We start from the raw sequence: 227,733 nt of genomic DNA on the forward strand, positions 1-227,733 counted from the left end.
TGCTAAGACTGATGAGGGAGCAGACAGGGAGTAGAGATGTCACTGATAGCCTTTGTTTAGGATCAACTGCCTTTGAAGTCTTCTGTTGTAAACTGAGCTCCCCGGCCCAGTCTTTTCCCAGTCAGTACGGTGGGGTGGAGAGTGGGGGATAGGTTTTCACAGGTTTCATGTGATTTGGACCCAAAGAGTGAGAGGCTCCTAAGGGTCTTTTAAAAGCCTAATTTATACGGGATGGGCTGTGGAAAGCTGTCCATTTACTGCAGAGCCCCTGGCAGAGAGAGTGGGCAGGAGCGTCTAAAGCATGACTCACAGAGAACCTTCCCTTAATGTGAAACAGAACTTAGCTCTAACGTGGTTACATCGTTCTCAGAATATACAACCTTAATGTACTACATGCATTTTTTAGGACTTTGCAAGAGCATTCATGTGTCCATTTTTCTGAGGGTTAGGATAATATTCCATCAATATCCTACCAAACATACACAGAACATGGTTGCCCTGTTCTCAGAATGTAAGATGTGGATGTTCAAGACACGTTTCAAGGGAACGTTGCACGAACATTTGTTATGGTCAGAGTTATGGTCATATTTGCCCCGTGGAGGGCGGGGAGAGCTTTGTATTTGTTTCTGTGTGTGGAGTAAAGGAGATCTAGAGTTTCTTCGCGTCTAGTTGCACACGTGACATGCTGATAGAAATGAGGCAGGACTGATTTCAATTTTCCTGCATTCAAATCACCAGCCACTAGGTGTGTCGCCTCTGGATGAGCATTTTTCTTGTTTGTTTATGGCCCCATACAGCTCATTGAGTGTGGTCTTTGTGCCAGCATCGGTTTGTGAGAGTAAATAGACAGCTACCAAAAATACAGATGAAAACTCTCTTGGTTAATAGTATGGTCTACAGCTTATCATGAGGTATTCTAACTCAGGTGAGCAGAACCTCAAGACTTCTTTAATATTAGAGATCCCGCACCCGTTGTTGTTAACAGAGACACACACCTCCTCCCTTGAGCTTACCCAATGCTGCTGTTCTGCCCTGCTTTATTATCCATGTCCTTGTTCAGCCACGACTCCGTGAAACATAGGATATTACAGTTCTTCAGGTCCCGTTGAAAGGATAGTCTAGAACGGAGCTCGTACAGTTTGTTCTCCAGTGATTGTCCTGCGCCTCCGACTCGTTGAAGTAGAAATCTTCATCCAAATCAAGGTTAGTGATCGCTGTTCTGATGTCTAGAAGCTCTATTCGGTCATAGTAAAACAAAGGGCGGAAACTCAATATCCAAAAAAGTTCACTGCAAAATGATCACTGCAAAAAAAAAAACACAGAAAACAGCAGAATTGATCCGGAGCCCATCAAACGGCTGTTATGAAATGCAGTGACATTCTTAGTTCTGTGTATGTTTGTTGGAAGGCTGATGGAATATTTTCATAATCTACCGAAAACCTTACGCGTGAATGTTCTTGCAACGTTCTCATTTAAAGTGTCTAGAACATTCATATCTCATAGTCTGAGAACATGGGAACCATGTTCTGTGTATGTTTGGTGGGACTTAGATGGAATATTCTCCTAACCCACAGAAAACTAGACACATTAATGTTCTTGAAATGTCCTAATTTAACAAGTCCAGAATATGAATATCTTGTACTCTGAGAACATGGCAACCATGCTCTGTGCATGTTTGGTGGGACGTTGATGGAATATTCTCCTAACGTTTCCATGAAACGTGTCTAGAACATTTACATCTTAAGTTCTCTGAGAACATGGTAACAACGTTCTGGGTAAGTTCTATTTGGAAACATTCCTTGCACAACACCGGAACATTCCTATGAAAACATTAGTTAATGAGACTCTTAAGGCAATGTCCTCTAAAGCTGTGGGAACGTTTGTTGTTATCACTCACTCCCACAGGAGGCCCTCAGCGGTGTGGTAATGGAGTGAAAATACCAACGAAAACGTTAATACTCACTAGCCTCTTAGAAGATTATTCTCATTTGTGGGCTAAAATGTGAGATGTGGAACGTGAGATGTTTTGAATGTTTTATATCAGCGAATCTCTACTCGAATGAGACACAAGTTCTCCAAGTGTGTTCACTATCTAGAGCGACAGAGATTAGTTGAATGTTGTACGTTGAATTTACAGAACTGTACTTCTGCTGCCGGCTGGTGTTGACTTTACACCCACCTTACTTCTGAACTTCTAAACTTCCTCCCACACTTCTGCCTGTGGACTGACTTCTCCCTTATTCATCATTCCTCATTGATGAGATCAGCAAACACCAATTGTTATAATGCTGGATTCATCGTTCTAGCTGTGATTGCATCCAGGGTTTGGGAAAACAGCCTGTCTGCTAAGCTGCAAACAGAACCTTTACATTTAAGACACTTTTGGGAATTAAGTTGTTTTGGTTAATTTTCAAATTCTTTCAGGACTGGAGAATTTCTACCCACCCCTCTATTTTCCTTGATTCATTTTCTTTTCGTTCCATGCTAAAACCAAGCCAACATAACATATCACGTTTGTTAGGGGCAGACTTAAAAGACAGTGTGTTGGGATATGTATCATCTGGGTTACATTTTGTGCATAGATTATGTGTGAGGAAGCTCTTGAGACTCTACACTGGCTTGACAGCCATAAAATGGTGTGTTCTTTTGAGTATTTCTGTATTCACTCAATCCGCAACTGTCCGCATCTGTCCACCATTTTGAACACTATTCTTTCTTCCTCCCCACTTTTAACAATATGTCAACCAACCAATCCATTCCTTGGTTGCACATCTGGACAAAGGTACTCAATTTCATCGTCTGCCAAACAGAAGCTTGCTATTCTGCCCAGAAGAGCATTTAGCAGGTCCAAAGTCAGTCAAGCATGATTACGTTTGGAGTTAGTGTAACTGACTTTGAACATGACCTGACATCACAATGACATAGTCATAGAGTATCCTAGAGTATCCTACAATGTTATCCATGTCATGCACTTGGCGTATAATCAAAACATGCCAGTAGGTCCTTTAAAAAGAGGGGGGATGGAGACCATACAATATGTGTTGTTATGTGTGATGTACACACATTTCCTTAATGTCCAATAGGTGAAGAGATATTACAGGGGAGAACAGGGTTGATTGTCACACTTTTTACTCTCGGATGTATTTCTCAGATATTTTCAACATGAATAGAAAGACCAAGGTCTTGGGTTGAAAAAGGCACCCTTTTTATCCTCATATCTTATTCCACCATGGAGAATGACTGCCCCCCTCTCATTGAAGCCACGGAAGTTCAAAGCTCACCGCGGCACTGCAGGTATTGTTTACCGAAAACAGGATCCCCCATTTACAGTAAATGGAAAAATGGCAATCTTTGTGGTCAATTTTTGTGTTCATAAAAAAACGTTTTGAAGACAATCACAGTACCAGTAATTGCTTTTAATACACCAGATGTATGACTTTGAATCGGTTATGCAAAAATCGCACACAAGGATAATTTACTTGCTAATGTAAGCCTGCAGTACCCAGGTTGGACTTCAATTTGAGTTACTCAATGAGAGGGGGCAGCACTGAGCTAGTCTGCAATGTCACTTTTTGGAGTAGCTCAAACTGTGTATGTTTTGTCTCCATGAGACACCATCTTAACCGACTTAATTTGGCTTCAAAATGCTATTGGATCTTCACATAGGTATGAATGGTGTCACGTGATCGATGGCTTTATCCATTCATATATACAGTCATTGAGTAATAAGCCATCAAACACACCCTGTCCACTTCTGACAACCAGGCCCATCACGGGGGTTGGTTGTCACACAACATGGGGTTAGTTGACACAATGTTTGCTAGTAGCTTATTCCTTTTGTATCAGGAAAGGAAGCAATATAGCACACAGTCTTAAAAACAGCCTTTCAAAAATTCTGCATTTTATGCCTTGAGAACAACATATGACATTTTGAGTAAATGTTTAATGTATACTCCCATAATTCAAACGTTTAAAAGAGAAATACATGTTTTTTAGTTTTTACTTTCACCTATGAAAAACATAAATTCCCCTCACCTCAATGTTTTGTCATGTTGACATGACTTGACCAGATGGATAAGTTCTTTCAAAGAATTCACAAATTTGAATCTTACAATTATTACACAGTGCCCTCTAGTTTGGGAGTAATAAGCACTGTCTGTGACAACCAACCCTCAGATTAACCAACCCCGGTCTCCCCTATTCAACTGAATCTGAAATTGCTTTATCTGTTCATTATCCTTGTTATGGTAGTTATTCTCCCAAAGCTATCATTACATTCCACAGGACTACGACACCATTTAGGATGATTCTATATGGCAGCCTAATACAGCTTTACAACATTTACAACATACAACTTTACAACTTGCTCTCTGAGTCAGATATCAGATCATGGTGAGGATGTCACTTCCTGTTTAGGTTTGGAACTGTTTGTGATAAGGCAAAGACATAGCACGTGTACACTTCCTCTATCTCTCCCTCTCAGAATTACGAGGCTGTGTGAAAGTCAGCCATGCAGAACCAGTGGTTAAACCTGATCCTCCGTCTGACTGGAACATAATGTACAGAAACAGGGCTTTGTCCCGTCTGCTCACATGACAGGACAGCCAATGAGAGTGAAGAGACAGTCAGGGTTTGTGTTCATCTGGGGGAAGAAACAGCAGCTGTGGGACCACATTTGACTGCAGGGTGTGTAAAACTGATTTCTGATCTGTCGGGGGTGACGCTCAGTTATTTTTATATCACAGTCAACTTTGTTCTTCCACGCTGCCTTGTTTTCGATTTGTTGACAGTGATGCACTCAAGGAGTGAGGAGTAACTGAGGTCAAGTTCATGCATAACTTGAGGCTAAGGTCACAAAATACTTAAGTTGTATAATGTACTACACAGCGTTTTGAGATATAATGAACGGTGCAACATGAAGGCCATCATTATCATTATATATCTGATATCTAATCTATCTGTATCTCATGATGATATGTTAATATGTAAGTAAAAATGTATTTTTACACATTAAAGAAGCAAACCAGCCGTGATGATGGATCCAGACAACCCAGGCTACTCGTTGTAGCAGCCATCCACAACCATTCCCTACTATTACCATACTGAACCATAGCAGCTCTCTAAAGGCGTTGTACCTCATAACTAGCTACCAATAAGCCATTTCAGGCTATCAACTAAGTTAGAGTAACTAGCTTGTTTCACTATCTTAGATGGCATGCCTGCTGGCGAGGTTGGTAGACTTCAGAGAAGCAAGCAATAACTAAATGTACTCAATAAGACTCACATTCCTTAGAAATATTTTACCTAGATTTTAGATTTATGTAGTTTCTTTAAAAAAAATAGAACCACAGTCAGGAGGATACAGACAGCTCAAGATGTATGCTTAGATATGCAGAAAAATACACATATTTTTTTTATACAGAATTAAACATGATGATTATAGCTCTTGATTGCAGGAAAAAGCTGTTTCAAAATTCTCCAAAGTTCTCACCTACTTTGTGGCCCGACCACGTCCACAGGCACACTGCGAGAGAGCCTGAGTTAGCTGAAGTCAGGCTTGTGTCACCACAAACCTGCAGTCATAGAGGCCCATAAGAGCCCCTGAGACCATAGGAGCAGCACACATGCATCTCTCCAAGGCTCAAGTGTGCCAAACTGACCCGGTAGGATTTGATGGCCTTGTTTTCGTGTAATGTACTTTGACATATTTACATCTGGTTTCATGGACAGACAGAAAATGTACGAGGCGATAGGCAATCATTCTGGCTGTATATGTATTCAAGACAAAAATCATTTTAGGGGATGAAGATTGATTCATTGTTCGAGTATGACTTGTTTTACCTTTTTCAATGGAGATTGCTGGAGAAATCATGTTCACAGAAACCAAACATATGTATTTTTTATTACGAGTGAAATTCGATCAATCTGGTTCGGTGAATCCAGCTCAGAGCAGATCTGTCTAAGTCTGGTCATTGTTTGATCAAAATAGAAAAAATGGTAAGCACTTTTCCTATGGTCCAATGAGAGTGAGCAGAGATTAGAACGTTTTAGTGAGAGGATCTGTTGCAGCTTCAATCAGAGAGCGTTTAGGTGGTGCAGCAGGCTCCAGTGCAGTGGATATCACTTATCAGCCCTGCACAGATAACACGGCTTCTGCTTGGTGCATTTTCAACCTCTCCACCGTTTGTTGGAGGACAGTCCGTCTTATCATGTCAGCCAACGAGTTCCCTTCTCAATAACTGTTGTCCAGACCGTATTTCTAAAGATAATTGAAATGGTATACAGTATGATAAGGAAAAAACAACTATTTTTAGCTTCTGTAAGAGACTATAGGAGAGAAGGTGTGAGGGGTGGTGGGAGTCTCTTGAGCCGCAACGTAATTGCCAGCTGATGATAGAAAGGTCAGCGGCGAGTTGAACGATCGCAGCATGTAGAGAACACACTGACCCAGATAGACCCCTACCCTTCCCCTCTAGTCTGTCACTGAGTGGAATGGACTTGAGGCCTTCCACCCCACCCTGTCCACACCCCTATTCCCCCATTAGTCTCCCAAATGGAGATTGTGCGCCCTTCTTCATCTAGCCTGAGGTTGTGTTATTCCCTGCATTTCTCTACCAAGCTGTTGAATTAGTTAATTGTGATTCAGCTCTGACACAGATGCTTGTGTTGTTGTTGGAGAATTATTTTCCACTTTCCGCCTTTACTTCTGCATGAAAATAAATCTGTACATTAGTTTAGCAGAGGGTGAACGAGAGTCATCTATATCTATATCTACACCACGTTGATAGCCTGAAACATCAGTCCCATGACTACTGTATGCTATACTTCCGCTCTGACCTTTTCCCTTCATTCAGCCTGCTTGACCTTTCCCCCATTCTAGTCAATTCTCCAAATCTTTTTGACATTGAAAACAGCGTTGTTTACATCGGGCTCTTCCCTCGGCATGTCTTTGTTTACTTACCGATACAGACTGACGTCAGAGAGCGGGATAACACTTCCTCCCTGGGGACGACTTTAAAAGGATGAAGTTTCAGAGGCAAAAAGGACAAAATCCACAGAGATGGTTTTGTTCCCTTTCTCAGACCTGCAATATAAATTGCAGCCCGCGTGATGAAACAACAGCAAAAGAGAGTTGACCCCATACTGACCCTCGTTGGATACCGTAGTGACTCTGATTGTCAGATAGTATGCCAGAGATGATGTGACAGACCGGGGCCGTCACATAAGCTCTAACATTTGTTTAGTCTTGGACCTTCTAGATTATTCAAATGCAATTGACTCCAATGTGGTTGTCTTATTTTTGGAGTTCTGTAACGCCTTTGACACAATTGAACAGGAATTTCTCTTTAGGTCACTTAAACTGTTTGGCTTCGGGGAAAATGTTATCAAAGTCATTTGCATGTTATACAAAGATATAGAAAATATATATATAATTTATATACATATATATATATATATATATATATATATATATATATATATATATATATATATATATATATATATATATATATGCCAGACCTCTATGATCTTTCAGTGACAGTGTGAGACAGCAGCAAACAGAGTGTGTGGTTCAGTGAAATAGGTCAAAAGTATTTTGTTTCATATCTCCATTTTGCTTCATGTTTATGTTTCTCTTCACAAATCCCTTTTCAGTGCACTTGAATTGAAATCAGGTCCAAAAAATATTTCAATGATGCAAAACAAGGGCCAAGGCAGTTGCACTGTTACACTTGCAGAAGTGATCACATTATACACATGTACAGGCACTAATTAGTGGTTCAAAAGTGTATCACATTAATACGAATGCTTGGTGTTGTCAGTCATCCCATTTGTGACAGTTCACTCATAACTCATACTGTAGTAGGTATCCAGAAACCGAAAGGTTGCTGAATCGAATCCCCGAGCTGACAAGGTAATAATCTGTTGTTCTGCCTCTAAGCAAGGCAGTTAACCCAGTGTTCCCCAGGCGCCAATCATGTGGATGTCGATTTAAGGCAGCCCCTTCGCATCTCTCTGATTCAGAGGAAGAAACATTTTGTCACGTTCTGACCATAGTTCTTTTGTGTTTTCTTTGTTTTAGTGTTGGTCAGGACGTGAGCTGAGTGGGCATTCTATGTTGTGTGTCTAGTTTTAGAGTCTCCCGCCTGTCCAGAGCTGCTAGAGTCTCCCGCCTGTCCAGAGCTGCTAGAGTCTCCCGCCTGTCCAGAGCTGCTAGAGTCTCCCGCCTGTCCAGAGCTGCTAGAGTCTCCCGCTTGTCCAGAGCTGCTAGAGTCTCCCGCCTGTCCAGAGCTGCTAGAGTCTCCCATCTGTCCTGAGGTGCTAGAGAAAGACTATGGTGGAGTGGGGTCCACGTCCTGCGCCAGAGCCGCCACCGGGGACAGATGCCCACCCTGTAATTGATGCTTCATGCAAAGACCAAAAAAAATAGCATTGAGCTAAATGACAAGAACCCCAGGGTTGAATCATGACCTCAACCCCAAGGTAGAATCATGACGTCAGTGATCTTCAGGTCAGAGCTCTATAAAGAGGCCAGAGTTCCCGACTTGGAATTCCGAGTTGGATGACCGTTCAAAACGTATTTTCCCCGTTTTTTTTTCAGAGTTCCCAGTTGTCTTGAATTTACTGAAGTCTGAGATTTCCCAGTTCCAAGTTTCCTGTTGTTTTGAATGCAGCAGAAGTCATGCTGGATTGTCAGCATGGCCAATGTATTCAACCTTTTCTGGCCCATGGTGTTGAATGTCTATCCTTTAAAGCTAGGAAAAGAGACCCTTAAACCCAGACATGGACCAGACACCCACTCCACTGAATAGCAGGCTAGGGATTGCTTTGCAATGCTTGCATTTAGCCACTGATTCCTTCCAAACCACTCACTGTTGAATTTGAGATTTCCAACTTGTTGTGTAATGTTTGTGTCCAATAGCCGATGAGCACCGATACGTTTTATCTATAATTTCTCTTCATAATTTCTCTTCATATAACAAGAATTGAAAAGGATTTGCCATTAGATTGTCGACTTGATTCATGAGGATGACTGCTAGCTTGCTAGCTAAGATTTAGAAAGTATGATGTTGACATGATCAGTCCAATCAAAGCTACGGTAGATATAAACTGATTTGACGTCATTTTATCTGTGGCCAATGACCTTGAGCCTTCTTGGATGGGCACTTCTAATGTAACTCTATGGCAGCACCCAAGGGGCTTGAATCTACATGCTCTACCCACACATTTTGCGGTGAGGTAGAGTCCGCATCAGTGACAGAACACTGAGCCAATTAAGGCGCAACTAGAGAACATTACCAACCCCTATGCTATGTATTTTCCACTGGCTACCCCACCACCACAGAAAGCACTGAGCTATGTTGAAACACCTGTATTTTGGAGCTGCCTTACTTATGTATGTGGCTTTATTAACTTAAGGATTTTTAAATTTTATTTTTTACATTGTTTGTAAAGTGATGTGTGACACATATCAATGCCAAAATAACATGCAAAACAACAACATGCCCCACCTGGCCCGAATGACGGGTGGCCACTGGATACGTTTATGACACAAAATGAATCCTTGGGGAAATGTAACATCCAAGAATATAGGTAGCATACCAATGACACGAGAGTTGACCCAGGCAAAAATGACCACCGCTGAGGACTTCCTTAGGGAGTGACGATTCCACATAGGAAACATGATGGACAAACAGCGGTCAACACTGATGATGGTGGGATGTTGCTCAACAGGTAGACGAGGCCGATTAAAAGAAGCAAATTTGCACATACCATCAGACCAAGCAGACCCAATACGGAGGGAGCTAAAAGCATTGTCTAAAAGTATAATTTCGAACAAAAGAAAGGCACAGCAAGTGAAGTCAGAAATAGCCAGACTATGCCTACTGGATCTGACTGACCATCGTGCTGATTTGCGTCACAAACAAACATTTTGGAAGCTGATTTTGCAGATTCTCTTCTATAACTCCGCCCCTAGTTATTGTTGCTACCATCAGTCAACTCCTGCAAGTTGTTTGCGGAAGAGGGAGCAAGGTATTGAAAGCTACCGTTAGCTAACAAGCTAGCAGCTAATTCCTTGGCTATATACATTATGTAGCTTGCTAACTAGCTAGTAACTCGTTTGTTACTGTATCCTCTGACCTAATAGTTCCAGCACCTTGCTCTGTTATTTACCAGGCGAATAAGCTAGCTAGCAAGTTGTGTGTTTATTTAGATAGCTGCAGTGCAACATAACCAAACAAAGCTATTTACAACCTTCTCTAAACACATCAATGGCTATGCATATATGGCAAGTATCAAGCTGTGTGTATTTGTCAACATTTTAAGGGATGAGTGGATGGACATAACCTACATAACCTACAATCATTCTGTCCGTACACATTAAAATACTTTTTTTTTTTGGCACACAGTGACTGTGTGTGTGGGAGAGAGGGAGAAGGACCCCTTTGGCCATTAGTCTTTGGGTTCTTCCTTGGTAAGACAGTCTTCTCAAATACTGTTGGTTGTCATCTCTTCCAGTGTGTGTCATCAGGGTGTCAGGAGCTAGGAAGCCCACCTGCCTGCTCTGCCCCTCCAGAAATTGAGAGGAATAATGGCCGATAGCAGTGTTTATTAGTTCATTGATTTGTCATTCCCGTGCCATATCAATCAGTCTGCACAATGAAACAAATGATTTGATTAGTGATCTGTGTTAGAGCACTACATGTAGCACAGTTATTCATGTCCTTATAATCACTGGTGTTCAAGAAACATGTTGCAATTCATACAAAGTGTTCAACTAGGTTTCCTTGACTATGGTTTCCAACATACGATCGGCAGAACTTCACTGTAGAGCAACAAAAAAATGTCATTGTAATCCTATTTGCAGAATACCTCATTGAACATGTTACTAGTTTCTGGTCACAAAGTGGCATTGTATATTTGACTGAACACAGTTTAGCAATAATGGATAAGTCTGCCCTCTTCTTCCTCATCAGTACAGTTAGAAACATTGGTAGTAGTATTGGGGACAAATATTTGATGGTGAGCAGCATGGTTAGCAGCATCTGGAAGACAGGAGGGGGCAGCGTCTGCTGGAGGAGCTGCTGGGGTTGTCCGCACACAGCAATGCCATTGGTCAGCTGAACAACTACCTTCTCATAGTTTCCTGAGTGTTTTAACACAAACAGATTAGTTGAAAAGCACACTGTTAGGTCTGGAGCAAATGAACAAACAGTGCCTTCAGAAAGTTTTCAGACCCCTTGACTTTTTCCACATTTTGTTACGTTACAGCTTTATTCTAAAATTGATTAAATAACACAAAAAACGTCAGCAAACTACACACAATACCCCATAATGACAAAGTGAAAAAAGTTTTTTTGAATTTTTGCAAATGTATTAAAATTAAAAAACAGAAATACCTTATTTACATAAGTATTCAGACCCTTTGCTATGAGACTCAAAAATGAGCTCAGGTGCATCTTGTTTCCATCATCCTTGATGATCATCCTTGAGATGTTTCTACATCTTGATTGTAGTTCACCTGTGGTACATTCAATTGATTGGACATAATATGGAAAGGCACACACCTGTCTATATAAGGTCCCACAGTTGACAGTGCATGTCAGAGCAAAAACCAAGCCTCGAGGTCAAAGGAATTGTCCGTAGAGCTCCGAGACAGGATTGTGACAAGGCACAGATCTGGGGAAGGGCACCAAAACATTTCTGCAGCATTGAAGGTCCCCAAGAACACAGTGGCCTCCATCATTCTTAAATGGAAGAAGTTTGGAACCACCAAGACTCTTCCTAGAGCTGGCCCGCCCGGCCAAACTGAGCAATCGGGGGAGAAGGGCCTTGGTCAGGGAGGGGACCAAGAACCTGATGGTAAGTTTGACAGAGCTCTAGAGTTCCCCTGTGGAGACGGGAGAACCTTCCAGAAGGCCAACCTTCTCTGCAGCACTGCACCAATCAGGCCTTTATGGTAGAGTGGCCAGACGGAAGCCTCTCCTCAGTAAACGGCATATGACAGAGTGCTTGGAGTTTGCCAAAAGGCAAAGGACTCTCAGAACATGAGAAACAAGATTATCGGGTCTGATGAAACCAAGATTGAACTCTTTGGCCTGAATGCCAAGCGTCATGTCTGGAGGAAACCTGGCACCATCCCTATAGTGAAGCATGGCGATGTATTTTAGCGTCAGGGACTCTGAGACTATTCAGGATCGAGGCAAAGATGAACGGAGCAAAGTACAGAGAGATCCTTGATGAAAACCTGCTCCAGAAGGCTCAGGACCTCAGACTGGGGCAAAGGTTCACCTTCCAACAGGACAACGATCCTAAGCACACAGCACACAGCACACAGCTAGGACAACGCAGAAGTGACTTCGGGACAAGTCTCTGAAAGTCCTTGAGTGGCCCAGCAAGAGCCCGGACTTGAACCCGATCAGACATCTCTGGAGAAACTTGAAAATAGCGGTGCAGCAATGCTCCCCATCCAACCTGACAGAGCTGGAGAGGATCTGCAGAAAAGAATGTGAGAAACTCCCCAAACACAGGTGTGCCAAGCTTGTAGCGTCATACCCAAGAAGACTCGCGGCTGTAATCGCTGCCAAAGGTGCTTCAACAAAGTACTGAGTAAAGGGTCTGAATACTTATGTAAATGTGATATAAAAAAATGTTGAGTAAACATTTCTAAAAACCTGTTTTTGTTTTGTCATTATGGGGTATTGTGTGTAGATTGATGAGGAAAAAACCCAATTTAATACATTTTAGAATAAGGCTGTAACCTAACAAATGTGGAAAAAGTAATGGGGTCTGAATACTTTCTGAAGGCACTGTATATACCATAGAAAAAGCTTTTCTTCCAAAAACCAATTGTAGCTTTAAAATATCACAACAGGAAAATTAGATTGAATCATAATAATTCCAGTCCATATCATAGAACAGCCCCCTTTCAGGCTATGGTACTGTCCCCACTGTTGACAATTGACCATATTTACTGGTATCTAAACAAAAGCTTGATTTGCAACAAACAAAATGTCACATACAGAAACTTAGTGGGGGAGGGTGGGACTACAATATGATAAGAGTAGTCCTTATTTTGGAATATCGCTTTAGTCTTCAGTACAGGACTGGGCATAGAGGTGGTTGAGAGAGCACACGAGGGCTACGTCCCAATTCCCCACCCTTCTCCCTAACCAATAATTGACCAATGAGAACAGAGCTATGGAATTGGCCGGAACTAGAAGAGGAGCGTCTCTCTTCTCCGTCTCTACCATGAACATTTTATTCGACGGTAAAGTTTAAAAACTTTTTGTGCCTTATGTTATAGCTTTTTTGAAATCAGAAGTTTTGTTGTTTAATTGTGACTAGGGGGCAGTATTTCAATTTTTGGGGAAAAAAACGTTCCCGTAGTAAACGGGATATTTTGTCAGGACAAGATGCTAGAATATGCATATAATTGACAGCTTAGGATAGAAAGCACTCTAAAGTTTCCAAAACTGTAAAAATATTGTCTGTCAGTATAACAGAACTGATGTTGCAGGCGAAAGCCTGAGAAAAATCCAATCCGGAAGTGCCTCATGTTTTGAAAGTGCTGCGTACCAATGAGTCCCTATTGAGCAGTGAATGGGCTATCAACCAGATTACTCTTTCTCCGTATTCCCGAAGGTGTCTACAGCATTGTGACGTAGTTTTATGTTGAAGAATACCCGTAAGCGGCTACATTGCGCAAGTGGTCACCTGATGCTCCCAGAGAGATTCTCGCTACAGAGGTAGCCATTACTCCAATCGGTCCTACTGAAAAACGAATTGTCCCGATGGATATATTATCGAATAGATATTTGAAAAACACCTTAAGGATTGATTATCAACAACGTTTGCCATGTTTCTGTCAATATTATGGAGCTAATTTTTCGCCGTTTTCGTGACTGCAATTTCCGGGGGATTTCTCAGCCAAATGTGAAGAACAAACGGAGCTATTTCGCCTACAAAAATAATATTTTTGGAAAAAAAGAACATTTGCTATCTAACTGGGAGTCTCGTGAGTGAAAACATCAGAAGCTCATCAAAGGTAAACGATTTAATTTGATTGTTTTTCTGATTTCCGTGACCAAGTTACCTGCTGCTAGCTGGACAAAATGCTATGCTAGGCTATCGAATAAACTTACACAAATGCTTGGCTAGCTTTGGCTGTAAAGCATATTTTGAAAATCTGAGATGACAGGGTGATTAACAAAAGGCTAAGCTGTGTCTCAATATATTTCATTTGTGATTTTCATGAATAGGAATATTTTCTAGGAATATTTATGTCCGTTGCGTTATGCTAATTAGTGTCAGACGATGATTACGCTCCCTCATGCGGGATAGGGAGTCATTAGAGGCTAATACTTTCGATTGGCATATATAGCACTAGCAGGTTAGATCAGGGCATTAGGTTCAGTGCAGTACACTACGTTAGTACAGTTAGCTAACAACTTACAGTACCAGTAGCTAGCTGCTTATTCTGACAGGTTGCCTCATTATCATCAAAAAAGTCTATTGGCTGACATATTTCCATACCAGGCTGAAAATCATAAAATGTGATTTTATAGTAGGCCTATGTTTTGTCACACACAAGCTAGCTAACGTTAGCTACCTTGAAATTACTAACAAACGTTACTGTAGCTAGCTAGCTGTTGACATTGAATACAAATGCACTTACTTATGCAACGTGTGTGTGTTTGTGGTACTATCCCACTTATTTCCACAGCAGACATGGAGTGACCCATCTTTAAAAAAGTGTCAGATGGGAGCCTTGTCCTGAAACCCACGAGCATCTACAGATGCGTCATTGAGAGCATCCTGTCTGGCTGCATCACCGCCTGGCAAGGCAGCTGCTCCCCGGAAGATCACCAAGGACTTCGGCCATGGCCTGTTCTCTCACCAGCAGGCTCAACCTGCTGTTCACCTGCACCTTAAGATATTATTTCCACTGACTCTCTATTACAGTATTGCTTCTGTCCCTCTCCTTGCCCCAACGTGGGCTCGAACTAGGCACTCTCTAAACACACACACACACAGACACACACACACACACACACACACACACACACACAAAATAACCAACCCACACATGTTATGTTCTTCTATCCTCGTGGGAACATCAAATTAATTTATATTCAAAATCCTATTTTCCCTAACCCTTACCTTATAGAGCCACTGATCACGATGACTTGTGTTTTTCTGTTGCTCATTCGAAAAACGAGATTTCAGTCTTAGAGGTGTGTTTCCTGACCGATTCCGTGTTTGGTTAATGATGTGTGTCCCTCATGATGTGTGTCCCCCTCACTTCCTCAAAATCCCAAGAATGAATCTAAGATCTAAATTAATCCAAATCTGTAATAAATGTTGACGTTTTTAAGAGGACGTTTTCGTTTTTTTTATATCTAACTAAGGTGTTTGGTGCAATATTTCTCAAGCAAAAAAATGCTTACGTAAACAGTTGGAGTTGCTGGGCAGGTCTGTCTCACAGTCTATGCTATTGGACAGAGTGGACACACCACTCTCTCTCTCTGTGGCAAATGGACATCATCAAATCAAAACCCAATCTCCATTTACCCGTTGTGACGCACGGATGTTCCAAACTCACTTTTAGGCCAGACTGACTTCATGACAAAAATTATTCTCTTTACATTTGTAGAAACTTTTGTCACACAACACAATGCCACAGATGTCTCAAGTTTTGAGGGAGCATCCAATTGGCATGCTGACTGTAGGAATGTTGACCAGAGCTGTTTCCAGATAATCTAATGTACATTTTTCTACCGTAAGTCACCTCCAACATAATTTTAGAGAATTTGGCACTGTAACTACGCCAGCCCAGGACCTCCACATCCGGCTTCGTCTGAGACCAGCTACCCGGACAGCTGATAAAACTGTGTAATTTCTGCACAAACTGTCAGAAACCGTTTCAGGGAAGCTCATCTGCGTGCTCGTCATCCTCACCAGGGTCTTGACCTGACTGTAGTCCGGGGGTCATAACAGACTTCAGTGGGCAAATTGCTCACCTTCATTGGCCACTGACACGCTGGAAAAGTGTGCTCTTCAAGGATGAATCCCAGTTTCAACTGTACCGGACAGATGGCAGACAGCGTGTATGGAGTTGTGTGGGTGAGCGGTTTGTTGATGTCAACGTTGTGAACACAGTGCCCAATGGTGGCGTGGGGTTATGGTATGTGCGGACATAAGCTATGGACAACAAACACAATTGCATTTTATCAATGGCCATTTGAATGCACAGAGATATCGTGACAAGATCCTGAGGCCCATTGTCGTGCCATTCATCCGCCATCAACTCATGTTTCAGCATGATAATGCACGGTCCCATGTCGCAAGGATCTGTACACGATTCCTGGAAGCTGAAAATGTCCCAGTTCTTCCATGCCTGGCATACTCCCGAGACATGTCACCTATTGACCACGTTTGAGATGCTCTGGGTCGACGTGTACGACAGAGGTGGCAACCCAGCAACGAGGCACACTTGCTCATTGAACATGAGATATAGTTCAGCCTTTACAGGAAGCAGACCTTCAAGTGGGTGGTTAGAAATACTATGTGGTATGCTGGGTATTTTGTGGCAACGATCTAGGGAGAATCTGCCTCTCAGCCCCCTAGTAGTGACACGAAAAAACATGCTTCCAATCAGTTGACTTTCAAGGAGTACTTGCAGGCCCCACCCCACCTGCAAGCACCCAGTCCACATCTCTACCCGCATCAGTCCTACACTCCTGTACGGGCTACTACAATTACAAAGTATTGAATGCGCAACCTCGACCGATTAATTATATCCTTGGGGCATTCATGTGCTCATGAGAAGTGGAAAACTTGGAAGTGGGAAGTCGTAAATCCAACATGATTGTTGGATTTACAGTGATGATTTTGGCATGGAATTTAAATTATGCTAAACTAGGGGAACTTTAACTAACATCGCTTTTTGGTTTGAAGTTGTGTGTTTTTCCAAGTGCATGCACATACGCCCAGATGTGTGTGTGTGTGTGTGTGTGTGTGTGTGTGTGTGTGTGTGTGTGTGTGTGTGTGTGTGTGTGTGTGTGTGTGTGTGTGTGTGTGTGTGTGTGTGTGTGTGTGTGTGCGTGCGTGCGTGCGTGCTATCAACACTATATGTGTCTATGCTTGGGTGTGTATTTTGATGTGTTCTGTGTACACTCCTTAGTGTTCTGGGAAACGATTGCGAAGGTCAATTTCCAATCACTCCAACTGTGGAACTGATTGAAAGCAGGTGCTGGTCTGAGCCCCAATACCACTGAGACCTGCTGGAGCGGAAAACAGAGTGAGGCAATGCCTGAAAAGCAGAAACAGAAAAACAACATTAGCAAGTGTTTTTCATCAATGTTTCTCCAAGCTGGGACATAAACACATACTGTACAAACACACTTATCAAGAGCGGAGAAAGGGAGATGTGGACAAAGAATGTGTGAGCCCGTACCCATCGGTGTGGTAAGAGAGCCAAAAGCACAAACAGAGCACATGGCGCTGAGGGAGGAGAGAGAAGGAAGGGGAAGAGTGTGTGTGCATCGGGTTGTTGAGAGAAGGGGAGGGCATTGGTGGTGGCGGTGGAGTGTGCGGTGTCACACTGCACTGGCTCACTCCGGTTTAGACTGCTTTTCGCTGGCCGTGTGCCACGACGACGTTGCGAGGTTAGTGCAGGGGTGGCGATGGGGTTACTTAGCCCCTCGTCTGCCCTTTGCATGTCAGACAAAATGCAGGGACCCGGCTCTAGCGTTGACAGACGCAGCAGGTGTGTGTCTGTGTGTCTGTCTGTTTCACAGTACGCTGTGTCCATAGTGTAAGGAAACCCTCTGGGTGATGAGTCACAGCATGCCAGGGAGGAAACTGTCCCACACACATTTGAAATATTTATTTGAATCCACCAATCAAATTTACATTAAAAAGGATTCAAACATTTCAAAGGTCCTTGTATGCATGACACTCAAGTGTACAGAACACTCCTTCTCTAAACAACTAGGCTGCCCACGACAGCTGAAACAGAGCAGTACCTAGCCAGCCGCTTTGCCCTAGTTTCTGTGTACATAGCCCGAGACTGCCAAATATCAGAGCCACCAGCTTGCACCTAGACCCGAGGCTGTCCAAGCATGCCGCGAGGGGCTGGTATTTAAGAAGCTTGTCGGCTAAGGCCTGCTCCATGTAGTCATCAAATGAGCAGCCCACTTCCAAAATGAGCCCCTCCTCCCACAACAACAACATCTGGCATATATGGGCCACAGGAAAACACATCAAAACCATCTTCCTCTTACACAACAATGTTTATGGATGTGTGCTGTTGGTGAGACTCTCTGTCTCACCTCGCTGGCTATGAGGTCGACAACCCGGTTATGTCTAGCAATGTACAAATCCAATCCATTACATTTTACTCATGAAGATCACAAAATGGAGCATGGTTTGCAGGGTGCCAGAGTGCTAGATTAGATTTTGTTTGTAGAACTTGCAGCCTTAACAGTAAAGGTGAGAATGTCCTCTGTATTCTGGTACATGGAATGGGAGTGGTCAGCACAGTCTCGAGCAGCAGTTTCCCCTGCAGCCTCAGGACAGTCCAGTGTGGCAGTTGCTGCATCCGTCTGATACCAAGGAGTGTTGTCCTGGATGAGATGTTCCATCATGGGTGACAGAAGCCTCCACAACAACACAGGGATCTGCCACAACTGCATCAGAGCCGGGGACTGACTCAGTTTGCATATCAGTCCGTATCCATCTGAGCGCCACTCCGGTCCAGTTGTGCAGGTTGTTGAGGTCTGGCCAGTCTGAGCCGACTCCAAAGCCCGCAGCACGAGTGTCCAATTTTCCATTGGCCTTTCTCCATTGCCCTCAGTGTCCCACATGCACGCACGCACACACACACACACACACACACACACACACACACACACACACACACACATTCCGTATTTGAGATCCCCCCAAAGCCAGTTTTTCTGCTTTTGCAAAACAACAAGATGTTCTAGGAGACATAAGAATAGGACAACCACAATGTTACACAGTACAACTAAATTAAATGTTGCATGCAAACCATTGTTCGCATGACACTTGACATAGTCCTATATTCGTTTTGTGCCCCCCCTAATGTTCAACAATGAGATGGAGGAGCGTTTCTGATTTAAATTGCCCTAAGAGGCTTTTTAGATCAGATACGGTGTCCAAATCAATGAAGTTATATCCCATTTGGAAGATACAGTCTGAGCTGTGTCAAATCTCAGAGTATGCGACACCTCTCTACACACATAGTTTTCGGGCAAACACATCTCTACCATCTCTACCCAATGCAGAGGCAGCATATACAATAGAAACAGTGCTCTGTATACTCTGGAGACACACCGGCCAGACACATGGCACTGAACAGGAGCCATTTCTACCGCTGTGCCTGGGTTACACAGTGTAGAGGAACTTTGGATGGTTTGGCGGACAGTCAACCCCCCCCCACGGGATTGTCTTGAGGTCTGTGAATGGGGGGCTTGTGAGAGAAGGGTCCCCTGAGGAGGGGGGTGGGGGATCACTCACACAGCTGTTCAACTCAAATAGCGCCTGCTGGAACAATATTGAGTGTCGTTTGGGGAATCCTGTTGGAAGTTAGTGTGTTTTGCTTGGACTGAACAGTGTAAGGAGCAGCGAGGAGGGATGCTCAACTGTTTTTCGTTGTTTTTGGTTTGCTACGAAGGATTTTTGAGGTAGAGGAAGACTACACAGTTTTGTTTCAATTTCAGTTTATCAACTTCAAACCGGTTCAGAAGAAACAATATAAAATAATTCCCCAAAAAATGGCCGATCTTGTTCAATGATATTATATGTATGATAAGTCAAGCTTACGAGGTCATGACAGTTTTTTTCGGGAAGCTATGCTACATTTGGAATGTCCCTATTTTTTTATTTTTTATTTCACCAGGTAGGCCAGTTGAGAACAAATTCTCAGTTACAACTGCGACCTGGCCAAGATAAAGCAAAGCAGTGCGACAAAAAACAACAACACAGAGTTACACATAGGATACACAAAAGTAGAGTCAATAACACAAAATAAAAATCTATATACAGTGTGTGCAAATGGAGTAAGGAGGTAAGGCAATAAATAGGCCAATAGTGGCGAAGTAATTACAATTTAGCAAATTAACACTGGAGTGATAGATGTGCAGAAGATGATGTGCAAGTAGAAATACTGTTGTGCAAAAGAGCAAAAAAGTAAATAAAAACAATATGGGGATGAGGTAGGTAGTTGTATGGGCTATTTACAGATAGGCTATGTACAGCTGCAGCGATCGGTAAGCTGCTCAGATAGCTGATGCTTAAAGTTAGTGAGGGAGATATAAGTCTCCAACTTTAGCGATGTTTGCAATTCGTTCCAGTCATTGGCAGCAGAGAACTGGAAGGAAAGGCAGCCAAAGGAGGTGTTGGCTTTGGGGATGTCCAGTGAGATATACCTGCTGGAGCACGTGCTACGGGTGGGTGTTGTAATGGTGACCAGTGGGCTGAGAGAAGGAGGAGCTTTACCTAGCAAAGACTTATAGATGACCTGGAGCCAGTGAGTCTGGCGACAAATATGTAGCGAGGGCCAGCCAACGAGAGCATACAGGTCACAGTGGTGGGTGGTATATGGGGCTTTGGTGACAAAACGGATGGCACTGTTATAGACTGCATCCAGTTTGCTGAGTATACCGGGTTTGGCTGGGGTAGACCGTCATTGTAAATAAGAATTTGTTCTTAACTGACTTGCCTAGTTAAATAAAGGTTAAATGTAAAAAAAAAAAATATATATATATATATATATCTTCTGTCTCAAACCAAATGTGAACATTGGTTATTGTGCCAAAATAGAAAACAATAGCCATCATTTACTTTCAGAACACCAAGTCAGATCAGGCCATATCTAGCTACACCCATTACATCTGAGAGGGGAGGGTGAGGGCAATGTACTGTCTTAGAGTTGTTCCCTTTTTTGGATGGTGTGTGTGTGTGTGTGTGTGTGTGTGTGTGTGTGTGTGTGTGTGTGTGTGTGTGTGTGTGTGTGTGTGTGTGTGTGTGTGTGTGTGTGTGTGTGTGTGTGTGTGTGTGTGTGTGTGTGTGTTGGGGGGGTAGGGAGTAAATAAAATCCTGCTTCAGTAATGCAATGGAAAAACTAAATACTTTTTGCTCTGGCTGCTTCTTAAGGTGGTACTGAGTTTCTGGAGTAGATATACTCGGCAGGGTAGCCTAGTGGTTAGAGCGTTGGACTAGTAACCGGAAGGTTGCAAGTTCAATCCCTCGAGCTGCCAAGGTCGTTCTGCCCTTGAACAGGCAGTTAACCCACTGTTCCTAGGCCGTCATTGAAAATAAGAATTTGTTCTTAACTGACTTGCCGAGTTCAATAAAGGTAAAATTAAATATAGACCATTTACACTGGTCTGGTGGGGCATTTACACTGGTCTGGAAGGGCATTTACACTGGTCTGGAAGGGCATTTCACTGGTCTGGAAGGGCATTTCACTGGTCTGGAAGGGCATTTCACTGATCTGGAAGGGCATTTCACTGGTCTGGAAGGGCATTTCACTGGTCTGGAAGGGCATTTACACTGGTCTGGAAGGGCATTTACACTGGTCTGGAAGGGCATTTCACTGATCTGGAGGGGCATTTCACTGGTCTGGAAGGGCATTTACACTGGTCTGGAATGGCATTTCACTGGTCTGGAAGGGCATTTCACTGGTCTGGAAGGGTATTTACACTGGTCTGGAAGGGCATTTCACTGGTCTGGAAGGGCATTTAACTGGTCTGGAAGGGCATTTCACTGATCTGGAGGGGCATTTACACTGGTCTGGAAGGGCATTTCACTGGTCTGGAGGGGCATTTACACTGGTCTGGAAGGGCATTTACACTGGTCTGGAAGGGCATTTCACTGGTCTGGAAGGGCATTTCACTGGTCTGGAAGGGCATTTACACTGGTCTGGAAGGGCATTTCACTGGTCTGGAAGGGCATTTACACTGGTCTGGAAGGGCATTTACACTGGTCTGGAGGGGCATTTACACTGGTCTGGTGGGGCATTTACACTGGTCTGGTGGGGCATTTACACTGGTCTGGTGGGGCATTTACACTGGTCTGGAGGGGCATTTACACTGGTCTGGAGGGGCATTTACACTGGTCTGGAAGGGCATTTCACTGGTCTGGAGGGGCATTTACACTGGTCTGCCTGGTAGCATGGCTCTTTGGTCACGGGTTATAAAACCTCTGAATCGGCATGAATGGAGTCTCTGGACTGGAATCCTCCTCAGTGCAGTGAAGCTCTTGGCTGAGTTATGAGGTGAGGCCAAAGGTCATGACCTGTCCCTTAACACAGCCTCCTCCAGTGGCCTGACTGAATCCAACAACTTTCCCCTGTATTCTTGAGCCATATAAACCAGAAACAGAAGTCGTCTACAACGTGTTCTACCCCCCTCTAGTTCGCCTCAAAAACAGTTTGCCGCTATGAGTACCCCATGCCATCTCTGGGCCAACATTACCATGTAAAAAAGCTTTGCATTCTCTACCAAGAAGTGTGTATGTGAATTCCATGGAATAAATCTATATACATGCATGCGGCTTCCTCACCTGTGGGATCGTCTGAGACCCGGACAGCTGATGAAACGAAGGAGTATTTCTGTCTGTAATTAACCCCTTTTGTGGGGAAAAACTCATTGTGGCTGGGCCTGGCTCCCTAGTGGGTGGGCCTGTCTCCGAAGTGGGTGGGCCTATGCTCTCCCTGACCCACCCATGGCTGCGCCCCTGCCCAGTCATGTGAAATCCATAGATTAGCGTCTAATGAATTTATTTTAAATTGACTGACTTCTTTATACGACCTCTAACTCAGTTAAATGGTTGAAATTGTTGCGCGTTGCGTTTATATTTTTGTTCAGTGTACATGCATATGTTGACACAAGCATGTGTACTCTGATTTACATACTGGCACCTTATTGTTGAAATGACCTGACGGAGATCCTAGTGGGATTGAAAATGTTGTCATTTGTGCGTCTTAATAAGTCACTGGGAAACGTTACAGAGATAACGAACATGACTTCTTTCATGATATTTATTGTTAACCCCTCAGTGTTTGGTTGCCGCGTCAACGAGTCCAGAGATAAATCACATATCAACTCTTGTGAATTCAAGAATCGATGAATGAACATCATGGAACGGAAATCAAACTGGACGTCTGATAATGGCCCGGAAAAACGAATTAGATCTCTATCGCCACTTGATAGCCCGAGGTGACTGGAATTGAAATAAATCGGAGTCCGTCTCCGTTGATGACAGCGGACTGAGTTGGCAAGTCCTGTTTGGACACTGTCCTCCCCAGGGTCCACAAATAGTGACACTCATCTGACTCTCAGTGTGTTGACTTGTTCTGTGGCCTGTTCCATCCTGTAACTCAGGGCTAGCATAAGCACAGGGTAAGCATATGATCCAATAAGCATCATAAGCATCCGCTTGAGAATTAGAAGAGTAGAATACAGAGTTAAAATGTGGTTAGCATTAGCAGTTTTCCTCTTGTTCAATAAGCCTATGTCAGCTAACCTTTATTGAATTGCTAGGTGAATTAGTCTAGCAAGCTATCTAAACCTTGTAGTATTCCTGGCAAAATTTGCGACCAGGCACGCAGAGCACGTGTCCAGGGGCCCTGACCTCCAGGGGCCCTGACCTCCAGGGGTCCTGACCTCCAGGGGGCCCCCATTCATTTAGTTTTTCACTCTCACCCATATATTGTATGAACATGGCTTAAGTCATGGCAAAATGTATAGAATTGCAGGGAATTTGCTTTAAAACTGCAAAATGTTGTCCGACTCATGGCTCATTCCCTAAAGGATCGGCCCGGAACTGCTGTGACTGTCTGAGGTGGGAAGCAACTTGCACCAGCCTGATCCTGTCCCTGACTTTCAGATACATCGTCTGATTCCCGCCACTCAATCTATGGATTTCATAACGTCAGCTGTCATCATGTGTTAGTCGGTACTGGGCTGTAAAAATTAGATTTATGTCTAATTTATTCTGATGTTATGCCAAATGCCTTTTCTATTGATGACTTTGTTCTGAAATAAATATAATTTAATTGTAATTTTTATTCCATTTTTATTTACAAATTATTGCCCTCAAAATATAACAGCAAGAAACAGTTGTGTCATATCCTTGCTTGCCAAAGACGTAGTCTCTCGACACCTGTGTATATGGTCAGGATGAGAAATTCATTTCCTGGACTGGACAAACTTCATCTCCGTGCTGACGATCATGTTGCCCTGATTCAGATCTTGAGCGTAAATTGTCCGTAAATAGCCACCTGATGACTACCAAACCAAACGAAGCCACATCATGGGCAAGCAAGAGGGGCTACTTCAAACCACCTCATCTCCTCCCCACCATAACCATGATCCACATACGGTGTACCCACTACCCGGTACATATTGCTCTTCTCAGATTAGGTATGCGCAGATATGTACTCATGTCATCAAGTATGCGCGCGCGCCTGATAATAATTTACAGGTATGACATATCCATGACACCTCCTGACTACTTCATGTAACTTCATGGCGTAAACACCTATCCTGCTGCGCCCCGATCCCCACGCATCACTCCATCAACATTGTTGTACTGCGGTAGGGAGATAGATCCTCTTTCACTTTCCAGGAATGTGTACCCGGGTGCTGTTCCAGAAGACAGAATGTGACTGGGTGCTTGAGGAAAAGTTCAGCCAGTCCTCTCTTGAGTCAGAGAGAAAAGAGAGAGGGGGGAGATAAGGAGACTGAGAGGGAGAGAGGGAGGAGCGGGAGGGAACTGGAATAGCCCTTAGAGTCGGTGCGCGCTGGTTCAGACCGGTTCCTGTTTCCCCCCTTCCCTTCACAGACATGTAAATACAGATCTGGCCTGCCGCCAGCATTAGTCACCTTTTTGTCTTGAGAAAGAGGGGTGGAGGGAGGGAGGGAGATACTGACAGAGAAAGAGAGAGAAGTAGAGAGATGCAAAGGAGACTCAAATGAAAAGAGAGAGAGAGAGCGACAGAGGGGGGGGGGGGGCAGAGAGGGGGACTGAGAGAGAGAGAGAGTGAGAGAGGGACAGAGAGAGAGAGAGGGACAGAGAGAGAGAGAGAGAGAGAGAGAGAGAGAGAGAGAGAGAGAGAGAGAGAGAGACACAGAGAGGGAGGGGGACACAGAGAGAGAGAGAGAGAGAGAGAGAGATATGTTGTCAACATTGTCTACAATGAAAACTGAACATCCTCCCTAGTCTGGGAGGGATTAAGGGCTGTTCAGACCGACGCCTCATATTTTTAAAAGTACAATTATGAAACTACTTTAGAGCAATTATAGCCAGTTTGACTAGTATTTCTTATTAAACAAAACATTAGTAAGTCTGGTTGTGTCTAGATTAGAGTATAACCATTTCAGTTCATTTAGTTTCATACTGTAATGTCCAAACAAAGAAATGACTTTGTCCGGCTGTGAAATGAAAAGAATTTGCTCACCTAGAGTAGAACTCTCCTAGAATGCAAAAGTGCATATCACCCCCTCTCCATGTTTCATACATCGTTTGGTGTACACGATTCTCAGAATGTAGATTTCAAAAAGGTGTTTGCTGGACTTATAGGTAGGGCCTTCTAGTGATTGGACAAATTCCACAGTACCTCCGATGACTTGTATGATGCACGGGACACCACAATTGGCTTCCAATAAAGAATTGCCAACTGTGCAAATGTTTACATTTCCCATGTGGTTATCATCTGACACTTTAGTTATGTCGGATGTGCCCTAGGGCTGAACTGAAACCATCAATCTTCCACTCAGACTATATACAATTATAATGCATTATAATACTTCGTAAACACGTCATAAACACGTTTATACCCCCTAAAATGGCTTAGAATCATTTCACAATGATCCTGTTTAAATCACATTTACTTTCAGGATTTTGTGAATTTTGGGGTTATTGATATTTTGGCAAACCTATCTAGATTCCGTTTTCAGATTGCAGTATATTGATGATACCTGTTCCTACTTTCTGTGAAATGGACCATGTTATTCTCATGTTTACTAGTGTATTGATCTATTATCCTTTAAAGGGGGCAATCGACAGTTGAAACAATAACAAAGCGCCCCCCCCCCCCCCCCACTGTTTTGGTAAAAAGATGAGGAACGGGACTGGATGAAATAACCACTCTCAAATAGCGGGGGTAGGAGGTGGGTGGTAGTGGGGGTAGGAGGTGGGTGGTAGTGGGGGTAGGGAGTGGGTGGTAGTGGGGGTAGGAGGTGGGTGGTAGTGGGGGTAGGGAGTGGGTGGTAGTGGGTGTAGGGTGTGGGTGGTAGTGGGGGTAGGATGTGGGTGGTAGTGGGGGTAGGGGGTGGGTGGTAGTGGGGGTAGAAGGTGGGTGATAGTGGGGGTAGGGTGTGGCTGGTAGTGGGGATAGGGGGTGGGTGGTAGTGGGGTAGGGTGTGGGTGGTAGTGGGGGTAGGGTGTGGGTGGTAGTGGGGGTAGGATGTGGGTGGTAGTGGGGGCAGGGAGTGGGTGATGTTGTAGGTGTTGCATTGTACCACATCAACTCACTGCCCTTACAAATCTTTGGTCAAGACTAAAATAGTGCACCCCAGTTCCTCTGAGCTGGTCAAAGGAGTTTATCCCTGCTCAGGCGCTTTCATAAGTAGGATTTGTTGGATCGAGGCCAAGAGGTTATAGAGCATAAACTAGCTTCAAAATGGGGTTTATGCAGAGCTAACTAACATCTCCCCTCTCTCTTTTGCTAACACACTTAATACAAAACCGGTTCCAATCATACTGACTTTCAGGCTTAAAACACGACTGGTATCTTGTTTACTACATTCCTCTACTCTGGGAGGACTACTTCTGCAGCTGAACAACATGGCTGCAGCTTCACAGGCACGCAGACAGGGTTCAGCTGTCGAACGCCATGAACCCAAACGGTAGAGCAGGCCTGCAGGCAGCCAGGCCAGCGGAGTCCAACAACTGTTGTTATTGAGGGCCACTAATAATAACCACACTTGACGTCAGCTGTCGCATGTCGACACACTTAGCTGCGGCATGTCTCACTGCTCATTCATTCTACTCACTACATGTCTGAGATTGCACTGCATAATCTAAACCTATGAAAGGGAATACATCCTTATCTTCAGTGGGGATTCGAAGGTTGCCAGGGGATTGGGGGGCTATTTAGCATAGCTACTTTGGTCTGGAACTTTCCTTAGTAAAAATGAAAAACGTTGTTTGTTTGTTTTGCTGGACACCTCAGCAGATTGATGTAATGAACTGCAGACAAAGGCCCACATCTTGTCGAAAACATCGAACTGTCTCTTTTACAGTTTAAATCAGCCCTTTAATGAAGCCAGAAAGACGAGGCCTTTGTTTCTATTTTCCCCCTGATCCGACCACCGACTGGCATCATACAGATCCCGCCGTCTCCTTTCCATCATCTCAGCACTTTAGGTTATCGAGGCCACGGGCAAACCTTCTCCCTCCGTAGTGAAAACGTCACTGCCTCCAATAGGGCTGGCAAGCCTTGGGATACGGAGTGAGCGTGCGCGTGTTTGTGTGTGTGTGTGACTGAGTAGGGTGAGAAGACAGTCGTAAAAGACTGCAGTGTCACACGGCTAAATAGTCGACATAGCTCCCTGTTTAGCTGTCTATAACCCCCTCCCTCCCTTTCACTCTCCGTCTACAACTCCCATAGCTATGCAGTACATAGCTCTCATCACCACAGCCAATCAGGGAGGGCTGAGCAGAAAATGTACTTCTTGCTGAGTCAGACAAACCAGAAGAACTATATGTGCTTACTGACCTCTTCCCTAGAACAACCCAGCTACAGTGACACTGATGTGGCGCGCAACTGTTTGTTCCCTGGTGCCTGTAGCAGACGTGCAGATCTAGGATCGGATAACCCCACTCCTATCCTGACCATGGCCTTTCGGAGGTAAAAGGCGAAGCTGACCACAGATCAGTGCATAGGGGCATTAATATGCTTCCCCAGTAGTTCGTTACGCTATATCTTGGGATGCGTGTCATCGATTTGCCATTAGAATCTACTGATTTAGTGTCAGAAGATGCACCCAAATCCCTGGGCACTTAGAGTTATTGTGAAACCAGCGGGCTGCACTTGACAGTCAGATAAATTGGATGGGGGTTACTGCCAAAAAACGTTCCCCTAAAGTAAACTGACCGATCCAGCCCATCCACTGCCCCTTCCTGTTCGGGAACATACAGTACGGTGAGGTTGTCTTTGTCGCCCTACAAATTGGACACAGGCCACGGACAGACAACACACACGACGTGCACGTTTCCCCATCCTATCTCCCACTCAGCACATCCTCATATCTCCAGGGTTTTTCAACAAGTAGCCCAAATCTGCTGACTTTCCTAATACAGCAAGCAGTAAGCTGAGCTCCAACAGCAAGGTCATTGGCTGATACTGGCAATTGGGGTGTTATGGTTAATTATTCATAGGAATCAGACAAGCAGGACAAAGGGCAAAATAAAGAAGTGGATGTCAGACTTCTTGTATTTTATAGATGATGATATCACAACCTTATAAATGATATATTTGTTATTATTGAGAGGAGGAAACAATAATTGGAATATCAACAATTAAAGAGTATTTGAACAAATCAGCATGTGCTTGATTAAGAAGTGCATGTTTTTTTAAAAGCATTTATATAACAGCTTGAGAGAGAAACATTGTGTCCGTTGAAATCAGTGTGTAAAAGAGATGCCCTGCATAAGAACTTTACCGTCACTCAACACGACCACATCTCCTCCACCTGTAGTCTGGGAGCGCCCTCTTGTGGCAACATATAGTAATAACAGCCAGGGAAATAACCTTTCACTAAAATACTCAAAAAAAACATAATTGCATTCATATTTTAATACGTTTAAAGACTGTACATTAAATGCAAAGGAGGCTGTCAAGTACAGAACATTTTTGATAAATCAACAAACATTTGTAATTAAGTAAAATCCCTGCAAAGTGAGGACTGTGTTACATTTATATAAAGCTTTCCTTCATGTCTGGTTCCACACTGGTAGTAATTCTGTGGCTTCCAGTCCTTTCCAGACACAGTCCATAGTCCAGTAGCCGTGTACGTGCCATTGCTTCCTCTGGAACTCCAAACAACATTGTTCTCTGGGGTAACCACGGTGTTGTTGATCCACCAAATGATGTCCACCAGGTGTGTGTGTAAACCACTGAGGACACACACCAGCATAGGTGTGTGTGAAGAACCAGGGTCACTCCCGAATGAGGAGAGAATGAGTACAGATGGATCAGAAGATTTCAAACCTGACAGGAGATAGAAAGTCAACATGCATGAAGACTTTGGGATGAAAAGGTGTTTCCCATCCAAACACATGGAGAAATCTTAGAACTCGCTTGAGCAAATGTTATTGAAGTACAGACAATTGTGAGCTCCTTTGTGTGAGAAGGTGTCAATAACAATTAGCCTTCAAATACACATTGTAGCAAAAGTTATTACAATTCCAGCTTACCTTCTACAAAGAGCTGGATGCCCCTACTAAACACCACATCCTTTTGAGAGGGCTTCCCCCCATGTACACACCTGAGGAAAAACATGACTATCATTATCATCAGAACACTGCAAGAATGCAGATAGAATGAAGTGCAATCTGCATTGAAAGTTGAGCTGAAAGTTACCCCAGTAGTAGTAAAGTGAAACATAGTCCTGCTCTGTTCATTCTGGCTGAGTGGTTTGTTTCAGTTGGTGCTCTGGAGAGGAGAAAAGGCAACTGCCTGAGTCCCTTGAGGGGCTTGGTGTCTTGGTGTCTTGGTGCCTCCAGTATCATGCAGCTCTCTCCTCTCACACCAACGTGGTCTCAGAGCATTTCGTATGATTCCTTATGTAAAACCGAGACACTCCACTTAGTATGGCAGTATTGGAATGTATTAAATCCATCATCTATTTCGTGTCATATGTTATGAATTCGAATTTGTATGATATATTACAAATTGTAATTTGTTCAAAATGTTACCAATTGCAATTAGTACAATATGTTATGAACTTGCAAACCATATGATATGTTACAAATCCGCCCCCCCCCTCCCCCATTTTTTTTTACAAGAATATACTACCAATGTCCATGGTGCTGAAATTGTGAAATGTCTATGCACCTGCATGCCTATCGAATGAATCAATGATAGGCTTTCTGTGGTGCCAGGGCTTAATTTTGCTTTAGCTAATGGATAAGCGGTTATTGATAGGCCTATTTGGTCGTAATTTTATCATGTTAAGCCTAACGTTTGACGAAGCTATACACGCTGTGGCAATGTTGCCATTTTTAGACTGCTGGCATTAATGTAATTAGCCTACTTGTTCAGTAATTAAGTTGAAATTCAAATTTTTTTTAATAAATGTTTAATGCAACAGCATACTGATCAGCTACCAATATAAATGTTTTGAATATACCGCTGTCCTGAACCTGCATGACATGAGCCGTGCTCTCGCTCTCTCCCAACATGGATAGAAAGTTATGCGTAAAACCAGTCTATTAATGCCAAATAATATAGCCAGTCCACCCTCAAAACACTAGCTTAATAGGGATTGTTTTATATGCAGTGTACTATTTATAACTACATACTGCATTTAGCTGCTATTTATAAACTTTGTTTTTCTCTCTCTCCCCTTTTTCTCCACAACTTCATAATATCCAATTAGGATCCTGTCTCATCGCTGCAACTCCCCAACGAGCTTGGTAGAGGCGAAGGTCGAGTCATGCATCCTCTGGAACATGACCTGCCAAACCGCGCTTCTTAACACCCACCTGCTTAGCCCGGAAGCCACACCGTTCAACTGACAACCGAAGTCAGCCTGCAGGCGCCCGGCCCGCCACAAGGAGTCACTAGAGCGCGATAAGCCAAGTAAAGCCCCCCCGGCCAAACCCGGACAATGCTTGGCCAATTGTGAACCGCCCTATGGGACTCCCGGTCACGGCCGGTTGTGACACAGTCTGGGATCGAACCCGGGCCTGTAGTGACACCTCAAGCACTGGGATGCCATGCCTTAGACCGTTTCGCAACTCGGGAGGCTTTATAAACTTTTGAAAATAAAAATGACATCAAATAGCCTAACAATGAGGGGAAAAAATAGTCAGCTTGAGGACAACTATTTATTGATGAACTCTGGATAATAGCCTACATAAATGGCAATATTCAAGGTCAATTAAATCCAATCAAATCCAATCCAACTTGAGAGACTCCTGTAGTGTCCCGAAGTCCTCCTTTTCTGTGTGCAAATGTTTTCACCATGGCCTGTAGGTCCAAGTTGTGGGCCCAAGTTGTGGGCCCGACTGTTTTCTATACTGACTATTGCCAACCCAGACAGTCTTTCCTAAGACATTGTGCATTATATATATCCATTGAGCAGCACACAACTTAAACGTAGTCGTGAATGATGCATACCAAGATACAGTGGGGCAAAAAAGTATTTAGTCAGCCACCAATTGTGCAAGTTCTCCTACTTAAAAAGATGAGAGAGGCCTGTAGTTTTCATCATAGGTACACTTCAACTATGACAGACAAAATGAGAAAAAAAATCCAGAAAATCACATTGTAGGATTTTTAATGAATGAATGTGCAAATTATGATGGAAAATAAGTATTTGGTCACCTACAAACAAGCAAGATTTCTGGCTCTCACAGACCTGTAAATTCTTCTTTAAGAGGCTCCTCTGTCCTCCACTCGTTACCTGTATTAATGGCACCTGTTTGAACTTGTTATCAGTATAAAAGACACCTGTCCACAACCTCAAGCAGTCACACTCCAAACTCCACTATGGCCAAGAACAAAGAGCTGTCAAAGGACACCAGAAACAAAATTCTAGACCTGCACCAGGCTGGGAAGACTGAATCTGCAATAGGTAAGCAGCTTGGTTTGAAGAAATCAACTGTGGGAGCAATTATTAGGAAATGGAAGACATACAAGACCACTGATAATCTCCCTCGATCTGGGGCTCCACGCAAGATCTCACCCCGTGGGGTCAAAATGATCACAAGAACGGTGAGCAAAAATCCCAGAACCACACGGGGGGACCTAGTGAATGACCTGCAGAGAGCTGGGACCAAAGTAACAAAGCCTACCATCAGTAACACACTACGCCGCCAGGGACTCAAATCCTGCAGTGCCAGACGTGTCCCCCTGCTTAAGCCAGTACATGTCCAGGCCCGTCTGAAGTTTGCTAGAGAGCATTTGGATGATCCAGAAGAAGATTGGGAGAATGTCATATGGTCAGATGAAACCAAAATATCACTTTTTGGTAAAAGCTCAATTCGTCGTGTTTGGAGGACAAAGAATGCTGAGTTGCATCCAAAGAACACCATACCTACTGTGCAGCATGGGGGTGAAAACATCATGCTTTGGGGCTGTTTTTCTGCAAAGGGACCAGGACGACTGATCCGTGTAAAGGAAAGAATGAATGGGGCCATGTATCGTGAGATTTTGAGTGAAAACCTCCTTCCATCAGCAAGGGCATTGAAGGTGAAACGTGTCTGGGTCTTTCAGCATGACAATGATCCCAAACACACTGCCCGGGCAACGAAGGAGTGGCTTCGTAAGAAGCATTTCAAGGTCCTGGAGTGGCCTAGCCAGTCTCCAGATCTCAACCCCATTGAAAATCTTTGGAGGGAGTTGAAAGTCTGTGTTGCCCAGCAACAGTTCCTAAAACATCATTGCTCTAGAGGAGATCTGCATGGAGGAATGGGCCAAAATACCAGCAACAGTGTGCGAAAACCTTGTGAAGACTTACAGAAAACATTTGACCTCTGGCATTGCCAACAAAGGGTATATAACAAAGAATTGAGATAAACTTTTGTTATTGACCAAATACTTATTTTCCACCATAATTTGCAAATAAATTCATAACAAATCCTACAATGTGATTTTCTGGATTTTTTTTCTCTCATTTTGTCTGTCATAGTTGAAGTGTACCTATGATGAAAGTTACAGGCCTCTCTCATATTTTTAAGTGTGAGAACTTGCACAATTGGTTGCTGACTAAATACATTTTTGCCCCACTGTATATCAGAGATAAGGGGCTGTTGATATTGCAACAGCACAACTCAGATGCCGGTTAACCAGTATGAACGAATTCGCAAACAGATTTTTTTTGTTTAACCCCTTTAGTACTGTTGTCAGCTAAAGATTATCTGTTTGCATCTGCCAATTTATTGGCTGTCCGGTATGCACACGACCTGTCCCCCTAGCTTCCTATACAGTTAATTCATCTCTTTCTGTAATGTGTTGAAGCCAGCACTTATTACAGGAAAACTCCACCCCCAAAAATATATTTTGGTATGTTTCATTCGTCAATCGTTGACATAACTTGATTGTTGACAAGCAAAACATGGACTTTCAAGATATGTAACTTTCAAAAAACAGAAATCATCCCCATATGATGCATTTAGCTGGGGCTTAAGGTTAGGGGTTAGGTTAAAGGGTTAAGGTTAGGGGTTAGGTTAAAGGGTTACGGTTAGGATTAGGTTTACACTTAGGGGAAGGGTTTGCTAAAAGCGTTACGGTTGGGATTAGGGTTAGGGGAAAGGTTAGGTAAAAGGGTTAAGGTTAGAGTTGGGGTTAGGTTGAGCTAATATGCTAAGTAGGTGCAAAGTAGCTAAAAAGTAGTTAGTAGTTGCAAAGTTGCTATAATGCTAAAGTCGTCTGTGATGAGATTCGAACACACAATCTTTCGGTTGCTAGACATTCAACAAAAATCAGTTCTTCACCTCATATCTTTTATACAACATTTGAGCATTTAGCCCAGTCATTCTCAGAACCGTCAGTTCATCACTAATTAGGAGAATGTCAATAAATGATAGATTCCTATTTCCATCTTCTCTAAAGGTAACGTTAATAGCTAGACTCTCAGAACTAAGATATTATAGAGGAAGGACACTGGTGCAGAGAGGAAATGTTGTGAAAAACTATCTGGGTGGAACATAAGTGTTTTCCCAAGGCACATGTTGCCCCCTTCTATATCAGGCTCAAAACAAGTAGATCAGTTATTCAGTTTGTAGGAGGATAGAAAAACAGGAAAGAACAGTTAGCACAAGTGGTTGTGTCTGAAACAGATGTATGACTTCTCCAGTTCTGCCCACGCTGGAGAATGGGGTGATTCTGACAGTGTCAATTATCTGTGGTAAACCACAATTAACTTTACATGATATGTTTCTGCCCTTCTCCCTTTTCTGCCTACATTATAAATGTTAGTTAACCCAATATAAATATTCCATGAAACCCCCCAAAAAAGACACTCAGGCAATACAGCACTCTTAGTACATGACAACAACAAAACAACATCAACTTGAGTTTATTAGGAGTTGCTTTGGAAGACCAATACAGAGTAGCCTGTAGATACAGTACAGTGTGATTACATAGTACACCTCACATTCGTCTCTACAAATCAGTTGTTCTTTCAAATCCTTCTGTTAGTCCACAGAAATAAACAGCCATGTCATTCTCTTTAGATCCATGGATCAGTAACTGATGCTGGTGAAGTGGCCTGCTATCATTGGTCTGGACAGTGATCTTGTTGGGATGGAAGCCATGGCCGTAGAGCACATGGGAGGTGTTGGTCAGGTGGTAGCTGAGTACCAGTTTGGGCCTCTCTCCTTGACTCTGCTTGTACCAGCTCACAGTGGCCATGCTACAGTTAGTGGACAGAGTGCAGTCCAGTGTGGCATCCTCGCCCACTTTCACTGATAAGCTCTTCAGTGATACACCCAGGGACTCTCCCAAACGTACACCTGTAGAAAGTCACAGGTGACAAATCATATAGGTCTACAGAGAGAGGCCCCATCCAGACACAACCCCTAATAACTAGTTCCTCAAGTCAATTCTAATTCGAAAATGCATTCCATTTCATAATGTCTTGATATGCCTACTGAACTGTCACCGCAACAAAGTGTCACGGTTACTGAAGGATTGTACCAGTACAATTGTAACTGACAGTAAAGCATTTAAATGCATTGAGGAACACAACCAACAAAACACTCAATGAGGTTATATCAAAATGTTTAATATCTTTAACCATTGTTATTGGAAAATGTACTTACCATTCAGTATGATTGACAAGCACAACATGATTCTCAATGTCACTTTCATTGCCGGATGCAGTACTCTATTCTGTGAGATGATGAAAAGGAAGCTTTCGATCCGACTCCCTCGTAGACTCTGCTTGAGGTTTCTCTGGAGAGAAGTAGGCTGTGTTTGTTGGTCCAACTGAGTCTCACAGAGGAACTGCCTTCCAACACGTTGTGCACAAACTCATCAGGTCATTTTAACCTCAGATGTGTCACAGTCTGTAAAGGCAGCATTACCTTTTAACAGGCTGACCACTCCACATTGCATCGCGTGTGCGAGCGTTGCAAAATTAATTTAGGAATCTATGTTATTAAATTATTGCACCCACACTGCTCGCGCACGTCAACGAGCGTATGCGTTGCCAAGGGCTAAAATAGAAGTAATTCCTATTTCTGACACAGATCGCGCTGTAAGTCCTGCTTCTCCCATCTCCTCATTGGTTTATAGAAGCAGGTACCCACGTGCCATCTCCTCATTGGTTATACCCACGTGGGTGATTGAAAGACGAACTGTGTTGCTGGTCGGTGTAGTAATACTATGAAAGTTCAGATGCCAATAACCATATAAGTTCAAAGGTGAGAAAGCCTTGAAGGAGGAGAGATGACTAGAAACGATTCGGAGTAGAGGACCTTGTGCATTTCAGGTAAGATAACAACTCAAAGTTTATATCCCAGGACAAATTAGCTAGCAACGGCAAGCTAGCTAAATAGGACAAATTAGCTAGCAAGTGCAAGCTAACTAGTTAAATTGCCACAAATGTTTAATGATTTTTGACCTGTCCCCAAATTAACGTCATTGGTTCAGAGTTTGTTTTAATATTTTAACCTGCCTGTCGTGATCGCGTTTGGTGTAGGCGGTCAAAATAAATGTATGCATGATGGCACACGCACGCAGCCGGTTTGGGTTCCGTGTTAGGCTCCCAAATGTACTGCAGTGTCTATTGGGATTTGTGGGAAATGGCCACACAGAGGACTGTGAGTGACCTACAATGTGAGTAGACTTATAATTGTATGTCCGGCAAAAGACTTGGATTCCATCTCTCATGCAACATAATTGCCCCAAACTTACAAAAGGCACAAACAGTAACATCCCTTGTTTCTCAAGCCAATGTCTTAAGGGAGTATGTGAGCACAGACGTTCACCTCACCTAGCCAAGTTCTACTAGGAGCAAACTGAACCGATGTATGAGGACTCCTTAAGACACAGTGCAGGTATCGGGAGTCGACATTTACATAGATCAGGGTTGAGAAACAGGGGTCACAGTGTGTGTCGGCTTTTGTACCAGGCTACCTGTAACACACCGGACTCACCTAGTCACGGTCTGCAATTAAAACCACTAATATGAATCAGATGGGTTGGAACATAATAATGCAGGCAGCCTCACAGGACAGCACAGGAGTTGCTCACCCCTGATATAAACTCCTCTGCTTAGTAGAGGATATTCCAATACTCTCTCAGCTGATAGGTTTGACGAACCAAGCTAATGTTCTCATTCCCATTCATCCTCCGCAGTTCAGTCCCGAGAAGCCTGTGAGATCAGAGACTGAAGAAGCCGTCCCTTAAAGACAAGGTCCACGGTGTCGCCCTTGTAGTGGATGCTTCTAAAAAGGTGTCCAGCTACACCAAAGGCTTAGGCACCACCTGCCAACAGCCCAGAGAACACATCAGTGACCTGGGTGAGCAAAAGCGGAAGTGTTTCAGCAATGGCAGTAATGGTTGTCGTGTAAGAACTGTCGATACTCTGAGGTCAATTGACAGCGTGAGAAACAAATGTGTTTCGCAGGTGTGCATCAAGTGACATTGCTGACATGTGGCTCAGGTGTGTCAGGAAACCGCCCATGACGAAAACATTCAGCAGACAGTACTCTCTATAATAACCCTTATTGATGAGTTAGTCATTAGCTATTTGAATATCTGGAATGTACACACACTGTATGTAGTTCTACTGTGAACATCCTCAGCTGACTTCTCTCTCTCTGTGTGTGTGTAAGACCGGGCTGGGGCTCTGTTTGGCATGTCCAGCTCCTACATTGTCCCAGTGAAGAGCTACTCGTATGAGCTGGAAGTTGATGAGAACATGGACATCCTTCTGCTCAGTGCAGTGGCCCACATCCTGCAATGTGTAGACCTACACTTCTGGGACAGTGCAGTGACAGAGCCTAAACTGTCTGTGAAATTATGCTGTCTAATATAAAAATGCATTACATTAGCTTATAGAGTTTCATTATTTGTTCCTGCTATTGTTAACTTGTTAATTAGTCATTCACAGAAGTCTTGCTTTGAGGAAACCAAATGTGTAGGAAACATTCTGACCTGTGTATACGTTGTCTTTCTAGAGATGTTTTAGCCTGTTTTGTCCACTAGGGGCACTCTCACGTGGGGTTATCGGTCACTGGTGACGTGTATATAGGTTCAAAGGTGACCAAGGAAGTGTTAGTACAGGTGAGGGATGGAGGCGTTCGACGGGTGCAGGGCCAATCGGTCTTGGATGAACAGGGGGTGGGGTTTGTGTATTCTTCATCAGACAAAAACAAGACCAACTCCATCCTCTTCCTCTGCAGGTTTTCCTCTCCTCTGTAGAATAATAAGCGTAGAGAAATTAGAGTTCACTAAGCCAAATAAAAAAATATTGTCTAAGGGCTATATTCAATCAGCTACATTCAACCGCCCTAACCCGCAATAACCGACAGTTTCAATGGGTGAGTTCATTTTGCACCACCCCGTGCCCCGGTTGGGCGAGGTTTGCACATTTTAGACCATTTCATTGGTTGTAAAATTAAATCTACACCCACCCGGGGCACTAGCCATGCAAATGAACTTGCTCATTGTTTTTATTTAGGCGATGTCAGAAGTGGAACATGCTGACCAAACTGGACGTTGATTGTGTACCCCCACACCAGACACGACTAGGACATGTAGGTTGAAATATTACTCTGAACTAATTATATTAATTTGGGGACAAGTCAAAAAGCATGAAACATTTATGGAAATTTAGCTAGCTAGCTAATCTGTCCTGGGATATAAACATTGGGTTGTTATTTTACCTGAAATGCACAAGGTCCACGTCATCTACAAGTCTCTGCTAGGTAAAGTCCCACCTTATATCAGCTCACTGGTCACCATAGCAGCACCCACCCGTAGCATGCGCTCCAGCAGGTATAACTCACTGGTCACCCCCAAAGCCAAATTCTTACTTCGGCCGCCTCTCCTTCCAGTTCTCTGCTGCCAATGACTGGAACAAACTATAAAAATCACTAAAGCTGGAGACTCTTACCACCCTCACTAGCTTTAAGCACCAGCTCACAGATCACTGCACCTGTACATAGCCCATCTGTAAATAGCCCATCCAATCTACCTCATCCCCATACTGTATTTAGTTATTTATCTTGCTCCTTTGCATCCCATTATCTCTACTTGCACATTCATCTTCTGCACATTATACCATTCCAGTGTTTAATTGCTATATTGTAATTACTTCGCCACTATGGCCTATTTGTTGACTTACCTCCCTTATCCTACCTCATTTGCCCATGCTGTATATAGACTTTTCTACTGTATTACTGATTGTATATGTTTGTTTATTCCATGTGTAACTCTGTGTTGTTGTATGTGTCAAACTGCTTTGCTTTATCTTGGCCAGGTCGCAGTTGCAAATGAGAACTTGTTCTCAACTCGCCTACCTGGTTAAATAAAGGTGAAATAAAAATAAATAAATAAAAGACAAGGTCCTCTACTCTGACAATTAATCCACAGATAAAACGGTAAACTGAATTCCTTTCTCGTCATCTCTCCTCAGGCTTCATTTTTACTTCTTTGGGCTTTATATGGCGGTTGGCAACCAACTTTACGGTGCATTACTACAACTGACTGGAGTGTGGATGTGAGTTCATCTTTCAATCACCCACGTGGGTATATGCTCCTAAACATCAATGAGGAAATGGCACGTGGGTATATGCTCCTAAAAACCAATGAGGACATAGGAGGCCGGACTTGCATTGCGTTGAGCGTCACAAATAGAACCTATTTCTATTTTAGCGCCTGGCCATGCAGACGCTCGCTGAGGCACGTGAGCAGTGTGGGTGCAATGATTGAATAACATTGTATGTGTACATTTATTTTGCTGTGGTCAGCATGTGACTGCACTGGAACTGTTACATCAGCAAGCAGCTCCCGGCGTTATACCTATTGTGGACATTGCCATTGGATGCGAGTCATATTAGTAATAATCCCATGCAGTCTTGTCACAAGTTCAAACAATGTGTGTTCTAATCTACACCTTAGACTGATATTAATCCATATGATTTTGCTTAATGTTGTGTTAGAGTACAACTTCAGCTGTCTAACCAGTACTAGAATGGCATTTCTATGGTCTATTTGCACAGCTCTCTGGGTGAGGTTCTGTCTTCAAGTCTCCAGTGGGTGGTTAAATCCCTTCCTTCGATGTAATCAAACGGATGGGGGATGCAATTTCAGAATTTAAGTAGATATTCTAAACAAAGTATTTTGATAACTTTCAAGTGTAATAGTTCCATGTAGAATAAACCATCATTCACATAGTACTGTAGCACCGTAGAAAGTACTGTAGTGTTCTTCTAATATAAAAATGTGCAAATATTACACTTGTCTAGTGGTGTAAAGTGCTTACAGTTGAAGTCGGAAGTTTTACATACACTTAGGTTGGAGTCATTAAAACTAGTTTTTCAACCACTCCACACATTTCTTCTTAACAAACTATAGTTTTGGCAAGTCGGTTAGGACATCTACTTTGTGCATGACAAGTCATTTTTCCAACAATTGTTTACAGACAGATTATTTCACTGTATCACAATTGCAGTGGGTCAGAAGTTTACATACACTAAGTTGACTGTGCCTTTGAAACAGCTTGGAAAATTATGTCATGGCTTTAGAAGCTTCTGATAGGGAGGTGTACCTGTGGATGTATTTCAAGGTATACCTTCAAACTCGATGCCTCTTTGCTTGACATCTTGGGAAAATCAAAAGAAAACAGCCAAGACCTCAGAAAAATTATGGTAGACCTCCACAAGTCTGGTTCATCACTGGGAGCAATTTCCAAACGCCTGAAGGTACCACGTTCATCTGTACAAACAATAGTACGCAAGTATAAACACCATGGGACCATGCAGCCTTCATACCACTCAGGAAGGAAATGCGTTCTGTCTCCTAGAGATGACTGTACTTTGGTGTGAAAAGTGTAAATCAATCCCAGAACAACAGCAAAGGACCTTCTGAAGATGCTGGAGGAAACAGGTACAAAAGTATCTATATCCACAGTAAAACGAGTCCTATATCGACATAACCTGAAAGGCCGCTCAGCAAGGAAGAAGCCACTGCTCCAAAACCGCCATAAAAAAGCCAGACTACGGTTTGCAACTGCACATGGGGACAAAGATTGTACTTTTCGGAGAAATATCTTCTGGTTTGATGAAACAAAAATAGAACTGTTTCGCCTTAATGACCATCTTATGTTTGGAGGAAAAAGGAGGATGCTTGCAAGCTGAAGAATACCATCCCAATTGTGTAGCACGGGGGTGGCAGCATCATGATGTGGGGGTGCTTTGCTGCAGGAGGGACAGGTGCACTTCACAAAATAGATGGCATCACGAGAAAGAACAATTATGTGGATATATTGAAGCAACATCTCAAGACATCAGTCAGGAAGTTAAAGCTTGGTCGCAAATGGATCTTCCAAATGGACATTGACCCCAAGCATCCTTCCAAAGTTGTGGCAAAAATGGCTTAAGGACAACAAAGTCAAGGTATTGTAGTGGCCATCACAAAGACCTGACCTCAGTCCTATAGAAAATGTGTGGGCAGAACTGAAAAGTTGTGTGCAAGCAAGGAGGCCTACAAACCTAACTCAGTTACATCAGCTCTGTCAGGAGGAATGGGCCAAAATTCACCCAACTTATTGTGGGAAGCTTGTGGAAGGCTACCCGGAACGTTTGACCCAAGTTAAACAATTTAAAGGCAATGATACCAAATACTAATTGAGTGTATGTAAACTTCTGACCCACTGGGAATGTGATGAAAGAAATAAAAGCTGAAATAAATCATTCTCTCTACTATTATTCTGACATTTCACATTCTTAAAACAAAGTGGTGATCCTAACTGACCTAAGACAGGGAATTTTTACTAGGATTAAATGTCAGGAATTGTGAAAAACTGAGTTTTAATGTACTTGACTTCACCTGTAAGTACTACTGTCAAGTATTTTTACTTGAGTCATTTTTGTAGGTATCTGTACTTTACTATTTATATTTTTGACAACTTTATATTTTTCCTTCACTACAGTTCTAATGAAAAGTATGTACATTTTACTCCATACATTTTCCCTGACACCCAAAAGTACTCGCTATATTTGGAATGGTCTAATTCATACACTTATCAGGAGAACAACCCTGGTCATCCCTACTGCCTCTGATCCGGCAGAATCACTAAACACGTGCTTATAGTTTGTAAATTATGTCCGAGGGTGAGAGCATGCCCCTGGCTATCCGTAAATAAAAATAACAAGAAAATGGTACTGTCTGGTTTGTAAGGAATTTGAAATGATTTAGAATTTTACTTTTGATACTTAAGTATATTTTTGCGTTTACTTTTGATCCTTAAATATATTTAAAACCAAGTCATTTTAGACTTTTACTCAAGTAGAATTTTACTGGGTGACTTTCACTTTTGTCATTTTCTATTAAGAGAGCTTTACTTTTACTCAAGTATGTCAATAGGGTACATTTTCCAACACTGCACTTGTCTTTCATCTTTTATTGTCATTCACAGCAGATACAGATACTGTACCTATCAACATGTTCTCTGGTGGTGCTGGGGATACCTTGCCAAACATATCAGTCGTCATACCTTCCTGTATGGTGTCCCATATACCCCCGCCCCCTATTGATAGTACCGTATATTCAGTTTATTGTCTGTCTGTAAATTCTGTTTATTGTGGCAGCACTCTTTCACAGAGTCAAATTCCTGTGCATGCAAATGTATTTGCCGAATAATTGTGATTCTGATTTGGATACTAAACACTTAAAAAAAAAAAAAACAGAGGCAGGGTGTCCGGTTTTGTTATTGTTTCAATTCTAGCTGGTTTTTCCCTCAAAGAACATGTGTCCTTCTGTACAAAAAAAAGTTGAATGATAGGAAGAGATGGAAAAATACAGTGCCTTGCGAAAGTATTCGGCCCCCTTGAACTTTGTGACCTTTTGCCACATTTCAGGCTTCAAACAAAGATATAAAACTGTATTTTTTTGTGAAGAATCAACAACAAGTGGGAAACAATCATGAAATGGAACGACATTTGTTGGATATTTCAAACTTTTTTAACAAATTAAAAACTGAAAAATTGGGCGTGCAAAATTATTCAGCCCCTTTACTTTCAGTGCAGCAAACTATCTCCAGAAGTTCAGTGAGGATCTCTGAATGATCCAATGTTGACCTAAATGACTAATGATGATAAATACAATCCACCTGTGTGTAATCAAGTCTCCGTATAAATGCACCTGCACTGTGATAGTCTCAGGTCCGTTAAAAGCGCAGAGAGCATCATGAAGAACAAGGAACACACCAGGCAGGTCCGAGATACTGTTGTGAAGAAGTTTAAAGCCGGATTTGGATACAAAAAGATTTCCCAAGCTTTAAACATCCCAAGGAGCACTGTGCAAGCGATAATATTGAAATGGAAGGAGTATCAGACCACTGCAAATCTACCAAGACCTGGCCGTCCCTCTAAACTTTCAGCTCATACAAGGAGAAGACTGATCAGAGATGCAGCCAAGAGGCCCATGATCACTCTGGATGAACTGCAGAGATCTACAGCTGAGGTGGGAGACTCTGTCCATAGGACAACAATCAGTCGTATATTGCACAAATCTGGCCTTTATGGAAGAGTGGCAAGAAGAAAGCCATTTCTTAAAGATATCCATAAAAAGTGTCGTTTAAAGTTTGCCACAAGCCACCTGGGAGACACACCAAACATGTGGAAGAAGGTGCTCTGGTCAGATGAAACCAAAATTGAACTTTTTGGCAACAATGCAAAACGTTATGTTTGGCGTAAAAGCAACACAGCTCATCACCCTGAACACACCATCCCCACTGTCAAACATGGTGGTGGCAGCATCATGGTTTGGGCCTGCTTTTCTTCAGCAGGGACAGGGAAGATGGTTAAAATTGATGGGAAGATGGATGGAGCCAAATACAGGACCATTCTGGAAGAAAACCTGATGGAGTCTGCAAAAGACCTGAGACTGGGACGGAGATTTGTCTTCCAACAAGACAATGATCCAAAACATAAAGCAAAATCTACAATGGAATGGTTCAAAAATAAACATATCCAGGTGTTAGAATGGCCAAGTCAAAGTCCAGACCTGAATCCAATCAAGAACCTGTGGAAAGAACTGAAAACTGCTGTTCACAAATGCTCTCCATCCAACCTCACTGAGCTCGAGCTGTTTTGCAAGGAGGAATGGGAAAAAATTTCAGTCTCTCAATGTGCAAAACTGATAGAGACATACCCCAAGCGACTTACAGCTGTAATCGCAGCAAAAGGTGGCGCTACAAAGTATTAACTTAAGGGGGCTGAATCATTTTGCACGCCCAATTTTTCAGTTTTTGATTTGTTAAAAAAGTTTGAAATATCCAATAAATGTCGTTCCACTTCATGATTGTGTCCCACTTGTTGTTGATTCTTCACAAAAAAATACAGTTTTATATCTTTATGTTTGAAGCCTGAAATGTGGCAAAAGGTCGCAAAGTTCAAGGGGGCCGAATACTTTCGCAAGGCACTGTATATATTTTTCTCTATTTCTTTTCTGTATTTAAATGAATTACAACTTTTAAGCCCTTATAAACCCTTTTTAATGCACAATAGATACTTCAGAAATCATTCAGAAGCAAAGGGTTTATGCCACATTTGGCAAAGCACCAGATATATAAGAACCTTATATCACACTATGTATACAGTGTACAAAACATTAAAAACACCTGCTCTTTCCATGACATAGACTGACCAGGTGAATTCAGGTGAAAGCTATGGTCCCTTTTTGATGGCACTTGTTAAATCCACTGAGCAAGACAAAATATTTAAGTGCCTTTGAACATGGTATGGTTGTAGGTGCCAGGTGCACAGGTTTGAGTGTGTCAAGAACTGCAACGCTGCTGGGTTTTTCATGCTCAACAGTTTCCTGTGTGTATCAAGAATGGTCCACCACCCAAAGGTTATCCAGCCAACTTGACATAGCTGTGGAAAGCATTGGAGTCAACATGGGCCAGAATCCCTGTGGAACACTTTTTACACCTTTGTAGAGTCCATGCCCCGATGAATGGAGATGTTCTGAGAGCAAAAGGGGGTGCAACTCAAAATTAGGAAGGTGCTCCAAATGTTTTGTACACACTGTAGTACTTATGAACTTTAGAATGGCTCACATGAAGCCTTTATACATTGGAGTTCATCATATCCACCAGATGGAATGTAAGGAAAGTCATCCTTGAATACTATAATTTGGGACTAAATGTTTTTTCTGTAGTGAAGAAGAACAACACCAGAAAGCATATTGGAAGTGTAACCTTAGTATGGCAGTGTGGTGCAAGGATAAAACCAGATAATAACCTCTCCTTCCTTTGTCTTGATCACGTTGAGGGAGAGGTTGGTATCTTGGCACCACACTTCTGACCTCCTCCCTATAGGCTGTCTCATCGTTGTTGGTGATCAGGCATTCCACTGTTGTGTCGTCTGCAAACTTAATGATGGTGCTGGAGTCGTGCTTGGCCATGCAGTCATGGGTGAACAGGAAGTACATGAGGTGACTGAGCACGCACCCCTGAGGGGCCCCCATGTTGAGGATCAGTGTGGCAGATGTGTTGTTACCTACCCTTACCACTTGGGGGCAGCCCGTCAGGAAGTCCAGGATCTACAGACATGAGTGCTACGGGTCGATAGTAACTTAGGCCGGTTACCTTGGTGTTCTTGGGCACAGGGATTATGGTGGTCTGCTTGAAACATGTTGGTATTACAGACTCTGTCAGGGACAGGTTGAATATGTCAGTGAAGACACTTCTAGTTGATCAACGCATGCTTGGAGTACATGTCCTGGTAATCCGTCTGGCCCTGCAGCCTTGTAAATGTTGACATGTTTGAAGGTCTTACTCACGTCGGCTACGGAGAGCGAGATCAAATAGTCATCCGGAACAACTGATGCTCTTATGCATGCTTCAGTGTTGCTTGCCTCGAAGCAAGTATAGAAGTAATTTAGCTCGTCTGGTAGGCTCGTGTCACTGGGCAGCTCACGGCTGTGCTTCCCTTTGTGGCCCGTAATAGTTTACAAGCCCTGAAACATCCGACGAGCGTCAGAGCCGGTGTAGTACGATTCAATCTTAGTCCGGTGATAGCCGGTGTAGTACGATTCAATCTTAGTCCGGTGATAGCTGATAGACAGCTACAAAAAATATAGATGAAGACCCTTGGTAAATAGTGTGGTCTACATCTTATCATGACATACTCTACCTCAGGCAAGCAAAACCTTGAGATTTCCTTAATATTAGTTATTTACAAATAGACACAGACCACTACCCCGTCTTACTGGAGGCAGCTCTTATATCTTACCGATGCAGTGTAAACCCCACCAGCTGTATGTTATCCATGTCATCGTTCAGCCACGATTTGGCGAAACGTAAGATATTACAGTTTTTAATGTCCCGTTGGTAGGATAATCTTGATCGGAGCTCATCCATGTTATTGTCCTATGATTGTGCGTTGGCTAATAGGACTGATGGTAGAGGCGGATTACTCACTCGCCATCGGATCCTAACAAGGCACCCCAACCTACGTTCCCAATGTCTCTTCTCTTCTTCATGCGAATGACAGGGATTTGGGCCTTGTCTGATGATGGTCAAAGATAAAAGTATCTTTCTTGGGGTGGGGGTACTGTGGGAGGGGTCTCAGGTGGTTGAGGGGAAGCTATTGGGGAACTGTTAGGGGGGGGATCTTGGAGGATTCAGGTCCCTGTTTTTGGCCTTGTGGGAGATCTGTTGAGATATGCCCTTGAGCAGGGCATTGACCCTGGATACTGCTGTGTGTCGCTCTGAATGAGTCTGTTGGATGACTTCCTGGTTTGGTGTAGTTGTTGAGCGGCTTCACTCCGAGTATATTTTATGTCTTGGATTCAATAATAAAAAAATTTAAAACAGTAGTACGGGGAAAAACACTGGTATGCTTGACGAGACAAGGCGAACTGGCAACAGACAAACAGAGAACACAGGTATAAATGCACCGGGGATAATGGGGAAGCTGGGCGACACCTGGAGGGGGTTGAAGACAAGCACAAAGACAGGTGAAACAGATCAGGGTGTGACACACATCATTGTGATTGCTCTGATTACATGGGGATAGGTGAAAAACCTAAGTTTCATTCATATGTTAAGTGGTTGCTTTGCATCAAACTAAAGACTCCACCACTCTATACTAGCTGATCCTACAGATGTAGGATCTTCATTTGATCACTGTTTTGTTGCTGAGAATTTATTTTCCTACACAGCAAGAAGTGCGAACTTGTAGTGTATGAGGTTTAAAAAGGCTTCTAAAGTATGTCATTTCCACTTTGAAATGTCAGACTCAATTTGCCTTAACGAAAAATGTATCAACCCCTACGAAAATGCCTATTCATTAGAGTCCACGTAATAATTTACATTTCGTGTTGCTGCAAGATTATTTCCCTGCTTGTAGCAAAATGGCTCAAAATAAGTTTTTGGCCAGTCTCATATAGCACTCTTTCCCCAGATTATACCCCAGCAAAAAAAGAAAATAGAGCTAAAACTTAGTACAAGTGTCCGATTGGATTCAATTTGGCTTGCAAACGCTTCCTTGAAGTTTAAATCGCTAGATGGCAGTATATCACCATAACACTGAAAAGAAGTGGCTGGTCAAGAGGAGAGTACGCGCTGCTGTTGCTGTATAAGCTGCCCATTCAAGTTACATTTGTTGAAGATTATAGTGTTGTGTCTTCATGCTACTTCTCCACTCTACAACATAACACATCTCAGTCTCATTTTTCAAATATGAACTGTAAACTGCTTTCTGTTGCCATGTATTGCCTGTGTTTAATGGCCTATACTACAGCATGACAAGCAGTAATGGTAACATTTCATATTACAACTTAGCTTTGACTTCTCTTAGACACCATTACTATGTCCCTTCAAGGACAGGTGACACATAACAGAGATGTACTGTGTATTGCGGTGTGGTTCCCTGTCCTTGAAGGGAAAAACACAAAAAGCACTCTGCCCCAAAACAGTGTGGGACTCTATTATTTTCGGGCCTCTTTCAAATGACATCACTGGAAGGCAAGAGCTCCATGGGTGAAATGCAAACAACACCACCCTACCAACGCATAACTCATATCTCCAATATGAAAATAGGAATTCAATAGAATGAAATCAAAAATGTATGACAAAGCCATAGGGTCTAGTTTAGATTGTGACTCAGAGGAAAATAATACATACAGCTTAGTAGTGACTTCATTGAATTGATTCTTTAATCGATAGACTTCAAAAATGTCACTGTGACACAAAATGTCAACATGACAGTAAAACTTTGACATTCTGTATTGCTTTTTGAAAATTCTCCTGTACATTTTACTAATCAATAGGATAGAATGCTTCCGACCTCCCCTTCTCTCCCGCTAGCTACACCACATGACCAAAAGTGTATGGTGACCTGCTTGTTAAACATCTAATTCCAAAATCAGGGCATTAATATAGACTTGGTCCTCTCTTTGCTGCTAGAACAGCCTCCACTCTTCTGGAAAAGCTTTCCACTAGATTTTGGAACATTGCTTCCACTTGCTTCCATTCAGCCACAAGAGCATTAGTGAGGTCGGACACTGAATTTGGGCGATTAGGCCTGGCTTGCAGTCAGCATTCTAATTCATCCCAAAGATGTTCGATGGGGTTGGGTTCAGGCCTCTGTGCAGGCCAGTGAAATTCTTCCACACCGACCTTAACAAACCATTTCTGTATGGACCTCACATTGTCCACAGGGGCATTGTCATGCTGAAACAGGAAAGAGCCTTCCCCAAACGGTTGCCACAAAGTTGGAAGCACAGAATCGTCTAGAATGTCATTGTATGCTGTAGCATTAAGATTTCCCTTCACTGGAACTAAGGGGCGAAGCCCGAACCATGAAAAACAGCCCCAGACCATTATTATTCCTCCTCCACCAAACTTGAAAGTTGGCAATATGCATTCGGGAAGGTAGCGTGTGGCTGAAACAGTCGAATCCACTAATTTGAAGGGATGTCCACATACTTTTGTATAAGTAGTGTACTTTGAGATATCTGAAAAAGGGGGAAGTGTTATACAATACACTTTCACAAAGATGTCCCTTCCCTATCTCAAGAAGACAGTGCAGCGTTGGTCGCTTCATATCAATCCAGTGCTTTGAAAGCAGATTACCTGTGTCTGCCTGATCCTGAAGTGGTGTTACAAAGCCCTTAACCAATCCATTTCTAATAGTGCTCAATAGTGTGGACATTCATCTCGCTTGCTGCCAGATGCACTTTGGTGACTGACAGCACTGGCTTGGCAGCTCCTCTCTTTGTGTTTGGGCCAACCTCTGTTCTCATCATACACTCCGGTCAATCACCTGGCCAAGAATAGAGACAGATATATCCCATAATTATTTTGTTAAGCCAAACAGTTTCAAGAACATGACAAAGTACTTGGTCACTAAAGGGGACATTCAAGCAGTGTGTATTTTATAATGCAAAACTTCTTTGGGAGTTAATTTTAGCACTGTATGAACCAGATACCCATGAAGCCTACCAGTCTGTTGGTCCTCCATTCATTGTCATATACTGTATCTTGTTGTGACACACCATCAACTATCTTTCCAGCTACAGTACCATTCAAAAGTTGAGACACACCTACTCATTCAAGGGTTTTTCTTAATTTTCACTATTTTCTACATTGTAGAATAATAGTAAAGACATAAACTATGAATTAACATTTGGAATCATGCAGTAAAAATGTTTGTTTTTTTAAGTGTTAAACATATCAAAATACATTTTATATTTGACATTCTTCAAAGTAGTCACCCTTTGCCTTCATTATAGATTTGCACACTCTTGGCATTCTCTCATTCTCTCAACCAGCTTCAAGAGGAAAGATTTTCCAACAGTCTTGAAGGAGTTCCCACATATGCTGAGCACTTGTTGGCTGCTTTTCATTCACTCTGCGGTCCAACTCATCCCAAACCATCTCAATTGGGTTGAGGTCGGGTGATTGTGGAGGCCAGGTCATCTGATGCAGCACTCCATCACTCTCTTTCCTTGGTCAAATAGCCCTTACACATCCTGGAGGTGTGTTTTGGGTCATTGTCCTGTTGAAAAACAAATGATAGTGGGACTAAGTGCAAACCAGGTGGGAAGGCATATCGCTGCAGAATGCTGTGGTAGCCATGCTGGTTAAGTGTGCCTTGAATTCTAAATACATCAAAGACAGGGTCACCAGCAAAGCACCCCCACAACATCACACCTCCTCCATGCTTGACGGTGGGAACCCCACCCCGAAGATCATCTGTTCACCTACTCTGCTTCTCACAAAGACACGGCGGTTGGAACCAAAAATCTCACATTTGGACTCATCAGACCAAAGGACAGATTTCCACCGGTCTAATGTCCATTGCTCGTGGTTTTGGGCCCAATCAAGTCTCTCAGGGCAGGCAGAATGGTCAAATCAGGGAAAAACTAGAAAACCGGAACTAGAACAGCCAGGAGAAAAACGCTGGTAGATTTCACAAAACAAAACAAACTGGCAACAGACAAACAGAGAACACAGGTATAAATACACTGGGGAATAACGGGGAAGATTGAAGACACCTGGAGGGGGGTGGAGACAAGCACAAAGACAGATGAAACAGATCAGGGTGTGACAGAGAGCCAGTTTCCTCCTAGTGATTGATGTTTTTTGCGACTGCACTTGAAGAAACTTTCAAAGATTTTCCGCATTGACTGACTGTATGACATGTATTAAAGTAATGATGGACTGTCATTTTTCTTTCCTTTTTGGAGCTGTTCTTGCCATAATATGGACTTGGTCTTTTACCAAATAGGGCTATCACCCCTAACTTGTCACAACACAAATGATTGGCTCAAACGCATTAAGAAGGAAAGAAATTCCACAAATTAACTTTTAACAAGGCACACCTGTTAATTCAAATGAATTCCAGGTGCAACCATTTGAAGCTGGTTGAGAGAATGTCAAGAGTGTTCAAAGCTGTCATCAAAGCAAAGGGTGGCTACTTTGAAGAATCTCAAATATATTTTGATTTGTTTAACACTTTGTTGGTTACTACATGATTCCACGTGTTATTTCATAGTTTTGATGTCTTCACTAGTATTCTACAATGTAGAAAATAGTAAAAACAAAGAAAAACCCTTGAATGAATTGGTGGATCCAAACTTTTGACTAGTAATGCATATGCCAACTTACAAGGCACATTCTTGTTTGATAAGTTGAAAATATGCCCCTGAATTCTAGAACATTTCGGGAACCATTTCTAAAAACTTGCTTGAAACCTGTTTCCTTAATTTGTACCAATACCTAAATACTTCCAATTTTTGAAGGTATTTTGCATTTCACTCAACTTACTACGGGCCAGTTCCTGAAGTGTTGTAATATACTATATACCCGGGGTGTAGAAAACATTAGGAACACCTCTTTCCATGAAATAGACTGACCGGGAGAAAGCTATGCTCCCATTCAATTAGTGTAGATGAAGGGGAGGTTACAGGTTAAAGAAGGATTATTAAACATTGAGACAATTGAGACATGTATTGTCTGTGTGCCATTCAGAGGGTGAATGGGCAAGACAAAAGATTTGTGCCTTTGAACTGCAATGCTGCTTGGTTTTCCACTCTCCGTGTGTATCAAGAATGGTCCACCACCCAAAGGACATCCAGCCAACTTGACACAACTGTGGGAAGCATTGGAGTCAACATGGCCAGCATTTCTGTGGAATGCTTTCGACACCTTGTAGAGTCCCTGCCCTTACGAATTAAGGCTGTTCTGAGGGCAAACGGGAGAGGGGGTGCAAATAAATATTAGGAAGGTGATCCTAATGTTTTGTTCACTCAGTATCCAACCAAGAGCCATCTCATTTCCACATCCTCTTAATTTTCCTTACCATTTTTGGATGTTTTGGCAAAGAGGTTCATGAGGACAAAGAGTGAGGAAGTTGTGCTTTCCAGGCCCTTTAAAAAAAAACAAATATTGTCACATAGGAGGGTAGCTGAAAAAGCAAAGTGAGTCATTCCTTTCTCAGACTACTGTGGAATGTTTCATCTGGAACTTGGATGGGTATTTGATCAGAGGAATTCAATATAATGAAATCAAACATGCATGACAAAGGCATAACATTGGTGTCAGTTTAGATTGTGACAGAGGAAAATAATACATACAACCAAAATGCATCCAACTACATCCTTATCTATTACGGGTATACAGATGACATTCTCAAACAGGAGCAGAGTTCAGTTTTATGTCGTAATTTGTTGATGAAGGGGGCAGACAGAACCTTTTTCCCCCCTAGTCTATCTAGAACCTAAAATGGTTCTTCGGCTGTCCCCATAGAACCCTTTTGACTCCAGATAGAACTCTTTAAGGTTCCATGTAGGAGGGTTGTTTGTGGAAACAAAAAGGGTTCTCTCTGGAATCAAAAAGGGTTATCCTAAATCCTTTTTTCTAAGACCATAGCAACTGGGTTGCCTGAGTTGTTTGGGGTGTGTCTGTGTGCCATGGATTCTCTTAGGGCCCTGCTGGAATGAGCTCAGGAAACACTGAGTCGCTGCCTTAGCCACTGCACTCAGGCTCTTGTGAAAGTGTTTAAAATAAGACATAGCTGAAGAACCAAAACAGGCTGTGTGACTGAACTCTCCACGCGAAGCTGCGTTCAAGGCCAGCTCTATGTGGAGTTGGGAGTCCTGCCAGGTTTCTCTCTGCGACTGAGAAATGGAAACAGAAACACACACACACCCTTTCAGGGAAATACACAGCTTTACACCAGGCACTTTTGAGTTTTGCTTTAATTTCCCCTCATAGTGTTCCTTGCAGCTGACGCAGTGTGTGTGGGAACAGCTCATATCTCCTCTCTCTGTCTCTCGTGTCTAATGTTGTGATTTCCTTTTTAATTACTGCCCCCCCTATCAGGGCATGAAGGGAACAGAGTGGGAGGAAAGGGGGGGGGGGGGGGCAGAGGGGGGAGAGCCAGGGCCACACCCCTTTCCTGTCCAGCAGAGGCAGAGTTTTAGGGGAGGTTCATCCTTTAGACAGACTCAGTCAGTTACTCACTCTGAGAGGAACCTCCTGCCTCTTTACACAGACACCTCCCGCAGGACAGGAAACACTCCGGATCAACTTTTTCCAATCATCATCATCAGCACCAACACCACCACAACCTTCTTGTTCACCATGGCCAGCTCCAAGTCATCCCAGACCACCCGCAACATTGTGATCGCCTGCCTGGCCCTGTGGTCGGTAATCTCTCTCATCATCATTGTGGTGTGGGCCACCTCTCCGGACATGAAGAGTGCCAGCCAGTGCCGAGCTGAACTACAGACCCTGACGGAGAAGCATGAGGGGGCCAGGGTGGTGTACGCCAAGAACAAGGCAGCCCTGGAGGAGATGGTGGAGGAGGGCCACGCCAACCAGACCCGGCAGCTCAGGGAGACAGAGAGGCTCCTGGAGCACCTGGGACAGACCAACGTGTCCCTGGATGACTGTCGGCAGGAAAACGTGAGTGTTTGCATTGCCTTGCTTTGCTTTCCCTCCTACTCCCCTCTCTGGTTCCCGCAGGCCTGAGGTTACAACTGACTTGCTCAATCCCTCAAGCTGCCAGTTATCCTCTGCCTCTCTCCTTCTTCTACCCTCTCTGTTGTACCCGTGTCATTTTAGATTGATTGGACATCCAAACCTAATCTAAACAGGCATGGCTATGATTTCATGTTTTTTTTTAATACCATTTCCATTTGACTGTTTGTAACAGTTTCAAAACATGTTACTGTATCATCATGCCAAATAATTATTTGTGAAAATAAATGGCAGACCGAAAATTCACATTAGGCCTTTACATAACAACCAGAGGCACAATGGACAGACAGTATCCATTTAATGTGGACAGTTATGCAAATACTCTGCAAATGCAGCAATCAAAATATTAAAAGCAGCTAGTCCTTCCCAGGGAGTGGGTGGGAGGTCAAGATCAACCCTTCCTGGAAGAAGAGGGAATGCAAAAATAGGGCACACCACGTCTGTGTCTGAAATGGCACCCTACTCCCTATATAGTGCTCTACTTTTGACCAGAGGTATGTAGGGAAAATGTTGCCATTTCGGCAGCAGTCCATGTTCTTTAAGCACAAAGGTCTTAATCTTTCACCGTTGTCTTTGATGAGATCATTATTTCCACCTCTTTTCTTCATAGATACTGTATTAGAGTACATGTGTTCATTCGTGTTGTTTCACATAAAAACGCTGGATGAAAGGAATGTTTTCAGAGGCTGTTCTCATAGCCAAACCTGGTTCTGTCACAAGCCTGCTTTCACTCAGCATTTCAAATATGTGATAGGAGGGACTCCTCTGGATGACTGTGCCAATGTTCACAGAAGTTGTATTAACTAGTTCTGGGAATTCCTGAGGAGTTACTCAATGACCACCACTGTCTTTGTTGCAGGTTATTTTGGGTGGAAACATTACAGTCCTGGAAAAAGAAATCGAGACGCATAAAGAAATCGAGGCAAACCTCACTTCAGAAATCATGCTAAACCAAGGTAGGAAAATTGATGTCACGGTGGGAGGGTATGGGATTTTTGCCTCTGGTATTGGCTACCATGAAAGGAGCACTTTCTCAGCCACGATATTCTTAGCAGCATTTTCCCCTGTAACCATAGAAACCACCCTAGCTACGGTAAATAAATACACATTGGTTGGATATTGCGCCTTCAAAAATGAGTTTACATCATCTGAGGCTGTGATTACAAACGTTGGAAACTGATGACAAATTAGGATTTAAGTGCAAGTTCTAGCAGAGGGAATGTCTTCAATAGCCCTCCCATCTGTTTACCATTCTTTAAAAGCAGTCACACAGGCTACTTCTACGGTGCCATTAAAAGTATTCATACTCCTTGACTTATTCCACATTTTGTTGTGTTACAGCCTGAATTTAAAAGGGATTAAATAGATTATCTCTCCACCCATCTACACACAATACCCCATAATGACAAAGTAAAAACATGATTTTAAAAATGTCTGCAAATGTATTAAAAATGAAATACAGAAATATCTCACTTACATAAGTATTCACATCCCTGAGTCAGTACATGTTAGAATCACATTTGGCAGCAATTACATCTGCGAGTCTTTCTGAGTAAGTTTCTAAGAGCTTTGCACACCTGGATTGTACAATATTTGCACATTATTATTTTTTAAATTCTTCAAGCGCTGTCAAGGTGGTTGTTGATTATTGCTAGACAGACATTTTCAAGTCTTGCCATAGATTTTCAAGACGATTTAAGTCAAAACTGTAACTAGGCCACTCAGGAACAACAGCCGATGACAAGCATACCCATAACAGGATGCAGCCACCACTATGCTTGAAAATACAGAGTGGTACTCAGTAATGTGTTGTATTGGATTTGCCACAAACATAGCACTTTTTAGCAGGACAAAAAGTTAATTGCTTTGCCACATGTTTTGCAGTATTACTTTAGTGCCTTGTTGCAAACAGGATGCATGTTTTGGAATATTTTTTTTCTGTACAGGCTTCCTTCTTTTCACTCTGTCAATTAGGTTAGTATTGTAGAGTAATTACAATGCTGTTGAGCCATCCTCAGTTTCTTGTATCACAGCCATTAAACTCTAAATGTTTCACAGTCCCCCTTGCCCTCATGGTGAAATCCCTGAGTGGTTTGTTCCGCTCCAGCAACTGAGTTAGGAAGGACGCCTGTATCTTTGTAGTGACTGGGTGTATTGATACACTATCCAAAGTGTAATTAATAACTTCACCATGCTCAAAGGGATATTCAATGTCTGCTTTAAAAAAAATATATATAACTCATCTACCAATAGGTTCCTTTCTTTACGAGGCATTGGAAAACCTCCCTGGTCTTTGTGGTTGAATATGTGTTTGAAATGCACTGCTCGACTGAGGGACATGACAAATAATTGTATGTGTGGGGTACAGAGACAAGGTAGTCATTCATAAATCATGTCAAACACTATTATTGCACACAGAGTGACGTGACTTGTTAAGCACATTTTTACTCCTGAACTTATTCAGGCTTGCCATAACAAAGGGGTTGAATAATTATTGACTCAAGACATTTCAGCTTTGAATTTTTAATTAGTAAAAATTTCGGAAAACATAAATCCACTTTGACATTATAGGTTAATGCGTGTAGGCCAGTGACAAAAACATCTACATTTAATCCATTTTAAATTCAGGCTGTAACAACAAAACTCAAGGGGTGTGAGCTAACCGCTAAATGCTTAAAACCCTACAGATAAGAAGTGTATTCCAGAGCTAAGTAAGCTGTAACCAAGGGGCTAGCAAATAAATACAATAGCTGTGACTTTTTTTTACAGTAGATTTCCTGACTTTGAACAACAGAAGGAAATTATAAGTTCCTGAGTAAAGGCGATATGGAAATGACACATTGTGTGAAAGGGGAGATGCCTGTTCTGATAAATATCAGGCACCCCGCCTTCAACAGGGTCTTAATGAGAAATACGTTTACAACATTTTAGCTGCCTAGGAGAGCCCTGTCAAACAGCATAGCTAGCATCTATTGCTGCAGTCTTGCCTACATTGGAAAATTAGAAAAACACAGCTAATGTGAGTGAAACCCCTTTGCTGCCAGACAATTCCCAAAATAGTTAAGAGACGTCATGGAGCCATGTACAGTACACCACTCATACTGATAAGCAATCCTAGGGCCAGACATGACCTTATAAGTTAATAAGGCATTATTTGAACTAGGGATGTCCTATTTTTGTCTATCAAAGAAGACATCGAAAACTGCCTTAACTACACAAAGTATGCCTTAGCATTAAATGTCACTGTCACTGAATTTCAAAACTTATTGTTGTAAACACAGATTACATGTTTTATTTCTGTCACTCAATGTTCTGATTTAGGCCTTATTATGATTTCAGAGCACATTGAATTACTTCACGAGAACCTGACACAGGCCTCTCACAAGTGGGCGTCCTGTGTGGCTTTGCATTCAGCTGCTGAGAGCCAGCGGATAGCAGCCGAGAGCCAGACCAAGGCCTGCGAGTCCAGCAAGCTGTATTTACAGAAGCAGCTGTAAGTATCAATCCAGTGACACTGAGCTGGTACAGATTTACACTGAGCTGGTATGAATTTACACCTTCAGATTGACTACTGTTATGAATCAGCTAAATAAGCCTGGCTGGTTTACCTTTTATGAGTGTCGATATTGTTTCTTGAACCATGGTTATATTTACAGGCAGAAGTGCAAAAAGGACGGTGGCCATGCCTCCGAGCTATTGGATAACGGCGTTGCCGCACCCCAGACTAGCATTCTTGCCTTGGCCGTGGTCCTCTGCGTCAGTCTGCAATTGATAACATGTGAGTGTAATAGCACGGGGTGCTAACTAAGCATCATTATTCAATGCCATGGAGGCTTATAAGCAGTGTGGAAGTTAAATCAAAGATGATAACAAGCATATAATAAATCGTAGTTTGTTTGAGTCGATATTCATAGACACTGTCTGCAACTGTCTATAATCCATATCTCAATGTGATAAAATATTTTAATTACACGTGGTTTCCAGGAACATAATGCATAGCCAGTGGGGTCAGCGAAGACGATTCAAGGGGAACACTGTTCTCCAGGACAATAGGAGGGACCTGGACTTGATATTATATGGATATCACTGCTGTACATCTTTCACTGTTAGGAAACTAATTGGGGAATCGGTCAATGATTATAGTTTCTTTTGTTTCTTTTTCAATTATATTTTAAGAATTGTTAAACAAAAATGGTAAAACTTAGTCCTGGACAAAAGGGTTATACTTATTTGTTGCTTTTGAATGGTTTTCAGCTGCATTTACCACTCTCACATTTATATAGGTTGGCTTATTTTATTGTTGAACCGTACCCGTACATAGGCTACAATTTAATTGAATACTTGGGGTTTTAATGCCCATTTTTTGGGATATTTCAAGAAAGAACACTTTCGTTTAGGTTAAAGGTCTCTGTATTTATTTGTGTGTAAATGTTTGAATGTACTTTATAAGTACTGTCTGGTCGTCTCTTGTTTGTCCTGTCTTGACTTCTCCACCCATTTTTTTATTCTTACCCTACTAGTTCTTTCCTACTTTTTGGTTGTAGTTTACCTTCTTCCCTATAATAAACAGTTTTATGTACATGGGATGGTGAGATGGGGAGGGTTAAGAGGTGGAGGAGTTGCACGATGGGATTGGGTATCAAGAAGACACTAGATAGATAATATTTTGTGCCTGGTGTACTGTTTTTTTTTTTATATATTTCATTTATGATTAATTTGCACCATGTTTTAAATTACAAACAAAAGTTGTCCTGGAGGGGGAATTCATAAAATAAAGTCTGTCCAATTATTTTGGAGCTGGCCATTCATTTGTCACTTTAATTTCTATACTCTTCTACCAACATTTTAAATGGGAAAAATAAGAACATACCGGTAGTTGTTGTTGAGAAGAACATTCATAATACAACAACGACCTGTTGAATGTAGTGGAAAGGAGAGGGGTTCACAGTGAGCTGGGAATGATAATGTGAGGAGCCAAGCCTAGGTTGGGAATTTGGCCATGACACCAGAATGAACCTACACTGGCTACAAGTACTAGAGATGATCTGCGATGACTGTTCACCATGGCCAGAATAATGCATTTGGGCCACCTACCTCCAAGGGACCTCCAGCCCCCCAAAAAACAACAACAAAAAGATTGTCAGAAAATAAATGCAGTTTTATAATGCCATTCTACACTTTTTGTCATGAGGCTGAGAGCAAATGTTGCCGTTTTAAAGCACATTTCCTGCAATTCTACACATTTTGGGTTGGGCCACCTTCGATTGACTACTGTTATGAATCAGCTAAACACACGTTTCCTGCTGTTTTAAAGCAAATTTCCTGCAATTTGCCATTGCTTATGACGTGTTAATATGCTATCACGGGGCACCCTTTGCAGGACACTGTCCCCATCATAACTGCCCTGGCCTGCGACCATATAAATTACTGGTCTAGGGCTTTGGAATGTCCTGTATCAGAGCAAGGAGTGCCCCCTACAGGCCCTCACACAAGGGGGTCTGGTAGCAGCCAGAGGCCTACTGTACTGTCTGGACAGATACATCGACAAATGTATGCTAATGCAGGCTTGCCCTTACAGCGCACACTTTGTTGAAATAACACCCCTCTCGCTAAACATGCAGCCTGGAAATATTATATTAGCCTCACAGTCGGTGATTGTAGTGGCAATAGTAAAACTAGGTTGTGACTAGATTGACTACAGCTACGGACGGAAGTGATGCATAAATAGCCGAAATGTTAAAAAAAAATCGTTGTTTCTGGGTGATTTTTTGCATTTTAACTAACCCTAACCGTGACCTAATTGTCATAACCTGCTATGCTATTTATGCTAACCTGCTGTGTAGGGTGACACGAAGCCTGGCGGTTTAGAGCGTTGGGCCAGTATCCGAAAGGTCGCCTGAATGGACTAAGGTGAAAAATGTTCCCACGAGCAAGGCACTTCGCCCTAATTGCTCCAGTAAATCACTCTGGATAAGAGTGTCTGCTAAAAGGTGCACGTGTAAATTCTCCGAATCTGCTACGAAAAGTAAATTCTGGATACGACATGTAATTCTTATCGTATTATGTTTTGATTAACACACTGTACCTACCGGTAGCCTGCTTCTTCCCCAAAGCAAGTCTGCTTGCGTGTGGGCAGCGTCTGACGCAGCGTATGACGCGGCTGGCCAGGAGACGAGAGTTGAATATGGGGGGAACTTTATGTTATGCATGTGGTAAAGTTTCATTCGTGACTATCCCTGACAGTAGCTAGCTAACGTTAGTACTGTAGCAACTAGCTACAGTACTCTTCTAATTTCTACAAAATTGTAGCCTAGCTGATCTGGTCACTGGATAAACTCATTCTTGTCACACCTCAATCAACTGAGTGAGTAACATATACTGCAAAATCGTTTTGCGTGGTATGTCAGGGGATATTCATTGTTTTTTTGTTGCTCATAATGACGACGACAGTAGTTGGCTGGCCCACTGCAAATGCGAAAGTGGTTAGGATTTGTTTTGATACGAAGGAACAGTAAACCCATCAACTACAGTTACTTAAGGAACATTTAGGAAATAGTAGCAGGACTTTTGTTTTTTTGGTTCGAGCTATCAAATATCAGCCATGTCTGCCAGTAATATTTTTTGAAACGTCATAGCTAGACGATAGCCTCATAGCCATACTAATAAGAATGATAATATTCATTCTTAATTCTATGCTCACTACATTGAGATTGTCGCCCTGCAGATTCTGGCTAGCTAGCTAGTTACATGGAAACATCTGAATATCTCCTATGCAAGTGGAAAGGCCACCACTGGCCAGCTAAGGTAAGGCAAAGACATTACCAGGCTAACATCATTTGGATACGTGCACATACACAAATGACCACACATCCCTGTCAGTATCAGATGGAATCTGCACACATGTTCTCAAAAGCTCTCTCTGGTACAGTATTTTGGAGGGAAGGGGTGCAGTATTTAGCATCCGTTTCACATACAGCTATTGTTTCACTTGTACAAGGTTTTGAGAAGAGTGTGCAATTCCAAGAGGAAGAAGGATATGGAAGTGGAAATGTTGGGAGAAGGTCACAGGTAGGCACCTCTTATTATTGACAAACTCAGTACACTTCTCTCGCTCTGACATTCATCAATAACCATTAGAGGAGTGTGTATTTTGTTTTGCAGAGTGTGGGTGCAGCAGAAGGAAACGCAAGCCCTGAACCAAGAATGCATCGAGAGCATCTCTGGACATCTGAGTAAGTCCCACAACACTTCTCACAACATACAGTACCTTCATTTATTAACCAGTGCCAGTCAATTCTTCCTCCTAACCACAAGTTATCTTATGTCACATGACTAGAGACAATGGAAGTGGCTCTGTTCGTGTACAATGAGCCTCATTTCCTTTTGAGATATGCAGAGTTTTACACCTTTATACTGTCCAACTTCATCTCCCATATCACCTATGAGCCATCTGAAGCAGGGATTATTTCCTTGTAGCTGCCTAGGCCTTTGTGTGTTGGTGTTTCTCTAGTCAACATTTGGTTCCATTTCAATTTTTCCCGTTGAGATCATAAACATTTTGTAATTATAAACCTGGCTCACTTTCAGCAGTTGTCAAGGCATTTACATAATTTAATTCCGATACCATTTCAGATTAGGGAGTGACTTCCCGTAAGTAGGCCCTTGAGTTAGTGAGTACTTGTAGGACAAAGTGTTGTGGATTCGACTCAACTGTACATTTGCATACTCGATATGTTACTCAACTTACTGCCATACTTGGTGATACTGATGCAAAAGCAGAGCTCTTGATTTTGGAAAACAATGAAGACCTGACCAGTTATAATTAAATTATTTAATTTGTCACGCAGACTAGTTATTTGGCATGATTGATCATCTAGTGTAAGGGCAGGTATTTTGGACATCATGGGATCAGATAAGAGTAAAGATGCTAACATATCAGATTATACATGTCAACTACAATGCCTTGTTTGCTATTATATGATCGTTGGTTACAATATGATCATGTGTGCTTGCATAGAATGTCACTTAAATCTCCCACACCACTCTTATCCCAAACTCGTGAAGACTGAACAGCAATAGTATCTTTCATCCTCGCGCAGGTGATCATGCTTCCAAAAGGAGGGACCCAATAAGAGAATTGAAATACCGGAGAGCACTGCGCTTGGCATTGGATATGTTCCCCTCAGGAGAGACGAGCAGCACTCTGGTGTTAGGAGACCCCAGAACATCCGAAAAGGGAAGAGACCAACAGTTGCCATCGGCGCCTGAAGAGCAAGAAACGAGAGCAAGACGCGTCATCCGAGCAAATGTGAGCAAAAGTGATACAGAAGCAGACCAGGAAAGCACAAAACTTAGAGACAGTAGTAGTAGTAGATACTGAAGAGCGCTCAAACGAGGTCCTCACAAGCCCTTAAGATTAGAAGGAAGTGTTGCAATAGTCAGAGATGGCGGACCCGGCAAGCCCAGTGGTCCAGCTTGTGGAATTCTAGGAATTTGAGTGAGAATGAGGATACCAGTCCACCAAAGCAGGCCAGACAGAGTCCAATTCTCAATACATCACCAGAGAACACTTCAGGCCATTCCAGTCACAAGTTGTGGGATGCCTATGAGACACCTTAACAAAGGGCAGCCAAGTTCAGACTTATGTATAGGCACGCTGAGACACAGGTACTTCTGTGCTGCAAACTTGACACTAGACACAAATGTCACACAGACAATTTTAATTCACGAGAACTAGTCAGTCACCACTGCAACTGTTTCAATGCCTTAATATGGCTCTCCACTACTTTTGACGCCAGTTGAGTTAATAATGCCATCATAACAATCATGCCATGATGTTGCTAATGTCCCCACAGGAGCCTCAGTCTGAGGAAAACAACGATTGTGCCTCTCAAAAAACAAGTCCGGGTGCAGCTCAAGAGAATGTCACTGTTCACAGTAAGCCAAATAGGTTCTAATTGCATACAGTGCATTCGGAAAGTATTCAGACCCCTTGACTTTTAGCGCGCCGGAGGGGATAACTGCCGTTTTACACCTGTGGTATTTTGTGTTTTTTCACATTGTTTGTAACTTATTTTGTTCATAATGTTGGTGCTACCGTCTCTTACTCGGTACCGGTACCCCCTGTATATAGCCTCGTTAGTTATTTTATTGTTAATTTAGTAAATCTTTTCTTAACTCTTTTTCTTGAAGTGCATTGTTGGTTAAGGGCTGGTAAGTAAGCATTTCACGTTAAGGTCTACACCTGTTGTATTCGGCGCATGGGACAAATAAAATTTGTTCCACATTTTGTTACGTTACAGCCTTATTCTAAATGTTTAAATTAGTTTCCCCCCCTCATCAAGCTACACACAATACCCCATAATGCCAAAGCAAAAACAGGTTCAGACATTTTTACAAATTAAACAAATATAAAAAAATCGATCACATTTACATAATTATTCAGACCCTTTACTCAGTACTTTGTATGACGCCAGAAGCTTGGCACACCTGTATTTGGGGACTTTCATTATTCGCTGCAGATCCTCTCAAGCTCTTGTCAGGTTGGATGGGGAGCATTGGTTTGAGGCTATTTTAAGGTCTCTCCAGAGATGTTTGATCAGGTTTAAGTCTGGGCTCTGGCTGGGCCACTCAAGAACATTAAGACTTGTCCCAAAGCCACTCCTGCATTGTCTTGGCTGTGTGCTTAGGGTCGTTGTCTTGTTGGAAGGTGAACCTTTGCCCAGTCTCAAGTCCTGAGCTCTCTGGAGCAGGTTTTCATCAAGGATCTCTGTACTTTGCTCCATTCATCTTTCCTTCGAGCCTGACTAGTCTCACAGTCAGTCACTGCCACTGAAAATACATCCCCACAGCATGATGCTTCCACCACCATGTGTCAAATCCTGTTCAATCAATAGAATTTACCACAGGGGGACTCCAATCACGTTGTAGAAACATCTCAAGGATGATCAATGGAAACAGGATGCACCTGAGCTCAATTTTGAGTCTCATAGCAAAGGTTCTGAATACCTATGTAAATACGTTTAAAAAAAATAAAAATAAATTTGCTACACTTTTCGAAAAACCTGTTTTCACTTTGTCATTATGGGGTATTGTGTGTAAATTAATGAGGGAAAATGTATTTGATCCATTTTAGAATAAGGCTGTAACGTAACAAAATGTGGAAAAAGTCAAGGGGTCTGAATAATTTCCGAATGCACAGTATGCCATTCAATGTAAGCAGGAACACTTGAATATTCCATTTGAAGATTGTAGATTGTAAAAAGTTGGTACGTGTGAAATGTGTCACTGCATAGGTGTGGCCGATGTGTCAAGTGATTTGAGCCTTACTCCACCTTCTTCATCCCCACTGCAACCGCTCCAAGTGTCCTTCGACGAACAGGAGGACAGTAGTCTGGAGGATGATGACCTACCCAGTTTCACTTCTCCAAAGAGTAAGCTAGTTTTACACTGCTCTCTAAACTCCATGTCTCACATGAAGTCTATATGATATTGTTTCATTGGTTTACTTTGTTATGAAAGATTGGATGATTTTCTTTTTGTGCCACCCCCCCAGAAACCCTATCCATCACAAAGGGAGCTTGTGTCTGGTGTAAATATCGACGTTGCCCCTTCTGGCCTGCTATGGTAATTTTCATTAGTCCAATTGATTTTCACTCCTACTCATTCCTAGTATGCTTTCTTCTATCATTAGTGATTTGGAATGGGACTGGACTTACACTTGCATGTATGACATGTTTGCTTCTCATGTCATCGTCAGATCATGTATGTTTTCCGCAAAGAGAAGAAAGCCAGTGTCGTGTTCATCGACACATTTCTTTTCACACAGAAGAGGAAGAGGTGAGCATCTTCAGTAATACTGATAGGGATTGTAGATATGAAAGTGTAGATGTTTTCAAACATCATTTATGCTGGGAAGCTGTTTTCATGTGCTGTTATTAGCTGTAACAAATTATCTCTATGTTAACAAGACGAATATGTATGTTTATGGCTGTAACCTGACGGAATTTGGTCTTTACGAAAGAAGGCAGGAAGGAAACATGAATCATTCGCATAGTTCTGCCCTACTGTGGCTCCAAGGTTAGTCACATATTTATTTAGTGACACGACTTTGAAGGATGAATAAAACATTTTATTTTACCCTTCTTTAGCGTCAAGGTCTCCTTAAAGAATATCAAGCCCTTTGACTGTGAGGAGTCAAATGAGTTGGTGGTGAGATTTTTCTTTACTTGCACTTAAAGTACAGTGCCTTGCGAAAGTATTCGGCCCCCTTGAACTTTGCGACCTTTTGCCACATTTCAGGCTTCAAACATAAAGATATAAAACTGTATTTTTTTGTGAAGAATCAACAACAAGTGGGACACAATCATGAAGTGGAACGACATTTATTGGATATTTCAAACTTTTTTAACAAATCAAAAACTTAAAAATTGGGCGCGTAAAATTATTCAGCCCCTTTACTTTCAGTGCAGCAAACTCTCCAGAAGTTCAGTGAGGATCTCTGAATGATCCAATGTTGACCTAAATGACTAATGATGATAAATACAATCCACCTGTGTGTAATCAAGTCTCCGTATATATGCACCTGCACTGTGATAGTCTCAGAGGTCCGTTAAAAGCGCAGAGAGCATCATGAAGAACAAGGAACACACCAGGCAGGTCCGAGATACTGTTGTGAAGAAGTTTAAAGCCGGATTTGGATACAAAAAGATTTCCCAAGCTTTAAACATCCCAAGGAGCACTGTGCAAGCGATAATATTGAAATGGAAGGAGTATCAGACCACTGCAAATCTACCAAGACCTGGCCGTCCCTCTAAACTTTCAGCTCATACAAGGAGAAGACTGATCAGAGATGCAGCCAAGAGGCCCATGATCACTCTGGATGAACTGCAGAGATCTACAGCTGAGGTGGGAGACTCTGTCCATAGGACAACAATCAGTCGTATATTGCACAAATCTGGCCTTTATGGAAGTGTGGCAAGAAGAAAGCCATTTCTTAAAGATATCCATAAAAAGTGTTGTTTAAAGTTTGCCACAAGCCACCTGGGAGACACACCAAACATGTGGAAGAAGGTGCTCTGGTCAGATGAAACCAAAATTGAACTTTTTGGCAACAATGCAAAACGTTATGTTTGGCGTAAAAGCAACACAGCTCATAACCCTGAACACACCATCCCCACTGTCAAACATGGTGGTGGCAGCATCATGGTTTGGGCCTGCTTTTCTTCAGCAGGGACAGGGAAGATGGTTAAAATTGATGGGAAGATGGATGGAGCCAAATACAGGACCATTCTGGAAGAAAACCTGATGGAGTCTGCAAAAGACCTGAGACTGGGACGGAGATTTGTCTTCCAACAAGACAATGATCCAAAACATAAAGCAAAATCTACAATGGAATGGTTCAAAAATAAACATATCCAGGTGTTAGAATGGCCAAGTCAAAGTCCAGACCTGAATCCAATCGAGAATCTGTGGAAAGAACTGAAAACTGTTGTTCAGAAATGCTCTCCATCCAACCTCACTGAGCTCGAGCTGTTTTGCAAGGAGGAATGGGAAAAAATGTCAGTCTCTCGATGTGCAAAACTGATAGAGACATACCCCAAGCGACTTACAGCTGTAATCGCAGCAAAAGGTGGCGCTACAAAGTATTAACTTAAGGGGGCTGAATAATTTTGCACGCCCAATTTTTCAGTTTTTGATTTGTTAAAAAAGTTTGAAATATCCAATAAATGTCATTCCACTTCATGATTGTGTCCCACTTGTTGTTGATTCTTCACAAAAAAATACAGTTTTATATCTTTATGTTTGAAGCCTGAAATGTGGCAAAAGGTCACAGTTCAAGGGGGCCAAATACTTTCGCAAGGCACTGTATATGATAAATATTATGTCATTAATGTGCCATGGTTGACTTCCAAATATTGACATGTAGATCCTGTTTTCCATTCAACCTTTTTATGCAAGTGAAGTACATGTTAGGTAAAAATGGCACGACAGTCCTGATAGGAGCATCAAACTTTCCAAATGTCGACAAAATCAAACATGCTTGACAAGGTGATCTTTTCATGCCTGTAAATTGTATTATGCGAGAAATATTGAGTTAATAACCATCATATCGAAGTAAACGTGGAGTCACGTGATGACGGGTCGTCCTCCCACTATGATTCGGGAAAGCATGTAGTTTATTAGGCTACAGATGAAATAATTCACAGGGTGATGACAGTGCACCTTGATGAGCTTTGATGCTCCTTTCCAATAAATGTTTAGTATCTTATTCTGATGACATGATAATCGATGCATGTCTGCCGTTTGACAAATACAAATAATATCGCTGTATTGTCCAAAATAATCCTGTGATGTAGGCTATGCCTGCACTGTATCTGCGAGCTGTTGGCTAGGGCGCATGTGCCAAGACCAGAGTGGGTCTTTACCATCAGTAGAGTTGAAAATGTGATGGATCCCAAAGTTATTTTTATGTGCGCTATGTCATCACTCACTGCCTTTTATCCGCAACAAGTCAATTTGAGGGAAACACATCTCTGGTGGGAAAATGCCCATATTGGTTTTCTGCAGATTTTAGATTATTTACATGAAAATCAGTCACTAATTGGATGGAAACCTAGCTATTGAAATTGCTTTGTATTTACTTACTGTCTATATGTTTCTTCAGTTGATGTATGTATGGAGAATGTGAGGTGAAATGTGGGTATCTCTCACAGGACAAAGCCAAGGAGATATATGGTACTGCCATCCACTATTGCCTGAAGCTTATTGGGGACTATAGAATTCGCCTTGGTAAGAGAACCTTCAAACATAGGAGGTTAGGATTTGACTCTGTCCAATGTCTTCAGTTGGATATGCAGTACACAATGTTCTGTAGCTAGTGTTTCAATCAATTGATGTTCTAAGCCTGCATATAATTGAATGACCAGTGAATCAAATGTTTATGCATTTGTTCCCCCAGGTTGTGGTTCATTTTCCGGTTCCCTCGTTGAGTATGTTGCTGATGACATCAGTAAGTTTTGAAATGGCCTGTGTTCAAAGTCATTTTTTGTACCTATTTCATTGCTATTTAATGCAAATTCCTAGATACAAGCAAGCAAGTCAGGTGCTTCCACAGACTGGCAGGAACAACTATCAAAACAAACCATGTGCCAAGGAGGCGATAGTAGAATGAGAATATGGAGCAACATTTCTTGACAGGAACCTCCATACTCTGGTTGATAACAATGGGGCATTCTTCTCTATGAACCATTATGAAAGTTTAACACTTTTGTTTAACATTGTCAGATTGTCAGTGTATAATAATTATTGCCAATTCCATTGTATTTGTGCTCCTGCCCGCCAGGCATCCCTATGAGAAAGATGTACCTTCTCGGCCCATCTGACAGTTATCTGGCCTCGCCAAGTCAAGACGTGGAGGACCAGAGAAGTTACCAGGGGACTCCGGAAGACCATGCGACCACCAAGGGCAGTGACCAGGAGCCACAGGTCTCCAAGAGACTGCTACCTGACCGCGCCAAGGCTGCACGAGACCGGGCCAATGACAAACTACTGCAGTTCATCGTCGATAAAAGAGGCGTGGAAAGGCACTTGCAGGTCAGAGAGTTAGTAAGCTGAGGGAAGAAGAGTAAAACAGCTTATCCCTGGGCAATGGTTAGGCATCTTTTCTTCTCTTTTCTCCATATCATAGGCTATTATCAGCGGTCAGGTGGTGTCCAAGTGGCTGAAAGCCTTCCGCAAGGCCAGTGGTCAAGCAGTGGACCCCTACTTTGAGACGGACCAGCAGGTGGAGCAGGTTTTCACTTATCTCAGGAGCATCATGGAGGAAGCCTTGCCAAGTCTGCCAGAGTTAGATCAGATCCGCTTCATCCTCGAAGTGCTCTTACCAGAGGTGACTCAATGTCTTGAGTGTTGTTGCAGATTGGTCCTAGATTTGTACATGCGCAAATGGCATGACAACAATTGTGAGAGTTAGCTATTACAGTGAAGCGCATTCAAATGCGACCAGGCTAGTGTTCTTGCAGTAGTATGCAAATACAGAACTATATGTAATTCAAATGTGTTTTTGTGTCCTATGCTCTCCAACTGTCCTTTCTTTTATTCCATCTCACAAGTTTGATATTTTCAGGCTGTCATTCATGGAATCTCGGAGGTCGATGACATATCCCTGGTTAAGGCTGAAGAGAAATACTCACAAGGGCCTGGCATCAGTAATAGGTGAGAGGTTGACACTGTATTTGTCTGTTATTTTTTGTGATTTCATGGACTGTAGCTTGTTTTTATTTTGCTGATAGTATTTCCCTTTAATCATTTCAGAGAGCGAGAGGAGTTTGACCTTATGATTGTGCAGCAGATGAAGAAAAAGCACTGCAGAAACGATAAAGAATAAGAAGGGTTGTGTGTTCTGTTACGGGTTTTCATTGGCTAATGCCACTAGTGTTTATATTGTTCATAGGTTATGTGTTTATAGGTTACATACTCTTTATTTTTCAATACAATCATTTGTATACTGAACAAAAATATAAACGCAATATGCCACAATTTCAAAGATTTTACTGAGTTACAGTTCCTATAAGGAAATCGACCGATTTATATTGCGTTTATATTTTTGTTCAGTATACAAATGATTGTATTGAAAAATAAAGAGTATGTAACCTATAAACACATAACCAATAATGATTGAGATATATTAATTAGGCCCTAATCTATCGATTTCACATGACTGGGAATATAGATATGTATCTGTTGGCCACAGATACCTTTATAAAAATGGTAGGGGCGTGGATCAGTATCTAGTGTGACCACCATTTGCCTCAAGCAGCGTGACACATCTTTACATAAAGTTGATCAGGCTGTTGATTTTGGTCTGTGGAACTCTTTTTCAATGGCTGTGTGAAGTTGCTGGATATTGTCGGAAGCTGGAACACGCTTCCACGATCCAGCGCATCCCAAACATACTCAATTTCTGGTGAGTATGCAGGCCATGGAAGAACTGGGACATTTTCCAGGAATTGTGTACAGATCCTTGCGACATGAGGCCTGTACATTATTATGCTGAAACATGAGGTGATGGCGGCAGATGAATGGCATGACAATGGGCCTCAGGATCTTGTCACAGTGTATCTGTGCATTCAAATTGCCATTGATGAAATGCAATTATGTTCGTTGTCCATAGCTTATGCCTGCCCATACCATAACCCCACCACTACCATGGAACACTCAATTCACACCGTTGGCATCGCAAACCACTCACCTACATGACGCCATACACGTGCGCTGCGGTTGTGATGCAGTTAATGGTAGAGAGATTAACATTCAATTCTCTAATTTCAGCTCATGAAACATGTGACCAACACTTTACATGTTGCATTTATATGTTTGTGCAGTGTACATTGGTGTAGCTATAACGGTGGTGGTTTGTTTATTTTCCATGGCTTTCCCCCCCAACAATTATTTTCTGGAGCTACAGTTGAATGGAATCCACAATTGCATACTCGGTATGTTACTCAACTTCCTGCCATAATTGGTGATACAGATGCAAGTGTAGAGCTCTTGAAAAAGCTAAATTAAAGTGAAATTAGGTCATTTGTCACGCGGTCTAGTTATTTGGCATGATTGATCATCTTGTGTGATGGGCAGAGATATATGTACAAATTGAAATAGCTATAACGGTGGTGGTTTGTTTCTTTTCAATGTATTTTCCTTTACAATTATTTTCTTGAACTTGTTGCTATTATTCTGGGTGAGGTATGTTTGTATCGCCAAAGAACAAAAGCGGATCTCAGGATGAAAGCAATAAAATTACGTTAGTTTTAAACATATATGTGTTTGCTGCATATATTCTAGGCCGTCATTGTAAATAACAATTTGTTCTTAACTAACATGCCTAGTTAAAGGTAAAAGATATAAACCTACATAACCCAGAGTCCATACTGTCAATCAGGAAATGACGTGTATGCGCATGCGTTGAGTTCCTTTACTTCCAAAACAACACGCGTGCTGTTCCAAGATGTCCGCGCCTATGGAAATAGTTCTGAGTGCCGATTCGGCTGGACAGCTATGGAACTGTGCCGTTTTGGAACTCCATTCGGGCACAAATCTCTTGGCCTATCGAGGTGGCAATACTTCTTCGAGGTCACTCACAGTTTTGAATGGAGAGTACATCCTCGGAGCCCAACTCGGGAAAAACTTCATCAACGTGTGGGAAATCCAGAGAAAGGTAGCTAGGTAACGTTGGCTAGCTTGCTAGGGGCGCGAGCGCTGTTCATAGCTCTCTGGAGATAATGCTCTGAAAGGTCTCTGGACATAGCTAGCTAACGTTACATATGGCTAGCTTGTTTGTTCGTATGTCTGTCCGGTTAGTTTAGCAAGGTGGCTAAGATTATTCATTGTGAAACGTGTTTTCTGTCGTTGGCTAGATACGGATAGAAGATGGGCCTAACTGTTACACATGGGATGAATGCACGATTTTTTAAACGAAGGACACATGGAGTGTCACTTAATTAGTGATAGAGATGACCAGTTGTGGTGTTCAATTCTAGTCCTGAATCACAAGGTATACAGGCCTTTGGCTTTGTTCTAGTCCAGCACTAACACACCTCATTCATCTAATCAACAGTTTATCAGGTGCATTAGGACTGGACTGGAACATTATTCTGCACACCATGGGGGTCTCCGGGCTTGAAGAATATTGGGGCAGTGATGGTACACACCATAGTACTATAATGACAATACAGTTGACTGTCAAAATAAAGGAAACACTTGAGTAAATGTGGGCTACAAAGTAAATTGAAAACTGGTGCTTCAACACAGGTCTTGCTCCTGGGTTAATTAAGCAATTAACATCTCATCATTCTTAGGGTGATGTATAAAACATGCATAGCTGCCCATTATTTTGTCTACCATGGCTAGAATAAGATATGTGACTTTGAAAGAGGGGTCTCAAAGAAGCATAGGGGGTTTAAAGGCTGTATGTGTCAATCACCAGGTCTCAACCCAACTGAACAGCTATGGGAGATTCTGTAGTAGCACCTGAGACGGCATTTGAAACTGTTGTGGTGAATATAAGACCCACTTTAAGTTGTTTCCTTTATTTTGGCAGACACCTGTACATTCATGGTGTGGAATGATGTGTACATTACTTTTTATGTGAACTATATTGTTCCAGTGGGTGAACAAGATGTGTGGGTCATATTAAAATGCTGACATTCGTTTTATCTGTAGAATGAAGCAAACATGTTTTTGTGGCAATAGTCTCAAAGGTTGCCTGAATTAATGAATATCTATAGAATTAGAGGCAAATACCGGCATTGGCTACAAAGGTAATGGAACTAAATATCCCATTCCGATGTAGGCTGACACGCATCAAACATGTACATCTTTTTTATTTCAGGATCAGCTGCAGCAGAAAATTGTGTGCCCTGGGATTGTGACATGCTTGACTGCATCCCCCAATGGCCTGTATTTGGTGGCAGGCATTGCTGATGCCATCTACTTATGGGAGGTGAGACAGATATGTGACCGGCCGCCTCGATCCGGTCTTATGTAGCAACATTTGAAATTGTGTTTTTTACATTGGATAAAAGTAGAGACTAAGCTAGAAAGTGGTATATCATACACTGCAGTTGAATAACAATTGAAGTAATTCTGCTTTAAAGTTGATAAACTTGTAACTCCACTTTTGAGAAAATGGCCCATGAATGTTTTGGTACACTTACTGGAGAGCTCTTTGTTGTCTACACCCATTCAGCATCATTCACACCCTCTTAAGCCTTAGCCCCACCCATCTCTTTAAGGATTCACATGAGGTCATTTGCTAAACAGAGTGATTACTAAACAGCCAAAGATTTCAAGACTAAAAGTGGTGACAGTAGTAGCCTACAATAAGGAAAAACACCAAGTAAAAATACACTTGATCTAGTCCTTGGCCTATATCCTAATCTGACTTTGGTGCAGGTCATATTCTTCACGTTACCGTCTCTGGTAAACACACACTATATAAAATAAAAAGTTGAGTTGTCACATTCACAGGATACAGAAGGTGTACACAGTAGAGTGAAATGGTAACTTGCATAGTAGCAATATCAAAAACGGATAGTGTCCAGATACAAATATTTTATAATTATTAGATGGCGCTTACCCGACACGCTTGTCTAAATTGATGGATCATGTGAAGGAAATGCTATACCCCCCCCCCCCCCCCCCCCCCAGCCACATTTCATTAATGGATGGGTCACTATTATCTAGACATGTACACATGTTCATGAAATACTATAGATGTCCATAATCATCCCAAGACACACTTGGCTAACTTGATGGGTCATGTAATCATCTGGTGAAGTGTTTTTAGACATGCAGTCTTTTTTCTTTTGTTTAGACATGTACTAGTAGCTAGCTAGCTAAACAATGAACCAGCATAATCCCAACTCCTACTACTACCAACCAATACAAACATTGTCATAGCTGTAGTGTGAATCTGCAGGTAGCTAAAGCTAACCAACCAGGTTCAATGTTTGCTAGCTAACATTAGGCTATAACTAAGAATCTGATTTGAATAATATTACTACACAGATCATACACGTAACGTTAGCTAACGAGCCAGCAAGCTAATGTTCGCTAGCTAGTGAACAGTCCGCTTTAACCTGCAATGAAAACGACTTTCTGAAAAAACGTGTATATCTGAAAATGTAGCTAGACTCTTACCCGTATAAATGGATGAATGCTTCACGGCAGACTGAACTGTTTAATTCCGTTTTGAGTGTAGCTACATCTTGTTTGGCCAGTGTTTTGTCAAGTCACTCTGGTTCACACTGACCGTGGTGTGTGCAGAAAGTAGAAAATCACTTTTTCCAACTGATCTGTCAATAGCGCCTGCTAAATTCAGGGTATCAATGTTGAGAAAATTTGCCAAATATTTGTAGTTCTCGTTGGTTGTTATATATTTCAAAAACGGCGTGGTAGAAAGGACTATCAACACATACTGAGAAGTTCACGTTATAAACAGAAGCATGCTACATGGCAGACCAATCCAAACTCATCTCCCCGCATGTCCAGCCCATCCATTATCTCAGCCAATAATGGCTAGCGGGAAGGTTCCTTCTTTTTCCGTGGCTAAACCAACTAGGCTCGTAATTTAACAATTTTACTTGTATTTACGGATGGAATACAAGTTTGTTATTAAGGCACATGAAAGTTCACATGTTCCAGAAGGCATTTCTGCCCCAAAAATACATTTGTATAAAAAATGGTTGACTTTCAAATGCCTCCTGTGAAGTAATGTCGTGACATAAGCCTAGTTTCCTGAAATGAGTCACATATAAAACATCAGCAAAAGGGATGTCATAGTTATTCAAATTCACATTTGACTTTAAGTTGTGTAATGTGTATGGAATGACTACGCTATGGCTGACATGTATACTCTTCTCCTCAATGCCTTTGTACTACTTTGAGGATAACATTATCGGTCCTGGACTGAAGTTGTGAGGAAGCTTCAGCTAGGCCTAACGTTTGCCCTAAGGAGCTGCTGTTAGTATCAGCAAGGTCACCTTTGCCTCACCAGTTTCAAACTACTTTATGTCCTCACCATAGACTGTTTTTTTTAATGAGATGTGAGAAGATTACTCTCATGAAATGTAATTTTAATCACATATTTAGTGACTGTAAATCCTTAATTTGCTGTTTGATTTCCTCAACATCTGTGTTTGACGGATCAATAAACACAAGTTATAGCTTAGTAGGTTTTTTTCAGCTTTCCAAAATGAAAGTGGGGTTTCTCATTATCTATAATTTGATTGTAACAGCATGACTCTCATAAGGCGATACTCCATTGGTCAGTGAAATAGATGTTCATACAGTGATAAAATTAACTTCTCTCTCGGCTAAGTGGCATTTGATGTTAATGAAATTGTCATTCTAGGTTTCCTCTGGGAATTTGCTGGCCATCTTGAGCCGCCATTACCAAGACCTGACCTGCCTACGCTTCAGTGACGACAGCAGCCATTTCATCTCAGGAGGCAAAGACAACCTGGCACTGGTCTGGAGTCTAGCCAGGTACAAACAGCTCTTACACTGGAGTGTGTTAATTACACCGACACTGTTTAAACCATTTTCTCTAAACGCTGTTGAGTAGGCTTGGACGGTATCCAGATTGTCATACCTTCATACTGAACTTGTGCCATACCTGGATATTCATTAATACCCGCTCTGAACACAAGGGGTGCTGTTTGAAACCCCACTGATACTCTGATTAATCCTAAGGTTAGCAATGCTAACAAGTACATGTAAAATCTCATAGACAATGCTAACAAAATGCTAACACATTTTGTCATTTCTGACCGAAACTACAGTGGGGCAAATAATTTTTTAAAAACATTTAGTCAGCCACCAATTGTGCAAGTTCTCCCACTTAAAAAGATGAGAGGCCTGTAATTTTCATCATAGGTACACTTCAACTATGACAGACAAAATGAGAAGGAAAAAAATCCAGAAAATCACATTGTAGGATTTTTTATGAATTTATTTGCAAATTAGGGTGGAAAATAAGTATTTGGTCAATAACAAAAGTTTATCTCAATACTTTGTTATATACCCTTTGTTGGCAATGACAGAGGTCAAATGTTTTCTGTAAGTCTTCACAAGGTTTTCACACACTGTTGCTGGTATTTTGGCCCATTCCTCCATGCAGATCTCCTCTAGAGCAGTGATGTTTTGGGGCTGTTGCTGGGCAACACAGACTTTCAACTCCCTCCAAAGATTTTCTATTGGGTTGAGATCTGGAGACTGGCTAGGCCACTCCAGGACCTTGAAATGCTTCTTACGAAGCCACTCCTTTGTTGCCCGGGCGGTGTGTTTGGGATCATTGTCATGCTGAAAGACCCAGCCACGTTTAATCTTCAATGCCCTTGCTGATGGAAGGAGGTTTTCACTCAAAATCTCACGATACATGGCCCCATTCATTCTTTCCTTTACACGGATCAGTCGTCCTGGTCCCTTTGCAGAAAAACAGCCCCAAAGCATGATGTTTCCACCCCCATGCTTCACAGTAGGTATGGTGTTCTTTGGATGCAACTCAGCATTCTTTGTCCACCAAACACGACGAGTTGAGTTTTTACCAAAAAGTTCTATTTTGGTTTCATTTGACATTCTCCCAATCTTCTTCTGGATCATCCAAATGCTCTCTAGCAAACTTCAGACGGGCCTGGACATGTACTGGCTTAAGCATGGGGACACGTCTGGCACTGCAGGATTTGAGTCCCTGGCGGCGTAGTGTGTTACTGATGGTAGGCTTTGTTACTTTGGTCCCAGCTCTCTGCAGGTCTTTCACTAGGTCCCCCCGTGTGGTTCTGGGATTTTTGCTCACCATTCTTGTGATCATTTTGACCCCACGGGGTGAGATCTTGAGTGGAGCCCCAGATCGAGGGAGATTATCAGTGTTCTTGTATGTCTTCCATTTCCTAATAATTGCTCCCACAGTTGATTTCTTCAAACCAAGCTGCTTACCTATTGCAGATTCAGTCTTCCCAGCCTGGTGCAGGTCTAGAATTTTGTTTCTGGTGTCCTTTGACAGCTCTTTGGTCTTGGCCATAGTGGAGTTTGGAGTGTGACTGCTTGAGGTTGTGGACAGGTGTCTTTTATACTGATAACAAGTTCAAACAGGTGCCATTAAAACAGGTAACGAGTGGAGGACAGAGGAACCTCTTAAAGAAGAAGTTACAGGTCTGTGAGAGCCAGAAATCTTGCTTGTTTGTAGGTGACCAAATACTTATTTTCTACCATCATTTGCAAATAAATTCATAAAAAAGCCTACAATATGATTTTTCTGGATTTCTCCCCCCCATTTTGTCTGTCATAGTTGAAGTGTACCTATGATGAAAATTACAGGCCTCATCTTTTTAAGTAGGAGAACTTGCACAATTGGTGGCTGACTAAATACTTTTTTGCCCCACTGTAAACAAGTAACAAAAAAAAATGTTCCACAGTTTGCTGCACCCACAAAACAAATATCAGCCAGTGAGGCTCTTGATCCAGGAGGGGATTCTCTGCTGTTCGCAAGCAAATGCTTGATTTGGAAGAAGCTAACAACTTAGCCAGATAGCTAACTAGCTACTAAATTAGCAAACCGGATGCACAACTGTAGATCATTTAGCACATTTTAGACAGTTAACTTAGTAGTTAATTATAAGATATCTAGCTGGCAAACATTTAGTTGTGAATTCCGTACGGTAATTAGATCACCTGGCGCATGCTGCACAACAGTGAGTGACTCGCATGGTTCCTGTCTCTCATCGTTGTGTGCCTGTAAACAAACACCACATGACGTGGCTGGGGACTACCGTAATATTCCTAATGTGACCAGTGAAATGAAGAACGCAATGAATGAAAAGTACGAAAATGTATGCACTCACTACTTTAAGTTGCTCTGGATAAGAGTGTCTGCTAAATGTCAGATGTTCATCTCCTAACGTATTGTACAAGTTGACTGCAGGTATTTACTTAAAGTAGTTTCAAATATTCACGTTTATTTAAAAAACTTTAAAGAAATCGATTCAATGGTATTGATAGTATTGAAAAACCATCCCGCTGCTGGGGGGGAACCATGGTTACTTGATGGCAGAGGTAAGAGAGGATTTCTGGCAGCTGATGAATAAAAAACGTATTTTTAATTCTGCGGAGAAGTGCTTTTATGATCCGAGAAATAACAAGTTACACAATTTCCTCAGATTCTCATCAGATTGTCCAAGGTAACTAATTAGCTAGCTTTGTAATCCTCTAAGTGTAGACAACCCTAATAATAGATGTGCAGTAGTATGAAATATTTCTTAACTAAGATATGCTAGCTAAATCATTTTAGTGGTTAATATAGAATTGGGCTAATATGTCAATGATACCAAGAAATAACACATCTACAGTGGCAAGAAAAAGTTTGCGAACCCTTTTGGAATTACCCGGATTTCTGTAATTGGTCATAATTTGATCTGATCTTCATCTTAGTCACAACAATAGACACTTAAAACACTTAAACTAATAACACAATTATAAGTTTTGATATATTTATTGAACACACCGTATAAACATTCACAGTGCACGGTGGAAAAAGTATGCGAACCCTTGGATTTAATAACTGTTTGACCCTCCTTTGGCAGCAATAACCTCAACGTTTTCTGTAGTTGTGGATTAGACCTGCACAACGGTCAGGAGGAATTTTTGACCATTCCTCCTTGCAAAAATGTTTCAGTTCAGCAATATTCTTGGGATGGTGTGAACCCCTCTTGAGGTCATGCCACAGCATCTTAATCGGGTTGAGGTCAGGAAGGCGTATTTTCCTCTGAAGCCATTTGTCGTTGTCCTGCACCTGAGCTTCAATCCTGCAAAATGTATTGATAAACTTGAAATAATTTTCCCGTCGTTGATAGCAAGCGTTCCAGGCCCTGAGGCAGCAAAACAGCCCAAACCATTTTTTAAATATTCTTTATTTATTTCACCTTTATTTAACCAGGTAGGCTAGTTGAGAACAAGTTCTCATTTACAACTGCGACTTGGCCAAGATAAAGCATAGCAGTGTGAACAGACAACAACACAGTTACACATGGAGTAAACAATAAACAAGTCAATAACACAGTAGAAAAATAGTCTATATACATTGTGTGCAAAAGGCATGAGGTGGTAGGCGAATAATAAAAAAAGATTAACACTGGCGTGATAAATTATCAGATGGTCATGTGCAGGTAGAGATACTGGTGTGCAAAAGAGCAGAAAAGTAAATAAATAAAAACAGTATGGGATGAGGTAGGTAAATTGGGTGGGCTATTTAACGATGGACTATGTACAGCTGCAGCGATCGGTTAGCTGCTCAGATAGCAGATGTTTAAAGTTGGTGAGGGAGATAAGTCTCCAACTTCAACAATTTTTGCAATTTGTTCCAGTCACCGGCAGCTGTGGAAGGAAAGAACTGGAAGGAAAGGCGGCCGAATGAGGTGTTGGCTTTAAAGATTTTTTTTATTTTACCTTTATTTTACTAGGCAAGTCAGTTAAGAACACATTCTTATTTTCAATGATGGCCTAGGAACAGTGGGTTAACTGCCTGTTCAGGGGCAGAACGACAGATTTGTACCTTGTCAGCTCGAGGATTTGAACTTGCAACCAACGCTCTAACCACTAGGCTACCCTGCCGCCCCCCTGCCAATGATCAGTGAGATACACCTGCTGGAGCGCGTGCTACGGGTGGGTGTTGCCATCGTGACCAGTAAACTGAGATAAGGCGGAACTTTACCTAGCATGGACTTGTAGATGACCTGGAGCCAGTGGGTCTGGCGACGAATATGTAGCGAGGGCCAGCCGACTAAAGCATACAGGTCGCACTGGTGGGTGGTATAAGGTGCTTTAGTAACAAAGCGGATGACACTGTGATAAACTGCATCCAGTTTGCTGTGTAGAGTATTGGAAGCTATTTTGTAGATGACATCACCAAAGTCGAGGATCGGTAGGATAGTCAGTTTTACTAGGGTAAGTTTGGCGGCGTGAGTGAAGGAGGCTTTGTTGCGGAATAGAAAGCCGACTCTAGATTTGATTGTAGATTGGAGATGTTTGATATGAGTCTGGAAGGAGAGTTTACAGTCTAGCCAGACACTTCGGTACTTATAGATGTCCACATATTCTATGTCGGAACCATCTAGCCCAAACCATGATGCTCCCTCCACCATAATTTACAGTTGGGATGAGGTTTTGATGGTGGTGTGCTGTGCCTTTTTCTCCACACATAGTGTTTGTTCCTTCCAAAAAAACGTAACTTTAGTTTCAACTGTCCACAGAATATTTTTCCAGTAGCTCTGTGGAACATCCAGGTGCTCTTTTGCGATCTTCAGACGTGCAGCAATATTTTCTTTGGACAGCAATGTCTTCTTCTGTGGCGTCCTCTCATGAATACCATTCTTGTTTAGTGTGTTACGTATTGTAGACTCGTTAACAAAGATGTTAGCATGTTCCAGAGATGTCTTTAGCTGACACTCTAGGATTCTTCTTATCCTCATTGGACATTCTTCGCTGTGCTATTGCAGTCACCTTTGCAGGACGGTGACTCCTAGGGAGAGTAGCAACAGTGCTGAATTTTCTCCATTTATAGACCATTTTTCTTACCCTGGACTGATGAACTTAAAGGCTTTTAGAGATCCTTTTGTAACCCTTTCTAGCTTTAAGCAAGTCAACAATTCTTAGTCTTAGGTCTTCTGAGATCTCGTTTGTTCAAAGCATTGTTCATATCAGGCAATGCTTCTTGTGAATAGCAAACTCAAATTGTGAGTTTTTTTTATATAGGGCAGGGCAGCTCTAACCAACATCTCCAATCTTGTCTCATTGATTGGACTCCAATTAGCTTTTGGAGAAGTCATTAGCCTAGGGGTTCACATACTTTTTCCAACCTACACTGTGAACGTTTAAATTATGTATTCAATATAGACAAGAAAAATACTAATTGGTGTGTTATTAGTTTAAGCACACTGTTTTTCTGTTGTTGTGACTTAAAATTGGATCTGATCTTCATATATGACCAATTTTCGCTAGTGGGACAACTTCTGGTGAAATTGTAGGGCGTGCAATTCAAATAAATGATGGATATTAAACATTTAGGTCTGATATCGGTTGAAAGCTTAAATTCTTGTTAATGTAACTGCACTGTCCGATTTACATTAGCTATTACAGTGAAAGCATACAATGTGATTGTTTGAGGACGGCGCCCCACATCAAAATATTTTTCCACTGGCAACTGTTTCATAAATTCACAAATAGCTATTAAATATTCACTTACTATTTGAAAATCTTCCTCTGATTTGTCATCTAAAGGGTCCCAGCTATCACATGTAGTGTTGTTTTGTTAGATAAATTCCTTCTTTATATCCCAAAAAGTCTGTTTAGTTGGCGCCTTGATTTGAGTAATCCACTCGTTCAACATGCAGAGAAAGTAATTCGAAAATCTACAACTAAACTTTGTTTCAACAAGACAAAATACGTTCCAATTTACTCCTCAGATACCCTAAAATGTAATCAAACTATAATATTTCTTACGTAAAGAAGTATGTTCAATAGGAAACCGATTTTAGCAGGTGCGTCCTGTCTTTATCGCTCGTGCAAACATGAATATCCAAGACTGTGTCCCTGCACTAAAACTGATATTTCTTATTAATTTTGGAAGTTACAAGCCTGAAACCTTGAACATAGATTGCTGACACCCTGTGGAAGCCATGGGAATTGCATCCTGGGAGCTAGAATTTAGTATGCCCTTATACTTGCCATTGTAAGAGCATGGTCTCTTTCTCAAAAAAAAAGGTGGTTGGTTTTTCTTTGGATTTTCTCCTACCCTACCCTATCTATTGTGTTATATTCTCCTACATTATTTGAACATTTCTACAAACTTCAAGGATTTTCTTTCCAATGGTACCAATTGTATGCATATTCTGGCTTCAGGGCCTGAGCAACAGGCAGTTTACTTTGGAAACCCAATTGTAATTTTTATCACAAGCCCATCCTTAGGATCTGAATATTTAAGGAGCTTCTGATCTCTTAATCTTAGTGAAAAATTGGATTAGTGCTTTGGTAATTGGCAGGCAGAGCAATAAACTGGTTTACTGAGTTTGAGTATTTAATCAAGAAGATGTGTAAGCTATGAAACACTGACAGCTACTCCTCTTATTTACATTTTTGGAATGGACCGTTATCGGAGGAATAAAAGGCTTAATTATTTTGAGAACAAATTGTACAGACTGGATGTGAGTTGAATTGTGCTAAAACCTTGTAATGCTCTACCTCTTTCAATTGCTTATGATCTTATTTTAATTAGTTGGTGAATAAAGATGACATTGAATGATGTTCATCAAACATATTTAAAAAAAAATGTGTTTACAGGGAATGGATAGGCCTTTTCCATTCAATTCAAGCACTGGACCAATGTCCAACCTATGTTTTGGCAGAGTTGGAGAACATCTATACTGATCATACTGACAGCACAGACAGACTGATCTACAAATCACCTTGCATCGTAAAAAAAAAATTGTAGATCAGTCAGGGAACTCAGTGATTCACTATTTTCATTCAGTTTCTGGGGTTGAATGGTACTGAAGTAGGCCTAACTCTTCTCCAGTAGGTGGCAATGTGAGACTTCCATTACCAGTGCCTGTCGGCACTAAAGGGGAATGGAAATGTACAGGTTGTGGTAAACAAGATAGCAAATGTAAACCTGTTATTTTCCCTTTCCCTCAGACATTAGGTTTGCTAATTTAAATGGAATTGGTCAAATTTAGACGGAGGAAGGCTGTCGAACTACCTGGCAGTGAAATAAGGGATTGCTTTGGATTTACAATGAATGTATGACAGTCTGCTTTCCAAAGTAATACCGTCTCTTTTTCTAGTAGAGCATGTTATTATATTGCCAATGCATATCAAGGGAAGCAGCAATTTTTTTGTGTGTAAATTCTACTAAAGAAATAGTGTCAACCGTATGGCCCAGTATACAACCGTATGGCCCAGTATTTCAAATGAGACTTATAATTACCTATATCAACAGTCAACATCAGGCGGAGCTTTTGACATCTCAATTCCAAATAGCTTTTGCTGTATCAAAGTTCTTGATTGGTCCTCCTCTTACAACGCACTACCTAGGTTGCAACCATTTCCCCCTCAAAGCAGAGGCTTTGTGGTGTATAATCAAGAGTCCTGAAGCTGTACTTGCAGTTGAAAATAAATAATTGCTTTATAAGTCTAAACTATATTTTGCCCTTGTAGGTCTGCTCCTGTAATGCCAAACAAATGATGTAGCCCCACACAAGTGTGTTTAATCCGCTCATTAAAACCTCTTAAATGTGAAGGGCCTATATTTGGGGACCCTATGTGATAAAAAAAAAATATATATATACATTCAGTCTCTTATGAGAAAAGTAGACCCTATCTGGGAAAGCTGAGTATCTTGGCTATTGATCAGTGCCTTCAAATCTTTGACTTACTGCCATATATATGGGGATACAAATTTATAACCTAATTTCAAGATGGCTGCTACCTACATTCCGGTTAGCATTGTGAAGTATAAACTGAAAAAACACAGAATGCATTGATACACACCAAAATTCGGGGCTCCACAGATAATTAGGATATCTTATTTGTCTGCCTGTGACCTACCATTATTGATCACCAACCCCAAGAGTATCTTTTAAAATGTATTTGAAGTTTTCAACAAACGGCAAACAACTTACAAGGTAAGCTTAAATTTGGTCTGTGTTTGAGGTAAAGCTACATGGGGAGAATCAAATTAATCCTTAGATTGGCAATTGGCTAGATTTGTTCCTACCAATGTTATCTGATGTATGACTTAATGGCAACATCCAATGGCCACCGAGTGACTTATCCTTGCGTATCAAAAATATGTTGCCTGCTAATGCGCTGTAGGCATGCATGTCCCCGGACACCACCATAATGTTTGAAAGAGGCTGGTGTTGTAGAAATATTTTTTTTTATAGTGAACAATAACTTTTAAGCACATCCAGTTTGCAAAAACAGTGCAATTACCACATTCGGACACTTTGGAGAGGTTGAAAGGACACCTGGATACCCCCATAACACCACTACGATGTTTGGGTGCGGTTGATGTGGTTGAAATTGTGTTTTTATGCTGAACAAATAGCATTTAGGGATTGCAAATATGTAATAGCACTGGAATTACTATATATATATATATATATATATATATATATATATATATATATATATATATATATATATATATATATATATATATATATATATATATATATATATATATATATATATATATATATATATATATATATATATATATATATATATATATATATATATATAAAATATTTATTTAACTAGGCAAGTCAGTTAGAACACTATTATTTTCAATGACCTAGGAACAATAGGTTAACTGCGTTGTTCAGGGGCAGAACCTCAGATTTGTACCTTGTCAGCTCGGTATTCGATCTGGCAACCTTTCGATTACTGGCCCAACACTCTAACCAATAGGCTGCCTCCCGCTCCAATTTACCGACATATGCCACTTTGGAAAGGTTTAGGGAAAACTGGAAACGTCACCTGACACAACTTACCAAAACATCTGCCATTTCTAGTTAACTCTGTCAATTATATATTTTTTGTCTGATAATGTTCATGTTGTGGAAGCCAGTTCTAGTCATCAATAATTCAGTAATAGCTTGCAAATTTAAAAATGACTTTCAAAATAAAATAAATGTTATTTTGTGTGTGCTTGATCTTGTGTATTCTGATGTATGTATTTGTAAATATTATGGATCCCCATTAGCTGCTGCCAAAGGAACTTTCTCATAATCTCCTAGATGTCATCTTTTCAAATATACCAAGTTTTTGCATGTCAGAATCATGTAATTACACATGACTAGCAGTTACCTTTGGGTACGTCTACAGTGCCTTCGGAAAGTATTCAGACCCCTTGACTTGATCCACATTTTGTAATGTTACAGCCTTAAAACAATTTAAGATTTTTTTCGCAACTCAATCCAGACACTATCCCATAATGACAAAGCTAAAACAGGTTTTTAGAAACACTTGATAATAAAAACTGAAATATCACATATACATATGTTTTCAGACCCTTTACTCAGTACTTTATTGAAGCACCTTTTAGCAGTGATTACAGCATCGAGTCTTCATGGCACACCTGTATTTGGGACCATCTCCCATTCTTCTCTGCAGATCCTCTCAAGCCCTGTCAGGTTGGATGGGGAGTGTTGCTGCACAGCTTTTTTCCGCTCTCTCCAGAGATGTTAGATCGGGTTCAAGTCTGGGCTCTGGCTGGGCCACTCAAGGACATTCAGAAACTTGTCCCGAAGCCTCTCCCGAGTTGTCTTGGCTGTGCGCATAGTGTCGTTGTCCTGTTGGAAGGTGAACCTTTGCCCCAGTCTGAGAGCTTTGGAGCAAGTTTTCATCAAGGATCTCTCTGTATGCCCGAGTCCGTGCGGGAGTTGCAGCGATGGGACAAGACTGTAACTACCAATTTGATACCATGAAATTCGGAGTAAAAGGGAGTAAAAAAAAACACAAAACAACCCCACAGTATGATGCTGCCACCCATGCTTTACCGTAAGGATGGTGCCAGGTTTCCTAGAGTAAAATCTTGGTCTCATCAGGCAAGGGGTGCCTTTTGGCTATCTCCAAGCAGGCTGTCATGTGGCTTCCGTCTGGTCACCTCCCCGACCAAGGCCCTTCTCCCCCGATTGCTCAGTTTGGCCAGGCTGTCGACTCCAAGAGTCTTCGTGGTTCCAAGCATCTTCCATTTAAGAATGATGGAGGCCACTGTGTTTTTGGGGACCTTCAATGCTGCAGAAATATTTTGGTACCGTTCCCCAGATCTATGCCTCGACACAGTCCTGGTTCTGAGCTCTAAAGACAATTCCTTCAACCTCATGGCTTGGTTTTTGCGCTGACATGCACTGTCAACTGTGGGACCTTTGTTATATAGGCAGGTGTGTGCGCCTTTCCAAATCATGTCCAATCAATTGAATCTACCATAGGTGGACTCCAATCACGTTGTAGAAACATCTCAGGGATGATCAGTGGAAACAGGATGCATCTGAGTTCAATTTGGAGTCATAGCAAAGGGGCTGAATAAATCAAATCAAATTTTATGTCACATGCGCCAAATACAACAGGTGTACAGTGAAATGCTTACTTACAAGCCCTTAACCAACAATGCATTAAGAAGTTAACACCTTGTTCTTCTTAAGTAAAACATTAAGAATAAAAGTAACATACTTAAAACAGCAGCAGTAAAATAGCAGTAGCGAGTCTATATACAGGGGGTACCAGTACAGAGTCAATGTGCGGGGGCACCAGTTAGTTGAGGTCATTGAGGTAACATGTACATGTAGGTAGAGGTAAAGTGACTATGCATAGATTATTAACAGAGTAGCAGAAGGGTAAAAAGAGGGGTTCGGGTAGCCCTTTTAATTAGCTGTTCGGGAGTCTTATAGCTTGGGGGTAGAAGCTGTTAAGAAGTCTTTTGGACCTAGACTTGGCGCTCTGGTCCCGCTTGCTGTGTGGTATAGAGAACAGTCTGACTTGGTTGGCTGGAGTCTTTGGCAATTTTTAGGGCCTTCCTCTGACACCGCATCATGGTATCGAGGTCCTGCATGGCGGGAAGCTTGGACCCAGTGATGTACTTGGCCATACCCACTACCCTCTGTCGTGCCTTGCGGTCGGAACCCGAGCTCTCGATGGTGCAGCTGTAGAACCTTTTGAGGATCTGAGGACGCATGCCAAATCCTTTCAGTCTCCTGAGTCTTTGTCGTGCCCAGTTTACGACTGTCTTGGTGTGTTTGGACCATGACCATGATGATGGTTGGCTCTAACCAGAATAGAATGAGTGGGAGGCCCCGGTGCACAACTGAGCAAGAGGACAAGTACATTAGTGTTTAGTCTGAGAAACAGACGCCTCACAAGTCCTCAACTTGGCAGTTTCATTTTAATAGTACCAGCAAAACACCAGTCTCAACGTCAACAGTGACGAGGCGACTCCGGGATGCTGGCCTTCTAAACAGAGTTGCAAGGAAAAAGCCATATCTCAGGCTTGCCAATAAAATGAAAATATTAAGATGGGCAAAAGAACAGACACTGGACAGAGGAACTCTGCCTAGAAGGCCAGCGTCCCAGAGTCACCTCTTCACTGTTGATGTTGAGACTGGTGTTTTGCAGGTACTATTTATTGAAACTGCCAGGGGCGTCTGTTTCTCAAACTAAACACTAATGTACTTGTCCTCTTGCTCAGTTGTGCACCGGGGCCTCCCACTCATTCTGGTTAGAGCCAGTTTGACATGTTCTGTGAAGGGAGCAGTACAAAGCGTTGTACGAGATCTTCAGTTTCTTGGAATAGCCTTAATTTCTCAGAACAAGAATAGACTGAGTTTCAGAAGAAAGGTCTTTGTTTCTGGTCATTTTGAGCCTGTAATTGAACCCACAAATGCTGATGCTCCAGATAGTCAACTAGTCTAAAGAAGGCCAGTTTTATTGCTTCTTTAATCAGTACAAGTTTTCAGTTGTGCGCCTATGTAGATATTCCATAATAAATCAGCCTTTTCCAGCTACAATAGTAATTTACAACATTAACAATGTTGACACTGTATTTCTGATCAATTTGTTATTTTAACGGACAACAATTAGCTTTTTTTCAAAAACAAGGACATTTCTAAGTGACCCCAAACTTTTGAACAGTTGTGTACAGTGGCAAGAAAAAGTATGTGAACCCTTTGGAAATACCTGGATTTTTGCAGAAATTGGTCATCTGATCTTCATCTAGATCACAACAATAGACAAACACAGTCTGCTTAAACTAATAAAACACAAACAATTATATGTTTTCATGTCTTTATTGAACACACTGTGTTAACATTCACAGTGCAGAGTGGAAAAAGTATGTGAACCCTTGGATTTAATAACTGGTTGACCCTCCTTTGGCAGCATAACCTCGACCAAACGTTTTCTGTAGTTGCGGATCAGACCTGCACAACGGTCAGGAAGAATTTTGGACCATTCCTATTTACAAAACTGTTTCAGTTCAGCAATATTCTTGGGATGTCTGGTGTGAACTGCTCTTGAGGTCATGCCACAGGCATCTCAATCGGGTTGAGGTCTGGACTCTGACTGGGCCACTCCAGCAGATGTATTTTCTACTGTTGAAGCCATTCTGTTGATTTACTGCTGTGTTTTGTGTCGTTGTCCTGTTGCATCACCCAACTTCTGTTGTGCTTCAATTGGCGGACAGATTGCCTTATATTCTCCTGCAAAATGTCTTGATAAACTTAATTTTTCTGTCTCATAGCTAGCTGTCCAGGCCCTGAGGCAGCAAAGTAGCCCCAAGCTGTGATGCTCCCTCCCATAATTTACAGTTGGGATAAGGTTTTGATGTTGGTGTGCTGTGCCTTTTTTTTCCACACATAGGGTTGTGTGTTCCTTCCAAACAGCTCAACTGTAGTTTCATCTGTCCACAGAATATTTTTCCAGTAGCGCTGTGGAACATCCAGGTGCACTTTTTGTAAACTTCAGACATGCAACAATGTTTTTTTGGGGGGCAGCAGTGGCTTCTTCCGTGGTGTCCTCCCATGAACACCATTCTTGTTCAGTGTTTTACGTATCCTTGAGTCACCAACAGAGATGTTAGCATGTTCCAGAGATTTCTGTAAGTCTTTAGCTGACGCTCTAGGATTCTTCTTAACCTCATTGAGCATTCTGCGTTGTGCTCTTGCAGTCATCTTTGCAGGACGGCCACTCCTAGAGTAGCAACAGTGCTGAACTTTCTCCATTTATAATCACCTGACTCTCAATTTGTCTTACCGTGGACTGATGAACATCAAGACTTTTAGAGATACTTTTGTAACCCTTTCCAGCTTTATGCAAGTCAACAATTCTTTATCTTAGGTCTTCTGAGATTTTGTTTGTTCGAAGCATGGTTCACATCAGGCAATGCTTCTTGTGAATAGCAAACTCAAATTGTGAGGGTTTTTAATAGGGCAGGGCAGCTCTTACCAACATCTCCAATCTTGTAATTGATTGGACTCCAATTAGCTTTTGGAGAAGTCATTAGCCTAGGGGTTCACATACTTTTACAACATATGCTGTGAATGTTTAAATGTATTCAATATAGGCAAGAAAAATACAATAATTGGTATTTTATTAATTTAAGCACACTGTGTTTGTCTATTGTTGTGACTTAGATGAAGATCAGATCAAATTTTATGACCAATTAATGCAGAAATCCAGGTATTTCCAAAGGGTTCACATACTTTTTCTTGCCACTGTATATAAATACGTACTCAAAGCTAGCTGTTAACTAAAATGGCAAACAACAGGGAGACGGAGCACACACCGAAACTAAAGTAAGAAAGTAGGCCTATAAATATAAAAAAAACTAGAGATTTCACACCATTGACACCAGTACGTACGTGTGTGTATAGGAATTTACCACAGGGGGACTCAGTTGTAGAAACATCTCAAGGATTATCAATGGAAACAGGATGCACCGGAGCTTATGTAAATAAGGTATTTCTGGTTTTTATTTTTATACGTTTGCATGCATTTCTAAAAAACAGTTTTCACTTTGTCATTATGGGGTGTGTAGATTGAGGCAAAAATGTTTAATCCATTTTAGAATAAAGCTGTAACGTAACAAAATGTGAAATTCTTTCCCAATGCACTGTAAGTCCGATTTCAGATATTTGGCTTTATTTTTGCATATTTTTTATTTTTGCTTAATAATATTTACAAGTTGTCCCGTCTCAGGTTTATAAGAAGTGAGTGCTAAATGCTAACTCCTGTTCATGTACGCTGGTTAGCATAGCTAGCATTCAGAAATCATTGGTGGCAATAGATGCTTCAATTCCATTGTTTTGGTCGAGTTCGTTTGACCTCTACCGCATATTGCCACTGTTGGGTTGAAAGCCCAATCTATACACTCTATTTTTATGAGTCCTGCGTCTTCATTGTGCGGTGTGTTGCCCAGGCAACCCAAGACTCTTTGCTTTTTTCAGCAAGGTGCAACAAAGTTTATCACGTTAAGAGTCCATGTGAAGGCTGACGCTGACTCAACCGCACAAATGCCCAGTGTCCCATCTTCAGTCAGCTGTTCGTTCCACAATTTTTTATTTTATTTAAACGGTTATGGCGGCTATTTTATTTTCATGACGGTCTTGTTTATACGGTAATTGTGCCTGCCCTATTCCCGCGTCAATTCTTTCCATTTCATCAATGTGTCAGCATGTTCATTAAGTATTGGTGTGTAGGGCCAAAAATCATTAATCTCCAACAGTTTATTTACATGACTGAGGCTTCGACTATATACCACAAACACATCCGCTCTCTTCGCCAGACTGACTTTAATTTCCAATTACAGTTTGAAGAACATTAGTCCAGTGTTAGCTACTTTCTCTGACCTTCGCCTTTTTGAAGGGACAATGTGAAACTCAATGTAGCATAAAGAACAGAGTGCTATGGGTCTGAGAGGAATTTTAAATGGCCACCGACCTGCATCGGGTAATGCACCTTTCACATGTGAAGAATGGCCTGGGTTGGGCCCATACACTGACATTAAGTGGTTTGCTTTGACCCCATCCCAGAGGGATGTAATGAGCGGACGTGGCTCAAGTCTCCACTAACATCTCCGTGATACACCCTGAGCATCGTTGGAATAGGTCCGAAATTGCCTCAAAGGGAGTATTGGAACTTGAATTCTGTTAGTGGTTTGATATTCCTCAAAATGCCCCAGGCTGCTTCTTCTCCCTTTTTGTGTGCACACGCAGTAGCCTATGCTGTGGTGTGTGCCTGTACGGGTTATGTTTGTCACAGATGTTGCTGCAGACAGGTTGTCCCTGAGATCCTGCCAAGGAGCGCCTCTTGCTGCCGAGCTGACAGAATGAGTCCTGGGTCCCGCTCAGATAATCAGGCTTTCTATCCTCCCCCTCTTTCCCACTCGCTCTCTCGCTCTGTTTATTCACCTATTGGCCGCCTCCTGTCCTGTCCTGCTCTGGCAAGTTGTCTCGACTGAGCAAGAACCAGCGATGCTCAGAGCTACAATATATACTCAGAAAATTGAATTTTTGGTCTAAATCTCTGGCTACAAGAATACAGCAAAATATTTGTTTTTCCCACTAATAATCTCACAAAAAAATAATTGAGATTTTAAGTTTTTAAATCGTCAAAATGTGAAGGAAGTACATATGTTTTTGGTTTACTTTCAAATGGTTGAGGTAGAAAGATTTGAATTTTTTTGTCATGGTTCTGTATTGGTGTTTTGAGGTTAGTTTGAGATCACGCCTAAGACAGCCCTACAGAGAGACAGGACGGACAACTGATCGTCCTCGCAGTGGCAGACTACGTGTAACAACACCTGCACAGGATCGGTACATCCGAACATCACACCTGAGGGACAGGTACAGGATGGCAACAACAACTGCCCGAGTTACACCAGGAACGCACAATCCCTCCATCAGTGCTCAGACTGTCCGCAATAGGCTGGACTGAGGTCTTGTAGGCCTGTTGTAAGGCAGGTCCTCACGGCAACAACGTCAACTATGGGCACAAACCCACCGTCACTGGACCAGATAGGACTGGGAAGAAGTGCTCTTCACTGACGAGTCGTGGTTTTGTCTCACCAGGGGTGATGGTCGGATTTGCGTTTATTGTCGAAGGAATGCGCGTTTCACCGAGGCCGGTACTCTGGGGCGGGATGGAGGTGGAGGGTCTGTCATGGTCTGGGGCGGTGTGTCACAGCACCATCGGACTGAGCTTGTTGTCATTGCAGACAATCTCAACGCTGTGTGTTACTGGGGAAGACGACATCCTCCCTCATGTTGTACCCTTCCTGCAGGTTCATCCTGACATGACCCTCCAGCATGACAATGCCACCATCCATACTGCTCATTCTGTGCGTGATTTCCTGCAAGACAGGAATGTCAGTGTTCTGCCATGGCTAGCGAAGAGCCCGGATCTCAATCCAATTGAGCACGCCTGGGACCTGTTGAATTTGAGGGTGAGGGCTAGGGCCTTTCCTCCCCAGAAATGTTTGGGAACTTGCAGGTGTCTTGGTAGAAGAGTGGGGTAACATCTCACAGCAAGAACTGGCAAATCTGGTGCAGTCCTAGAGGAGGAGATACTGTCTGTTACTTTTTATTTTTATTCCCCCCCCTGTTCAGGGACACACGTGTTCAGTTTGTCTCAGTTGTCGAATCTTACGTTCATACAAATATTTACATGTTTCAGTTTGAAAATAAAAACAGTTGACAGTGAGAGGATGTTTATTTTATGCTGAGTTTATATAAATGACAAAACCCTCCCTCTGTTGCAGTGTGGTGCAGCTGGATCCGTCACACACCCCTGAGCCTCGTCATGTCCTGTCCCGTCATTCTCTCCCCATCACCGACATCCACTGTGGCCTGATGGGACCCCAGGCTCGAGTAGCTACTGCATCCCTGGACCAGACAGTCAAGGTGGGCTTTTTCCTTGCATCCTTACTATGCTTGTCCAAAGGGGAATTTGGGCTTGTGTATGTAGCACAAAGCTTTTGACTTTCTTAATGGTACATTTCTTTCCAATGAGAATATCATTAATAAAAAATACTCTTTCCATGCCTCAAGCTGTTGAGGTGGAATAACACAATGCAATCTGAAGTTTGCGAATGACTGTGGGCTTATAAATGCATATTTTATGATGTCTTCCACTTGTAGTTTTATTATTCACAACATTCTTATTGATAAACATCTAATCTAACGAAGTTCTGACGTGCACTCTAGCGTTGTGATTTATCTGTATTCTAAATGGATACCTACGTGCCTACCGATGTTTTTAAAAAAATTTTTGGGGGGGGAACATTGGGGGGGGAACATTTTTATACCAGTGCAATCTTAATTAAAAAACTCAAAGTTTTGATACTCTGTTTCGATTAAAAAAACATTAGGCCTTTTGTCTCAGAGCGTCATTTTAACGCTCTTGCAATAGTGTTTTATGTGCTACATTACCCTTAGCATTGGGATTTGTGTTTACTGGAACTGAAGTGGGAGGTGGTAGCCTAGTTTACAGGTCATTTGCATGCAGACATATCGACCAGTCGGAATATCGAAGCTAAATTGTTAGTCCACGCAAGCAGTGTTAGGGGGAAAAAACATGAATATTGATGAAAGGGTACCTCGCAGATGTGAATCCCCATTGGGTCTTAAGTATAATTTTATTTGTTACTCATTTTAACGTGCTAACAATCCTTAATGTTTTGTGGCTCAAGTCCCAAAATAGGAAAACAATTCTCTCTAATCGCATGAAGATGCATAAAACAAGATATGCAGTTTTTGACACGCAGAAGATTTGCCAATCACTCTATCCCATTGTATTAGTTAAAGGCCCAATGCAGCCATTTTTTAAAACCTCACTATCAAATAATATCTGGGTTCCTAACTGTTATAGTTTTAAATTTAAAATGGTGAAAAATAGTGTTTTTTAGCAAAAAACTATTTGTCATGCAATTTTGTTAGGACTGTCTGGGAGTGGTCTGAGTTAGGGACCTATTTGGAATGGCCTAATAGGAGAGACATGTAACCTGAGAACTAGCTGTTATTAGCAAAACCTGCTGATTTTAGAAGTTCCAATGTTGATGGTATTCTTAACCAATAACAATAAGGAAATCATACTGATCGAATTGTTTCACACTGTGCTAGTTTCTAGTGCTAGTTTCATCAGCTGTAGTACAAATATGAAACAGGAAATTGGAATTTTGACCACACTGGGCCTTTAAAGATAATTGCTTAAAACTGTCTTATTTACTGTTGCATTATCACATGAATTGATCAAATGTTTTTGTCCAATTTAAAACAAAGAATAATAATCTTGTATTGGGCCTCTAAAGTGAATGATATTTCCTCCTTTTACCTCATTTATATAACTGGATTCGTTATCCCTTTGAAAAATATAAATGTACGGTTTGAAATTGAAGAAAATATATATTTTTATAAATGTGAATAATTTTTATTTGGCGTACCCCCCACGGCATTGCGTGTACCCCTGGTAGTACCTGAACTAGAGAAACAAAATCAATACCACACTGACTGTTGTGAAAATTGTTAAGCCATGTTTGAAGGCCACAGCAGTGTTGCGCAAAGAGGGGCAAAGTCGGAAGGAAAAACTACAAGGGGGATTATCCAAGGAACTGAATAACACCCGATTTGTCTGGATTCAACATCAATGAACCCCCATATCAGTCATTGATGCTCGTGAGTCCTGCCATTGCTTAATTTCCTTCACAGTTCTGCCTGTCATTCTTACCCACTGAACATGTAACTTTTTGAACAACACCATTCTGACATCATATATTTGTTGAGTAAGCATGTGGAAAGACTGGAGCAACACTCAGTGTACCAAAAATATATTTTTTCTGCTCCTTTTGAATTTGCACTGACAGGATTTGAAGTAATCAGGCTTGTAAAATGCGAATGGAGACATGGCAGATTCAAGGGCTGGTGGCGTTTGATGGCGTTTGATGGCTACTGTAGCTCTGTGAGGACGCTATTGGATGAGCTGACGGGTTGACAAGCCATTCGATCAAGGGAGCCAAGAGTTGTGACGGGTTGGACCCCTGTGACGTACCAGATCGTGTGTGCTAAGGTTTCCATTACACGGACCCCAAACAGGCTGCGCGCGTGCGCCATCGTGCGTCAATTTATTTTGTCCCCCCCACACCAAACGTGATGACAACACTTATTGCAATTTAGCTAGTTAGCTTGCACTTGCTAGCAAATTTGTCCTATTTAGCTAGCTTACTGTTAGCTAATGTGTCCTGGGACATAAACATAGGGTTGTTATTTTACCTGAAATGCACAAGGTCCTCTACTCCGCCAATTATTCCACACATAAAACGGTCAACCGAATCGTTTCTAGTCATCTCGTTTCCTTACAGGTTTTTTCTTCTCTTGACTTTATATTGTGATTGGCTTTCATAAATTAGGTGCATTACCGCCACTGACCTCGTTCGTCTTTCAGTCACCCACGTGGGTATAACCAATGAGGAGATGGCACATGGGTACCTGCTTCAATAAACCAATGAGGAGATGGGAGAGGCAGGATTTGCAGCCTATCTGCGTCACAAATAGAACTGACTTCTATTTTAGCCCTTGGCAACGCAGATGCTCATTGGCGCAATAATTGAATAATATAGATTTCTAAACTTATTTTGTGATGCTCGTGCACGCGACGTGAGCGGTGAAGTCAGCCGGACATTTGATCGCCAACTCTTTAATTTACCAGGCATTTGAGAAATGTATCTGACCCATATGCATTGGGTGCATAACCTGACTAGGGCATCCACCCATGGTGTTCAGAATGACAGAAATCACATTTAGAATATGGTAATTAACAAAACATGCAAGTCGAGTATGCAACGATGTGTTGTCCTTACCGAATTCTGATGTGCACTTTGAACAGTTTAGAATAACTGTCCTCATTTACTTTTCCTCAGCCAACAAGACAAGTAACCAACAGCATGATCACTGGCCTATGTCAACCTACTACAGTAGAAACGTTTAGGCTACCTATTCTATTGGTCAGTTTGTCGAGAAAGAAATGGCATATTCTGGGACAGTTGTGGGACGATCAATCCCAAATTCATACAACCAGTAGGCGTCGGCTACATGAAAAAAGCAATGAGTCTGATGCAACCAATCATAACGTTTAGCTTAAAATATTGATGAACTATTATTTCTTCACATTATAAGCACAGCAATGCCCACATGGCAGCAGGCTACACATGAATAGTCGTTCTATAATCCAATTAGGATGAAAACACCATTGTCAAACGGGCACACCACATGCGAGCGGTTTAGAAAGAGGAGATTTAATATGCTACTTTGAAGCAAGGTAAGACATGCTTCATATGTATTAAAATGTACAGATTTGAAACTATCACCAACTCATTGCATAGTGGTATCTGACGCACTGATGAAGCCTGCCTTCCGTTGCCATTTGATGCCCCGTTCAAAACAACTGGGAACTCGGAAATATCCAACGTCAGTGCTTTCAAGACCACTGGGAACAAGGATTTTTTTTTTTTCTCAAAACATGATTTCACAATGGGATATATTGCATATCCGCCATTTAAAAAAAAAATGTAAATAGTACCCTCAAAATACCAGTCTCAACAGCGAATAGGCGACTCCAGGATGCAGTGTTAATGTTGTAAATGACTATTGTAGCTGGAAACAGCTGATGAATTTTTTTTTTTATATATATATATACATATACTTATTTTATGGAATATCTACATAGGCGTACAGAGGCCCATTTATCAGCAACCACCACTCCTGTGTTCCAATGGCACGTTGTTAGCTAATCCAAGTTTATCATTTTAAAAGGCTAGTTGATCATTCAGAAAACCCTTTTGCAATTATGTTAGCACAGCAGAAAACTGTTGTGCTGATTAAAGAAGCTTTAAAACTGACCTTCTTTAGACTAGTTGAGTATCTGGAGCATCAACATTTATGAGTTTGATTACAGGCTCAAAATGGGCAGAAACAAAGACCTTTCTTCTGAAACTCGTCAGTCTATTCTGGTTCTGAGAAATGAAGGATATCCCATCCAAGAAATTGCCAAGAAACTGAAGAGCTCATACAACGCTGTGTACTACTCCCTTCACAGAACAAACTGGCCCTAACCAGAATAGAAAGAGGAGTGGGAGGCCCCGGTGCACAACTGAGTACATGAGTGTCTAGTTTGAGAAACAGACACCTCACAAGTCCTCAACTGGCAGCTTAAATAAATAGTACCAGCAAAACACCAGTCTCAACGTCCTGGAGTGGTCTAGCCAGTCTCCAGATCTCAACCCCATAGAAAATCATTGGAGGGAGTTGAAAGTCCGTGTTGCCCAGCAACAGCCCCAAAACATCACTGCTCTAGAGGAGATCTGCATGGAGGAATGGGCCAAAATACCAGCAACAGTGTGTGAAAACCTTGTGAAGACTTACAGAAAACATTTGACCTCTGTCATTGCCAACAAAGGGTATATAACAAAGTATTGAGATCAACTTTTGTTATTGACCAAATTCTTATTTTCTACAATCATTTGCAAATAAATTCATAAAAAAGCCTACAATATGATTTTTCTGGATTTTCCCCCCCCATTTTGTCTGTCATAGTTGAAGTGTACCTATGATGAAAATTACAGGCCTCATCTTTTTAAGTGGGAGAACTTGCACAATTGGTGGCTGACTAAATACTTTTTTGCCCCACTGTATCCATAGTTTCCACGCTTTGGCTTCCGTTTTTTAGTGTTTTCGAAAATGTGGAAATAATGCCTGCTCTAGAATGCCCTTTGAACCAATCAGAATCAAGTATTCAACAATGCTATGGTATAAACACAAACAATTTTCTTCTGTACAAAACAATTATTCATCTCGTTTCTCTCCATCATAGAAATGTGGTTTGTTACTTGTCATCTTTTGTCTGAAGTGTATTGAAAAAAAACTAAAAACCTTCTGCCACCTGCAGTTTGCCCAGGTCGTAAAGGCATAATGGAATGCAAATATTAAGTGATGAACTGAAGCTATGTATAGGGAGCGAGGCAACACAGGCCCTGGTGCTCTGTGTGTTTGATGTCTGTCTCCCTCTCCCCTCTCCCTTCATCCCCCAGTGTGTGGATGAGCTACTGGAGCGTGTGCTTGTCTGTCCCCGACGCAGGGCATCAACTACTCTGATTAGCTTTTGACTCCTGTGCCGAGTGACTGACTGACATCCAGCGGCTCATTGAGAAATCACTCCCAGGCTTTTATTTAGCCAGCCAGACAGTGTTCCTATTGATTTGTAACGGCAGGGCCATCTTTGCAAATATAGAAAAAAAATCTGTTTGAGGTCATAGAATTACTCTAGACAATATATTGCATTGGCGCGTACTGTAAATAGGTCCACAATTCTTGAGGCTCCTGGTTTTGAAATGGGCACTAATACAATGGAAGACAATATAGCCACAATGGAAATCAACCTGTTAAAATGATCAGCCTTTCACACAGGCATCAATAATGAATGCCACTGGATTATGAATTTAATTAAGAAGATGTCATATCTAAACCCTGATCAATATGATTAATCAGTCATGCTCCCGCAGGGTATTTCTCCCATGCGTTTGTGGTACTTACTTGAGCTCTCAGAAATGGTAGATAATCTGCTAAAGCCTCATACCTAGCCTCTGCATCACGTCAGGTAACTCATACCCTCCTGTCTACTGCATTAATCTAATCTACTGAAGGCTAGATTATATTTCCATACAATATATAGGACCACGGTCACAGCTATGCCTTATCTTTATGTAATCAAAAGAATAACTGATGTGCCTTAATCATTTTTAATGCACCTCTCTAGTTACTTGGTTTTGGAGTCTATTTTTATGGCCAAAAGTAGGAGGCAGTTGAGTTGGCATTTTGAGTAAGCATTCTCAATGTTTTAATAAATCAAAAACAAAATCTCCAAGTTATGTTGAATAATAAAACATCTCAGCATTCTCACCCTGCAGCCAGGAAGTAAGCCAAGAGCTAGTGCTTTGGTTGACCAAAACATCGATTGGCTTTTGCACCGACTTCACACGCTATAGGTGTAATTGGGATTGCTGATATGTTGGTACTGCACTTATTCCGTTGCACAGCCTTGCACAAACACGTGATCTTTTGCTAAGGTTTGAAGCTATGGTTGCAGTTATGATGGCATGTAGACTTGGATGTGAATCATGTATTCTCATCTCTGGAATGCATTCCTGTTAAATTAGGTCAACCCCTCAAAATCCAATTAAGATAATATACATTCAATGCATTGGGAAATGTATACAAACAACCTCAATTTTTTAAAAGCCACACAGCACTGTGTTAAACTCAATATGCATTCTGTAGTGACTTAATTACTATTAGTATCAGACACATTGTGTCAACGATCAGTACAGTGAAAATGTCCACAATATTTACCTGCCTGTAAGCTATTTCTTCTGACTGAGCCCCCCACCATTCATTCAAAAAGTAGCAGTATCCAGTTATAACTAATGAGATTTGATCCTAATATAGTGAGATAGGGGTACAGAGTTCACATAGTTCGTTCTGTTCTACAGTGCATTTGGAAAGTATTCAGTCCCCTTTTTCCATGTTTTGTTACATTACAGCCTTATTCTAAAATTGATTAAATAACAATCTACCCACAACACAGCATGACAAAATGAAAACGGGTTTTTACAAATTTTTGCTAACTTTATAAAAAATGTAAAAACAGAATTACCTTATTGAAATAAGTATTCAGACCCTTTGTTTTGAGACTCGAAACTGAGCTCAGGTGCATCCTGTTTCCATGGATCACCCTTGAGGTGTTTCTACAACTTGATTGGAGTCCACGTGCGGTGAATTCAATTTATTGGACATGATTTGGAAAGGCACACACCAGTTTATATAAGGTCCCGCAGTTGACATTGCATGTCGGAGCAAAAACCAAGCCACGAGGTCGAAGGAATTGTCTGTAGAGCTCCGAGACAGGATTGTGACGAGGCACAGATTTGGGAAAGGGTACAAAAGAAATTGGGCAGCATTTGAAGATTTCCAAGAACACCGTGGCCTCCATCATTCTTTAATGCATAAGTTTGGAACCACCAACACTCTTCCTAGAGCTGGCTGCCCAGCCAAACTAAGCAATTGGTGGAGAAGGGCCTTGGTCAGGGAGGTGACCAAGAACCCGATGGTCACTCTGACAGAGCTCCAGAGTTCTTCTGTGGAGATGGGAGAACCTTCCAGAAGGACACATCTCTGCAACAGTCCACCAATCAGGCCTTTATGGTAGAGTTGCTAGACGGAAGCCACTCCTCAGTAAAAGACACATGACAGTCCACTTAGTTTGCCAAAAGGCACCTAAGGACTCTCAGAACATGAGAAACAAGATTCTCTTATCTGATGAACAATTTGGCCTGAATGCCAAGTCTGGAGGAAACCTGGCACCATCCCTACAGTGAAGCATGGTGGTGGCAGTATCATGCTGTGGGGATGTTTTTCAGTGGCAGGGACTGGGAGACTAGTCAGGATCGAGGGAAAGGTGAACAGAAGAAAGTAGAGATCCTTAATGAAGGTTCAACTTCTGACAGAACAACGACCCTAAGCACACAGACAAGACAACGCAGGAGTGGCTTTGGGACAAGTCTCGGTGTCCTTGAGTGGCCCAGCAAGATCCCGGACTTGAACCCGATCTAAAATCTCTGGAGAGACCTGAAAATAGCTGTGCAGCGACACACCCCAGCCAGCCTGGCAGAGCTTGAGAGAAACTCTCCAATTACAGGTGTGCCAAGCTTGTAGCGTCAGACCCAAGAAGGCTGTAATCGCTGCTAAAAGGTGCTTAAACAAAGTGCTGAGTAAAGGGTCTGAATACTTATGTAAATGTGATATTTAAGGTTAAACATTTTTTATTTTTTTTTATTACATTTTCTAAACCCGCTTTTGTGTTTTCATTATGGGGTATTGTGTGTAGATTGATGAGGGGGAAACAACTATTTTAAACATTTTAGTATAAGGCTGTAATGTAACAAAATGTGGAAAAAGTCTAGGGTGTTCGGAATATTTTCCAAAGGCGCTGTATCTCCAAGACGAAGAGTTGCGTTACAAATGATCTGTTAACGTCATCAGGCACCTGCTCTGAGCTGGAAATCATTTTGAACAATGTCCCTGCCCATGACTTGTTCAAAAGTATTTATTTACAGGATGTACAGTATTTTATTCAGCAGTTGGGTCACATGCAATCTAAATGCTTGTGGCTCATGTCCAATAGCAAAACAAATGTCCAGCAAAACAAAATGGAAATACTACCTCCTTCAAATGTTTTCAAGTGAATCAATTGCAGCTCTTTTAACAGTCATCGTAGTTGTTTAACATGCAACTTGTCGATCAATCCATTATATTCCATAGTTTGAAAGGAATTAGTGTGAAGTGATTTAGCCCATATTGTATAGATAAAACCATAGTTTGATAAATTACAGAGTGGAGCTCTGATAATTCTGACCCACCTTTCCTCCCCAGTGGTTTATATTTAATTGACAGGCGTGGGTTGTCTCCTTCCATCTCTCTTCTTCTTTCATCTTGAAAGTCTCATGTCCCCCGTGGCAGTTGGAACAGCCCACCAGCTTCAGAACAACTTTTTTTTTATTAGGCTAATATTTTTGACTTCATATTTAGGTTCACCAAACATTTTCACACTTAAGATTTTCTGCATGGCTCAATGTAACACAGAGTCCTACTTACCACTTTCCATCTATAATTCTGAAGTTTGATTTATTGTAGCATGTTTTGGCTAAGTCAATAGCTTCCCTTCATGACAAATAGCTGGCAAACAATTTCCATTAGAATAAATGCATAAGTAAATTGTAAATCCAGAACATTCACTTTTGTCTTACTCGTGCTTAACTTTAACGCTATTCCTACACCATCCATTGGGTTATATAATTCAAATGGACTGCTTTTCATAACCTCTGCCATTTGCAGTAAATTAACTTAGCACAAGAAACAACTTTTAAAATACTCAACTTTCAAGCCTCTCAACAGATGAGAATATCCTTCATACACGTGTTTCATTCAAATATATAACTTGAAATCAGTAGACAATATGCACGCACATAATGCAACTCAGTCTACCTCACTTATATTGAGTCTCATTGTGCAGGATGCCATGTCTGGCTCTCTTTTGCTCAATTCTATTACGTCTTCACTGCATACCAAATTTGTCAGCGGCTCGGAGTGTCATGTTCAATATCATCAGCTGCTCTATAGATTCCAGGCTGTCAGTCTCCACAGACAAATAATTCCCCCTGTCCGATGACTGGGAGTGATCGTGTTGGCTGAAGGAGAAGCAGACGGCATGCCAGAGAACAGGGCTTGTTAGGACAAGGCAGGTTGGGCTACAGACAACTTTCACTAGCCCCCCTCCCTCCCACCCCTATGACAGACTCTAAATGGATGAGCCCCACCATTCCCTCTAGTATACTCAGCAGAGTAGTGTCTTGGAGGAGAGATGGGAGGAGGTGTTTTTGAATTATTTCATATCTTATTTTGTTTTTTAATGTTTTTGTAATTCCATGACTGGATTGCCTAGAAGTTGGCTTTGTTCAGGCCTGGCTATCAACGTTTTTCTCTCCCAAAAGCAATCAGGGTTTTCCTTCAAGCCGTTAGCAAAGTTTGCTTTTGATAAATGGTGCGATCAAAATCAATTTGATTATGGTTCTACCAAAGGGAGCGCATATACTTTTCATGTCATCACTAAATCTGTCTTTATTTAAATCACTTTATTTTTTACCAGGCTTGGAGTCTGCTAGATTTCTTTAAAAAACAAGAACAAATATGGGCTATATGATCACACCTGTTGTTCAGAACTAAATTACAGTGCGTTCGGAAGGTATTCAGACCCATTTTTCCACATTTGGTTAAAATACAGCCTTATTCTAAAATTGATTGTTATTATTGTTATCAATCCACACACATTAACTCATGACAAAGCGAAAACCAGGTTTTTAGAAATGTTTGTTAATTTATATTTAAAAAATAAATAAATGCTTATTTACATAAGTATTCAGACTTTGCTATGAGACTCTAAATAGTTTTTCAGGTGCATCCTGTTTCCGTTGATCATCTTTGAGATGTTTCTACAACTTGATTGGGCTCCACCAGTCTATATAAGGTCCCACAGATGACAGTGAATGTCAGAGCAAAAGCTAAGCCATGAGGTCGAAAGTATTGTCTGTAGAGTTCCGAGACAGGATTGTGTCGAGGCACAGATCTGGGGAAGGGTACCAAATAATGTGTGCAGCATTAAAGTTCCACAAGAATACAGTGGCCTTAAATGAAAGAAATTTGGAACCACCAAGACTCTTCCTAGAGCTGGCTGCCAACCGGGGGAGTAGGGTCTTGGTCAGGGAGGTGACCAAGAATCCGATGGTCACCCTGACAGAGCTCCAGAGTTCCTCTGTGGAGATGGGAGAGCCTTCCAGAAGGACAACCATCTCTGTAGCACTCCACCAATCAGGCCTTTATGGTAGTGTGGCCAGACTTCTCAGTAAAAGGCACATGTCAGCCCACTTAGAGTTTGCCAAAAGGCACCTGAAGACTCTGACCATGAGAAACGAGATTATCTGGTCTGATGAATCCAAGATCGAACTCTTTGGCCTGAATGCCAAACTTCACATCTGGAGGAAACCTGGCACCATCCCTACAGTGAAGCATGGTGGTGGCAGCATCATGCTGTGGGGATGTTTTTTGGTGTCAGGGACTGGGAGACTAGTCAGGTTTGAGGTAAAAATGAACAGTGCAAAGTACAGAGAGATCCTTGATGAAGCGCTCAAGAACTCTGACTCTGGCAACGGTTCACCTTCCAACCGTACAATGACCCTAAGCACACAGCCAAGACAGCGCAGGAGTGGCTTTGGGACAAGTCTCTGAATGTCCTTGAGTGGCCCAGCTAGAGCCCGTACTAACATCAACCCGATCTAACATCTCTGGAGAGACCGAGCTTGAGAGGATCTGCGGAGACGAATGGAAGAAACTCCCCAAATAAAGGTTTGCCAAGCTTGTAGTGTCAGACCCAAGAAGACGTGAGGCTGTAATTGCTGCCAAAGGTGCTTCAACAAAGTACTCAGGAAAGGGTGTGAATAATTATGTAAATGTGATATTTCAAAAAATATATATACATTAGCAAAAATGTCTAAACCTGTTTTTGCTTCGTCATTATGGGGTATTGTTATTGTGTTGATTGAGGGAGTAAAACAATTGTATTCAATTTAATAATAAGGCTGTAACGTAACAAATTCCAAGTGGCTCTCCAAACAGGTCAGGGACAAAGTTGTGGAGAAGTACAGATCAGGGTAGGGTCAAAAAATATATATCTGAAACTTTGAACATCCCATGGAGTACCATTAAATACATTATTAAGAAGTTGAAAGAATATGGCACAACAACAAACCTGCCAAGAAACGGCTGCCCACCAAAACTCACAGACCAGGCAAGGAGGGCATTAATCAGAGGCAACAAAGAGACCAAAGATAACCCTGAAGGAGCCGCAAAGCTCCACAGAGGAGATTGGAGTATCTGTCCATAGGACCACTTTAAGCCGTACACTCCACAGAGCTGGGCTTTACCGGAAGAGTGGCCAGAAAAAAGCCATTGCTTAAAGAAAAAATAAGCAAACATATTTGGTGTTCACCAAAATTCTCCAAACATATGGAAGATAGTATTCTGGTCAGATTAGACTAAAATGTGGCTTTTTGGCCATTAAGGAAAACGCTATGTCTGGCACAAACCCCAACACCCAACATCACCCAGAGAACGCCATCCTCGCAGTGAAGCATAGTGGTGTCAACATCATGCTGTGGGTATGTTTTTCATCAGCAGGGACTGGGAAACTGGTCAGAATTGAAGGAACGATGGATGGCGCTAAACACAGGGACATTCTTGAGGGAAACCTGTTTGTCTTCCAGAGATTTGAGACTGGGACGGAGGTTCACCTTCCAGCAGGACTATGACCCTAAGCCTACTGCTAAAGCAACACTCAAGGGGTTTAACCTCTCTGGGATATTCGGGACGGTAGCGTCCCACCTCAACAACAGCCAGTGAAAGTGCAGGGTGCCAAATTCGAAACAACAGATCTCAATTAAAATTCCTCAAACATACAAGTATTTTACAACATTTTAAAGATGAACTTCTCGTTAATCTAGCCACAGTGTCCGATTTCAAAAAGGCTTTACACCGAAAGCACCACAAACGATTATGTTAGGTCAGAGCCAAGTCATAGAAAAACACTTTTTTCCATTTTAATTTCAGGTTGTAAGGGGGGGGGGGGGTGAATACTTTCGCAAGTCACTGTACTTTCCAGTTCCAAAATCTGTTCCTCAGCAGTTTTTTTTATATTTTTTTTATATAAATTTCTCTTCTAGCTGTAATAATGGATTAGCTCAATGAATGGCCATCAAGATCTTGGCACAATGTAAGTGTCATAGGCACTAAATGATTTGATCTGTCCAAGTCATTAAGTTGAGGTTGGAACAGAAATTTGCAGGCGTTCTGCAGACTAAGATGTATTTTAGTGTCTTGCACTCTTAAACGGCCCACTCCTCTAAGACAGACAGGGTCAGACTAACAGCCCTGCAGTGTGAGCTCATACTGATAATGTGACGTTATACAGTATCCTTTAAAGCTGAAGTTAAACAATGTCCATAACTCGGATCAAATTAACCATAAAACTCTCTTCTCCTTTTTTTTGTCGTTTGCTCTCTCTCTCTCAAACTCTAGCTTTGGGAGCTATCCTCTGGCGAGATGCTCCTGTCTGTTCTTTTTGACGTAGGCATCATGTCAGTGACCCTTGACCCCTGCGAGTACTACCTCTTCTGCGGTGGCAGTGACGGCGGTATATTTCAGGTGTCCCTCTGTAGCCAGGTAAGCTATATGGTTTTTGTCTTCGCCACCCTCACTGTTTAACCCTGAACTTTCATCGATTAACTCTCTTAATGATGGATCCGTCAAGCACAACCATGCCCACACAGACATGGTTTCTTTGTTTCATAACATCAAGGGTTCATCAATGGCGTTTCTGTACATTATAAACAGGTTGCCCTACTATAAATAACCAACCCGTTGTGGACAGTACTCACGGACAGAAGTGTCCGGACAGAGGTGAGCTCAGCCGGGTGACGGCAAATTGAAAAACAGATATACAGCAGGCACAATGGGCCACAGTCTGGCGACGCCGCAAGGGCAAGTGACGTAACTAAGAGAGACTTTGAACTGACAGTCATTTGTAAAACCATAGCCAGTTCATATAACTTTGAAGACTGCAGATGAGCAGCCTGAGGCAAATAAGCACATTAATGTCAAGCCCTTGAAAATAACCTTAGAATTGCATATACTGTCATCAAACCCGTTACCTGATTATTAATTATTTAAAAGTGAGACAATTTAATTTCCACAAGTGAAGGCGGAAACACGTCACCAAGTACACACAACTGACAACTTAATAAATTGAGAACATTACAAATAAAATAATCCCTCCACCTGTCAATTGCCGCATAATACACCTTTGACTGAATTCCCTTTTGAGTTAGTCCTGTACGTTTCCCAGTGAAGCACCAAAATACAGTACACTTCGTAAGAAGGGCCCCTCTGATCAGCTGACAGTGCCTTGATGTGTCTCCACACTGCTGGCCTGGAACCTGGCTGCTAAAGTTTGTTAATGAAGAGGGGAATGTAAGTGATGTTTGGACCAGCCCACATCTCTCTGGTGCACAGGGAAGGTCAAGGCAGGTTGAATTTACACAAAGCTTTGTCTAGTGGGAGATTTGGGGGGCATTTCCGGAACACTGCTCTAAAGCATCCTAAAGAATCTTTGCTTGGGCTTACCCCAGTTTTTCCAGCTTAAGCCACTGAGAAAGACTTCTTCAGTTCAAAAGGAAAATATTAATAAATCCCGAAGTCTACCATCTGCCACAATTTGTAATTCTGCACATGTATTGGGGAATTCTCTAAAGGTACTCCTCTGTTGCTTTTCCATGAACTTTCTAATGTTGCACCATCCTTGTACGGGTGAATCCCCAAGCTGTTGGCCTGAAAGATGGAGAGGTGATAGAATGCGGGAGGGGGGGGGTTGTACACCGGCAAGGCCTGTTTTGGTTTTAAATCGCCTGGGGTTTTTCATTGCTATTAATGCCCAATACCATGCCTCATGAAGGACTTCTTTGCCCCCCCTACGGTGCTCTTGGTTGCCCCCATATATCACAGTTTCTATACATTCCCATCAGTCTCGTCTAGTGGGATTCTTTCTGACTGCTCTCTTTCAAGGAGAAAAGGTGACACGTCAGGTTCAGAGCTATGTCTGCCAGCTATGTCTTCCTCGGCTTAAACACAAGATGGACTTCTGTATTTGCCATGATTGGTGGTTTGTTTGCAGAATAGGCTCATTTTGTGCCCCTTTAAAGTCACATTTCAATGCAGAAAAATGTATTTGTTGAGCTGCAGAGAATTAATCCAAATATTTTCTGTAACTGACATAACCAACTAGATCAGAGAAGACATTAATGGATATGGTTCAATTTGAGCTTCAAGCTTTGTACTCTCCTCCTTTCTACTTGTCATGAGTTTCATGTCAGGTACCACAAAGAAACTTGTATAAAAGACTCAATTAAACATGACAGAAATGAATGTGCACATTTTGGCACAAGAAAGGATCCCCCTCCCCTTGTTAGACTACCCCACTTCTATTTAAAACCTAATTTCCCTTATCCTGGCTCTTGCAGTCGCACAAAACTGGGTGCGAGTCACTCACTGTGCATTGCCCTTAGCAATCACCCCCCATGATAGACAAATCCTGCCTTTCTCTTGCTCTCTCTCCTGAAGTAAGTTTAGATGGAGTGCTTCACAATGCTTACTTCCATGGCTTGAGAATCACTGTCTGAGTAAAGGCAGATTGCTCACTGCTCCATTTATGTATCCATAATTAAACTCACATTTAGTTTTTTCAACCTCCTTACTCGATATCTCTTTTGGTTTTAAAATCCATCAGCCCCACTGGATATGTTGTGGGTGGCTCTTGCATGTATGGCCAAATAAGTGATATCCCAGAGGCATCAGGTTTGAGTGGAGAAAAGTCTGCATCTGTGAAAGAGTGCTGCAGATGGATGGCTGCAGATGGATAACAGATACACTATATATACACAAGTATGTGGACACCCCTTCAAATTAGTGCAAGCCTAAGATCACCATGCGCAATGCCAAGCGACGGCTGGATTGGTGTAAAGCTCGCCACCATTGGACTCTGGAACAGTGGAAACGCGCTCTCTGGAGTGATGAATTATGCTTCATCTAGCAGTTCAACGGACTAATCTGGGTTTGGCGGATTCCAGGAGAACGCCACCTGCCCCAATGCATAGTGCCAACTGTAAAGTTTGTTGGAGGTATGTGGCTGTTTTTCATGGTTCGGGCAAGGCCCCTTAGATCCAGTGAAGGGAAATCTTAATGCTACAGCATACAATGCCATTCTAGCCGATTCTGTGCTTCAAACTTTGTGGCAACAGTTTGGGGAAGGCCCTTTCTTGTTTCTGCATGAAAATGCTCCCGTCCACAAAGCGAGGTCCACACAGAAATGGTTTGTCAAGAGCGGTGTGGAAGAACTTGCCCTGACCTCAACCCCATTGAACACCTTTGGTGTGAATTGGAATGCTTACTGCGAGCCAGGCCTAATTGCCCAACATCTGTCCCCGACCTCACTAATGCTCTTGTGGCTGAATGGAAGTCCCTGCAGCAATGTTCTAACATCTAATGGAAAGGCTTCCCAGAAGAATGGAGGCTATTATAGCAGCAAAGGGGGAACCAACTCCATATTAATGCCCATGATTTTGGGCTGAGATCTTCGATGAGCATGTGGTCATGTGGTGTATCTATCTGTTAGGACGGTCATTTTTTCCAACCGTTCCCTTACTCATCTCTTCTCCAACCAAGAGCGTCTTTATGTCCTCTCCATCTCCATGCCCCCTCTCATTGACACATGGTTATTGTTCCAGTCCTCTCACTGAATATTAATACATCCAAAACCTGAATGTTAAGTCAGTAAGGGACAGGGGGATCTATTGGTGGCACAATGATTACATGAGATTATTAACAGAAACGGTCATATAGACTGGTCCTTTTAGTTGTTATAATTGTTTTTAGAGATGTTTGGCTGCGGTACAGATTACTGCGTCTATCATTCGACTATTGGTTAGGGGATTCTGCAACCCTTTTATGTTCGCTTTTTGACATGAGAGTATCGCAATAATTGCTTTGAATGTTGTAGTGAAGTGACTTGACCTCAGGAAGAATGACTGTTATAAAATAGTAATTGATTTGAAAGATAAAAGATTTCTGAGGGAGCTTATCATTTCATTTATTCATATTGAAGTGTGTTTCATGTGTACTGAAAATACCTGGGGAATTTTCTCAATAATTGCAACAAGTCAAGACCCGGTTTGGATAACCAAGTTTCTCAGCGTATTATTAATGCCTACCGACCCCTTTCACCTTGGTCCTGAATCTGGACTCATAGGTTATTAATGTGCTAACTTTCCTCATGTATTTTATTTGATTTTTGATCTTTAATGCTTGCCTTTCAAAGATTTTCAAAGCCAAGCTGCCACTGCCCCATTGACTTGTACGCCTTTTGACTTCCATCCACATTCTTTAGACGCTCAATTATTTAGGCATATCATCTTAAAGATCAATTGGTTAATTAAGGTAATTGGAGAGAAAAAAGCTTTTATGGCCCTGGATTTGAGTACAACTAATAATGATTATCTTCTGTTTAAAGAGAGGAACATGTTTTTGATTAAACAATATTTTAATGCCAAGCCTTGCATTGTTGCATCGTTCCTCCATAGATGCTGGAACTTGCTGCTGAGTGAAGTCACAGCTTTTTAATCCTGCATCATTTCCTCTTCCCTCTGGCTCCCCCCTAGCTATCAAAGTATAATGATCCGTCTCATTATGCTGCATTCTCTGTCATTCATACTAAATGGATTGCAGATAATCTGTTACTCATTTGTCCTCGTTGTGATTGAGAATATGGATATTGTGTTGCTTTGGGCCAACTGGCTTCCATTACAAATGTTTTAGATATATTTTTAAAATGTATGTATTCATTTTTACATTTGTTAGAATTCAATAGGGTTGCTGCATATCTGAACATATTGTGGTTTATTTTTAACACAGAGTGAGATCCCTTTGTATTGAAGCTACCTGTATACTGTATTTGGACCTTGCATCAACCCCATAAGTTAACCATAATTTCCCTATAGCAACAACCACATTTTCATTTCAATCTCATGATTCATCTTAAACAATTTCTGAGTATAATATCGGAACTCTGCCATCTCTACAGTCAGCATCTAAAAGGCATTAACTCTCTGCTAGCAAGTGTCTTTCTGCTCCTCTAATTGTGCTGTTTACCCGATTTGGGGAGAGTTATTCATTTCCTAAACAGCTCAACTCCGAATGTGCCCGTGGATCATTGTTTAATAAAGGGGATTTCGTACCGTAGCTGGGCAGAAGTTTCTATGCGATGAGTGTTTCAATGCATGGCGGGCATTAACTCTGCCAGTGGGGATATGAGCGTTGCGTTCCGAGAGAGCTGCGTTTGTTGTGCTGTTTCGTTTCCCTTGTTTAAATTGTTCAGCAGGAGATGAGACCGTGAGCCCAGAATTTTCACATTTGGATAAAGAGCCAGACAGAAAATCAGACAGTTCCCTTCCTCACGTGAGGCAGCAGCTAGCCGTTTCCTTTTTCTTCAGTGTGAAGGTTTAGAAATGTACTCCTGCCAAGAGGTTTTTGCCATAGTAAATACAATTTTCTTGCTATGGTTCCGAACATCCCTCACTGATTTAAGCACTTGATTTGAACAGTTTAACAGGCTAATGTTAGACGAAAAAGAATCTGTCTTTCATCGTGGTGAATTCGTTTTCACTCCACCTCCAACATTTTAGTTAATGTAGTGGTGTGAAATGAGACATGATGCTTCCCTCAAACATTCCCTTAATGATTTGCATTTCAGTCATCTGGCCATTTGTACAGCTGACACTCTAGCCAAAGCCAGGCTTGTGCACACATCGATAGAATTAATAGCCACGGCTTCAACTAAATCCCTTTTCGAGTCCACTTTTCATGTTTAATTGAGTACTCTCAAGACCGGCCGTATAGACGTGATCTAATGATTAGTCTGTCATAGTAAAATCCAGTGGCGTCCTCCCTCCCTTGCATGTCTGACGCAACCACATCCCTAATTAATGCAATTAAGTAAATCAATCAAACCATTTAGAGGCTGACGAGTGCCAGAAATATCCAGCCAACCTAACAGATGGGAGACATATTACTCTTTTATTGTATTTGTCACATGGTTTATAAACAACCGATGTGGACTAACAGTGAAATTCTTACTTACTTGCCAACAATGCAGAGAAAAGAAAATGAGAAAGAGAAAGAAAATGGAGAAATAATAGAAAAGTAAAACACGTAATAATAGATACACAATGTGTAATTATATATACACAAGGGTACCAGTACCGAGTCGATATGCAGGGGTACGAGTTAGAGGTAGCTTTGTGTATATATAAGTAGGAATACTGTAAACAGTAGCAGCAGTGTATGTGATGAGTCAAAAGGGTTAGTGCAAAAAGGGTCAATGCAGATAGTCCGGTTAACTATTTAACTAACTATTTAGTAGTCTTATGGCTTGGGGGTAGAAGTCGTTAAGGATCCTGTTGGTTCCAGACTTGGTGCATCGGTACCACTTACCGTGCGATAGCAGAGATAAGTCTGACTTGGGAGGCTGGAGTCTTTGACAATCTTTAGGGCCTTCCTCTGACACCGTCTGCTATAGAGACTGATGAACTGGGCTGTATGCACTACCCTTGGTAGAGGCCAAGCAGTTGCCATACAGTGACACAAACATTCAGGATGCTCTCGATGGTGCAGCTGTAGAACTCTTTTGAGTCTCCTGAAAAGGACTTCAAGCCTTGTAAATTCCAACATGCAACGTAAAAAGATTTCCTAACTTTTTTTTTTGCCTTCAAAACGAGAAACACACACAATCCAACAAGAACTATTAAAATAGGACTGTTGTGTTGTCTGGAAACTTAATGATGGTGTTGAAGTCATACAGGAGGGGACTAAGCATGCACCCCTGAGGGGCCCCCATGTTGAGGGTCAGAGTGGCGAATGTGTTGTTGCCTACCCTCACCACCTGGGGGGTGTCCAGTCAGGAAGTTCAGGATCCAGTTTGTTGTGGAAATTTCCTGTATTACCAAATCATGAGAGAGCAAACCACACACAAGTCAGAGTTATCATAAAGTCCATCTTTATAAAGTCCAAGACTCTTATCAAACATCTCCAATCGAAAATCAAATCAAGAGTCGGCTTTCTATTCCGCAACAAAGCCTCCTTCACTCAAGCCGCCAAGCTTACCCTAGTAAAACTGACTATCCTACCGATCCTCGACTTCGGCGATGTCATCTACAAAATGGCTTCCAACACTCTACTCAGCAAACTGGATGCAGTCTATCACAGTGCCATCCGTTTTGTCACTAAAGCACCTTATACCACCCACCACTGCGACTTGTATGCTCTAGTCGGCTGGCCCTCGCTACATATTCGTCGCCAGACCCACTGGCTCCAGGTCATCTACAAGTCTATGCTAGGTAAAGCTCCGCCTTACCTCAGCTCACTGGTCACGATGGCAACACCCATCCGTAGCACGCGCTCCAGCAGGTGTATCTCACTGATCATCCCTAAAGCCAACACCTCATTTGGCCGCCTTTCGTTCCAGTACTCTGCTGCCTGTGACTGGAACGAATTGCAAAAATCGCTGAAGTTGGAGACTTTTATCTCCCTCACCAACTTCAAACATCAGCTATCTGAGCAGCTAACCGATCGCTGCAGCTGTACATAGTCTATTGGTAAATAGCCCACCCTTTTCACCTACCTCATCCCCATACTGTTTTTATTTATTTACTTTTCTGCTCTTCTGCACACCAATATCTCTACCTGTACATGACCATCTGTTCTTTTATCACTCCAGTGTTAATCTGCAAAATTGTAATTATTTGCCTACCTCCTCATGCCTTTTGCACACATTGTATATAGACCCCCCCCTTTGTTTTCTACTGTGTTATTGACTTGTTAATTGTTTACGCCATGTGTAACTCTTTGTTGTATGCTCACACTGCTATGCTTTATCTTGGCCAGGTCGCAGTTGCAAATGAGAACTTGTTCTCAACTAGCCTACCTGGTTAAATAAAGGTGAAATAAAAAATAAAAATCTTTAATTATATGAGCTTCACCATAGCCCTGTGACTCTCAGATCAATTCAGTGTCTATAAATGAATTCTCTGAGTGCTTACAAAACAGTTCTTAGTATCATTTATAGCCAAGACACACCCATCTCAACTCGCATGACGAATAACATCTTAGGAACATTACACAAAGAACATTTTACTTGAAAGAGGAGTATCCTATAGCTAGATAGCATTAGCTATAAATTATTGTTCAGTTTGGTCTCCTAAACGAAGTTCTTATCTCGTTCTTGGTACCACTTAGGACCAAGAACCTCATCCAATGGCATATATCAATTGTCAATTCTAGATACTCCCATCTCAAATACACCCCCTCCTGGACAAGCTCACGAAGAGGAGTGACTGGCACACAGACATTGTGGAGCCAACTAACTGGTTCCCCATTAATCAAGCCATCCCTTCACATGGTTTAGGAATAGTTACAGACACATTCACAGATAAGACAAACCTGACCTCTCCCCTCTCTGGGCCCCAAGTAACTGAGCCCTAGCTGAGAAGGGATAACTGCAAACTGCCAGCAGTATTATCCAAAAAGAAAACATCCTAATGACAAATATCTCACACAAGCATTATTATGTAATTAAAACATTATTTATCAATGTTACCTTTCTGATTCTGCTACCACAAGTTGCAGAGGGAGGTGTTTAGTCCCAGGGTCCTTAGCTTAATGATTGGAGCGCACTATGATATTGAACGCCGTGCTGTAGTCAATGAACAGCATTCTCACATACCGATGTAAGTGTACCTGAGACACAAGCTCATTATCTCTGGGTATTTAAAAAAAAAAAACTCTCTGAGGATTGCTTACTCTGATCAACTTTGAACTTTTTTCTTCTTCTTCTTCTGATCTGCAGAGCTTAAGTCGGGATAAGACGTTCCAGTCGGACAACGAGGGCAACCAGGTTTTTAAAGGACACAGGTGGGCTGCCTTCAAGGTCTGGTCTATGTAATATACACTGAGTGTAGAAAAACATTAGGAACACCTGCTCTTTACATGACCGACTGACCAGGTGAAACCAGCTGAACGCTATGATCCCTTATTGATGTCACCTGTTAAATCCACTCCAATCAGTTTAGATGAAGGGGAGGAGACAGGTTAAATAAGGATTTTTAAGCCTTGACATGGATTGTGTATGTGTGCCATTCAGCGGGAATGGGCAAGACAGAAAAATGTAAGTTCCTTTTGAACTGGGTCGGAGAGGTGGTGGTGGGGGGGGGCGTGGAGAGAGGGATGGTTCAGGATGAGGGGCTTTGATGCTGTAACAGCTGTGTGGTGACTGACGGGTTGATTCATGTGGCTTTAATACCCCACGATATCCTTGTGGAATCTCTTTGTGCCGAACCAGGTCCCAGTAGCCAGAGAAGTTCAGGCGTCCTAATCTCTCTCACCGTATGGTATCCGAGACTGCCAAGGTGCATGCCACCACCATACTGATTGGACAGGCACACAGTGGGTGTGCAGAACCAGACTAGAAGACTCGAGTGGCTTTTTGTAGCTGCAGAGCAGGGGGCGGAAGGAGCATACACTATCCAAATTTTTTTCTCCCTTGACTCGTTTGGTACTGAAAATGTTGCTGTTACCATTCCTGGAAGGCACATATATGGTAATTAGGTTGCCTGTAACGTGTGCACAGAAACAAGCAAGATAACAATCTTGAAACTCTGCTGTAAGTAAACATGCTTTAGTAAGGAAAGTGGTTTATTTTTTAGCAATGACTTTTGGCCTCCCTTGTGATGTGACTGGAGAAGCATGAATATGTACTCTGGTGATTTTGTAAGGAAACTGATGATAGCGTTTAAGAAATCAGGAGAACAATTTAGTTTAGAACTTGAGAAAGAAAAAATGGAATCTGATATAATTTACTTTCTGAAATTGAGATGTTGTGTGATGCGATTGCTTCCGTTATTTACTTAGGTAATAAAGGAAAAGCTGAGATATCAATGTTGAACCCAAACATTTGATGTTCTGAGAACCCCATTTTATCAGCCAGGTGGTGATCTCCCTTTGCACTCATCCCTCCACAGGAACCTAGTGACATGTGTGTCTGTCTCTATGGATGGCACTCTCCTCCTCTCGGGCTCCCACGATGAGACCATACGACTGTGGGACATCCAGAGCAAGCAGAGCGTCCGCAGCATCAACCACAAAGGTGAGCTTGAATGACCGCCTCACCTAACCAAAGTCTCACCTCAGTGGCCCAAACCCATCTCTTCAGTTCAGCCGCTGGCATAGAAAATGCCTCGCTGAGACATTGATTTCTCCCAGAACGCCCCGAGTCATACATCATCCTGCCTCCGGACCGTGTTAGAAAACCCTTCCACGCTTGTCCTTCCTTTTGAGGTCATGGAGTGTATGGTTTGACATGCATGCCTTTACGTCTGTAGTGTACTCCAGGTGCAATGTTGTTTGTTCTCTTGTTACTGTTGTTTCCTGTGAAGTGATCAGTTGACTGGGAGTTAACAGCAGACGGCAAACGTAATGCCCGTCTTGTGCTGGGCGTTCGGTTCAACTTAGGTTGGTCTGTAAAGGCAAGCTTATGCGTTTATCTACCTTTGCTCTATATGTTAGTTTGTGTGTCAGATATACACTGAGTGTACACAACAATAAGACCTCTTTCCATGACATAGACTGACCAGGTGAATCCAGGTGAAAGTTGTGATCCCTTATTGATGTCACTTGTTACTTCCACTTAAATACGTGTAAATGAAGGGGTGGGAGACAGGTTGAAGAAGGATTTTTAAGCCCTGAGACAGCTGAGACGTGGATTGTTTATGTGCTATTCAGAGGGTGAATGGTCCAGAATATTTACTGGAAGTGCCTTTGAACGGGGTATGGTCGTAGGTGCCAGAGCACCGGTTTGAGTGTGTCAAGAACTGCGCCCCCCCGCAACTCAATATCAGGAAGGTGTTCCTAATGTTTGGTATACTCAGTGTACGTATCCAAGGCAGCTCATAGTTAGTGTGAAGAGAATATGTTATATGAAGAATAATAACTAACAGATTGAAAATATAATTGCTGCGTTAGAAAGTGCCAATGCAAGTAGTATCATTGATCATCTTCTGAAAATATAATTATCGGTTCATGATATGTAAGATGGAGTTAATAACTTATGAGGGAGCTGAGCTCTCAAAATAGAGTTGTTCCTATCACATTGAGGCATCTGTCACCTTTTCCTATGGGCCACAGCACCCACTCACTCAGTGCAACGGTAGAGTCCCTTTCGTTAAGTGCTTTTCGAGAACTGGGATTTGATTTGCGTCACTGGGCAGGTTGCGAACTCATTTTGTTTTAATAGGATGTTTCTGTTGTTTATTCAGCCACTGTGACTGGTTAGCTGTCTATCAGTTTTGGCTGGATGGAGGATGTAATGATGTTCAACGGCACTTGTATTGAAATGTCTTCTGGCTGTGGGAGAAGTAAGCATCACACCGTGGCCTTGCCAGATTTTTTTTGGTCACTGCAATCTTGTTTTCAGCGTTCTAGCTTGGTGGTGTTTACCCCTGTCGAGTTTGTATGGGGTCATTATAAGGCCTCAGAAGTAGGCTTGGGCAGTATCCAGATTGGCATATCTTCATACTAACCTTGTGCCATATTGGGATATTCGGTAACATGGCTAACTAGCTACTAAAGGTAGCTAACTAGCTACTAAATTAGCAAGCCAACTGCAGAGCATTTAGTACATTTTAGACTTAACTTAAAAGTTATTAGATATCGAGCTGGCAAACATTTAGTTGTGAATTCCATATTGTAACTAGATCACCTGGCTTGTGCGGCACCTAATGAGTGACTCAAGGCTCCTGTCTAGTAGTTGTGTGTAAATAAACACCACGTGACTGGGGACTGGAGCTTAATTTTAAAAAATGTGACGGATAAAATGAACTGTATCTTTATCTCCTAACGTAGTTACATAAAGTAGCTACAACATGTCACATTTATTAAATAACTTCAAAGAAATTGTTTCAATGGTATTAATGTTATTGAAAAACCATCCCGTGGCTATTTCCAAATACCCCAGTATACGGTATACTGCCCCGCTTACTCTGCAGTCATCTGACTTTCTGAGGAGAAGGCTGAGAGGGTCATACTGTGTCTTGACCAACGGTTTACTTCACAGGGTTTATTTATTACACACACCACAACTCGCACAGCCGGAAATGCACACTCCCCACTGCTGACTGCCATCTGCAAAGCCTCCGAGCTGATCAACACTGCTCTGCCGCTGACATTATTGGGCCTTCTGAAAACCCCTCTATCTCAGTGGCCTATTTTCAGGTAGTACATTCTTCACTGAAAAGCTCTTCAAGCAATATGTCAAGTCAAGAAGCAGCAGGCATGTATTGGAATGTGAGAATCAGGGTGATGAATTGGGCTTTAGCACGCCATTGTTGTGAGGGTGTTCAATACAGGCCTTGCTATTAAATGACAGAAATGTATTTGTTAAGCAATAATGCAGTGCTTATATGCTTCACACTGTCCCCCCAGTTGAATTAATACGAAGACAAAACAATGACTTCTAAGTAGTAGTAAGCTTACATTGTTATCAATATATGTCGCTTCAAAGATTTACCACTAAGATTATAATGGACAGATATTTTTGGCCCAACACTGATCAATGGCGAAACCATAATTTAGATGACAAAGTTAAACAACCCTTTTTCTTTTGTCATTTGTTATGCGGTTTTTCAGTCATTTCACTCCGTGATGAAATATTACAATTAGATATTGAAAATGATCTTTAATGACAATCTGATTGTGACAATAATTTGACCATTCAACAACCCAGTAGCAAAACAAGAAAGAAAGACCGTAATCTAAAGTGTGTGGTTATCTGCGTGCAGTAAATAAACAGACCGTAATATACACTTGCACCAGTCAACTGTGAACACAACTGCTTAGCCCAAATGTATTGATGGATGTCAACGCTGTGTCTCCCCTGACTGTGTCTATGCTCCAAGGGCTGTATTATATCTGAGGCTCTCAACCTGTCTCCAGTCATCTTCCTACCCCCCCACCTAGTCTTCCACAAGGGCCAGTGTAGAGGGTGAGTTCAGCCTGTAATTGAGTTGTCAGAAGGTCCCGGCCTCCACATCCACTGTAAATCTCTCGAGCTCTAGCCCGGTTTCCCCAACTCTGTTCTGGGAGAGCAAAGGCGGTTATTGGCCCTCTCTGAAGGCATGCGTGATCCTGAAGGCAATTAGAAAAACCTTTCACAGGCCCGTCGCTCTCCCTCATACTATCCATCTTCACTAAGCTCCGCAGCTCGACCGGCACAAATCAGACGAGTAGTGGCGGAAAATCTGAGCTGCTCACAAGCGACCGGAAGTTTTTGGAATGGTGGCTTTGGAAATTAGGTGTATGGTCAATGTCCATAAAACTAACTTCCGTTGAAGTTATTTAGCATTTGGCTTATTCAAGAGATCATACCAGTCCCCGATAAAAGTTTTAGTCTGGTGGTGGCACCATTGGGTGGAAAAGATAGACTCTGTATGAGTGGTCAGAGGACAGGATGTAGGCTACCATTGCGTGCTCTTTATAATCTCCTGTCTGAGACAGAGTGCTTTATGGTATCTTTAAAGTGACTTACATCATACCTAGCAGGGGAAATAAGGAAAGGGCCAAATGTTTAGACCTATTTGTAAGCAAGGCGATAAAAATCATTAATCTACTTGAGAGATAATTACTCACTTCCTAGGTTCTTAACCCTGTACATAAATGTTCAATCAGAACGTAAGCTTGAGGCGAAGGGTCTCTCCATGTTGGACTTGGCCTAGAAATCTGACTCATGAATATTTTTTGTTCACATCTCATGAATAATAAGGGAACTTACATAGCACGCGCACATGCACACACCCCACTACCATCGCCGCCCTCACCACCACAGACAGACAGGTGATCGTGACTGGCATTCTCTGCATCGTAATGAACTTAATCCAACGTCTGTTGCTATGCGTCTAAGGCGAACCCCTGATTGAGACAGTATTTAGACTTCAAACGACCCCCTCCTCCCACTGCTGTCTGCACTGCTGCTCCTGTGTGGATTAAACTGCCAACTTCACTAATCCTTAGTGTCTATGTGAGCTCAGTATTACTGGCCTGCTGTTGTCTCGACTAATATCTATTATTCCTTCTGCAACCACCATTGATCAAGGAAGGAGTGGGCTGGAAAAGTGGTGAACCGGGCAGACTTGAAGACCTCAAGGGAATGGACAAGAATAGCCCACCAATGTTACGATTTGCATCGTATCAACAAAATATTTTATCTTGTTCTTGGTCCATTATGGTAGCCAACTGAGTTTTGGGTCTGTTTGGAAGCTCTTTGACAATATTTTGTCATCAACACTGAGTAATTGTATGAGTCACACGTTCCTCACAATGTTTGAACCTTTTTTGGGGAGGGACAGACTCTACAAACTGTTGGCACTGCTGCAGCAAATGTCACTTTGCAGTTCTAAAGCACGACTGCTGCTGAAAGGTGAAAAGCACAGCAACAACGTGGCTATCACTAGACATCGGTGTTAACAACGCCAAGAGAGTGATATCCTTTACTCATGGCAGTCCAAACAAATTGCCTCAAGTTATGTGCCGTTTACTTGAAAACTTATAGAAAGCACTCTGGAGCTCCAGATCAGATGCCAAAGAGATTAGGATCTACCTCAACTGCTCAACAACGGCTCTAGTATAGAAAACTAGTGACTGCTAGTGTGCATTAACAAGGTATTTCGGGCCAAGGACCTGTAGAAGAAATCGGTGCTGTACTCTTCTCACATCCTCCTGCCACTTTCCCACAGACGGCTTTGGCATAATCTTCTGCACTTTCCTTCTCAGCTCTTGTTACATGCCGCTTAAAGAGTGATTGAGAGTGGCACCTCAAGTTTGTGCCAGAGTGGGAGATCCCGCATGGAAGTGGACAAGAGCCTTGTGTCGAAGTAATTGTCTGGCAGTGTAGACTGCCCTGAACCACTAACTCAGCAATCATATGATACTGACCTGGCATTACAATGAGGACACCCCAAAGTTCATTGGCACAAGTTTAGATGGTTATGAAAGGAATTATTCTCTTACTGCATGGTTTGTATCAGGAAACTCAGTGTCTCTTTTAACCAAAGAGTTAAAATCATGTTACTGAACATGTTTCGTGAGCGGTGAAATGGACAAACTGCCCTTAACACCCGCTCGCTTAACCCAGAAGCCAGCTGCATGTCAGAGGAAACATTGTTCCAACTGACGGCTGAAGACAGCCTGCAGGTGCCCGGCCCGCCACAAGGAATCGCTAGAGCGAGATGAGCCAAGTAATCCCCCACGTCAAACCCTCCCCCATCCCAGACGACGCTGGGCAAATTGTGCACCGACCTATGGGAGTCCTGGTCACAGCCTCTATTGAGACAGCCTGGGGTTCAATTCCAGGCTGTAGTGACAGCGTAATCAATCCATCAAATGTATTTATAAAGCCCCTTTTACATCTGTCGATGTCACAAAGTGCAACACTGCGATGCAGTGCCTTAGACCGCTGCGCCACTCGGGAGGCCAGATTTAGCCACTCTTGAGTACAATGGACAAACAAAACAGGGTTTTGAAGAAGGCAACATGCCAAAATGCATTGGTTTTAATAATAAAGGAGCATTTTCTTAAATCAACTTCCATTGTTCCCAAGAGTGGCTGAATATCCTCTCTGTGAACCTTAAAGGGCAGGATAAATTGGTCTATGAAATTCTGATATCATCCCATCAGGATTTTCTTTGTTTAGTTTGGTGGCTGCAGACTTGCTTGGCTAGTGTATGTAGCTAGTGCATGGCCCAAATGTTGAATATATTTCAATGTGCTCGACATTCATATCATTGGATGCAATCATTCAGAGATATTTCCTCTGCTCACACATGCCAAAAAATGCACACAATCCAAACACTGTTCTCAGGTGCCTAATCTTTTAACATGCGTCACATTTCATAGTACTCTAAACTTGAGCAAACGGTTTCAAGTGAATGCGCTACCACAGGGATTTGACCTAAAGCAAGTGCAACGCACAATCCAATCTCCATATTGCTTTCATGATAATTGGTAAGATTATCTCCATAATCGCCCGGACCCTAATTGTATGGTTTCCGCCTAGGGCATCGATTGGATATTATGCACGTCAGAGTATCTGCAGTGTTTTGGCAGGGCTCGGGCCGCGCACTCCCCTCCCCGTGTCGCTGCGCCCCTGCTTCCGTGACCCTGCTTGGCAGCAGGCATAATTTATGAGCGTGTGTAGGAGGGGCCAGGACCATTAGTGTAATTCCAAGTGGGAGCCAAGTCCCGGGGATCGATATCTGTAATTGAGTGGGAGATAATTAGCCAGCCCTTATTACCACAACAAGGAATAAATATACTCTCCTCAGTTACCCCATACACAAACTACATTTTAAACGGTCCCCAATGCTTAGATGTTGTGAAATACATGTAAGTCTCATGTAGCTCACTTGCTTCCTTTTCCCCGTTCTTCCTCCATGGGTTGTCGCTTGAAAAGGAAAAATTGCCCAATTTCCCTGGAACCACATTAAAAACCTGCTGATTGGGATTGCACTGATATAATCTGGTTACCACGAGTGCTGTTGTGCATAATATATGCATCAACATAATGTTGATGGGAGGGACTAAGGCAGGAGGAGAGCAAATCTACTTCCTATTTACGCAGGTTTATCGCCGTCCTTATTAGCACAACGTTGCCCTTGTCTTCCCCTCCCCCCACTGACCTTTATTATTCATAATATATCTGGTTTGTTAGACTTTGGATTGTATTTTTGTGCTGATAACAGCAACCTGTTGTTTTTATTGGCCCAATCCCCGCATTAATGTACAGGTGGGTCTGTTCCCTCCCTCCCCCTCTCGCTCCCTCACACTCAATTCTCAAGACTTTATTGACATGGCAAGTTAAATGACTTACGTTGTCAAAGTATACATAAAACATAAATGGTGGGACCAACAGCAATTATAATAGTAGTAGTGGAAATGGGATTAGCATTAACAGTAAAAACAATATTAATGACAACACATTAACGCAATAGTAGTAAACTAACCTCAAACTAAAACTAACCTTAAACTAACATGACTGAGAAGCCACATGACAAAACTAAATGGGAAATATTAATGACATTACATTGTACCTTTCAATGGCTTTCCCTCAGGTTGTGGCAGGAGGATACATATTTGACTGCCAAAACTGCACATTACTTAGTCTTTTATGGTTTCAAATTCTTTCCTGAATGATAATTTTGGGAAATAAATATTCTCTTAGGTCTGAGTATTTGTCATAGTGTAATAGGAAATGCAGCTCTGTGTCTACCTCTCCCCCGGAGCAGAGTGAGCACAGCCTGTCCTCTCTGGGCAGACCGGTTTGCCTGCGACGACCGGTCTCTATAGCCAGACTGTGCTCACTGAGTCTGTACCTAGTCAGTGTTTTTGTCAGTTTTCTATCAGTCACGGTGGTGGCAGACTGTTTAGAGCCAAATAGCATTGACGTTTACTTAGATTTTTTGGTGGTGTCTTTCCAATAGTTGATATATTTTTATTTTTGCTTTGTGATGATTTGGTTGGGCCAGATTTTCTGAGTGATGTCTTGAGGCTCTATAGGGTTGGTTTGGGTTAGTGAACTCAGCCTCTCAACCATCTGGCTGAGGGGACTCTTCTCTTATTTCATCTCTTGATATTGCAGAGCTATGTGATGGAATGTTTTGGGTTCACTTGTTTTTAGATGTTTGTAAAAGTTGATGGGCTCTTTTTTTCAATTTGAATAAGGAGGGGGGTATTGGCGCAATTCTGCTCTACATGTGTTATTTGGAGTGTGTTGTAAAGAACAAGTATTGCAAAACGCCGCATGCAGTATTTTGATTGGATGTTTGTCCCATTTGGTAAATTCATTATTAGAGAGCGGACCCCATACTTAGCTGCCATATAGAGCAATTGGCTCTTTAACTGATTGGAACATTTTGAGCCAGTTTTATTTTTTATATGTTCCTTTTAATGTCATAGAATGCTCTTCTTGCTTTGTTTCTCAGCTCATTCACAGCCCTGTGGAAGCTACCTGTGTTGCTGATATTTAGTCCTAGATACAGTTGAAGTCGGAAGTTTACATACACTTAGGTTGGAGTCATTAAAACTTGTTTTTCAACCACTCCATACATTTCTTGTTAACAAACTATAGTTTTGGCAAGTCGGTTAGGACATCTACTTGGTGCATGACGCAAGTCATTTTACCAACAGTTGTTTACAAACAGATTATTTCACTTATAATTCACTGTATCACAATTCCAGTGGGTCAGAAGTTTACATACACTAAGTTACTCTACTGTGCCTTTAAACAGCTTGGAAAAGTCCAGAAAATGATGTCATGGCTTTAAAAGCTTCTGATAGGCTAATTTACATCATTTGAGTCAATTGGAGGTGTACCTGTGGATGTATTTCAAGGCCTACCTTCAAACTCAGTGCCTCTTTGCTTGACATCATGGGGAAATCAGCCAAGACCTCAGAAAAACAATTGTAGACCTCCACAAGTCTGGTTCATCCTTGTAAGCAATTTCCGAACACCTGAGGGCACCACGCTCTTCTGTACAAACAATAGTACGCAAGTATAAACACCATAGGACCACGCAGCCGTCATACCGCTCAGGAAGGAGATGTGTTCTGTCTCCTGGAGATGAATGTACTTTGGTGCGAAAAGTGCAAATCAATCTTAGAACAACAGCAAAGGACCTTGTGAAGATGCTGGAGGAAACGGGTACAAAATTATCTATATCCACAGAAAAACGAGTCCTATATAAACATAACCTGAAAGGCCGCTCAGCAAGGAAGAAGCCACTGTTCCAAAATCGCCATCAAGCCAGACTGCGGTTTGCAACTGCACATGGGGACAAAGATCGTACTTTTTGGAAAAATGGCCTCTGGTCTGACAAAACCAAAATGGAACTGTTTGGCCTTAATGACCATCTTATGTTTGGAGGAAAAGGGGGGAGGCTTGCAAGCCGAAGAACACCATCCCAGCCGTGTTGTTGCGGAGCCCCATTTCCACATTTTTCCACCGGCACAGGCTTGATAAAAAATTTATATTCACTTTTTGAAAATCTACCTCTGATTTGCAATCCAAAGGGTTCCAGCTACAACATGTAGTGTCGTTTTGTTAGATAAAATCCTTCTCTATATCCCAAATCGTCTGTTTAGTTGGCGCCATCGATTTGAGTCATCCGCTCGTTCTACATGCAGAGAAAGGAATCCAAAAGCTACCGCTAAACTTTGTTAAAACAAGTCAAACAAAACACGTTTATATTTAATCCTCAGATACCCTAAAATGTAATTAAACTAATATTTCATACGGAAAGCAGTATGTTCAATAGGAAAACGATATTAGCAGGTGTGCGTCCTCTTCGTCGCACACGCACAGACTGATTTCCAACTCTGAGTCCCAGTATTAAAACTCCTACTTCTTCCTCGTTTTGGAAGAAACGAGCCTGAAACCTTGAACAAAGACTATTGACACCTATTGGAAGCCATAGGAATATGCCCCTATACTTTCCATTGTAAAAGCATGGGCTCTCAATTTTTTTTATTGGTGGTTGGTTTTTCTTTGGATTTTCTCCAACCATATCTATTGTGTTATAGTCTCATACATTATTTTAACATTTCTACAAACTCCAAAGTGTTTTCTATCCAATGGTACCAATTAACAGGCAGTTTAGTCAGCTGGAAATTGAGAAAAAAGGACCCTACCCTGAAGTTAACCAACAATACTTAAAAATAAGTGTTAAGTAAAAAAAACAATTAAAAAAAAAACAATTAAACAGCAGCAGTACAATAACAAGTGAAGCTATATACAGGGGGTACCGGTATAGAGTCAATGTGCGGGGGCACCGGTTAGTCGAGGTAATATGTACATGTAGGTAGAGTTAAAGTGACCATGCATAGATAATAAACAGAGTAGCAGCACTGTAAAAGAGGGGTCTAGGTAGCCCTTTGATGAGATTTTGTGTGGTCTTATGGCTTGGGGGTAGAAGCTGTTAAGATGCCCTTTGGACCTCGACTTGGCGCTCCGGTACCGCTTGCCGTGCGGTAGCAAAGAGAACAGTCTATGACTAGGGTGATTGGAGTCTTTGACAATTTTTAGGGCCTTCCTCTGACACTGCCTGGTATGGAGGTCCTGGATAACAGGAAGCTTGGCCCCAGTGATGTACTGGGCCATACTCACTACCCTCTGTAGTTACTTGCAGTCAGAGGCCGAGCAGTTGCCATACCAGGCAGTGACGCAACCAGGATGCTCTCGATGGTGCAGCTGTGGAAGTATTTTCAGTCTCCTGAAAAGGACTTCAAGCATTGTAAATTCCAACGTGCAATGTAAAAAGATTTCATAACAGATTTTTTTTTACCTTCAAAATGAGAAACACTCACAATCCAACAAGAACTATTAAAATAGGACTTTTCAATTAACGTAAACTCTTATTATGCAAATACGATTCTCTCTGGCTGACCCACTCAATCGCTTGATTGCTTGCATGGTTTCTGTCTCTTTTTCTTCCTCCCCCTTTTTCCTTTTTCCCCTCTCGCCGTCTCGCCGTCTCCCTCCCCCTCTCCCTCCCTCTCTCGCCGTCTCCCTCCCTCTCTCGCCGTCTCCCTCCCTCTCTCGCCGTCTCCCTCCCTCTCTCGCCGTCTCCCTCCCTCTCTCGCCGTCTCCCTCCCTCTCTCGCCGTCTCCCTCCCTCTCTCGCCGTCTCCCTCCCTCTCTCGCCGTCTCCCTCCCTCTCTCGCCGTCTCCCTCCCTCTCTCGCCGTCTCCCTCCCTCTCTCGCAGTCTCCCTCCCTCTCTCGCCGTCTCCCTCCCTCTCTCGCCGTCTCCCTCCCTCTCGCCGTCTCCCTCCCTCTCGCCGTCTCCCTCCCCTCTCGCCGTCTCCCTCCCTCTCTCGCCGTCTCCCTCCCTCTCTCGCCGTCTCCCTCCCTCTCTCGCCGTCTCCCTCCCTCTCTCGCCGTCTCCCCTCCCTCTCTCGCCGTCTCCCTCCCTCTCTCGCCGTCTCCCTCCCTCTCTCGCCGTCTCCCTCCCTCTCTCGCCGTCTCCCTCCCTCTCTCGCCGTCTCCCTCCCTCTCTCGCCGTCTCCCTCCCTCTCTCGCCGTCTCCCTCCCTCTCTCGCCGTCTCCCTCCCTCTCTCTCGCCGTCTCCCTCCCTCTCTCTCGCCGTCTCTCTCTCTCGCCGTCTCTCTCTCTCGCCGTCTCTCTCTCTCAGCCGTCTCTCCTCTCTCGCCGGCTCATCTCTCTACCTCTTCTCTCGCCGTTCTCTCTCTCTCGCCGTCTCTCTCTCTCGCCGTCTCTCTCTCTCGCCGTCTCTCTCTCTCGCCGTCCTTCTCTCTCGCCGTCTCTCTCTCTCGCCGTTCTCTCTCTCGCTCGTCTCTCTCTCTCGCCGTCTCTCTCTCTCGCCGTCTCTCTCTCTCGCCGTCTCTCTCGTCTCGCCGTCTCTCTCTCTCGCCGTCTCTCTCTCTCGCCGTCTCTCTCTCTCGCCGTCTCTCTCATCTCGCCGTCTCTCTCTCTCGCCGTCTCTCTCTCTCGCCGTCTCTCTCGCCGTCTCTCTCGCCGTCTCTCGCGCCGTCTCTCTCCGCCGTCTCTCTCGCCGTCTCTCTCGCCGTCTCTCTCGCCGTCTCTCTCGCGCTCTCTCGCCGTCTCTCTCGCGTCTCTCTCGCCCGTCCTCTACTCTCTCTCTCGCCGTCTCTCTCGCCGTCTCTCTCGCCGTCTCTCTCGCCGTCCTCTCCTCTCTCTCGCCGTCTCTCTCGCCGTCTCTCCCGTCTCTCTCTCTTCGGCCGTCTCTCTCCCGTCCTTCTCATCGCCCGTCTCCTCTCGCCGTCTCTCTCTCTCTCTCCTCGCCGTCTCTCTTCTCTCTCTCTCGCCGTCTCTCTCTCGCCGTTCTCTTCCGTCTTCTCCTTCGCCCTCTCTCCCTCTCTCGGGCCCGTTTCCCCCCCGCCCTCTCTCTCTCGCCCTCTCTCTCTCGCCCTCCTCTCTCTCGCCCTCTCTCTCTCGCCTCTCTCTCTCGCCCTCTCTCTCTCGCCCTCTCTCTCTCGCCCTCTCTCTCTCGCCCTCTCTCTCTCGCCCTCTCTCTCTCGCCCTCTCTCTCTCGCCCTCTCTCTCTCGCAGTCTCTCTCTCTCTCGCAGTCTCTCTCTCTCTCGCCTCTCTCTCCTCTCTGCCCTTCTCTCTCTCTCGCCCTCGTCCTCTCTCTCGCCATCTCTCTCTCTTCGCCGGCTCTCTCTCTCGCCGTTCTCTTCTCTCGCCGTCCTCTCTCTTCGCCGTCTCTCTCTCTCGCGTCTCTCTCTCTCGCCTCGCCGTCTCTCTCTCTCTCTCAGCCGTCTCGTCTCTCTCTCTCGCCGTCCATCTCTCTCCTCCTCTCTCGCCGTCTCTCTTCTCTCTCATCTCGCCGTCTCTTCTCTCCTCTCTTCTCGCTAGCTCCTCTCTCTCTCTCTCCTCGCCGTCTCTCTCTCTCTCTCTCGCCGTCTCTCTCTCTCCTCCTCTCTCTCTCTCATCTCCTACTCTGCCTCTCTCCGCTCTGGCTCTCTCGCACTCTCTCTCTCTCTCTTCTCCGCCCTCTCTCCCTCTCCTTCGCCGGTCGCCCTCTCCTCTCTCTCGCCCTCCTCCCTCGCCTCCTCTCGCCCTCTCTCTCTCCTCTCGCCCTCTCTCTCTCGCCCTCTCTCGCTCGCCCTCTCTCTCGTCGACCTTCTCTCTCGCCCTCTCCCCTCTGATCTCTCGTCTCGCCCTCTCATCTCTCGCCATCGTTCCTCTCTCGCCATCTCTCTCGCTCATGCCTCTCTCTCTCCGCCCGTCTCGCCCTCTCTCCCCCTCTCTCTCCCCTCTCTCGCCCTTCTCTCTCTCTCTCGCCCCCTCTCTCTCTCTCTCGCCCCTCTCTCTCTTCTCGCCCTCTCTCTCCTCTCGGCCACCCACCTCTCTCCCTCTCTCCGCCCTCTCTCTCTCTCTCCCTCTCTCTCTCTCTCGCCCTCTCTCTCTCTCGCCCTCTCTCTCTCTCTCGCCCTCTCTCTCTCTCTCGCCCTCTCTCTCTCTCTCCCTCTCTCTCTCTCTCCCTCTCTCTCTCTCGCCCTCTCTCTCTCTCGCCCTCTCTCTCTCTCTCTCTCGCCCTCTCTCTCTCTCTCTCTCGCCCTCTCTCTCTCTCTCTCGCCGTCTCTCTCTCTCTCTCGCCCCTCTCTCTCTCTCTCTCTCGCCCTCTCTCTCTCTCTCTCTCGCCCTCTCTCTCGCCCCTCTCTCTCTCGCCCCCTCTCTCTCTCTCGCCCTCGCCGTCTCTCTCTCTCGCCGTCTCTCTCTCTCTCTCGCCGTCTCGCTCGTCGTCTCTCGCGTCTCGCTCTTGCCGTTTCGCTGTCCCTCGTCATCTCACCCCCTCCCCTTGCTCCACCCCTCTCTCGCCGTTTCGCTGTCCCTCATCATCTCACCCCCTCCCCTCACTCCACCCCTCTCTCGCTGTTCGCCATCTCTCTTTTTTTCTCTTTCTGTCTTTGTCTGTCTTTGTCTTTCTTCCCCACTTGAGATTTCCCATGATGCAAATGCATTATTCAATTACTTTGTTGGCTGAAAGACTAACAAAAATTGGGACATAAAGCTGTGCTCCTTCCAAACATGAAAGTAGAGCCGCAGTTTAATTCAGTTTTTTTATCTGAGCTTTCCTGCTCAATGAGTATGGCAATTTAGCACACCACATCAAATGTTAAAGCTTGTATAGCAGAAGGCTGAGCCTGTCCAAGTGACTTCTGGTAATACAATATTCATTCTCTTGTAGATTAATCTTCTTTTCTGCTGAACATCATGACAAGGTAAATAATGATCCAGCAGAAATGTTGATGCTGAATCTCAGATAAGACAGAACAAGGAGATACCTACCCACTGGCAATTTAGTTGAGAAAGCAGTTTGGTTTCCTGTCTCATGCAGGTGTTACATTTTTACTTTAAAGAGGAGCTAAAACTCAAGCACCAACTCGAGTTGAAAATGGCCTGTGTAGCATCGATATAAGTCAATCATTTAATTCTAATGTCAAAATGCACTACAATTGTAAATAGCATAATTTTGGTCATAAGGCCAGTATCTTCCAAATCTGATTTTTGTGAGATTTTGAGAAACTGGGATGTTCCTAGATATTTGACTGTTGGCTTTTGATTTCAATCATGCCCATGAACACGGAATGGGAACGGGGCTAGGGAGAATTGTCATGCACAGAAAAACAGCTGGGCTGATCGCACTCTATCCAATCGTAGCAGCAGAATCAACCTAGACAGTGACACAGACCTGACCTGCCCATTGTGTAGCACCTCTAACTTGTTTACATAAGACAACACATCGCCAATGTTATGTTTAAAGAACACATGGCCCCTCAGCCCTTTTGTCAAGTGGACACTTGATGATATGTTTGACAGTGATCACTTGAGTCTGCCATTGTTTTAGGCAAAATGAGAATTCAATTGAGATGATGCACACTTGCCACTTGAAAATATTCCAAAATTCAAAAACCCATTCACGAGCCTCTTGTGTCCCGTCGCAACTTATTTTGTAACGTGATTCGCTATGAAACACTACCAGACAGATGTACACTCCGGTAATAGATAGTGAGCAAGTTGGAAAAACAAAACAGTATCTCTGTACAAAAAAAGCTACACTCATGCATGTAGCCACTTGCCGGTGACTTGATAAGCTGATTTATCCAACGTAGCTTCCCTGCTAGCTAGCTCTACTAGCTAGTTAATTGACAAACAGATGGAACTTAGCTAGCGAGTGATTTTGGGCACTGATTAACAGCGTGGAGCTTGTTCGTTATTTACGGTAGTTTGACAGTTTGCTGATGAAGTTCTAGACATGTTCTCAGAAATCAGTCCATACTAACAGTGTGTTTCTAAGCAATGTTGGGTCAGCTAACTGCAGCAGCAAACTCAATACTGTATATACTGAGTGGTTTTCATGCACATTTTCTAAATTGAGAAATACTTAGTATTTCAAAACTCTTAGTACAAAACTCCAAACTGGTAACACTTGTAATGCAGCACCGTCTTACATTCAAAACCTTTCATTGTGCATTAATTTTGTTTGTAGACATCTTTCACCATACAACCATTGATCCGAAATATAAGTTTACTGTGAAATATACACTACCGTTCAAAAGTTTGGGGTCACTTAGAAATGTCCTTGTTTTTGAAAGAAAAGCAAAAAAAAATTTTGCTTTCAGAAATACAGTGTAGACATTGTTAATGTTGTAAATGACTATTGTAGCTGGAAATGGCAGATTTTTAATGGAATATCTACATAGGTGTACAGAGGCCCATTTATCAGCAATCATCACTCCTGTGTTCCAATGGCACGCTGTTAGCTAATCCAAGTTTATAATTTTAAAAGGCTAATTGATCATTAGATAACACTTTTGCAATTATGTTAGCACAGCTGAAAACCTGTGCTTATTAAAGAAGCAATAAAACGTTCCTTCTTTAAACTAGTTGAGTATCTGGAGCATAAGCATTTGTGTGTTCTGAGAAATGAAGGCTATTCCCTGCAAGAAATTGACAAGAAACTGAAAATCTCGTACAATGCTGTGTACTACTCCCTTCACAGAACAGTGCAAACTTGCTCTAACCAGAATAGAAAGAGGAGTGGGAGGCCCCGGTGCACAACTGAGCAAGACGTACATTTAGTATCTAGTTTGAGAAACAGATGCCTCACAAGTCCTCAACTGGCAGCTTCATTTAAATGGTACCCCCCCCCCCCCCTTTGTTTCTTTCTTTAACAAAAGAGGAGAATCATATCAAAAGCAATGTGTGCATTGCATTGTGAAAGGCAATAACCTTTTATATGAACATGTGAAACATGTATTTCTAGATGAAACACTGATTTTAAGTTTGGTTAAAAAGTGACTTTTCTTCTATGTACTTAGTCAATTGAAAATGTGCTTAGTGTTTTGAAACAACTGCCTTTTTGATTAAATGATTTTGAGTACAGATTTTTTTAAATGTTCCACATAATTATAAAATTTTCACCAGAGCGATAAAAAAAACAACTAAAAAACAGCAGAAAAGCCCAGGCAAAATCTGTCACAAAAAGGTGGTTCTCGACCAAGAGAATTGAGTCAACCATGTCAGAATTTCTTAAAATGGATTTAGACTCTGGCCGGTTTACCTCATCCACCTCTCGCTCAATCTTATGTTGATTTAAACAGAAATTATTCAACAAATGTAAACGGCTACCAAGATTTTTGTAGGCTTAGTTGCGATTGTTAACCAATCGGTGCCCTGTCTCAAGCCTTTGACTTTACATTTCACTCCCAGTACCTTATTAATTCTGCTCAGTAATGTTTGTTTTGGCTACACTATGCAAATGAGGACACTGCTTTTAATTACATTGACGTTTTGTCAGTTTCACCCTCAATATCAGTGATGCGATGCCTCTTCAATCTTAAATAGAAGCAAATTCGTATGTATCCCAAGTGGTTTGTCAATCAGCGAATCGGTAATGCAGCCTCTGAGATTGACCTCCTGAGGTTAGCCAATGGAATTTAATCTCAGGAGCCCAGGGAGAAGTGTCTGAATGCAACTCCTCAATGTGACAGGCCAAAGACGAGGGGAGCAGGCCGAGTCAAACAAACGCGCTCAACTGAATAGTTTTGGGTCTCCACTTTCAGAGTGAAATGCCAGGCAGAGTTGCCGAGTCTATATGGCTGTGCGCTTCCTAAGCAAAACTCTCCCTTGAGAGGGGATTTGGTATGCCAAGCGATTTAACAGTTAAAGGTTGCCTGCTCTGTGCATACGTCGGGGAGCGATAAATCAACACCCACCATGTTCTTTTCCTTTTTAACCTCCCTCCCCTGGCGTGAAATGACTCTGGCAGCAATCTGGGTGCGCTGATGAGGAATTACAGCTTCCCTCCCTCCCTTTGTCAATTTAGCTGCTGATGTAAAGATTTAAAGTGGGAGCGAAGATTAATGCTTTGACAAATTGGTGACTTTCCACCTTTTTTGTCTTCCTGTGTCCACCCTAAGCTGAGACGACAGATGTTGCCAATGCCTGCTTCCACTATTGTAAGCACGCTATAGTTTTTGGTGTAGGAAAATGTAAGTTTTATAATAACTAAACACTGCTATAAATGACACAGCTTTCAGTGTTACGTGAATGCGGTGTGTAGTAGGCTATTTGTGAACTGCATAGGTCTAATATCAAAACTGAGAGTTACTGTTTGTGGTATTATGTTTACCGGGGTTGTACTGGTGGGTATAGGGCAATATTGCAAGCCAAAGGCAGGAATCCAAAATATTTACTGTACCCAAATTCCTTTGGGGACTTTCCTCAATGTATTTTCAATGATGTAGCTGGAACAAAAGGGGGTCTCTGTCTCACTGCCACATGTTTGTCCTACAAGCCTGGCTGAACTGGCAAACACACTCTCGATCCCCCACCCCCTCTCCTTCTCTGCCCATTCACTCTATTTCCCTACCTTCTTTTCCAACACTTTCTCATTCGTTCAGGTTATTTGTTTTTGTTGACCCTTCATCCTGAACCAAATATGATTATCACTTTTCCTCTACAGGAACATCGTAACACGACAAATTTCAGGAAAAAACGGCTGTGTAATTTCTTTCCTTGATGCGTTTGTGCCAATCAGTTGTGTTGTGACAAGTTAGGTGTGGTATACAGAAGATGGCCCTATTTGGTAAAAGACCAAGTCCATATTATGGCAAGAACAGCTCAAATAAGCAAAGAGAAATGACAGTCCATCATTACTTTAAGACATGAAGGTCAGTCAATCCGGAAAATGTCAAGGACTTTGAAAGTTTCTTCAAGTGCAGTCGCAAAAAGTGCTATGATGAAACTGGCTCTCATGAGGACCGCCACAGGAAAGGAGGACTCAAAGTTACCTCTGCTGCAGAGGATAAGTTAATTACAATTAACTGCACCTCGGATTGCAGCCCAAATAAATGCTTCACAGAGTAACAGATGCATCTCAACATCAACTGTTCAGAGGATACTGCGTGAATCAGGCCTTCATGGTCAAATTGTTGCAAAGAAACCACTACTAGCGGACACCAATAAGAAGAAGAGACTTGCTTGCTGTGAGCAATGGACATTAGACCAGTGGAAATCTGTCCTTTGGTCTGATGAGTCCAAATTTGAGATCTTTGGTTCCAACCGCCGTGTCTGTGAGACGCAGAGTAGTTGAATGGATGTGTGGTTCCCACTGTGAAGCATGGAGGAGGTGGTGTGGGCGTGCTTCGCTGGTGACACTGTCTGTGATTTGTTAAGAATTCAAGGCACACTTAACCAGCATGGCTACCATAGCATTCTGCAGCGATACACCATCCCATCTGGTTTGCGCTTAGTCCCACTATCATTTGTTTTTCAACTGGACAATTACCCAAAGGGATTTTTTTACCAAGAAGGAGAGTGATGGCGTACTGCGTCAGATGACCTGGCCTCCACAATCACCCGACCTCAACCCAATTGAGATGGTTTGGGATGAGTTGGACCGCAGACTGAAGGAAAAGCAACCAACAACTTCTCAGCATATGTGTGAACTCCTTCATGACTGTTGGAAAATCATTCCAGGTGAAGCTAGTCTAGAGAATGCCAAGAGTTTGCAAAGCTCTCAAGGCTACTTTGAAAAACCTCAAATAAATTTTGGTTTAACACTTTTTGGTTTCTACATGGTTCCATATGTGTTATTTCATAGTGTTGATGTCTTCGCTATTATTCTACAAATATGATTATTAGGCACTATCGCCTAGCCATATTTAGGCCTATTGGAACGTGGATGCCAGCCAAAGGTAGCTTTTCCCTTTTTTAACTTCTTTATTGAAATTATCGTAGCATTTCTGTTGTCAATACTGTGACCACAGTACAGTAATTAGCCTAGTCTACAGTAACACTAGTTACTGGAAGTTTTCTGTGGCATTGAAATGTAGAGACGAGGGCACTCACAAGTGGTGCCCGGTCCATCAGTCAGGAGAATGGCGCATTTGATTTCCATGTCCCCCAGCTTTACACATTTTTTGTTATTGACATATCAGCATCTGGCTATTCATTACACTAGCTAGCTAGCTGGACTGGCGATTGCTTTGTTAACTTTATTAGAAGTAGCCTATGTTTTGAGAGGTGGAAAATGTGCGCAGCTATATCCCCCCTGCCCAGTGATCCCGTGGGATACTAACCGCTCTCGCTCGCTCTCTCTCTCTGCCTTGTTTGTGTGCTGTGCTATCCCTCCAATAATAGCTTGAATAATAGGCTAGCTGGTCCGAGGAGTTTTCTAGGAAGAGACCATGTTGTTTTTTAAGATGAGGCTGTGGGCAGCTAGCATTCATAGCTTATGACTGTACACTCCCAGTCAGTAATCTTTTGGACGTATGAGAAGGCTTAGGGCTGTTACTATGACCATATTACCATCACGTCAAGGCAAATCAAACAATTCATGAGAGCCCTGGCATTGAGTTTGAGCGGGATAGGATCACCTGTTGTAAAACAAAAGACAAATCCTCATGGCTGGTTGGTGCATGGAATGAAATAAGTGTTCCTATAAGCCCATGTTGCACAACATTTCTATAGGCTATGCAATTTCGTGAGAAAGGAGTTTTGATGGCCTTTATTAAAAAGAGGAGGATCCCATCAGCTTACTATATTTATTTCTCAACTTTCCTAATATTAAGCACATTGCTTCCCTTTACAACTGGTGCAGCCTACCTGCCTGGCATGAAAATGAATCACTGGACATTTCAAGTGCATATGGATGACACTTTATTTTTATTTTTTTACCCTGTCCCTATTCCCAATGGTACATTATAATGGACCATTCTAAATCACACATTATTTAGTATATGTAAAAATTAATTAATTTCAGAATAGTCTGATGGGTGAAAATATTATCACTTGTGAATGTTGCCCAGTGTGTGCAGACCAAGGCATGAAACATCGCATGCATTTAAAAAAAATTGTATCGTATTCGCATGCATCATGTCGCCTAGCCCATATGTTTTGATAAGTGGCCAAATAACTCATAACGTAGCCTATAAGCCCAAGACCCCTGGAACACGGTTGGAGAGCCCATAGTCTACAGAGAGCCTGGTGAAACGTGTTCTTAGAAGCCCAGTCATTGCACAATCACATGTAAAAATATATATATATGATTTTAGAATGTTATTAACACAGAATACCCGCATGTGCGCATTCCCTCTGAAATCGTTTGATAAAAATATCCTTTCTATTTTATTCAGCTATGTTCAATTGTCTTACTATAAAATAATACCACAGGAATTATAAGCAAATCTTGCCTGCTAAATTAACTAGTGTAGCCCACAGCCATATGGCATAGTCAGATCAGGGCATAACATAAGGACTCCGAATATGCTATTCTGTTCTTCTGAAATAGGCTACATATTCTTCACATAATGTTTCTTTAGACCTGCCTAAAATAAATTATAGATTTTTTTGTGATGGCATAGGCTATATTAAATAGATTTATTAGACTTTTCAAAATGTAGATGTTCCAAAGGTCTGCATCAGTAGGATATGCGTGGATGCCGGAGATGCTGAACATATTTATTTGAATTAACGGTCAATCACCATTTAGACTGTCAGTTATTTGCATGACAATCACCGGCCGACAACATTTCATGACCGCCACAGCCCTAGGTAGGCTGGTCCCCTGGATAGGCATTGAGTTCGACTGCTAACGGGTTGTATGTTGTAATGAACAAGCACTGATCAATCCATCCCTGCCGCTCATGTTTTACATTACAAACTGCTGGTTATTATTATGATATTACAGCTGTGATGAATAGGCCAATACCTTGAAAATCACTGTGTCTATTTATCACGCTATCGAAAACTTGACGTGTAATTTGATTGTCAGAACATTTTGTTGCAAAATAATGTCATAGGATAGCTACACTGTCTAAAATGCTGAACATGTGTGCAATTTTTTGCAGTGCCAGTGCCATAGATGACACCGATATGTTCTATGGCAAGTGCACTAGGTGGTTCCCCTAGAGATATGTCACAGAGCAATTGTTCCAGAATACCTCTAAAAATGCACATAAATGCACATCGAAATGAGATTGCTATTGGTTGTGAATAGGCTACTGGGTGGTTGAGTTTTGTAACAGTTTGCCCTGGTAAAAGGTGTCATACACCCTTTAAGGAGTAGCATTAATCCTGGAGCGCTTTCCATTGGGTGTTTTATCTGCCCTTGATAGATTAGAATTACAGTGTCGCTTGTGTACAGTACACGCTCCCTCAAGATGTCCATATTCTACTCATGAATACTTTCTCTTTTCCACTGGTGTTTATTTTTCAGTCTATGATGCTAACTAAGCGGGGCCAGTTAATTAGATTGCATGGGCGCACTGAGGGAACCTTTTGTTTTTATTGAGGTATTTGTCTTCTTGACTGCAACAATTTTACAGTGAAGCTCAGCCAACTACGCCAACGCACGACTGGCAATTTGTTCCAGTCGGCACTTTTTGGGTCTGTGTTTAGCGTCTCAAGAGACAGGAAGTTAATTTGCGTTTGCATATGCAATGACGTTTGATGCTATATCCTACGTTCATTTGAATGATTCCATTTTTCTTTTCGATCTCTGACACACTTTCTTTCACTGCCCCTCTCTCTAACCTCCGGGAATTACATGAGAATGTAAAGTAGGATGGGTAGCTGCAGATGGATTTAATGCTGCCAAAAAGTCAAGTCTTCTCATGATGTTAGAATTGCTAACAATGTTTTGACCATTTTCACTCAAGTCAAGTATGATTACTCCTGGGCTCCAACACCCAAAGACTTATTCACGTAACTTGACAGATTACCCTGATTACCTTCTCTTACGATGCACCGGAGACTAAAGGAATGTGCGTAGAGCGTACTCCACTGTGCGATACAGAGCTGATTAATGTAAACCTAATAGTGAGATGAGGGATGTTCCAAATGGATGTTGATGACCTAATAAAAAACAAACGTCATCTCGACTAATGAATGCTGGCCTCCAGCCAGCTAGGACGGACGAGATATAAGATATCTATGCCTTCGAGGACCAGTCAAGTAGATTGCACATCTGGTACCCTAATGGTTAAAGCGTTGGGCCAGTAACCAAAAGGTCGCTGGTTCGAATCCCCGACCCTACAAGGTGAAACTTTTTTGTTTTTGTAAGTCGCTCTGAATATTATAGTGTTATTGAGTAACATATACTTCTACTGTATATACGAAACTCAGATCTATTGATTTATCAGTTTGGTCTGCGTTGTGTTTTCCTTTTAAACTGGGATTTTAAAGTTCGGCTTAATATCAAATTCACATGTTCATTGCGCTATTATAAAAATGTATTAAGGTTTACAAGACAGCAAGTATGTCTGCCATATCATACCTGATGTATCATACCATTGTAGTGGGCATGGCCAATGGTGCGGTCTCCGATCTAAGATATTAAATGCCCTCCTCTGAGATAAAATGTTGATGTTTTAAAGCAAATTTCCTGCAATTGTTCACATTTTGACATGACTTATGCTGTGTTCTGATGCCATCTGAGTGACTCAAGCAACAAAAGTATTTTATCTTGTTAGTTCTCAAAGAGTATCTTATTTAGAGAAGATATAGCTCCATTATCTTTTCTACGTACTTTCTATCTGGCTTTCGTCGTTTAAGTTTACCATCCCAATGATTATTATTATTATTATTATTTATTTATTTTTAAATCCGCGCCGGCCTACCGCTTCTAAATAAATATAGGGGAAACACTGATGATAAACCAAAAATTGACACCGACCTTACCGATCACTTATCGCAAGCATTTTGCTGAAGTTTTTCATTACGATAAGTAGCCTATACTAAAGCAATATGAAATTTCTAATTAAATAATTTCGCTAATATGGGTGATTGTTAATGGGACCATTGATGGCTGCAACCATCAAACTAGTAGGACTAGTTTAAAGTATAATAAAAAATATTAAACAAACTGTTGTCCACAATGTTATAAATGTATCGTTCTATTTATCGTTATCGCATCAATTTAGGCAATTTATCAAGATTTGGATTTATATCCATATTGCCCAGCTCTATATTGTATGTGGTATAAATCACATTGTTGTGGGAGCACCTCCTCTAAGAATATGAATTAGGCTGTTTGAAAAGGTTTGAATCCTAAGCAACCTGCCTACACAAGTTTGAAGTACAGTACACCAACATAGCTACTGTAGTAGGTCAAAGTTGTGTGCTGGAAAACCTTGCTAGAGCATGTATGAAGTAGGCCTTGTGGGGCTCATGTTAATGTCCTTTCTTTTTCGTCTTCAGACCTGCCTATTTCTAAGTTAAAACGTAGCTTTTGTGTTTGATAATAGATAAACCCAGCCTAGGTTTATCATACATTTAGATCCCTTCTGACTTAGTGTATTGCAACTCTATTTTAGCCTGGGCCTTTTTTTTCTATTTTGGTAATGTGAGAAAGGAGTCACCATAGGAGCTCAGTGGCGCAATGATTTGTGATTATGGTCCTCTCTGCGCAGAGATGGTTCTCACCTAAGGCCATCAGTTGGAATTAGTCTGTGTCAGAGCCCCCATCGAATTTATATTCTCCATTAGTTTCTTGTGAACTAGCGCTCGATTCGGGGCATGCAGAAGATACCTGGATGCCCCTGCTGAAATCCCCCCCCCCCCCCCCCCCCCCCCCCCCGTCTAGCCACCAATACCCTGGGGAAGATGTTTCTATCGTGGAGGACAGATGGGCAATTTGGATGATTTGATGGCCGCTTGTGGAAGACTGACAGTAATAGGCATATAAAAGATTGTCTGTTTGAGTTTAAGAGCACTAAAGCTCATGTAAGGCATTGTAAAAAAAAATATTGACAGGACGTGCGCTTTGTGGGAAAGTTATTCTTTCCGTTTTAAGAAAGCAAATCTCTGCCTGAAGTAAGGAAGGCCAGTCGAAGGGTTGTGGGCCGAGTAGAGATTTCTAGTTCAAGTCCTCGATTCCCCCCTCTCCAGTTTCATCTTTCTTTATTCCCTTCAGGCAGGTGAGGTTTGCTGGTTGACGGCGTGCCGCTTCGATTCTTTAGAAGCACTTCAACTATCATGTACAACTTCATGATGTAGATTGCTTGCTGTTTGTATGGACGTAGTAGAAAACGACAGCTCATGCTTGCTTTCCAAAGCACTTGACAGCACAAACTCATCAAAAGGACGAACAGAAGCTTGGATCTATTTTGCCCCATCACTTTAAGAAGCCTGGGTGCTCCTCGACCTTGGTGCGTTTAAAAAAAATAATCAACTCCTTAAAGCGAAGAGTGGGAGAGTGTTCTCTTAAGCTTTTTAATGGGAAACGAGAGCCGTGTTTTCCGGGTATCTCGTTACGCTCAGCATCAATGACACTGTTCAAAGTCTCTTGTAAAACTCTGACCATGCCCCAGTTATGGCGGATGTGAACACGGTGGGGGGAGGGAGGGAATGATGGAGCACATAAAGAAAACGTCTCCCCCACTTAGATAATTACAGGGGGGGGGCTGAGGGTGTTCATGTTCATCTCTTTTTCTTTCCTTCTCTCCGTCCTTTCGCCAGTTCTGCCTGTGCCCTTTCCTTACTCTTACTCCTCTCTCCCTCACAGGTCCAGTCACAAATGCCCTCATCATCCCTGCCCCTGCCAACATGTTCCTGCCTGACAGCCGCCCGGGCATACCCCTGCCCCGCTTCAGCCGCCACCTCAACCCCTCAGAACAGGGCGAGGGCGTGGAGACCGGAGGAGTGTGCCTGCGCCTGGCCCCCCACACCCAGGTCATCATTTTTGGTTTATCATCAGTGTTTCCCCTATATTTATTTATTTAGTAGCGGTGGGCCGCCATAGCTAAATCATTGCCGCTGTGATTTTAAAAGGGAATGAGAAGGTAAGGTATTTAATCTGAATTTGTTCGATGTTTGTCAGTTATAAGCAGCTGTCCCATCACTGATATCACAGGACAATCATGAGCACGACCTGGCAGTTTATTGACATACCTGGTGTCAATAACTCTTGCAATGAATCCATGCCTTGAGGGGATTCGAATTTAAGCATATGTATAGTAAGCATCTGTTTTTGCTTACTGTAGGTAACTTTACTTCTCCCCGTAACCACCCACTCTAAATGAATTGCTGCAATGTGGTGACGAGACAGCTGTTAGTGGCACACGTAATCCTGGCAGTGTCAAAATCTATTACACAAGGCTATATGAAATGGTAATGGAGGGGTCTTTGAATTACCTACCACCTGCCCACTCAGGGTTTCTACCCTTCGCTTACCACTGTGCTGGCCCAGTTTTTTCCCTCCTATCGCTCTCCCCCTTGCTTTCTCATAGGTCGCTTATTTCCATAATGGCTAATCTCAGAGCTGCTGGGTTTATAACTGTCGCTGTCGAGAAATGAGCTTTTCACCCGTGCTCCGAAAGCCAAAGAAACACAGAGAATTATTAGAAAAAATATATTAATACTCATAGGATTTCCAAAAAATTATATTGCCGTCGTGCCCCCGTGGCATGCCCGTCATCACAACACACTCTTTTCTGATCATGCTGCGTGCAAATTACACCGCAAACAATTCCAAATGATTACCTTTTAGTTTTCCTTGTTATTTGCTTTCTTCTGGCGTGTGTACATGGATCTGTGGGTGTGTTTGTGTGTGCATACGAGTGCCTACACATTAATTTGTGTGCGAATGTGCTGCTACACTGCAGAAAGTGGAGAAGTCATTCCACTGTCACAAGTGCTGAGTGATTAACTGAAATTTCTGTTATTTTTCCGTTGTTAAACAACTAATTGACCAACGTAGGTTCAATTATTTAAATTCCATTTTGTACTGTGCGCACATTGTGCAGTTACTATAGAGATAGATCAGATCAAGCCTGAACTGTGCAATGTAATAGGGAGTTGTAGTTTCCAACAGGCCAATATTCTACATAGTTCAACGCAGAAAATGTGGTCATTAACTACAATGACCATAATCCATTGCGTGCCTACTTGTCCCGTCTGTGTGTTTCTTCTACGTGAGGTTAGTGTGGGGCACACTAACCTCCCGAGTGGCGCAGTGGTCTAAGACACTGCAATATCTGGTTTGAATCCAGGCTGCATCACATCCGGCCATGATTGGGAGTCCCATAGGGCGTTGCACAATTTGGCCCAGCATCGTCCGGGTTTGGCCGTCACTGTAAGTAATAATTTGTTCTGACTTGCCTAGTTAAATAAAGGTTCAATAAAAACACAGAGAAGAATGCGGGATAGAGAGCAGTTGCGAGGTATCTCTACTTAGAATAAGTGATTGATAGTTGGTATTCAGCAGTCATAAAAGTATGCCATATTTACTTTGAAGAACTACTACTTGTGATTTTATCAGACACCATAGCCAGCAGCTCTATAGAGATGATGACTTGGAATGAAATAATAAAATAAATGTAATAAACACAATTGAAAAACTTTATTGAGGGAGAGTAATGTGAATAAATCATGGTTACCCACATAATGCAGAGTGTATTTATTGTAAAAAATATATATAGCTATTAGACATCGAAAACCATGATAATTTTTTTCATAAGCAAACCGACCTCAAAAAACACTAAACGCTCAGCACCAACCGTCACAAACTGTGTGGGTGCCAGGGCTTGCCCTTAGATGAACCAGAGGCCAGTCTGGCCTGGGTCCAGAGAAGAGAGGGGGTGAGAGAACCCATTAGCGAGCTGGCTGCCTGGGGTGAAGGGTCAGGGAGAGGGGGGGGAGATAAAGCCATGCCGGGGGACAGTCACTCTCCAGGGGGGTTCTTCTGGACAGAGGATGGGGTGGTTCCCTGTGGCTTCTCTGGTGGGGGGCAGGGTTGGGGTATCTCCATGTAAAGCTAATTGGACAGTTCCTCTGGGGTGGGGTCAGAGTACTGCGTTCAAGGGAAGATTAAGGAAACGGGTAGATAACACAAATGGCGATAGGAAGGGTTTTTATCTCTCATTGAGGAATAGCTGATGGGTGTGGGAAAGAGCTGAGACAGAGTGTGCGTGTGGGGCGCCGTTGTGTCGGGGAGCATGGTATTGACCTACACTACATGACCAAAAGTATGTGGACACTGCTCTTCGAACATCTCATTCAAAAATGATGGGCATTAATATGGAGTTGGTTCTCCCTTTGCTGCTATAACAGCCTCGACTGTTCTGGGAAGACTTTCCACTAGACTTTCCACGCTTTGTGCACGGGGGCGTTGTTATGCTGAAACAGGAAAGGGCCTTCCACAAACTGTTATATTGAAATATTTTGTTTCCCCTGTACACACTTTAATTTCCAGTGCATTCACAGTTCATTACTCATCTTTGAAATAAACCCTGCTATCTGCATGTTTATGCAGTGACCTAGACAGCTGCGGGTCAGCGTAATAAAAATAAAATACCTGTACACTTACCTGTGAACTCCCAGCTGCTCACATGTACCGTCGGGTCTGAATTTATTGACACCTTTTGATAAAGATGAGCAAAACTGACTATAATATAAATACTGAGCTATATTGTATGCTCAAAAATATAGGGAACTTATATCAAAAAGTGTGTGTCCCCTGCTTCACAGTGGGATTCGATTAAACTATTAACTTCCATTGCTATATCAACGATGTGGAGATCATTACAGCCTAAATTACCTTCTTTTCATCTCCGCTATGCCAACGAGGCTGATTTCCGTAGTAATTAAGCTGTTTAAACAAGTTTTGTTTAGCTAATAGAATGGAAAACATTACTTCAAACGACTTTTGGGTCCCTTGTTAAGATTACAACAGCATGAAATCAATGTCTTAAACGTTGCTACTTTTCTGGGAAATAGCAAAGAAAACGTGTAATCTGCTTGGCACGTTGTTACTTACCTCACAGGTTACAAAGTCTGTTAATTTCCACTCCTCCATTCATATGCAAATCATTTAGATTCTCACGCTGGTATGTCTGGCTTTCATGTTTTGCCCTTCCCTACACTGAAATGCTATTATTTCAGTAGCCCTCTATTATGATTCAGTGGACCATTGTGGTTGAATATATATGTATCTGTTATAGGTCCTAGCTATTTATAAATAGCTTACAACTTAAAATAATGAACACCTTGTGAAAAAGCTGTGAAAACCAACCTGGAAATATTGAAGATTATAATATATAAAATTGTCTTTTTTTTGGGAGGTTCTGTCAGTCTTGAAGAGGGGAGACTGCAATGTTCAGGCACTGCTGCTCTCTTTGTTCTGAGTGTTTGCAGTGCTAGTGTTTTTAGTTAATCTGTATAATCTCGCATATTATGTGCCCAGTATGATGGAGCAAGAAAAGGTTCTCAGCAGATAATGACAACATGACAACAGTAGCTGTAGATGATGTAATGAAAAGTTGCAGGGTGGTTGGTAATGGAGGACATCAGGTGGATCCACGTCTGGGTGTTATAGGCAGAACACCTTGGTCCTGGAGAACAGGAGCAGATTTAAAGGGAACAGGGTAGGAAACAGTGTTGTAAACAAGCAAACACACAGGTTAAACTTTACTGTGAGGCAATTGGATGTAGAATTGTGCTTTTCAACAGTTTTGGAAGGTATAGCCTAGAAGCTGGTCCCCCCCTGACTCGGAGCAAATCAGATTGATCCGAGCTTACTCGCTATGGTGGATGGGATACCGCTTGGGGGGGGGGGGTTTAAGTGATACAAAAATAGCAATAGGCAAACAATAACACTAAGTCAATCACATTTGAAAGACTACAGTATATGCAATAATTGAATATATAATTGCATTGTTTACCACAGTCAACAGCTGCGGCTCCCGTCCAATCTCGGAGGCCTGGACTCTGCTGTTAAGTGCAAAGACAATTTCCTTCAGGTTGTTCTCCTACCGTTCCTGGTACCCGTCAAGGGACTTGCCCATGGCAGTCTTGAGTGTCTGGTTGGTCCATTTATCCAAACCTGGAGGAAGGGGTAGGAAAAGGATATCTATTGACAATGTAAGATATTGAAATATATCTGATTTTGTAACATGAAAAAATAAATCAAACAAACCATTGGTGACAGAATATAACCTATAACACCCGTACCTTGTTCCAGCGCTCATGACCTCGTTCACTCAAGATGGACCTCAGGAGAACCGTTGGTGTTGAAGATGTCCATCATCACCTTGGAGGTGGCCTCGCCAGTGTCATCTATTATTTAAAAAATATAAAAAAATCCGTCCATTGTGCTGGAGTAGATGGCTGCCATTTTACAGGCTCCTAACCAATTGTGTATTTTTTTGAATTATTTATAACTTATTTTGTTCAGTCTTTCTACCACTGTCTCCTATGACCAAAAATAGCTTCTTGATATTAGGACAGAGATTACTCACCTCGTACTGGACAAAGATTTTTTCGTTAATGAGTCGGACACGAAGGATTTACTTCAGACACCCGGCAAGGCCCGGGGTGCTTTGTACGGATCTGACGGCAAGTGAGTAATCCCCTTCTACCATCAGTCCTATTAGACTACGTGGAAACATTGGATAACAAAATAGATGAGCTCCGATCAAGACTATCCTACCAACGGGACATAAAAACTGCAATATCTCGTGTTTCATCGAGTCGTGGCTGGTCGACGACATGGATAACATACAGCTGGCTGGGCTTTCGGTCCATCGGCAAGATCGAACAGCTGCCTCCGGTAAGACGAGGGGTGGCGGTCTGTGTTTTTGTAAATAACAGCTGGTGCGCAAAATCTAATGTTAAGGAAGTCTCGAGGTTTTGCTCGCCTGAGGTAGAGAATTTCATGATAAGCTATAGACCACACTATCACAACAGTTTTCATCTATATTATTCGTAGTTGTCTATTTACAACCACAAATCGATGTTGGCACTAAGACGGCACTCAATTACCTATATAAGGCCATAAGCAAACAAGAAAATGCTCATCTACCACTAGTGGCCATGGACTTTAACTTCTTGAGTGTAGGAGGCAGGATTTTTGTTTTTGGCTAAAAGATGTACCCATTTGAAACTGCCTATTTCTCAGGCCCAGAAACTAGAATATGCATATAATTGTCAGATTAGGATAGAAAACACTCTAAAGTTTCCAAAACTGTCAAAATATTGTCTGTGAGTATAACAGAACTAATATTGCAGGTGAAAACCTGAGGAAAATCAAACCAGGAAGTGCTGTTTTTCCTGAAAGCTCTCTGTTCCATTGGATGCATGGCCTCCATTTAAAGGGATATCAACCAGATTCCTTTTCCTATGGCTTCCTCAAGGTGTCAACAGTCTTTAGACATAGTTTCAGGCTTTTATTTTGAAAAATGAGCGAGAAAGATAACATTGCGTCAATGGATAGCTGGGGCAGCCATTGTCTCTCCCTCTCCTATTGAAAAAGCGATTATATATTTTCAAAACAACCTGAGGATTGATTATAAAAAAACGTTTGACATGTTTCTGTGGACATTACGGATACTATTTCGAATTTTCATCTGTGATGTCGTGACCGCGCGAACCTGTGGATTTCTGAACATAACGCGCCAAATAAATTATTATTATTATTATTTTTATTTTTTTAACCTTTATTTAACTAGGCAAGTCAGTTAAGAACAAATTCTTATTTTCAATGACTGCCTAGGAACAGTGGGTTAACTGCCTGTTCAGGGGCAGAACGAACGACAGACCTCGGGAATTTGAACTTGCAACCTTTCGGTTACTAGTCCAACACTCTAACCACTAGGCTACCCTGGAGGTATTTGTGATATAAAATAATCTTTATGGAACAAAAGGAACATTTATTGTGTAACTCGGAGTCTCGTGAGTGCAAACATCCGAAGATCATCAAAGGTAAGCGATTTCATCTATTGCTTTTCTGACTTTCGTGACCAATCTACTTGGCTGCTAGTGTTTGTAATATTTTGTCTACTGAGAGAGACGTTCTTACATAAACACTTGTTATGCTTTCGCCGAAAAGCTATATTGAAATCTGACATGCCAGTAGGATTAACAACAAGCTACGCTGTGTTTTGCTATATTGCACTTGTGATTTCATGAAAATGAAATATTTTTAGTAATTTAATTTGAATTTGGCGCACTGCATTTCAGCGGGTGTTGATGAAAATGATCCCGCGTCAAGAAGTTAATGCAGGGAAACTTAAATCCGTTTTGCCTCATTTCTACCAGCATGTTACATGTGCAACCAGAGAGAAAAAAAACTCTGGTCACTGACAACAATGAGACGGCGTATAGGGAGGAGGTCAGAGTCCTGGCAGTGTGGTGCCAGGATAACAACCTCTCCCTCAACATGATCGAGACAAAGGAGATGATTCTGGACTACAGAAAAGGAGGACTGAGCACACCCCCATTCTCATCAACGGGGCTGCAGTGGAGCAGGTTGAGAGCTTCAAGTTCCTTGGTGTCCACATCACCAACAAACTAACATGGTCTAAACACACCAAGGCTAAAACTCATCGAATCCCATTGTGATGAGGAATTTCCTCATCTTTATCAAGAGTGTCAATAATTTCAGACCCCACTGTATGTCTGATGTAGCACAACTATGTGGAATTCCTGTCATTTGTATCACATGTTTTTTTCCAGACGCAATAACCCTAGGTTTTACTTTCATTTCTTGTCTGGTACACCTAGGTAAAGTATAGGCCTACTGTGTGGAATGTTGTGCACTAATTTGCCCCAGTCAAATTAGGTGCAATTAAATGACTCTAAATGGTTATTTTATTCCTTCCATAATTAGAACTCTGTTCAAAGTCTGTCCTTGAAATAAACAATTTATTGCGCTCAACTTTCTGTACCCAGCAGCAGAATGGAAACCAAAAGTGGTGAATCCAGGATAGAACAAATCTTAATTTGAGGGGCGGGGCCCTCAGCTGTTATAATACCTGTTCCGCTCTTAACTGGTTGAAATTCTTGTAGATTAACGGATTTATCAAAACTATTCAGGCAAAATAACAACAAAGGCTTTCTTGTAGGACAATATTAAATGAAAAGGTAAATATTTTTGTTATACCCTACTGTACCCTACTGATTTTGCACTAGCAATCAGGCCTACCGCTAGCAATCATGCCTAGCGGTAGGCCTAAATAATATAAAATGCCATGTTAATTCATAGTTATTACAATTACGTTCTTGTTGGGCACCGATTTACTTTTGATATTATAAGGGCCATCAAATACATTTTCAGTTTAATTCATTTTCAGGTAATACAATCTCTATCATGGACCTTACCATCACATTATTAAATGGGGAAAAACATTCCCTGAGTGTGCATACAGGGAATGTTGTGCACTAATTTGCCCCAGTCAAATTAGGTGCAATTAAATGACTCTAAATGGTTATTTTATTCCTTCCATAATTAGAACTCTGATCAAAGTCTGTCCTTGAAATAAACAATTTATTGCTACCACAGTGGCGGATCTCAGAAGTCTCATCAACCAACATTTTGAAGTGCCAATTGCCATGCAGAAGCTAAAAAGTAATGGGCAGGATATCCGTGACAATTCAAAAACTTTGAGCCACTATGGTCTGCAGTCCAGGATCCAATGTGTGTGTGCGGATTACAAAGCCTGCTACGATTCAGATTTCCCTGAATAATGTGAAACCCTACGATGTGATGCCGGCTGAGACCGTGCCCCAGTTCAAGATCAAGGTCTATCATGTGGAGCAGGTCCCTGTGGACCGACAGATATTGCTCTTTGGGGGAAGGCAGCTTGAAGATGACAAGACACTGAAAACACTCTGACATCAAACAGGACAGCAACATTTTCCTAACTCTCCGTCTTAGGGGAGGCTAAAGACAACTGAGTATCATTGACCTGAGATGCAGTATGAAGCCCTTAATTTATAATGCATAAAACACATCTATATAGGGAGAACTTTATCACAGTATCACTACATTTTTGAAATGTTAAAGCTTTAAAAAGCATGACCTACATGAATATTTCAATTCGATTGTAATCAATTAAATAAAAATGTATTGAACACCTATAATTTACTGTTTCTTTTTTCATGGCCCCAATTTAAAAGGCACGAAAATTAAACAAAGTTGTGAAATGGTTCAATCTAGAACCGCCTGGAATAATGAATGTCAAATAATTTGGTAACTCATTTTACAGCATTTACCTGGGGAATAGTTAGAGGGGGAATGAATAAGCCAAATGCATGCTGGGGATAATTAAGTGGGCATGATGGTTTGAGGGCCAGATTGAGAATTTAGCCAGGACACCTGGGTCAACTCCCCTACTCTTACGATTAGTGCCATGGGATCTTTAGTGACCGTAGAGCGTCAGGACACCCGTTTAACAGCTCAATCACTCACGCCACTATCCACTTCTGGATTTGACTTTGGACATGGCCTGTGCACCTTGTTTGACTGTATGTTCTCTCCCTTTTAGGCCCAAAAGGAGACCTATTTGGAGAAAGCAGACAAACTCTACTCCATCATGAGTGCCGTAACAGACAAGGTAAGTGGGCAGGTCCATGCAAAATGCACGTCATTACACAATACAATTCCCCATAGATGTTATTTCGAATATCTGTGTGTTTGTCGACATAAGGTTAGTGAGCAAGTCAACATCATCTCAGGGGGCCATGTGACTCAGCATTCTACACCGCATCATGTTCTACGGGTGTTAGATGTATGTAAATGCTATGTACAGTGCTTTCAGAAAGTGTTCCCACCGTTGACTTTTTCCACATTTTGTTGTTAGAGCCTACATTTAAAATGTATACTATTTAGTTTTTTTTTGTCACTGGCCAACACACAATACCCCATATCAAAGTGGAATTGTGTTTTTAGATAATTATTTTCTTCTTCAAATTCATTTTCGAAATAAAAGGAGCAATATCTTTGGTTAATAAGTACTCAACCCTTTGTTATGGCAACCCTAAACTCGTTAAGGAGTAAAAATGTGCTAGAGGTTGTATAATAAGCTGCATGGACTCAGTGTGTGAAATATTGTTTGATGTGATTTTTGAATGACTACCTCATCTCTGTACCCCACACATGCAATTATCTGTGAAGTCCCTCAGTTGAGCAGTGAATTTCAAACACATATTCAACCACAAAGACCAGGGAGGTTTTCCAATGCCTCGCAAAGAAGGGCACTTATTGGTAGATGGGTAAAAAAAAGCAGACATTGAATATCTCTTTGAGCATGGTGAAGTTATTAATTACACTTTGGATGGTGTATCCATACACCCAGTCACGACAAAGATACAGGCATCCTTCCTAACTCGGTTGTTTAAGAGGAAGGAAACCACTCAGGGATTTCACCATGAGGCCAATGGTGACTTTAAAACAGAGTTTAATGGATGTGATCGGAAAACGGATGGAGAAACACCATTGTAGTTACCCCACAATATGAACCTAATTGACAGGGGGAAAAAAGAAGGAATCATGTACAAAATATAAATATTCCAAAACATGCGTCCTGTTTGCTTACAAGCCCCATCAGTGAATGTTTCTGAATGGCTGAGTTAGATTTCCAAGTGAATGTATGTAAAAACTATGGCAAGACCTGAAAATGGTTGTCTATCAATGATCAATAATCGATTTGAAAGAGCTTGAAGAATATTGACTAGAATAATGGGAAAATGTTGCACAATCCAGGTGTGGAAAGCTCTTAGTCTTACCCAGAAAGACTAACGGCTGTAATCGCTGCCAATGGTCGTGCTACAAAGTATTGACTCTGGTTGGAATACTTATGTAAATGTGATTTCTTTGTTTAATTTTCAATACATTTGAAAACAATTCTAAAGACATATTTTCGCTTTGTCATTATGGGGTATTGTGTGTAGATGGGTGAGATGATAAAAATATAAAATACATTTTGAATTCAGGCTGCAACACATCAAATGTGGAATAAGTCAAGGGTATATGAATACATTCTAAAGACACTGTAGTCGCTGCAGGTAAACATTTTTACAGGCTCCTTGCCAGAAGGCTCAGCGGAAGACTCTTCATTATTACCCTTTAACTCCTCACAGCGTTACTTGCACTTTACTCTGACATCGACAAAGGCTACGATAAGAAAATACAGCTGTAGCTACTACTTGCCAGCTCATACATACTTACACCACAGTGTGTCAACATACTGACTGTAAGAGAGGAGAGACACTACCGGCTATGGTGTCAGCAAAGGTCAATATTACAATATTGTGTCTTATCTGGAGACTTGGTGTATCCATCCGTCTCATATCCTTTCTTAGCTAGGGAGAGTGGATTTCATATCTGGAGATCATGACTGAAATGAACAGGCTTGTCAATATGATGCACCTCAAGAGATTGGTTTTCATTATAAAGACCACACAGTCAGTTAAAGGCACAATCTGTAACTTTCATTTCCACTGACTCATTTGAAAGTTGTGTTAACCTCTCAAACCAAAGACAATGGGGCGGTCAGGGTTTCTCACTGGCCAAAAATCTCCTGGCCCGAACATCATTTCTACCTGGAGTTTCAAATTAAAATGCATCGGGGTCATGTAGGACCCATAGATTAGCATGTGATCTCTCTATATTAAACAGGTAGTATGCTACATTTACTTACATTTGGGCATGTAGTGTACCATACTATGTGGACACCTGCTCATCGAACATCTCATTATTAACCCCCCCCCCGCATAGATAATAACAGAGTAGCAGCAGCGTGGAGGGGCAGGCAATGCAAAAAGTCTGAAGCCATTTGATTAGCTGTTCAGAAATCTTATGGCTTGGGGGTAGAAGCTTTTTGGACATAGACTTCGTGCTCCGGTACCGCTTGCTGTGAGGTAGCAGAGAGAACAGTCTATGATTACGGTGGCTGGAGTCTTCAACAATTTTTAGGGCCTTCATCTGGTATAGACGTCCTGAATGGCAGGAAGCTTGGCCCCAGTGATGTACACACTACACTCTGTCGTGCCTTGCAGTCAGAGACCGAGCAGTTGCCATACCAGGCAGTGATGCAACCCGTCAGGATGCTCTCGATGGTGCCGCTGTAAAACCTTTTTGAGGACCCATGCCAAATCTTCTTTGCCCTCTTCATGGCTGTCTTGGTGTGCTTGGACCTTATTAGTTGGTTGGTGTGGACGCCAAGGAACTTAAAGGTCTCAACCTGCTCCACTGCAGCCCCGTTGATGAGAATGGGGGCGTGCTTGGTCCTCCTTTTCCTGTAGTCCACAATCTTCTTTGTCTTGATCACATTGAGGGAGAGGTTGTTATCCATGCACCACATGGACAGGTCTCTGACCTCCTCCCTATATGCTGTCATAGTTGTCGGTAATCAGTTCTACCACTGTTGTGTCCATCAGCAAACTTAATGATGGTGTTCGAGTCGTGCCTGGCCGTGCAGTCATGAGTGAACAGGGAGTACAGGAGGGGACTGAGCATGCACCCCTGAGGGGCCCCTGTGTTGCGGATCAGCGTGGGCGATGTTTTCTTACATACCTTTACCACCTGGGGGCGGCCCATCAGGAAGTCCAGGATCCAGGTTGCATGGGAGGTGTTTAGTCCCATGGTCATTCGCTTAGTGATGAGCTTTGAGGGCTCTATGGTGTTGAACGCTGAGCTGTAGTCAATGAATAACATTCTCACATACAGTTGTGGCCAAAGGTTTTAAGAATGACACAAATATTAATTTTCAGTCTGCTGCCTCAGTGTCTTAAGATATTTTTGTCAGATGTTACTATGGAAAACTGAAGTATAATTACAAGCATTTCATAAGTGTCAAAGGCTTTTATTGACAATTACATGAAGTTGATGCAAAGAGTCAATATTTGCCGTGTTGACCCTTCTTTTTCAAGACCTCTGCAATCCGCCCTGGCATGCTGTCAATTAACTTCTGGGCCACATCCTAACTGATGGCAGCCCATTCTTTCATAATCAATGCTTTGAGTTTGTCAGAATTTGTGGGGTTTTGTTTGTCCACCCGCCTCTTGAGGATTGACCACAATGGGATTAAGGTCTGGGGAGTTTCCTGGCCACGGACCCAAAATATCGATGTTTTGTACCCCGAGCCACTTACTTTTGCCTTATGGCAAGGTGCTCCATCATGCTGGAAAAGGCATTCTTCGTCACCAAACTGTTCCTGGAAGGTTGGGAGAAGTTGCTCTCGGAGGATGTGTTGGTAACATTCTTTATTCATGGTTGTGTTCAAAGGCAAAATTGTGAGTGAGCCCACTCCCTTGGCTGAGAAGCAACCCCACACATGAATGGTCTCAGGATGCTTTACTGTTGGCATGACACAGGACTGATGGTAGCGCTCACCTTGTCTTCTCCGGACAAGATTTTTTCCGGATGCCCCAAACAATCGGAAAGGGGATTCATCAGAGAAAATGACTTTACCCCAGTCGTCAGCAGTCCAATCCCTGTACCATTTGTAGAATATCAGTCTGTCCCTGATGTTTTTCCTGGAGGGAAGTGGCTTCTTTGCTGCCCTTCTTGACACCAGGCCATCCTCCAAAAGTCTTTGCCTCACTGTGTGTGGAGATGCACTCACACCTGCCTTCTGCCATTCCTGAGCAAGCTCTGTACTGTTGGTGCCCCGATCCCGCAACTGAATGAACTTTAGGCTCCATCTCAGTGCTAGAGGCGTCGCTACAGACACCCTGGTTCAAATCCAGGCTGTATCCTAACCGGCCATGATTGGGAGTCCCACAGGGTGGCTCACAATTGGCCCAGCATCGTTCGGATTTGACTGGTGTAGGCCATCATTGTAAATGAGAATTTGTTCTTACCTGAATTGCCTAGTTAAATAAATAAAATACACAAAATAGCCCTATTTGGTAAAAGACTGAGTCCATATTATGGAAAGAACAGCGCCAATGAGCAAATAAAATGACAGTCCATCATTACTTTAAGACATAAATGTCGGTCAATATGGAACATTTTAAGAACTTTGAAAGTTTCTTCAAGTGCAGTCACAAAAACCATCAAGCGCTATGATGGAACTGGCTCTCATGAGGACTGCCACAGGAATGGAAGTGCCAGAGTTACCTCTGCTGCAGAGGATAAGTTCATTAGTTACCAACCTCAGAAATTGCAGCCCAAATAAATGCTTCAGAGTTCAAGTAACAGACGCATCTCAACATAAACTGTTCAGAGGAGACTGTGAAGCAGGCCTTCATGGTTCAATTGCTGCAAAGAAACCACTACTAAAGGACACCAATAATAAGAAGAAGAATTGCTTGGGCCAAGAAATGGACATTAGACTGGTGGAAGTTTGTCCTTTGGTCTGGAGTCCAAATTTGAGATTTTTGGTTACAGCTGCTGTGTCTTTGTGAGATGTGTTGTGGGTGAACGGATGATCTCCGCATGTGTATTTCCCACCATAAACCATGGAGGAGGAGGTGTTACGGTGTGGGGGCGCTTTGCTGGTGACACTGTCTGTGATTTATTTAGAATTTAAGGCACACTTAACCAGCATGGCTACCATAGCATTCTGCAGCTATTTGCCAGTCCATCTGGTTTGGGCTTAGTGGGACTATCATTTGTTTTTCAACAGGACAATGACCCAACACATCTCCAGGCTGTGTTAGGGCTATTTGACCAAGAAGGGGAGTGATGGAGTGCTGCATCAGATGACCTGGCCTGTTCAAATAACTTGTACAACTGTTACTTTTGCCAAGACCCACCCCCATCGTGTGCAACTAAGTGCAACTTTTGAGTGGAAATTCAAATAATAGATTGTGCCTTTTTAAAGCCAGGGTCTGCTCTTCTGGGACTGTATGTTGGTTATGATTAGATCTCAGTATATCCCTGTCCTGGTGGCAGCAGCAACAGCTTTTCCTGTCCAATCATGGGCACTATCCAACCGCTCCCTTCTGGGCCCCCTGCTCCACCTTGGGCTCTCCAGCATTCCTCTCTTATCCTTGCCTACAAGGCCCATCATTTAATGGGCCTCCGGCTGGTGACGGTGGATTGCTTGCCTGATTCTCCTCTGGGATTGATTCTGCCTCTATACTAGATCCAGCACTGGGAGGGTCAACCCAGTTCTAAAGCTAATAAAAAAACATGGATGGCCCCTAATGTATAGGATTCAAAACCTCCCACTCACTATTATGGCCATGTAATTTTAGCCTATGTTTGGAGAACATTCTGGCACAAAATGGCTGCCATGCATCACCGGTGGGTGTTACACAGTGAGTTACCCCTAAACAATGTAATTCACTTTGTAATTCACTTTGGAACCTATTGAAAGGCGCTATATTACTTCAATCTATCATTATTACTCTTAAGTCTAATGAATCAGCACGGAACCTCTGCACCTCTGTGTCACTGCATTCACTCGACCAGCGTGTGGATGCAGTGTGTGGTCTTGCATGTGTGTGTAATTGTGTGTGCCAGGAAGGAGCAGGTTGGCACCTTATCCCTGGGCTCAGTGAGCCGCTGACGACTCCACCGCTCTGACACCCCCCCAAGTGCCCCTAACCCATTTTAACCAGTGTCTTTAAGCTACAGACTTCTGGGTTGTACCATTTTGATACATTTCTTCTACATCCGTTGGTACCAAACATTAGTCTGTGTGATTAACTTGGGCTAAACTAGCTAGAGCTGTGTGTTTTAGACAAGGTGAGGATCCCGAAGGGGCCCGGGGACAAGTCTTTCTACAAAATGGTCTTTGAAGCTCAAACAGTACAGACTCTAAACTATTAAAAACCATCTATGAAAAGCTGAGAGACTCATGGTGTCTGTAATACTGTAATAAGCTCACATAGTCGCTATCACAAACTCCACACAGTTGTCACTGACTAGTTTGATATTAATTTCCAACTGAGCAAACAATGTCTGTACTTGCAGCATTCATATAAATCTTTTTTTTATCTGTTATTTGCTTGTTTTTTTGTGGACATTTGTCAATGAAACTCATTAATGCAACTGTTTGTCATATTGTTTCATGTTTTACTTGTTGTCCTGAAAAGAAAATGGTAAAACACTTAATTGTGAGGCTAAATATAAGGGCTGGACATGCAGATAAATGGAAGTCAGATAAATGAAAAGCTGATTTTTGTTGGGGTCTCGGTACTGATATGGTTAAGTGGATTAGTCTCACTCCATCCAAAAAGGGAAGCCCTCGCTTGCTCCCACAGGCAAGACCAAAGAACCCAGCCCGGTACTCTATACCCAAGAAGGCAGGCAAACGAATAAATAAACTGAGTACGGGCAATAGTTCTCCTCTCCCCTCCACTCTTTAATCTTGGGAGGAAATATGACAAATATGGACCGCTGTCATCCAACGGCTGCCTGTGCTGCAAATTTGGCCACAATGGGAAATGTCAATATGTGACTCTGCGAAGTTAGGGAGGTTTTTCAAACGAGATTTGATGTTCCTCACCCCAAGCGTTCGACCCACCGCCCCGGCACCCAACTCCCGAAATGGGCAGTGGGCTTTCCTTGGGGAGCTAGGTTTATTCTTTGGCAGATTGTACCACCACTGAAAATGAATTCCCCCTCTCATTTGCACACAATGGAGCCTTTAACTCCAAATACATTACCATAAATATTGGAGAGGTTTCATCCTTTTGTCGATTTTGATTAGTGGGTCTATGAGAGAAAAGAAATATGTCCCCCGTTTTAGAATCCGCTGATACCTGAGGTAGTAGATTGAAATGTTCTGTGTCTACCAATGTGTTTGCTTAACCCCAATGTATCTAATTTTACACTCTCACTTTCCTTCTCTCTTGCTCCCCCTCTCTCTGTTTACTGTTAAAACTACAGTGTGTGTTTGGTGATGGCGAGAACACCAAGGTGCGTGTGTCGGAGCTGGAGGAGGAAGTGAGAACGCTGAAGAAGGTTAACAAGGACCTGTACGACTTCTCCACACAGCTCCTCACCAAGCCCAGCTAGAGAAGAGCCACCACCCCTGGCCACGGCTCCCCCATCCCACCAGCAGGGACCCTACTAGGGGGAGGGAAGACACTGCAAGCCCCCCCTCACTACAGACCGGTAGGCTAGGGAAATATAAGTTAGTGTGTGTCATTCATAGTGTTTGTTTTGTAAGGGAGAGTGTATGTTCAGCAGGACTTCAGGTGTTAAAGTTATACCATGGACTGCATTGCTTGTATCATGATCCCTCGCCATATTTAGGATAAAGGAGTTAATTTAACATGAAAAAAATCTGCTCACCTTGTTTGTGCGACATGTTCAATGTTAGCCACAGGCTACTTGCAGTAGTCAAGTGCAGCCAGATAGAGCGACATAATTGATCTTAGCGCTATATTGACATCCCTTGACCACCTCAACTCACAGCCCTGTTCCTTCACACTCATCACCACTGCCTATAAGGCCAAAAATCCCATCAGCCAAAAAATCGGTGTAACAGTATCCAGGTACTGCCCTCTGACCTTTCATCCTTTTTGTAATCTGGCTAACCTCAGATTCCTGCATTATCCTCTCCTTTTTATTTTTTATTTTTGTTTACCTCGGCTTGGCCACGTTCTATAGCATTCAACCAGTTAATAGATTAAGAGAATTTGTGTGACAAGGACATTATGTGCACCCAGGTGTGTTTGGCTTAGCATCGATGAGGCTGGTGTTAATTTCAGTCGCACAATAGGTATGACCACCATGGTTCATAGGTCCCCTTCACCTTCTGTCAAGCAAAACTGTTTTCCCATTAGCAATATGCACATACTCTGTGTTAACCTGTTTAGATAAAAACAGCTCAAGGCAGGAATATCTCAAAGAAAATGGTGGTGTTAAAAATACAATACGGAAGAGTAGAGGAATATGTTTGATTAACCCTGAGGAATTAGCCTGAAGACTGTGTACAGTTTTTCCGTGCCTGTAGCAATCATGGATTTGGTTGTGCAGTGCCCAGCAACGCTATACAACTGCAGAATCCTCCAGAAATCGCTCTTCCTCTCATCACTGCTAATTCTCCACCCGGGGCACTAAATTAGAGGCAGCGACATAGAAATAGTGGTTGATTTTCATCTTTTTCTCATTCGCCCGCTTTGATGAGATCAGGACAATGTGTGTGCCTCTTCGGTAGAGAAGAGGGAACTGATAAGGACAGCAGCCCTCCTGTCCAGAGAGAGCCATGGCTTTAGAACAGGGATTGGCAACTCTCCTTTTGTAGGCCCGTAGTTGTAAAAATAATCTCAATTGGGGTCTCAATTTACTGTTAAGAGTCAAAATAGTAGAATACATAAAGTGCCATTTCAAAATGTGGTTTTGCATCAGCAGTTTTCCTCTTATGTCAGTCACTGACAGTCACACAATTAGCCTATGTCAGCTAACATTTTTCAGATTGGTAAATTAGTCCAGCCAGCCATATAAACGTGTTCTAATCATAGTTGATTTAACAACCGGAGGGCCCCCCTTTGATTTTGTTAGTCATTCTAACTCAGATATCATATTATAAATTGCAAACATTTGTATAGCAACTATGGCAACGTGTAGAATTGCAGGAAATTGGCTGTAACTGCTCATTTCTCTCCGCTCCATGGCAAAATTTATATAATTGCATTACATTGGGAAGTAATTGCTACGCCCCACGGCAAAATGTGTAGAATTGCAGGAAATTAACTCTAAAACTTCAATGTTTTGTCTCTGGGGTCAAGGGGGGACTGCAAAAATATTTTGATTGCAAGGTAGGCAGGGACCCTTAACACAATTCCACTTAGGGCTCCCAAAAGGCTAAGGCCGGCTCTTGACTGCATGTGTGGGTATGGATGTGGGTACACAGACCCACGAGCCACTGCGGCCTCTCATGGTGGGGGGTGGGCAGGCCAGTGAGATGGAGCTTCTGAGGGTTGGAAGAGTGAAGTGTTCAGTGTGGGGGATTAATTGTTTTGTTCCTCTAATAAAGACAAACAGACCAACTGGATTTGTACTTTTTTTGTGTTTTTGTACCTTTCTGAAATCATGGGAAATAAAAACAAAATATGCACATTTGTTGTTTCTTGGCCCTTTTTTGCGATTGACCCGCTGTGAAAGATTGGGAAACTATTACTCCTGTATGCTTAATACAAGGACACAACTATGGAAATAGCCTTGTGCTAAAATTAAATCATTGAATATAATGTATATTCATCAAAATGGAAGAATATACATTTTTGTCAAGTGCATAGAAAAATTGAATGGAAAATTGTCTCGCTGAAGAAAGAACCCCATTTCAAAAAAGGTATTTTTTAAATATTTTTTTTTACCTTAACATTCGGAAGGATGCTTATAGAATTATGAGTACCTGACACTCCCAGTGGAGAATGGACACTTAAAACACAGCAGTAAAGCAAGCCAGTAAACAAATTACCTCAAGATTAGAGATGAGACTTACATTCACTCCTAGTTCCTTACCTACAGTGCCTTCAGAAAGTACTCACACCCCTTTTTCCAGATTTTGTGTCACTGGCCTACACACAATACCCCATAATGGCAGTTGAATTATATATATTTGACAAATTAATACATTTAAAGCTGAAATGTCTTGAGTCAATAAGTATTCAACCCCTTTGTAATGGCAAGCCTAATAAGTTCAGAAGTAAACATTTGCTTAACAAGTCCCATAACTTGCATGAATCTGTGTGCCATAATAGTGTTTAATATGCTTTTTTAATGACTACCTCAGCTCTGTACTCTGTACACACTTATCTATAAGGTCCATCAATCGCACATGGAATTTCAAACACAAAGACCAGGGAGCAAATAAGGGCACCTATTGGTAGAAATAAAAATGTAAAAAGCAGACATTGAATATCTCTGAGGGTGGTGAAGTTATTAATTACACTTTGGATGGTGTATCAATACACCCAGTCACTACAAAGATACAGGCGTCCTTTCTAACTCAGTGGCCGGAGAGGAAGGAAACCGCTCAGGGATTTCACCATGAGGCCAATGGTGACTTTAAAACAGTTACAGAGTTTAATGGATGTGATAGGAAAAAAACTGATGGATCAACACCATTTGTAGTTACCCCACAATATGAACCTAATTGACAGTGAAAATAAGGAATCCTGTACATAATAAAAACATGCATCCTGTTTGCAATAAGGCACTAAAGTAAAACTGCAAAAAATGTAGCGAAGAAATTACATTTATGTACTGAATACAAAGTGTTATGTTTGGGGCAAAGAACATATCATCCTATTTTCAAACGTGGTGGTTGCATCATGTTATGGGTAAGCTTGTCATCAGCAAGGACTTATAGTTTTTTACGATAACGGGGAAAACCTGGTTGTCTGCTTTCCACCAGACACTGGCAGATAAATTCTCCTTTCAGCAGAACAATAACTTAAAACACAAGGCCATATATACAGAAGTTGCCTTCTAAGATGACATTGAATGTTCCTGAGTGGCCCAGTTACAGCTTTTACTTAAACCAGCTTGAAAATCTATGGCAAGACTTGTGTATGTCTAGCAATGATCAACAACCAATAAAAAAAAAATCATAAATGGGCAAATATTGTACAATTCAGGTGTGCAAAGCTCTTAGACAAATAATGACATGTTTTCACTTTGTCGTTATGGTGGAGATGTGTGAGAGAAAAAAAAATATTTTAATACATTTTGAATTCACAAAATATGGAATAAGTCACGTGATATGAATACCTTCTGAAGGCACTGTCTGTGCACTTCAATTGAGTAACAAGGGAAGTAATTGACCCATTGACCTCGTGGCACTCTTTTCTATAATAGTCCATTGCCTGAATTGACAGAGACCAAACCACTTGAGTCAAGCTTGGCCAATCATTGTAAATGTGCCACATGTTGGGTGACTTCACTCACTGTGAATGGAGATGAGCATTTGGCCACTGTGAGCTGCCCTTTCTGCGTGATTATATGTGACACTCCCATTTGAGTCAATGAGGGGCTTTGGGGATGTGAAATTAGGCTGATTTGCTGTGACCTCCCAGCTTGTTGCTGCTAGCGCTGGTGATAATCACAGCGGTGCTGCACTGGAATGTGATGAGTCAGATTCCTCTGCCTGGTGCTGTTTTTTGCTGGAATGTCCCCCTCTTCCACAACTATCTTCAATTTCTTGGATTTTTCCCGTAATTTATCATTCTGGAAGATTCCAATTCTGCAGATACACAACAATAAATGAGCCAGGCATAAAGACCAAACCTTTTGATTAGTGGTGTATGGAACCTGCTTTCCTTCATGTAAGCACATAGGACAAGAATTTCTATCTAGCCGGTGTAACTCGATCCCCACCTGCTAATGTTTCATTTCGCACTATTATCCCTCTTGACTGTCTGCTCTGCTGCCTCCATATTGATTTGTTTTGTAGGACTTTCTCCAGGTAATTCCGTTTTTTAAAACTTTTCTAGTAAACTGTGAGTAAATATGATGAGGAAATGTAGACTTGTACATTCAGCTCTTTTTATTTGAAAAAAAGATTTACAGTGCCTTCGAAGTATTCACTCCCCTTCACCTTTTCCACATTTTGTTGTGTTGCAGCCTGAAATTAAAATGGATTAAATTGAGATGTTGTGTCACTGGCCTGCACACACTACCCCACAATGGTAGTGGAAATATGTTTATAGACATTTTTTTTTAATTAAAAATGAAAATCTGAAATGTTTTGAGTCAAGTATTCAACCCATTTGTTATGGCAAGCCTAAATAAGTGTTTAACAAGTTGCAAGGACTCCCTCTTGTTCAATAGTAGTGTTTAACATGATTTTTTTTAAATGACTACCTCATCTCTCTATACCCCATCACATACTTTTGTATATATTGTGTTTGTGGACACCCCTTCAAATGAGTGGATTCAACTATTTCAGCCACACAGCCATGCAATCTCCATAGACAAACATTTGCAGTAGAATGGCCTTACTGAAGAGCTCAGTGGCCTTCAACGTGGACTGTCATAGGATGCCACCGTAACAAGTCAGTTCGTCAAATTTCTGCTCTGCTAGAGCTGCCCCGGTCAGCTGGAAGTGTTATTATTCTGAAGTGGAAACGTCTAGGAGCAACAACGGCTCAGCCACGAAGTGGTAGGCCACACAAGCTCTCAAAAGGGGACCGCCGAGTGCAGAAACGCATAGCGAGTAAAAATTGTCTGTCCTCGGTTGCAACACTCAGTACAGAGTTCCAAACTGCCTCTGGAAGCAACGTCAGCACAATAACTGTTCATCGGGAGCTTCATGAAATGGGTTTCCATGGCCGAGCAGCCGCACACAAGACTAAGATCACCATGTGCAATGCCAAGTGTCGGCTGGAGTGGTGTAATGCCCATTGCCGTTGGACTCTGGAGCAGTTGAAACGTGTTCTATGGAGTGATGAATCACGCTTCACCATCTGGCAGTACGACGGACTAATCTGAGTTTGGTGGTAGCCAGGAGAACACTACCTGCCCCAATGCATAGTGCCAACTGTAAAGTTTGGTGGAGGATGAATAATCTGGGGCTGTTATTGATGGGTTGGGGCCAGGCCTCTTAGTTCCAGTGAAGGGAAATCTTAATGCTACAGCATACAATGACATTCTAGAATATTCTGCGCTTCCAATTTTGTGGCAACAGTTTGGGGAAGGTGCTTTCCTGTTTCAGCATGACAATGCCCCCATGCACAAAGCAAGGTCCACACAGAAATGGTTTGTTGAGATCGGTGTGAAAGAATTTGACTGGCCTGCACAGAGCCCTGACCTCAACCCCATCGAACACCTTTGGAATTAATTGGAACAGCGACTGCGAGCCAGGCCTAATCGCTCAACCTCAGTGCCCAACCTCATTAATGCTCTTGTGGCTGAATGGAAGCAAGTCCCTACAGAAATATTCCAACTCTATATTAATGCCCATGATTTTGGAATGAGATGTTCGACGAGCAGGTGTCCACACACTTTTGGTCATGTAGTGTATTTAATTTTCAATAAATTTGCAAACATTTGTAAAAATTATTTTACTTTGTCATTATGGGGTATTGAGTGTAGATGGGTGAGGGGGAAAAAATCTAATCCGTTTTGAAATCAGGATGTAACACAACAAAATGTTGAATAAGTCAAGAGGTATGAATATTTTCTGAAGGCACTGTAGGAGGCAGCTGTTATTATTTGCTATTGTTTTCTGCAATCAGTCCTCCCTCCCACTCTCTTTCATGCTTGGCTGAGTCTAGCTAGCACCTCAGCCACAAGCGATCCTTATCCTTGTCTTGGTCAGGCTGGTAAAACATGATGGAAAGTGCCTTCTTGATTGAGTTGTTCATATCCATCACAATAAAATGGGGTATTTGAGAAGAATACCTAATGTGGGTTTTCTCTAATCGATTCTCACATTGGAGTAGGGACGATAAAACAATGTTTCATTACGATTCCATTCTGTGCAAATGACCATTTGTGGGAAAATCAATAAGGAATGATTATTTTTAATCCTCGTGAGAGGTGGGCGAGAAGGAGGATGAGGGGGCTGAATGTGAAGCTCATTCGGGTCGATGGTCGTTAGCTGTAATAGAAGCATTCCATATCACCTGAACTAACAGAGGAGTGAACTTCATTATCTTGTTTTTATGGGGGTGTGTATGTTCACACCAGCTTAACACATCAAGCCATCGTGGTACAAAACTAAATTGATTGTGGAGTGCAAAGCCAATTCAGCCTTTATGTAACACAATCAAACCCATGTTTGCCATGTGAATGCCTAATGGATGTCTTTGCATGTAAAGGACGGAAGTCCCTGTATTATGAAGCTTCTGTCCAGGCCTTGATTCGGGCTCCAATAAAGGGATCTGCTCCTCTTCTTCAACCATGTTTAATCTCCATATTCCTGCAGAAGAGAGGATGTAATGAGATGAAACTCATTACCTTTTATCTGTGCCAGTGGAGTATCCCAGTGAGATGCCGCCATTGAAGAAGAGAAAAAAAAGGGGGGGCAAGAAATTGAACACAACAGAGCGAGGTGCCGTGAGGACGCTGCCCTTGGAAGCAATGCCCGGATACTCAATAGTGGATCTTCAGTTGTGAAGCAAGCAGCAAAAACGCAGGAACGTCAACATGATAAGTATATATTGGGATATTGCAATGATATTTTGTCCCATTTCGGGGCGAATCACACCGGATCAAATAAAAACACCTGACTGAAACTCCCATCTTTGCGACTGTTTATCCTTCGAAGACTTGAGCAATTAAAGCCCTCCTGTGTTGCGAAGGCTGCACTCACCAAAACCCCAGCTGCTAGCACTTAGCGCGCTTTAGAGATATACAAACAAATGAGGGGAAAATAGAATCTGTTCCCAGAGAAGAAATCAAGATTCATTAGCCAGATGCTATGGAGATGATTTTTCAGCACTGAGGGGGAAAAAAGTGCCATTTTAAGTGTGACATCCTTCTGCGCTTCTCACTGTTCTAAACAAGCCTTTCTTTTGGGACTGTTGTGCACGTGGTCACCTCACCACAAGATCCCTCTTGCTTTACACTTGGTTAAACAAACTGTTTATAGCGAAGCCGTCCGTGCTGTTTCACTTAATTGAGGGGTAATTGTTCCCAAGTGTAAGGCCTCGTTAAAACATCTCAGGGAAAGGAAACACCTGTTGTGTTTCCCAGCTTTGTATACTGACTCCCTACTGTTGTAGGTTTGAAAGAACTCTATCTTAGTCTGTGATAAACTGCTCTCCTAGAGAAACCTGAGCCTTTGCCCTGAAAGACGGAACCAAAGAACGAATGTATTTATGCGAGACAGTGGTCGCCAACCTTTCCTGAGTCAAAATCACTTTCACAGTCAAACAGTAAGCTGAGATCTACCGCTCAGATTTTTTTTAAACATGACTTAAATCGTTTTACATTAACTTATTAAAAACTGTTCTGTACGAATGAGGTTTGTGCATTAGGCCTAATACATTATCACAGCATATTGGTTATATGCCTGGTGTGCCAATATTGTTAATCTCAGAACATATTGCAAAACTCAAGCTTTAATTACAAAATAAATTGGTGTAGCACTTGTGAGGCACAGCTAACCATATATTGAAATACTTTGCAAATAATTAGCTTTTTTATATTACTGGACTGATGGTACCTGCATCTGATGGTCATGTTGCTTTCAAGACAACTGGGAACCCAAAATGACCTTTTAATGGCGTCAGACCGAGGCTCTGCATCTGTCCTCGTGCTCCTAGACCTTACTGCTGCTTTTGATACCATCGATCACCACATACTTTTGGAGAGATTGGAAACCCAAATTGGTGTACACGGACAAGTTCTGGTCTGTTTTAGATCTTATCTGTCGGAAAGATATGTTTGTCTCTGTGGATGGTTTGTCCTCTGACAAATCAACTGTAAATGTCGGTGTTCCTCAAGGTTCCGTTTTAGGACCACTATTGTTTTCACTATATATTTTACCTCTTGGGGGATGTCATTTGAAAACATAATGTTAACTTTCACTGCCATGCGGATGACACACAGCTGTGCATTTCGATGAAACATGGTGAAGCCCCTAAATTTCCCTCGCTGGAAGCCTGTATTTCAGACATAAGGAAGTGGATGGCTGCGAACTTTTTACTTTTAAACTCGGACAAAACAGAGATGCTTGTTCTAGGTCCCAAGAAACAAAGACATCTTCTGTTGAATCTGACAGTTATGATGGTTGTACAGTCGTCTCAAATAAAACTGTGAAAGACCTCGGCGTTACTCTGGACACTGATCTCTCTTTTGATGAACATAGCAAGACTGTTTCAAGGACAGCTTTTTTCTATCTACGTAACATTTTTAAAAAATCAGAAGTTTTCTGTCCAAAAGTGATGCAGAAACATGAATCCATGCTTTTGTCACTTCTAGGTTAGACTACTGCAATGCTCTACTTTCCGGCTACCCGGATAAAGCACAAAATAAACTTCAGTTAGTGCTAAATACGGCTGCTAGAATCCTGACTAGAACCAAAAAATGTGATCATATTACTCCAGTGCTAGCCTCCCTACACTGGCTTCCTGTTAAGGCAAGGACTGATTTTAAGGTTTACTGCTAACCTACAAAGCATTATATGGGCTTGCTCCTACCTATCTTTCCGATTTGGTCCTGCCGTACATACCTACATGTACAGTACGGTTGCAAGACGCAGGCCTCCTAATTGTCCCAAAAATTTCTAAGCAAACAGCTGGAGGCAGGGCTTTCTCCTATAGAGCTCCATTTTTAGGGAATGGTCTGCCTACCCATGTGAGAGACGCAGACTCGGTCTCAACCTTTAAGTCTTTATTGAAGACTCATCTCTTCAGTAGGTCCTAGGATTTAGTGTAGTCTGGCCCAGGAGTGTGAAGGTGAACGGAAAGACACTGGAGCAACGAACCACCCTTGCTGTCTCTGCCTGACCAGTTTCCATCTCTCCACTGGGATTCTCTGCCTCTAACCCTAACAGGGGCTGAATCACTGGCCTACTGGTGCTCTTCCATGTCGTCCCTAGGAGGGGTGCGTCATTTGAGTCACTGACGTGGTCTTCCTGTCTGGGTTGGCGCCCCCCCTTGGGTTGTGCCGTGGCGGAGATCTTTGTGGGCTATACTCGGCCTTGTCTCAGGATGGTAAGTTGGTAGTTGAAGATATCTCTCTAGTGGTGTGGGGGCTGGGCTTTGGCAAAGTGGGTGGGGTTACATCCTGCCTGTTTGGCCCTGTCCGGGGGTATCATCGGATGGGGCCACAGTGTCTCCTGACCCCTCCTGTCTCACCCTCCATTATTTATGCTGCAGTAGTTTATGTGTCGGGGGGCTAGGGTTAGTCTGTTATATCTGGAGTATTTATCCTGTCTTATCCAGTGTCCTGTGTGAATTTACGTATGCTCTCTCTAATTCTCTCTTTCTCTCTTTCTTTCTCTCTGTCGGAGGACCTAAGCTCTAGGACCATGCCACAGGACTACCTGGCATGATGACTCCTTGCTGTCCCCAGTCGACCTGGCCGTGCTGCTGCTCCAGTTTCAACTGTTCTGCCTGCGGCTATGGAACCCTGACCTGTTCACCGGACGTGCTACCTGTCCCAGACCTGCTGTTTTCAACTCTCTAGAGACAGCAGGAGCGGTAGAGATACTCTCAATGATCAGCTATGAAAAGCCAACTGACATTTACTCCTGAGATGTTGACCTGTTGCACCCTCGACAACTACTGTGATTATTATTATTTGACCATGCTGGTCATTTATGAACATTTGAACATCTTGGCCATGTTCTGTTATAATCTCCACCCGGTACAGCCAGAAGAGGACTGGCCACCCCTCATAGCCTGGTTCCTCTCTAGGTTTGGGGTTTTAGGGCTGGGTTTCTGTACAGCACTTTGAGATATCAGCTGATGTAAGAAGGGCTATATAAATCATTTTGATTTGATTTTGAACACGGCATTAAACGCTCTACATGGTCAATCTGACATCTGAGGTGGCTGTACATCATTTACTGTGATGCAGCCTCCACAAACTTCAGGGCTTTCATACTTCTTGTACCTAGCGGAGCAGAGCTATTGTGGATGTTGTGAGTTTGTGTTTATACAGGACCTACCGCCCGACCTACCGTCAACCAATCATGTCAATGCGAAGCTATCCGGAGCCCTCCACATTGTTACAAAATATGAGAGGCGCACTGCGATGTGGTACGGAGCTTGATTTGGCCTCTGCATGTCTCCAGAGGCTTCGCAATTGCGTCACGACCACATTTCTGGATCAAGCATAAATTGGCTCAGCAAAGGGTCGACCTCTCACGGTCCCTGCTCTCTCCTTCTTTTCCTCTGGTGAGACTGACCAGAGAGAAGGGACACCGTCTTCCACCTAATGGCGAAACTCGAGTCGCACCGCATCTGCCTCGGGCACAAATTCATGTTGTTCCTATGACCAGAGAAAGTGAAATATTCCCCCATATTAAAATAGACACAACGAGCTGCTAGTATAATGAAAACACAGGGCTATCGATACACTGGGCTACTCATTCATTGCAGCTGCAGCGCGAGTGAAAGTAGAGATGCTCCTTTTATGTTTCGTAATAGTGTTGAATAAAAAGTGTTGTGACAGTTCCGAATATATATATTTTTTAAACATGAACTCACTCATAAAACCACAGCTTTTTGCTGTATTCTTTGACAGTCTCTCTGTGGTCATGGTTTTAAAAGTGATTACATCTTACATAGGCTAGTATCACACTTTGCTGTGGCCTGGGTTGTGGAATCTCTGTAGGCACGGTGATTTGAGATATCCAATTGGCCAGCACAGTAGGCACACTGGCTTTAGCCACAGATCTCCTGGTCTGCCGGTAAAGCGGAGATGGTCTTTTCAGACAAATTAAATGGTTCCAAATAGGAACACTTTGCCAACTTTGCCAACACCCGGTGCGCAGGGCTTCTGAATCAAGTGCACCTATCGCCAACAGCGCAACATGAATAAAAAATGTAAAAGGAGTGCAAGCCTTTATTACAGCCTTTATTGTTGGCTTTTCTACAGATATGTTGTTTGGTGATCGACTAGGAATGCCTTGACGATTGCAAACTCGATCGCGATCGACTGGTTGGTGACCACTGATGTACAGTGATGCCAACTTAGCAATTGTGTTGCTAGATTTAGCAACTTTTCAGACTACCCTAGCATCTTTTTTTTCCAAACAGCACCTAGCAACAAATGTAGCTACTTTTAAAAATGTATTTGGAACTTTTACCAACTTTTGAAAAGTGACTCAAACTCTAAAATGCACACATTTTCCCTCTAAATGACACAAAAACGATTTTCTCTGTCACACACTCAGTCACGACACACGTGCCTGGCTGCAAAAGTGCGTTCTGAGTGACGTCAGCAGCAGGCGCTCAGCTCGTGCACAGGCAGCAGCAGACCAGCAGCAATTTCAGCAAATTGCAAATCATTGTTGGCTGACTGCAGCAGCACGGGTTCGACGAGCCAAACCCAATGAATATAGTTGGTCACGAATGTTTGATCTTGAACAGAACTTACAACATCAATCAACATGTCTCAATCAAAAATGTACAGCCAGAAGTACAGAAAAGAGTGGGGTTCTGTACCTGAACAAATGTCAAATCATATTTTTTGCCGAGATGGCCAGTCAATTTGAGTAACGTTATTGTGTATTCTACGTAATGACGCAGTTTTACGTTATCACGCAATGACATCACAATGTCATTTAGCAACAAATCAACCCGCCTCTAGCAACTTACCCTGAAAATTAGTTGGCAGTACTGCTGATGTAAGACCCCTGAATTTTGGAATTCAGTTACCGTATGAGAAAAGAGAGGCTAGAAGTGTGCAACAACAGACCTTGGCAATACTTTCTGTCCTGGTCCCATTAGTAATGAATTGATTTGTTAGGTTGTAAAGGAAACAAATTTGTGACTTCTACATTGTTTGACAAGGTATAATGGTTGTCTGCCTGAAGAAAGGACAAGTTGTCAGGGATGTAGTTCAATTTTCTCACGTCACTTATGAGAGCTTTTAGTTTTCAGGTGTCTGTTACAACATTTTGAGGCACTGCTTTGGAGAGCAATGCAGTGTACTTTTATAGTATGGTATAAATTATTCATAAGAAAAGAGACACCACCACCATGACATTGTATGGAGGACGATGTACTGATGTATTCTAGCTTCTAGACATCTTGTTTTGACGATGATGATCCATCTCAACAAATTCAACCAAACATCTGGCTTTAGAGACAGAGAAAATAAACCAATATTAGGCTTTGTTTAATGGCAGCATTTAAGTTAGTCCCCACCCCCGAGGGAATCAACCGCATGCCTCTGCTGCATCCTTCCCCTGCGAGGACCACACGTAATGAGGCAAATAAAAAAACAGGAGGGAAGCGTCTGGAGGATCCGCGTCTGTGAATCTACAGCCTTGAGCCCTGGCAGCTCCAGTCCACGGGAAGCAAGCATTGAAAACCTCGCTGAGGAGATGGGAGGGAGGAAGGAAGGCAGGGGGGGGGGGGGGGGGGGGGACGCTGGGGAGCGAGGAAGACGGAACTGCTTTTTTTTCCAGGGGGGAAAACCTGAGAAGACTGGATGTCTCTGCTAGTTTTAGGTGTCAAAACCCAGTGTGTGCAGCGGAGAGAAGAAGACAAGACATTGAGCTATGCTGTACGCTCATGTTGCACCTAAAATAAGAGATTCTCATGAACTGAATTCTGGGTGAATGACTGAAGGCTTACCCAGTGGCAGTCTAAAGAAATTGATCTCCAGGCGAGAGGAGGTTTCTCATGAGCTGAACTCGGTATGACCCCTTCTACTTCCCCCTCCATCCCCTTCATCATTCGGACATGCACTCTCACACTCTGACACTTCAACTGTTCTTGGAAAACCAGTTCCAGTAGGGAGTGTGTCCAATCAAATCAAATGGTATTTGTCACATGGTCCGAGTACAACAGGTGTTGTGAAATGCAGTGAAATGCTTACACCTTGTCTAGCCATGGAGTCTTCAGTGCCGTATAGCACCCCCAAACTGTCACTCTTAGTAGTAATGTATGTGTCAGTGAAGAAGTATCAAAAGGTCGGAGAGCAGATATACACACTCTTGTTTCTCCTCCTTTGAATTTCTTTGTGTCCATTCTTGCAGGGGTTTCCCCGGGAGTTGTTGTTTAGATTAGGCGCTGTATTGCCATATGCTTGCTCTAATTCCTGACAGAAAAACAAACAATGCCCAGAATTATTCTAACCAAGGGGGCTTGCACCAGGGGGAGAGAAGTAGCTTACGCAATTGGAGGGTTTACTTTTGTTTGTCAAAGTTTGGATTTAATGTTCAGAGGTAGTTTATGTGAATGGAAAATAACTTTGTTTAACTCTATATGGGAACTGGGATAATACTACCCGTAAGGGTTTTCATGACTCCAAGCAAAGCCAGTCAGCCTCCCGTGGACAGATTTTCACCTATGTTACCTGTCCCATTTGTAATACGCATTTGGTTACACTGTGGCTGCAATTTGAGAATACCTATGGTGATCCCATCATGTGACAGACGGTTTATTAGGAATGCAGGCTGCAAACAGATGCACAGAATTGCCGAAATCTTCATCTTTTTCAGACCAAGGGAAAACAAAATCATATCACTGTCTCAAAATGAAGGGATATCATGTGCAGAATTTGTTTAACCCCTGTGATCATGCAACGATATGTGTTTCCCTGAGCTATAGTCCAGTTACTGTAGCTATAGAGATTTTAAATGTTTTAAATTAAATTGGGATCGGTTTTGTTTTTCAATGTAAGACAGTATGATATCTCAATAGCGGTGTGTTTGAGAATGACCAAAGAGGTCAAGCCAATCGAGATTGGATTGAGACGATATAATGTTTTCTCTTCTCATCCTAGGGGTAAATTTACATGAAAAAAGGCTCAATTAACTTTCACATTTACAACCTCTAATTGCCTTATTAAAATGTCACTACTCACTCGGACACTGTGGCATTTTAAAAAGACTGTTGTGTGTGTGTGTGTGTGTGTGTGTGTGTGTGCACGTCTGTGGTTCTGGGTGTGCAAGAAGTGTTAGAGTTTTTTCTGCAGTCAGCATTCCGATATACCTGGCTGGAGGGGAATCTCAAGCGGTACCTTCCCCGCACTCTCCCCTCACCCCTCCTGTTACATTTCACGCACATGTGGTGCCGGGGATGTTCATGGAATGTTAAAACAGCTCTCTGACATTTAAAAGCAAGTCATCCCAGTTCCACCTTTCTCCGCTTAACATGAAAAGCAGTACTAGATTGTGTTGTGCTGGCTCCAAAATGCGAACACAGTCGAGAATGATCGTTTTACCTAACAAAAATGGCCACCAATCCTCACAAACCAATGACCTTTTCCCCAAGCCTAGAGTTATAAGCATAGCATGGCACTCATTGTGAGGTATTGCTGAGAGGTTTTTTTTTTGGGGGGGGGGGTGAAGCATTGAGTGAGCTAAGAAGGCTTTGCTGACACACATTCACAATTCAACTCAACTGCAGTTGCTCATCAAGGGTAACATGTCATCTGAAATATTTTTAGGGGTCAAATACAGGGGGAAATGTTTTTTTAGTTTGTGCTCTTCACTAGTTTTTCCGAGACACTTTCCCACTATGGGAACAAGCGTGAAGTATCAAATTTAAGGGTGACATGCCAAGGGAGGGGTGACTGATTTATGACAGCCCAATTTAGAAACCATTTGCAATGTTCAGACACCTTATTTTTGTCACTCAATGAATGAGGAAAGTAAACCTTTTTGTCTGAGATGAACTAGGAAGGAATCACAATAAGTTAGATGCTAGATCAAGGCACTTGGGTGCTAATCAATAGTACCTTCAGGAGAATTGGCCGTGGGTAGTTGTGTGAGGTGGAGGGGTGTGTGTGTGGGGGGGGAGCTTCACTGACAGAGGTGGCAGCAGTAACTCTAATGGGTCTGAGTGCTGTTTGCCTCTCCGATCGCCTCGGTGGGGGCCACAGTCGAAGCGAAAGATTCCCTAGTTATGCATTCCACCCAGGTAGGAGTAATTGGGAAAACAAGATTTAATGACTGCGTGGTTGTGCAATGTCACTTTGGGGAATTAGCCATGTTTTTAGCAGATGGATGAAGTTTAGCCTGGTGGTTCTCAAGCAGAAAACGTGTTGTGCTTCCACTGCTGTTGGATTTATGTCCAACTTCGGCAGTCAATCTCACAGGGACTTGCGAAATTGGAGAAATGACATTGGAATGCAAGTTCAAAGGAAAGGGTAATGCTTGCAAGAGATAAGTACTTCAAGACTACCATTTGATCTGACTGTATAATTCTCTTCTCTGAAGTTGTATATGCCTTCTTTTACTACATTTTACAGAATTCTCTATCAATGTGCAGGGGTTGGGTTGGCTTTAATCATTGTTTGATTTAATTTCAGATCATGGTTTGATTGAATCCTAGGTTAGGTCAATTAAGTAAGCTTCTTTAGTTGTGGGTAATATCAAGAGGCCCAATTTCTGTCTTGGATTTGTAGAGTTGACTTGCTTCTCACAAAACGTGTTACCGGGCCCACACTGGATTCTGTGTAACATCTGGTAAATGTCTCCGAAATGCCACAAATTCCTAGATGAAGGCTTTCATTGTTTTTGGCATACAATACCCGCACTGTAAATGTTACCGTCATAGTAAAGTATACATCTCTCCATGTGTTGTCATGAGGGGCTCCTTCAGTCAGTATCTTAGCAACTGAGAGACTTTCATAATACACTCGCCTGTGTCACACATTTACAGGTAGTTTGACCAATTGGCCTAGTGGATCCGCTGTTTTTCTTCAAGGTTAACACAGAAGCAAATAGACCACCTTATTTTGCCTGAGGAGGTGACCTGAGGTTCAATGTATTTCCCTCCACATTCCCTTCTCGCTAAACCATGTAAGCCAGGGGCACATTTAATTTCTCAAAATCGACATTTCACACTCCAGCTCCTTTTTTATTTAACACGGTAGAGGGAGTTCTAAGTAATGAGAGTGATATCTAGAGACACTTCAAGTTATCTGTGCCTCACGGCCCAATTCTGATATTTTTTCCCCTAATTGGTATTTTACCAATCAGATCAGTTCTGAAAAAGATCTGATGTGAAAAGATCTGAGTGATTGGTCAAAAGATCAATTAGTGGGAAAAATATCAGAATGGGGCTGCCTGTCTAAATGCAGCCACAAATGCCCAACTTAACAGAAGGCTTGGGGCTTCCTGCTGTGAAAGAAAGCCAGAAACCGTGACTGCTGAGAAAGAGGGATGCACACAATACGTTTACCCGTGTGTAGCAGAGGGAAGCATCACCAGTCACTCCTCTTAACAAGCTTTTGAACGTATTCCCCAGCACAGTGTAAGAATAAAAAATGAAAAATAAAAAATGAACATGCCACCTGGTAAATGAAGCATTAAGTAATGCAAGAAATGTCAATTGTTCCTTTCTGTTGGGGAACAAATGGTAGGCACACATTTTTTGAAGCCCAGAGTGACCAATGTATTCTAAGGATAAACTATTTGTTTGACAATACAAACCTGTGTAACGATGTTTGCAAGTCCTCCGAAACATACTGCACCTAATTACTGTAGTCCTTAAAAATATATATATATATATTCAAATTCCATTGAAATTATATTTGAATGCCTCAGAGAGAACACGTTTTTTGGTTGATTATGTCTAGAAATTATAATGGTGAAAAATAATGCTAAATAATCTACCATTAATATGCCATCAAACATGACCAAAACTAATATTTTGAGTTTGAACGGTTTTATTTGTATATCCAGAAATCCCACAGTGCCATGAAAGTATTCACACCCCTTAACTTTTTCCACATTTTGGTGTTAGAAAGTGGGATTAAATAGATTGAAATTTACAGTTTTTGTCAACGATCTATACAAATTTCTCTAATGTCAAAGTGGAAGAAAAATTCAAAAATTTGTGAGAAAAATATATATATACACTGCTCAAAAAAATTAAGGGAACACTAAAATAACACATCCTAGATCTGAATGAATGAAATATTCTTATTAAATACTTTTTTCTTTACATAGTTGAATGTGCTGACAACAAAATCACACAAAAATTATCAATGGAAATCAAATTTATCAACCCATGGAGGTCTGGATTTGGAGTCACACTCAAAATTTAAGTGGAAAACCACACTACAGGCTGATCCAACTTTGATGTAATGTCCTTAAAACAAGTCAAAATGAGGCTCAGTAGTGTGTATGACCTCCACGTGCCTGTATGACTTCCCTACAACGCCTGGGCATGCTCCTGATGAGGTGGCGGGTGGTCTCCTGAGGGATCTCCTCCCAGACCTGGACTAAAGCATCCGCCAACTCCTGGACAGTCTGTGGTGGATGGAGCGAGACATGATGTCCCAGATGTGCTCAATTGGATTCAGGTCTGGGGAACGGGCGGGCCAGTCCATAGCATCAATGCCTTCCTCTTGCAGGAACTGCTGACACACTCCACCCACATGAGGTCAAGCATTGTCTTGCATTAGGAGGAAACCAGGGCCAACCGCACCAGCATATGGTCTATGGCAGTCAGGCTACCTCTGGCGAGCACATGGAGGGCTGTGCGGCCCCCCCAAAGAAATGCCACCCCACACCATGACTGACCCACCGCCAAACCGGTCATGCTGGAGGATGTTGCAGGCAGCAGAACGTTCTCCACGGCGTGTCCAGACTCTGTCACGTCTGTCACGTGCTCAGTGTGAACCTGCTTTCATCTGTGAAGAGGGGCGCCAGTGGCGAATTTGCCAATCTTGGTGTTCTCTGGCAAATGCCAAACGTCATGCACAGTGTTGGGCTGTAAGCACAACCCCCAGCTGTGGACGTCGAGCCCTCATACCACCCTCATGGAGTCTGTTTCTGACCGTTTGAGCAGACACATGCACATTTGTGGCCTGCTGGAGGTCAATTTGCAGGGCTCTGGCAGTGCTCCTCCTGCTCCTCCTTCAACAAAGGCGGAGGTAGCGGTCCTGCTGCTGGGTTGTTGCCCTCCTACGGCCTCCTCCACCTCTCCTGATGTACTGGCCTGTCTCCTGGTAGTGCCTCCATGCTTTGGACACTACGCTGACAGACACAGCAAACCTTCTTGCCACAGCTCGCATTGATGTGCCATCCTGGATGAGCTGCACTACCTGATCCACTTGTGTGGGTTGTAGACTCCGTCTCATGCTACCACTAGAGTGAAAGCACCGCCAGCATTCAAAAGTGACCAAAACATCAGCCAGGAAGCATAGGAACTGAGAAGTGGTCTGTGGTCATCACCTGCAGAACCACTCCTTTATTGGGGGTGTCTTGCTTAATTGCCTATAATTTCCACCTGTTGTCTATTCCATTTGCACAACAGCATGTGAAATTTATTGTTAATCAGTGTTGCTTCCTAAGTGGACAGTTTGATTTCACAGAAGTGTGATTGACTTGGAGTTACATTGTGTTGTTTAAGTGTTCCTTTTTATTTTTTTGAGCAGTGTATATATATACACACACACAGTAACAGTCAAAAGTTTGGACACACCTATTCGTTCAAGGTTTAAAAAAATATTTTTACTATTTTCTACATTGTAAAATAATAGTGAAGCCATCTAAACTATGAAATAAGAGAAGACAATCCAACTTGACTATCGAGAGGAAGTAAAAGTCATAACAAGGACATGTTGTAACCCAAAAAAGAGTTAAACAAATCAAAATATATTTTATATTTGGTAAACGACCAAGTCAATATTATGTAAAGAACAGCTCAAATAAGCAAAGAGTGACGACAGTCCATCATTACTTTAAGACATGAAGGTCAGTCGATATAGAAAATACGGTTTCTTCAAGTGCAGTCGCAAAAACCATAAAGTGCTATGATGAAACTGTCTCTTATGAGGACCACCACAGGAAAGGACGACCCAGAGTTACCTCTGCTGCAGAAGATAAGTTCATTAGAGTTAATAACTGTACCTCAGATTGCAGCTCAAATAAATGCTTCACAGAGTTCAAGTAACAGACACATCAACATCAACTGTTCAGAGGACACTCCGTGAATCAGGCCTTCATGGTTAAATTGCTGCAAAGAAACCATTACTAAAGGACACCAATAAGAAGAAGAGAATTGAATTGAAACACGGGCAATGGACATTTTTGGTTCCAACTGCCGTGTCTTTGTGAGACGCAGAGTAGGTGAACGGATGATCTCCGCATGTGTAGTTTCCACCGTGAAGCATGGAGGAGGAGGTGTGATGGTGTTTATGCTATTTAGAATTCAAGGCACACTTAACCATCATGGCTACCACAGCATTCTGCAGCAATATGCCATCCCATTTAATTTGTGCTTAGTGGAACTATCATTTGTTTTTCAACAGGACAATGATCCAACACAGCTCTAGGCTGTGTAAGGGATATTTGATCAAGGCAGAGGGTGATTGAGATGGTTTGGGAGGAGTTGGACCGCAGAGTGAAGGAAAAGCCACCAACAAGGGCTCAGCATATTTGGGAATTCCTTCAAGACGGTTGGAAAAGCATTCCAGGTGAAGCTGGTTGAGAGAATGCCAAGCGTGTGAAAAGCAGTCATCAAGGCAAAGGGTGGCTACTTTGAAGAATCTAAAATATATTTAGATTTGTTTAACACTTTTTTGGTTACTACATGATTCCATATGTGTTATTTCATAATTTTGATGTCTTCACTACGATGTAGAAAATAATACAAATTAAGAAAAAAAACTTGAATGAGTAGGTGTCCAAACTTTTGACTGGTATTGTACATATGAAAAATAAACATGAATATATCTCCATTAGATAAATATTCAACCCCCTGGCAGCGATTACAGATGTGAGTCTTTCTGGGTAAGTCTCTAAGAGCTTTTGCACACCTGGATTGTACAATATTTTCCCATTTATTATTTTTTTACTTCTTCAAGGTCTGTCAAGTTGGTTGTTGATCATTGCTAGACAGCCGTTTTCAAGCTGATTTAAGTCAAAACTGTAACTAGGCCACTCAGGAACATTTAATGTTGTCTTGGTAAGCAACTCAGGTGTATATTTGGACTTCATTTATTGTCCTGCTAAAAGGTGAATTTATTTCCCAGTGTCTGTTGGAAAGCAGACTGAAGCAGGTTTTCCTCTAGGATTTTGCCTGTGCTTAGCCCTATTCCGTTTCTTTTTATCGTTAAAAGAAACTCCCTAGTTCTTGCTGATGACAAGCATACTCATAACATGATGCAGCCACCCCCATGCTTTATTAAGAGTGGTACTCGGTGATGTGTGTTGGGTTTGCCCCAAACATAACACTTTGTATTCAGTACATAACATTTATTTCTTAGCCATATTTTTGGCAGTTTTACTTTAGTGCCTTATTGCAAACATGTTTTGGAATATTTGTATTATGTGCAAGCTTCCTTCTTTTCACTCTGTCAATTTGACTGGTATTGTTGAGTTACTACAATGTTATTGATCCATCCTCAGTATTCTCTTATCACAGCCATTAAACTCTGTAACTGTTTTAAAGTCACTTCATGGTGAAATCCCTGCGCCGCTTCCTACCTATCTGGCAACTGAGTTCGGAAGGATGCCTGCATCCTTTTAGTGACTGGGTGTATTGATACACCATCCAAAGTGTAATTAATGACTTCACCATGCTCAAAGGGATATTCAATTTTTACCCATCTACCAATAGGTGCCCTTCTTTGTGAGGCTTTGGAAAACCTCCCTGGTATTTGTGGTTGAATCTGAGTTTGAAATGCATTGCTCGAATGAGGGACCTTACTGGTAATTGTATGTGTGATGTACAGAGACGATTTAATCATTCAAAAATCATGTTAAACACTATTATTGCACATAGGGTGAGTCCATGCAACTTATTATGTGACTGTTAAGCACATTTTTACTCCGGAACTTATTTAGGCTTGCCATTATAACAAAGGTTGTTGAATACTTAGACTCAAGACATTTAGTTTTTAATTTTTAATTAATTTATCAAAGTAAAAAAATAATTATATTCCACCAAACAAAAACACTCTTTTTAGCCACTGACAATGTTACCTAGTATCAGTAAGCCATTCTGGTTAATGACCTTATTGATTATGCAAAATGGTGGGATTTTATTCTTCTAGGGACATGTCAGAATGGTTCATTAAATATCAGGTTATCTAGACAGGGTTTTTAATCTGTGCTGGTATATCAACTGGTAATAATTCGTTACTTGGTCTGAAATATTTGATTTCTGTGAATGTGTTTTTACAGCACCTTGCCTTTGCATTCATCCAGTCCCAAAAATCATTGTTTTTGAGCACCATGATATTGACTTTTGTTTTACATGTCAAGAACGCATCACAAAGCAATCCACATAAATATGTTGTTTATCATAACCAAATTACAGTCCACATTTAAATGAGCTGGATGCCTTTTATATAATGTGCATCAAGTCTATTGCTGATACACAATGAGTGTGTCCATTTCATTATGTATTTCAACATGCTGTTAAAGGTCACACTTCACATCTTCATTATGATTACATATGTACACCTGATATAGCCTAATTGTGTTACGTGTAATTGCACACACATTGACATTGAAATGCAGGTGTAATTGCATTGTTTAAAGGATACTTTATGTGAATCCTATCAATTTATCAACTTGATTATTAACATCAACTTGATAAAAAAAGTACTTGTCATTTCCAAATCAGAAAATATATATAGCTATATCAAAATCAGTTTAGGCTTTAGATTGTGCATTCATTTCAAGACATGTTACCCGTGGACTCCGATTCATGACTTGGTAACAAATACAACAAACGCAGAGGAACTGTCCAGATTGATTCAGTGCAGTTTCCCAAAGTTAGTTTGGCCTCTAGCTGAGACGGTATTTTATCCTGGATTTACCCATGCCCTGTGCGTGTGCCAAGTCATCCGACGCAGACGCAATTCTGCTTTTTGGTCCAATCATTTGCTCACTCTTAGGTATGTCACATCTCATTTTGGACATTCATAAAATATTTTTTCCTCAGCACGACCTTTGATGACCGGATGTATTTCTGTAAATACATTTGGAACAGTTTTTTTAGGTTGAGATTTAATCAATGAATGCCACCCCAAACATTTTTCACAAAGGCTATTATAACGTTCAAAAATGATTTATGAGAGTTAGGCTATTTAAGGACGTGGTGTAACTTTTTTTTGCTAAAACAAGTCAATTAAAAAAAGAGCAAGTTCCAAATAAACACATTTTATCATTATTTTCATGTTGGCAACACGCAGGTGTCCGTTCATTTGTCAATACCGGGTCCAATACTCCCGCCTCACGACTGCTGCTCCGCTAGTGTTCTCCGAGGATGACAGTCCAGCGGCATCCGCCTTTACATCGTGCACCCCCTCCCCTTCTCCTAGTCACACATTCTCACTGTAACTCCAACTGTAGATCACAGGTAATATAATCGTCGAAAAAAAGGACCTTACGTCAAAGAAAAGGGAAGAAAGAAATAAGGCAAGCAATGCTATCTTCTGACAATATCTCATTCAGTTTGAGAGCGCAGCAGGATGAATTTAATCTTCTCAAGATTCTTGGCATACTTTTACTTCGGATTCCAAGTTATTCTACAGCTCTTCATCGACCCTTGTCACCTCCATCCCCAGCCGTGCCACATTCTGGCGCAGATAGGACACACCGTGCGCCTTGGTGCCCTTCTGCCCACCCGCCAGCCGGCCAGAGTGCAGGCTGCCTTGAACCGCGCCCTCGCCGGTCTCGTTCAAACTGGGGACAACTTTCTACCTTACAACCTGAGCCTGGAAGTGGTTCCTCGAGAGCCGGCCAACGGAGATCCGGAGTCCCTTTTCAGGTGTGTTTGTCAGGCTATCGTTGTTCAGGGGGTCTCCGCTGTTCTCGCCTTCCCCCAGACCCAGGAAGAGATCGTACAAGTGGAATTTATGGCTTCTTTTTTGGAAATCCCTTTTATAAGCATCATTGAACACGGAGAGCCTCTGAAAACACAGGTAACACATTTACATTCAGTTATGTCACAGCTGAAGTAGTCTTTACAGTGTTTGTTTTCAGGTAAATGGTTTGTACCGCCGCAGTAAACTTAAGCTATTCAGATGCCTGTGCGTTATGTTGCGCCACTGTGGCCAAAAGTGTCGCGCTGCTTTTTACATGAACCCAATCGAAACCAAGGGGGTGAATGGGCCGTTATTAACAGGGTTTTGTGGAGATAAAGCGTATATAAAACATTTGTGGACATATATTGTGAAAAGAGCACATGAATATAGTGGCAGTGTAGTCTTATGGCATCTAGCCACTCTTTTGCCTCTCCCAACTGTTGCCCTTTTCTATTTTTACCCCCAGTGGGGGTTTTGGTCCTTGTAATATTATGACATTTACCCAGCGAACCTGATATTTTGTTTTCAAGGGAGATTTTATTAAAAGGGTGCAATTTTTGACCTGATCACGTACAAGGTTTGCTTCGGTAACACGCTGCGCGAGAGCGCACTGGTTGTTTCTCCAAAAATGATTTCCATGAGACTTTCCATTCGACCTGATCTATTAATTTCTCATTTAGCAGAATACATTGTCAATGTGTATGTTTGCTTTAGGGCCATAGTGCGGTGCTGCAACCTGGTCTCAGAGCAGTTCATATTACTCTATACATAAATCCAAAACATCTAATTTAGTATGATATGTTAGGTTTTGTATGGTAGACTATGTATTAATGTGTGGATGTCCATCACCCATTTCGTATGATATGTTACGAATTACAATTCGTATTAAACTGAACAAAAATATAAAGGCAACATGTTAAGTGTCGCTCCCTTTGTTCATGAGCTGAAAAAAAGATCCCAGAAATGTTCCATATGCACGAAAATCTTATTTCTCTCAAATTTTGTTAGCAATTCTCCTTTGCCAAGATAATCCATCTACCTGACAGGTGTAGCATATCAAGAAGCTGATTAAACGGCATGATCATTACACAGTTGCACCTTGTGCTGGGGACAATAAAAGGCCAGTAATGTGTTGTTTTGTCACACAACACAATGCCACAGATGTTTCAAGTTTTCAGGGAGCGTGTACTTGGCATGCTGACTCTAGGAATCTCCACCAGAGCTGTTGCCAGATAATTTAATGTTCATTTCTCTATCATAGGCCGCCTCCAATGTTGTTTTAGAGAAATTGTCAGTATGTCCAACCAGCCTCACGACCACAGACCATGTGTAACCACGCCAGCCCAGGACCTCCACATTCGCCATTTTAACCTGCAGGATTGTCTGAGACCAGCCACCCGGACAGCTGATGAAACTGCGGGTTTGCACAACCAAATAGTTTTTTGCACAAATAGTCAGAAACCGTCTCAGGGAAGCTCATCTGCGTGCTCGTCATCCTCACCAGGGTCTTGACCTGACTGCAGTTCGGCGTCATAACCGACTATAGTGGGCAAATGCTCACCTTCGATGGCCACTGGTACGCTGGAGAAGTGTGCTGTTCATGGATGAATCCCAGTTTCAACTGTACCAGGTAGATAGCAGACAGCGTGTATGGCGTTGTGTGGGTGAGCGGCTTGCTGATGTCAACATTGTGAACAGAGTGCACCATGGTGGGGTTATGGTATGGGCAGGCATAAGCTACGGACAAGGAACACAATTCTATTTTATAGATGGAAATTTGAATGCACCAAGATAATGTGATGAGATCCTGAGACCAATTGTTGTGCCATTCATCCGCCACCATCAGCTCATGTTTCAGCATGATAATGCACGGTCCCATGTGGCAAGGATCTGTACACAATTCCTGGAAGCTGAAAATGTCCCAGTTATTCCATGGCCTGCATATTCACCAGACATGTCACCCATTGAGCATGTTTGGAATGTTCTGGATCGACGTGTACAACAGCGTGTTCCAGTTCCCGCCAATATCTAGCAACTTCGCACAGCCATTGAAGAGGAGTGGGACAACATTCCACAGGCCACAATCAACAGCCTGATAAATTCTATGCAAAGAAGATGTGTCCCACTGCATGGGGGTCACATAAGATACCGACTGGTTTTCTGATCCACGCCGCTACTTTTTTTTAAAGGTATCTGTGACCAACAGATGCTTATCTGTATTCCTAGTCATCCATAGATTAGGGCCTAATGAATTTATTTCAATTGACTGATTTCCTCATATGAACTGTAACTCAGTAACATCTTTGAAATTGTTGTGTTTATATTTTGCCAAACGTACTAGATATTACGAATATGCTAAACATTTGTTACAAATTCTAGCTAGGTGGCTAGCTAACGTTAGCTTTAGGAGTTAGTTTAAGGTTAGGGGAAGGGTTAGCTAAAAGGCTTAAGGTTAGGCGTAAGGCTTCCACATGCTTCCCTGCCGAAACAATTCGTAAGAGTTTGTGCATATATTATGACAACATTTTGAGATGTTTTTGTTTGTTCTGGACTTCGGTGAAGGTTTTTTACAGCTGTTCTGGCACACAACAGTTTTTCTAGAGGCAAACCGAAGTTCGGAGTCAAAGTCTCCGCCTCTGTCAGTGATTGGTCAGCAGTAGAGATTCTTCAATAAAGTCTTTGTTTTCATTCAACGAGTGATGACTAATTTTCATTAAATATTTTTTATTGAGAAATACTGCACCAAACAGCTTTATTAAGGTGTAAAATTGAGCGACTAAGATCTCCTCTGCAAAACGGCAAAATGAATGACAGATTTCTTTCAGATATCTTAGATAAAATCATACTTTTAGTAAGTGTTTACTGGCTATGGCGTCTCAAAATGGACAACCAGTACCGTTTCTGCTTTTGTCTCGTTTTTCAAGCGAATGTCTTTTAAGGAAGTATTTGAGCACACTCGTTTGGTTCGCCTAGCCGACTTCGGCTAGCCGCCAGCCGAAATGAAGCATGCTGATGCCTTTAGGGGAAGGGTTAGCTGACATGCTAAGCAGTTGCAAAGTAGCTAAAAAGTAGTAAGTAGTTGAAAAATGATTGATTTGACCTTTATGAGCCTTCTTGGTGACATGGAATGAGCTACAGCTAATCAGTATATTATTGAAACACAAGAGGCATCATCCTGAGTTCATACTATTTGTGCCTGTCAGTTGTCATGTTCTTTACATTATTACCTATGACAATGACTGCTTTACACACACACACACACACACACACACACACACACACACACACACTTTCATCTGTATATTAGATAACGTCAGTGACTTTAGAGCAATGTGAAGCAACGTGACTTTCATGGTAAAATAGCTCTGCAATGATTTCCCTCAAAATTATGCAGATCGGTAACTTCCATAGGGACCATGACATTGCTCATTCACCTTGTTGGTAAGGGACAAGGCCATGTACTTGAGAGCATTTCACCATCTTTATTCAAAATGTCTCTCAAAAGACGTATGATTTCACAGTGTCATTGGATTTGGTATTGCTATTTCCCTTGGCATGCAAGGGAGGCGACGTGAACATCTTAAAAATCATAGCCAGCTGGAAGATTCCTTTTGAGCACTGCAAGCTCGGGAACACTTGGGGAGAGCTGTGCCTAAAATCAGAGAGAGCGAGTGAGAGAGAGGTGGGAAGTGCAGTCACAGTATCCGTACGCCGATTGAAAACTTGTACTCTTGTCTCATTTTGTATTCCACGGCCCCTTTCCATTTTGCCATCAAAACCAAGATCACAACTCTGGCTAATGGTGCATCCTACAGTATACAACCTCCATCCCTGTCATGGCTTTCAGAGAGAGGCCTGCAGTTTGATCAGCACTACATGAGACGACAGGGGTTTGCCTGTGCACTGGCCGTTTCTTTCTGACCTTTCAGGTCAGCTATTACCCTGCCTGTCATGCTATGCTGGCTCTAATGCACCTGTCCCAGGTTTAGGAGACTGGATGAGTCATAGTCACAGTTTCACCGCACCAGCTGAGCCACCCCAGTCAAGCAGCCTGCCGTAGTATGATGTGTCAGAGTGCTCACTTTGGCAGTTTCAGCTGGAGTCTCTAGCTGTGGTTGTTCTCTAACTCTGTCTGTCTGTCTCTCTCGCTCTCTCTCTCATTTGTCTCGGGGCGCATCCCTTTACTTACTGGCAGTAATCTGAAAGAGCTGGACAGCTGTGTACGCATATGGGCAGTAGGTGTCCTCCATCCTGTGTCTTCATATCAATGCAGATAAAGGAGAGGTGGGAAAGTCGCTTTAGGTTCTCGAAAAAAAAACACCTTTAGCTGTATGTCTCCGTGACTTGTCCGTTTGTGTTTGTCAGTTAGTCTTTCTAAGATGTGCAGTGTGTTTTAAGTCTTCTGTTGATGTGGTTGTAGGCCACGTGATTGTGTGCACTTGTCTTTCAGCTGTTGATGCGCCTGTCCTGACATGTGCATAGTTACTACGTCAGTGTGTCTGTGAACTATTGAACTTGGCAGACCTGTCCAGTTTCAGACGGCTTACAACACAAGGTACTTTAACAAATTAAAAGGAGGAGAAAAAAAAATCACACACTGTAAATCTTAGGGTGGGCAGGGAAAAGTGCACACATTTGTCTTGTTTAATGTCTGCCCATTAAAATGGCTTTGGAGGGTTCCTTAACTGACTGTGAAATTATCACTGGGCTGAATGGGGAAAGAGATGGGAGGCAAACACATACACACAGTCCACCCACCTGGACTGTTTTGTACCAAGCCACTTGACTTCCTTAGTTGCACCTCATTATGCTATGATCAGCAGCAGATGAAACCTGTCAGAATTATTCATGACAACAATTTCATGATGCCATGACACACAGCAGTGGACAGTCATGGTTAGCCAACGAGCCAACCTCCCAGTAAATCACTGCATGTTCAGGAATTTGCCATGAACTGCCATTAATATTATCGCTGCAGTCATGTTCTGTTAATGAAAGTCCTACGTAGGGGTTATATGAGGTCCTGATGAGTCCCCTTGCTTCACTGGGATCTAAAAGGAAAGGAATAACTCATGTCATGTAAGGTTTATGACATGGCCTTTTGATGTCTTACTCTGCTTCCAAACCGACTTTGAGAAAAGGAACGATCCCTGTGGAAGGATGTAATGTATTCCATGTCTACACGTCATAGTTTTATGTAGGTCATATACTGCGTTCAGTGTTTTATACAATGTGGTGTTTCACACAATATAAAAGGCGACACAAATAGTATTTTAATCCTGTGAAAAGTGGGATTGTGGCATATGGGAATGGCATCACATGCATGGAGCAGAGCTGAGATGGAAATCTCACAGACATGAATGAAGTCTCTTTCCCTCGCCTTCTTCAGTCTGCCAATCAGTCTAAAAGCTCTCATTGGTCTGCACTATGGCGCATGTTGTGTAACCCCCCCAAAATTAATGAACATGAGTAACAGAGAAGGCTTGTAGAACACAATGCCTTAGAAAATGGGGGATTGGCCTTCTTCGAGCTCCTTTGAGATGCATATTAGTGCCTAGAGCCGAGTCTACTTTAGATCAGATACTGAGATAGAACTACGGGCTCTGGGAGGGGAATGAGCTGAAAGATGGTCCCTGCTGTTCTGGTGAAGTGTTTGCTTTAACAAGCATGGTGAGGTCTTGCAAACTGAGGTTGTCATACTTTGCTTTCCCGGGCGAGTTCGACGACTGCACTTGTGATGCAATTGTGTGTATAAAAGAACAGATCATCACATAAGATGTGAGAGGCAGCCTATTTTGAAGCTTTGACAGTTGAATCGATATCAAACCCCTGTAATCTGTTTTGAAAATTTGCTGTTGTTTGAGTGTGTTTATTAGTAGTGGTATTTCTTTTGGCAAGCATATATGATTGTGGATGCTCTTGACTAGAGCTAAACCCCTAATTATTTGCTCAATGAAAATGGTCGCAGTGAGTGTGACAGGCAATTAACGTTGCCAGTTTTATATGTTGGTAATAAATGATTTGGTAATACTGCACAGTGATTACGCTAATACACCCACACAGTAGGTACCAAGTCCTTCTTTTAAGATTAAAATACCAAGCTGTGATGTACCGCTAATGCAAACAGCCTTAAAAGTAATCAAACCATGTTCTCGTTTGAGAACTCTCTAGTTAGTAACTTTCATGGTGCCTTTTTGCTGCTTCATTCGGGCCAAGTGGATTGATTCTAAGAAATATTCTGCAATTTTCTTGATAATGCTAGAATCTCATTGAATGTTATTTCTCAGTGGTACAGCACTGGGCTTTTTTCTCAGTAGGTCATTACATTTAATGAATCATCTGTCCCAGAGAAATGTTTACAGATACGTTTGCGGAAACATGCATATTGGAGAGAAATGGATTTGGCTTGAGGGTTAAAATAGATCTCTTGCTCCAACCCAACATTAGAGGGCAAAGGCACAACTTTCAGAGAGGTTAACTTTCCTCCTTATGCAACTTACTTGAGTATAACATTTAATTAGGATTATCTTGAGTGAGATTCTCGACTGCTTTGTTAAATAGGGGGAAAAGTACGGGTGTGAAAGCTATTTTTTGTCAATGTGTTTCTTTACTACCCAATCCGAGCTTTGCTGTCAGCAGCAGAAGCTCGGCTTGCAGTGGTCGAAGTTAAGGCAGGCCCAGTGCATTAGCGGGAAAAGGTCTGAGTCAGTAGACTCCTGAGCACCAAAGATAGAGGCCTGCCTTTCATACTGCAGGTCCAGTTTACTGCTCAAGGGACAAAAGGCAGGGAGCGCAACGATTAAAACTCCCCCTCCCCAAGGCTATTCCGCTTGCAGAACTAGACATGAGTCATCATACGCGATTTGATGCTCTAATGCCTAGCAAAGGTTATTAAAGAGAAGGGACCTGGTTTGACACCCCAGATTCTTCTATTCATCTTCAGAGGCGCATTGCTATTTCAGGCAGAATCTGAACTTTGACCTATTTCTGTTTGATTTTTGCCTCACCAATAAGATAAGTTGCTGATAGTACTAAGAGGCTGAACAGACCCTAGATGGGTGTTGGCAAACATGAGAAATGGGATTCAGAATATGCTGACATATACAGTAGCTTCATCTCCCTTTCCTCCAGGAGTAAGCACATAAATACACATACAGTTCCTCATAGAAATCTTTATATGTTTCACTTATATCTCTCTTTTCTCTCTCTTCGTCATGCAAACATAGATTCACCTTAATTGCAGACTGTTACTCCACTCAGAGGTGACCATTGCAGCCCTGTCCAAACAGCTCCAGTCTGCTTCACCTAGCTGTGCAGGGAGAGGTGTGAAATACCTAGGGGAGATAACTGGTAATTGCTCACAGGTGGGGGAGAGTGATAGGCAGTGTTAGGATCTGGCTAAATCCAAGGTTACAGACCCAGGGGAGACTGGCTGGGAAAATCAGTTTGCTGCTGGAAGAGGTGTTTGAGGGGCCAAGAAGGGCACTCGTCCTTTGCTTCAAATGGAGACCCCCATTACCCCAGGGCAGTAATGGGGACATTGCCCGGAAAAGGGTCCTATACTTTAGATGAGATGTCAAACTGAGAAGCGTGATCTCTGATAATCTCATATCATGTGTTGGCATCATGGTGAACTTGCTATCTACAGAAGTCGGAAGTTTACATACACTTAGGTTGGAGTCATTATGACACATTTTTCAACCACTCCACAAATTTCTTGTTAACAAACTATAGTTTTGGCAAGTCCGTTAGGACATCTACTTGGTGCATGACACAAGTAATTTTTCCAACAATTGTTTAAAGACACATTGAGTTATAAGTGAAATAATCTGTCACAATTCCAGTGGGTCAGAAGTTTACATACATTAAGTTGACTGTGCCTTTAAACAGCTTGGAAAGTTCCAGAAAATGATGGCATGGCTTTAAAAGCGTCTGATAGGCTAATTTACATCATTTGAGTCAATTGGAGGTGTACCTGTGGATGTATTTCAAGGCCTACCTTCAAAGTCAGTGCCTCTTTGATTGACATCATGGGAAACTCAAAAGAATTCAGCCAAGACCTCAGAATAGGAATTGTAGACCTCCACGAGTCTGGTTCATCCTTAGGAGCAATTTCCAAACACCTGAAGGTACCACGTTCATCTGTACAAACAATAGTACGCAAGTATAAACACCATGGGACCACGCAGCCGTCATAACGCTCAGGAAGGAGACGCGTTCTGTCTACTAGAGAAGAATGTACTTTGGTGACAATCGAACGACAGCAAAGGACCTTGTGAAGATGCTGGAGGAAACGGGTACAAAAGTATCTATATCCACAGTAAAACAAGTCGTATATCGACATAACCTGAAAGGCCGCTCAGCAAGGAAGAAGCTACCGCTCCAAGACCGCCATAAAAAAGCCAGACTACGGTTTGCAACTGCACATGGGGACAAAGATCGTACTTTTTGGAGAAATGTCCTGATGAAACAAAAATGGAACTGTTTGGCCATAATGACCATCGTTATGTTTGGAGGAAAAAGGGGGAGGCTTGCAAGCCGAAGAACACCATCCAACCTTGAAGCACGGGGGTGGCAGCATCATGTTGTGGGGGTGCTTTGCTGCAGGACAGGTGCACTTCACAAAATAGATGGCATCACGAGAAAGAACAATTATGTGGATATATTGAAGCAACTCAAGACATCAGTTAAAGCTTGGTCGCAAATGGGTCTTCCAAATAGACAATGACCTCAAGCATACTTCCAAAGTTGTGGCAAAATGGCTTAAGGACAACAAAGTCAAGGTATTGGAGTGGCCATCACAAAGCCCTGACCTCAGTCCTATAGAACATTTGTGGGCAGAACTGAAAAAGTGTGTGCAAGCAAGGAGGCCTACAAACCTAACTCAATTACACCAGCTCTGTCAGGAGGAATTGGCCAAAATTCACCCAACTTATTGTGGGAAGCTTGTGGAAGGCTACTCGAAGCGTTTGACCCAAGTTAAACAATGTAAAGGCAATGCTACCAAATACTTAGAGTGTATGTAAACTTCTGACCCACTGGGAATGTGATGAAAGAAATAAAAGCTTAAATAAATCATTCTCTCTATAAAGTGGTGATCCTAACTGACCTAAGAGGGAATTTTGACTACGATTAAATGTCAGGAATTTTTAAAAACTGAGTTATGTACACCTTAGCCTTAACTGTGTCCAAATATATTTTATATTTGTCATCCTGATTTCCGGACCTTTTTTGGATTATCATTATATTCATCATTATATCCCAGGTCTGACAGAACCTGTGCAGATGATCTAGGTCCTGCTGTAACTCCTCCTTAGTGGGAGACAGCAGCACCAGGTCATCTGCGTACAGCAGATGCTTAATTTCAGTATTGTGTAGGGTGAGACCAGGTTCTGCAGATTATTCCGTTTTGGCCAATTCATTAATGTAGATGTTAAAAAAAATTTGATTTGTTGAGCAGCCCTGTTTCACTCCACATCCCTGAGAGAAGTCTGTTTGCTTGTTGCCAATTTTAACCGCACATTTGTTTTTATTGTACATTGATTTAATAACATCATCTATTAGTTTATAAAAAAAATACCTTCATGCCAAATTGAATCAAATGCTATCCTGAAGTCTATGAAACATGATCTCTCTACTATTATTCTGACATTTCACATTCTTAAAATAAAGTGGTGATCCTAACTGACCTCAAACAGGGAATTTTTCTAGGATTAAATGTCAGGAATTGTGAAAAACTGAGTTTAAATGTACTTGGCTAAAGTGTATGTAAACTTCCGACTTCAACTGTATATTCCCCCACAAATTTGCTGCGTGCTGGTGGGTGCTACATATTGGTGACGAATGGATTGAGTTACCTCCACATCAGTCAGTTTATGAAAAGCCCTGTGTGAAATGCAATAATACATTGTAATCTTCAAGGAAGGCACTACTTCCATTGGATTCGCTAAGTCTATTAGAAGATCCTTTGAAACAATTTGTAGAAATTACAGTTAGTAACTCAAAAATGCTGCACGCACAAAACAAATATTAGACAGCAAGGCTCTTGATCCAGGATTGGATTCTCTGCTGTTACCAAGCAAAGCTTGATTTTGGAAGAAGCTAACCACTTAGCTAGCTACATATTGAATTTGAATTTAATTTATTTTGGGTAAAAGACATATACAACAAGATGTACAATGTTGACCTAGAGGATATCACTTAAAAGTATTAATTAAAAAGCTTGTTTCCAAAGTGGTCCTCGATATTATTGATTAAAAGGCAAGACAAAATTACAAACAACCATATATACATTCATTTATATTGACGTCCTAAAAAGTGTCTCTCTTCACTGCACTTTACTCTAACCTTAAAAATCAACCATATTAATTTGGACCTTTAAAAAACGAGCTATTCGTTGCATCATACCTATCATTCAAATATATACACCTGACCAGCGGTAGGGGGCACAAGTGGCAGTGGAGGGGTTTCTATTACTTAGACATCCTTGTCTGAATGAAAACCTTTGCCTGCTTTTTAAAGCTATTTCATAGACAAATGTCTGTATAGAGAAATGTGCTCCTTGCAATACAGTTTACTCTTTGGATTTTACATGACATAACACTAGCTCTAGACCACATCAATGTGTTTTTTCATATAACCTGGGGAACAATCATTTAAGATGTCAAACATATGATTAAGTTTAAGTTGGTCAACTCTGGACTCCAAAGGTAACAAGCCCACCTCCCAGAACTCCTGTACCCCTATGGGGGTCCTAGGGGGGCCATAAAGCATATACCTGATAACATTATTTTGCATGACCTGCATTCTAATTTTCTGCTTTTTTGATAGCCCACTATACCAAGCAGAGCAGGCATAATCAAAATGACACAGAATCAAGGTTGAGACAAGCAGTTTTCTTCACTTTGATGTTAAAATATCAATTTGTTCCCCATTTTACAAAGAATTTTAGCAGCAATCAGGTCTCCAGAAAGGGATTGATCTATGGACACACCAAGATCAGTTACACTTGTTTTAGATTCAATCTCCTTGCCTGCACAGTTTACCCAAGCAATCTATGTTTTGTTCCAAACAAAATCGGTTACATTTTTCACAAATGTAGCGACAATTTGTTGTCAGTCAACCAATCTCCAACAAAATGTAATTCCTTACTCAGGGTCTCCTTGATGTAAACTGTATCCCTCCCCGATACCCGTATGAGTCATCAGCGTAAAGCAGGAGTTTGCATCTGCCATATCACAAACGTATATAACAAATAAGAGAGGCCCTAAAATTTATCCCTGCAGTACTCCACAGGACATGTCTTTGGCCTCTGACAGAACATCAGAAACCTTACATTCTTGTGTTCTGTTGGTCAGATAAGACCTAAACCAATTCACTACTACACCATTTAGACCCATGCATTTCAGTTTCATCAGGAGAATATCATGTTCCACAATGTCAAAAGCTTTCTGCAAGTATAACATACCTGAATAGTTCCCCATCTCACGTTCCTGCTTGATGTGGGCAAAAAGGTGGATAAGGCAAGTATCAGTGGAATGAGATGTTCTAAAGACAATTTGAGTTCATAAATACATCTGTGCTCAATATCCCTCAAGTTGATTAAAAACGAATCTCTCAACAATTTTGGATAAGCTGCTGAGGAACGACACAGGCCTGTAGTTTCAGGAACCACCCTGGCTGTTTTGAGATAATTGGGAAATGTACCACTACTAATAGAAAGGTTAACAATATGCAATATAATTTTAGCAGTGACACAAGCACTATCCTTTATGAATCTTGCAGGAAGGTTATCCAGCCCAGTTGCTTTGTTTGTGCTCGTTAAGCATAGTAGATTGGAGACTTTGTCCTCTGTTCCCATGCACAGCTCAAACAAATCATTTGTGATACCTTTGCTATGGTAAAAGTTGTTAATGAAAGACTGGCCATGGTGTCCAGAGAAGGTTGGTAACTTCTTAACCAGAGATGAGGCTATAGGAGGTTAAAAAAAGTGAAAATAATATGCAACCTTTGCCTGGTCATAACATAAAACATCATCAATATCCAGGCCAATACTACAGGATTTTACCTTATAGGGAGTTTTTGAGCCAATGTCCTTTAAAATGTTCCACAGTTTACAAGGCTGATGTAAGTTGACATTAACAGTGTCTATGTAATGTTGAGATTTGGCCTTATCCATTTTGTATCTTGCCTGGTTTCTACAGTTAATAAAACCATAATCTTGTTGTAGATGTATCCTTTTGAATTTGGCCAGGTAGCGATCCCTTTTCCTAAGATCTCGGAAGGGATCCATTTTCCTGACCGCTGTTTGATTCAAATTTGTTTCATCGCCAGAAAGTCGAGTGCAGACAGAAACATTTATTTAAAAAGGATACCAAAGATTCCTGTCCACCCACAACTGCGTGGCCAAACACGACTCCAACACCATTATTAAGTTTGCTGACGACACAACAGTGGTAGGCCTGATCACCGTCAATTATGAGTCGGCCTATAGGGAGGAGGTCAGAGAACTGGCAGTGTGGTGCCAGGACAACAAACTCTCCCTCAATATGGGCAAGACAAAGGAGCTGATCGTGGACTACAGGAAAAGGTGGGCCGAACAGGCCCCATTAACATCGACGAGGCTGTAGTGGAGCGGGTTGAGAGTTTCAAGTTCCTTGGTGTCCACATCACTTCGCCCCCTCCCCCCCACCTACATGTACAGATTTTCTCAACTAGCCTGTACCTCCGCACACTGACTCTGTACCGGTGCCCCCTGTATATAGCCTCATTATTCTTATTGTGATACTTTTTATTTTAGTCTACTTGGTAAATATCTTCTTAACTCTTCCTGAACTGCACTGTTGATTAAGGGCTAGTAAGTAAGCATTTCACGGTAAATTTCACTTGTTGTATTTGCCGCATGTGACAAATAAAGCTTGATTTGATTTATTCTAAAATTTATGATTTTTTAATCCTCAGAAATCTACACACAATACCCCATAATGACAAAGTTATAACAGGTTTTTAGAAATTTTTGCCAATTTATTAAATATTGAAAACTAAAATACCTTATTCATATAAGTATTCAGACCCTTTGCTATGAGACACGAAGTTGAGCTCATTGATCCTCCTTGAGATATTTCTACAACTTGATTGGAGTCCACCTGTGGTAAATTCAATTAATTGGACATGGTTTGGAAAGGCACACACCTGTCTATATAAGGTCCCACAATTGACGTGAGGTCGAAGGAATGGTCCGTAGAGCATCGAGACAGGATTGTGTCGAGGCACAGATCTGGGGAAGGGTACCAAAACATTTCTGCAGCATTGAAGGTCCCAAAGGACACAGTAGCCTCCATCATTCTTAAATGGAAGAAGTTAGGAACCAAAAATATTTTTTCTAGTGTTGGCTGCACAACCAAACTGAGCAATCGGGGGAGAAGGTCCTTGGTCAGGGAGGTGACCAAGAACATGATGGTCACTCTGACAGAGCTCTAGAGTTCCTCTGTGGAGATGGGAGAACCTTCCAGAAAGACACACATTAAGAAAGACACCATTTATAGTAGAGTTGCCAGACGGAAGACACTCCTCAGTAAAAGGCTCATGACAGCCCGCTTGGAGTTTGCCAAAAAGCACCTAAAGACTCTCGGACCATGAGAAACAAGATTCTCTGGTCTGATGAAACCAAGATTGAATTATTTGGCCTGAAAGCCAAGTGTCATGTCTGGAAGAAACCTAGCACCATCCCTACGGTTAAGCATGGTGGTGGTAGAATCATGCCGTGGAGATGTTTTTCAGTAGCAGGGACTGGGAGACTAGTCAGGATCGAGGCAAAGATAAATGGAGCAAAGTACAGGGAGATCCTTGATGAAACCCTGCTCCAGAGCTCTCAGGACCTCAGACTGGGGCGAAGGTTCAACTTCCAACAGGACCACGACCTTCAGCACATAGCCAAGACAGTGCAGGAGTGGCTTCGGGACAAGTCTCTGAATGTCCTTCAGTGGCCCAGCCAGAGCCCGGACTTAAACCTGATAAACCGAACATCTCTGGAGAGACCTGAAAATAGCATTTCAGCAATGCTCCCCATCCAACCTGACAGAGCTTGAGAGGATATGCAGAGAATAATGGGAGAAACTCCCCAAATACAGGTGTGCCAAGCTTGTAGTGTCACACCAAAGAAGACTCAAGACTGTAATTGCTGCCAAAAGGTGCTTCAACAAAGTACAGAGTAAAGGGTCTGAATACTTATATAAAAGTAATATTTCTGTTTTTTTATGTTTTATAAATTAGCAAACATTTCTAAAAACCTGTTTTTACTTTGTCATTATGGGGTATTGTGTGGAGAATTGAACCCTGTGGCACCCCCATAGAGACTGCCAGAGGTCCGGACAATAGGCCCTCCGATTTGACACACTGAACTCTATCTGAGAAGTAGTTGGTGAACCAAGCGAGGCAGTCATTTTAGAAGCCAAGGCTATTGAGTCTACCGATAAGAATGCGGTGATTGACCGAGTCGAAAGCCAATACTGTCTTTTATCGATGGCGGTTATGATATCGTTTAGTACCTTGAGCGTGGCTGAGGTGCACCCGTGACCAGCTCGGAAACTGGATTGCACAGCAGAGAAGGTACGGTGGGATTCAAAATGGTCAGTGATCTGTTTACTAACTTGTCTTTTGAAGACTTTAGAAAGGCAGGTTAGGATGGATATAGGTCTGTAAAAGATGGGGGATGACCGCGGCAGCTTTCCAATCTTTGGGGATCTCGGACGATATGAAAGAGAGGTTGAACAGACTGGTAATAGGGGTTGCAACAATGGCAGCGGATAATTTTAGAAAGATAGCGTCCAGATTGTCTATCCCAGCTGATTTGTACGGGTCCAGGTTTTGCAGCTCTTTCAGGACATCTGCTGTCTGGATTTGGATGAAGGAGAAGCTGGGGAGGCTTGAGAAAGTATCTGCGGGGGTGCTGTTGGCCGGGGTTGGGTTAGCCAGCAGGAAAGCATGGCCAGCCGTAGAGAAATGCTTATTGAAATTCTCGATTAATGTGGATTTATCGGTGGTGACAGTGTTACCTAGCCTCAGTGCAGTGGGCTGCTGGGAGGAGGTGCTCTTACTCTCCATGGACTTTAGTGTCCCAAAACGTTTTGGAATTAGAGCTACAGGATGCAAATTTCTGTTTGAAAAAACTAGCCTTTGCTTTCCTGACTAACTGTGTGTATTGGTTCCTGACTTCCCTGAAAAGTTGCATTTCGCAGGGACTATTCAATGCTAGTGTAGTCTGCCACAGGATGTTTTTTGTGCTGGTCGAGGGCACTCAGGTCTGGAGTGAACCAAGGGCTATATCTTTTAAAGAGCAACCAGGCATCCTCGACTGATGGGATGAGGCCAATATCCTTCCAGGATACCCGGACTAGGTTGATTAGAAAGGCCTGCTCGCAGAAGTGGCTGGTTGTTTGATCGCGGACCCATTACGCACGCAGGCAATGGGGCAGTGATCGCTGAGATCCTGGTTGAAGACAGCAGAGGTGTATTTAGAGGGCAAGGTGTGAAGTGCCAGTTTTCAACCCCCCTGGCCTGCTAGGCTCCAGTGGGGGAAGGGAGCCTCCTACAGAAGTTAGAAAGTTACATAGTTTGTGTCTCTGAGGGCTGTGAGATGGTGTGCTAAAGATGTCCACATGCTTCCCAGCCGAAACAGTTTGGAACAGTTTGTGCATATATTATGTAAACATTTGGTGACGTTTTTATTCATTTTGGACTTCGGGAAGTGTTTTTTCAGCAATTCGGGCACACAAATTTTACATTTCTTATCGAGGCAAGTTGGTAACCGAAGTCTACGCCCCCTTGTCGGTGATTGATCAACAGTAGGGATTCTTTAATGAAGTGCCTGTGGTCATTCAATGAGAGACGACTCGTCCTAATGCACATTTTTTCACTTAAGACATACTGTACCAAACATCCTAGTCAGATGCAAAATTGCGCAACCAAGCAAAATGTACAAAATTAATGACTATTTTGAGGAAGTGTATACTGGCTACAATGTCTCAAAATGGACAAACAGTACTATTGCCGTTTTTTCTCGTATTTCAAGTATGGGAGTATGTGAGCACAATTGTTTGGTTCAACCGAACTTAAACATGCTGACACCTTAAGAGTCTCTGGCAGGGAATTTGTAACACTTAAAGACATTCTATTTTTGGTGATTACATTTTATGCACTGCAGTAAGAATATGAATATAGGACCCATAAAAGTTGTTTGGCTTGTAATAAATCATTAAAACAAAAAAAAGAGGCAAAACTTGAACTAATTGTAATTAAAATGTCAGAGTAAGGGTTATGAGAATGGTACTGAAAGTTCCTTTTTTACTGGGATCAGGGCTTTGAAATCAAGCCTAGTTGTTGTAGATGTGATACTGATCTGAATGCGATCCGGTGTTTGGCGGATCCCATTTGTTGTTCTTAGGGCTGTATTATCTCAGATCTAACTAAACAGAGATTCATGGGAGCGGCTTATGCATGTATTCATATCATTTCCCAGGGACGTTCTGGAATAACTAGGGTTGGTTTTGGTTGTTGCTCAAAAATGCAGAGCTTGCTTTTGTTTAGTGAAAGTTCTTTTTTTTTTACACTAGAGGCAGACCGTACCCAATCTCTGTATTGTTTGGGCAAGACTGTTGTTGGGCTTTTCCTTGATAACATTTTTTTGTAGGGGTTGATACATTTTTCCTAAGTGAAAATTAAGTCAAAGTGAAAATACATTTCAAAGTGATTACAATCTTCAGAAGCCTTTTTAAACCTCAAATGCACTACAAGTTTTACATTTCCTGCAATTCCCTGAAAGTTCTTCTGCAACAGGGTGATCAAATTAAGTTCCGGCACCTGTATAACGCAGTCCAAAACAAGCCTATTTGATTTTCCCATATTCCAATGTTCCCTTTTTTAAATTATTATTATCACAGACTAAGTTATCACTGTATCGTCTATTAATTTCACAACTTCGCTGAGAGAACGCCTCGGTACCATTTCCAAGACAGCATAGATCACAAAGACGCTATTCGATTACAACCACATGAACAAATGCAAGGGAAAAAATGACAGGTCAGACTGTAGAATGACCCCCAATATGGCCTAGTGAGTGAGCATAAACAGTACATTTCCGCTGTGTCGGCTGTCAGGCCTCTCTGTGTTATTTCTGATTCACGGAGCATGGTTATTGACCTATCATTACTCTTAGAAGCCCTCCAGTCTGCTTCATTGCAGAGGAATTCAGCTGACTGTTTTTTTGTTGTTGGATGAAGCAGCACATTGACCGAGAGACCAGACCAGCACTGGGGCTGGATGGAGTGTGCTGGCATCTCACTTCAGAGCTAATCCATTGTCTTCCCCTCTGACTGCAAACAGCATTTTGGCAGGCACCGCCGCTCCCTGAATTCTGCATTCGGCTCGTTCGCCTGCCAAAGACTCCCCTTCAGCTTTGCCGCTGCACCCATGTTATTATCCTCTAGTTGTGTTGAGCTCTTCTTGTTCATTTTTTGTTGTTGCTGCGACCACCGTTTTCTAGACACAGCCTCGTTTGCCCTCCCCTTGATTCTAAACAATCCCACTTTTGGTGATTTTATTGCAGAATTTGCTCTGCAACAACCATCCCTGCCAACCCTTGAATTGAATGTCATCCAGACATTACGGGGTTCCAGTGTATTAGCCATATTGGTCATTTGCACCATCAATGCTAAAGTGGGGGTCTTCGTAAATGTGGCACTTAAGCTTGTACCACTGTATGCTCTCTCAAATAGACGAGGCACTTCAGCCCGGATCTGATTGAGCAAACAAAGAGTAAACTTAACCTGTGTAAACATCTTCGGCAAACAAATCCAGGTTTGGAATGGTCAGTGTACTACCACGACCTGTGGCAGTCATCAGCTCGCTCATGCTACAGCTTAGCAATGAAGGGAACTATATTCTCATGCAATACTTTGATTTCATCAATCCGATTAATTAACTGCTAATCCTGACAGTTCATCCAGCCATTTTGTGCTGGACAGTTCCCAATCTTAAGTGCCAATATTATGTCATGATATTTGACAGTCAATTTGGATACTCCTCGAATAGATTTCAGAAACATTTAATTTAGCAGATAAGGTATGATATTTATATATTCCTGTTGTAAACCTAGTGGTTTTGTAAGAATTCATTACATTGAGTAATTAACAGTATGTGGACTAATTAAAAGGACAAAACGCAGCATCATATGATGTAAAATCTATCATACCGACTGTATTAATGAATTTTGAATCACCTCCTTGATTATCTTCCCTATATCTGTCACTTCCCTTGGTTCTCTCCTCAGGTGTTATTGACTCTGTTTTAATGTCGGTGGGTTGTTTGTGTTACGTGTTTATGGTTTCATTTATTTAACCTGTTGACGGGTTAGGGTTCCCTTTTGGGAACGACCCCTCCCACGTTCAGCTGGAACGGTGGCGCACGGAATGCAAAAATATTCTCAGAAATATTTAACCTCCACACATTAACAAGTCCAATAGCTCAAATGAAAGATAAACACCTTGTTCATCTAGCCAGCAAGTCAGATTTCTAAAATGTTTTACAGCGAAAACATAGCACATATTTATGTCAAACCACCACCAAAGACACAGCTAATTTGAATAGCCAAAAAATGCAATCAACAAACGCAGGATTAAAAGAAAAATAATTCACTAACCTTCATCAGATGACAGTAATAGGACATGTTACACAGTACATTTGTTTTTTTAATAATATGCTATTTATATCCATAAATCTCTGTTTACAATGACGGCATGTTCACAAAATGCTACTCAAATGTCCGGAGAAATGATGATATCTGCCGGAGCTAACGTCAGATAACAAGCAATACACATCATAAACTTTGACTAAATATACATGTTCTACATATACAGTGCCTTGCGAAAGTATTCGGCCCCCTTGAACTTTGCGACCTTTTGCCACATTTCAGGCTTCAAACATAAAGATATAAAACTGTATTTTTTTGTGAAGAATCAACAACAAGTGGGACACAATCATGAAGTGGAACGACATTTATTGGATATTTCAAACTTTTTTAACATATCAAAAACTGAAAAATTGGGTGTGCAAAATTATTCAGCCCCCTTAAGTTAATACTTTGTAGCGCCACCTTTTGCTGCGATTACAGCTGTAAGTCGCTTGGGGTATGTCTCTATCAGTTTTGCACATCGAGAGACTGACATTTTTTCCCATTCCTCCTTGCAAAACAGCTCGAGCTCAGTGAGGTTGGATGGAGAGCATTTGTGAACAGCAGTTTTCAGTTCTTTCAACAGATTCTCGATTGGATTCAGGTCTGGACTTCTAACACCTGGATATGTTTATTTTTGAACCATTCCATTGTAGATTTTGCTTTATGTTTTGGATCATTGTCTTGTTGGAAGACAAATCTCCGTCCCAGTCTCAGTTCTTTTGCAGACTCCATCAGATTTTCTTCCAGAATGGTCCTGTATTTGGCTCCATCCATCTTCCCATCAATTGTAACCATCTTCCCTGTCCCTGCTGAAGAAAAGCAGGCCCAAACCATGATGCTGCCACCACCATGTTTGACAGTGGGGATGGTGTGTTCAGGGTGATGAGCTGTGTTGCTTTTTTCCAAACATAACGTTTTGCATTGTTGCCAAAAAGTTCAATTTTCGTTTCATCTGACCAGAGCACCTTCTTCCACATGTTTGGTGTGTCTCCCAGGTGGCTTGTGGCAAACTTTAAACGACACTTTTTATGGATATCTTTAAGAAATGGCTTTCTTCTTGCCACTCTTCCATAAAGGCCAGATTTGTGCAATATACGACTGATTGTTGTCCTATGGACAGAGTCTCCCACCTCAGCTGTAGATCTCTGCAGTTCATCCAGAGTGATCATGGGCCTCTTGGCTGCATCTCTGATCAGTCTTCTCCTTGTATGAGCTGAAAGTTTAGAGGGACGGCCAGGTCTTGGTAGATTTGCAGTGGTCTGATACTCCTTCCATTTCAATATTATCGCTTGCACAGTGCTCCTTGGGATGTTTAAAGCTTGGGAAATCTTTTTGTATCCAAATCCGGCTTTAAACTTCTTCACAACAGTATATCGGACCTGCCTGGTGTGTTCCTTGTTCTTCATGATGCTCTCTGCGCTTTTAACGGACCTCTGAGACTATCACAGTGCAGGTGCATTTATACGGAGACTTGATTACACACAGGTGGATTGTATTTATCATCATTAGTCATTTAGGTCAACATTGGATCATTCAGAGATCCTCACTGAACTTCTGGAGATAGTTTGCTGCACTGAAAGTAAAGGGGCTGAATAATTTTGCACGCCCAATTTTTCAGTTTTTGATTTGTTAAAAAAGTTTGAAATATCCAATAAATGTCGTTCCACTTCATGATTGTGTCCCACTTGTTGTTGATTCTTCACAAAAAAATACAGTTTTATATCTTTATGTTTGAAGCCTGAAATGTGGCAAAAGGTCGCAAAGTTCAAGGGGGCCGAATACTTTCGCAAGGCACTGTAGATAGAAAGATACACTTCTTCTTAATGCAACCGCTGTGTTACATTTATTTTTAACGTTACAGAATTCGTTCACTGGGCTATAATATGAGACGGCGCTCAGAAATTAGCATTATGTCTCCTTTATCTCGGAGTCCACAGAAACCCATAATTAACACATAAATATTCCCTTACCTTTGATGTTCTTCGATCAGAAGACGTGGAAGGAGTTATACTTACCAAAAACTGCATTTGGTTTTCAAGTCTGTGTCTTTAGGTTACCAAACGCGACAAATTCCGGTTGAAATGCAGCCAAAATTCTAGTCGATGCGCATCTAAACTTCAAAATTACATATTATATGTCGACTAAACTGGTCAAACTAAGTGCAGAATCAAGCTTAAACATGTTCTAAACATGCAAAACAAACCTTAGCCCGAACAGACAAACCGAAATCGTTTGGTCAATCCTGGAAGAAAGAGAGCTCCGGACCAGACGCGCGCATGAAAGTACATGTATTTTCGCGTGACCCGGAGGTTTCAGCCCGCCAAAACTCGAGGGAGCGCACGATTCTCACAAAGAGAGGCCCCACTGAAAGAGGACACCGCGCTGAAGAGATAGGAACTGTTCCCAGATCTGTAGCTGGTTGGGAAGGGTGGGGGCGATGACGTCAAAGTTGGCCCAACTTTCATGAAGGCAAGAGAGAGTTTGGGAGAATGGCTGCCCTGAGAGTTCTGCTTTACATACAGACATAATTTGAACGGTTTTAGAAGCTTTAGAGTGTTATCTATTCAATAATAATTATTATATGCATATATTAGCAATTCTTAACAGATTTCTTTTCTGTTTACTATGGGCACGCAATTCCTCCAAAGGGGGCAGTAGTCGGCCCTATCTTTAACAGGTTTTAAAATAGTCTCAGCGCACTCGTTACAACAGCTCAAATAAGCAAAGAGAAACGACAGTCCATCATTACTTTAAGACATGAAGGTCAGACAATACGGAACATTTCAGGAACTTTGAAAGTTTCTTCAAGTGCAGTCGCAAAAACCGTCAAGCGCTATGATGAAACTGGCTCTCATGAAGACCGCCACATGAATGGAAGACCCAGAGTTACCTCTGCTGCAGGGGATAAGTTCATTAGAATTACCAGCCTCAGACATTGCAACCCAAATAAAGACTTCAAGTAACAGAGACATCTCAACATCAGAGGAGACTGTTTTTGGTTCCAACCGCAGTGTCTTTGTGAGACGCGGTCTGGGTGAATGGATTATCTCTGCGTGTGTATTTCCCACCATAAAGCATGGATGAGGTGTTATGGTGTGGGGTGCTTTGCTGGTGACACTGTCTGAGATTTATTTAGAATTCAAGGCACACCTAACCAGCTTGGCTACCACAGCATTCTGCCCAAGATACGCCATCCCATCTGGTTTGGGCTTAGTGGGACTATCATTTATTTTTCAACAGGACAATGACCCAACACACCTCCAGGCTGTGTAAGGGCTATTTAACCAAGAAGGAGAGTGATAGAGTGCTGCATCAGATGACCTGGCCTCCACAATCACTCAACCTCAACCACTTTTAGATGGTTTGGGATGAGTCAGACCGCAGAGTGAAGAAAAAGCAGCCAACAAGTGCTCAGCATATGTAGGAACTCCTTCAAGACTGTTGGTTTTCCAACAGTCTTGAAGGAGTTCCTACATATGCTCAGCATTCCAGGTGAAGCTGGTTGAGAGAATGCCAAGAGTGTGCAAAGCTGTCATCATGGCAAAAGGTGGCTAATTGAAGTATACAATTATATAAAATATATTTAGATTTGTTTAACACTTTTTTTGGTTACTACATGATTCCATATGTGTTATTTCATAGTGTTGATGTCTTCACTATTATTCTACAATGTAAAAAAATTAAGAAAAACCCTTGAATGAGAAGGTGTTTTAAAACATTTGACCGGTAGTGTATATATCTTTTCTTAATTATTATTTTGACATGTGTATCACAATTATTTACAATGACGGCCTACCCCAGCCAAACCATCCCCTAACACGACACGGACAACGCTGGGACAATTGTGCACCTCCCTATGGGACTCCTGATCACGGCTGGGTTATGATACAGCCAGGGATCGAACCCCAGTCTGTAGTGACTGTGATGCAGTGCCTCAGACCACTGCGCCACCCAGGATCCCAAAATGTGCCATGCAAATGCCAAGCTCTACCAACTGAGCCACAGATATCTCTTTAAGAATGGTCAAGTTAATTATGCAGTGGATTATGTATTAAACCACCCAGACACATCAAAGATACAGTCGTACTTCTGAATTGAGCCGCAGGACAGAAATGAAACTGCTCAGGGATGTTACCATGAGGCCATCAGGCGGTGTCAGAGGAAGGCCCTAAAAATTGTCAAAGGCTCCAGCCACCCTAGTCATAGACTGTTCTCTCTGCTACAACAATTGATTGAATCTCTTTGAAAGACTTTGTAATTCTCACCTAATCTTCTCTTGAACCCTTTATCATTGGAATGCATCTTACTCCAGCATGGCCATCTGCATTTTACTTGCTCTTTAAAAAAGGAAAAAAAAGAATGTACTTGAGAATAACAGGAAAGTCTAAATTGGGAACAATCCATCTCCTGACGTCCAACTTTGGCAATCATGTTGTTCTTTTGATTTACTTCTAGAGAACAAGGCAGATAGTAAGTCGGCAGTCACTTCACCTATTAGTATGAACTGACCCTGTATATAGCTTACTTACATTCTCGTGTTCTTTGTATTTCTATTTCTCGTGTTTCTTGCTGTTGTTCTACTTTACTTTATACTACTACTGATATTGAGTACTGCGTTGTTGGGAAAGAGCTTGCAAGAAAGGCATTTCACTGTACTTGTGCAGGTTACATAGGCAATCTCGAAACAAATCAAATGCCCTCAGGATGTTCAATCAATCTAACCCGCTGTATGCAATACATATGTGATTGCAGCTGCGACAGTTCTGATAGCAACACACACAAGTGTTCATATTAGGACCCTGGGTACATCATTAGCATGGCTTTGATCATGCCTAATTAAGAAATATAACGAGCATGTCACTCCAGATCAGTCGTATCACTCCAACCACTGCATGAGCACAATTAAAAGTGAACGTAAACATAGTTCCCTCATCCAGAGGGAATTCCAGGATTTTGGTAAATGAACATAAATGAGAACCATTTAAAACTCACACTGTACGAAATAAGATAATGATCATACCTTCTTTCTGCTTGTAGCAGAAAAGGTCATGGACAGCAGTTGGGGTATGAACTTGGATTTTGTCTTGGTGTTTCATATTTCTCCCAGGTGAGATCTATGAGACTGGTTGTGAATGACAGCCCTTTGTAGCTCCCCTCAGTGCTTCAGGCCATTTTTCTTTGGTTCCCATCGCCCCTCAGGCCTCTCCATAGAGATAGACCTGTTAAAACCTCTCAATGAATAAGCTGTCAATCATCAAAGACTTGAATACCTGCAGCCTATGAATGATGTAATAATTATATTCGGTTATCTTTTGCATTTGGGGCTATCCCTAGATGACAGATTTGATGTCCATGCAAATGTGTAATTTAAAACCATTGTCTGTGTTGGCACCATTATTTTTGCCCGGGTACAACAGGTACAATGTCACTATAATTAATGACTAGCATTTGCATTCGTATTGTTCAGTGCAGACCGTAATAGACACTGGAGTCACAAATGTTCATGAAATAAAGATCTCAACATTTGTTTCACTATTTGGAGCGAAATTCAAAAGGCACTCGCACATCTGAGCTCATCTATTTTGGAGCAGACATACAGATGTTGATAGAACCTTAAAACAGACCTGATCATTCCGTCAGCAGTGATTTATATTGGATTTTTTTATTTTAACTATCCTAAGAGAGTGGGCGACAAATGACTCACCGTAGTATGGGTAAAGGGACCTACCATGATGATTCTGGTGCTGGGGTTTCAGTGTGGCAGGCCAGGCTGGGTGTTGGAAAAGGGATTGAATACCTGCACATAAATATCTTGAGGTCATACGTTTCTTTGGTGCGACAGTGTACATTCTGCATCATCGGAGGTACAAACTGATTTGTTTTGACTCCAGCAGTGCTATGCTGTTCTGCACTCTCAATGCTGCCAGCTACAGAAACCCACTGTACTGTTGAACAATGCAGGATGAGGACACTTCAAGCAGACTTGCTGAGTCAGGCCCAAGTAGAAAGAAGTTGATACTTTCTCTCGATACGCTAATGCAACTATAATTGGTTTTCATTTCCTAAGCCTTGTATTTGGTTCGGCTTACAATGACTATAGCGAAGTGTTTTCTCAGCTACTACAGCAGATAGCTAAATGTTTTTCGTGTTCACATTAAAAGGGTTGTCTACAGGGTTGGGGAGTAACAGTTTGCCAATATGCGTTTGATTGAAGATTAATGAGTTTCATTCCCCACCACTTACTCATCTCAGCCTCTATCATGCCTTCATACAGTAACAGTTGGCCATGGTGTTATTCAAGGTAAACAGTCAGTTGGCCATGGTGTTATTCGAGGTAAACAGTCAGTTGGCCATGGTGTTATTCAAGGTAAACAGTCAGTTGGCTGTGGTGTTATTCAAGGTAAACAGTCAGTTGGCCATGGTGTTATTCAAGGTAAACAGTCAGTTGGCCATGGTGTTATTCAAGGTAAACAGTCAGGGGTTTCCTGAGAAAGTGAAGGTAGTGCCGGTGGTTTTCCCCCTTCTTCAATTAAGTAGAGGAATACTGGTAAAAATACAGGGACCAGGTTATTACTCCTTCCAGGCAAATTAAAACGTTGTAGCTTTGATTATGAAGTCAGATATTTCCCTAACATCCTTTTATCTGTCTCATGTTGAGTTTCCTGTTCCCGGTGTTTCCTGTGTTCTAAGGGTTCTGTGTTTTATCATGTTTTATTTTCTGTGCCCTATGTGCATTTTCACATTGCATTTTATCTTGTATTTCAGTAATAGACTTGACTGCCATGTGTGATAAATAAAGTAGTATGTAGAATTCACTGAGGTTATACTTCTTTGCTTTTGGGTTTGTTTGTTTTGGTTTTGCCGGCACTAAAGTGATGTGGGGGATCTGTGGCAGTGGAGTGATTTAGACAGGCGTCTTGAGGTCTGCTAACGAGGCTCTTCAGACGCAGGACCTTTGTTGCCTGGAATTGAGGATTGGTTGTTGGGTTGATGAAGCATGGCAGTTAATTATTCCTCCCTCACTCAGAGCAACCACTTGTGGACATGGAGGAAATGTGCATAATCAAGTTTGACTGATAAGGCTCAGGAGTGATTTGGAAGGAACAGATTGAGAGAAAAGGGAACATCATCTAGTTAAAGTTTGAGCTATTCAAAATGGATCAAACTTGACTTGTTCGTATTTCCTATACAAACCCAACCCTGCCTTTTTTACCTTTTCATCTCTCCCACATAATACTTGAAATATGTTTATCTTTTTTTCATCAGCCCTTTTTTCTTCCAGGGTGTTTTCATTTGTCACTGAAGAACATGCAAGAAAAGTATTATGTTTTGGATGAATCTGCTGTAATTTAAAATGTATGTTTTTATTTATATTTTTTGTAAATTGTATAGTATTTTGTCTTTTTCGTTATGCGTTCGACCCCAGTAAGACTAGCTGTTCGCCATTGTGGTCGGCTAATGGGGATCCTAATAAATCAAATCAAAGGTGGAAACTGATACAGTTGTGTCGGAATCTGAAACATATTGCAGATGATATGGGTTGCAGCCTTGGTTCTATCAAATTTAACAAAAGCATCAGCAAAGTGAGTCATGGCATTAATACATGGCCTAGGTCCTAATTAAATATTTGTGGATTTGCCTTATGCTGCGGTAAAGGCAATCTACAGAGAACTGGAAACATTGGCCCTCTGGATTTATTTAACCTTAATTAGCTAAGCCAAATGGAAGTTGTTAATTTATCTTGAATGGATATTATCTGTTTTACAGCCTGCATTGATTTGTTCCAGATTAATCATCCATCTTATACTGTAAAAGGTCATTTGGATGTCATTGGGTCTTGGAGACCCAATTTGCATGCAGCAAAGAGGCAGGAAAGAACTAGTCCAAGTCAACTCAATGATGGCATTCATTATTTTCTCCATATAACATGTTCTCGGGCATCTAGGTGATGTCTTATATGGTTTTAGATCAGAGGTCTTAGTTCTGAATAGAGCCACAGTTGATAGCCCCATATGTCATACTTACTTATCAACCTCCTGAAGGCCTCCCACCTGTTTATTAACCTTGCATTTGGACTGAAAGCGATTGCAGTAATTTTGGACCATAAATCAAATCAAATTTGATCTAAAGTGCATTTAAACATCTCAATTCACGTTACAGTAAACTCAACAATAAAAACATGGTCCACTCTTTTCCAACCTTTGTTTACTCCTTCCAGGGCCGATCCACTGATTCGGCGGCCGCCTATGGCAGCAGATTGACGAGGGCGGGGTTTTCTGAGCTAGACTGACCTAAACGCAACTCCAACAACACATAAAACCTCACATAATTCTGCCCAAAAACAATTTCTATCAACCAGTGTCGTATGGGCTTTTTTAGGTGAGCGCTGATGCCACCTATGATAAGCAGTGCCCACTTTGTCAAAGGCAGACCCAAATATTTATATTTTCTCATTCCCAGCGCGCCTCTCCAGGATGCTGTTGGAGAGACGCATCGCTGCGGTGCTCCACCAACATTCTGTCCCCAAAAATGATCTAGAATAAATTATGTAACAGATGGTAGAAAGAGTATGTGGCTTTTTCTATAGTCTACAGGCTGGAGATAAAATGTATGACAATGTAAAGAGACGGAAATCATGCCCGTTTCTCTGATCAAATAGTCGAACCTAACTGGCGCCCAATCAAATAAAAAATGCTCTTACATGTTAACAACATGTCCTAAAAAGAGGATGGGTTAAAGTCAAATGGACAATATATCATGGATAATCAGGCTACTCACAACTGCTGTCCAGGAGTTTCATCCCGTGGCCTATATTGTCACGATCAGTGGTTTCGCGTTTGTACCCATACATTTTTTTACAAGCTGAGCATAGGGGAAAGCTATATACACTTCTGCATTCCCCATTGTGTAAAACAATTGCAAATGGTCTCAGGATAACTGGTACCGATAAAGTTGGGTCGCCAAATTGATTAATCACAGGAATCAGGACGAACTGCCTTTTCTTTCCTACCAAACAGTGAGCCTGCCACATGGAGGCCAGCATGGTAGGCTACCCCAGTAAGCGCGGGCCGACGTATTTTGGCTGTCTTTTTATTCCACGGTATAAAAAGATACACATAGGCTATACTTCATTAAGCAGGACCGACACTGACGCCGTTCGGACGTCTTTGTTTGGTTCAGATTGTGTCCGGTCTGGACCAACCTTCATTTGGCCCAAACATAGACATCTATAAATGTGGTCTTTTCAACATTCATTCAGAACCCGAAAATGAACCTGATTTCAAGGTCTGAAAAATATTTCCTTTTTCAACTTTCGCTCAGAACTGAAAATGAATTTGATTTCAAGGTCGGAAAAACATTTTATTTTCAACTTTCGCTCAGAACTGAAAAACGTCCGGACAAGACTTCTCTTCGCTTTTCATTCAGAACCTAAAATGCGAATTTTCGACGTCTTTTCAACGTCATTGTACCTACTATGATTATTCTAGTCGGGACCTCAATTTTCTTTGCATACTGACTCCTTCAGTATGCAAACAGTATCTTCACTGCAGATTTAAACGTTTTGATGAAGACAAGCGTCAAAAGCGCTATTGATCTGTACTCGTTTCTCCCCAAAGTAATGACCAGAGATACTGGATATAATGACGAGACCCTTGTGTCTTTGCCTTTAACAATGGAATTCGTTATCCACAGAGCGGAACAGCGGGCTTGTCAAACTCCTGCCTAGTCCTCTCTTTGGATTGGCGCACACATCTTGTTATTTCAGTACTTTTTTGAATATTCGATGAGTGGCGTTGAAGCAACTGCCTGTATTCAATGGTGAGTGAGATGCTATGCTAGCCTCATGAATATGTATAGACCATCTCGAATTTCAATATGGACAACTCCGATATAAGATGTTTTTTCAGAAAGTTTTCGGGATGTCACATGCCTCACACATATCAGTAGTCTCGTAACAACCTAAGCATTACTAAACTTGTATTAGATCAAATAAGCCTCACGTATCAAAATAGCAATTCATTTTCTCTTGAATAAATTCGACATGCTCTCATTGCCCTCCATACAAAAACTCCTCACTTGCTTAATAATTAATGATCTGCTTAACGTGGGCATATTTTGGGCGGCCAAACCCTCTCGCTTCGCCTCTTACTCCCTGGTAACGCATGGCATGATTTATGAGGGCTATAGGAGAATCTCAATTTCATACTCCTCATGTCCACTCTCCTTGCCTCTTTCTCAAAGCCCCTTGGAGGAGAAGGTCAGAGGGGAGGGACCTCTGGCTTTTTCATCCAATGGGTTTTGAGAAGGAGGCAAGGAGAAAGAAAAGAGGACATTGTGTAATCACCATATATTTGACCTAGTTCATTATTAGAGAAATCTCAGGCTCTTTGGTGAGCAGAGTATGACAGGGACAGGCTAATCAGAGAGAGGCCCAGAAAGTGTAATTTATTTTGATTGTAGTGTCCCTTGAGAGCAACGACCCTCATTAAGTCTCAGAATTTGGACTCCATTAAGGGCTTATGGGCCTTTTTAGCATTTTTTATTTTTTTTTACATTAAAGCTACGAATAACTGAGATTAAATAAACACTGATATCACACGGAGCATTTTAGTATTATCCAGATTGGGCAACATACTACCATCTTTAGTGCCCAGTATTCACCGACTGTATGCAAATGCTCCTTTGGAATGAAGAATACGTATGGGGAATTGTTAGCTTAATACTGAAATAGTTTCCCAATATGATTCTAGCCCAAATTAAAATGTATTGGGAGGTGGGAGAACTTGCAAAGTACATATGTAGGATCTTAATTTTATCACCCTGTTGTTGCAGGAAATTTCCTGCATAGCAGGAAATGCAAACGTAGTGTATTCCAGCTTTTTTTAAAAGCTTCTAACGTTTGTAATTTTCACTTTAAAATGTCAGACTTGATTTGCCCTAACAAAAAATGCATCAACCCCTACAAAAAATGTCCATTATTTATAATCCACACAATATTTCACATTTCCTGTTGCTGCAGGATTATTTTCCTGCTATGAGAAACTGGTCAGATTAAGATCCTACACCTGTACTAATTCAAAGAGAGAGAATGCCTGATGCTGATGAAGTCGATGTGTTAGACCAGTATGTATACATGCTTGTTTAGCATCCTGTAGGACTACTGTACATTAGGCAAGTCCATTACCTAGCAAGATCAGGATATGTAAACCTAAGGATGTCGAATGGCACTCGAAACATGATCTAAATTGGGTTTTAGGCCTCCTGAGTGGCGCAATGCTTGAGGCGTCACTACAGTCCCGGGTTCGATCCCAGGCTGTGTCGCAGCCGGCTTCAACCGGGAGACCCATGAGGCGGCACACAATTGACCAAGCGTTGTTTGGCTAGCCAGGATGTCCTTGTCGCCCTAGTGACTCCTTGTGGTGGGCCGGGCGCATGCACGCTGATTTTGGTCGGCATTTGTACGGTGTTTTCTCCGACACATTGGTTCGGTGGGCTTACGGGTTAAGCAAGCAGTGTGTCAAGAAGCAGTGCGGCTTGGCAGGGTCGAATTTCGGAGGATGCATGGCTCTCAACCTTCACCTCTACCGAGTCCGTACGGGAGTTGCAGCGATGGGACCAGACTGGAACTACCAATTGGATATCACAAAATTGGGAAGATTAAGCCCAAAAACAAAAAAGGGGGTTTAATGGATTTAAATATAAAACTACATATCAAGCATTATATAATTCGAAACCATCATATACATGACAAATGTTATGGCACTCTATGACACTCTTACTTAATTCAAATTACAAGCCACATATGCTATAGAATTGTTGAATTATATTTCCATGATCTGTCCATCACAGTGCAGATTAACATAGTACTTCCTTGTCTGTGGGGTACATATGGTGCATATAATCAATGTATCAATATGGCTAATCAATATGCCAGAAGTAAGCTAATTTAGTGCAGTGAATCATTACCCATTAGGAATCATAGAAGACAGAGCATAAAAATACTACACTATACTATCGTATAAATACTATACTACCCTACTGTAGTATTTACTGTAGTGTTGCAGACATGACTGGAGTATACTGTAGTATTTACAGTGTACTATAGTAAACACTGACCGTAAATATTGTCATAAATAACTGTAGGATATACTATAGTAATTCTTGTGTTTTTGCGGTCTGTAGAATATTGTAGTATTTGCTGTAGTGTTTTTGCAAACATTTCTGTATAATTACTATAGTGTTTTTGTTTTATTATCTTATAAATATCAGTGGTGGCTTTCTCCTTGAGGAAACCTGCTGGACAAAATACTCAAAGTGCACATTTTCCACAATCTGTAGGTAGATAGGACTGAGGTTCAGAGCTTCTGCATTTTTCTATACGCTATCGGGAACACAATATATGGTCTATACTTGGCATGTAGGTTTCTCACTTATGGGTGGCACAAATTAGGATATGAGTGGAATGGGAAGGGTATATGCAAATTAAATAATGTAGTATATAATTGAGTATTTACTGTAGTGTTTTTGCGGACATCAATGTAGTATTTACTGTAGTATTTTTGCGGTCTGTGGCATACTGTAGTATTTACTGTAGTATTTTAGAGTATACTACAAAATTCTATAGTAAGTACTACACATGATCAATGGATTCTGAAGTGTGGAGTATAGTATTGTACAGTATACTACAGATTTTCATAGTAAGTACTGTATTATTCTATAGTAAACTGTAGTATTTTTCCATGTGGGTATTGTCTTTTCTTTTCTAGGGGAGTGTAGAATTTACCGACTGGTAGCCACGTGCACTGGAAGCTAAGATAACATGACAGAGGCCTGCCTCTGATACCTTATCTGACCGATTTCAGACTGCCCGGCAGCTCAGATGTGCTTATCATACTTTCCTCCACATAATCCTAACAAATAATTGAGCTCTAGTAGTTCCATGGACACCCAGGCTTGACTAATGAACATGGTGTACCCCCGCTCAGTTAGTAGTGAGGTAATGCTGGCAACCTTATTGTCAGTGTCCTTCTTACCCCACTCCCTCAATCAAATGAAGTCTCTGTGTGCACTTAATAATGCCACTTGAAACAGATTGAACGTGAAGTGGCCCACTCAGAGTTTTGGGATGTAATTGGTTGCAGAACTGAGATGGACATGGGAGCTTATGTGCATCTTGAGATGGGTGTGAAATACAAGGCTATCTGAGTTTAAACTGACTCACCTTGATGCGTTTTGGCACACTGACTCCACACCGAAATGACAAAAATGTCAAATGTCAGTTCAATCATTTTTCTTGATTGGAACTCCAAACGATCAATATTTTTGTGGAATTGCTTGACTGTAAAAATAACTCACCAACAGGTAACACCTCCGATATCCCCTGCACAGGATAATAAGAGAGCACAGAGACTCATAGGAAGCAGGTTTTGGGTGATGTGTCAACACCTCCAATCCAGTATTTACAACCTGAGAGACAAAAGCCCTGCAATGAGTGTGAGAAGTTCCCTATCATAAAGAGGGATGTTTTGGAAGCCTGTGACTGAACTTTTAAGGTTATGTTGTAAAGCTGTTTAATACCTTTTTCAAATAGCCTCAGAGCAGTGCAGACACCAATTGCAGCAGAGAGTCAACATTGACAAATGAATTGGCCATGCTAGTTGAATGGTACATCGGGTTAACGTAATGGCTGACTGGTGGCTGTTGCCAGAAGTTCCCCCTCTGCTTTGTGACGGTCAGCCCCATCAAGACTGGCAGAGGGATAGTGTCCTTCTCACTGTCCATCCACCTCCCTCACTCAAATCAAACAGAAAGGAAACTTCAGAGCCAGTCAGTGGCTTCCTGAGAACACAGGGTGAACCAATGAGTGACTGAGTGAGGACCAGATGAGATCTGTCAGGAGTGTCTGTAGCACGCCTGATAAGACTGCCCTGGGTATCTCGCTTTTAACATCACACTCGAAGATGCCTCCGCTCCCAGTGATTCACTCATACCTCCCTGAGTGAATATATAGAAGGAACAGACAATCAATACATCAGCTATTTTTTCTGTTTACTCTATGTTAAGGCAGGGATTGGTAACACTATATTTGGATATTCCATCTGTGGATGCTCTACAGACTATCAGTAACAATTCAACAATTCAATCTACTACCCCTAACCCTAACCTAACCCTCAACTTAACTTTTACCCTAACCCTTATTCTTAACCTAACCCTAACTGTAACCTTAGATGTGTTGATAGTATGACCATCTGTAGAGCATCTCGGACTATCCAAATAAAGTGGGACCCATTCATTTACTCAATTTAACCTTTATTTCACCTTGAGTTTGACCTTTGATGTACAGTTTGTAGTTAAGTTGATGTAGTACAAGGGGCCAAGTGAGATGAAAACGGCTGTCCAGATCTTCACAGGATGAGACAAAACAACCTTACCATGCTGCAATTGTTTGATTGAATAGCCAATCTAGTCATTATTATTTTGCTCGCGGTGGCGTGCTGAATTTCTTCAGCCGCCTTAAGAAGAAGAGATGCTGCTGCACTCTCTTGACAAGAGTGGTGACGTTGTCAAGTCCTCGGTGATGTGGACACAGAGGAACTTAAAACTGCTGACTCTCTTTACTGCAGTCCCGTTGATGTGGATTGGGGCATGTTCCCTCCTCTGCTTTTTGACGTCAACAATCAACTCCTTTGTTTTGCTGACTTTGAAGGAGACGTTGTTGTCCTGGCAACACAATGCCACTTCCCTTACCTCGTCCCTATAGGCTGACTCGCCGTTGTTGGTTATCAGGCCTACAACCGTGGTGTCGTCAGCAAACTTGATGAGGGAGTTGGTGTCGTGCAAAGCCAGCAGAGGGCTGAGGACACACCCCTGGGGGGGGCACATATGTTAAGAGAGTGTGGAGGAGGTGTTGTTGCCAATTCTCAGAGCCTGTGGTCTGCCCGTCAGGAAGTCCAGGATCCAGTTGCAGACGGTGGTGTCCAGACCCTGGGCTCTGAGCTTGGTGAAGAGCTTGGAGGGAACAATAGTTGAGTGCTGAACTGTAGTCAATGACCAGCATTCTCACATAGGTGCTCCTCTTGTTCAGATGTGTTATGGCCGTGTGAATAGCAATTGAAATAGCATCTTTCGAGGATCTATTGGAGAGGTTGGCAAATTGGACTGTGTGCCTGGCCTTGAGTGTGTTCCTGGCCTTGATGTGGGCCATGACCATCCTCTCGAAGCACTTCAAGATTAAGCAGCACTCAGGTTTTGCTCATTTTATAACATGTCAGGAGAGCCCCTACAAAGCCTTTCATAATCTGGCACCTGTTTGAGGATAGACTACTTATTTCAGAACTTGAGGTCGACTTGTCCCTTCATTTATTCTGCTTGACATGAAAGGGAGCATTAAACATTTTTGCAAATACGTCAAAATGTATCATCCACTGCTGTCTTAATCCACTTAGATACCCAAATACACCTAGTTTAAAATTACAGTGATACAGATTTGATTTGTTGCTTGACAGTAGGCTGTTTGAATCCATACAGACCTCGTCAACGGCTGTCGTCGACATTAACAGCTTTTCTTTACTCGGGAGAAGCTACAGTATTGTAAGCCGTGGATTTTTTTCCTTCATATTTCCCAAGCTGGTACATGGGTCTTACTCTCTGTCTGTGTCAGTGGAGAGAAGGAAAGTGGATCATTAGCCTGTCATTTAGAATGTATCCTTCAAGGTGTCTCTTCCTTAGTAAAGGCCTATATCTCCGCACCGCGCCGCACGTATAGGGTGCTTAAGCATGGCAGCTCCTTTTTGAGGGATTGAATGTGATCTCCCATCGGGGTGCCTGGAGATGCACAAGGGATGTAAACGCTGTCACCCAGCTAATGCTTTTCAAATGTGCCCAGACTTGACACATGATTAGCCACCACATCAGCAGTGGCCTACCTACGGTAAACAAAGAAATTGTGGGTGTCGTTCAAAAAGGCTGCCAGGGATATAATCCGCCTTGACAATGGAGTCCTATCAGAGACCGAGGTTAAGTGTAGCAATTAAAGACTGCCAATTGTGATGAAAACCCATGGCTTCTTTCACCTATGCTGGAGGGTTGATGGGAAACACACCATGGAGGGAGAGAGAGATACGGAGGCCTCTAGTCTACCTTTCTTTCACCCAATGGTAATAATGACTGTAAGATCAACCGTGTTTAGGAATCTCCCTCTCTTTTACATTCAGCAGTGATGGGTCATCTTGATTCGTCAGCTTTTGAAGTGTAAGCAGTGTCTAATAGTCACAGGGGAATGATCTGCATTGCACTGAGACTGATGTTTGCCCCATGTTTGAGCTTTGCACACTGTTGACATTCTCTCAACCGGCTTCACGAGGTAGACACCTGGAATGCATTTCAATTAGAAGGTGTCCCTTGTTAAAACTTAATTTGTGACATTTTTAAATGCGATCTAACCGTGTATTTTATAGACAAAGCTCTAATTCTGAGTAGGCATCCGTCTGCATCCTTAAACTGGGGCGGCAGGTAGCCAAGTGGTTAGGCCAGTAACCAAAACGTTTCTGGATCGAATCCCTGAGCTGACAAGGTAAAAATGAGTCGTTCTGCCCCTGGACAACTGTCAGGTGTTAGTTGTGCAGAGATTCGGTGACATATGTTTCCATAGCCGCTGTCTCGTCCTGTGACAGAGGATACATGTGACTCCTGGGAAGTGCTGCATCTACCAGGAGATTTATCGCACAATCCCCCCGTTGATGGGGTGGTAGTTGAGTCGCCTTCTTTTTACAGAAGGCGAGAGCCAAATCGGCATATTCAGGGGGGATATGCATGGTGGAGACCTGGTTTGGACTCACCACCGTAGTAGCCCCTATGGAAACACCTATACACCTCCCTGAACACTGACGTGACCATCCCTTGAGAGCCTTCTGTTGCCACGAAATAGTGGGGTCATGATAAGCCAACCAGGGAAGCCCCAACACCACAGGAAACGCAGGAGAAACGATCAGGAAGAGACTAATTCTCTCCTTATGACCCTCCTGTGTTATCATACATAGTGGAGCTGTGACCTCCCTAATCAGGCCCGACCCTAAAGGACGACTATCTAAGGAATGTACAGTGAAGGGAACATCAACAGGGACAATAGGGATCCCTAAACTAAGAGCAAACGAACGGTCAATAAAATTCCCAGCTGCGCCTGAATCTACTAGCGCCTTATGCTGGGAATGCGGGGCAAACTCAGGAAATTCCATAGATGTGTATAGAAATTCTATACACATGTGCGTAACAGGAAGCTCTGGGTGAGTTGGGTGCATACTCACCTGGGATGAGTGCCCTGCCTGCTGCCTCGACTTCCTGGGGGACCTCTCCAGCACCGACCAGCAGTGTGTCCTCTGCGGCCACAGGTAGTGCAAGAAACAGCCCCCCCTCCAGTCACCCTTAGAGCAGCACCTCCGAGCTCCTTAGGTGTAGGATCGGAGGTCCTGGGAGATGGAATGGACGGACCCTGATCTGGACGTCCAATGGTGGCCAACAGGTTATCCTGGTGGATAAATCCACCAGCTGATCGAGGGTAAGGGTGGTGTCCCTGCAGGCCAGCTCCTGACGAACGTCCTCACGTAGACTACAACAGTAATGGACGATCAGGGCCCTCTCATTCCATCCCGCGCTGGCAGCCAGGGTCCTGAAGTCCAGTGTGAATTCCTGTGCGCTCCTTATCCTCTTTCTGAGATGGAACAAGCGTTCCCCCGCCACTCTCCCCTCAGGTGGATGATCGAAGACCGGCCGGAAGTGACGGGTGAAATCCTCATAGCGGACCGTCGCTGCGTCTATACCTCCCCATTCAGCGTTGACCCACTCAAGCGCTTTCCCCGACTGACAGGAGATGAGGGCGGACACACTCTCGTAACCCGAGGGAGTCGTGTGGATGGTCGCCAGGTAGAGCTCCAACTGGAGCAGGAACCCCTGGCACCCGGCAGCCGTCCCATCATATGCACTCGGGAGCGAGAGCCGAATCCCACTGGGTCCAGGTGACGGAGGGGTGGACAGAGTGTGGGTTGTCGTGTTGGTTGGAGTGAAGTTGATGGGGTTGTGGGAAAAAAAAGTTTTCCCATCGCTCCATGGTGATGCTGCTGTTCCTCTACTGGTACCGGAGGACTGGGTGCACCTTCTGACTCCATTAAAAAGGTGCGTGATTCTGTCAGGTGTTAGTTGTGCAGAGGTGAAAACGGAGTCAGGTGCTGAACTGAGTAAAATAACAAACTTTACTCTGGAAAATAATCAGGAAAAATAAATCCACGCAGGGATCACAAACCCGAACACAAAAGACTAACACAAACCAGGAACAATCACGCACAAAACATAATGGGAACCAGAGGGTTAAATAGGGAAATAATAATAACTTAATGGGAACCAGGTGTGTATACTCAAGACATAACAAATGGAAAACAGAAACATGGATCGGTGGAAGCTAGAAAGCCGGTGATGACGAGCGCCGAATGCTCGAACAAGGAGAGGCAGAAGTCGTGACAACAAGGCAGTTAACCCACTGTTCCCCGATAGGCCGTCACTGTAAATAAGAATTTGATCTTAACTGACTTGCCTAGCTAAATAAAGGTTCAAATATAAAAATGTTAGATAGATGGGAGTTTTGTCCACGTTGACCTTCCAGGTTATTGACGCATGGTATTATTATCTATGCATTACCACTTCAATAACTCTACCTACATGTACATAATTACCTCAATTACCTTGACACAGGTGCCGCCCCCTGTTATTCTTGTCTCTTACTTTTTTAGGGATTTTCTTAAAACTGCATTGTTGGTTAAGGGCTTGTAAGTAAGCATTTCACTGTTGTATTCGGCGCATGTGACAAATCAAATTTGATTTGATTGGGTGCAGGTCAGCCACAGCAACCCACGACAACCTGGAGTTTCCTCCAGGATGAATCCATCCCCAGCTCATTTGAAGCTAGTTAATTATTAATTGGTCATATATCCCGCTGAGGCAATAAATCCTCAGTGAAACGACATGTCATGTGTTATTAATGACATATGACAGATATTTTTGCCTGGCCCTAGAATTTCAGTACAGGCAAATAAACAGTGGCGCCTGTCGTTGCAATCAACCAATCAGTCAAGTAAATGATAAATCAACTCATGTTTACTTTTTCATCAAGATGTTAATAGTATATGAGATGCTGGGGATGCTTAAGGTTTTTAGAAGTGGTTTGAGCTACCTGGTCTTGATCTGGCAGCTCTGGCGCAAAGGAACCCTTCCTGTAATGGAGTCAAATATGACATATCTTCAATTCCTCTCATTGTCATTCCTGTGGATAGTTAAATAGATCAAATGACCCGATCCCTATAAACTTAATGGTCCTTTTATATGTATGTTTTTACTTTTACAGACTATGTCTGGACAGTGTGCATTTTGCTGGTGGGGAGAATACATTTCCCTCAAATGGCTTTTTCACAGCAACTGCCTTTAATTGAAGTGAACGGGGCCCCCTGGCAGAGTCTTCAAAGACTTGTTTAAAGACATCTGCAAAAGTGTAATTTTTACTGTCTTCCCTCTTCAGCTCCATGAAGGGAAAGGGAGGCTGATGAAGGGGTACAGCCTGGCTGCAATTGTCTTGGAGGAGCAGGCTAATCAGGGGCCCAATTCCCTGAGTGTCAGGAGGAGTTTCCACTCTCAGTCTGCAACGCAGATAGGATTCACAGCTTATCCTCTTTGGTGACTGGAAAACTGACACTGTCTGCTGTGCTAATGACGCTAGCTACCTCGATTATGATGCCAACACACTCCTCTCTCCCTCTGTCTGTCTGACTACTCCCTCTGTCTGTCTGACTACAATGAGGAATAACAGATCATTGCTTTAGTAAATACACAGGATTCTGCCTGTGTATTAATACCCCTGAATTTATTCAGAATGAGGCCTGGACTTAGCCATTCCTACTCATACCAGTGTTTTGTGTTATGTCTTCCAGTAATACAGTCAATACTGTTGTTAAAGGTTAACACTTCTGGTGGTGTCTTGTCATAAAGGCCTCTCTGAGTTGCACACATGTCTGCTTAGACCTACAGTGTATGATGGAAGAATATGTCGAGCCATTCAGAGAGAGACAGGCTATAATTGCCTATGTGAGGATCTTGTACCTCACCTGCCAGCAAGAAATCAGCCCCCCCCCCCCCCATTCCTAGGTCTCCTCCTTTGAGCTCCCTGTCTTCCCAGATAAATTCTCCCACTGATGTTTCATCTTGGCAGCCCCTACCCTCCGTTTTCCAATCCCAGTAATCCATGTGTACTGGGATTTGGGCTTTGTGCAAAGTCTGCCTCTGCTTGATCCCATGTGTGAAGTGTCACCATGGAATGGAGAGAGGGATATCCTCTTTTCCCAAGAAAGCTACCTCCATTTTCCCCCGTTAAGGCTGTGGGCTTTGTAGCGTAGTGTTCAGTGCGAGTGAAGGCAGGTGTTCAGCTTGATACAGGACTCAACAGCTGACTCTGATCTCCCGGCTCCGTCAAGGGTTTTTATTTATTTTTACTCTTTTCTACATTGTAGAGTAATAGTGAAGATATCAAAACTATGAAATAACACATATGAAATCATGTAGTAACCAAAAAAGTGTTAAACAAATCAAAATATATTTCAGATTTTAGATTCTTCAAAGTCGCCACCCTTTGCCTTCATGACAGCTTTGCACACTGTTGGCATTCTCTCAACCAGCTTCATGAAGTAGTCACCTGGAATGCATTTTAAGTAACAGGTGTGCCTTGTTAAAAGTTAATTTGTGGAATTTCTTTCCTTCTTAAGGCATTTGAGCCAATCAGTTGTGTTGTGACAAGCTACTGGTGGTATACAGAAGATAGCCCTATTTGGTAAAAGACCGTCCATATTATTGGCAAGAACGGCTCAAATAAGCAAAGAGAAACGACAGTCCATCATAACTTTAAGACATGAAGGTCAGTCAATCCAGAAAATGTCAAGAACTTTGAAAGTTTCTTCAAGTGCAGTCGCAAAAACCATCAAGCGCTACGATGAAACTCATGAGGACCGGCACAGGAAAGGAAGACCCAGAGTTACCTCTGTTGCAGAGGATAATTTCATTAGAGTTAACTGCACCTCAGATTGCAGCCCAAATAAATGCTTTACAGAGTTCAAGTAACAGACACATCTCAACATCAACTGTTCAGAGGGGACTGCGTGAATCAGGCCTTCATGGTCAAATTGCTGCAAAGAAACCACTACTAAACGACACCGATAATAAGAAGAGACTGGCTTGGGCCAAGAAACACAAGCAATGGACATTAGACCGGTGGAAATCTGTCCTTTGGTCTGATTTGAAATGTTTGGTTCCAACAGAGTAGGTGAACAGATGATCCCACTGTGAAGCGTGGCGGTGCTTTGCTGGTGACACTGTTTGTGATTTATTTAGAATTCAGGGCACACTTAACCAGCATGGCTACCACAGCATTCTGCAGCGATACGCCGTCCGACCTAGTTTGCTCTTAGCGGGACTATCATTTATTGTCAACAGGACAATGACCCAACACACCTCCAGGCTGTGTAAGGGCTATTTGACCAAGAAGGAGAGTGATGGAGTGCTGCATCAGATGCAATGGCCTCCACAATCACCCGACCTCAACCCAATTGAGATGGTTTAGGATGAGTTGGACCGCAGAGTGAAGGAAAAGCAGCCAACAAGTGCTGAGCATATGTGGGAACTCCTTCAAGACTGTCAGAAAAGCATTCCAGGTGAAGTTGGTGGTGAGAATGCCAAGAGTGTGCAAAGCTGTCATCAAGGTGGCTACTTTGAAGAATCTCAAATATAAAATATATTTTCATTTGTTTTATACTTTTTTTGATTACTACATGACTCCAAATGTTATTTCATAGTTTTGATGTCTTCACTATTATTCTACAATGTAGAAACCCTGCAATGAGTAGGTGTGTCCAAACATTTGACTGGTACTATTCACAAAGGTATTGCACTGGGCCTTTACTAGTCCTGTATTACCGGACCGATATAGCCCTATGTAGAGCAGGCATTAAAAAAGAAAATCTGCTTTTCAGCACCCTTCTCCCCAAACTACTTCCTGGGGCTATGCATACTCGTATTTGTAATCCTCTCTGTATTGATAGTCGGATTGGATGATACTTGTGATCAGAAATGTTTTTAACGTTTTAATATGGCTAAGTAGATGTTGGCAAAATAAGTTACCCGTTTCCCTGCAGGTTTATAGACCAAACAAATTGCAGATTAGGAGCCATGGAGGGGTGTGTGTGTGAGTGTGTGTCTGTGTCTGAGTGTCCTCAATTTGCAGCAGGTAGACAGGTTCTGCGTTTCATTTTTTCCCCTACCCTCACCTCGCTTGTTAGATATCAGGATTGGGTAGGTTACTTTCTAAATGTAATCCGTTACTGTTACTAGTTACCTGTCAAAAATTGTAATCAGTAATGTAACCTTTGGATTACCCAAACTCTGATTACATTCAGTTACTTTTAGATTACTTTCCCCTTAAGAGGCATTAGAAGAAGACAAAAATGTATGTTACCAATTGAACGACATCTATTGCAGGACAAATCAATGTTAAGGTTTACATAGCTGGCCATATATGGATGTTAAATTTTACTTTATGGGTTGGTTATGTAGGTTTCTTCGCTTTCTACTACATATAATAACACTATTAAATTATATCTTTACATTAAAAACCAAAGTCTATCAATATTCCAGTCATTCCAATAAATGTTATACTCCTTGATCTTCAAGAATAGGACTTGGAAATATGGAAGTATAGATTAGCCAAATAGTTTTACTTGGGCATAACCCCAAAACGAGGACTTATCAGCCAGCCCTACTCTGTTTTTTTATGATTTTGTTGTCATGGAGGACTGATTGGCTCATTGATTTGAGTAGAAATGCTGCACTCATGGAATGTCATACTTTGAGCACTACTGAAAAGTGCTATTTACATGTGAAAAATGAATGCCATATGCTGCATTTGCTATAGGCCTATTGTTTACCTTTTTGTTGGTGACACTTTGATATCTTAATAATATGCAGCTGTTTAAAGGGCAAATCCACCGATGAAACAATAACAAAACGGAGTGGACAGAGAAATAATGTACAGCCTGCCTTTCTCTTTACAGACAGGCAAACTAGCCAGTTGAGTTGTAGCACCTGCCTGCTGGCACACGAAAATGTATTTTGTTCCGTTCATGGATAATTTAAAAAATGACCTGACCCTAACCTTAACCCTAACCACACTGCTAATCCTAACCTTAAATTAAGACCACATATTTTTGTTTTCATTAATTTTTACGATACAGACAATTTGGACTTTGCCCATTTAGCGAAAATCAGATCTGCATTCAAGGCTAAATTTATGACAATAAATGTCAACCTGCGCTATAAACATGGTTAAGAAGAAGGAGGTTACCTTGAGTGCCGGCCTTATTGAGCTGGGCATTCTCACCTTTTATGTATGATATGCTTTGTTTCTTCTCTTCAAGTGAAAGAATGTCACATTTAAATGTTATTTTATTTTGGGAAGGAAATAGGAAACAGCTGTAATATCACTTAGAGTTGATGTATTGGAAGAGTCTACTGTTACGGGAGAAATAAATAAAGGCTTTATTGTGTCTTCTCTGAGCACTTTAAATACATTTGTTTCTCTCTCCGTGAGAGAGCTTTGTGCAAAACGAGGTTAGCCAAAAGGTATTCTCTGTGTAATGGTAGGTGATAAACATAATGTTGACAAATGTGTTGTTTTATAATGGTGAAATACGCCACAGCATTAATGTCAGCCTGTAATTGATTTGTTTAATGGTTTGACATCAATATACTCTGTTCAATTGTTCCCCTTCTTACCTCATTCCTGGAACATGCTCTCTTGGCAGGAGGATTAAATGTTAGCTTGAAAACCCCATAAATTCCCATGAATATCACGTTTCAGGTAAGACCCAGATGCAGACAGTGTTGAAGTAACAAAAGTTTATTACTAATACAGGGGCAGGCAAAATGACAGGTCAAGGGGCAGGCAGAGGTCAGTAATCCAGATAGGGTTCAAAAGGTCCAGAACGGCAGGCAGGCTCAGGGTCAGAGCAGGCATGGGTCAATAATCCAGTGTGGTTGGCAAGGTACAGAACAGCAGGCAGGCTCAGGCAGAAAGGTCAAAACCGGAAAAAAACTAGAAAACAGGAACTAGAATAGAGAGGCGCAAAGGGAAACCGGCTGGTAGGCTTCGAGAAAACAAAACAAACTGGCAACAGACAAACAGAGTACATGGGTATACATACACTGGGGATAATGGGAAAGATTGGCGACACCTGGAGGGGGGGGGGGGGTGGAGACAAGCACATTTTTTTATTTCTTTTTTATTTCACCTTTATTTAACCAGGTAGGCTAGTTGAGAACAAGTTCTCATTTGCAACTGCGACCTGGCCAAGATAAAGCATAGCAGTGTGAACAGACAACACAGAGTTACACATGGAGTAAACAATTAACAAGTCAGTAACACAGTAGAAAAAAAGGGGAGTCTATATACATTGTGTGCAAAAGGCATGAGGAGGTAGGCGAATAATTACAATTTTGCAGATTAACACTGGAGTGATAAATGATCAGATGGTCATGTACAGGTAGAGATATTGGTGTGCAAAAGAGCAGAAAAGTAAATAAATAAAAAAATTGACAGGTGAAACAGATCAAGGTGTGACAATGAATCCATTTGTTTTAATTGTAGTTTCAAGAAATACACAAAGGAATGAACAATAGATTACACTGAAACAATGAACAGACACATTTTTCCCTCCCTACAGGCTTGCTGTAATATACTATAGTTTAAATACTGTACTATCACTATTTATATACTATAGTATTCATTGTCGTATTTTTGCAGACATTACTGTAGTATACTGTAATATTTATTGTAGTGTTTTTGTGGACATTACTGTAGTATATTGTAGTATTTACTGTAGTGTTTTTGCTGAGATTACTGTAGTGTAGTGTTTTTGTTTTATTATCTTCGACATAGAAGCAGGGGCTTTCTCCTTGAGGAAACCCACCGGACAAATGCTTAAAGAGCTATTTTTCCATAACCTCTCAAAGAACGCAGTGTATAAAGTCAGAACATCTGCTGTCTCAGCCACTGCCTCTCACCAATGGAGTACCCCAAGGCTCGATCTTAGGCCCCACGCCCTTCTCAATTTACATCAACAACATAGCTCAGGCAGTAGGAAGCGCTCTCATCCATTTGTATGCAGATGATACTCAGCTGGCCCCTCCCCAGTGTTTGTGTTAAACGCTCTACAACAAAGCTTTCTTAGTGTCCAACAAGCTTTCTCTGCCCTTAACCTTGTTCTGAACAACTCCAAACAAAGGTCATGCGGTTCGGTAAGAAGAATGCCTCTCTCCCCACCGTTGTGATTACTACCTCTGAGAGTTTAGAGCTTAAGGAAGTCACCTCATACAAATACTTGGGAGTATGGCTAGACGGTACACTGTCCTTCTCTCAGCACATATCCAAGCTGAAAACTAAGGTTAAGTCTAGACTTGGTTTCCTCTATCATAATCGTTCCTCTTTCACCCCAGCTGCCAAACGCACCCTGATTCAGATGACCATCCTACCCATGCAGATTACGCAGACATCATTTATAGATCGGCAGGTAAGGGTGCACTCGAGGAGCTAGATGTTCTTTATCATTCGGCCATCAGATTTGCCACCTATGCTCCTTATAGGACACATCTTCTCTGTAAACTTGTCATCTCTGTATACCTGACGCACTATACCTGATCCCTACTTAGGCCTCACTCCTCACTATCTGAGATACCTACTGCAGCCCTCATCCTCCAAATTCAACACCCGCTTTGCAGTGCTTAATTTGTAAATCAGGGATGTCCCAGAACATATAGTGAGCGCGAGGGGGGTGTATCCGGGGGGGCTCTGCGGTACCGGAACATATTGAGAAAAAATGTGCTGATTAATTCAAAGCATTTTAGACGTCACTGCAGTATGTATGCTTACATACTTGAGTATAGCTGCAGGACGTACACAAGTCTGAATTTCTTATAGCTTTATTTTCTAGACCTCAATGTACAGCAACATTTTTGGACGACACTGCAGAACACCCGCCATATGCACACACACTCAGCTGTGGGGCTTACATTTAATATGATTTTCACCACATCAATGTAGCGGTAAAACAACTATCACAATATCGGAATATGACTCCAAATAAAATACATCTATGTAGGCTACAGCAGGACACACATATGAGAATATATAGGCCTCCTGCCTATGTGATAATATGAAGAACATATTCAGATTAACTTCACAGTACAGAACAGATTTGGAAACAGATTTGGAAATCATACCTTAGTTTTCAAACCTGCAACAATTTCAAGTCCATTTAACTCATGAGAGTCAATTTCTTGATCAAAGCCATGAGCAGGCCTTTGGCTGTGAGGTTTAGCCTTCTTCTAAGGCTGTTCTGAAGACTCTGGCTGTAGTGTCTATTTTTTTCATTTTGAGAGTTAACTCTTTAGCCTTGTTTACAAGGCTTGCTGCCACCAAATGTGCTCCCTCCCCTCCAGCTCCCCATCTCCCTCTCCCGCTGAGTTTGACTCGCTTGTAGACCTTCTAGCCTCGTGGAGGTGCCGGTGTTGATGCTGAACTGGAGGGATTAGCAGCGCTGTTAGGTAAGTTATCGCCATCAGGAACATTTTGCCCCTCACTCCTCTCCTCCAGCACGGAAAGTTCTCTGGCTCATTCTGGGATCGATTCACCATCTTTCTCCGGATTTTTGGACTTGAAACATTTTATCAAACTCGATTGCCTTATTTTATCCATTTATTATTTGGCTTACCCACGATTCCAATTCAGTAGCGAGACGAGTAGCCTAGGCTTCATGACGTGATTCGGTAGGGACCTCTTCACAAGCTGACCACCACTACCAAGTGGTGTCAAGATCAGTTACTTACGCCACCGGCACTCCTCTTAACCTCTATGTACAGCAGGTCTGGAATCAGTGTGGCAGGATAGTATGATTACACAGTAGAATCACTACGCTTTTACATGATGGTCTTTCTGGGGGGCGGGAGAAATAACGATTTGATTTAATGCTGATTGCTTTTACAAGAATTTCTACAGTGCGAACAGTGAAACAATTAGGTACATAGGTACCGTAAACAAACAAAGTCAAATCTGAGAGGTGCCGGATCCTGTACCGCCAGGATCCGGCTCAAATTAAGCACCGCCGTTTCGCCAGTCACATTCTGTTAAAGGTCCCCAAAGAACACACATCTCTGGGCCACTCCTCTTTTCAGTTCCCTGCAGTTAGCAACTGGAACTAGCTGCAAAAACACTCTGGACAGTTGTATCTCCATCTCTACATTCAAAGACTCAATCATGGACACTCCTACTGGCCCCGGAGAGGATGGCTGACGTTTTATTGGCTCTTAACCAGCTGTTTGTTTTTTCGCATTGTTTGTAACTTATTTTGTGCATAATGTTGCTGTTACTGTCTCTTATGACTGAAAAGAGCTTCTGGACATCAGAAAAGAGCTTCTGGACATCAGAACAGAGATTACTCACCTCAAATTGGATGAATATTTTTTTTTATGAGTCGGACGAGAGGGATATACTCCAGAAAGCCGAAAAGGCCCTCATCACCGTCATTCTCAGGAGAAAGAGACAAAGATTTTGCAGAAGGAGATCGGGGTGACTTGTGAGGATCAGGCAACGAGTGGCTAAGCTGCCTTTGCCATCCATACTATTGGCCAATGTACAATCTCTGGGTAATAAATTGGACGAACTATTAGCACGTATATATCCTACCATACCTAGCATACGAGTGGAGGACAGAGGAGCCTCTTAAAGAAGAAGTTACAGGTCTGTGAGAGCCAGAAATCTTGCTTGTTTGTAGGTGACCAAATACTTATTTTCCACCATAATTTGCAAATAAATAAATTAAAAATCCTACGATGTGATTTTCTGGATTTTTTTCTTCTCATTTTGTCTGTCATAGTTGAAGTGTACCTATGATGAAAATTACAGGCCTCTCTCATCTTTTTAAGTGGGAGAACTTGCACAATTGGTGGCTGACTAAGTATTTTTTTGCCCCACTGTATGTGTGAATGCTATTCATTGACTACAGCTCAGCGTTCAACATCATAGTGCCCTCAAAGCTCATCACTAAGCTAAGGAACCTGGAACTAAACACCTCCCTCTGCAACTGGATCCTGGACTTCCTGACGGGTCGCCCTCAGGTGGTAAGAATAGGTAACAACACATCCGCCTTGCTGATCCTCAACACGGGGGCCCCTTAGGGGTACGTGCTCAGTCCCCTCCTGTACTCCTTTGTTCACTCATGACTGCACTGCCAGGCACGACTCCAACACCATCATTAAGTTTGCAGATGACACAACAGTGGTAGACCTGATCACCGACACTGACGGGACAGCCTGTATGGAGGAGGTCAGAGACCTGACTGTGTGGTGCAAGCACAACAACCTCTCCCTCAACGTGATCAAGACAAAGGAGATGATTGTGGACTACAGGAAAAGGAGGACCGAGTACACCCCCATTCTCATTGACGGGGCTGTAGTGGAGCAGGTTGAGAGCTTCAAGTTACTTGGCGTCCACATCACCAACAAACTAACATGGTCCAAGCACACCAAGACAGTCGTGAATAGGGCACAACAAATCCTCAGGAGACTGAAAATAATTGTCATGGGTCTTCAGATCCTCAAAAGGTTCTACAGCTGGACCATCGAGAGCATCCTGACAAGTTGCATCACCGCCTGGTATGACAACTGCTCGGCATCTGACCGTAAGGCACTACAGAGGGTAGTGTGAAAGGCCCAGTACATCACCTGGGCCAAGCTTCCAGGACCTGTATACCAGGCGGTGTCAGAGGAAGGCCCTAAAAATTGTCAAAGAATCCAGCCACCCTAGTCATAGACTGTTCTCTCTGCTACCGCACGGCAAGCAGTACCTGAGCGCCAAGTCTAGGTCCAAGAGGCTTCTAAACAGATTCTACCCCCAAGCCATAAGACTCCTGGACATCTAATCAAATGGCTACCCCAGACTATTTGCATACTATTTACCTCACCCCTTTTTTATGCTGCTGCTATTCTCTGTTATTATCTATGCATAGTCACTTTAATAACTCTACCTACATGTACATATTACCTCAATTACCTCGACTAACCAGTGCCCCCGCATATTTACTCTGTACCGCTACCTCCTATATATAGCCTCGCTATTGTTATTTTACTGCTGCTCTTTAACTACTTGTTACTTTTATTTCTTACTTTTTCTAGGCATTTTTTCTTAAAACAGCATTGTTGGTTAAGGGCTTGTATGTTAGCGTTTCACTGTAAGGTGTACACCTGTTTTATTCGGCGCGTTTGACAAATACAATTTGATTTGTGGCTGCTTCACGTGATGTGTTGTTGTCTGTACCTTTTGTCCATTGTGCTGTTGTCTGTGCCCAACAATGTTTGTACCATGTTTGTGCTGCTGCAATATTGTGTTGCTGCTGTGTTGTTGTCATGTTGTGTTGCTACCATGCTGTGTTGTTGCCTTAGGTCTCTCTTTATGTAGTGTTGTAGTGTCTCTCTTGTCATGATGTGTGTTTTGCTCTCTATATATTTTTATTTGATTTATTTTTATATATAGTTGTCTGAACAGATAGCTCAGGGCTTTTGCTCTTTACTATAACCTGTAGGGAACACAATATAAGGTCTATACTTGGCATGTAGGTTTCTTACTCATAGGTGGCACAACTTGTGGCTATGGGGGGGGGGGGGGGGGGGGGGGGGTATATTGAAATGAAATACTGTCGGATTTAATATAGATAATAAAACCGAAGTGTTTTTCTGGACACTCTAGTGTTTTTGCGGATATTACTATATTACTATTTACTGCAGTGTTATTTTGCGGTATATATTGTAGTAGTATTTACTATAGTACTTTACAGTATACAACAAAACTATATTGTAAGTAATACAGATGATCGAGGGATAGTACAGTGTGTAGTATATTATTCTAGTGTACTACAAAATTCTATAGTAATCACTATATAATCGAGGGATACTTCATTGTGTAGTATAGTATTCTATAGTATAGTACAAAATTATACAGTAAGTACTACACATGATCGAGGGATAGTACAGTGGGTAGTATATTATTCTACAGTATACTACAACATTCTAAAGTAAGCACTACATGATTGAGGGATACTACAGTGTGTAATATAGTATTCTATAGTATAATAGAAAATGATAAAATAAGTACTACACGTGATCGAGGGTTACTACAGTGTGGAGTATAGTATTCTACAATAAACTACAGTTTACTACAAAATGATATAGTAAGCACTACACAATTGAGGGATACTGCCGTGTGTAGTATAGTATTCTACAGTATACTACAAAATTATATAATAAGTACTACACATGATCGAGGGATACTACAGTGTGGAGTAGTATTCTACAATAAACTACCAAATTATATAATAAGCACTACACAATTGAGGGATACTACAGTGTGTAGTATAGTATTTTACAGTATACTACAAAATGATATACTAAGTACTACACATGATCTAGGAATGCTACAGTGGGGAGTATAGTATTTACAGTATACTACAGTATTCTATAATAAACAGTAGTGCTTTTTCATGTTTGATATTAGCTATTTTGCCCTCTTAAGTAGCTGAATGAGGTATAGACTTAAGTGTCTTTCGTCCACATTATCAATAACATTTGGAATTCATCCCACAGTATGAGTTGCTTTTTGTTAGACAATTTTCCTGACTAGAGAGCTTTTTCCCTCCTACAGCTATTAAGGTAATGTATGAGGCAAATATCCTTAACTACAGTTAAACATATTATTGCCTTTGTTTTCCAGCTTGAACATTTCCAACATACACTACGTGCTTGACTCAGTCTTGACTCAGTCTTGACTCAGGGGTGTGAATACTTCTGTAAAGGAGATACTGTAATATTTTACCGTCAGAATTGTAATGGCTATAGTGTTCATACATTGACTGTAGTTGGGAGCAGGTCCCTTACCAAAATGGATCATCTGTAATTGTGTGTCCCTAAATAGCCTTTATTTTCAAGTTTGATCTAATTAGTCATTTGGGTCCACAGGAGTGTTTAATATTTATATAGCAGCCATATGTGAAGGATCATTTTCCATATGCGTATTAGAGCAAATCCTTTACTCTCCAGAAGCTTCAGACGGTCATAATGGCTGTGTTATTGTTTCGGATTGGAGTAATGGATGCTGCTGCAGCTCTTTGCTAACCGTTTTAGACTCGGCTGCCTCGACACTGCTGCCTGTGTTGCCTTGGGCCTTTTCCTGACTCATTCCCCACGGAACTCACAGCATTAAACAACTGGGGTCTCATTGTCCCGCGCACTGAACATCAAGAGCCGCAAGCCAACACATTCCTTTAATTTTGATGGATCATCG

The 227,733-nt window shown here is 42.2% G+C and overlaps 3 protein-coding genes and 2 long non-coding RNA genes across 11 annotated transcripts; 2 read left to right on the forward strand and 3 right to left on the reverse strand.

The window, feature by feature from the left end:
• Positions 1–28,879: 28,879 nt before the first annotated feature.
• Positions 28,880–29,819, reverse strand: LOC116376694 (uncharacterized). Its single transcript, XR_004212129.1, has 3 exons — positions 29,684–29,819; positions 29,518–29,588; positions 28,880–29,311 (listed from the first exon to the last, which is right to left on the reverse strand). It is a non-coding gene; the product is annotated as an uncharacterized LOC116376694 (long non-coding RNA).
• Positions 29,820–34,330: 4,511 nt separating this feature from the next.
• Positions 34,331–35,576, reverse strand: LOC109901531 (immunoglobulin kappa variable 3D-7). Its single transcript, XM_074933831.1, has 2 exons — positions 35,092–35,576; positions 34,331–34,782 (listed from the first exon to the last, which is right to left on the reverse strand). The coding sequence occupies exons 1-2, from the start codon at positions 35,138–35,140 to the stop codon at positions 34,433–34,435; spliced, it is 399 nt and encodes a 132-aa protein (XP_074789932.1). The 5' UTR covers positions 35,141–35,576; the 3' UTR covers positions 34,331–34,432.
• Positions 35,577–47,646: 12,070 nt separating this feature from the next.
• Positions 47,647–59,168, reverse strand: LOC109902368 (uncharacterized). Its single transcript, XR_002256872.2, has 3 exons — positions 59,090–59,168; positions 51,319–51,385; positions 47,647–48,777 (listed from the first exon to the last, which is right to left on the reverse strand). It is a non-coding gene; the product is annotated as an uncharacterized LOC109902368 (long non-coding RNA).
• On the forward strand, positions 52,242–57,804 carry LOC109902367 (uncharacterized). The gene is made up of 5 exons (XM_020498661.2): positions 52,242–52,925; positions 53,860–53,956; positions 56,340–56,493; positions 56,657–56,778; positions 56,985–57,804. Coding segments are annotated over exons 1-5 (957 nt in total). The 5' UTR covers positions 52,242–52,343; the 3' UTR covers positions 56,987–57,804.
• Positions 59,036–156,250, forward strand: wdr18 (WD repeat domain 18). Of its 7 annotated transcripts, XM_031786263.1 has the most exons (24): positions 59,147–59,364; positions 59,725–59,804; positions 59,998–60,068; positions 60,162–60,232; positions 61,100–61,308; positions 61,856–61,937; positions 63,296–63,433; positions 63,556–63,626; positions 63,760–64,211; positions 66,716–66,791; positions 66,961–67,011; positions 67,345–67,595; positions 67,690–67,890; positions 68,128–68,216; positions 68,316–70,218; positions 71,392–71,502; positions 73,915–74,048; positions 90,868–91,009; positions 103,838–103,981; positions 112,269–112,333; positions 113,440–113,564; positions 138,017–138,183; positions 146,775–146,843; positions 154,073–156,250. In XM_031786263.1, the coding sequence occupies exons 15-24, from the start codon at positions 70,009–70,011 to the stop codon at positions 154,199–154,201; spliced, it is 1,296 nt and encodes a 431-aa protein (XP_031642123.1). In that variant the 5' UTR covers positions 59,147–59,364; positions 59,725–59,804; positions 59,998–60,068; positions 60,162–60,232; positions 61,100–61,308; positions 61,856–61,937; positions 63,296–63,433; positions 63,556–63,626; positions 63,760–64,211; positions 66,716–66,791; positions 66,961–67,011; positions 67,345–67,595; positions 67,690–67,890; positions 68,128–68,216; positions 68,316–70,008; the 3' UTR covers positions 154,202–156,250. The 7 variants fall into 7 exon arrangements, with proteins under 7 accessions (XP_020354248.1, XP_020354249.1, XP_031642121.1 ...); XM_020498659.2 differs by lacking the exons at positions 71,392–71,502; positions 73,915–74,048; positions 90,868–91,009; ... (4 more) ...; positions 146,775–146,843; positions 154,073–156,250 and having other exon boundaries at positions 59,036–59,364; positions 60,138–60,232; positions 63,760–63,839; positions 64,151–64,211; positions 68,316–69,820; XM_020498660.2 differs by lacking the exons at positions 71,392–71,502; positions 73,915–74,048; positions 90,868–91,009; ... (4 more) ...; positions 146,775–146,843; positions 154,073–156,250 and having other exon boundaries at positions 59,041–59,364; positions 63,760–63,839; positions 64,151–64,211; positions 68,316–69,820.
• Positions 156,251–227,733: the final 71,483 nt, after the last annotated feature.

Source organism: Oncorhynchus kisutch, linkage group LG13, assembly GCF_002021735.2.
Source record: "Oncorhynchus kisutch isolate 150728-3 linkage group LG13, Okis_V2, whole genome shotgun sequence".
Classification (NCBI taxonomy): domain Eukaryota; kingdom Metazoa; phylum Chordata; class Actinopteri; order Salmoniformes; family Salmonidae; genus Oncorhynchus; species Oncorhynchus kisutch.

What these genes read in the sequence shown, in the direction of transcription:
- LOC109902367 (XM_020498661.2), top strand. Translation starts at nt 52,344, where the DNA reads ATGAAGGGAACAGAGTGGGAGGAAAGGGGGGGGGGGGGGGCAGAGGGG. An exon ending in ATGACTGTCGGCAGGAAAAC is followed by an intron (nt 52,926 to 53,859) that starts GTGAGTGTTTGC and finishes TCTTTGTTGCAG; the next exon opens with GTTATTTTGGGTGGAAACAT. An exon ending in AGAAATCATGCTAAACCAAG is followed by an intron (nt 53,957 to 56,339) that starts GTAGGAAAATTG and finishes TTATGATTTCAG; the next exon opens with AGCACATTGAATTACTTCAC.
- wdr18 (XM_020498658.2), top strand. Translation starts at nt 59,748, where the DNA reads ATGGAAACATCTGAATATCTCCTATGCAAGTGGAAAGGCCACCACTGG. An exon ending in GAGCATCTCTGGACATCTGA is followed by an intron (nt 60,233 to 61,079) that starts GTAAGTCCCACA and finishes GAACAGCAATAG; the next exon opens with TATCTTTCATCCTCGCGCAG. An exon ending in AGAGAATGTCACTGTTCACA is followed by an intron (nt 61,938 to 63,295) that starts GTAAGCCAAATA and finishes GTCACTGCATAG; the next exon opens with GTGTGGCCGATGTGTCAAGT.
- LOC109901531 (XM_074933831.1), bottom strand. Translation starts at nt 35,140, where the DNA reads ATGAAAGTGACATTGAGAATCATGTTGTGCTTGTCAATCATACTGAAT. An exon ending in CTTGTCAATCATACTGAATG is followed by an intron (nt 34,783 to 35,091) that starts GTAAGTACATTT and finishes GACTTTCTACAG; the next exon opens with GTGTACGTTTGGGAGAGTCC.